At 45.6% G+C, this 288,358-nt stretch overlaps 7 protein-coding genes, 1 long non-coding RNA gene and 1 other non-coding gene across 23 annotated transcripts in view; 1 reads left to right on the top strand and 8 right to left on the bottom strand.

Annotated features, from left to right (window-relative positions):
* Nucleotides 1-69,709: 69,709 nt before the first annotated feature.
* MRPL23 (mitochondrial ribosomal protein L23) lies at nucleotides 69,710-84,006 on the bottom strand. 2 transcript variants are annotated; one of them, XM_054028435.1, is made up of 5 exons: nucleotides 83,898-84,006; nucleotides 82,658-82,780; nucleotides 79,827-79,909; nucleotides 77,438-77,511; nucleotides 69,710-70,036 (listed from the first exon to the last, which is right to left on the bottom strand). In XM_054028435.1, exons 1-5 carry the CDS (start codon nucleotides 83,915-83,917, stop codon nucleotides 69,872-69,874), a joined length of 465 nt encoding a protein of 154 aa, XP_053884410.1. In that variant the 5' UTR covers nucleotides 83,918-84,006; the 3' UTR covers nucleotides 69,710-69,871. The 2 variants fall into 2 exon arrangements, with proteins under 2 accessions (XP_053884410.1, XP_053884411.1); XM_054028436.1 differs by lacking the exons at nucleotides 82,658-82,780; nucleotides 83,898-84,006 and adding an exon at nucleotides 82,532-82,620.
* A 3,203-nt stretch (nucleotides 84,007-87,209) lies between these two features.
* On the bottom strand, nucleotides 87,210-132,776 carry TNNT3 (troponin T3, fast skeletal type). 10 transcript variants are annotated; one of them, XM_054024902.1, is made up of 17 exons: nucleotides 132,713-132,776; nucleotides 125,527-125,561; nucleotides 124,619-124,632; nucleotides 122,229-122,246; nucleotides 118,164-118,178; nucleotides 112,842-112,853; nucleotides 112,442-112,456; nucleotides 108,172-108,216; nucleotides 101,409-101,427; nucleotides 99,280-99,325; nucleotides 97,795-97,911; nucleotides 96,265-96,342; nucleotides 95,828-95,941; nucleotides 95,294-95,403; nucleotides 94,310-94,400; nucleotides 93,503-93,543; nucleotides 87,210-87,588 (listed from the first exon to the last, which is right to left on the bottom strand). In XM_054024902.1, exons 2-17 carry the CDS (start codon nucleotides 125,544-125,546, stop codon nucleotides 87,540-87,542), a joined length of 804 nt encoding a protein of 267 aa, XP_053880877.1. In that variant the 5' UTR covers nucleotides 125,547-125,561; nucleotides 132,713-132,776; the 3' UTR covers nucleotides 87,210-87,539. The 10 variants fall into 10 exon arrangements, with proteins under 10 accessions (XP_053880877.1, XP_053880878.1, XP_053880876.1 ...); XM_054024903.1 differs by lacking the exons at nucleotides 93,503-93,543; nucleotides 112,842-112,853 and adding exons at nucleotides 90,421-90,461; nucleotides 116,843-116,854 and having other exon boundaries at nucleotides 132,713-132,772; XM_054024901.1 differs by lacking the exon at nucleotides 93,503-93,543 and adding an exon at nucleotides 90,421-90,461 and having other exon boundaries at nucleotides 132,713-132,772.
* A 1,137-nt stretch (nucleotides 132,777-133,913) lies between these two features.
* PRR33 (proline rich 33) lies at nucleotides 133,914-161,757 on the top strand. Of its 2 annotated transcripts, none has more exons than XM_054026285.1 (2): nucleotides 133,914-134,124; nucleotides 157,624-161,757. In XM_054026285.1, exon 2 carries the CDS (start codon nucleotides 157,633-157,635, stop codon nucleotides 159,253-159,255), a length of 1,623 nt encoding a protein of 540 aa, XP_053882260.1. In that variant the 5' UTR covers nucleotides 133,914-134,124; nucleotides 157,624-157,632; the 3' UTR covers nucleotides 159,256-161,757. The 2 variants fall into 2 exon arrangements, with proteins under 2 accessions (XP_053882260.1, XP_053882261.1); XM_054026286.1 differs by lacking the exon at nucleotides 133,914-134,124 and adding an exon at nucleotides 137,832-138,197.
* LSP1 (lymphocyte specific protein 1) lies at nucleotides 148,679-232,036 on the bottom strand. Of its 4 annotated transcripts, none has more exons than XM_054026287.1 (11): nucleotides 231,903-232,036; nucleotides 192,414-192,566; nucleotides 186,235-186,417; nucleotides 173,722-173,950; nucleotides 172,470-172,598; nucleotides 168,578-168,621; nucleotides 168,194-168,275; nucleotides 167,587-167,724; nucleotides 166,127-166,207; nucleotides 165,105-165,219; nucleotides 148,679-150,203 (listed from the first exon to the last, which is right to left on the bottom strand). In XM_054026287.1, exons 1-10 carry the CDS (start codon nucleotides 231,980-231,982, stop codon nucleotides 165,130-165,132), a joined length of 1,209 nt encoding a protein of 402 aa, XP_053882262.1. In that variant the 5' UTR covers nucleotides 231,983-232,036; the 3' UTR covers nucleotides 148,679-150,203; nucleotides 165,105-165,129. The 4 variants fall into 4 exon arrangements, with proteins under 4 accessions (XP_053882262.1, XP_053882263.1, XP_053882264.1 ...); XM_054026288.1 differs by having other exon boundaries at nucleotides 148,679-150,200; XM_054026289.1 differs by lacking the exon at nucleotides 231,903-232,036 and adding an exon at nucleotides 211,453-211,940.
* On the bottom strand, nucleotides 180,078-180,171 carry TRNAI-UAU (transfer RNA isoleucine (anticodon UAU)). The gene is made up of 2 exons: nucleotides 180,134-180,171; nucleotides 180,078-180,113 (listed from the first exon to the last, which is right to left on the bottom strand). It is a non-coding gene; the product is annotated as a tRNA-Ile (tRNA).
* A 3,553-nt stretch (nucleotides 232,037-235,589) lies between the features above and the next one.
* TNNI2 (troponin I2, fast skeletal type) lies at nucleotides 235,590-241,445 on the bottom strand. Its single transcript, XM_054026142.1, has 6 exons — nucleotides 241,344-241,445; nucleotides 240,050-240,091; nucleotides 239,371-239,499; nucleotides 237,878-237,967; nucleotides 237,381-237,557; nucleotides 235,590-236,083 (listed from the first exon to the last, which is right to left on the bottom strand). Exons 1-6 carry the CDS (start codon nucleotides 241,443-241,445, stop codon nucleotides 235,985-235,987), a joined length of 639 nt encoding a protein of 212 aa, XP_053882117.1. The 3' UTR covers nucleotides 235,590-235,984.
* Nucleotides 241,446-243,531: 2,086 nt separating this feature from the next.
* LOC128836680 (uncharacterized) lies at nucleotides 243,532-245,665 on the bottom strand. The gene is made up of 2 exons (XR_008444824.1): nucleotides 245,352-245,665; nucleotides 243,532-243,566 (listed from the first exon to the last, which is right to left on the bottom strand). It is a non-coding gene; the product is annotated as an uncharacterized LOC128836680 (long non-coding RNA).
* Nucleotides 245,666-254,280: 8,615 nt separating this feature from the next.
* On the bottom strand, nucleotides 254,281-260,721 carry LOC128836678 (uncharacterized). Its single transcript, XM_054027168.1, has 5 exons — nucleotides 260,639-260,721; nucleotides 258,869-258,967; nucleotides 257,150-257,239; nucleotides 255,495-255,679; nucleotides 254,281-255,242 (listed from the first exon to the last, which is right to left on the bottom strand). Exons 2-5 carry the CDS (start codon nucleotides 258,954-258,956, stop codon nucleotides 254,385-254,387), a joined length of 1,221 nt encoding a protein of 406 aa, XP_053883143.1. The 5' UTR covers nucleotides 258,957-258,967; nucleotides 260,639-260,721; the 3' UTR covers nucleotides 254,281-254,384.
* A 26,708-nt stretch (nucleotides 260,722-287,429) lies between these two features.
* The window catches only part of SYT8 (synaptotagmin 8), a 20,978-nt gene continuing 20,049 nt past the window's right edge, over nucleotides 287,430-288,358 (bottom strand). The window contains exon 9 of the mRNA XM_054028356.1: nucleotides 287,430-287,862. Coding sequence (XP_053884331.1) covers nucleotides 287,629-287,862 — 234 coding nt within the window. The 3' untranslated portion in view covers nucleotides 287,430-287,628. The remainder of the gene's footprint in view (nucleotides 287,863-288,358) is intronic.

Below are 288,358 nucleotides of genomic sequence, written 5' to 3'. Positions count from 1 at the left end.
GTCCTAGCATGAGAGTGCCTGTGTCCTTATGCAGAGGAATAGGGTCTTAAACTCAAGAGAAATAGAGCCATAATAAATACGATATGGAAAACCTGAAGCAGGTTCTCTGTCCCCATAGCAATTTCCCTGGGAAAGACATCTCTTTCTGCAGCTGGGTTGAGATCATGAGGTCACCTCTCTTGAATCAGGAGCAGCTAAGACCTTCTTAACAGGCAGATGGGTTAATATTCAGTCAGTCTCTCCTTCCACCCCGTCTGACCCTGGGGTCACCTATACCCCTACGTGTCTCTCTCAGTACTGCCAAGCGAATGGTGGCATAGAGAGAGTGGGGCTGGTTACCCATATTTATGAATGTCTCCCCTCTGATGCCCCAACAGTGTTTCTGTAGAGTGACACTGCCCTCCTGTGGCTAAACAGAGCTGCTGCCAGCTGAGGATCCCGAAGGATAAAAGTCACCTGTTTCCCCCACAGACCAGACAACTGTCAAAGTCAAAGAGCAGTGACCCTGCTCCTTCACTCCCACGCGCACACACTGCCTGCAGTGAGAATCCAAATGGACCTGCTATCAAAACGTCAATGTGAAAATCATTAAGTATCAGGAATGTCTTTTTAAAATCCCTATTTCTCATGCCTAGGATACTTAACAGCTGACCAGTGTTGATCTCCCTTTTGCCACCAGCACCAAGGCCATGAAATGTCTCATTTTCATGGGCCAAGAGATTCCTCCCAAATTCCACTTTCCTCATTGCCGGCTTGCAAATACACTTGTGGTGCCACCCACTGGGCTTGTCTTTGGACTTGTCTTTTAAAGCCTAATCCCCATTCTGAGGGAGGACAACAGTCCTAAAAAGGCCCAAAGCAGCCTGTGCATGGGGAGGGCAAAGTGCCGCCCTTGACTGTTCTCCTCTTTAATACAGAGGTGCTCTGTGCAGAGAATACAAGTCTCAGCCGGTAATAAACACCGCTTGCATCAGAACAGAACAGAACAACCTGCTGGGATTTGTAGGCTCAGTGGGCCACAGCTTTGGATTGAAAACGGGGGCAGAACCTCGATGGAACGATGGCAGTTTACACTAGCTGAGGATCTAGCCCTGAAGGGTTGTGTTCGTCTCCACTTTGTACACATTAAGGGCTCCTGGGAAGCTGCCAACATGGCCCAGGGCTAGGCAAAATGTCTTAGAATGACAACCTGTACAGAGGTGTGGGGGGTATGAAACCAGGGAAACAGTCTCGTTTACAAGCCAAAAAGTAAGAGCATGTAGTATAGTCCAAGGTCCAGTGTGTTTTCCTTCGAAGTCACTTAGACTTGGCTTCCTGACTGCTCTAAAGTAAACAATGGAGAGAGACACAAAGAAAGTGGGCAGGCTTCACAGAGGTTATAAAAATATCATTTGTATAATTAGATTGAGTCAAAACGCATGACTCTCTGGTTGGAATGGAGGCTTGTTTTTCTCTTATTTCTTTTTCTCCTCTGCCTTTTTTTCCCCCAATAAAAATCTGGATAAACAAAAGCCCTTGGATATTAGAGGGTTGTTGCCATATTGTTCCTAAAGCAAAACAAGAAGAAGAAGAAAGAGTATACATTTTTGGCTTTGTGTTGAATGTTTTTCTGGGTACATATGTGCCATTCTCACCCTCTCTGCCTCACCCAGTATTTTTCTTCACTTCCTATCTCAAACTAATATGAGGTGTTGCTGTGGGTTGTTAAACATTCATCCACTTCCACCCCAGAGGCAGCTGCATGTTATTGAAGCGCAAAGTGAATCTTTCATAGTTTATATATCAGTTTGCTAACTTTGGCTTCAATTCCCAGCTCTGCCACAGACTTCGATGTGACCCTGGGCAAGTCACTTAGTCTCTCTCTAAAGATGGGGAACAGACCCCATGGGGATAAAAATACACCTTTTGCCCCTGTATTTGTTGTGACTGTTAGATCATGAGCACTACAAGATAGGTATTGTACCTTACTAAGTGTATTAACAGTTCCTGGTAGCATCCCCTCTCCCCCCACCCCGCCCCCCAGTAAAATGCTTTGCAATCTTTCAGGGTGGAAAGCACTAAGACTGCAAACCCTAAGTATTTCAAAATCATGGGTCAAACCCTAAAATTCATGTGATTGGCTTAAAAATCATGAGGTTTATGAACAAAAACAAAAATTTGGAGGGTTCTTTTTAATGTCCTTCTGGATTCTGAGCCCTTAGGGTATCCATTTTTAAACTTTTCTCCAAAACCAAGAGGGCTAGAAACTCACTTTAAAGTAATAAATAAATAAATAAAAGTCTCACATAATCACATGAATTGGGGAGCTGGGGCTTAAATAAAATCATGTGCTTTGCAATAAAATTGCGAGAGCTGGTAACATACAGTATGAATATCAGATGATAACTCTCTTCCCCGGCTGCCTGCTCTGTTTATTTCTTCTCAGTAGATTTTTTTAAATAAATTGTTGAATGACTTTGATTCTCTGTGGACCAAGCTACCCCCCTCTAAAAGAGAGGAGACAAACCAACCATGAATGGTGCTACTTTTTCCATATATCTTCCTATGCTGTGATCTTTGAGCACATTCCTATTTAAGTTTGTTTGCAATATGGTAGTTAGTCCTCTTATTGATCCCTCTATTTTTGGTTTTGGGGAACCTCAAGAAGGAACAGTTTTATAAGTCCACACCAGGCAGTGGGCAATGCACAGAATCAGAAGGGTTTCTAAATCAAGGCCTTGACTACATGATAACAGGTTTTTGCATTTCAGATCCTAAAATTTTGTTTGGGGAAGGTCCACCTTACTGAGGCCCTATGTGTCTCCTTCTGCCCTCCAGGCCCTTCGGGAATATTCATCCTCTCTTCATAAATTTTAACTGTATTGTCATTGTTTTTGTGCCAGATCCCATTTGTATTAGCTAAGGTTACTTAGGGGCCCCATCCCAGGCAATCCAGAAGATAAATAGTGGAGCTGAGGAGCAATAATAGTGAATTCCAAGGAGATTCGCTCTCCGTTCTGGATTGCCCACTACTGAGACGACAAAACCAGGGGGCTGGTAATGATGAACTGCTGGGCAAGTAGCCATCCATCTCAGTTGCTATTATGACAATGGGTTTGGACAGCAATTATGTTAAGTGGGAAGGAGATTAGCCCTCAGGCCAGCTCAGGCATGCTTTTAAAACCTCCCTTTTTTCAGCCCCTCGCAGATAAGAAAAAAAATTGATCTTTACAACAGACTTGTTACCAGGGCCGGCTCCAGGCACCAGCAAAGGAAGCAGGTGCCTGGGGCGGCCAATAGAAAGGGGCGGCACGTCCGGGTCGTCGTCGTCAGCACTTTGGCGGCAGCTCAACCGGCCCGCCTCACTCTTCGGCGGCAATTTGGCAGCGGGTCCTTCACTACCTGTCTTCCTGCTCAGCGGCAATTCGGCGGCAGCTCAATCAGGTTTTTCTTTTTTTTTTTTCCTCCCGCCGCTTGGGGCAGCAAAAAAGCTGGAGCCGGCCCCGCTTGTTACCCTACTTCAGTAGTCACAGTGGCTAAAATTCTTCTTCCTTGGGTAGTACTAGAGAACAGCGATTGCCCCTAACACTACCACTGGGAGACACTCTTTTATGTAGTGCTAACTAGTAAGAAGGTGGCCTGACAAAGGAGAGAAACATAGTTCATGCTAGCAATGTATCTACTGACACATCTCTTTGCTGCCCTCTACAGAGGAAATCAGGTAAAGCCAATGGGGTGAGACACTGGCTCGAAGTATTCAAATAACAGGCAGCTTAGCCAGTCTGAGAGGTGCTGATCCAAGGAAAATATGAAATAAAAGTCAATGGATCAGAGTGGAAAATGTTATAGCAGTCAAATAGGCTGTTCCAATAATACTACCTCTACCCACAGGTATGTTTGAAGGGGCTGGGGGGTGAGAAGGAGAGAGAGAGCTCTGTGTTGAAAATTAAGGTTGGGTTTTTTGCATAAATCCCACCCATCACCACAGCAGCCATAGAGCTGCCCAGTTTATAGAGCCCTGAGGCTCAAGGAGGAGATGACCAAGGAATAAGTAAAACAACTGCATGGCTCATTACACACACCAGATCAGCTTGTATAAGGCCTTGTATAGATCGTTGTTGCAGGGCAAGGAACAGTGACATCAACCCATTGCAAGGTCATCATCCCAGCTGCTCCTAACACATGATAATACTGCCCCCAGTATGGCACCTTTCACTTGAGAACACCTCTCCCAACCTGCTGATGTGTGACACAAACCACCGAGTTGGGACAAGTGACCGAAATGAGTGAACTCTGTGTGTCGTTACACACCACAACTGACAGATTAGAAAGATTTTTTTTAAAGAATAAAACATATTTTTAAGACTCTCTCACTATGTAAATCAACTCCACCAATTTTGCAACCTGTAACAGTCTCCTCACATACAATGAACCTGTCATAAGCGTCAACCAGTTCAACTGCTCCCCCCTAAACCACTCCCTCCTCCCCCAACCCACACATATGTTAAGATGCCTGGAGAACCCCCAGAACAATCTACCAAGAGCCTGAGGCAAGCAGAGATGGGGACTCCGTCTGCTAGGAAAGGGAATTTCACAAGCAGAGCAGACCTGTGTGTGTGAGCAGTTCAGTGGATCACGATCCTGGTGCACACACAGAGCTAATACAGCTAAGGACTAAGATGCATTAGCTGGGATGTGTGGAGAAACTGGAACAGCAAGGGGGTTAGCAGGTGGCAGAGCTGTGGTGAGGAAGATCACACAGCTCCTGTCCGCACCATGCATGGGTTTAGCTATGGCTATCAGTCACTTCTGATTAAAATCACTAAAATACATCAAATTCATCCCTTCTCTCTTAAAAATCCAAGGCTGGCTAATTGAGCACAGCTCCCAGCCTGGCCGCCATTGGACAGCTCAGTCGTGCTGAGTTCACCCCTTCCGATGCTGGTGAGAGATAAAACCAGAGCCTGGAACTCCACAGCTGAAAGCTGGGCATGATGGTTGGACTCCAGATCCCTAAGAAATCCTTTGTGGTTGCAGAGATGTCACAGCTGAGGTGGGTTTTACCCCAGTTTGTGGAGGCAGCCCCTAGTTCTTATTAGCTGTACTGAGGTATGGAGGATGAGAAGGGAACAAGCCAGAACCTACTGCAAAATGTAGTGAGCACACACTTGCTTCTGGTCTTCATTAATTTTAAGTGGGTTAGTGTGGGTAGAAATTAGAGGTCAGGGGAGAAGAGCTGGAGAACAACATGCTTAACTGTGATGGTCTAGTGACATGTTGGGTTTTTTAAAGAAGCTTCAAGGCATGTCGTGTCTGGGCATATGGGTGTGCCAACATATGTGTGCGTGTGTGCGCACGGATGAGTTTACATATGTATGCATGGGACAGATGAGCCTGTACCAAAACCCTGGCTTCAAACTCCCCCACATTTGATAGGATGGGTATATGTATGTGGATGTGAGGGAAAAAATCTGAACCTGGCTCTTGAATTTTGCAGCATGGTCCCAACTGTAGTGTGAATGACTGGTTCTCTCAGAAAGAAAGCGAGAGAGGGGTAGAGTGGGTGGGATGTAAATGAGTAAGTAGATGCCAGCAAGAGTATATATGTGCATATGTGTCCCTCTATGTATGGGTAAAGGAGCAGTGTGTACATGAGTGGGTGTTTGTCAGAGAAGGTGCACATATATATGTTTAGACAGATGTGCCTGTATGCACAGCACTTGGATACAGGATGATGGCTAATACAGAAAAACTTCCAATGGACAGATAAGATGTATATATGTGTGAGCGTCTGTGTAAGAGCATGTGCCTATGTTAAGGAGAATGTGTTTTGGGGTGATATGCTACACACACACACACACACACACACACACAAGTGAAAGGATGAATATATAAAGCTGAATATACATGTGTGGGTAACAGAGCAAGTAGCTGAAGGAGAGGGTGCAAATGTGTGGCTATATGAACAAATGAGTATCAGTGAGTGAATGTACAGGAATGAGTGTGGGCCAAATTCAGTGGTATGAGTTACGCACTCTGCTAAATTCAGTTCTCAGTTAAACCCATGAAACCTCATTGACTTGCTGTGGTTCTACACAGTACATCTGAGGGCAGAATGTGGCCTGTATAGAATGTAAAACTTTCAGAACTGTAGTCTAAGTGGTCGAGTGGTGTAACTTGCACTGATGTGATGTTCAGGGAGTGTGCAAAAATGAGTACTTTAAACATCAAGTAGGCAGAATAGGAGGCACAGCAGGTAAAGCAACTAACAGGAGGATGTAAGGCGAGTAAGGGAGAAGGGGAGTAAAGGTATAAGCTTTATCTTACACTCTGCAAGTAGATGCTTTTCTTGTTTCATCTCTCCTCTTCTGCTCGCATGGCTGTGAAATCACATGGGTTTTGAATGCCAAATTCACCTGCTGAATACCAAATTGGTGCAAGTTCCCATTTAAACCGCTGTCCTAACCAACATGAAACGTACAACACGTAATTGTTTACATCACTGCCAAAGTTTGCCCAGAATGCTTGGGAGGCTGTATATATCCCCAGAGGTAATTTTGGGGGAAGTTTCAATCCCAATCTAAATTTTGCAACGGGCCCCTCTGTCTGTGATGGGCTGAACCAAAGTTATTAATTATTATTATTATTACATGTATTATGGTAGTGCCTAAAGGTTCCCACTTGGGCTACATCTTCACTATGGGGGGGGGGGTCGATTTAAGATACGCAAATTCAGGTATGCGAATAGCGTAGCTGAATTCGACGTATCGCAGCTGACTTACCCCGCTGTAGGGACGGCAGCAAAATCGACCTCTGTGGCTTCCCGTCGACGGCGCTTACTCCCATCTCTGCTGGTGGAGTAAGAGCGTCGATTCGGGGATAAATCGATCCCCGAGAGGTCGATTTCTACCCGCCAATTCAGGCGGGTAGCATAGACCCAGCCTTAGATTGGGTCCTCACTGTGCTAGGCTTTGTACAAACATACTATGACTGTGGTGCCTGGAAGGGCCTCACTGAGATTGCTCGCTCAATCAGGGTAAACTGCAAAGATTGGGGCAGACAATCCCCCAAACTGGTGGTTTATTCCAATACTTAGATTCACCAACCCAGCAACAAAACAGCTTCTATCATACCTAACTGGTTACCCAGGAGCTGAAAACAGCTCCCTTAAAGCAAGTCAGCCCTGGACTTTCACCCAGACAGTCAAGTCAAATATGGTGAGGATTACTTAAAACATATATAAAGTTCTACCAATCCCAAGCAATCAGACACATTATCCACCAGGTCAGTGAATGTTCCAGATTTTACCCAAATACACACGTATAGCCAATTCTTATGAACTAATCTAAGATTTATTTAAAAAGAAAAGAGAGAGAGTATTATGATTAAAGATCATTATACATACAGATATGAGTAAAGTTCTTAGATTAGTTTCATAGTAGAGATGAGCTGCCGATTTGTAGAAAGTTCTTCCAGAATCAGTTCCATAAATTATAATCCAATAGGCAGCCCATGTGCAGTGTCTGTTTAAATTCTTCCATGAGAAGTAGCAGGGTAATCCAGATTGGAGCTGGAGACCTCAATCTTGCAATTTAAACTTCCCCAGACCAAGTTTATGCAGATCTGAGATGAAAAAAGGATCAGGTCCCAAAGTTCTTTTATAGCTCTCTGGCAGATTACGATAGCCTCTTGCTAGCAAAATGTCACAGCCAGTGTTCCTGGGGTGAAGAATAGGTAATATACATGGTTGCTCTGAAGTCAATTCCTATTTCCTATGTATACACAGGTAATTAGTTTCATTGATTAGCATAAGGCAATTTACCATTCAAAGGTTCACAGGTAGTTTACTACAAATTTCAAAGAGAAATAAAGACATGATACCATTACGCCCAAGTTTCATCTAATTGCTAATATTCGCTTTTGATTTCTGAATCAATAGAATATAGCAATGTAATATTACAGACAGGAACCAAGTACAGCCTCTACATGCTAATTAGATCACATTGTTAAACTCCTAACAGACATAGGTAAACACAGACAAATACAATAATATTTACTTCTAATTCTCTGACAATATAGGTTTGCATTTCAAAGGATTTAGTCCACTTACATGGCTTTGAGAACTATCTACAAGAAATGGCCCTGCTTACCATGTCAATATTTCTCAAATACGTTTTTAAAGGTTGATCTTGGGTCACTTAGCCTGCTGGTTATTTAACCCTCACTGGCTCAGTGTCCCACATATATTAGAAGATAGTCCCTGCCCCAAACAGTTTATACTCTAAAGAGATAAGATAGATAAAAAGCAGGAGGGGAAACAGAGGCAGAAGAAGGTGAAGTGACTTTCTCAAAAAGACACAGCAGGTCTATGGCAGACCTAGGAATAGAACGCAGGTCCCCTGAGTTTTCCCCATTGGGACATGCTGCTAAGAACACAGAAGTCCTGAACCTTTAAAAAGGCCAGATCTGGATGTAAGCTCAGATTCTGATCTCTGCTACACTGACCTCAATGGAGTTACTCTGGATTTACGCTGTTGTTTATAGGGATCCACATCTAGCTACTTTCTGGCTTTAGCCCATCTCTAGTTTTGAAGACATTTTAGATAGACATAATCTGTATTTAGATATTTATTACCCAGAGTTGTGTGCACCCTCGATTTGAATGCGCTACCAAACTTTTTTTTTTCTGATCAGTATGAACAGTCTCATCACATGCACAAAGAACTGAGAGTACTTTCCGCAATGGATGGTTTTAACCTTGGGGTTTCTCATCACTTTTTGTTGGTGATGAGCTTTTGTTAAAATTGTTATTCACTCCCCACACCATCATCATCACTGCCATTGGGGAGGGCAGAATATTAGATTTCTAGGGCAAAAAATAAGGATATCTGATCTCCACCAGTTCACATATAGACAGAAAAGTTCAACCATATACAGATGTGCTATTTGTAAAAACAGCCTTGTTACAGTGACCCAGTTAAATAGACAAGCGGAACAAAATACAGTTAGGCTTCCTTTGGCCAGCCTACAACATATGGTATTTGTCAGCCAGTCTTGTTCCTCTCTGGGATCTGGCAGGAGACAGGTGGCTGGTTCCAACATGGAGAGAGCTCCTGGAAAGTCAGCATGCTGAGCACACTGTAGGAGTGGGCTAGCTGGGAACATAATAGCTCACAAAGGCACAGATTTAACAACATTTCTTCCACATTGTTCAGCGCAGCACTAGGTTATAGGGGCTTTGGCTTTGATACATTTATGGTCCACACTGTTCCTTTGGTACTGTATCTGTAAGTTCTCATTTGCTAAGTGTACACACTGTTCTATGGCAAACCTCTCTTTCCAAATGGTCGACAGACAGAAGTGTGTGGCTCAGGGAGAGTTCAGTTAGCTTGGGAACAAAGAGATTCTCATAAAGATAAATCATACCAACTGTCTGTAGGTAGCTGGCAGATTGTGATTATTGTGACGCCTTTCTACTGTGACATAAACTGAAGATGGCTGCTGCCACTGCATAATTTTAAGGGAGACTAATCATTTCATTGGTAGTCACAATGAATACTCAGGCTATGTCTACACTACCTCGGTAAGTCGACCTACGCTACGCAACTCCAGCTACGTGACTAACATAGCTGGAGTCGACGTACCTTAGGTCGAGTTACGGCGGAGTCTGCACCACGGGGGGTCGACAAGAGAAACTCTCCCGTCGACTTACCTTACTCTTCTCATCGGGGGTAGAGTACAGGGGTCGACTGGAGAGCGATCTGCTGTCAATTTGGCGGGTCTTCATTAGACCCGCTAAATCGACCGCCAGTGTATCAATCTCAGAGCACTGATCCTGGTTGTAGTGTTGACCTGCCCTAAGATGCAATGTCTCCCCACCTTCCCAAAAGGAATTTTTGATTAACATGACTATTATTAACTAGAAAACTATCCTCCAATTCTGGCTTTGCCCAGGGATTATTCTTTCCTAAAGCAAGGGCCTTGCCACTCTGTGTTACAAATGAAAATAATGAGGCAGTCTTCTAATTCATCTTGAAATAATTATGGGATAAGTTTGGTATAGTGGAACTTGAAATAAGTTTGGTATAGTGGAATTGGAAAATTCATTGCATCATGCTGCATGTGAAACAGATGTCCCAGCGCAATCAGTTACTGATATGGAAAAGGAAGCTGATACAGGATTATCTGTTTATTCCAACAACAGAAAAGGCTTGAGAATGGAAGAGATCTGAATGCTTCATTCACATGTTCTGGATCTGAAATTCTTGGACTTTCTGCTGATTCATCCAATGAACCATCTTAGCATCTGAAGGGCCAAGCACTGCTAATCATAACTCCAGCATGCAAGACATTCCTTTCATACGTTTGCTGGGTATGACACTGGTTCTCTTTCAGCAGTGAAACTTATTCAGCGCTTGCAGCACAGATATGAGCTAGTGCTGCTTTTAAAAGTTCTGTCTGTCTTCTATCTGCTATCACTCTTTGTTGATTTCACTTCTCCTTGGCAGTGGCTCAAGATGTGTTTCCATAGGTTAGTAAAAATTAGCTAACATTATAGTAGAGATGTGCAATGTAATTTCTGCTGATTTGTTCTGTTTTCTTCCGGTCCAGAGAGATCTTCCAGTGTCTTCTTGCCACACTTTATTGCTGGGTGGTTTTTTTTTGCCAGTACTGGCCTTTCCTGCAGCCACTTTATTCTGCATACAAGGACAATCAGTTGGTTCCTCAATAGTATATTGCAAGCCTATCTGATTTTTACACAAGCACACGATTCTTGATGTCCTGTCTTGCCACATCAGTAAAATCCCAGAATACCTGACATTTCCCTTGCAATCTTGTACCTTTTTGTATGAATATTCAGTGCTAGGGATTCCCTGGGTTGCAATTCCCACAGTCTTTTGGCCTGTGAGATCTGGCTTAGACAATAGGCCAGCATCAAAAGCACTATGAAAGCATTTCCCACTCTTTTTGGTTTCTATTACAAGACAGAAATCTCTCCATGATCACCAGCACGGTTGGAACATACTGTGACAGCAGCACTTGCACAATCTTTTCATATGTTTTGGTTCCAGGTCTGTCTAGTCCCACCATGCTCAGGGAAGGGGTTATAATCCATTGCTCCAATATGGCATTTGTGTCTGCAAAGTGTTCAGTGTTCCATTCCATGTGCCCCATAAATCCTGTTACAGCTGCTATTGTTGTGCTCTTTCTTCTAAGATCAATGGGCCAGATCCTCAGCTGGTGTCAACGGACGATAGCTATATTGACTTCAGTTCAAAGGATTGGCCACACTCTTTTGGGTTTGACCTAGAAGATAGCAAAGGGATTAATTAATGCAGCCAGATGAGTCATCAGTCCATATGATGACCATATGAACAGTAGCCCCTGAAAGGAACTTGGCGGACTTTTATTTTCAAGAACTGGGGTACCCACGGTGGCCTTGGCCTTTACTAGTAACTTGTGAAGACAACACACATCAATTTTGTGGCCACGATATTCTATGGAGTGCTGCCAAAAAAATCACATTTGTCCTCCCGTCTGCAAGGCGGAATCAGGAGGCATCTGCTCTTGTTCTTGTCCAGCTCTAGGATGTCACTTAAGTAGCATTTCAGTGGAGCTAGATGAATTGACACCAGCTGAGGATCTGACCCAGTAACTTTAGTGGTGTCCCATAAGCACTCAGCCATGGCCAGTAATCTCCCTTTGCTCTCACATTTTGTCCGGCTGCACCCCAGTTGGATTTCCTTGCACATAGTCACTGGCAATCTTAACTTCCTCTCTCAGGGTGTAGCTCCTCCTCTATGTTTGAAAGCTTCTTTTCTCTCCAAGGAGCTTCTGACTTTTAATACATGGTGGTTGCGTCTTTGGAAATATTCAGGTTTCATCCTCTTAGCACTAGGAAACTGGACATACTTTCGTTTCTCTTTGGCTTTCTGTTTGCACAGTCCAATCTTCCTGTGGCTCTTTCCTTTAAGATGGCTGCTGCCATCCCATAACTTTTAAAGGCAAACTGTTAAAGATAACTGTTCAATCCATAGACAGTCACATCGTTTCATAGTATTATCTCCCTTAAAGGAGCCATATCTCTTTGTTTCCTTCCGTAGATCTCAGGATACCCATCCCTAACAAGGAGCTTTATCCTGCTCCCATTGACTTCAGTGGAGCAGGATCAAGCCCAAAACACTACTGCCACTGCAGTATAATACCCAGGCATGTCCCTCTGTTGATGACAGCTCATTAACTACAAAACCATGCTGGAGCCAGTCACTCGCAGGTCACACATATGGCCAGTTTTAGTATGCTGTTTGATTTTATACATGATTTATATTCTTTCACAACTCAAAGGGTATCTCACAATATTTTTAAAGTTTTCAAAACCATGCAATGGAAACAGAGAGAACTAAAATGACATTTACCCAGTCCCAGTAGGGTTTTGCCATTGCTGTAACATCACCAGTACTGGGACACTACTTCCCATGAGTGGCCAATGATCTGGGTGGGGTTGACCTTGTAGGTATGAGATACAAGAATCATTATATGCATATATTGGCCCGGCTTTCAAAGCAGCCATCCAATTTTGTGGGCAGAGTATTATGTCTATAATTAATTGTGCCCACAGTTTTCCACCTGTAATGCATTCATGCTTTTTCCTGGTACTTCAATATAGCCACACAATTGTGGGTGTAAGATTTTCATGGCAAAAAAATAGCTTGAAACTTAGAATCACATTATACTGAATGACGTTTGGCATGGTTTATGGGGCACTTGAAACAAACTGCTCTTTTGTAAAAAGATGTGCAGTTCCCCCTTACGTCAGTGGATTGAGTTCTCAAAGTCAGGTATATGCAAATACATGTATATATTTGCATGTGCCTCACCCACAGATAACTGGTGTATGAATTTAAGTCAGGTATTTACACAAGAATCTGGCCAGATAAGTACAAAGACCTGAGTTTTGCACACAGATAGAAGCACCTGAGCATGGAAATCAGGCATATACAAATATACAAATATATATATATATACCCACCTCACTTTGAAAAACTGGCACAGTATGTGAGTAAATGTTAAACATGATAAAAATAACAAGACACAGACAGGCAACAGAATAAAGAACTACAGCCATCTGGGTTCTTCTAATCAATGACATCAAGGGATTGCTTAGGTAATACACTGATGGTTTTTAAATGAGCTGTAACCACTCAGGGAAAAGATTCAGGCGTCATTGCAGACAGCTCAATGAAAACATCTGTTCAGTGCACAGAGCCCAGCAAAAAAGCAACCAAAATATTACGTTGACTGGGGCAAACAACAATACAGAAAATATTTTAATGCATAGTGGGCATCCTTCGAAAAGGTTACAGTTTCTTTGTAATTACGTGACACTCCCAAAGCATTCACAGATTTCCTTAGGTATTTTCTATACAAAGGAAAAAGAGAAGTTCAGATACTGTGAATACACAGAACCCATTAAGGCAAACATAAGGCAAAACTGTACAGTGTTTAATGGCAACCACTGTATTAAATGTGAATATTACCAAGATGAGTATAGCTGAGTGAATATGCTCCTCTGTCAGGAGGAAATATGCTCCTCTGGTTGTGGGTATGTCTGTGAGCATGGCAATAAGTGTGTTTGTGAACCAGTATGCACATTTCTGTCCTGCCAAAGGTGCGTAGGGGTTGTATGTGAATGTGTGTGTGTTTCAGTTCATGTCTGTGAATGGGCATTTGTAGGGCATGGTTCTCTGTACAGATCTTTATGCGAATATCCACAAGTGCATTCCCCACTAGGCATGTTCAGAGTACCACAGCTGGGCGTGTGTCATCAGTGAGTACATCTAGAGTGGTTTCACCATTAGTGAGAAGAGGGACCCCACAGGGCACAAAGCAAAGGTCCCAATGTGTGCTCCCTTGGAATATGAGCTTATGTCCCTTCAGAACATCCACTTTGATGACTTTCCCCCATACAGCTGCTGGGCAAGAGGAGTAATCTTGTTATACAGTAACAAGGGCCAAATCCTCATGTTGGGTAAAAGTGGCATTGATTTCTTGCCTCTTTGTGCTTATTAATCATCCAGGAAAGGCAATTCCTCCTACTCCAAACCCCATCTGCACTCCTTTCCCTGCGACTCTCCCAGCATACAAGCAGCACTACAAAACTACAATACTCACAAGTTACAACACGATACAGCAACAGAATCATGTGCTGTTCAGGGAAGGCAACTGCAGCCAGCATTCCAAGGAGCACAGTACACGCTGTGTACGCTAGTGCCGTCAGACTCCATGGATGAATTTCTCCAGTGTTTTGGGAGGGGGGAGGGGAGAAACAGACCGAGCTTTGTGGAATTCTTCTAAGAGTGTGTGCGCGACTGTATAAAAGAACATTTTTTCTACCCTTGAAAAGACAATATTATTTCACACAGGCCATTTCCAAGAGCAGTTGAGCTGTTTCTAAATGAACCAGTGCCTGGGTTGAAGCAGAGATGCCGGGGAAACCCTCTCGCCGCGTGCGACATGGAAATTCCTTGACCTCAGCGGGAAAGCAGAGCTACTTGCACGCAATCAGCCAAAGGAAAAAAATATTGAGGTGAAAGAAGTGGACAGAGGCAGGTGTGTTGGGGAGGAGGAACAGCCCGCCTTTCACAGGCAAGGGGAGTTCTCATCTGACAAGCCATGTGTTTGTGACCAAGTTGCAAGGACAAGATGGACAGGGTTGTGAATAGGATGGGGTGGCAGTTAGGGCAGCGAGAAACAAGTCATAAAAAAGAAAGCCAACCAAAATGCCTGTCACAGGGGCTCAGCGTGACGAATAGGGCCACCCCTGTTTGCCCAGTGTGGGGTTCAGCCACCTTGTCACCCAGTTGTCAAGATTCCCTGTTGGGTCAAACAACCACAGTCAGGGTATCTCAGGACCCCTGAGGGGGCAGAGCAACCAAGCAGTCCATAACCCCTCGGGCAGGGCAGAGCAAGGCAAACACTCAGTCTAGGGCCCCTGAGCCTCCTGGCTGAGGCAGGCAGTAGCAATGGGCAGAAAGGGCTCTGACCCTCTGGGCAGGGCAGAGTAACAATCAGCCCATAGCCCCTGAGGCTATTCAGAGGGGCAGAGCAGTCAGTTTGGGGCTCTGGCCCTGTGGGCAGAGCAGAGCAAACACTCTGTCTATGGCGGGAGCCCCGGATAGCCATGACTAGTGGCAAATGCAGTGGGGGAGAGGGTAGGGGAACCTGGGCCCACCCTACTCCACCAGGTTCCAACCAATGGCCCTATGGAGCCAGTAATCTCCCTATAAAGGGTTCAGGCATCGGTTCCTAACACATCCCCTGGGTCATTTCCTACCAAAAAGTCCATCTCAAGCATCTTCTCGACTGGCAGCATCTTAGCATCCCAGTCAGTCTCCGTGGTCAGTTAGTTGTCCGCAGCATAATCTGTGTCCACAGTCCCTACAGACTGCAGAGTTGACAGTTCCTCAGCGGAAGCCTGCAGCACATGCCCTTCCTCTTCCTCCACCAGCCCCGACTGAGCTGGGCTGCCTTCTTTTATCTGTCCCCTTCACTTGGAACATGCACAGCAAGAGTGAGGGGGTCATGGTCTCCTGGGCCCACAGTGATTGGTCAGCCCCCATTGGCCCAGTGCAGGGCTGATACACCCCGTCACAATGCCAAGCAAACAAATTCTGACTCATGCCTCCTTCTCCACACTGGGACCATATCCTGAGCTAGGGTAAACTTGCATTGAAGCCAATGGAGCTACATTGACTTACACCAGCTGAGGATCTGGCAGTAACTTGAGTTCTTTCAGATATTTTGGTGCTACACTACACTACCAAAATATCTGAAAGAACTCAAGTTACTGCCAGATGTACTACATGAATGGCAGTGCATCTTTGATCAGAGATTTTTGGTAGCAGTGTCCATGTGATCCTCACCTGTACTCTGTACACCCTCCATGTGGAACTGCTGCCACTCCAGTTCCTTCTCCACTGTGAAATATAGCTTAATGCTGGAACTCCGAAGCAGAGGGGAAGGAAGGCAGAGAATGGAGCACCCGTAAGGACAAAACATCTTGAGGAACTCACCTTGCTGTACCAAGTAATCATCAATCCTTCTTTGAGTAATTGTCCTTATGGGTGCTCCACTTCAGGTGACTCTCAAACAGTGCCCAGACTAAGGGGTCAGGTGCTGAAGAGTCCTGTCTAGTACAGATTGGAGAACAGCTGTCCCAAAAGGTGCATCAGACCTTCGAGCATACACTGTGGCATAGTGCTGGGAAAAGCAGTGAACAGATGACCAAGTGGCAGCTTTACAGCTGTCTTTGATGGGGAGATTCATGAGCCAAGTAAGAGAGGTGGGCCCTAGTGGAATGGACAGTCACCTTAGAGGGACGGTGCATTCTAGAGAGTTCATAGCAGGACAAAAAGCATCCCAAGCCCCATATGGGTAATCATCGGATAGAAATAAAGGTTCCACTCGTTCTGTCTATGAAGGAGATAAAAAGCTTAGAAGAAGCTTTGAAGGATCAAATTATTTCTAGGTAGAACGCTAGTCCCTCCAACACCCAGAGTGTGTAGACTAGCTTCTTCCCAAGAGTTGCGTGATTAGGATAGAATATGGGTAATAGAATGTCATGGAGAAATCAGAGGAAATCTTGAAGAGAAAAAAAAGATGGAGGCAAAGAGTCACTTTGCCCTGATAAAACCTGGTGTAGGATGGATCTGCCAGAAAAGCTACCAATTGCAAAATGGACTTCAAAGGAACATAGCAACAAACCCACCGTCTTTAAATTTAACGGGTAATCTAAAATCTGTATTATGTGAAGATTAGAGGGAAACAATCATGCTGGGAGCATCAGTAATGGAATCACATCCATTTGTGAAGGTAAGTCTTCCTCACTGATGGTTTCCTGTTCAACCCTATATTCTGCACTTCAAAATGAACAATCCATTCCTATGGCCGAGAGCCTCCAAGAGCCAGGCCTTGAGATATCGTGTGGGTAGATTAAGGTGAATAGTTTTCATGGAGAGGTTCCCTTGAGCCAGCAAGTTTGTTGTCAGTGGCAGGTGAAGAGGTGGCCAAAGTGACAGGCAAATCAGGTCTGGGAACCATACCTCTCTTGGGTAGGTTGATTTTGGATTTGTCCTTTTTAATCTTTTTCAGGCCTTTGAGAAGCAGTGGTGTGGGAGGATAGGTATACAGCAGGCGCCAGTTGTGTAGGCAGGGAAAGACTGCCATTGCTATCTCAGCTGGGCAGCCACCACTGAAAGGACCTTTGTGAAGCTTCTTGAGACAGTCAAGAGGCTGCACGGAAGTATCCACTAAATATTTGTGACCAACCATGAACCTTAGGAAGTGCTTGTGAGCTGGACACACTGCTATGTGAAAGTATGCATTCTAGAGATAGAGAGTCATAAATCAATCCCCTGTATCTAGAGATGATATAATTGCTGCTAAGGTTGCCATCCTGAACATAAGAGTCTGGATGAATATGTTAAGTGTGCTAAGGTCCAAAATCAGTCTGCACTCCACTTTTTTTCATGGGTACAAGGAAGGATCTCGAGTAGAAGCCTTTCCCCATATAGGGAGGGGAAGCTGGCTCTACCACACCCAGTTATTTCCTATCTTGGAAACATCTTTTTGAGATGGGTCCCTGAAGAGTAGTGGGGAGGGATGGAGCTGAAGTGACTGGCATATCCTGATGTGATGCTTGCTAGCACCTATCTGCTCTATGTGGTTTGTTACCATAAATGCTTGAAATGGGAAAGACAGTCCCCATAAGGTGGGGAGGTAGGAAATAGAAGGGTGATGCAGCATAAGATCCACGTGGCAGCGTGACTTGTGGCTATTGACCAATAACCAAAAAGGCGGCTTTGTAGAGGTTGATGGCTGGATGACTGTAGCTACGGAGATCAATGGTATTTTCCTTTGGAACCTAGGCCCTGTGATATGTTAGAAACTGGACCAGGCTGGACCTTTGGGCTGTATGATCTGCTATATCTTCTTTTGGTTGCAGGAATGTAAATTCTCAAGGACTGAAGAATTGCTCTGGAGCCCTTTAAGGAATGGAGGGATTCAACCATGGTGTTGCTTAATAGCTTGGGGTGCTCACCTAGAAGATCCTCCACTATGTTCTGGATCTCCTTATGGACTCCAGAGGACTGTAAGCAGGATAAGCGGTGCATTACTATAGTCATTGTCATAGACCAAGAGGCTGTGTCTGCCACATCCAAAGATGCCTGTGATGAGGCCTTGGCCCCTAACTGTCCTTCAATGATGAGAACCTAGAACTGGTCTCTTTGTTCTTGTGGGAGATACTCAACAAAGTGAGTGAATTTCTTGTAGTTTGTGTAGTTATGTTTTGCAATCAGGGCTTGGTAATTTGCTACCCTGAATTGTAAAGAGACCAAGGAATAACTTTTGTGCACTTACATGTCTTTTTCATGTGGTGTGGACCAGGAATGATGCTGTTTGTTTCATTCATTCAGAGCATCAACCACGAAGGAATTTGGGACAGGATGGGGGAAATAGGTATTGTGTGCCTTTGGAGGGTGCAAAATATTTCTTGTCCACGCATTTGCAAGTAGGAGGAATAGTGGCTGGCGTTGGCCATACTCTTCTGGTTAGCTCTAGCAAGGCATCATTTATTGGCAGGGCTGCCTTGCCCAGATAGGTGATATGAAGGCTATCCCTCACGCTATGCTGTGACTCCTCCTGCACATCTTCCAGAGGGATTTGCAGAGATTCTACTATTCTTTTCATGAGGTCTTAGTCATACCAAGGGGGCTGTTGAGGGGCTTGCAAGTCCCGGTTTCCTGATGACCCTCTTTCAGAAAAGGCTGAGGTGGTGGAGTCCTTTTGCCTGGCCAGTTCCAAGCCAGGTACTGCTGTCGGTACCAATGGGGCTGCATGTTGAGAAACTGTTCGGTGTGGATAACACTAGATGTTTTTTTAGTCACTGCAGGAAGCTCAGTACTGGAGTATCTAGGACCCTCGACTGCACCCATACTGGGATGCAAGATCTTCTTGCTGACAGATTTATGAGGTGATTTACCCCTTTTCTTCTATGCCTCTCTATCAGGGGACTGAGGTCTCTCCTTTTTTGAGACCTTTGAACTAGTCTGTGGAGCTGTCCCATGGTTCTTACCCGATGGAGCCAGATGTGTGGAAGTTGAAGAGATGCTCAGGCTGTCCGATCCCTTTGTACAAGGGGGTAGGCAGGCCCAGAGTTGGAGAAGGGTCTCATAGAATGCTTTGTGAGAAGCAACTTAAGTCTATTCTCCCTCAGCCTCCTGGAACTGCTCCAAATCTGATGCAGAACTTGCACCTCGATAGATGTGTGTCTAAACCCAGACAGCAGAGACCGTCATTGAGGGGAAAAGACTTTCTGCGGTTCTGGCAGGGTGTAAAACCTGGGATTTGGGGCCTATCCAGCAAGAAAAGAAAGAAAAAGAAGACTTAAACAAAGGGAGAGATTAAGTGGAGGGGAAGAGATATGACAGCCCCCAACCACAAAAAAGAAGGGCGAGGAGCATTTCTAAAAAACAGACGTGCAAGGTAAGTTCAAAAGCAAAATAAAGATAACAATTTAAGAATAAGATGAGGAAAACTAGCTACGCCCAGGGTACACTAACCCTCAGACACAGCTGCACTCTGTCTCAGGCCTCAGATGGTTGAGAAGGAACTAGAGGGACGGCAGGTTCACACTGCCTTACATGCCCTCAGATCAGAGCATGAAGGCACACAGCGTGAAGACGTGGACTACGTGGACACTACTACCAAAAATCTCCAATCACAGGCATAGGGGTGTGCACACACTTGAAGTGGAGTACCCATAGGGACAATTACTTGCAGAAGTAGTCCTGGTTCTGAGATTTGACTAAGAGGAGATCATTAGAGACTTTGGTGAGAGCAGTTTCAGAGGAGAGCAGGGGGCAGAAGCCAGGTTGGAGATAGTCTGGAATGGACTTGGAAGAGAACACCAGACAGCATTTGTAAGCAGCACATTCACTGAGCTTAGAGATGAAAAGAAGATGAGGGTGGTAGCTACACAGGCCGCTGGAGTCAAGGATGTTTTGTGTTGCTGAGCTGGAAGAGACAGGAGTATGTTTGTATTACGAGGGGAAAGAGTCAGAGGAGTGTAAGAGGTTAAGGTAGGGGATGAGAGGGGGCACCAGAGTAATGAGGAGATGGACCCAGGACAGAAGTATATTTTATTAGGCCTAACAGACTGCCAGTGAATAGAGTGTGTATGAATTAGAAAATGAGCCCAGTTTGTACTAGGGTTGGGCAAACTTGTTTTGCCTAATTTAGAGGCCACTCAAACACTGTGGGTTTGAATGTCACTGGATTAGTGTTTCATGTAGGAAAAAGTGTAGAAAAAAAGGTGCAGAGAAGGGGAGAGGAAAAAAAATCCAATGGAAAAATAAATACAGTATAACATATATGGGGCACCCTCTTGTGCCAATGTGGCATTTCTAGCCCTAATTCATAGCACAGGCTTCCCTTTAGCTGGAAGATCGTTTCTAAAAATAAAAAATTGGCTCACCCTGGAAGGGAGAGAAAGATGAATTTAAATTACAAGGACATCAGGTTCTAAATGATGAGGGGTGGGGGTGTTCATTAATTCAAACCAGTTTCGTGAAACGTATAAATCCAGAAACTAATTTGTGAAGTTCAGAAAAACCTCATACTCCTCCAGGTAACAATAACAACTCTTAGAATTCATATAAACATTTTGCAAATATAAATCACTCAACTAACAAGATTCATCCCACTCCCTGGCTGTGCTCTCCGCTTTCTGAGCTACATCTCTGTACACCTGTATCCAGCAATCTCCAGGGCTTTTGGAGACATTTGTTGAGAGCCAGATTTAATTTGCATTTTGCTTTCCTCTTTTCTTTCTTTCTCTGGTGCCTTGTTTGAGTGGCTCAGATTTGGGTTGGACTAGAAGATTATGGGCCACAGCGTCGGCTAGAGTAAAATGTTGATTTCAATGGAGCTACACCAATTCATACCAGTTGAGGAAGAGGCTGTTTGGTCCAAATCTGATATAAGACCAAAATTAGACCTGTCCTGTTCTCTCCAAATAAGCACAAACAATAGAGGGAGATTGGAGAAAGGCTTGGGGCAGGGAGAGAGAGAAGGGAACGAGAGTTGAAAGAGGTGAAGAACTGGAAGAGAATGAAAGGAGATGTAGAAAAGAGGAGCATTGGAATTTCCATACTTGACCCGACCAGATCAGATCTAATCCATCATCCAGTCTCCAAAATTGACCAATGCCAACTACTTCTGAGGAAGCTGCAAGTGGCCAACTATAAAGTAACCTGCCACGGGGGAAGTTTCTTTCTAGTCCCCATCAGTTAGTGTTCAATTTAAATAAAGATAGAGAAAAGGCAGCCAGGAAAAGGAAAAGATATAAGGGATTGAAAAGAAGGGAAAGGAAAGTAAGAGAATAGGGAGAGAGATAGAGACACAGATGGGAGTCAGAGGATGATTTCACACATTGCTCATGCCCAGGGGGACAATGATCAGGGTCTGAGGATGCTGGATACTCAGACAATCATCCTCCTACAGAAACCTTAACAAAGGTTTGGCACCTGGTATACAGTGACCGCTGCCTATCACATGGCCCAGCATCGTCTCACTGATTCCTTGAGGTTCCCCATCCATTTATTGTATCCACCTGTTGTCTACAGTCTTGTACTTAGATTGTAAACTCCATGGGGCAGGGACTGTCTCTTTGTTAATTGTCTGTATTGTGCTTATCACAATGGGACCCTGGCCTCTACACACCACAAGATAGTAAGGGGGAGGCTGAAGCCTACATTTTTTCAAAATAGTTTGATTGGGACAGGGGAAGGAAGAGAAAAAAATCCAGGCCAAAGCCTCAGCTGGCACCACTTGACACCTGCTGAAATTCTGACCCGATGTGTCATCCACACTACCTCTTCAAGAACCGCACTCCCACTATCACCTGACTAAGACTGTCTCCCCTGTTAGGCAGGGTTTAAAGCCGAGCTGCCAAGATTCCAATGTCACCTATTCACATGCATGATCCCTGAAGATGCCGTGACCCTGGAGCTGTGAGGGAGGCAGCAAAGCACATGGAGTTACTTCTCTTTTCAATACATCTCCTCCCCCACCTAATCTATGTTTTTTTTCCCCCCCAATCCAATGTATACTTTCCAGCTCGTTTCCTCTTGCGGTTCTCATTTCCCGCTCCTAGGAGGTGAGCTCATACGTTTCTCAATTACAGGCCAAAGAAAAGGAGAGGGAGAAAAATCTTATGGAAACAGATGAAGTCATGCCTGTGCAATGCCGTGTTATGGCCCATGCTCACGGAGCCACGAGGAGGATGCAACCGCCCCCCAACCCTGGCGGGACACCCTGTTTTGTTTATTTCCTTCTCATTATCTCTCTTTTGTTTTCTTCTTTGCCACTGAGAGAAGATGCACCACTGATACACAATAACAACAGCATGTTTTTGTCTCCCTCTTTCTCTCCCCCTCCCCTTTCATTCTCCTCCCGTTAGCCCACCCCCACGGATCTTTGAGTCATTCACAGCACGCAGTTGAGTCAATAGTGTGTGTACAAGTCTCCGAGTGCTGTGTACTCTGCCGATGGCTATGCGGACGCCGGAAAAGTTACACAAGGGAAATCTAAAGGCAATTAAAAGAATAATACAAGTGGTTGTTTAGAAAAAGGGGGGTAGGGAGGGGAAACTAAAATTAAAATAAATAAAGGAATGTTTTAATGAGGTTAACAGTGAAAGCTGAATTAGAGGCGCCTGAACTTCATCTATATATTTCTCATATAGAAAGGAGTTCTGCCCTGTGCAGCCAGAGCTGACTAAAACTAGCCAGGGCCTCAGGCTGAGAGAAACATTTGGATAGAAAGGAAAGAAGGTAATTGCCGCAAATGGAGACTAATTCAGAAAACAACTGACCCTGCATTGGGTCACAGTTCTTTTGCCTTCAAAGAGCTACTGATGCTTCATGGAACATGGGGGATGGAGGGACAAGGAGGTCTGGAAAATCTTTCCTTCCTGCAAGTCACACATGGTTAGCACTTCTTTTTCCTTATTCTTCATTCCCAAGGATGCTTCCTATCTACCTAGGTACTTACTTGGCCCTAGCATCACCACAGCATCCAAGCACCTTGCAGTCATTTAACATAGCATTTCCTAAAGTGTGGGGGCATTTCCCTACAAGACAGCACGAAGGGCTAGCTGCAGGGAAGGTGGCAGGGGCCTTGATTAGTGTATTTCTTCTCATTATAGCCCTATGAGGTAAGGAAGGAGTGTCCTCACTTTATAGATGGGGACCAGAGGTAAGGAGAGATTTAAGGATTAACTCAAGGTCACAGGAAAATCAAACCCAAGTCCCCTAGTCCAAGGTCAATGCCTTAAGCAGAGGACCTTTCTGAGAGCTGGTCAAAAAAAAATTCTGATAAAAATCTGCCTTTTCTATAAAAAAAAAAATGTTCATGGAAAATGTTTTTCTGTTGATTTTTTTTTAAATGAAAAAACTTTTTGGGGAAGGTTGTTTTTCATCAGAAAAAGATTCTGCAAAAAAATTGAAAATTTCAAAATTTTTCATGGGAAATAATTTCCATTTTCCAATCAACTTTATTTTTTTCCTAGCAAAATCTTTATACTTTTTTTAAAAAATTGCAAGAATAATCATCTGTTTTATCATGTATATTTGTTTTTGCAACAAACACTGCAGCAGCCTTCTTCTCATATAATTTACTCTAAGAACTGACGCAGACAAAATCCTTTGTTGGATAAGACTAAAGACCCTCAGATCTGCAAGGCACTTTGCAGACAAATACAAATAAGTGGCCCCTGACTTGACAAATTTACTATATAGAACCAGCCCTGGGTGGTGCTGAGCAAGTGCCTATTCCACTGAATTCAATGGGAGCTGGAAATAGGTGTTCAATGTTTCTCAGGTTTTGGCACTAACTTAGACATGATAGATGACAGCAGAAACATGTTATGTGCTAGCTGTGTGTCTAACAATGAGTGAACCATGTCACCCTTTTGTGGTAAGCCCACAGACACAATAAGAGAGAGACCTGCTACTGAAAACTCTGGAGAGTCCTCCATTAGTTCTGGTGGTAGCTACATATGTTTCTCTGGTTGACGGGTAAGGGGTCTAGTCCCAGTTCCCTGAGTGTGTTTTATACACTCTTTGTGTTTGTTGTCTGTATCATACAGATTAGTTACAAAAAGATAGGATGAATACAATATACACATCAAAAGTTTGGTTGATAGAGGAACATGGGTCAGTTACAGAAAGCTTTCTACTACATAAAGAAAATATGAACACATAGAAACTAGACTGTCTTTGCAGCCCACCTGCAGTTTGAGGCATGCGTGTGTGATCTGAGAGACAGTGTACAGAGAACTCTATACAACTCAAAAACATCAGCCATATTGTTAATATTATTTTTGTTTCATAAGAGTTCATCTGCCCCATTTCTTATTCCTAACCAGACATCCTAACCCTGTGTTTGTGGCACCCAAATTAATTACCCATAACAATTTACATCTTCAAAGTGCATTAAGGCTCAGTAGTATTGTAACTACTGCTAGCCCTATATTACAGGCATGGAAACCAAGGCTAGGTCTACACTACGGGGGGGGGGGGAGGGAGAAGGGGGGTGTCGACCTAAGATACGCAACTTCAGCTACCTGAATAGCGTAGCTGAAGTTGCGTATTTTAGGTCGACTTACCTGGCTGTGAGGACGGCGGCGAGTCGACCGCTGCCATGCCGCCGTCGACTCCGCTTCCACCTCTTGCCATGGTGGATTTCCGGAGTCGACAGCAGAGCCATCGGGGATCGATTTTATCGCGTCTAGTGAAGATGTGATAAGTCAATCCCCAATAGATCGATTGCTACCCGCCGATCTGGCGGGTAGTGAAGACGTGCCCCAAGACTTAGTGAAATGTCATGACTTGCCTGAGCCCTACAGCGAGTCAGAATTAGAATTCAGGTGCTCCTGATTCCCCTCTACCAACCTTTAACTGGGCCATGCCCCTACACCTGCTCTTGCCTGCAAAGACAATAATTACCATGTTACAAAAGAGAGTACCAGCTGTGAAATCCTGCCCTCGTTAAAATCACGTTTCATCCATAGATCTCAAAGCCCTTTATCAAAGCGAATAAGGCCTTGTCTATATATAAAAAGGGACTTGTTATATCAACATAGTTAAAGCAATACAGTGCAGATGCAGTTACACCAGTATAAAGGTGCTATATGGCTTATTCCCTTTCCTGTACGACACCTTTATAAGTAGCATAACTGCATCCACTCTAGGGGATTGTACTGGCATATCTGTGTCAGTAAAAAACACTCACACCCCTGACTGATACAGGTATCCTGGTACACAATCTGCAATCTGTGTGTGGACCAGGCTTATGTATCATTATCTTCATTTGACAGATCCCAGATTTGAGGCAAAAAGAAGCAACTTATCCAAGGTCATGCAGCAGAATGGAACCTAGCTCTCCTCAGCCCACTCTTGTGCTCTCTCTGCTAGGCCCTTTATTTCTCCAGTACTGTGGCTTGTGCCATTAACAGAGAAAAAAAAACGCCTTCTTGAACCATTAAGGAAGGTATAATTCTCCTTAGAAAAATGTCATTAAGTGAATCAAGGCCAGCTGACTCCTACAGTGACTCAGTGTCCCATGCCTTTCCTAGAAAGAAAGGATAGTCCGGGTGTTGGTGTGCTACCTAGGAATTGAGAAGACATAAGTTCAAGTCCCTGGTCTGCTACAGATTTCCTGTGTGGCTTGGCCAAGTCATTCAATCTCACCATGCCTCAGTTCCCATCTGTGAAATGGGGATAACACTTCCCTACCTCACAGAAGTGTTGTGAGGATAAATAGATTAGAGATTGAGAGACACTCTAATACTACAGTGATAGATAGATAGACAACATGCACTGTAACAGGAACGTGTCTAAAAATATCAGTGGGATGCAGTCTTGCTTTGAATTCTTCCCACATAAACAAGAGACTACAAAGTTAGGAAGATGCTGGGTGCGCACATGCAGGCAGTCTCGGGGAAAGTGTTTGCCTTAGCTTGTGGGATTTAAAATGGCAGAACTCTCCCTCTTGCCCAATTTTTTGCTTGCTGAGTATATAGGCATCAAGAAAAGATGCTTGGATTTTAGAAAATGCTTACAAGGAAGCTTCATTTTGAGACAGGAAGGTTTTTTAAGCAACCTATCCAGACCAACAAAAGTAGTGCCAATGCACTCATCTCTGCTATAGCTAGCAGAGTAGGTCTGGAGCTAGGATTGAAACACTATTAGGGAGGTTATTGATCGGAAACAGAAGCTGGTATGTAAAAAGACTGAATACAGTTTTCACTTCTTTGTCCCCACTTCTGAATAAGATGAAGTGAATTCCTGGAAACTCATGGGCTTGGACAGTAGAGTTGTAGGCTTGGAAAAATACTCCTTCTGGCAATGATGATTTATTTATAGTTGCAATTAAAGACAAAAGGGCTCTTCAAGAGAGTGGGGAAGAAGTGGAAAACAAGGCCAGGATTAGAAAGTTGACACAACGGGGATTCCCAGAGCAAAGTGAATCAGGGGACTGAGTTGTTTTCTAATCCCCTCATAAATAGTTATCGGCTTTATTTGTCTCTGAGTTCCATTATGATTAAATCTCTCTTTAAATGGTCAGGAAGATTACCTGCTAGAGAGGATCCTTACAAAAAAATTATTCCTGATTATGTATATAAAATTTAGAGATGGCCCCAACCCAAAACTCTGGCTCTGAGCACTGCTGAGTTTTGAATGCTGGATATGGCCCCTCCATATTGGTTTTGGATCCAGGCAAGATCCCAAATTGGCAGCAAAGGAGCAGGGATAGGTATCAAAATGGCTGAACACTTTGCAAGAATTATTTGAAAGATCTCAACCCCATAAAAGGCCACTGCACCATCCAGTGGGTGCCATTTTGCAAGTGGTAGCAGTAGAGGCAGTGGTGGTCTAGTGGGAGAGAAGAGCCAAAGGTCACTGACAAACCTCATCCAATAGTTTGGGGCCTTGGAGATGGACAGAGAATAAAGGAGGGGAGAAAGGCAAAAAGAGCCCCTGCACTGTCAAAGAGATATAGAGCAGCAGCAGGATTCCTAGTTTGTTTCCCACGTGGCCCTGTTCTTACAATACCCTGGTTTATAATCTATAATTATATATCTACCTGTTTTATATTATTCAGCTATTAGATGTCTGTGTGCTGTATAGAGTTCCAGACAGGGTATGGTCTCTAGTAAATAACATAGTTAGAGCTGGAACTCGAACTGAGTGGAAGTCTGTTTGTTGGTAGTTGTAGTTGTTTTGGTTAAGAAATGTCTCATGTTTAAGAAGATCTGCAATTCCATGTAGCTTGATCCAGATAATAGAGGAGGGAGGGAAATTTGAGGGCCTGAAGAAAGAGAGTGCAAAGGACTGTCTCCTCGTTAACCCCACCCTCAACTTGTTACACAAATGGGTCTCCAAAATACAGCAAAATCTCCAATTGATGTAGCACCCAGCTTTATAAAATTCCAGTAAGGTGATTGCTGCAAAGCACCCAGGTTTGCAAAAGCCAGGAGGGTGATCTCCAATCCCAGCTTTAGAAATGCAGAGAGGGTTTTCTCCAAAGGGCACCCTGATTCCATACCGCACACAGGGTGCTCTCCCTTCAGCACCTAAATCTAAAATATCTGGCTGAACCTTCCCTTCACACATACATTGCACACCTAATTGGAATAGGGGCCTTACCCTGACCCCATGTTTCTACCATTTATAAGCATTTTCCACTAAACTGTTAATAGGGGCTCTCCATTAAATCTGTGTTTCCACTGTTTATGTACTGCATTCCAGACTGTAAGAGAGGCTCACTCCTCCACCATTTATATACACTGTGCTACAGAGAGGCTTTTTACTCCACTCTTATTTTCTGAGTTCCACAGTTCCACACTGTAATAAGGGGCTGCCATTGTACCATTTATATACTGCGTTCCACACTGTAATAGGATCCTTTCTGCTGATCCCGTGCACACACCGTTATACACTGCATTGCTGCTTGTAAATGGACTTATACTGTCATTTTTAATCCAGTATTTCATTCACATGAAAACCTGCCCCGGCGCCCCAGCCATGCGTTTCAGAAAAATCAGAGCCATGGAAAGCAGGAATATCCCTAGGCGGTGCAGAATACATAGAACCAAAGAAAGAGCTATGCAAGTATCTGTGCCATGCAGCACTGAGGAATATCCATCTTCATCCATGTGCACTATGTCACCTGAAGAATGACATGGCAGCCCAGATGTAAGGTCCATCATCAAGCGAAGCAATTCACATGGACATCTGCAAAAGGGTAAATGATGACGTGGCCATCATGGACTAGCTGTCGCTTTGTATCCCTCCAGGGGTTCCCCCTTCTCAATCACATCACACTTAAGCTACTTGTCTTCACTTTCAAGGCCCTTCATGGCCTATCCTCCCACCCACCATCCCTACTCAACTCTCATTGTCTGTCAAACTGTCTACACTCCCCTCTGATTGGCCCACAATGCCAGCTTCCATTGCTCACTTGTTACAGTTTCATATAAACATCTCAGTGCTTTCTCCCATGCTGACCCACATGCTTAGGAGGTGCTCCCTGTAAACATTCACAAAGCTACCTCCTTATCCATGATCTGAGATCACTGCCCATCGTGCTGAGCAATGGTGTCTCATTGTTTCCTTGGACTCCCCCGTTTGTGTGTATCCATCTGTTGTTTCTCATCTTAGACTTAAATTGAAAGCTTCTTGGCACAGGAGCCACCTTTTTGGTCATTAGTCTGCATTTGTACAGTGCCTAGTACAGTGGGATCTTGGTCCATGACTAGGGCTCTTTGGTGCCACAGTAACACAAATAACAAATAAAGAATAATAACAAATGTCCTAAAACCACACATGCACTCAGCATACAGACAGACACCATCGGCCAGACCATCCCACAAATACATCTGTCGACTCAAAGGTTGGCATGGCAAAGACAACAGTGTTGAAGCCAGAATAAGGGTGTGATATGAAAAACCATCTGTCAATATTCTTCTCCAAGGAGCTATGATGTGAGTATTACTATCTTCCCTCCACGTGAGATCCATGATTCAACATGCTGGTCTCAGATGATGCCTCACAACTGAGCTGCTGGAAAGAGCTAGTTTATGCATAAATTGTTTGCCAAACAAAAGATGGGTTTGTGCAAGATTTCCATCCCTAAGAGCAATAGAAAAGACCAACAAAAAACTGCACCAAAATACTTCAAATTACTGAGTTAATCAGACTACTTTAAAGCTCAATAATCTGATCTGGTCTTTATGAAACAGGCTGCAACTCTTTTGCTCAGGCTCCAGAACAAGTCTATCTTGTGCAGGGCCGCCCAGAGGGGCGGGGGGGGGGGCAAGTGGGGCAATTTACCCCAGGCCCCGGGCCCCACAGGGGACCCCTCGAGAATATAGTATTCTATAGTATTGCAACTTTTTTTTATGGAAGGGGCCCCCAAAATTGCTTTGCCCCAGGCCCTCTGAATCCTCTGGGCACCCCTGATCTTGTGCCTGACAAGATAGACACACCGTATTGAGTGAGCTACTAATTTTGGATAACAGTGATGAAAGTCCTTTGAAATACTGCAAACAAAAGCAAATATGGTGGTCACCATTATGAAGCCAACAAGTGTATATTCCAACCAAGTTTTCAGTAGCCAGTGCAAGGAAGAATTTCACCCCAAAACATGGAAACACTTGTTCATCAAAATATACTCCATGTCTGAGGGGTGTCTCCGGGTGGCGCTAACAGTGAGGGTGACAAACTATGGCCAGTTTTCATGGAACAACTGCTGACAACATAGACATCTGATGATCAGCAAAAATACCTGTGGAAGACATTATCTGTGCACTGTGACAGGAGCCTAGCAAGTGGGCATGTGGAACCCTGGTTAGAAACAGGGTCTGCTACATGGATCGATTCTGCTTCTGGCTGTGTGTGCATGCATCCTCATCCTTAGACTGACTCCTCATCACTGATAAGAGAGATAGTGTATACGGTAGCACTTTAAGATCTCACTGTGACACTCTCAGAAATTAGTAAATTTGCTGCCTCCAAAGAGGCATTGTACCCACTGGCTTGTTAGGTTACCTGAAGTCACGCTTCAGGTTAATATACAGCACTGAGATGGTTTTGTACTAAAACAAGAATAAGTTTATTAATAGAGAACAGAGATTTAAGTGATACTAAGCAAGAGAAAAGGAGACTGATATGATTACAAACAAAACAAAATAAAACATGCTTTCTAGTGTCTAAAGTTCAATAGATTATAATCTTGCTCTCAGGTGATTTCTCACTTATAGCTAGGGCCCTACCAAATTCATGGTCCATTTTGGTGATTTCATGGTCATGAGATTTTAAACATAATAAATCTCATGATTTCAGCTATTTAAATCTGAAATGTCATGGTGTTGTAATTGTAGGGGTCCTGACCCAAAAAGGAGTTGTGTGTGTATGTGGGGGGTGGGGGTGGGGATCGCAATGTTATTGTAGGGGGGAATTGCAGTACTTCTACCCTTACTTCTCCACTCCTGCTGATGGTGGCACTGCCTTCAGAGCTGGGCAGCTGGAGAGTGGTGGCTGCTGGCCAGGAGCCCAGCTCTGAAGTCAGAGCCGCTGCCAGCAGCAGCACAGGTAAGGATGGCATGGTATGGTATTGCCACCCTTACTTCTGAGCTGCTGCCTGTAGCACTGGGCCCTCAGTCAGTAGCTGCCACTCTCTGACCACGCAGCTCTGAATGCAGCAGCACAGAGGTATGGTATAGTATTGCCCCCCTTAATTCTGTGCTGCTGCTGGCAGGCGCTGTCTTCAGAGCTAGGAGCCTGGCCAACAGCCACTGCTCTCTGGCCACTGAGCTCTGAAGGCAGTGCAGAAGTAAGGGTGGCAATACCGCGACCCTCCTAAAATACCCTTGTGACCCCCCTGCAACTCTCTTTGGGTCAGGACCCCCAATTGAGAAACACTGGCCTCCCCCATGAAATCTGTATAGTATAGAGTAAAAGTACACAAAAGACCAAATTTCACGCTCCGTGACACGTTTTTCATGGCCGTGAATTTGGTAGAGCCCTACCTATAGTCAGTCCCCAGAGACTTCAACCTATCTGGCTGAAGGATCCACCTTTCATAGATTCCAAAAACTCTGGCCTCTTTTGTCTCTGAAGTGAAGGATAACTAAAATGTGTTGTTGTTCTCCTTATATTACCCAGACTCCTTTGTCTATGCTTCCAGAACCAGGAAGCTTCCCTGGGTGTGCAGACTCTGTTCCCCGGTATGCTTACTATAAACTGTTTCCTCCTCCCACTTATTAGTTTGATTGCTTTGTTTAATGTATATGTAAATATACTTTCACTATCATTGCCTGTAATCAAGCCAATCAGACAAGGGAATCCACATTCCTTTGTCTAGGGCAGGTTTGATTTAGGGACTGCCTCCAAGATACATTTAAAGCCCATATTTCCAGCATAAACACATAATTCTTTATACACAACCCATACAATCAGGCAATGAACTTTCAGAACCAGCTTGTCACCAGTTTACATCTGATACCTTACACAAACACCTTTTTGATACATGTTATGAAAACAGGTGTTGGGGACAGTGACGGTGTCAGGCCTGATATGAGTCACGGTATAGTGGGCCCGCTGCCAGTGAACACTGAGAGGTTCTTAGGGTCACACTACCTGAGTAGCCTAACTAAGCACTATGCAAGCACTGTGCCTGATAGGATTTGCAGGATTAGGTTCTAGTAATTCTGTACTACAAGTCTGTTGGCAGGTGGCCATGCCACAGTTGTGCTAAACATTCCACTTCACAGAGAAGCCCACAATCTCAGCATGGCAGAGACAGACACTTGTCAAAAAGCCTGCCGACTCCATAAAAAAGAAGTTCCATTTCCAAATTGCTCACTGTGTGGCATGTCCACATCCACTGTAACACCTAATGAGCTCACACCACTGAAAGTAAGCTGCATGTGAAAATCAATCTGAAACTCTTTGTTGTGTCCTCCTCTCTGTCTCTTAGCTATGGGGCTGGATTTGGTGGATACTGGGATCTGGTCTATTGCCTCCCCTTTCCCCCCCGAATTGTCCTCTGGTCTATCTTCACATTATGGGGGTTTGTTCAGTGTAAGCACATAAGAACACACACCCAGGCCAAGCTTTTCAAAGTGACTAGTGATTTTGGGTGCCCAGCTTGTGACACCTGAAAGAGACCTGATTTTCAGATTTTCCACTCTCTGGAAACCTGGCCCTTTCAGGTGTCTCAAGTCGGGCACCCAAATAGTGAGACAAATCACCAGCCACTTCAGAAAACCTCAATGTTAGTGTTTTTTCCGGCAATGTGGGAGACACTAAGGGATTACATGACTAGCCCAAGGTCACAGAACAAGTCTGCGTTATAGCTGGGAACCAAGCACAGGTTTTCTGGCTCCTGGGTTTATGAACTTACTGTGAAGCTGTTTAGAGTGGCTCATGAACGTGGGTGCCAACCTCAGGGGAAACCAGGGCACAAACCCCAAACTGGTTGTGTGTTCTATTATTAGATTTCACCAACCAAGTATCAAGTTTGAACTCCTCAAGCACTACAGCAGCCTTAACATGGAGTCACAGATAGTCCCCTGGGGTACTCCGGTTTGTCTTGCCACCCAGGCAAACCTGCCTTTGTGACAGATGGTCCCTTACAGCAAAAAATCACAACAATATTCAGGTTACTCCCAGTCTCAAAGGACCAGTCACTTACACCAGATCAATTGTACCTTAGAGCTCTCACCAAAGACAACACTTGTAGCCAGTACTGTAACAAACTAACTAACGGTTAATTAACTAGGAAAAGCAAATGAGAGTTATTTACAAGGTTAAAGCAGGTAAACATACACACATAAATGAGTTATAGTCTTAGATTCCAAAAGGTGATAGTAGCTGCTCTATACGCCCTTTAGCGCTCGCCCAAATTAAGCATCTTGGGGATCCCTTGCTTATGCTTAGAAATATTGTCCTCTCCAAATTCCAAGCAGCACAGTGATACAGTTCCTTTGGGTCAGGCATTTTTATTTCCTTCCCCCAAAGTGTCAGCACCCATCACCTCTTCATTGAGGGTGGGTGGGGGGCAATCAACAAAGTCTTTGTCCTTTGATGTTTCACAATGGCTCGTTTCGTTTCATTGGGCCTTCTTGTGTGCAGGACCAGCACTTTACACAAATTAATGCTTCTTTCCTGTTTGGTGAGTTACACAATTACAGAGGTTTACCAGGCAAACACTCAGTATAATTTTAGACCATGGGCTACAGATGTTATAAGTGAGATCAATACATGCAGCATCTGTGATGGAGCAGGGAGCAGGGCAGATTTGACCTGGGAATGTTGCAGGGGGATTGCAGTGAGGAGGGGGGACTTCCCTTGAAGGAAGCTACCTGAGCTGTAACCTGAGCCAGGAACGGGGGTGGGGAGAATTAACACCTTCTGCCCGGGAGACGGAACAAAGGAGAGGAGCAGCGGGAGGAGTTTGAAGTTTAGTTTCGGTTTGGGCTGGGTGGTGCAACGCAGGAAACCCCAAGCTGGGGTCTAAGCTCCCTGAACCTCCCAGAGGGACCTAATTGAGGGGGTCTGGTCGTACCTACACGCTCTGCTTGAGACTGTGTTCCTGTCCTTAAATAAACCTTCTGCTTTACTGGCTGGTTAAAAGTCACAGTAAATCTCGGGAAGAGGGGTGCAGGGCCCTAACTCCCCCCACACTCCGCAACAGCATCCTACAACCATTTTATCAAGTCTAAACACTAAACACATTCTTATTGACTTAACAATGCTAACACACAGCTTGAGCCAACATGGTTTCCCGCTATGCATGTGTCAGTGTTCAGTAAGACCTTTGGGCCTTGGCATGAGGTGGCACCTGGCCTGCCTGCATCACACTTACCACACCACACTCCTTCCCCATTGTCCCTGTACTGCACTGAGTAGATTGCTGCACAGAGTTACTGGGAGTATACTGACTTTGGTCTTAATGGTCTGAGATCCTGATCCAACTCCCATTGAAGTTAATGTAAAGAGTCCCAAGCAAATCAGTGATAATGGAGCAGGAGAAACTCAACAGCTTCCTCAAGTGACTTGTCTTCTTTGGGGTGGGCAAATAAAGATAAAATGCAAACAAACAAATCCAGCAGCAAACTGAAGCCAAACTGAAGGCATGGCAGCACCAAATTGCAGTGCCAGGCAGGACGTGAGTCTGGGACTCTTCCCCCTCCCCAGACTCAATGGGTGTCAGTGGCAATGTGACTGGTCTCCTGGGGAATGGGTGAAATGCCAACCCTTGGTGTTACTCAACACTGCAGGCTGCAATACTTAAAGTGCAGGAAGGAGCATTCTGCATTCCCAGTTGGAGGGAGAGAATCATCTCAGCATGAAGAGGAAGGGGCGCTGCCCATGCTCAAAACGCCTAGAGGACTGTCCAGACAACAACAAAAACAACAAAAACTGAATATGAAAGGAATAAATAAATAAAAGCAGATGGAGTTGTGCAGCATCCATGCAGAGGGCTCTTCCCACCAGCATTCCAGGCGTACCAAGACCGGTCACCTCCCCTGACTTGATTACTCTGTCCTCATTTAACTGGAGAACTCCACTATAAGATCCATCTGGTATTCCTCATCTGTGAGGAAAGGAAAACCTCATGTCTCTGACAAATAAACTGCAGCTGTTCTTCTAACTATCTCCCTCTCTCTCTCTCTCTCTCTCTCTCTCTCTCTCACACACACACACACACACACACACACACACAAACAAACACACACACCAAAGAGAATCCAGTTCTCCTTTTGAATTCCGAGAACAGAAGTGTCATCTCCTAAAAAGATAAACAGTCAGACTAGAGCTAACCAGAAACCTTTGAAATTTCCTCCAAACAGAATTTTTTTTTTTACATTAACAATTCTCCCATTTTCCAACTGGATTTCAGGCCTTGCCAACACATAGAAGTTGGACTGATTTAACTTAAATCAGCTTTTAAACTGATTGAGTTAAACTAATGCAAAACCATGTATAGACACTCTGATTTCAGTTTGGTTTAAACCTAGTCCTAATTGATTATATGTAGATGAGGTTTATAATGATTTAAAAGTCTCCACATAGTCATTTGCAGTGGTTTAACTAAATCAATTTTAAACAAAACCTTGGTGCAAATTTGTGTACCAACAAACCCTAAGTAAGGCCTGGTCTGTACTTGACAGTTGTACCTGCAGAACTATGTTGGTTAGGAGAATGATTTTTTTTTACTAATATAGTTACACCAGTATAATCACAATTTGGATGCAATTACACCAGTATAAAGGTGCCTTATACCAGAATAGCTTATTCTCATGCTTGGACAAGTTATACTGGTATAACGGCATCCACACCAGGGGGTTGTTTCACTTTAACTATCCAGTAGATTTAAATCAGTACAACTTTTATATCCGGACACACCGTCAGACTATTTATTCCCTGAAAGCAGAGATCTGTGGTCACCATGTACCACAATTGCATTGATGTCTTCATTCAGTCACTAGAACACCATGCATTCAAGTAGGTCTATAGAAGCGATCCAATATCTGAAAACCTCATGTTGTTTTTACTTGCACATACTGGATTTAAAAATAACAGATTTTCCTTCTTGACTGGTCAATGTGATCTGCTAATTGCTCCAGTTCTTTTTGGGCTGATTGAACAAGAAAGAGGAGGCTGGGAAGGACCAGTGAGGTCTTTGGAAATATAGAGAGTTGGGCAACGCACCCAAGTCAGTGGGGAAAGACTTCTTTGGAGTGAGAACCTTCACAACTACTGTGGCATGCCTGCATTGACTCACCAGTAGCCAATGCGGCTCCAAACACGAGAAAATACACCCATCAACATAACTCTGTGGAGAACCAGAACCCTTAAATTAAAGCCAGAAGCCAAATCCTCAGCTGGTGTAAGTCAGTGTAGCTCCATTGAATTCATATTTATACCAATTAAGGATCTGGCCTGAAGTGTCCAATTCATTGTCATCTTGCACCTTGAGTAGTATTTTCCATCAGTGCAAAGTGCCAACATTCTGATTTGGTCGCGCATTACACCCATTTTGCACTTACCTTGCACTGGTGTAAGTGACCACACAAGGTAATGAAGAATTCAGCCCCTGGTCTCTTATTTGTCTGTTAATCACCATGCATATTTATCATCAAGCCAGATGAATAATAACTTTTTTAAATGTTTAACTCAGAGCTAAGATCCCATGAGAAGAAAATCTAAAGGATAAAGGAGTTCAGGAGAGCTGGCAGTGTCTCAAGGAAACATACTGAATGCACAACTGCCAATTTTTCTGATGCAAATGAAAGATACGAAGAAAAGTAAGAGGCGAATATGGCTACATCAGGAGTTCCTTAATTACCTGAAAATCAAAAAAGAATTCTACAAAAAGAGGGAATAAATCATCCCCTTGAACGACGTAAATTACACAGACATACGCACCTTGCTGGTGGGAGAGCTTCTCCCGCCGACATAGCTTCTGCTGCTCGCGGGGTGGTTTTTTTATGCCGATGGGAGAGAGCGTCTTCACCAGACGTGCTGCAGCAGTGCAACTGTATCAGTATACATTTCAGAGAGGTAGCTGTGTCAGTCTGTATAAGCAAAAACAACGAGGAGTCCTTGTGGCACCTTAGAGACTAACAAATTTATTTGGGCATAAGCTTTCGTGGGCTAAAACCCACTTCATCAGATCCATGGGGTGAAAAATACAGTAAACAATATATATATATGAAAAGACGGGAGTTGCCTTACCAAGTAGGGGGTCAGTGCTAAGGAGGCCAATTCAATTAAGGTGGAAGTGGCCTATTCTCAACAGTTGATTACTTTTGTAGTGCTAACACGGCAATCAAGGTGGACATCGCCCATTTCCAACAGTTGACAAGAAGGTGTGAGTATCAGCAGAGGGAAAATTACTTTTTGTAGTGACCCATTCACTCCATCTTTATTTGGGCCTAATTTGATGGTGTCCAGTTTGCAAATTAATTCCAGTTCTGCAGTTTCTCGTTGAAGTCTGTTTTTGAAGTTTTTTTGTTGAAGAATTGCCACTTTTAAGTCTGTTATTGAATGTCCAGGGAGATTGACGTGCTCTCCTATTGGTTTTTGAATGTTACAATTCTTGATGTCTGATTTGTGTTCATTTATTCTTTTGCATAGAGACTGTCCAGTTTGGCCAATGTACATGGCTGCACCACTGCAGTGCTGTAGGTATAGATATGGCCTTTCTTCTCAAAGTTAGGAAGGCCTCCTAGGGATTCAGTCTCCAATGTCTCTCCAAGGCACAGAAGCCATATTAATTCTCTGTCTCTTGAGTTCAGGCTCAACCCCTGCTGGGTTGCTTGATAGCTTTGTTTACAGCTAATATGCAAATTAACATAAACCACATTCCTCTGTTCAGGATGGACCTGTTTATCACCTCTACCTAGGCTAGGCTATCTTCTTGAACCTGTTCTAGCAACATTATACAGAGGGAATTCATAACTTCACACATAAGATTAACACATGCATCCTACAATGATATTATTGACCAGTCTACTATTAGTTTCTAAATGATACCTTACAAGGCATATTTTGGACAAATATCATTGCAGTGGTGTGTATGATGTGACTAAAGTGGTGCTTGGGATTACAATGATGCAGCTGCAAAAAAGGCTAACATCATTCTGAGGTGTATTAGCAGGAATGTTGTATGTAAGACGCGGGAGGTAACTGTCCCGTTCTACTCGGCACTGATGATGCCTCAGCTGGAATATTGGGTTCAATTCTGGGTGCTACACTTTAAGAAAGATGTGGACAAATTTGAGAGAGAAGAGAGGAGAGCAACAAAAATGATAAAAGATTTAGAAAACCTGATGTATAAGGAAAAGTTACAAAAACCTGGGCATGTTTAGTCTTGAGAAAAGAAGACTGAGGAGGGACATGATAATGGTCTTCTTCCAATATGTTAAGGGCTGTTATAAAGAGGATGGTGACCAATTGTTCTCCATGTCCACTGATGGTAGGACAAGAATTAGAGGGCTTCCTCTGCAGCAAAGTAGATTTAGGTTACATATTAGGGAAAACTTTCTAACTATAAGTTCTGGAATAGGCTCCCAAAGGAGAATGTGGAATCCCCACCTGTGAAGGTTCTTAAGAACAGGTTGGACAAACACCTGCCAGGGATGGTCTAGGTTTACTTGATCCTGCCTCAGCACAGGACACTGGACTAAGGACCTCCTGAGGTCCCTTCCAGCTCTATATTTCTATGATAAGGGATGTAAGGATTACATTTTAATCGGTGATATGAAAAATCAGCTGCTGATGATTTATCTAATGTGTAAATATTTAATCACATGCTCACTTAGTGTAAGTCGCTGAATGTCCCTTGGCGTCAATAGAGCTTTGCTGATTTTATATGAGCTGAGGACATGGTCCATTATTTTAACATAGGGACTGTTACATTACTTAAGTGGCTCCTCTGATCGACATCATGAAGTCCAAATATTCTTCCATGATATTATTTCTAATTCAGTAGCATCTAGAAGCCACAGTCAAGACCAGTGACCCATGGTGTTAAGGACTGTACAGTCCTTGCCCCAAAGTGCATATAGTTTAAACAGATATGAAGTGACTTGCCCAAGGTCATACAGCAGGTCAGTGGTAGAGCCTGGAACAAAACCCAGATCTTCTGGTGCTCATGCTGGTGCTATCCACTAGATCATGCTGCCATACTACTAGCATATAGTTCAATATACAGCATAAGCAACTCACACACATGTGGTTGCTGGCATATTGCGCAGAAGGGGAAGACAATAACAGACCATCTAAGAATAACAAAATACTGTACATCTCAAAATGCGGAGGGGAACCTAGCCAAGTATGCTTTTTCCTTCAGTAGAATTTTCTTTCTCTCGTGTGTGTGTTAATCTGAAGCAGAGTTTTGTTTGTCTAGGAAAGTGTATTATCCTGGAAGCTGTCTTCTAAAAAGAAAAACCCTCTAGTTCACAAAAATATTATAAATTTTTTAAAAAGAGTAAATGCAAGAAAGAGATGCAGTAAGACAGGGAAATAACAGAAGGAAACACTCATCATTAGGGTTTACAATTGAACCCTACATTTATATGTATCTTTGGGGCAGGCTCTCTCTTTTTGTTCTGTGTTTGTACGGTACCTAGCACAATGGGGTCTTGGTCCATGACTTGGGATCCTAGGTGCAACAATAATACAAACAAATAACAATAAATTATGTATTTAAAAAAAGACAAGAGCCTGATTTTCATTTACATTAAGGCTCTTGTCTTAATGTCTGGCAAAGGCTACGAACCTTAAAGCCCCTTTTACACTGCCACAATGGTGTAAAGGGGCCTTGGTGCAAATAGACTCATAGACTTTAAGGTCAGAAGGGACCATCATGATCATCTAGTCTGACCTCCTGCACAATGCAGGCCACAGAACCTCAGCTCCCCACCCCCCTACCCCGACTCCTGTAATAGACCCATAACCTCTGGCTGAGTTACTGAAGTCCTGAAATCATGATTCAAGACTGAGTTACAGAGAATCTCCCATATACACTAGTTTAAACCTGGACATGACCCATGCCCCATGCTGCAGAGGAAGGCAGAAAAAAAACAGGGTCTCTGCCAAGCTGACCGGGGGGGGGGGGTGTTCCATTGTATTGTCCCATCCATTGTAGGCAGTCCCATCCCATCCATAAACTTATCAAGCTCAGTCCTGAAGCCAGTTAGGTTTTTTGCTTCCACTGCCCCTCTTGGAAGGCTGTTACAGAACTTCATTCCTCTGATGGTTAGAAACCTTCACCTAATTTCAAGCCTAAACTTGATGGCCAGTTTATATCCATTTGTTCTTGTATCTACATTGGCACTTAACTTAAATAACTCCTCTCTCTCCCTGGTATTTATCCCTTTGAGGTATTTATAGAGGGCAACCATATCTCCCCTCAGCCTTCTTTTGATTAAGTTAATCAGGTCAAATTCTTTGAGTCTCCTCTCATAAGATGGGTTTTCCATTGCTTGCATCATCCTAGTAGTCCTTCTCTGCACCTGTTCCAGTTTGAATTCATCTTTCTTAAACATGGGAGGCGAGAATTGCACACAGTATTCCAGATGAGGTCTCTCCAGTGCTTTGTATAATGGTAATAACACTTCCCTGTCTGTACTGGAAATACCACACCTGATGCATCCTTGGACTGCATTAACCTTTATCACGGACGCATCACATTGACAGCTCATAGTTATCCTGTGATCAACCAATACACTCCGGTCTTTCTCCTCCTCTGTCACTTCCAACTAATACGTCCCCAGTTTATAGCAAAAAATCTTGTTGTTAATCCCTAAATGCATGACCTTGCACTTTGCACTATTAAATTTCATCCCATTTCTATTACTCCAGTTGACAAGGTTGTCCAGATCTTCTTGTTTTATAATCCGGTCCTCCTCCGTATTGGCAATACCTCCCAACTTTGTGTTAACTGCAATTTTATTAACACACACCTACTTTTTGTGCCAAAGTCAGGAATAAAAATGTTAAATAAGATTGGTCCCAAGACCGATCTCTGAGCAACTCCACTAGTAACCTCCCTCCAGCCTGACAGTTCACTTTTCAGTATGATTGGCTGTAGGATCAAGCCCACAAATATTAATTGATTAAACAGCCCTAAATAGTTTTCATGGAGTTTATGTCATCTACCACACCACACCCCAATGGTCAAGTGTACAATGGGAATTTTTGCATGGGAAATGTAGCGGATAGAACAGACTAACTTGTGTTTCCAGGTTCCAACAGAAGCCACCCCTTGCTGGTCACAACTTCTTTGCACACAAACTTCAGCCTAGAGGGAGGGTCAGATGAAGAGTTATTAGCAGTTGAGCCTGCCATAGGCAGTGAAGACTCTCCCTTCCCTTTGAACCTTATTTTCAGCAGAGGGAGTTTGCAAAGCTGCAATCAGAATGAAAATGCTACCTTTGTATCGGTCCTTAACCAAAGCCCATTGCAGTCAATGGGAGTCTTACCACAGAATTCAATGAGCTTTGAATGAGGCCCAGAAAGTGATAAAATGGTACAATAGAGCAAGGTTCAAGATATCAAGAAACTGCATCTCTAATTGCTCCTTGGAACCTCTAGTTGTAGAGTATAAGAGAGGAGGCTACTCTCGACTTTGTGCTCAGTATCTCACATAAGTTGGTTCACGAAATAACTACAGTTAAGCCATTAAGTACGAGTTACCATAATATACTATCCCGAAAAAAACACATTAAAATGGAGTTAAGGTTAAGAGTGCATATCAGTAATCTGGGTAAAATACATTATAGCGCTGTTGTAATTATTCCAAATCCAAGAGTTATAAACTCATGAAATTTAGGGTTTAAGATTCAACTTAAAAGAAATCAAAAAATGTTAAGGTATGGAAGTGCATAGTTCAGGCACCCAAACAACCTTAACTCTGTCCACCAGTGATGCCTAGGGGTAGGGCGGGGCAGGGAGAGGGAGGAAAAAAACTAATATATCTCTAAGAATCAGTTTAGTCTAATCTGGGTCCACAACCATTAACATGCCATAATGAAAACTGTATGGTTTTTGCACGGTGTCACTAAAGGACAGAGTTGGTTTCCACTGAAGAAGAAAGTTTAGTTATGAAGAAAAATGGGAAAAAATACCATTAATTCTAAAAAATAATTATTCAAATGTAGTTTATGTTCATGCATAAGATGAGTTTTAACTACGTAGGAAGCCTTAAGAGTCTATGTCATTCGGTTACTGAGATCATTAGGGGCCAACAACAACAAAAACAAAACAAAAGTAAAAGTCAACACAGGATGCAAAAATGTTAAACATTCCCATTAATTTTAATTCCAAAACTAATAAATAAATCTACTCATAAATTCTCATACAACAATAATAATTTGATGCTCACAGGGTTGCTGTAATTTTGGGCAGGATACATTCTATTTTTCATAATTACCAGAGGTTGAATCCGTGCTTTCATTTCACAACTCAATTCGACCTTAATTATGAAGGAGCTCAGAGAGCCAGCAAACATCTCTCTCTGCTGCTTTCAGCTTTCAACCCCATCTGGCCTGAGGAAATTTGTGGGTGATCCACCACCTGCCTTCTGCTGTCACCAGGCTGATCTGGCTCCCGTGGTTAACCAGAGAACTCTCACTGCTCCCCTCCCTGAAGCTCTCAGCACAGCTCTGCTCTTCCTCTGAGCTCTCTACTTATTCAGACCCCTCTACTCTGGACTCTGGGTTCTGCACTTCCTTCTGGCGGTCCCTCATTTATAACTCCCTCAGGAGCCCCCACCTGCCTCATTACACCAAACTAGGGCACACCTGGACTGGAACAGGCGCACTGGGCCCATTTAAGGAGCCAACTACCCAGTTGCACTTGTTTTTAAAGGATTCCATTGCTACAGGCTAGTGTGCCTATCCGTGCTTTGAAGGCTCCCCATGTCACTGATGCTTTGGCTGCACCGTACATTGAGGCAGTACTGCTTGGGGACCTCTGGCAAAAGCATTGGGAAAGCCCTTAAAGCACAGAGACATTGGGACTCAAGCACTGGGCTCTTCCTCCAGCATCACGTAGCACCAGTCTCACTAACAGCCCTCTAAACCAATAAGTCAATTGCACATTTAGGGGCAGATTCACCAGCAGTTTGGGTGTTTTGTGTAGTTTAGTGACGCAAAGCCTCCGTAAACTCAGCTTACCTGGACAGCCTGTTCTGCTGCTTTGGGGAATCTGCCCTCAAAAGCTGAAACAATTAATTTTATTTTAGGTGGATCCCACATATTTTCACACCATTCGAAATATCTCATGGTGGCATTCTCTCTGGGGGTCTTGTTCAGTGTTCATGTGTGAAATTTTGTAATTATTTTAAAAAATCATATTAAGGTTGAGACTACATTTTTAAAGATTATTTTCATATTTTTCCCTTCATAGCTAGTCCCTGCAAGTAACTATAAATAAATATAATTATTTAAAACGATGGTTTTAAATTAATTTTCATTCAAACAAATTAACGGATTTATTTGGAAAACCTCTGAAAATGTATTCTATACACAAAGAGTAAGTGCTGTAAATTTTGGGAAGATAAACTATTTTTCGTACATAACAAAGAGGTTGCATCCCTTCTTGAAGGGCAAAACAGCACGCAAGCTTAATGCAATCTGTGCCACCATGATTACGTTCAACAGCCTCAAGGAAGGAAAGAGACCAAAAAATAGCATGGCAACACAAAATTTTAGAAAGGGGGATTTCAGAATATTGAGGAAGCAAGTCATTAAGGGCTTAAAGTAAAAAATAAATAAATTGTTAGATTTATGGTATGTGTTGGAAGCCTCCATACCAAGATGGTCACAAAAAGAATGCTTAATCTTAAACAAAAAAGGAGATAGGAAGTGAAGAAGTAAATCAGTACGGCTAAATGGAAAGGTTGAAGAGGCTTTTTCTGTTTTGAGACAGAGGCGTCTTTCAGATCAGAAATCCATCCCTACCGAAGCCAATACAAAGGAATATAAACTATGACAGGAAATATGTAAGAAGGAAAATAGGAAGGCTAAGGGGGATTTTGAAGAACAAGCAGCAATAAAAACAAATAATAAGAAATTCTGCAAGTATAGCGGAAGCATGGAAGCCTGCAAAAGAATCAGGCAAGGCTGCTAGACTACCAAGTTAAGGACAATGGTGAGAGTCTAAATGATTTCTTTGCATTGTCCACCACAGAAGATGCTAGGGAGATCCATACTTTTTTTTTCAGGTATTAAGAATGAAGTACTGTCAGGGATCGAGTTGTCAAAAGAAGAGGTGCTGAAACAAACTGATAACTAAAAAGAGCAACAAGACACAAGAGCAAGATGGCCTACATCCATGAGCTCTGAAGGAGCTTTAAAATGAAGTAGTTGAGCTGCTAACAAAAATAAACAACCTCACTAAAATCAGCTACTTTACAAGAGGGATGGAGGGTAGCAGAGATTGTACCTATTTTTTTAAAGAAGATGGCAGGTGTGATCTGAGAATCACAGACCAGTAAGCCATGCTTCAGTAGCAAGTAATTTGGTTGGCAATATATCTCCAGATTCAACTAACTTGGTGTACCTGCTGCTGCAAATATACAGCCTTTCTCAGTTTCTGAATCTTCAGAAACACTTCTGTTCCACTTCCATAACAAACTGAAATGAGATCCAAATGATTCCTTCCTTTGAGAAACAAGCACCTGGCATGATGTTTTCAGCACATCATAGGATACCCTGGTACCTACTATGTAACAACATTGGCCTTTAGCATCATTTGAAAATGGACAGTGATGCTTTTACTCTGATAATATTCTTAGTGGAATAAAGAAAGCCACTATCAGCAAACTACTGTCATTTGACTTTCTTAGTCATCTTGGGAAGTTACTGCGGATGTTTTGTGCTGTGTTCTTCTGCAAAGGTCAAAAAGGTAAGAGCTAGATTTCCATAACAGCAGGGTTGGGTGATGTTCTCTCCTCATTGTCATATCTCCAGCAAATTGTGCTGTGTTTTCTCAAGTAACTCTAAAATGGATGGTATTTTCTGAAGCACAAGCAAAATGCTAAAACGGATAGGATCGGATGGAATGTGATGTTGGAACCACAGATCACTCTTGTGCAACAACACACAGACCGGAGTGTGTCTTTGTCATCTCAACCCATATTACCTCTGTTGCAGATGAATCATATAACAAGGTTTGTGAGGATATACCCTGCCACTCAATAGTAGAAGCCCATGTGCTCTGACTCAGAGGTCAGGGGTTCAATCCCTACTTGTGGAACCCATCTAGAGGTACTGTTAGAAGTGATGATTCATACTGTTGTGAACGTCTGATGTTTAGGACAAGCTTTCCTGGCTAAAGGGTATATGTAACTCAATGGCTAAGTGTGTCTTTGCCCTACCTCGCTCCCCTCTTTTCCCCACAATAGGTGGACCACATAAAGAAGTTTATAAATCTGAATCTGCCTTCAAGTTAACATAGCTAGTCTTTTAACTCAAGCTTTGTAGACTCATGCTTTTGGATCTGGAAGTCCCAGATTCAGTCCCTTCAGCCCACTAGTCTAGGGGGTCATTACACCTGTTTTTGTATACAATAGTTAAGAATCTAGTTGTACTGGAGTGGCCTAACAATGCACATGGCCAAAGCTCCAGTAACTGCAGCCAACAGAAAGATGAAGTAATCACTCCATAACACACTCCCTAGCTTGTTTTATTGAGATTATGAAATGGTATGTCTACTTAAAAATAAAGAAAATAGCTGGAACCGTAGGTCATACACACAGGAATGACATCACTGGTAACCTCGCGCTCCTCTCTGTACGTGCATCAGAGGGAAACTAGACTCCTCTGTTTTCTGTCTTATCTGCCTCTTCAAAGGAGATACATCATCTTTTATGCCCTGGCTGAAGGCACACGACTTTATAAGAACCAGAAATCAAGGAAATGCATGTTTTTAGGCTGACAGCGTTTTTTATAAGATTTCTTTTTCAATTAAATATTTTTATTGTACAAAGGAAAAGGAAGAGCACTATAGAGTTTACAATGAAGTAAGAAAAAAGATAACCAAGTTCATCAGACTTTACACCAATGTTTCACATTTGTCCATTCCTTTCGTATTGTAAGAGCACTTGGAGAAAAAGCGCCAGAGAAACATCAAACAAGCCATAGGAAACAAGAGAAAGATGACATTGTAGACAAAGCAGGTCAGACATAAGACATACCATGAAGAGCAAGAAAGTTGTCCACATGCAATGATGACATCAGTCTAGAACTGTTTTCAGCACTGTTACACCAAATCCGCCGATAACGTGTCCTATATATATTGCCACTCCGCAGTTAGGTCAACCAACCAACTCTAAAAATAAAGACATCAAGACAGCTCCTCAGCTGGTGTAAATCAGCATAGGTCCATTGACGTTAATTACAGAGGATCTGGCCCTAATTGTCATCAAATTTGAAGAGCTCTTCCCTTCTTTTACTTGTACTCTTCCCAGAGCTACCATGTCACTCAACTCCAGTTCTATATGCTGGGAGATGTAGATCATTTCTGGTGTTGTACGATTTGATGTTTCACTGCCAACAAGGCTCATCAGAACCAATGTTCCCATGAATCATTAAGAGTAAGCTTTTGGTTGGTGGGTACCAATATAAACAATTTGGCAGGATCAAAAGAAGTCCCTGATACTAAGCGCACCTTTCATTTTTATTTTTTTAACAGTTTCAATAGATATGACAGAGAGCTAAGGAATCCTCCAGATTTCCAATACCTATATGTTTCTTTAATGCCTACTTGGACTGTAAAGGTCCAAGTCACGTGAAAAATAATCTGCTGGTGAATTAGTTAAAGAGGAGAGCCCAATTCATGCTTTTTCTGTATCATGCTCAATTTTATTCCACTGTCCCTGGGATCCTTGAATCCTGACTCAATTTATGTTGAAGGGTTCTCCATACTTTTTCCAATGGAAGGTCAATAGGTATATATTCGTGCAGTGGGTCTGTTATGCTGTCCATTTTTTTTTAATTTTTAATAAAATAAGTTAATTGATTCCAGAGCTACTACTGAACTGGGGCCAAACGGATTGGCTAATAGATGTGTGGCATTGCTAATTTTTTTAGTTAATTTGTAGGTGCTGCCAAAACTGCAGTCAAATTACTGCTGCAATGACTTAAAAGTATCCCTGTGTGGATTGGATGCGACAAGGCTAACATCACCCTTTTCTACCAGTTGCTTCTGCACCAGTGATTTGCCTGCATTTAATGAGGCTGGATTACCCCACAGTACTGAATGGTTATATAGCAATGGCTTAACATTTTTCTTTTGTTGCCTCATTAGAATAAGCTCGAGCAGGAAGACATGGGTAGGTGGTATAGGAGTTCATGTTCTAATGCTGGTGAATTATGTGCTCTATCTAGGTATCTTGAGAAGGCTTCTCTCAAGAGGAAAGCACTGTAATACATTCTAATAATGGGAAAATAGAATCCCTCCTTTCTTGCAAAAAGGTGTAGTGTTTTTTTTTCTATTGCTACTGAAACCTTTCCCATCCCCTGCTCCATTTTTTTAAAAAAAATGGGGCCAGATTCTCAGCCAGTGTAAATCAACAAATTTCCATTGACGACAAAGGAGTTACACCAGGGTTTCTCAACCCTGAGTTACAACAATTTACACAGCTGAGAATCTTGCCCATAGGTTTTGTTTTGTTTTTCTAAATGAACAGGATATGCTGGTCACCGGCATATTAAATTTAAAGACTTTGTGGCACTAACCAAGCTAATAACAGTTCCAGTGGCACCCAGCCTCATTCAGTGCACAACAGACAAGATACACACATTCACTATATGGCTTAGTAACTTAAGCATCTTCAGCACAGCATGCCTTCCCTCCTAATGTAAATTACTGGAGTCACTACAGGAGTAACTGGGTGGAATTCTATTGCCTGTATTATACTGGGGGTCAGGCAAGATGATCTTATGGCTCCTTCTAAACTTAAAAATCTGTGAACCTACAAATGTTGGCAAAAACTGCTAAAGTATCATGGCAAATTAAGTATCAGAAGCAGGACTAGAGCCCAGTTCTATTAAATCTGTAGCCAATCTGTAACCCATTATGATCAAACTATTGAGCCTCATTGTTCCTTAGTTACCACTACTTACCTAATGCATTCTCATGTGCTGCCCTCAAAGCACTTTATAGAGGTGGCTACACATTATTATCTCCTTTTTACACATGGCCTAACTAAATAGAGGGATTTGAACCAACAGGTACAAAAGGTGCCATGGCCTAATGACTAGGACATGGGTCTCCTATCTCGTCAGAGATTAAGGTTTTGTGCCTAGCTGCGCTCCAGGCCTCCTAAAGTAACTGTTATTACATCCAGCTGCTTCATTGAACTGGGTCTAGTTTTCAAAGCATGGCAATTTCTACACTATTTTTACAATTCTGGCCAGTGAAAACTGCCTCTTGCGTGAGCCAGTGTCCAAATGTGCCTAATGTTGCAAACTGTGTGGTGTAATATGATTTCGTTGGCAGTTAGAGGGACATAAAATGTTAGACACTTGCAAAAGTTTCAAAAAGGAACAACTGAATAAATCTTTTAATCTCTAGTAGTACGTACTTCATTACATCAGCATTTTTCAGGGAATGTTCTAATTGTCAATGAGAGTTAGCTCCAAGAATTTTGAAAGCATAAGAATTTACAAGTCAACCAAAATCACGAGGATCATGGTTGCAACTTTATAGCAAGGCTATCATTTTTCCATAATAAAACAACACCTACTGGAACTGGGACTAGAACCATGGCTCTTGCTGCTCCACAAATACATATCCCTCCCTACTACCTGAGAAAGATTAAAAGGGAGATGGCTTTCTAGCAAGATCGCTGACAGCTCCCAGCTAGAGAAATCTCCTCACACATACATGTACTGTCCTATCCTGCTCCCATCTAGAGAAATCTCCTCACACATACATGTACTGCCCTATCCTGTTCCCACTGAAGTTATCAGCAAATAAAAGAAAAAAGTGTTCCCATTGACATCAATGAGAATAGGAACAGGCCCAGAACTACTATTTACTGTAGTTCAGTGGAAGCTGGATTGGACCCCAACATGACCCACAACAAAAATTGTTAATAATTTGCTTAGTTACATCATATTTTCTTCAACTACAGCCAGCACACAAGTAATAAAGGAGATTTTACTATGTGGAAAGTTTGAAGGGGTAATAATCATTTGTTTTTGGAGCTAGGGGAACACAAAGAAACATGATGCAAATGTCAAATTTTTAAATCATAGTAATTTTTAATGACTTGTGACTCAAAACACATTGACACATTTTCTTGAGACTTTGCAGAAGCATGGTCACTTGCCTTCAGTGTAAATCTAGCAAATGCCCAACCAAACCAAATTTTTCCAAGCCCAGGTTAGCCGGACCTTCAATATGGAAGAAAGTTGCAATGTGAGCTATGGAAAAGTTCCTGCTTCTCCATAACATGCTCAGTGCTTCAGACAACTCGGCTATAAAAGATGAGAGGCAGGGGTTATCATGCCTTAAACACAATCATCACCTGCTCTCCTGAAGCCATACCAATTTTGTGCCAAGAACCTGTTAGCCCTTACAAGCTAAGCAACAGATCAAATCTGGTTGATTGGGTTTTTGGAGAAGGCTGAGGGAATGCTTCCTATAGTGATGAAGGTGAGAAAAAGAGTTGCTGTAAAAGGCTGTCTTGCTCTCCTCCTGTCGAACTCATCACTTTAATGCTCCTGGGATTTCCTTATATTATTAAGGGTGTGCCAGGGCACGTAGATTATTGGATAGACATCTTTTCTAGTTATTATTTAAATCAAAATAAATAAGAAAACAAAGACCATCGGTACCTGAATGGGAGGCCACTAGAGAAGTGGTGTTGATGATTCAATAGTGGATGCTATTTCCTAAGGGTATGTCTACACTACGAAATTAGTTCGAATTTATAGAAGCCGGTTTTATTGAAATCGGTTGTATACAGCCGATTGTGTATGTCCACACAATAAAATGCTCTAGGTGCTCTAGTCGGCAGACCGCGTCCACAGTACGAGGCTAGCGTCGACTTCCGGAGCATTGCACTATGGGTAGCTATCCCACAGCTATCCCACAGTTCCCGCAGTCTCCGCCGCCCCTTGGAATTCTGGGTTGAGATCCCAATGCCCGGATGATGCAAAACAGTGTCGCGGGCGGTTCTGGGTACATGTCGTCAGGCCCCTCCCTCCCCCGTCACAGCAACGGCAGACAATAGATTCGCGCCTTTTTATCTGGGTTAGTTACCTGGGTTACCTGTGCAGACAACATGGAGCCCGCTCAGCACAGCTGAGCTCACCGTCACCATATATCCTCTTGGTGCCGGCAGACGTGGGACTGCATTGCTACACAGCAGCAGCTGCTAACTGCCTTTTGGCGGTAGACGGTGCAGTAGACTGGTAGCCTTCATCGGCGATCTGGGTGCTGGCAGCCGTGGGGCTTGCCTTTTGGCAGTAAATGGTGTATTATGACTGTTAGCCGGCCTATTACAAGTCGGGTCATCGCACATTAGCAGAGTCTTCCCTGAGCAGCAGCTCGTGCAATAGGCCTGAAGACCATCGTCATACACCACCCCGTATTTGCTGCCAAGCACCCAGAAAGATGCCGAGGGCTATCAGTCACGCTGCACCGTCGTCTTAAGATGTAAAAAATAGATTTTCTCTGTATTCATTTGCTTCCCCCTCCCTCCGTCAAATCAACGGCCTGCTAAACCCAGGGTTTTCAGTTTAATCTTTGGGGGGGACCAGTCTGTGACAGTTGTTTGTGTCTCTCCCTGATGCACAGCCACCGTTCTTTATTTTAATTCCCTGTGCCTGTACGCCATGTCGTCACTCGGCCCCCCTCCCTCCTTCCCCTAGGCCGTCAGATACTACGTTTGCGCCACAGCTCGAGCCGCGAAGCGGTTCACGCCTTTTCTTTGAATTCTGGGTTGAGATCCCAATGCCCGGATGATGCAAAACAGTGTCGCGGGCGGTTCTGGGTACATGTCGTCAGGCCCCTCCCTCCCCCGTCACAGCAACGGCAGACAATAGATTCACGCCTTTTTACCTGGGTTACCTGGGTTACCTGTGCAGACAACATGGAGCCCGCTCAGCACAGCTGAGCTCACCGTCACCATATGTCCTCTGGGTGCCGGCAGACGTGGGACTGCATTGCTACACAGCAGCAGCTGCTAACTGCCTTTTGGCAGTAGACGGTGTAGCATGAGTGATAGCCGTGGGGCTGGCAGCCGTAGGGCTGCATTGCACCAGCCCCTTCCAGGCGATGGTATATTATGACTGGTACCCGTCGTCGTCGTACTGGAGTGGCTGTCAATCATGGCCACCTGGGCAGACATGCTACTGTCTCGATGATGACGGTTACCAGTCATAATGTACTATTTTCTGCCAATTGCCCAATATTGTCTGCTAAGCACCCAGAAGAGGCCGAGGGCGATGCTGGGTGCTGGCGGACGTGGGGCTGGCAGACATGGGGCTGCATTGCTACACAGCAGCAGCCCCTTGCCTTTTGGCAGATGATGGTATATTATGATTGGTACCCATCATCATCATACTGGTATGGCTGTCACTCATGCTGCAGCGTCGGCTGCCACCTTAAGATGTAAAAAATAGATTTATTCTGTGTTCATTTGCTTCCCCTTCCTCCGTGAAATCAACGGCCTGCTAAGCCCAGGGTTTCCAGTTTAATCTTTGGGGGGACCATTCTGTGTGACAGTTGTTTGTGTTTCTCCCTGTTCCTGTACCTGTACGCCATGTCGTCACTTGGCCCTCCCTCCCTCCCTCCCTCCCTCCCGCCCTCCTTCTCCTGGTCCATCAGATACTACTTTCGCGCCTTTTTTCTGACCAGGCGCCATAGCTAGCACTGGGATCATGGAGCCCGCTCAGATCACCGCGGCAATTATGAGCACTATGAACACCACGCGCATTGTCCTGGAGTATATGCAGAGCCAGAACATGCCAAGGCGAAACCCGGACCAGGCGAGGAGGCGATTGCAGCACGGCGACGAGAGTGATGAGGAAATTGACATGGCCATAGACCTCTCACAAGGCACAGGCCCCAGCAATGTGGAAATCATGGTGTCACTGGGGCAGGTTGATACCGTGGAACGCCGATTCTGGGCCCGGGAAACAAGCACAGACTGGTGGGATCGCATCGTGCTGCAGGTATGGGACGATTCCCAGTGGCTGCGAAACTTTCGCATGCGTAAGGCCACTTTCATGGAACTTTGTGACTTGCTTTCCCCTGCCCTGAAGCGCCAGAATACCAAGATGAGAGCAGCCCTCACAGTTGAGAAGCGAGTGGCGATAGCCCTGTGGAAGCTTGCAACGCCAGACAGCTACCGGTCAGTCGGGAATCAATTTGGAGTGGGCAAATCTACGGTGGGGGCTGCTGTGATCCAATTTGCCAGGGCAATGAAAGACCTGGTGATAGCAAGGGTAGTGACTCTGGGCAACGTGCAGTCAATAGTGGATGGTTTTGCTGAAATGGGATTCCCAAACTGTGGCGGGGCCATAGACGGAACCCATATCCCTATCTTGTCACCGGAGCACCAAGCCACCGACTACGTAAACCGCAAGGGGTACTTTTCAATGCTGCTGCAAGCCCTGGTGGATCACAAGGGACGTTTCACCAACATCAACGTGGGATGGCCGGGAAAGGTACATGATGCTCGCGTCTTCAGGAACTCTGCTCTGTTTCGAAAGCTGGAGGAAGGGACTTTCTTCCCGGACCAGAAAGTGACCATTGGGGATGTTGAAATGCCTATCGTGATCCTTGGGGACCCAGCCTACCCCTTAATGCCATGGCTCATGAAGCCGTACACAGGCAGCCTGGACAGGAGTCAGGACCTGTTCAACTACAGGCTGAGCAAGTGCCGAATGGTGGTGGAATGTGCATTTGGACGTTTAAAAGCGCGCTGGCGCAGCTTACTGACTCGCTCAGACCTCAGCGAAAAGAATATCCCTATTGTTATTGCTGCTTGCTGTGCGCTCCACAATATCTGTGAGAGTAAGGGGGAGACCTTTATGGCGGGGTGGGAGGTTGAGGCAACTCGCCTGGCCGCTGATTACGCGCAGCCAGACACCAGGGCGGTTAGAGGAGCACAGCAGGGCGCGGTGCGCATCAGAGAAGCTTTGAAAACGAGTTTTGTGACTGGCCAGGCTACTGTGTGAAACTTCTGTTTGTTTCTCCTTGATGAACCCTCCAACCCCCCCCCCCGACCCGGTTCACTCTACTTCCCTGTAAACCAACCACCCCACCCCACCCTCCCCTCCCCCTTGCAGAGGCAATAAAGTCATTGTTTTTTCACATTCATGCATTCTTTATTAGTTCCTTACAGAGGTAGGGGGATAATTGCCAAGGTAGCCTGGGATGGGTGGGGGAGGAGGGATGGAAAAGGACACACTGCATTTTAAAACTTTAACTCTTATTGAAGCCCAGCCTTCTGATGCTTGGGCGATCATCTGGGGTGGAGTGACTGGGTGGACGGAGGCCCCCCCACCGTGTTCTTGGGCGTCTGGGTGAAGAGGCTATGGAACTTGGGGAGGAGGGCTGTTGGTTACACAGGGGCTGTAGCGGCGGTCTCTGCTCCTGCTGCCTTTCCTGCAACTCAACCATACGCTCGAGCATATCACTTTGATGCTCCAGCAGACGGAGCATTGCCTCTTGCCGTCTGTCTGCAAGCTGACGCCACCTATCGTCTTCAGCCCGCCACCTCTCCTCTCGTTCATGTTGGGCTTTTCTCATCTCCGACATTGACTGCCTCCACGCATTCTGCTGTGCTCTATCAGCCTGGGCGGACATCTGCAGCTCCGTGAACATCTCGTCCCTCGTCTTACGTTTTCTCTTTCTAATGTTCACGAGCCTCTGCGAAGGAGAAACATTTGCAGCTGGTGGAGGAGAAGGGAGAGGTGGTTAAAAAGGACACATTTTAGGGAACAATGGGTACACTCTTTCATTACAAGGTCGCATATTTCGGCTTGCAGGCAGCCATCGTAGGCCACAGTGTTTTGGCTTTTTTAACCTTCTTAACATGCGGGAAAGGTTGCAAACAGCAGCGCATTTCCCATATCAAGGATGAATTGGGTTGTCCATTTAAAATGGGGTTTCAATGTAAAAGGAGGGGGCTGCGGTTTCCCGGTTAACATGCGGCACAAACACAAGTAAACCACCCCCCCCCACACACACACACACGATTCTCTGGGATGATCACTTCACCCCTCCCCCCCACCGCGTGGTTAACAGCGGGGAACATTTCTGGTCAGAAGAGCAGGAACGGGCGCCTCTGAATGTCCCCCTTAATAAAATCACCCCATTTCAACCAGGAGAGCTTTCTGGAGATGTCCCTGGAGGATTTCCGCCCCATCCCCATACACGTTAACAGACTTGCTTGCTTTTTTTTTGTAATGTTTACAAATATTTACAAAGTTACACTCACCAGAGGTCTCCTGTGTGCCCTGAGGGTCTTGGGTGAGTTCGGGGGTTACTGGTTCCAGGTCCAGGGTCACAAACATATCCTGGCTGTTGGGGAAACCGGTTTCTCCGCTTCCTTGCTGCTGTGAGCTACCTACAGTACCTCCATCGTCATCTTCCTCGTTCCCCGAACCGTCTTCCCTGTGTGTTTCTCCAGTGAGAGAGTCATAGCACACGGTTGGGGTAGTGGTGGCTGCACCCCCTAGGATCGCATGCAGCTCCGCGTAGTAGCGGCAAGTTTGCGGCTCTGCCCCGGACCTTCCGTTTGCTTCTCTGGCTTTGTGGTAGGCTTGCCTTAGCTCCTTAATTTTCACGCGGCACTGCTGTGTGTCCCTGTTATGGCCTCGGTCCTTCATGGCCTTGGAGATCTTTTCTAATACTTTTCCATTTCTTTTACTGCTACGGAGTTCAGCTATCACTGCTTCATCTCCCCATATGGCGAGCAGATCTCGTACCTCCCGTTCGGTCCATGCTGGAGCTCTTTTGCGATCCTGGGAGGACTCCATGACGGTTACCTGTGCTGATGAGCTCTGCGTGGTCACCTGTGCTCTCCACGCTGGGCAAACAGGAAATGAAATTCAAACCTTCGCGGGTCTTTTCCTGTCTACCTGGTCAGTGCATCTGAGTTGAGAGCGCTGTCCAGAGCGGTCACAATGAAGCACTGTGGGATAGCTCCCGGAGGCCAATAACATCGAATTCCGTCCACACTACCCCAATTCCGACCCGCAAAGGCCGGTTTTATCGCTAATCCCCTCGTCGGAGGTGGTGTAAAGAAACCGGTTTAAAGGGCCCTTTAATTCGAAAGAAAGGGCCTCGTTGTGTGGACGTGTCCAGGCTTAATTCGGTTTAACGCTGCTAAAGTCGACCTAAACCCGTAGTGTAGACCAGGCCTTAGAGTCAGTGATGAGCCAAGGCCCCTGGAATGTGGGTTAGAAATCACAGAGGTTAGATGCCATATTGAGGTCCTCCTGACTACAAGCTACAACTGCTTGCTGTGTGGGCTAGCAATTCCTTAAGATGCCTCATCCTTGCCAAGAGAAAGGCTGCTGGACGTGACATGTTTGTTCTCTCTGTTAGGGCCAGATTGCAACTGTAAGCCCAGCCCTGAGCAAACCACACAGACCCAGGAGTGTCCCCAGGAGGGACTGTGCCTCAGACACCGCTCTGTGAGTCACAATTCTCTCCCTGCTTCCCCTTACTCATGGGGTGGGATTTGTTAGTTCACTCCTGTGCACCCATCCCTTTGCCATCAGCTATTCTGCCTGCCTGGGGCCCTTGCTCTGCCCCACTACGGCCAGAGTTGCAATCTGAGCAGCAGAGCAAGGGTGCTTTACTCATTTTTAACCCCCCCCCCCCCCCCCCCCCCGTGCAGCCAAGTAAGGGCTGTGACAACATAGCCCACAGTTATCTGAAAGGTGCCTATCACTCTGGGGTCTAACTGCAGCTACAACAACAAAGCAATGCCATTCATGGGAGACACCTTTCAAAAAATCACTTTTCCTCCTTAAAATCAAACGAACCATCATTCACCTACCAGTGAAACGCTAGGAAATGACATGAAGATTTTCCTGATGAGGCTGTGAGATTCTCACTGCTCTTACCTCTAGGCCAGGGGCCACGTTAAGCATCTGACTCTATCACAAGCTATAAACCTGTTTGCTGGAAGGGTTTTGCAGTTCTCAGAAGGACAATGTGATTTGAATAACTGGACAGCGATTGACATGGATCTAATGGCCCAGTGGTCCCTGTTCAGCCTGGGGTCTGAGAAAGGCAGAGGCAGCCTTCCAACAAGGCTAAGCAGAAAGCCAAGATACACATTGAGACTTGGGACCTGTTTTAATTATGCTTTCATGTCTGTTCTTTCATTGCACAGGAACATGTAACAAGCTGAACTGCGCATTGTCCCTGTAAACATTTACTTTCTTTCAGCCTTGCACAATAACTGTGTCTCTTCCTGCCGGATAATTCTTGGAACGTCAGATTAGCCAGAGCAGATCAGCCCAGTTCGGACAGTGACTAGAACCAGCTGTTTCAGAGGAACATACAAGAAACCCCACAGTGAACAATTACATGCCCTTATGGGAAGTTTCTTCCTATCCCCATGCAGTTAGTGTTTGATTTATGCCCTGAAGCATGGCACTTTAATCCCTGCTAGTGGAAGGGAAACTAAAAAAAAAAAAAGTAACTGTGGATGTTTTTATTCATATGAACATTTTGGCCTGAACAGTTGCTTGTGACAGTGAGTTCCACAGGTAAATCATGCATCATCCTATGGCTGTATTATGTAAAGTATGCAGTTGGATGGCAGAGAGGTGGCTGCCTGGGATTACTGCTTCTTGAGGACTAATGCCAGTGTTACAAATATAGAAACAGAGATTTGATTCATCCTCTACTCTTGCATATTATCTCTGCTGTTCCACAACACAGATGCACTCTTGCCATCTAATTCCACAGTCTGGGTACACAGGGTGCCTACAGGTAGTCAGACTGTCACCCTTTTTTATATCTTTTGAAAATCAATCTATAAACTAAGGGGAAGTGCGGGAGTGTGCAGAATCGCTAGGGTATTATTTTTTCCAGGCATGATTCTTGGATGAGAATTTGTCCCATGAGCCACAATTTGACCAACAAGCCAAGATGTACAAAAGGCTGACCTGAGGCTTTAACGAAGAGTTTGCTGGCCAGGTCGACTTTGCCTGCTCTCTCCCGCCCCCAAAAAAGCACCCGTCTGCCTCGCACACAAAACTAAAAGAACTTTTGCTCCTTTCCTTAGTCCCAAGTAGCAACTGCAGAACTGAAACCAATCAAAACCAGCTGTGTAAAAGAAAAACCTGATTATTATGACTAGGAAAAGCACTATTAAAAAAAACAAAGAAAAGGGAAAATGATCCCATATGGGGGGTGAATGAAATACAAATGTAAAACAGGCCATTTCCCTGTGTTGCATGGCTGCTTCTTTGGGGTTCACTCGTGTGTGGGAATGCTGTGTCTGCCTTCGGAGATCCTTCAGAAGTTCCCCCTCTGTTTTATTGTAGAGGGGTTAAGATTACCTTCAAGCATCCTGACTTCCAACCAGTGGTGTCCAAAATAAATGGGAGGGCTGGTGATTAGATACACACACAGCCCACAGACACACACATACACAAGATCATGTCTGGTCTTCCAGATAAAATCACTCAGCCATCGACAGAATTTGGGGCTGTTTTCCCCCCATTAAATAAATTCTGTGACCCTTCTACCCATTATATCCTCAGCTGTATCCCCACTGCTCCTCTCCAAGCGAGCTAGCAGACTCTCTCTTTCATTCCATTGTTATGTTGGTCACAGGCTCCACCCCGCATGCTGCCCCTTTCCTCCTTCCACTCTCCTCCCTGGACCACAAGCTCTGGCCCACCCATTTTCCCCATTTGACAGATCAGCCTACCTACTGCTCCCTGGCAGTCTCAGGTTGGCCCGCTCCTCACTCCCTCTGCCTCAGCTTCCACAGCGTGGGCCTTTGCTGCTGCTCATGAGTTTGGGGCGTGGCTCTGCACTGAGGCTGCTGCTCAAACTCATTGAGGCAAATTTTCTTCAACCACAAGGAGACCTGAGAAGGCAGCCAGTGAGCAGGCTCTGGTCTCAGCCCTGCTCTATACTTTCAATAGAAAAAGGAACTCTCTTAGAGCTAACAGTCTTGGCCTCCCCAGACTGCACCCTCTGGTGCCACTGTACTGAAGGGACTGGAAACCCTTCCCTTCTCCCCACCTGCACCCTGCTGCTTTCTCCATTGTGCTGCTGGAGAGATGGAAGAAAAGAAAGGAAACTGCTGCCACAAAGGATTTTGCTATTGGTGGTTGATTGTTCAAGGAAAGAAAGGAGATGGTGAATTAACCAGAGAGGGGAAGCAACATAACTCAACCTTACCAGCTGCCACCACTTCGGACAGCTTTACCAATCCACAGAAAAGCTCTTCTCCAGAGCAGTCTGATCAAAGGGAGACCCAGTGCTACTAACACTCATGATCCTATTGAGACTCTGATAATATTTGGTGTTTTTCCTCAAAGCGTCAGCACATGTCAATGTCTCAGCTTACATTTTTTTTAAAGTAAGTTTTTTGCCCTTCTGGTTGCAGAGAAAAGTTTGTAAATGTGAATCCTAAAAGCTCAAACACCAGAAGGCAAATTAAAAAAAAAACACATTTTATTTTATTTTTTAAATCTCATCTTTAAGCCCAGCTCATGATTTCTGGAGCTTGGCTCGCGATTTTTCAAGTGCAGTAGTGATTTGGGGTTGAAGCGGCCTCAAACATTCAAATGCACTGTTCTGTTAAAATTCCAAATGTGGCTTCAAATGTGGGCAGTTCTACACTACAGCCACGATCGACGCTCTGAGATCGATCCACCAGAGGTCGATTTAGCGGGTCTAGTAAAGACCCGCCAAATCGACTGCAGATCACTCTCCAATCGCCCCCTGTACTCTACTCCCAACGAGAAGAGTAAGGTAAGAGTAAGATTTCTCCCATCGACCCCCCGTGGTGTAGACACCGTGGTAACTCGACCTAAGGTACGTCGACTCCAGCTACGTTATTCACATAGCTGGAATTGTGTAGCATAGGTTGACTTACTGCGGTAGTGTAGACATAGCCGTAGTTGCCATAAACCACCTTTGGATGACCTGTGCTGCTTTTCATCACCTGTGGAAGGGCTGTCTTTGGTATATGTGCTTGGAAGGGTGAGGGAAATACGTTTACCAGTGTTCTAACGTACGAGAAATCACATCTCCAGAACTGCTGGAGTCCGAGCCTAGTGCAAAATGCTTCATAACTTCCCTTGACAAGCCAAGAAAAACAGAGCATTTGTCTAAACAGAAAACAAATGACCGTAGGCGAGTGGGAGTATATGCCCCTTACTAGAATGGCATTAAGCAGTTGGAGAGGTAGTGCTGATTAACCTTGAATTACTTACGTACTAATGAGCTCTGTCTCAGGCATTTCCTGGCAGCTAATGAGCGGCTGGAGGAGTTGGGGACCTATTGCACTATCTTCACCACAGGCCTGAAATCAAGATAAGGGCCCTTCACCCGGCTGGTCATTAACTGCCAAGAAATGCTCCATGTAGAGGTTGTTTATTGCTATTAAAAGCAGTAGAAAATACAAAGAAAAAATAATCCACTATTTTACGGAGAAGTCCAGTGCTGACCTGCATGTTGCCATGGTTAAGATATTCAGGTTACAGTACTGGTCTTAAAGAATGGTGAAGCAAGGAACAAGAACACAGGACTTCATCCTCAGTGCACCATTATGATGATTATTGTATTACAATAGTATGTCAAAGCCCCAACCTAGATGGCAGTCGCATTGGTCTAGGCGCTGTACGAGAGCCTGTCCCTGCCCCCAGAATTTTACAATTTAAATAAGTCAAGCGGACAAAGTGTAGGTGCAAGGAAGGATTGCTATCCCCATGTTACAGATGGTGAACTGAGGCAAAGAAAGAGATTAAGTGATTTGCCCAAGGTTGCACAGGAAGTCTCTGGCAGAGCTGGAATTTTTACTCAGCTCTCCTGAATCCCAATCCCCAAAACCACCCTTTCTTTCAATGGAAGTTATGATGTTTACAACATATAACTTGGCAGAATGTAGAAGCTAGTATCCAGTCTTGAAGAGTTTAGGAACAAATTATTAGAAATTATGTTATTATTACTAGAAAGATCACTCTTTTAATACACTGCTAGGAACATCGGAATTGCCATACTAGCTAGACCAGGGGTCCATCTAAGCAATATCCTGTCATTAAATAGAGACCATTACCAGCAGATTCAAAGGAAGGTGCAAGAAACCCTGCATTCAGCAGTGATGGGATAACCTGCACCCAGAGAAAGTTCCCTTCTAAACCCCAATAGCTAGAGGTTGGCTCGTGACCTGAAGCATGAGGATTTATATTGCTCCCAGAACTCTTGTTGTTTTAATATTTACCATTATCACTCTGGTTATTCTTGTGATCCATACAACTGTCTCATCCCTTTTTGAACCATGTTAAGCTCTTAGCCTCAAGATTTTCTTGTGGCAATGAGTTCCAAAGACTAATTGTACATAGCGTGAAAGAGTATTTATTTCCTTTTAACAGTTTTGAATTTGCCATTTTTTAAATTTCATTGAATGGCCCTGAACACTTATATTAGAAACAAGAACAGGAGTTCCCAACCTCCGCTTGTTCATCTCCTTTCTAAGGCAAACCATCCCAGTCTTCCAAAGAGAAATGTTTCGTGTACATAATCATTCTCATTGCATGCTCCACACACCCTCTAATTCTGCTATTTTCTTTTTGAGATGCACTGAGGATCCCAGGTGAGGGTGCACCCTACATGCATACAATAGCATTATAATATTTCTGTATTATTCTCCTATTGGTTAAAATAAGGAATCTGGAGGCAAAGGAAGCTAATTCCCTCCTTAATTCTAAGACTTCCCTGTCTTCCAAAGACCACTCAAGATAACTGTACCAAAGAATGTACCTGTGCCTAACTAATGAAGCAAGGGGAGGTAGGGAAAGAGGGGCACTGATCGTGGCTGATCTGGCTGTCCATCAACACTCAGTCACCCCTAGTAAAAAGCTATAAAATCACAGAAAATGGAGGACCTATTACAGCTGAATTGCACAGTTGTTCCTATGCAGACATTTTTCTTCACTACCTGGCTACTTGTTAGCCAATCGTTTGATGTCCAGCTTGTTGTAGTTAGCCATAGGCATTACGTGTATAGCCATGTTAGACCTGAAATAAAGCCTGCCAAATTGAAGAGTCCACCTCTTGGGATACTTCCATTTGTGAGCCTAAGAAAATTATCCCTACCCCTAACCTATTTTATCTGCTCCCCAGACCCACCTTCAGAATTCAATTCTGGTCACCTCACCTCTAAAAAAGAGCTATATTAGAAATGGAAAAGATACAGAGTACAGAACAGCTTCCATTTGAGGAGAGATTAAAAACACTGGGACCATTCAGCTTGGAAAAGAGACTACTAAGCGGGGATATGATAGAGGTCTATCAAATCATGAATAGTGTGGAGGAAAAGTTATTTACCCCTTCGCATAACACAAGAACCAGGGGGCACCCAATGAAATGAATAGACTGCAGGTTTAAAACAAGCAAAGGAAGTACTTCTTCACACAACACACAGTCAACCTGTGGAATTCATTGCCAGGGGATGTTGTGAAGGCCAAAACTATAACTGGGTTCAAAAAAGAACTAGATAAGTTCATGGAGGATGGGTCAATCAATAGCTATTAGCTAAGATGGTCAGAGATGCAACCCCATGCTCTGAGTGTCCCTAAGCCTCTGACTGCCAGATGCTGGGTCTGGAAACAGGATGGATCACTTGATAATTACTCTGTTCTGTTCATTCCCTTTGAAGCACCTGGCATTGACCACTGTTGGAAGACAGGACACTAGGCTAGATGGACCAGTATGACCCAGTATGGCCATTCTTATGTCCTTATATTCTAATTCTTTGGGTGCCAGAAGAAAGGAAGACAAGTTGGGTGAGGTAATGTGTTTTATTCGACTTCTGTTAGTCTGATAAAATATATTACCTCACCCACCTTGTCTCTCTAATACCCTGGGACGAACACAGCTACAACAACACTGTGCACAACAAGAGACGAAAGGAAGGTCCAATAGGATGGTTTAACACAACCACCTGAGATTTCCAAGCTGACCAAAACTAATACTGCTACTTTGCATCTCCACAGCACCTTTTGTCAGATGATCTTAAACTGCTTTGCAAACACCAAGCCACCCAGCACCGTTGTGAGGTCGGTATGTAGTACTGACCTCAGATAGGGAAACTGAGCCACGAAGAAGTTAAATGACTCACAAAAAGTCACAGAATAAGGCAGTGGCAGGCAGGAATACAGCCCCCTAGTCCCTTGCTTTAATCACTGGAACAACATGCTAAATTTAGCTTCTTTTTGTGAAGAGCTGATCGGTGAAGGGAAAGATGAATTCACCTGTAGCTTCAGGGCCAGTGTTGGGGGGATAGGGAGGAGGTACTAGCCTGCACATGTGGGTTGAAAGCAAACCAGGAAGATCCGACAAGCAGGAAAAGACTGCAATCTGGTGCAGCTGTTCTTTAACTCAGCTTCTAGACCTCACAATTCTTAAGCTTTTCACACCAGCTTTATAGAAAATTGCATGCATGAGCAATGACAGTGGGCCCAGGCCAGTCCATGAAGTCAATGGCAGTTCTGTCTGCATAAACAGACCAGACTCAGGCTCAATACATATTTAGCAAACAAGCAAAAGAAAGAACCCCCCAGAATCTTTTAGCTCCGATTCAAAGGAATTAGAAAGTTGCTAACTTCCTCTTCTCCTAGCCCCTTCCATAAAAGCTTTGCATGCAAAGCAGTGTCTCCTGAGTCCCTCATTCCCTCTAACAAAGTAAACAGACCTCCTGTGTAGCAACAAATGAACAACAAACAAAAGGAGGGGGAAGAAAAAAGATCTCGCTGCCAATTCGGGGGTTTTTCAGGCTGTTTTATTTTTCAATAAAAAAGAGCCATGCCCTGAGGGTGACCCTGCAAAAAGCTTTTTGGCAGTCTGACTATACTCTGATCACCCCCTCCCCAACCACCACATGGGTGCATGCACACACATGCCCCCCGCCCCTCCAAGTACAGGCACTATGTGTAAATACATGTGTCTCCATCAACATGTTTATTTTTCTTTGTTTTCAGGGTTGTTTGCCCAGTTTGGAGTGAGGGGGAAGGTTGTTCCTCACAGAATTTGTTGGTATTTATCTTTCAATCAACTGTTCCCTGTTGCAGGGATAAACAGGATGTTTAGAGTCACTGGGTATGATGACCAGTCTTCCACAGCTGTTGGGACACACCACTCGCTGGGCTAGCCATGTGTACACATGTGCCTGAGCATAGGCAGAAGCAGTCCCTCCCAACTTGTGGAGATCAATTATTTGACCAAATAGGTCATTCCCAACTCTAACGTCTCGGTACAGGATAACAGGTCTGGAATGTGTCTGTCCCCCACCCCGTCAGAATCTCTCAGCTGTAAAGTGGGAATAATACTTGCCTACTCTACACAGGTTACTTCTAGTCTGAATTTGCCTAGCTTCAACTTCCGCCCATTGGCTCTTACTATGTCTCTGCTAGATGAAAGAATGCTCTGCTATCAGAAATCTCCTCCCCACATAGGTACATACAGACTGTGATCAAAACACCTCTTAACTTTCTTTTTGATGAACTAAATAGATTGAGCTTCTTTAGATCTGGTCTACACTACAGAGTAAGGTTGACGCAAGGCAGCTATGGAAGTGTCTACACCAGGAGTGGGTAAACTACGGCCCTTTAGACGTTTTAATCTGGCCCTCAAGCTCCCGCCAGGGAGCAGGGTCCAGGCCTTGAACTCTTAGGATTTAAGAACAGCTAAAAGCAGAAGAGGAGGAGCAACACTTGGTAACCAGAGTCATGTTTGTAATAAAAACAATTGCTTTTGGGCCAAGATCTAGTGCACCGAATTCTCAGGCAATGCATTGAATTATTATAGGATACCTTGTAAACTCTAGAAGATGGGTGTGTTCATAACAGCCTTCAGTGTAGCAGCACTCATTTTGATAAGTTATAATATATACAAGGAGCTATATGCTGTCTAAACAGCCATAAATCATTCTACAGGGAATGCCCCAGTTAGTCAGGGTGTCTCACTATTTACTCTGAAGCCCTTTAGATTTAAAGAAAAAAATATTTATAAAGTTATCCTTCCTGTTTACCAACCCTTGATAATGAATATCAGTGCTCAATTTTCTACACCAAAGCCACTTTAAGATCAACTCAAAAGTCAGTAAGACAGAATTACTCCACTTACTTAATTTCCAATTGCTCAAGCACTGCCTATTTAGGGAAGTTTGCCTTACTTGATCCAGGTACATTCCACCACAAGTTTTTGGGTTCTATGTAGGACTTACTAGATGAAAACTATGGCATGTTACATAGGAGATCAGACTAGATAATCATAATAGTCCCTTCAGGGCTTAAACTCTATAAATATGGGAGCGTCAGCTAATGTGGATGGGACAAAACCATTTTCAGCCAACTATTTTAAAATGGTTTATGGTCAGTCTTTGAAAACTGTTTCAGGAGAAGGCAGGGTGGACAAGGCGTTAGTTTTTTTAGCTCTCACACCCTAAAGCAATACTATGTTAGGTCTATAGACAATGCCGTTTCGCTTACAAAGCGGACCTGTTGTACCAGCCTTTACTACCCGCTGGAGGTTATTTCCTCTGCCCCAGCTGAAGAAGCAATAGAGAAATTCCAGTCTGTAAAACAACCTTCCCTCAATAGCTACATCTTCAGATACGATTGGGGAAAAAAACCCTCTGCAGATCATGTGGCTCCCAGACAATAGCAAAGCTCCCGCAACAGCAACAATCATCCTGGATGAGTGTAAGCAAATGCTTTCCTCAGTTTCATTCATTCAAAAATATTGGTGTTACTGAGATCTCAGGGACAGAAAGTTCCACACATCTTCTTTTCTGCCACTGGGAGCATAGACTAATGGTCACAGGACTGAGAACCAGGTGCTCTGAGTTCTGTGCCCAGTTATGCCACCTATTACATAAGCAAGTCACTAAACCTCTCCGGGTATCTTTATATTGCAGCTGGAAGCAAGCTTCCCAGCCCAAGTGGACAGGCACACACTAGCTCTGTTCGAGCTAGCGTGCTAAAAATATCAGTGTGGACATTGTGGCCCGGGTGGCAACATGGGCTACCCGCCCAAGAAAAAGCCCGGGTCCTAGCTTCGGTAGCTAGCCCAAGTTGCCACCTGTGCCACAACGTCCACGCTGCTATTTTTAGTGCACTAGCTTGAGCACAGCTAGCACGTGTCTACCCAGTAGGAGAGGCATGCTTCCAGCTGCAGCATAGACATTCCCTCAATGACTTGGCTTCCTCAGCTGCAAAGTATGGATAATACTTGTCTGTGCCATGGGGGTTTTGCAAAGCTTAATTAATTGTAAAATGCTTTGATGGGACAGACCACAGCAATGCGAAGTAATATTGACTTTTATTCTTACACCATTCTTTTGCTTAGCCTTTTCCTTCAATGCATCTCCCTTATTATATAGCTTGATAAATTAAAAAGGCAGCACAGGATAATGGAATGTGAACCAAAGGCTGAACTGTGTGGGATATTTCAATTGTCTCTCTGTTCTAAGCATGCCAAAATGGTTACTCTAGGCTGCGCTTTTTCATTTCAAGTGAGAACCGTGTAATCCTGTCTCACCCAAGGGCCAACCAATCATTAGCTTTTCACACAAAGCTTTTGAGTAAGCAGGAGGGTAATAGTACAACGCTATGTTAAAGCTGTATCACTAAGGAAGTTATTTTACAGGTTGTGGTTGTTTGTAATTCAGGTTAAAATAAAATGGCAATGGGAAGACGATCTATTGTTTGCATTTGTATTTTCACAAGAAGCTGATCATCTCTCTCAGCAACTCAACAGAATCCCTTACTCAACAGAATTGACACACACCCCTCCCTCACACATTCACTCTGCATTCCAACTTGTTACGCCATTCTGGGGTCTGTCCATGACAAGAGGGGAAAGGAACCATTCTGCATCTCCGCTACATGACAGGGAGGCCGGCAGCTGCAGAGCTCTCTGTGCCAAGTATGGCTCTGTGCGTCATACCAGACTGTTATGATGTTGCCTTTTCCAGGCACCTCTTCTATCAAGTAATCAGTTCACTCCATGGAGAAATTATTAACATCTACATTCAACACTGGCCCACTCAGGTACAGCTGCTGCCCTTCCAGCCTATCAGGGACAGCTGTCGACCTCCCAGCAACAGGGCAGTATCTGACCTCCCAGAAACCACTGCTGACCACTTGGCATACTATGGGACATTGGGGTGCACCGAGGCAGCATGGTTTTGTGATTTCAACATGGGTCCAAGAGTCAGATAGTTCTGAGTTCTATTCCCAGTACTGCCACCAACTCGCTGTGCACCACAGGCATTTCTGACAGCCTCTGAATCTAATTTCTAATCTGCAAAATAACAGCAGTGATACTGACTGTACAGGGGTGGCGATACGATTTGTAAAGCCCTCGATAAATGTTAAACATCAGTATTGATAGTCATTTTCTATAAACTGTTTGCCAGCATGAGAGCTGAAAGTATCTGCCATCTCTCTGATGCCAGTCCCATGGAAACTGGAGCAAGAATAACATTTGTTATAATAGAATAACCCATATTTTTCAAGTTCTCTGCATATATATATTTTCACTGCATGCATCCGATGAAGTGGGCTTTAGCCCACAAAAGCTTATGCCCAAATAAATGTGTTAGTCTCTAAGGTGCCACAAGTACTCCCCGTTCTATTTGTTTTTGAGAGATTTTCACTCAGTATTTTATTAACTTTATCTTCACTTGGATTGGAAAATTCTCCTTTGTGGGGTTTAGTTGCTGGGTATCTGCTACAATGTGCAAGAGCCAGTTTTATACAGATTCGTAGCACCAGATCCTGGCCCCTATTCCTTCCCATTTGTGCCAGCCCTGCAGTGCAAAAGGGGCAAAAATCTGGCTTAAATGGCCATCTGGGGAGTCCTCTTACATAGGGGAACCCCTGGGTGGCAAGGGACCACTATAGCAAAACCCTCGCATAGGGTGTGCTCTGGACTGCAGCATACTATCTTCATCCTGGGCTGTTACTACTGGTGCAAGTGATTAAACCTCAGGCAAGCCATCCTCAGGCTACTCTAACTTGCATTGGGGGCCTATCCTGCCCTGAGCTACTCTGAGAACCTGGAAGTGGGCAGGGCAGAAAGGCTGAAGGGTTAGAGTCTCATGGCTAAGCCAGGTACCTGTTGCTATTATGTCTAGCTCTTATAGACAAAGAACAACCCCAGTTAACCAAAGCTGAGTCATACCTGCCTCACAGGGCAATACTATACACTTCACGGTGGAGAGCTGCTCAGCTCTTTGGATAAGGCTGGTTGACCAGTGACGAGGAAGGAGGCAGTAAAGAGCACCAGCCAGCTTCCCCAAAGCCAGCCAGCAGCATTGAGGGTGGTTTTGTTCCAGCTCTCCCAAGCCCATGGTACAAGGAGAAGGCAGTTACCTAGCTTAGTACATCAGCTGGATTCCACATGCATTATTTAGCATTCATGCTGCAGTAGCAATTTGATACTCCCATCAGGATCAGGTCCACATTGAGCTGGGAGCTGTGCAAACACACAGTAAAAGTCCCTCGCACAAGCAGCTTATAGTCTGAGACTGGGGTTATGCTAGTCTGAGCATAACCCCTTTAAACCAACTGGTCTGGAAATTCAGCCACTCTATTCTAAAATTCTAGGCCATCTCCTGACTTACACAGGGTTTCAGGTGTCACTAGAGATCTTTGGCACTGTTGGGTTTGTTGCATATGCTGGGCATAAAAATTAATTCAGATGAAGCTAATATTTTTCCACATCTACTACTGTAGCTCTGTTAGCAGTTCCGTGATAGTAAAACCTCCCTTCTTGTTTCTCCCACCCCAAGAGCATCTCTCTGTTTAAGTACTGTCTGGCAGATCACGATGCACTCTAAATCTCTTTCTTGGAAGTTGTACAAGGAGGGGGTGGGGTATTCACTCATGTTGTAAGGAACAAACCACAGGAATCGGACTGTCATGCAGGGGGAAAGGCAGCTAATGAGCAGGACGGAGTGCATAAAATCCTATTTGGATGGCTTCTCTGGGGAACAGCTGTCTCCTTGTAAACATCTTGCTAGCTGACCAGTCTGCAAGTCTGGACAGAGACAGTTAAAGGAGAGTGCCTGGGTAGAGGGAGAAGGGTGTTGAAGGGGAGAGTTCATTCACTGCACAGCCAAGGGCTTCAAGTGGCAGAACTCAACAGCAGGGGAAACTTGAGCTGAAAGTTTGACCCCTCACATGCTGGAGAGGAGGAGATTTGTATGTCTAGTGGCCAACCGAGATAAACCAGAGCACTAAGGGCGGCACAGCTCCCTTTCCAAAAGCCACAGTAGTACAGTTACTCTATCTGCTGAAGAGCAGCCCCCTTTTGACATACAAGCAGAGCACATTACCTGGCGAAGAGGAGAGAAGGAAAGGATATGTCCTCACCTGGGCAAAGAGAAAAGGCAGGAACACAAGACAATGAAAGTCAAGTATCAGAGGGGTAGCCGTGTTAGTCTGAATCTGTAAAAAGCAACAGAGGGTCCTGTGGCACCTTTGAGACTAACAAAGGTGTTAGTCTCAAAGGTGCCACAGGACCCTCTGTTGCTTAAGACAATGAAAGAATCTGAAGACAGCAACCCTACATTAGAAACACTTTGCTGGTATAACTGCTGGCAGACCCACTTAGCATAGATGCAGCTATAGCAGCAAGAAAGTGGTTTTGCCAGCATAGTTTACACCAGATCTGTGAGTGAAAATAAACTATGCTGGCAAAAGCATTTTATGTCAGTATAACCGCATTTTCCCTAGGGCTCGTGCCAGAATAGCTCTCTCATAAAAAAATAAATCCTCCTCCTATCTGACATTGTTATGCCAGCAGAAGTTTCCAGTGTGCACTTGTCCTTAGAATCAACTACTTATGTCATGTATCAGCATTCAGGGAGAATCATATTCACTAGTTCCCGCAAGTCTTTGTGGGCTATATAAATGTGTATATGGATGTATATCCATCTTGTATAGCTTCCTTCTCCAACATTAAAAGCCCCACAACACTAGAATGTATTAAACATTAATGGAGTAGTGAAATTAGATCATAGCTACATCCCCAAGCAGAAAAAGTCACTTCAGCATAGTATCCTGTGAGCAAAGCATTAGTCCACTTGGCAAGGATGGAAACTGGTGCTCTGAAGCCCATGTAACCAATCCACTGGTTAGCTAGAGCAGCCAGTCCATCTTATATCGCCCCATCAGTATAGCATCCACCCAGCTCATCCTTTATACAATCTATTCAATGCACACTACAATTAACATTGGATCATGACATTCCTGATACTGGTGCTCAAATGACCTGCAGGAGGCAGTGAGTAAGGAGAGTGGGAGTAGAGGTCTGCTTAAGCCTTTCAATTTAAGCCCGACCTATACTTGAACTGGACCCAAGCCCACCCAACCAAAGCCTGAGAGGGTTTAGTCATTTTCCAATCCAACCCTGAATCTTTCACTCCAAACCTGAACCACTGCTGCCCCTGCCTGTGGGGTTGGCACAGTAGTGGCTGCATGCCCCATTCCTGCCATCCACCATTGCACTATGGCGGAGAGGGAGGCACTATGCCTCGTGAGAACATTCGCTCCGCAGCACACAGAGAGTGCAGTGAGATGGCAACAGCCACCAGGAGTGGGTCATGCAGCTGCTGCCACGCCAACCTCACAGGCAGGAGAAGGTCAGAGACAGCCTGACCTGACCCCAAGAAGGTTGGGTTGTTTTCTGACCTGCCTCAAACCTGACACTTGTAGATAGGTTCCATTGATTCAGGTCAAGTTGCAGGGCTCTAAGTGGGAGAGGGTGGGTGATGCACTCGCCCAGCCAAAGAGAATTGCCAGTGAGTCTGTATTTAAGTGGTCCGGAGCCTTTATAAGAAAGATCTGAAATGCTGTCTTTTTATTTTTATTTCTCTTTTGTGTCATTTTGTCATAGTTATGCACAGATAGGCTGCTCGAAAATAAACCCTATGTCATAGGGAGAGAAAGACGCAGGTTCCGCTGATTCAAATCCATCAGAGAGGCATAAAGAAAGGCAGCTGCCTTGTTCCATCAAAGTCCAAACCAGTCGGTGACTCCTCCTCGCCTGGGGTCAGCTGCCTGCCTCTGTCTCTCGTTCTCCATAAATTCCTTCTGGATGTCTTCGACAGAGCCAGGTTCTGGGGTTTCTTCTTTCTCTGGAAATAGGTTTGGGAACTGAAAGGTTTGTCCCTGACCCTAAAGAGAGAGAACAAATGGTCAGATACACATTCCAGTCTTTCTCTGAAGTAGCTGTGATGTACATACTTACAGCTATATCTGAAGACCACCCGGAAGCTTCAGCTGGTGGAGAATGCTACTTCCCATCTCCCAAGCAGGACAGGGCCCTACACACACCAAGACTCATACTCTGCACTGGTTTCCTATTCACTTCTATGTGCAAATCCAGGTGTTGGCAACAATCTTTAAGGCATGAATGCTCAGGAGATGACTATCTGAGATCCATCTCTTATATTATACCACAGTGCATCAACTAAGAGGTGTTTGTATTCGCTCCGAAGATAAGATCAAGGCCAGTGGCAGTGAGCAGTTCTGCCAGAGTCCCAACTTCAGTGAACCATGTAAAGACCATTTATTTTGTTTAGCACTTAGGTAATGGTCTGTGTTTATAGCTGGTTAATTTATAATATAAATGTTATACTTAATATGCCTAGCTGTCACGGTGAGAAGTGCTCCAGTTCAGTGTCAGCAAGTCACTACCGGGGGCATCGTACAGGGTAGTGCTTGGCAGGGGTCTCTCACCAGGTGAAACAAAGAATAGAATGCAAAACAACAGTACAGTGGAAAAAAACTGTAATGTACCAACAACGTTCATGAGATAAAGTGATTAAACCTACATCAATCATTCCACCTAACAGACAAGCTGTTGTAGTATATCACCATCACAGGATCAATGTTTCCCGCTTGGATGGAAAATAAACATCACTTGGCCTCTAGCTTTTATCTAACAGCAGGAAACCATTATTCTGTGACAACGTTTTATCCCATTGACATTATCTCTATTTCTGAGTATTGTTTGCACCAATCGCAACCTCTTTAAATCAACAATGCAAGCCCTGTCCATTCATTTCAGTATGAAACGCTGCATAATTAAACACACACACAATAATATGGCAGAGAGAGAGATGTTATTTTTATAACACTGGGGCTGTTTTAAAACTATCTGACAAATAAATGCACATTTCTCCAGGTTTTTATATGCATTTATTGCCACTCTATAAACTGAAATTGGTTTTGCAAATTAGAGTGCATTTGTAAAAAAATGGGTAAATACCCATCTACACTACAAACACATCAGAGATCCAGTTACAACACAACTCCAGATGGGAGCTTAATCACATTTCATACCCAGGCTGGCATCAGAGCAAGGCTCAACTATGCTTCCAGAACACTGTTGTGTTCCCATCTACACTTCATTTTAGAACTGAAATTGTGATGCAACTGGGTCTCAGGAGAACAGTAACCATGTCACTTGACACAGTTGTCCTTGTATTGTTTTTTTTTTTTATTTAGCTTTATACACTGCATGGCAATTTACAGGTGAGAGATGGTCTAAACCCCAAATGTAGACAAGGAAGTTGCAACTTGCCCCAGTTGAGCTTATCCATGCTTGAACCTACAACAAGTTCAACTAGTGCAATGCAATTCCTAGGTTGTTTCTGTGGCATACACTTCCTGGGGATCCTAAGAGGCTAGCTACACTACAAAACAATCAGGGGACTGGGTAGAGCACAGCTGTCCTACAATAATTAAAGCACAGCTCCATTTCATAGTATAGAATTGGGCCTCATCAGTACTCCTAAACAGTGCTGAAACCGTGGAGTATTGAAGCTCCTTTGCTATAAGTACCACGAAAGTAGCTACACCATTCCCTTAGAAAATGCACAGACTGGACCAGTTGTGAGCACTCTTGCAGCCCAAGGCTGTCCGAGACTTTAGCAGACTTCAGACATGTTGCTAAGATCCTGTCTACACTGCACAATATTAATATGCTTTAATGAAAACGAGGGACAATCATGTTGCAGCGAAATCCCCTGACACAGACAAGGTCAGCCCTAAAGCCTCATTCACACTGGGGATTAAACCATTTCAGCTGAATTGATTTGAAAACAATTCAAGCCAACATGTAGGCAGGACCCAAGCACAAGTTTTACTGGTAACAATGTGGAAAGGAGTGATCTCCTGATGCAGCACAGCCATTTTGGTATGTTTCCAATACTGATATGCTTCCATTATTGGGGAATGAAGGAAAATAGTCTCTGCAGCGTACTAGTGACATCCATTGTGATTCACTAAGCATTGCAAAAAGAGAATGTAGAGTTATGCACAGAGGCTACAGAGGAACCAAACAAACTTTTCATCCATTTATCAAAGTGCTCAGAGTTCCCATTTCAAGGTTGGTGAAAGTAAAATATTGAGCAGATTAAGTCTATCTGTATCTGGAGCTTTTGAATAAATAAAAATCAGGGTAGACAAGTTGGCTCTTTCCAGCTCTTGTTTTGTAAAGAAATTCTGATTTTGGCTGGCAGCCAGACACGATTTCAAACAGCCAAAACATTACACCCTGGAACTGAAGGTTTATAAATCTTAAGTAACAATACTATGCTGTAATACTGCACTGTAAGACTCTGGAGTGATGAAAGCTGCATGAAAAATAGCTATTGTGCATGCTTGGTAGCTAGTTTTCAAAAGCATATTTCTGGGCTTTTTCAAAACTTAAAATATATCAGGAGGCATCCATTTATGTAAAGGGCAGAGTGGACATTCAGACATATTTAAATTCAGTATACCTAAGGCATTAGGTGTATTGTTTGTAAATAACATATACAAGTTTACCATTTTTAAAGTAATACAGTAAACAATTGGCAGACATATGATAAAGATTCATAAGAGAAATCCTGACCTACCTAAGTCAAAAGCAAAATTACCACCGACTTCAATAGGGCCACAACTTCACCTCTAACTTTCCATGTGACAGAACATTGACTGTTACAACATGCAACTGGAAGGCATGTTTCTGGCGTTCTATTCCTAGTGCTCACAATGGTTTGCTATGTGACTTTCTGTAAGCCATTTAACCACACTGGGCCCCAAATTGCTCCTTTTGTATATTGAAGATAATGACAAACTCACAAAGGTGTAGTGAGATTTTGTGTAAAAAATGCTTTGAGATCACTGAATGAAGGGGGCTTTAAAAATGTATTGTATTGTTGTTGGGATAGTAAAACTTGGTGCTAAAAATCTATGTATTGCAAGGATTCAGGGTCTTCCCACAGATGTCATTGTTTTCTACAAATTATAAATTTATATGCAAGAGAGGCGCATGGTCCATTGTTTACATTAAAAAAAAGGAAGCAATTAACTCCCCAAATCTAATCTTTCTTCAACAAAAAAAACTTCAAAAACAGAATCCAACGTGAAGCTGCAGAACTTGGAATTAATTTGCAAACTGGATACTATCAGATTAGGCCTGAATAAAGACTGGGAGAGGTTGAGTCATTACAAAACCTAAACCTAATTTCCCCAATATGAATTTCTCCCTACTGTTACTCACCCCTTCTTGTCAACTGTCTGTAATGGGCCACTCTCTTACCACTTCAAAAGTTATTTTTCCTCCCTTCGTATCCTGCTGTTAATTGATTTACCTCATTAGACTGACCTCACACTTAGTAAAGCAACCCCCATCCTTTCATGTATTTATACCTGCTCCTGTATTTCCCACTCCATGCATCTGATGAAGTGAGTTTTAGCTCACGAAAGCTTATGCCCAAATAAATTTGTTAGTCTCTAAGGTGCGACAAGGACTCCTCGTTGTTCCTTCTGTTTCAGTTTACCCTAGTATAAAATTCATTTACATAATGGCTATTATAAGGATTAATTCATGAAATGTTGTTAAAACCTTTGAAGATGAAAATGCTATAATAAGTGCTAAGTCTATTTTTAGTTTACATTTCTAGCTCTTCTGGTTAGGAAGATCATTTTCAGGGTAGAAATAAAGGCTGTCTTCAGAGAGAAATATCACACCAAGAGGTACAAATTGCCTCCATTCAGCTTAATGGGCTGTTAAGTGATCATAATTAGGCCTTTAACGTTAAGTGTTCACATTGTTAACCTTTTCACTGCCGAGCATCATGCCAGAAATATCCAGCTAATAGGCTTGTCCAGCACAAGCTAGTTATTATACGTGCTTTGACCTTCCATTTATTTCACAAATTTAGGAATGGAAGGACAGCACAGAAACTGTTCTATAGGAATGATGCAACAAATGTTGAGTTTGCAAACAGCTGAAAGCTCTTTTGATTATTTGGATAATTAAGACGCTTACTACTGTCCTTCAGAATTAGGATAGAGTGATGTTTATAATGTCATCATCTAAAATATGCTGGATTCCTACAGTCTGGGACGTGGGCCAGCAGCAAGGGCAGCTCAGTTTTATAACCTAATATATTTGCATGACTCTCTTTGTGTCTTATAATAATATCTGGTATTAAAATAAAGAGTAGAGCCAAGGAGAATAAGAGACTTAACTTTAAAATACTTTCTGTAACATAGCAGCATATGGGGAATCTTACTTTCTCCAAAATTCCTCAAATACAGTGAGAAACTCTACAAACTGCTGTCATCTTTGGATGGGAGCATTTTTAAAGTGACATGTGAACTGCTAAATACATGCTTATAAGGCACTGTAGCCAAAACATATGTAGGAATATTTACAAAAAAAATTCCCACTGGTGCTATCCCTTGTACAGCTGAACAGGTGCTAGCCCAATGTAGACAAGACTGCTCTTCTTTTTATTACCATTTCCATTAGACTTTCTCTAAGCAGGTTTAATTAAAATGGAGGTAAAATCAGAGCCTTGTCTACACTTCTGCTCCACTTGCTTAGCAGAACTAGCAGCTTTGACGATTTAAGGTAATTTTTAATGGAAGAATAGTAACTGGACTGACAACTCATTTGACAAGTTAGAACCTGAGGAAAAAGAAAACCATTCCAAATCCCCAAGAAATAGAATTTAAAAGAGACTGAACTGATATATTGTATATGATTCTTAATAACATACCGTTCATCTTCAAAACACTTTCAGTACATTAGTATGTGCAAGTGCTGTAGAAACTAATGTTCTCCAAAGTAGAGCAGTATGACTGGTCTCTTTAAAATGAACCTGATTTCATCCAGGTAACCAGAGACTTGCTAGTGAAGGAAGTCACACTAGGAAGAGTAATGGTTCCACCTAGTGGTTGACAAGAAGGCCAACACAAAACACTCCTGACCTCTTCAATTTTCTTACACTCTTACACCATTTTAACTTGAAACTGGACTAGAGAAAACACAGCTGGTAAAAATGATGGGGAAGCAAAAAACACTGACTAGTTTGACCTTAATTGGAGTTGTTACAGATGCAGCATGATTCTAATCAAAAAGGGATTTTGAAGTGCTTAGCAGAGGTTTTTCTACACTACGAGTAGAGTTCTATTTTAACCATGGGCTCCATGGGGCCTAATGAAGGCAAACCAAAAGTTTCAGAATTGACAGTGGGGGCATGAACTCTAGTCCACTGCTGTAAAATCAACACTAATGCAGAACTGGGAGCAGAGCGAGAGACAGACCAGAATTAGTAATTTAAAAAAAAAAAAAAAAGACCCAAAGAGGAGAAATACATAGGGAAGACATGAAAGTAAAGAGTACCAGGGGCCAGGAGGTAGAGCACACACAAAAGAAACAGAAGAGGGCAGGAAGAGCCTGGAAACCTAGAGGTGAGGGGAAGCAGAACACACACATGATATCCTGGCTCAAGGTTCACTGCATTATTTTTCAGTGCCTCGTGTTATTACTTTACTTGTATTACTGTAGGAGCATCTAGGAGCTCTACCTATGCATCCAGGCTCCCTTTGTACAGCGCCTAGCACAGTGAAGAGCAAATAAACCATCCCTGCCCCAAAGCATTAAAGCTGTCTCATATCACGGAATGATAAAGAATGGCATTGTTAAACGCTTGCCCCGCACAGATGTGATGTCTGTGATTGTTCCAGGTACAGATGCTTGGCCTGAGGTAAGCACACACAATACTGCTTTGAGTCTGCAATCTATTCCACAACACTGGAGAATTTTGTTTCTAATTACAGTGTAGACATCTTCTGAAGATCTATGCCTGTTTACAGTCTGGCTGATCCTTCCTGAAAGTAGAGAATGTGGCAGTGGAAAGTGGCTGCCATTGGCCAGAATGTGAAGCCTGGCCAGGAAATGCAAGGATACCATGCACCCCTGAATCCTCTCCACCCGCAAGGCTCCTTTTAAGTCTTGACTGTGGCTTAGAGAGGCTTCCTCACAGTGGAAGCCCTGAGAAGCATAGACATTATAGTAACGCTGCCTACCATCTCTCAGGGTAAATCTCCCCTGTATCTCAGACTATGTCTTCCCTGAAAATAATAGGTATGTTTTTACATCAAATAGCTATTGCATGTCGTAAAATCCTAGTGGAGACAAGGACCTGGAGGTTTTTACCTCCATGTAAGCTAGCAGGAGGTCAACTCTATACACTCCCCAGGAGGATTGTTACACAGTTGTACATAACAGGATTTATTTTTATCTTGGTCTTTTTAAAAAAAAAAATGAATAAATTACATATAAAACCCATTAAAAGAACAGTTAAGGTTGCAAAGTCAAGCACCAGAACATTAGGAAATGCCAGATTTACGGATGACTATGCAACCTTAATTCAGTTTTCTGTGCATATGCATTACGATCCAGCCTTTAATTACATGATCATATACTATTTTTCCCACAGAACACTTGCTTCATTCAATGCACAGGGTGGATGCACAAGGGAGTAGGATTAAGGTTGTACAGGCAATAGTAATTCTGGCATTTCCTAACTTTCCAGTGCTTGATTTGGCAATTTTAATAATGTTCTTTTAAGGTAGTTTTTGTGAGTGTAAGTTTTCGATCAAAGAGGTCATTCCAGGAAGAGATCTGAACTATAATATGCTTGGGTTGTTAAAAAAAACAAAACAAAAAAACTACCACAGTTATACAAAATATTGGGCTCCATCTCCACTGGGACACCAACATTTTAGAACCCAGTTTAGCCACAAAGCATACTTGTTAGACATGACTGAAAGCCCACCAAGGCAGTACCTAAACTCTTCCAACCATTCCAACATCCAAAGAGTTTTATTAAAATAACCACCACCACCCCGCTTTATTCTTTAACTTAGCAGACATTTCAGCAATCAGTCACATAAGTGGTGAACCTTTCAACATGCAGAGTACAGGGTCAGCATGAAACTCACTGGCAGACTGATACTCAATGCTACCTGACTGGACCTTAGATTCAGGCTTCAAACAAAAAGGGATTTAAAAACGAATGGTTTGTTTGGGTGTTTCTGAACTAAACTCTTTTCATTCAGACAACCTCATCATGCGGTCTCAAGGGTGCCAGGGGATGACACCATTAGTACAGGGAAGGCTGAAGTTGCATAAATATACAGTACAAATGGACAATTAACTAAGCATTATTTCTAATTATGCTGATTAACAGACCCTACCCTCACTTCAAACACACATACATGTTTACTCACCAGCTGTACGTACGCAACCTTGTAATCTGGCTTCTTCACTTTCTGGTTCTTGTGGTTCCTTTTATTGTTTGCACCTATTCAAGTGAAGAGAAACACTTACTTACCCAGAGTCACAAGCTCCCCCAACTGAAAGGTTTGATTTGCGTTTTGATTCTTTTGTGGGGAAGAATTCTATCTTAGCTATTTATAACTACACCTCTACCCCGATATAACATGACCTGATATAACACGAATTCAGATATAACGCGGTAAAGCAGTGCTCCAAGGGGGGCGGGACTGCGCACTCCGACGGATCAAAGCAAGTTTGATACAACATGGTTTCACCTATAACGCGGTAAGATTTTTTGGCTCCCGAGGACAGCGTTATATCAGGGTAGAGGTGTATTACCATAGAATCTGGGCACCTGACAATGATTAAAACATATTTATCCTTTGGTAGGTACTATTATCCCAATTTTACAGACTGGGAACCGAGGCGCACTAGGTGAAGGCCACACAGGAAGCCTGTGGTGGAGCAGGAAATTGAACCCAGATCTCCGCTAGTGTCCTAGCCACTAGGTCAGTTTTGGGAAACCAGTACTCCCAAGGAAGAAAACAGTCATTTATTAAGTGGCTATGAGATCAGTGTCCCTGCTCCCTGGAGCTCCCCATCTAAACTATACACTTAGTAGCGCTAGTGCACAAGTGCAATTTACTGTTTCTGCTTTTAAAGAAATTACAAAATCCAAAAAGTTTCGCAATTTTTAATTTTCTAAAATATAGTGGCTGTGCTTCATTATCGCTCCCCAACTAATGACACTTTCCCACTCCCTGCTCGTCTATCTTCCTCCCAACATACACACACAAACAACCACCATCTCCACCAGCCAGGCTAGGCTTTACGGGGAGGTGGAGTGGAGAGGTTGCCAAACTGGGTATGAATATTTTTAGAAGCTGTTTGGAAGTAAATGTGCATAAAGTCAGTATAAAGTTATTTATAAAATAAAAATTTTAAAATACTACACTTGCTCCCCCATTAATTTACTCTCTACTTTTCTCCCCATACACACACAAATACATAACTATTTTAAGAATTTAGCAACATTTCTTCATGTTTTCTCTAGGAATTTTTACTTCCCTCCTGTCTCTTCCTCCTCAGATTTCTCCTATAACCTTGTTTTTTACCCTTTTTTAAAAAATGTCCGCCCCACTGATGGCCTTCACACACACATGCAACCAGTTCCTCCTCTCTAGTTGTGAGATGCAGACTAAGAAAAACATCCAGCAACCCAACACAATTTGACCTGTCGGTCAGAACAAGTTACATTTCAGTTACTTACTGCTTCAAAATCAAGCTGATGACATTTAAAAATCCTGTCCCTTACTCTGCATCACTCTTCCAATGCATTCCAGCTATGATTACAAAAGCTCCAGGGAGGGGGACATCAGATGCAAAGGTGGCTTTATGGCACCTTTGTGCACCCTAATCCAAGAGTTGTTTGGCATTAGGTCATATCCAGGCATTAATTAGAACAGACTATGATGGATTTTTGGGCATAGGGGCTAGGGCATAACCATGACAATTATAATGTCTGGTTGTTAGATAAACTCAACTACTTTCGGCCTTAACTATTTCTTAATACTTTAAGAAATATGGGGGAGGGATGTTGTTAGTTTGTTTTAACTAATTTTATATAAGAATGAAGGTTGGGGTTGGCAGGTGTCTAACTTCAGAGGGGATAGATTTTATGCTCAGGAAAATGAGGAACCAACGGTACCAACCAGGGGCATGAACGTTGTATAGCTGTAATCGCATCTCACTTTTCACCTGCAGGTTCCTGCTAATCCAGTCCTGGGCTACCCTTAGAAGTCTAACAGAATTCTGCCAACAGAATCCCTCCTGCTATTTCAGTCTTGGGTCCCTACCAAACAGAGGCTGCTGATCTTGCTAAACTGTGTGAAGGTTATGTGATATGAAATACAATGGGAGACGGTAAGGACTGAGCAAACAGAGATACTGATTTTACCTCATCCCAGGGAAAGGGGGTCCTCTGGCTCAGGGACAAAAGAAAACGTTCTGAATTGAACAAATATGAAGACCAAATTCCACTTTCCCCAGAATAGGACAGTTGAAGTTCACAGATAAAGGAGTTTAGGAAAGCCCAGGACTGGATGACCATAGAGACACAGCTGATCTTCAACCTTGGAGAGGAAGATCTCTCCACCACAGTGATGGGATCTATGTGGTGGCAGGCGGGAGAGAAATTTCACCACACCACCCTCTCAAAATACCTTACTGGAAAATCAACACTTGGGGATTAAAAAAGAACAATTGTAGGCTGAAGAGGAGCTTTGTTGAAAACAAAAACTTTTTAAACATCCCCTAAAGAAGCTTAGCCTCTGCACTCACCATACTGTATTCTGGTCCTCACAACAGACACTGGCACGTTGTATATTTTTTCAAGGTAATTCTTAACATCCACTCTCGTCATCCTGTGCAAAGAGGAAATATTTTGGAGAGGAGGGAAGAAAAGTGTCAATGTTTAAACTACATTCAAAACAGAAAAAAATATGTATAGGCTTATCAATACTTTAGAGCAAATATATCAACAAGTCCATTTGGCCAAAATAATTTGACTGCCACAAATATATAAACAATACAAACAGTTCACAATGGTTCTATAAGCAAACCCAGGCTGCAGCAATAACTATTTAATCCAATGTAATCTTAATAGTCAAAAACTCAAATGCCAGTTGTATTCAAAGAGGGTGGATGGGCTCAAACACTCTATCCTAAGTGGACAATTCTTTTGTTTTCTTTGTAGAAGTCTCTAATCTCTGAAAACAAATGGATGAGCAACTGTGACACACAGTACCCCATGTAACCACTGATAATCACATAAAATCTATCTTTCTATAATCAATAAACTTGTTTTATTGTCTTATCTAAACCAGTGTGTTTTGGTTGAAGTGGTTGGGGAATCTCCACTCAGGTTAACAAAAGCTCAGGCATAATCATTTTCTTTGATAAAATGACGAATTATTAATGAGCTTGCTCTGTGCAGCAGTGTGCTGGACAGTGCAAGATGCACATTTTTGGGGTGCAAGGCTGGGGAACTTACAGGTGTCACCCTGTATATAGTTCATGAGTGGCTAAAAGAGCATTCATGTAACTTTGCTGGGTGTGCCTTTACATATTAATGGCTGTGTGAGCAGGGCCTGGAGAGGCTGCTTTTCACTAGTAAAGCAGTGTAAGAAGCACCCTAGGCTTGAGAGTGAAGGGGACACAGTGGTTCTGGTTGCACCCTCGGGGATATCACAGCAACACCCTGTCTCTAGGAAGGGGCTCATAACAACCAATGCATTCTCCCACGCCAGTTCCCTTGGACAAATGGAGAGTCTTCTTAATCTACATAAGAGGCCCTAGGAAAAGTTCATGCTTAAGAAGCTACGGCCTTCACAGCCTAGTGAAGTCCCTGATATAATAAAAGTTACCTCAACTGTGATACAGTGCCCAAAGCCTACTGTATGTAACACTCAGCTTCTCTATTCCTCAGGCAGTATTTTACAGTTATTGCTCTCAGAGCCTGTCACTATGATTGCACTGGAAACCTATAAAAATGGACAATCTTGTTGCTCCAAAATGTTGCTTATTTTGAAGTGGGACTTGCTGTCAAAAATCATTATATACCGAACAGGTGCTCTTCTATAGCACCTTTCCTCAAAGAAACTTCAAATGTTTTAAAAATGTTAAGATTCACAACATCCCTGTATGGAAGGCAGGGATTAAATCCATAGCTGTCAAAACTGAGGCAAAAAGAGCTTTAGTGACTTGTCCAAGATCACAATAAATCAGTGGTAAAGGTGGGACCTGAACCCCTAACACCAGACTCCCAAGTCTTGTTCTGATCACTAATCAACATTCCCTTCCTACAGAGTGGGGTGTCAGTATATTAAAGTATCAATGGGCAGACAATCAGTTTTGTAAAGACAGGGTGCTGTAACATATTTTAACAGTACTGTCCTCCTTGCTGGTCAATAGCTATTGGCACCAAAAAGCTATTGGCTGGCTAGCAATCCACTGAACAAGATCCAGTGACCCTGTCTCAACCAATGGGATTATGTTTTGAAATCAAAGGAACAGATTATTTAGGATCCTCTTTATCAGTATGGATAGTCATCCAAGACAGGTTCTGCAGCAGCCTACCAGAGGTCCAAAAGTAGTGGTGCATACAGTGAATCTTTTGAAGTGCGTGTTTTTCTCTAGAGTGAGAGGAAGCAGTTGTGAAAAGACAACAAAGTTGGACTCTTAATTTGAAAATATAAAAAAAATTAGGGTATAGAACCTTAGCTTGGCTTTGAAGACAGAACTATCACTTGCCAAGTGGATTCACATGCAGGAGCACACAACCACTACATGTTAAAAGCTTCAGGATCTGCAGCCATGCCACTTTAGGCTGTGATCCCATCAGATCACATATGCTAAGCAAGGTCAAAGCGAGTTAAATCTTTGCAGGAGAGAACTCCGAGATTACCTATGTGGTAGAGGAAACAGTGTCGATAACTAAATAGGTGTCACTTCTTGCCACCAAATCAGTACAGAACTATTACCAAGCATGTTGTAAAGAGACACTGTTGTTGGAAGAGGCATATTTTGGGTGAGATGTAAAACTCAGCTCCTGAACACTTGTGATAATTAAAGATCTTATGTCCTTTAAATAAGTGCAGGAGCGTTTCCTTAAAGGTCCTACCTAAAATTCCCCTTGAGTTTCAGTTAGATATAGTATTCTACACATTGTCTGAAACTGCAATGTAGTGTTGCTATGTTTCACCCTAGAGATGGCTGCATTTTGGTGAAGCAATTCCAATAAACAATATACATTTTGGTTGGCAAATGGCTTTTGGATGTTTCACAATGAAAGATGTTATCAAAATTGTAGATATTATTTCTAGTTCAAGGAGCATGCTTACACCTATGCAACATTCACTAAACATGGCATCCAGGCAATGGGCTTATCTGCTCAAACAGTGGGTGTGAAGTTTCACAACATGGGAGATTTAATACATTCTAATTACAGCCTAAGTCTACTGTAACTAACAATAACAAAATCTGACCTCAAGCCTAGTTAACTGTAGTTCCAGAAATATCGTTCTTCTCATTATTTAGATTGCTATTCCTGAAGACTTTCAAACTGAGAAGCAGATGACCCTTTCATCTACTGTTTTTCTGGTTGCACTTACTGCATGGAGATACGGAACTGTACAGTGTCTTCTGGCTGTGTCACACCAGGCCTCACCAGTGTCATGAAGAAGTTAGGTCGGAAAATCCTCAGCTGGGGGTTTCCCAGCTGGTACAGGGGGTAGCTACAGAGGGGGGAAAACATCAAAGTTACTCATAAAACACCAGTGCTATTATAAAATCTTGGTTTTAATTGTTTTACTCCCGGAGTGAAATCACATACTGTACACACAGCAAAGACCATAAACCTCAACCACAGAACTATGTTATTTCAAACTGGCTTATTCCTTTGCCAGATACACGGTTTTTTGCACTTCCGATTTAAAAAACAGGCAGCATGTAGAAAGAATAAATCATGTGCTTGGCGGCTACCCTTAATCAGCACCATATGCTATTTCTAAGGAACAAACAAGCCCAGATACACTGCTTTAAATAAGTGTCAGGATTCAACTCTTCACTACCATCCAAAGCAGTACGCAACATAGTCTGAGAGATGTCTTTGCAACAGGGGAAGGGACCAAACCCTGTGAGCCAGAAGGTTGTAAGCAGTTTAGGAATGACAGCAACGGGGATGTGCCAGCAGGAAAAGACGGTAAGCGGGATTCCGAAAAGGAGGAAATGTTAGTGGGACAGCACCAGCATGTGGGAAGAAGGGGGAAAACAAGGGGAGGAAAGGAAACAACAATAAGGAAAAGGAAGTGACAGATCCAGGGAGAAAGCAAGAGCAGAGAACAAGACCAAAGTGCCCCTGACGAGAGAACTGGGCCGCTGTTGCTCACTGCGCTGAAGGGGCTGATAAAGCGCTGCCTGGAGCCCTGCCTATACTAGGGGAACAGCTGCACGACAAGTGCATGCGGGCGGGCGCGCGGGGGGGGGGGGACACTTTCCAGGGCTGTACCGAACCCCTCCCCCCGCCAGCGGCGGTAGCCAGCACGGGTAGGTCCCGCCCTGCGGGGCTCCAGAGCTGCCCTGTAGGCGCGGGGGCTCGGCCTGGGGGGCCCCTCCGGCCAACTCCCCGCCCAGATTTGGCACAGGAGGCGGGGCCGGAGGGCCGCGGGGGCGGTGTTAGCGGCGCGGTTACCCCCAGAGCGGAGGCGGCCTCCCAGCGCCGCCCCCGGCCCCTCAGCCCTCCTCTCAGGGCGGGCGGGCTCGCGCGCGGGGGGGGGGGTGCCCTGGCGCGGCAGCCTCGCGCCCCTTCGCGCGTGGGTGAATCAAGGAGGGGGGGCGGGGCCGGCTACTCACAGAACCTTCCCGCTGGCCATGGCCCCGCCGCGCGCGCAGCGTCCCCCTGGCCCCAAGCGACCGCGCCCAGCGTCCGTCCGGGCAGCTGCGGGGCCGGGCGCAGGAGAGTCTCCCCGGCCGTCTCACTGCAGGCGGAGGCGGCGCTATCTCCCCCTGCAGCTCGGGAGGCCTCACTGCACTCGAGCGTTCCGCGCCGGGGCGCCCCTAGCTCGGGCCGGGCTGCGCTGGGCGCGGCGCGCATATCCAAGGCAGCCCCAGGGACATAGGCGAGGTGGGATCCACAGGGGTGCCTGGCTCCCAGCCACAGCAGAGCTTTTCAATCCTTGTTCCTGGGTGACAGCCCCCAGCCTTCAAAAATCAGCAGTCAGCCCTCCCGTACCCCCAAACCTCACGCGATTGCGCTAAAAATCGCCTTGGCTCCCTGGTTTCTGAGCCTGGGGATTACACTGAGCCTAGGAGGGGGTGGGGGTGTCTTCCCCCTGCAACCGCCACGGCGAGACACCTACTTTTATTTTAACTGGAAGTTGAGATTCTCCTGATTCCAGGAGCTGAGGCTTGAAGAAAAACACCGACCCTCACAAAAGGCACAGTAAAATGGTGAGGGTTGGCAATGCTGGTGTAGGTTGTGGAACCAGGGGTAAAAAAACAAGAAGCATTTGAGATCCCAGGGTGTCTCAAGGGGAGGGAGTCAATTACTATAAGTCAGAGTCAAAACATTTGCTATGGCCCTGCTTCAGGTCCAGCCTTAAAAGCATTTGAATGCAGCCATCATAGCCTGGGGCAATGTGGCGAAATGGGCTTGTTTGTTTCTTGCACAGGGAATCATCGCTCACATCTTGTCCTAGTAAATGTAAATCAGCTGCAACCTGCTGTCTCTGCCTATGTTTTCCAAGGCAGGAAAGTTCAAGACCTCCAGCGTCCTCGTGTGTGTGTTTGGTTAGTGGGCAAGCTGTGATATATATTCGGGTTGTATTGTATTTGATACAGTGTTTCACTCTAGATTGAAAAATTAATTCCAATTGTCTTGCATAGGAGCAGTATTATGTGGACTAAAAACTGGATCAAAACCTTAAACAGGGCAGTGATTTAAATACTGAGTAGATGGAAGATCTATCTAAGCATGGTTCCTTAGTTCAGGCTTAGGCCAAGTCTACGCTTAAAAATTAGATTGACCTAGCTACACGCTCAAGTTACCCTGAATGCCATAGTTAGCTTGACCTATCTCCTAGTGTAGATGTTGCTAGGTCAACAGACGCTACTTCCTCTTGGAGAGGTGGATTAACAACATCAATGGGGGAAAAAAACATTGATGTACAAAGTATCTACACTACAGCTGCCTATTTGCAGTGCCGTAGCTGTGCTGCTCTAGCAATTGTAGTGTAGACATACCCGTAGTTAATTATCCACCACGTTTTACTCAACGAGGGAGTAAACAGCACATTAATGAAATTCACAGTGATACTAATTTTGGAGAAGTTGCAAATCCTAGTGAGGACTGAGAAATAATACCAGGAGACCTAGATAGATTAGAAATATGGGCAGAAAATAACCCAATAAGATTCACCTTGGAAAAATTAATGCTACTATGTGCGTGGGGAAAATAGTTCAATGGAAGAGATTGGCTTGTGAAGAAAGATTTAGAAACTGTGCCAAGTTTTCATCTCTAGTTTGACTAAGAAACAACTAAAAGAGGACGGAGTCATTAAGTCCCGTCCTTTGCTATTGCAGGCAACCCCGTCATATAATCCTGATCATAATTGTATCAAGTACCATCTTAACACTTGTTAGGTTGTTTGTCCCACCTCCACACACACACACACACCATTGGAAGGTTGCTCCAGATCATCACTCCTCTGTCTGCTTGAAATCTTCTAATTTCCAGCCTAAATTTATTCATTGCCAGTTTATACCCATTTGTTGTTGTGACAACCCTGTCCTTTAGCTTAAATAGCTAATCAGCTCACCTTAACTGATCACTCTCCTTATAGTGTGTATGGTAGCACCCATTGTTTCATGTTCTCTGTGTGTGTGTGTGTGTGTATATATATATATATATATATATATATATATATATATATCTTCCTACTGTATTTTTCACTACATGCATCCGATTAAGTGGGCTGTAGCCCACGAAAGCTTATGTTCAAATAAATTTGTTAGTCTCTAAGGTGCCACAAGTACTCCTGTTCTTTTTGCGGATACAGACTAACACAGCTGCTACTCTGAAACCTGTAGGGCATGGCTCTCAACCTTTCCAGACTTCTGTACCCTTTTCAGGAGTCTGATTTGTCTTGTGTACCCCCAAGTTATACCTCACTTAAAAACTACTTGCTTACAAAATCAGTCATAAAAATACAGAAGTGCCACAGCACGCTATTACTGAAAAAAATCTTACTTTCTCATTTATACCATATAATTATAAAATCAATTGGAATATAAATATTGTACTTACATTTCAGTGTATAGTATAAAGACCAGTATAAACAAGTCATTGTATGAAATTTTAGTTTGTACTGACTTTGCTAGTGCTTTTTATGTAGCCTGTTGTAAAACTAGGCAAATATCTAGATGAGTTGATGTACCCCCTGGATGACCTCTGCATACCCCCAGGGGTACCTGTACCCTTTATTGAGAACTATTGCTGTAGGGAACAGTCCTGCATTGGTCTCTGGAGATGGATTGGATGACTTAGCAGGGCTTTTCCTTATCTATCCTTCCATGATTGTAGGTGTTCTTTCAACTGTCAATGGAGTTTCTGCCTATTACTGCAGCAAAAAGGAGATGAGACTATATTAGAATGACTTCTTATTAGAAAGGTGTAATTCAATAGCCTTCCTCATTTGTTAGTGAAAAATGTTACCATTTCTGATCCCATTTGGGAACCTAAAATTTCATCTAACTTGGGGACACCAGAAACTCTGAAAAGTTAATGATAGTTAAAAATATATGAAGATAGAAGTTGGCTAGCACTTCTGCTTGCCCTCTTCCCCATCATGATGAACCAAACACAGGGCAAATAAAACACCCTGTAGAAATCTGACTTCTTGAATCCTTACTTTACCTAGTGCATTTTATCCTGGGTATTTTTGTGTTCCCTCAGAGAGCATCTTTGATGAATCACCCATATCTGTCATGTTTTAATATTAGATTTTAGACTTAAATTTAAGTTTTCATTGCCCTAATAGACGCTTTTATATAATGTTTGAATGAATTGCACTTGAACATCCCCTTGGAGTCTTTGCAACGTTGGATACAATTTTAATTTTTGGAATTGAATAGAAGAACCCGAAACGGCAGTCATGAGATATATAATTGAAGTAGGTATCGGTCACACTTTATTTACAAAATCCAGAGATTCATACATAGCAATCTACGGGAAGCGGAGGGCTGGTGTCAGGAAAACAAAGGACACATGAAGCAGGAAAGGTGCCAGCAGGGAGTCATCTCTGTTCCACGGGGACCTCCTTCCTTTTAGTTCAGGACGCTGCTGGAGTCCTTAAAAATGAGTAGGCAATCCAGGCTGGTGGTGTAGTTTTGCTCAAGCATGGGAGTGAAATTGATTTGTGAAAGGGGTAGGGGGAGGCCAGCGATGTTTAGCCACGCCACCGGGGATGATCCTGCCTGCAGTCACCTTCTGTTTCTTTACTTCCAGCGCCCTCCAACTTTGCCCTTGGCTCCTGCTTTCTTGCTGCTGTAGTACAGAAAGAAGGAAAACACATCAGTGTGAGTGCTGCAGAAAAGTCCTCTGACCTTTTGTCTTTTCAATCAGCTGCTACTTTGCTGAGAAGCTCTAAACCTCAAGTCAGCAGAGGGAGCTGATCAGATAGCCTGTGAATTGGATGCACCTGCTCCAGAGCAGATGTAGCACATTCTGAGGAAAGAGATTATCATGGTGGGGGCAGATTTTACTTGGGGTCTTCAGAGGATGGCCAGGAAGTATAGGAATGGAGGGGTCAGAGGCTTTGCCGCTTACTGAATTGTATGCTCAGAGAGCAGGGGATCCTTGAAACTAGCTGACATGGGCCCCAAACTTTAGAGTGCAGATCCAGTTTCAGATCTGAACATTTCTCAAGTTCAGATCTGGATTATGGGTTCAGGTGCAACTCTGGAAATGGAAAGGACTTCCTCAGGACTGTGCCAGTACAGTACCCAGAGACCCAAGTCAGCTGACAATAGAATTTTAGAAATTATTCCCATGCAAAATCATCAGAACAATATTTAAATACAACTAAGGCTGAATAAAAGAATTGCTATGCCATAGTAAAGGGGACTGAAGTCCCCCCTACAATGCGTGGGGAATGTAAAGAATTATAAAATGTTTTAACACATGCAAAGAGATGATTCTGGTTTCCCAGAATTACGTGTCCTCTTCTGACCCTCATTGGTACCAGTAACCCAGTCTTACTGGGGGATGTATGGATGCAGTCTCCATATGATCCTCAGGCTAAGGCTTGTAAAGCACCCTGAGGAAATGATTACCAAGTAATATCTTCTTGCATGCAGAATAGCATTTCAACATGCAATCCACTTACCTTCCTGCTGTGAAACAGATGCATGCCTGCTTCCAGGTGTGTTCCAAGTGAGAAAGTTAGTCTGGTTAGGCTCTGCACTGTGTCAGCAATGGGCCACTCTGCAATGCACTGATTCCTTGTGCATTGCATAACCCCCGTACCCTTCCATCCCAAACATACACCAATAAGGCTACTTCTTGAATCAAACCACTTGCAAGCTGTTTAATCTTTTTGGTGCTAAACGGCATAGCAAGGGTGCCGAGCAAACACATCTGTGTGGCCAGTGGAAGTGGATAGCAAATGTTGTGTTGGTTGGAATGGATGTTTCCAAGGAAGCTGCATTCGGAACACATGTTCCTCGAGGCAGCAGGGAAGGGATTAAAAGGCAACAGCAGAAGGGTATATTTAGCATGGCTATATAGGCCCCAACTTACAGTGGGTTTGTTCAGGAGTAGTAGGCTTATGTATGGGAGAGTCTTCCATAGAGACTTATACACACATACAATGAATACTTTACCTCACAACCAATTTAGAATAGAAGACAGTCTATTCTGAAAATTGACCTTTTACATGAGAGACGAGGGGTTATTGTCTGTTTACTCAGAGAATATCCTATCTGACATTTTATTAAGCTCAATCTTCTTTAAACTCATCTCATTCTCCGTTTTCCTGGCTTTTGGACTGGATCAAAAATCACTGTAGAAGCTGCATGCCTAACTGTCAGCTCCCCAAATTAATGCAGCGCTCTTGTCACTTCGAGTTTCACAAGGCCTAAGATGTTTCATGTTATGCCTGCCTTTAGACTATGCTTATGGGGGGTCATTGTTCCTTAAAACAAAAAGGGAGCATACAAGGCTAATACACCAAGATGAAAGATTTTTACTTTGGAATGTTGTGCTCCGTTTCTCACCGAGAAATGCCCCATAATACCTGGAAGGATCCACAATCGTACCTTTCCAAATGAAGTGCCATCACACCCAGAAGAACCATCTCTGGAAAGAGATACTTCCAGGAAAAATATCACCTCTTTGGATAATTGGGAGGGTCCCTAGCATGGTAACATTTCATGCTGGTTTTCTGGTAGTGAGATCAGAAGACATAGGAGGAAGAAAACTAACCAGATGAGCCACTAGCACAATCTTGCAAGGTTCTATGAGACCCCATACTCCCTATGAAGTAAATACATCAAGCCCTCTGTTTGGAATCTACAGAGAACTGCACCCAAAATGTTACATTCATTTGACATTCCAGTGTGAATGGGGGGGCAGGGTAAGAATGTTTGGTTCTTGGTGATACCTATTCTTTGAGTCATTTGCATGACCGGAACTCTTCATGGTACAGAGAAACTGCAAAGAGCAGATTTCAGCGTTCGGAGACCTTCCCTCCCCTTCTTCACAAGACTCCTTCTCCTCCTCCTCCTTGCCTTTTACTTCTCTACACACCCCTCCCTCCCCCAACCCCTTGTCTCTGATGTATTGAGCTCTCCTGATGAAAACATGCAACAACAAAGACATGGGACTCACAAGCAGGAAAGAAATTAAATTAAAGAGGTAAGGTGGGGAAGGAAAGTGGGAAGTCATATACCTATGAAAAGAACCCACACCTCTGATCTCATGACATCCGTATGATGAGGTAACCCTGGATGTCAGTCTTATTACACACCTTTCCTTACAATCTCAACAATCACTTCTCCATCCTGTATAAGCAAGGACCATTTCCGCTCCTGTGTTCAAAACACTTCAGCCAATACAAACAGTCACGGCTTGAGCGGCTGGCATCTTTGCAGCGATTGTGGGAAGGTGTGTGCATGGGAGATGATGGTTCTTTTACATTAGGTTATGAATTCACTTCAGTTTGACCATCATTTTCTAAGGGTGGGGGCGGGTTGGAGGTTGCCCTTCCACTTCTCGCCTCATTCCCTTCTGAGAAGAAAATGTCAGCATCAAAGCTGAAGTGTCCGCTGGAACACTGAGTGGATATCCCAGACTTTAGGCTGGGACATAGGTACTTACTGCTTCTGGGCCTGATCAATCCGGTTCCTGAGGGTGGTGATCTGCAAACAATATACACGACTAGGGTTTTTAAAGGGCTCTGTCAAGTGACCTGGTTTCCCCGTGGGGAGGGAAGTGGTTTACCTGGCTGGAGGTCTGGAGACAGGTGCCTGTGATGGGGAGAAACTCTTTCTTTTCAAATGAAAACTCTCTTGAGTGAGATGTTGCTAACTAGCAGTGAATTTACAAGCTAATTTCATGTTTTACAAGGAGGCACAGATGAGGGATCCAACTGAAGGGACGGTGCTGTTGCCCTTGTTAAAATAATTAATTAGTTCACGTACAATGGAACCCAGTTATGGTGAACTCATGTATAGCCAAACTTGAGGTAAGTGACCTAGGAAGTCATAAATTGGCCATTTTGAAAGCTCAGGAGACCCTGAGAGGTGTGATCTCTTTGTGTGTGCTGTCCTCGCCCTCCCGTCAACCCAGCTGTAAATTTACCAGGTAGCTAGCAACATTGAAGTGGAAGGTGGGGTTGACCTGGACAGGTGAGAAATTGGAAACAGAAAAGTTCCAAAGCTGGAGACAAACAAGTGAGTATGCTCAGCAACAAATAACTCCAGGGCTTTCATGAGAGGGGAAGTATATTGGAGGGGTGCAGGCTGCCCTTCCCTCCACCCATCAATATCATATAAAGAGACTGCTGCACTTTGGGAATGAGAGATACTCCAACTGAGGGGTATTACTGGGCTTAGGCAATTCATGATATCTTGATAGTTAGACTCCACAGGTCCTGTTGTCTTCAGTGGGCTTTGGATCCGGCCCCAAGGATGATGGGGCATGTGCTCTCCTAGTACTTTCTGCAGGCTAATTAGTTGAGCAGCTCTGGTGCTGATTTGGGGGCAGGAAGTAGAGAATGCACAATGCAAAACCCTTTCCAGACATTTATCTAATAGACTGAAGGGTTCCCAAGGGGATAGAGAGGAAATATTAGAAAGGAAACACAGTAACCATAGAAAGAAGGGCTGGAGTGGGGGATTTCAGGTCCTTCCCAAACCATCTTCCAGACCGTGGCAATTTGTGGTGTGGTAATACTTGTGTTCCATTGCCTCTGGGGGGGGGGATTCATAATGAAGATGAGCTCATCCTCTCTTAATCATGGTGGAATTTTAGATTTGAACTAGATGCTCAGGAAAATGAAGGGCTAATACACAAAGCACCAGCTAGACCCAATGTGTGGCTGCTGTGTTGTTTAGCCTGAGTTAGCACCTCAGTCCTGACATGCAGCCTTGCTATTCCAGTCTTCCAGTGATCTTTGTGCTCTGAATATATGTCCACTACAAACTAGAATGAGTCTACAACCAACTTCTGTTCATTTCATTTTTCCTGTGTAACCCAATCAGGATCGAACCCTGGTTTCCAGAGGTGAAAGTTAACCTGCAGAGTCCCCTTCTCCCCCCACTTTTGCTCTTGGTGTAATTCAGAATTCTCCATTGCCTCTGGACTCCATGTTCTGAGCAAACTCACAGTCCAAGAACTGATGACCCAGCAAGGGTCGCATGACATTTGAAATTCCCAGTGCTTGAAACAGGAAAAGATCACATTTCAGGATGGTCTGCCATCCCGGATTTCCTGGGCCAAGTTTTCCCATGGCAAACAGAAAAAAAAGAAAGAAAGAGACTGAGACATTAGAGGCAACAGGACAACATCAAAAAGGAAAGATCTGCTGCATTCTGTACTTACGGTCGTTTAAAAATCCACTCCTTGGATTTGAGTCATTTATCGCAATTGGGTATTTTTTTCAGACCTGGCAGAGATTCAGCTTTGCCCTCCAAACTGACTCAAGGGCTTGAGACTCACCTTTCCTGCTAAACCTGTGACAGCAGGCACAGCAGTCAGTGTCTTACACAGTACCAGTAAGCAATAGGGGTACATCTACATTGCATTTTAAAACTTTCAGCACCAGGTCTCAGAGACCAGGTCTACAGACTAGGGACTCGTGCTATGGCACTAGAAACAGCAGTGTAGACAATGCAGCTCAGGCTCTGAAGCCCAGTCCCCACCACAGTCTCCACTGATCTCCAGCCTGACCTCAAACATCTACACAGCTGTTTTTAGCACAGTAGCACAAGCTCCAAGAGCCTAAGTCTGTAGGTCTGGGCTCTGAGACTCTCTGCCATGAGTTTTAAAATGCAATGAAGATGTACGCATAGAGGCCAGTGCTTAAAACCAGGCCCCCTCACTGTCATCTTGTGTGTCCAATTTTCTTCCTTTTTCTCCCCCTTGCTTTCTTTGTTATTTTATGTCTTCTTCTCTTTTTCCTTCTTACACTTTCTCTTCCCATCTTTCTCTCTCCTTTCTTTCTCAGTCTTCTCTGCCTTCCTACTCATTCTGACCTTTCTTCTTTCTGTCTTCTTTTCTACTCTCTCACTCTTTCTTTATTACACTTTTTGCCCTCTTCTCTTTTTCCTTTTGTACTTTCTATAAGCTACAGAGCTCTACAGGGAAACATGCAGTCTGGATCTTTCAGCAGTCGGTTCTACACAAAGCCAACTTAGAATAAGGTAAGTTAATTTGTGCTTCTCTGGTTTAAGGAGCAGCCTGCTTTGTCTCTCTCTGTTTTGGGGGTTCTTGTGTGTTATTCTAAATTCTAAGAAATTTAGTGTTATGTTGCAACCTTCCAGCAAGAGTATTTTTCTGTTTTTATCTAATTTCTCTGTATGTATGCCATGAACATAATTCCCACTCTATCTATGGTGCTGCTGCATTCCATTTAAACTAGTGGGATGTCATGCAGTGTCCAGAAGATTCATTCCATCTGAGCATACATGAATCATCCAACTGCAGCTGTTAAACACCCCTGTGATTTTGTGCCACTGTTCAGACTACACCCTGCTTTACAAGAATGGAAGGTGAGAGAAAAACGAAGTGAAGGGAGACACGCAAGACTCAGTCTCCTTGTCCCTCTGCCAGATGGAACTAAGTGCCAGTGCGCTGTCCACCTGCGTGCGCAAGCGCGCGAAATCTCGCCATGCAGGAGGCTCATGCATTTTAGCAGACTTCGCTGCTCCTGTCACATGGGCGAACTCTTTGTACTTACAACTTGGATAGCGCCTGCACCCTGCTACGTAGTGATGTAATCTAAGAGAGATTAAGATCATCATGTTGGTGTGGGTTGTTCTCAGTCCAAGTATTTTAAAAAAAATGAAAAAAGGAAGTGAAGAGAGAGAAAAGCAGCCAGAAATATCGATCCCAGCAGGATCTTGGTCACTGAAGTTTAGTGCAGTCGAGTATGGGCATATCCCATTATCAGACTTGAAAGGGACATGTCAGCGCTCTGATACCATGTGACACTTCAGTAAAATGCACATCTATTGAGGCACAGATTTCATCAAGGGCCTCCTAAGAGTTCACTCCACAGGGGGTCATTTCCGTCCCACTCTTTTTGTTTTAACTCTATGATGGAAATAAAAAATCCAAAATTTAAGTATGAAATTGAACATGTGATTAAGAAAGTCACTTGCTGATGGAGACAGGCAACTGAAAGAGTCTGACCAACCCCTTTTCACACCTCTCTTCCACACTACTAAACAATGGGGTTTTTCTTTTCCCATTGTGGTGCGTGTCTCATTTTCATAGATTCTGGTCTAATCAATTTCAACTTTAAGACTCAATTGCGGCCTGCTAATAGTAGCCCCATGCATGTGGTAGGTATACAGTTATGGAAAATATGATTCCAGTGTGCCATGCACGGCTCTGGCAATTTACTCTGCTGAGTAAATATTCCAAGTTGTGTGTGGAAGTAGCTTAATGACATCTCCACACATTTCCTATGGGGGTTTCACAGCTTCCTGCAGACTGGACCCAGAGGTGACTGGTGCCATCACCAACTTGCTTCTCAACCCACCTCATATTTTTGACTCTTCATCTTCTCTGCAAATTCATACTTCTCAGTTTCCAGCTGGTATAACCAATCCCACAGTTCCTTGGCCTTATCCCTATGCATTTAGGAGGGAGGAAGACAGGAGAAATATTTCACACATTTGAAATGTCACATGTTTGCTGTGGCCCTCAGGACACTAGTAGCAATTTTTAAAAAAAATTTTTTGGTGTAGCATGTACCGCTTCCCCTTCAAAACTCCTCCCCAGCTTCATGTCACTCACTATTTTTATGTTCAGATTTTATTTTCCTCAGCTTAATCCCTTTTAACATTTCAGCCTTGCACTGTTTTCCTGTATTTCCTCTATTAACACCCTTTCACAAGTTTATTTATTTACTTGGCTCTGTGTCTCTCACTAAAGAACCCCGGGGAAATGGAGAGGAAGTGGTGAGTGGGATTCCAAAGCTTGAATGAGCAATTGGCTGTGCAACTAGCATGGTAGTTTTCACCAGGCTAAGGTGGATAAGCAAAACTGACCCAGTGTAACATTAGTTAGAGATTGGCTTGGACCAGAACACTAGATCTCTCGAAGCCTCCAAACTCTGAGAAGGTTCACATCTAGATCTTTGCAGTGCAGACCCATCTCTACTATTACTGATGTTGGCAGAGGCCTGCTCTTCTTCCTTGGATTGCAATACTCCTACAATTATGACACTAACCACATTACAAACAGCCCTTTCTATTTCTGGACATCCACCATTGTTCTGCCCCGTCTCCACCAGGGTTGGCTCTTCTGTAGGGTGGCATTTCTAAAGTGGCCCCTACCCATTCCTTTTATATCCCAGGGCACACAGGTACTCCCACAGCACACTCTCTTTCTATATCCCTTCAGTGTGGGAGGCCCCAGACCACTAGAAGAAATTTCTGTGTGTCCTCATTCAGATCTGTCAGCCTTGACCTCCCTGAGAAATCATCCAATCTACCTGCAGCAAATGAAGATGGCATGTTACCTCAGCTTGTCTTCATTCAGGTGGTCAATGTTTAGTGTTTTGCGCCTCTCTGCCAGGATCTTCTTCTTCATTTCCCTAGCAGTCTGCTTCTTTCCTCTCTTCTGGTCAGCCTGCAGGAAATATATGCCCAGAACATCAGTGGATGCTGCCCTGAACAAATTCAGGATGAAGTAAGGAGATATTGTGAAAGAGCTAAGGAACCATGGACACGTACTGGAGCATTTCCAGGCAGATGCACTGGGGCCATTCTGGAGACATTAGCACATTCCCAACCACACTTATTCCACAGGAGCTGAGAACCTCTTAAAAGTTTTGCAATGGCCTTGAAACCTCAGGGAATCCCAAGCAGTTATAGGAGTTGTCATGAAAATCTAAAGGATTCCTAGCAACTGCTGGAGCAAACTTACTGAATTCCTAATGATTGGTGGAGAATTTAGGAGACTCAAGGGGGACAGAGAGGTACGCGAGTGGTGATAAAATTCAGAGAAGTGTGTTTAGTGCCTCCCTATTTCATCCATTGATCAATGCCTTTACCTTTGCCAAATAGCTGCTGTATGTGGCACCCATGGAGGTCAGAGCCTTCTTTTTCTTCAGGTCATCCTCAGCTCTTCTCTTAGCATCTTCTTCCTCTCTTCTTACCTTCTCCTCCTGCAGAATGCACCATAGAAAAACAAGTTACCAAAAGGACTTTGGCTGGGGGAGCCCACACCTACTCCACTAGCAGCAGGAGTCACTGCAGGGAATGATGTAGAAATGTATGCATCTGGGAAGGTATATACCTGCTTCCTTCCCAAGCTCTGCCCAGTTAGCCTCACCGTAATGAGGAGAATATCAGTATCTTCTCTGGTATTCCTGAGGCAGGTGGGACCTGCAGCTTCTCTCCATCTCCTTTCACAGTTCCCGAACGAGATCTGAGCCCAGGTACTTTCTTGTTATGTGTCAAGAGGAAAACAGAAAGCAGAGGCACGTACCGCAAGCCTGACCTGACGCTCCTTCTCATTCTCAGCCCGGATTCTTTGTTGTTCTGCCCTTTCGGCTCTGCGTTTCTCCTGCCCGAAACAAAGGAAGAGGCATAGAGTCATCAGTATGTGGCTTTATTCATCTCCAAAGCTTTATAAAGGACTTCAGTTTCCATATTAGGCAGTGGACCTTTCCCATTACTTTACCAAAATGTGCAGGATGAGGCGTATAGCCAGCTGAAGGACCTCAGGTGAATTCCATGACTGTAAAACACCTGGGAGGCTGAGAACAGGGATGAGTTACAATGAGTGTGGTCACGTCTGTGCAGTGTGGGACAGGCTTCCCTCAAGCCAGAATTGAACAAGTAGAATAGATTGTCCATCTACAGAGGGGACCTGAGGCTAGCAGGTGGTTTCTACACCTGTTTTCAGAATGGTTATGCCTCATCCACCACATTTAAAGTGCATTCGGACTGGACCAGTTTAAAACTGCACTGAAAACCAGTCAATGAAAAAAATGGTTTTTGTCCCAGTGTAGTTGGGGGCTAGATTGACCATATCTTGCAATCCTTGCCTTATCTAAGGTTGAAAGAGGATTATCCTTATGTATGTCTGAGTTTCAGGCCTACGGGAGACTGGTCTTCTCCCATATGTAGCTCCCACAGCTTATCCTCTGTTGTTATAACATGTATGTGTGTGAGTGCATTAAGTGCTCCTATAAGTGAGGAAATGATACCATTGCCTAGACCCAGACATTATATAGGCACTAGCTGTGGTATCAGTTTCTCATTTGTGGCAGCATCCAAGCTTCCTATTCACTGCTTAGTCAAGTCCCCTCAATCAGGCCTAAAGCAACCCATGCTATCCTAGTTATAGGCTTCACACACAGCTCTGTTAATGCACCTCTGTTCTGACCTGCAACACCCCTTGATGTTCTAGTTCTGAGTCCCACCACACACATCTGCCATTTTACCTCATCCTTGACCTGCCTAAGCCCTGCTACTCCAGTCTTAAATCCACCTCATCACTTTACCAATTCATCTCAGACTTGGCCTGCAGCAACCTCCTCCTGGATATGTCAGAGCAGAAATGATCTATGGTCCTGAACTTGGTGCTTAACTGTATATGGTGTTTTATGGTATAAACAAACACACCCCTAAGGAAGGATGAGAAGACCCAAGACTTATTTTCATTTGGGACCTAACCCAGGTTTGCATTTAGCTTTTCAGAAATGAGAGGCTAGTGCACTGACCCAAGCCTCATTAAGGCTATCACTGCAAGGTGTCCTAGACTTCCACCTTGGCACATGGGCACATTCCACTCTACACCAGCCAAAAATGCACAGCCATTATCTTGATCACATTGGGAACAACAGGCAGTCACCCTGAAGGACTCTCTTCCCCTATTCTCCTATCTCCACTTGTTGGATAGAAGAAGCAATTTGGTTTGTAAGGTTCCAGTTCAGTTTTGAGTCTCTGAGGTAATGACACACACTATCTTCCTCAAGCAGACATCACTGGGGATGGCACCATAGAGACTTACAATTCTTTCCTTCAGGGCAAGCAGTTCCTCCTCTTCCTTCTTCCTACCCTCGAAGTGATTGTCAATCAAGGCCTGCAGTTCAATCAGGTCTTTGTTCTGCCTCTTCTTTTGGATGTCCTGAAAGAGCAGTAAGGCGTTATTACAATAACAATCTAACACTGGTGCAGCTCCTTCCATCTGAGGCTCTCAGCACCCTGTACAAAGGTGGCTAAGTACTAACAGCCTCATTTTACAAATAGGGAAATTGAAACACAAGGGGCATCATTTGAAGGCCAATGAAGTCAATGGGAGCCTTTCTATTGACTCGGGTGCTGAATCAGGGCCAGAGACATTTAGTGGCTTGCCCAAATTAATAGCCAGTGGTAAAACAAGGGACAGAGCCCTGATTTCCCAGCTCCCACGTCCTCACATCAATGGACCATCCTTTTATATTTCTCTGCATGCTCCTCATTTTACCTGTATTCCTACACCAGTCAAAATGAAAAGAAGCTTCATTTACTTGTGGACAAGGTGAACACTACCGTGACCCAGAATGATCATATAACTTATCCTGATGTAATCATGTACCACTCATCATCTTTTCTTGTTGACTTACTAGAAACATATTTGGGTCCATGCTTGTTTGGTTATTTGGTGGTGCCATTCTGAGCACTATTTTTCAGAGACAGAATTGATACAACCTGCTTCAAGTGTGTGGATTCATTACAGGCACATGCATTGCTGGGAAAGCCTCCTCCAAGGGTCTTGCTTCTTTAAATCTCTTTTCTGCTTATAGGTGCATTGTTGGGGGGGGGTTGGTTTTGTTTGTTTGTTTGTTTGTTTGTTTGGGGGGGGGTTTAGGTTAAATATATTGTGTGGCCTATTAAAGGAAAAGTGTTTTTTTACCCATGAAAGCTTATGCACAAATAACTCTGTTAGTCTTTAAGGTGCCACTGGGCTCCTCGTTGTTTTTGTGCATACAGACTAACATGGCTATTCCTCTGATAAAGGACATAACCATTTCCCATGCACTATGGCAGTTTCTTGATACCATGAAAACCCTTTCCTGGCCACTCATACTCCAAAGCTAATTTTATTTCATCATTCTTGAGTCAGGGGAGCTCCCTGGAACACTAAGCAAAAAGACAGGACTAGGAAGTGATTGAAAGGGCAATTGGATTGTCCTTGAGAAATAACTGACTGATCAAGATAAAGATCACAATAAAGGTCTGCAAGGAAGGAGATCTAAAGGCTTTCTAAGCAGTTACTAATTCCATTTCCACCCTTCAGATTTCTCTTTCCAAGACGAATTAAGATATAAATACAGCTGCACAACTAAAGCAATGTGTAAGAAAGTTTTTCAGATTGGACCCCAGATTAATCTTTCAGTGAAAACAGACTCCTTTTGCCCTTGGCTACATGGCAGTGACATTTTCACAAAGGCTAGTAGCGATGCTGGGAGAGCTGGGTGTGTGTATGTGATGGGCATGTGTCAGGAATACTTACATCAAAGTCAACTTTCTCACCCTCTGGTATTTTAGGAGCAGTCAGTCTGTAGGGGATAAAAAATAGAAGGAATTGAACCTCAAAAAACCAAGAGATTAACTAATTTACCAAATGGAGCCATGCTGAGGGAGAAATGTCGATGGGGAGGTACAGCTGAAGCTATGGCTTGATTGAATACTATGCTGGAAGTAGTGCTAGGGGACAATCTGCACTGTCCCCCACAGGAGGAGGAGGAGAAATGACCCAATAGATGGTGGGAGATGACCCATCCCAAATGTTTATGGGGTTATCCCATTTTGCACAAAAAGGCACAGAATGGGACAACTCACATGTAAAGTTCCATGAGGCTGCTAACACAAAGAGAACACTGCATGACCCATCCTGGGACGCTGGCTTGGTGGAGACTCAGGGCACTGATCCACTAGAGCCAGAAGATGCCTGGGGAATCCTGGTCAATCCCTGTGGAGCCCAGGAAAACCCAGTTGTGTTATCTGCCAGCAACCCAGGAAGTATGGGTAACTCCCATGACATGCTGCCATTGGCTGCCCTGTCCTCCACATCCAGCTGTTGCAACTCATGCCCAGTGTCGGGTTTATAATAGCTCCAGTGGTTCCATGGAGCCGGGCTCATGCTCAGAAGGGGCTCCGGCCTGCTCCGCTTGCACTGCGCCCCAAGACCCCACTTGCTCCTCTCGGCCTGCCCGCTGGCTGGCCTCCGGCTCTGGGCAATCTCTGCTTCCTACCACTCACCCACGGGGGCCCCACCTGTCTCCCCGGAGCTGAGCCACCTGGGATTGGTGCAGAAGCTTGGCCAGTCTCAGCCAGGTGTGTGTAGGGGGGGAACAGTGTGGAGGGCTTGGCTGGGCCCCTCCAGGCAAGTGCGTCTTGAGGGACCCCGGCCGGGGCAGGTCCTGGCCTGCTTATCACACCACTCCCGAGGGGCTGGAGCGATTTCTGGCCCTGGGACCAGCCCTGGCTGCGCTGCCGGCTCAGCTCGGCAGTCAAAGTCACCTCCCAGCAGGGCCGGTGAGTGTGGCCAGGAGGCAGGGTTTGGGGGATTGGGTCTGTCAGGAGTATGCGGGGGTGCTGGGCTGTGAATGGGCAGGGAAGTTCTGTGTGTTGGGGCACTAGGGAGTGGGGGTTCTGTGTGGGGATTGCTGGGAAGTTGTGGTGGGGCTGTAGGCAGGGCGCTGTGCATTTGGGGGTGGGTCTAGGGGGACACTGGGCATAGTGGGCCCGGGGGGGCTCTGGCCATAGGGAGTCGGGGGGTGTTGGGCAGGGGGGGCTGTGTGGTGTGGCATCGGCCCACCCCCGAGGGGAAGGGACACCCTGGCAGCACAGGGCCGGGCAGGCCACTGTGTGTCTAGCAACTGCCGGTTTGTAAATAGTGCCCTCGCATTGGGTGGAGAAGGGCCGCTCCTGCCATGCCCCATTGCCTCTGGCTGGCTCCTTGCTCCGGGGACTGACCTCCCCACGCCATGCTCCATTGCCTCCATGGGGCCCCACAAATATGTTTGGCGCTGGGCCCACAAAAGGTTAATCCAGCCCTGCTCATGCCCCCTTTCATGGTTTAAAGAACGATGGAAAGGATTTAATACTGAACCCCGCAGCATTCATTGTCTGTGGCAAATAGCCATCCCCTGTCAGACATTCTCTTTTACCTGCACATGTTGTTGCAAAGGTGGCCGCAGAGCAGGCAGAGAAAGGTGGGCAGAGCAAACTGCACATTTGCCTTTCCCCTCTTGGTACCCTCTCTTCCCATTTGTGTGCAGCCCAGGAGAAATGAGCAGATAATATGAGCTCAGCTTCACCCAACGTGAGGTGCTACAGGGGATGGAGTAGGAGCACTTGGCTGTGGAGACCTGATGTCTGCGCCAGTCCTCACTGTAATAAAGATGTATGAGCTAGTGTGGGACTGGTCTCTATTTCATGGCCTGTAGCTAGTCTTACAGTAGCTTCTGACAGAGGGAGGCAGTCTAGGTAAGAGTCAAGAAATGCTGGATGTTGCATGAATGGTGGGGAGGAGAGGGTTGCGCATAGGTAGTGGGAGACATTTCTCTGGTAGGAGGTCTATGATTGTCATCACATTTATACCAGTATTTTAAAAAGCAACCATTAATGCACACTTACTTCGGCCTGGGCTTTTCCTCTGTGTTTGGAAACATGGACAGAAAACAGGAAGAGAGGGGAGAAAAGAGAGAGAACAGTTAGAACAAGAAAAACACCAGCTGTGGTTTGTTAAAGCAGGGAAACTGAAGGGAAATCCAGGTTTAGGAGGAACACCCCTGAGGAACTGGTTATGCCTCATACACATCCAAAAGAGACCCTCTCCTTTGGTGTGAGTGAAGAGCAGACTGATTTGACCTCAAATCAGAACTCTACAGAAAAGGAAAGGAAACAAGAGATTGTTTAAAAGACCTAACATAGCATCTGGAAGTGAATGGTTTCATTTATGAGATGAGTGCTAGTTCTTACACCCCCTGGAGACCAAAGCTATAGGGAGGATGACAGAGCTGGAGAGTAAAAAAGAATATTCCCCCTCCTAGTGTCAGTTTCTCATCTCTTTTACGCTGGTGGATATTCTCAGCAACTCCACTAAAGTCAATGGAGTCATTTTGGGTTTACACTGGTGTAAATGAGAACTAAACTTGGCTCCAGATCTACTGAAATGTTGCATACATAGTTCAGAAGGGGAACAGCTTTATGGTAAATCATCTCCAGCCGCATACACTGCCAGACATCCCTGCATGGCATCTATGTTTCCCAAAGTCTCCATGTTCTCTCTTTCTCTCCTTCATACACAGCAGTGCCCCTCAAACCCAACCTGGAAAGATCATCCTGCATAATTCCCCGGTTGATGTACTGATGGATAGTCTAAGCAAAATTCCCATGACTGTTAATGAGAGTGACGCTTGTGTCTCCAGGAGAGGACAGACCCCTCAATATGCAATGTAAACCATCTCCAAGATCGTCAGTCCTGGGCTTTTCATAATGAGAGACATTCTACTGCACCAAACAGCCATTTACTGTTTTGGTGATATGATGTTTTGCACACACTTTGTGCCTGATTCTCCTCTCTCTAATGTTGGGTTTATGTCAGTGTAATGCCAGCAAATTCAATGGATTTACTCCCATAAGTGGAGGAGTATTAAGCCCATACATTCTATCCTAATGTTGTCTCTTACGGACCCAGGTTGATTTTCATAGCCATATGCTGAGTTTGAACTTTTAGGAATTCATCTGAATTCTGCATACAATGCTCTTGTATTGTTTGCTTGGTGGGGTGGATTAGAAATAAAAAGCTCACAGCCTATTGTGGACAGGGCCAACTTTGAGGAGCTCAGCTTCCCTCAGGCATTGGTCCAAGCACCCAGTTATCCAAAAACAATATTTTTCCCCTGAAATAATTTGAGGTCAGATCATTATATTTTGAGGCATTTCAAAGGATGACTTTTTTTTTTTTTTTTTAAATGGAGCACCTGTACTCTGGGAATCTTACTCTGGCCACCTTCACCACCACAGTGTGTTCAAGCAGGCCACTGCCAGGCATACTATTTCCATATTTACAAGTCCCAGTCAGCTCTTTCTTCTGGGGAGAAAGGCAGCAGTTTTGGCAGCAGCCAGTTCTGCCTTCCACGAGGCTCTTCACTCACTCACCCACCTACCCTCCCAGGGCTGCCTTCCTCTGGATTTAGCTGCTGCTAGCTCGTGGGATTGCTTCCCCCTCTAATTAGCCCTTCAATGTGGCGCCACTTGTTAATTGATCCTCTAGTTAGGGCCCAATTAACCTATATGGGTGGGGATTTGAGTGACAGGTTACTGTCAGCATGTTTTCCCCAGGAATTGAAGTTAGAGGGGGTGTTCGAATGTACAGGGGAGGTGTTGGAAAATGACTAAATTGGCAACATAGGCCCCGTCACCCTCCCGTTTTTGCAAGTGTGGGGGGTGGGGGGATGAGTGGAACAAGGGAGAATAAAATGAAAGTTGATCATAAAGCCAAAAAAAAAAAAAAACCCTCTAAAATCAGTGGTGAAAAATCCTTGAGGGAAATATCAGCTATTTGGGGTTTGGATAATTGGGGGAGCTGATTAAGGGAGTCGCGGTGAGAGGCATAACCAAGGCTGGGACTACACTCAGAGCTAGGGACGTGACCCCAGCTTGCATGCACATACTTGCATTAGCCCTCGTTGAGTTAGCTGACTCACAATAGCAATAGAGCTGAGGTAGCCTGGGCAGCAGCAAGTGGCGGTACGGGCTAGCCGTGCTGAGTATGTGCTCACGGGGTTCAGGCGGGTTTGTACTCAGCACAGCTAGCCCATGCTGCCACTCACCTCTGCTTGTGCTACCCCAGCCACACTACTGATCGATTTAGTTGAGGGTTGGTCCTGCTTTGATCAGGGGGTTGGACTAGATGACCTCCTGAGGTCCCTTCCAACCCTGATATTCTATGATTCTATGATACTGTTTCTACGGTGCTAGTCTGATGACAGCTGGGATGAGTATGTCTAGGCAAGCTGGGAATCACAGCCCTAGTTCCAAGGGTAGACATACCCTAAGAGCCACATAAGAGTGAATGTCAGGTGGTAATAGTTCCTTTCTCTCACTCTCTGGCTGTCTTGTCTGTTTAGATCTGTAAATCCTCTGAGACAAGGACTGTTGCTTACAGGGTGTGTGGACAGCACCTAGCGCAACAAGGCCCTGATTGCAGTTGTGGATCTCTAGATGCTACAATAGTGCAAATAAATAATAATAATACAATAATCAAGTGTCAAATGATCAGGGTTTTACTGTACTCTCATAAGAATGTAAATAAAAACAAGTCACAGATCATCTCTGGTAAAAGCAAAATTAGCTTATTTCTCCAGGTAGGATTTTTGTTGTTCATCTTCTTTTGCTTAGATTTGTCCAATAGACAGTGAGCTTTTCATATGATTTTTTTGTTGTTATTTATTGGGGGGTAGGAGAAGGGAATTGCTTCAACCAGTTTGACCTGATTATTCAGAGACACGCAGGATTCCCTTCGCCTATGAAATTCCAAGGAAATAACCAAACCATTCCAGTTCAACAAGGAAGTTGTAAGTTAGTGGCATTTGTGACATAAGAGAGAGAAAAAGAGCTGTGGAATGACTAATTGTTCTGTGTTTGTTTGTTATTCTTGGTTGACCCGTCTATCATTGACTGGGTGAATCCAACCACATCTTAAACTTTAGCATCAGTTGCTGCTAAATTGCTGCTTTCTGGATAATTGAATGAAGAAATGATTACCAAAAAAAAAAAAAAGTTTGTTTGCTGTTCTCAAAATAAAGTATTGTAGTTGTGAGGTCTAAATGCACCACCAGGAAACTAGAAATGGGTGAGACTACAAAGAAATGTCAGCTTTCATCCAAAAAACGTCCTGTAGTGTGCATGGCCCAGCACAGTATATACTGTATGCACTAAAACCGGCCACAAGGCTGGGGTTTATTTTTAAGATGCTCTCTCTTTCAGGGCTGTCAATCAAGGAACTGGGCCAAAATTTGTTAACACTCAGGAATTGTCATAGCAAATTCCTATTCTTTGACGCACATGGTGGATTCTCACTCTCATATTCTGCGCATTCTGCCATGAACCATGGGTCTGTGAGAAAACCCCCACAATCACCCTGCCAGAAGTTCTGCAAAGAACCACTGAAAATCCAGGTTCACTGATGCTGCAATAATACATATGTTCCAGGAGTTGCTGGTAGTCACAATGGGATAGCACAGGAACTCCATATGTATCATTACGGCACCCTCCATTCTTTTTGCTACATCTATCACATTCTCACTGTGCTCTCCCTTTTCCGAGAATCCAACTTCACTACACCTCAACTGCCTCAGATTTCTCTAGTTGCTTCCCTTCCTCTCGTCTGCCAGAAGTAACACTTCTAACCAACATTAAGAGCTTGAAAAGCAATATATTATTTAAAAAGAGAGAGAGAGAAATCACATCCTGAAGTGAAAATTGATGTAAAGGGCCCAGAAAAGTTCTCAAAGTGCTTTTCCTAAAATAAGAAAAAGGCTGAAAAAAGTGAGCAAGAAAATAAATTTTAAAAAATGAGTTGACTTCAGTTAATGTTGGAAGAACCTCCGACTCTCACTTTAGAACCTGCTGTCCCTTAGTACTCTAGAGCGCCTGGGATTCAGAAAGCAACAAAACAACATCAAGAAATGAGGACTTCCTTTAAGACCATATGCAAAGTCCATTGAAATCAGTGGGAATCTTTCCACCTAGTGCTGCTATTGAGCCAAAATTTCCTGCTACCATAAATGGGCAAAAGTCCACTGAACTTCAGTAGAGCTTTGCCCTATTACACCATACAGAATTTGGTCCTTTGTATTCATTGATGACCACAAAGACCTCATATGGGGAAAAAGGTTGTTTGGAAAAAAATATCTTTTAAAAAAATCTTTCAGTGTGGGAGGAGTTTCCAAACAGAGATTAGATGTAATAAAGTCATAATATATCACCTAGCTCTTATGTAGTGCTGCTCGTCGTTAGACCGTGTTATTGTAATAATAAAAATGAACAATAATAGTTATTAAGTCAGCAATAATTGGAATTTGCCAACGATGTAAAAGCAGTTTCTCTGTTACATAGTTGTTAATCTTCCATAAACTTTTCAAATATCAGCTTATTTGCAGTGCCAAAACTCCCTTATGCCCCAGTCCTGCAAACACTTAAGCACGTGCACAGCTTTCATCTTGTAAATTGCTCTCATTGAAGTCAAACGCCTCACATTAATTTTAAATGTGTCAATAGAACTTAAGCAAATGCTTACAGGCCTTTCTGAAAATATGACATTATTAAAGGTTCTAAGTCACACCTAGAATACTGGGCAGGGTTCTAGAGATGAACATTCTAGAGTACAAGGTTCTCCCATTGCTAATTTCCCTGATGATGGAATGTGCGAATAAACACCTCAGACACAGCAAAGTCCCCTGAGAGAGCCTGGATATGCACAGTGAATGAATGTTTGCAGCACTGATGTTTTGGCCCAGTTCCTGAATTTAAATCAAGTGAGGATTAGAAGCAGATGGAGAACAAAAGGGGGGGGGTAGAAAGATATTTTTGTTCTCTCAGAACAACACCAAACTACCATCATAGTATTCTCCTTCGTCTCCAGCTGCAGGTTGAAAAACAAAAGCAAAAGAAAGGAAGTATACTAGTCAATCCACAGTTGATGCTGTTCTTCTGTAAATACCCCACTTACTCTTTCCCTTTCCCTCTCCACTACTCCTGGAATCTTGAACTTGCTGGATAACAAAGAAGAAAGAAACGAAAGGAGAGAAGAGGGTGTCCAATGACTCAAATGCATGAAAAGAAATTATCCAGAGGAATCATGGGACACAGTACCTTTGTCCAACAGAACTACTGAAACCCAGAGTGACTTGTAATTATTATACTGTAAGTCCCAAGACCATTGAGAGCTATTGGCTGTAACACACATTAAAGTAGTTTATTAATGAAGTCATTGTTATTATTAAAATAATCACTGTAGTTACTGTATAAATTATGTTAGCAATTCTTTACCCTGACTAGCTTATAGTTGATAACTAGGGCCCTACCAAATTCATGATCCATTTTGGTCAATTTCATTGATCATAGGATTTTTAAAATAATAAATGTCATGATCTCAGCTATTTAAATCTGAAATTTCATGGTGTTGTAATTGTAGGGGTCCTGTCCCAAAAAGGAGTTTGGGGGTGGGGGGAGGCTGTGGTATTGCTATCTTTACTTCTGCCGCAGTGCTGCCTTCAGAGCTGGGCAGCTGGAGAGTAGCGGCTGTTGGCTGGGATCCCAGCTATGAAGGCAGAGCCACTGCCAGCAGCAGCACAGAAGTAAGGATGGCATGGTATGGTATTGCCACCCTTACTTCTGCGTTGCTGCTGGCAGGGCGCTGCTTTCAGAGCTGGGCGCCAGGTCAACAGCCACTGCTCTCCAGCCACTCCGCTCTGAAGGCGGCACAGAGGTAAGGGTGGTAATACTGCAATCCCCCCTAAAATAACCTTACGACCCCCTTGCAACTCTCTTTTGGGTCAGGACCCCCAATTTGAGAAATGCTGGTCTCCCCCATGACATCTGTATAGTATAGGGTAAAAGCACACAAAAGGCCAGATTTCACGGAGGGAGACCAGATTTCATGGTCCATGACATGTTTTTCATGGCCATGAATTTGGTAGGGCCCTACTGATAAATTGTTAAAGAATCAACCTGCTCATTTGAATCATATTGAACAGCCGATTTTTGTTACCAGGACTGAATGGAGCTCTGTAAAATATAGCTCTGATACAGAAACAAAGCTAGTTCCTCGACTGGTGTAAATCAGTGCAACTCCATTGACTTCAATGAAGCCTCACTGATTTACACCAGCGGCGAATCCCCCCTAAAATGTCTACTCCCAACGCTTTGATGGAGGATAGTAAGGCTCATGCAGCCATCAAAAAAATTCCCTCCCATTCATCTCAGAATTCCAGTGAGGAGTTGTGCTGGGTAAACAGCTGTCAACATCAGCTTTTTCACTATTTGTCTGAAGTACTACACCTCTAGGCCCACTAGCCTCATCCTAAAAGAAACCCATTAACAGATTTTACAACTGTCTAACAAGTGTAACCTTTCCCCCCTCCCCTAAGAACTTTCTGTGTGGCCTTTCGGAAGGCTGAAGCTTTGCTCTCCAGTCACGCTAAAGCCAGAGTAAAGCAACAAACTCAGATTCAGGCAGGAATACCATAGCAGAAGACAGGAGACATTGACTCAGACTGAATAGATCTGACCAATACGACAGCACCACGAAGCAGCAATGCTGAGACTTGGTAGCATCCCATAAAGCACATCACTTCTCAGATTCAAGGACAAGAAAGAAAGACAGACTTACCTTCTTCATACTCAACCTCTTGCTCTTCTTCTTCAGGGGCCTCTTCTTAAAGGGCAACACACACACACATACAAAAGAAAAGCAAGTGCAAGAAAGCACAAGGAACATTTATTAGAGATGTACAGAAGGAGCTTAGGATGGGAGAAGTGAAATTAGCTCTGTTGTAGGGCAATGAAGTCACGATGAAACAAAGGATAATGTCATCTAGGCATGGCACTTGTTCTGGGGTTCTTTGGTTACTCTTCTGGGGCCAGATTCTGCCTCAACAGGGCTACTCCAGATTTACTCCAGTGTAATCAAAAGCAGTATTTGGCCCATGGGAAAGTGACTTTTCCTCTCTGCTCCTCTGCCTGTCTGATGAAGAAGTTGTGGCAAACTGCGTACTATTGATTCCACCACGCTGCATGTTCAATTTGTAGTGCACGTCCTCAGTTACCCAGTAAGTGCAGATATTGGCATTGGCCAAAATTTACAAAAATAGGAAACTAAAGGTAGGCTCCTAAATCCATATTGAGACACCAAAGGGTGAGATTTTCAAAAGAGCCTTAAAAGCACAGGTCCTGTTGTCTATCTCTTGAAGACTTAGTTCAGAGGAGAACATATGCCTATAATTCTGGATGGCAAGTAAGAGATGGAGTACAGAATTTAGGAGGAAGACCTGGTGAAAACTAGAAGCATATGATTTATTTGACAAAATGTATCTGATTATGTGTGTAAGCAGAGTCTGAATGAGCTCTCCCCTGACATCTTGTGGTGAGCTGGGGAAAAGGATTTCAGGAGTTGATCTCGTTTGCATGGGCACAGCCACCTTGCCTATGTACTCAGCATGATGGCATTGCTTGCCCAAATGAACACTTGTGGCTGGTGCTGGATCCCCAGTCTCCTTGTTATCGGGGCAGGAGTAATATAGGGTTGTTATCCTTGTTGTCTGAATCGAGGGCAGAAGAACTGTACCTGACATACCCCTATGGAGGGACTCACCCTCAACTGAACAGCACTCGCTAGGCAGGGGACATAGGTTCCAAAGCCCAATGAGTTGAGAGAAGGTGGGTACAGGTATTTGTACCTGGTGGTGTAGACCACTTTTAAGGGTCCTAGATGCCATTTGTCCCTTCCTCTCTCCACATATAATAAAAGAGCTAATTTAGACTCAATTGAGAGTCTTGTTACACATTGCAGAGCTGAAATCACTGATATCTAGGTCTAAGTATTAGACCTACTTTGGGACAGTGTCTCTGGTGCAAGAGACTGCCCAGTGTGCATCAGCAGTGAGCCCTCCCCCCCCCCACTAACAGCTGAGATCACTGAGAGCTGAAATCACTGACAACCACGTTAAGTGGTGAGCCCTGAAGACATCTTGGCGAGTGACCAGCCAAGCGGCTGGTGGAGAGGTGCGGCCAGCAAGGCGACTGGCGGAGAGGGCCAGAGCAGAGCCCCCCAGCGAGGTGTGAGAAGTGGCTAGCGGGGCAGCGAGCGAGTGGCCGAGCAGCGGAGCGTGTAAGGTGCCTCCTTAACCCTCATCCCCCTTCCACCCAGGGTGGGAGGTGAACTCTGCAGATGAACCTCTGGACTCTGGGGCTGCACTGACCAAGGACAGCAACTGTGAGTGGGGTGCAGAGAAGGGACGGGCACATTAAAGGGACTTTTGTGTTGCTGGACTTAAGAACCTGAGGAGAAAAAGACACTGCCCAACTTACTTGGGAGTGGGTCTTTTGCTCAAGGTTTATGTTTATGAACCTAGTTGCGGTGTTTTCCCAAATTAATGCTGAGTTACTGCCCTCCTTTTATTAAAAGTTTTTGCTACACTCAGACTGTGCTTGCAAGAGGGGAACTATTGCCTCTGAGAGGTGCCCAGAGGGTGGTGTGTAATTGTCGAGCTGGTTTTGCATTGTATTGTTGAAAAGGAATCCCTAGATATTGAACCCAGTCTTTGTTGCTACCAACTCTGACTGGCAGAAGGGTTACATGTGTTTGCAAATTGTCTGCAAGGAGCTTACCATTTTCTTGAATGCATTCATTTTTCTAAATTGTTTGTAGAATAATTCCAGGTATGCAGAGTTTTTATCTTAAGTATTCATAATTCAGACTGAGAGCATTAATACTGCATGCTGGAAATTCATGTTGTGTTGATTAGTTTTGATAGGCCATATAATATAATAAATTATATTTTATATATTAATAATAATAATAATAATAATAAATAATATTATTTCTGTTCCTTCTTAGAATCAGGTTTCTAGTGCTAACCCTCACATTTGTGAATTCAAAATTTGCTTTCCACAAACATACCCTCATATGCAATTTTATTTTAAGTGAATTATTTAGCGAATGGGGAGGGGGTTTTTGTTTTTTGGATTTTTCTTCTACTTCCACTTCCAATGAAAATCTAAAAAACATCCAGATTTTAAGCTGCTTGGAATCCATCAGGGTATGACTGACAGGTATAATCAAAATCACCTGTGTCATTTAGGCTATCATCTGTGCTTGCCAGACTCTCGACCAAATTTCATGGGACCATACTCATTACAGAGGAGAACAACTAGAAGTATCATAAAAGATGTCAAGGAAAGAGTTTAAGGGAGAACCATCTCCCAAGCAACTGGAATTCAGTGAAGACCCAGAAGGTTCTACCTTGCTGTGGGATGGTGTTATTTCAGTGAGAAGAAAACTAGTAATCCCATACGTGGAGGTTTGAACAAAGACAAGAAAAGCACATGACTCCATATTCTAGATGTTGCCTCCTCAGAATCTCTCTCAACCATGCAATCCGAGCCTATTTTACAAAGAAAGGAGAACACCAGACTCAACAGACAACAGCATTTTGCCATGCGCTTTTTACACAGAAGATTGTTTTCCTATTGTTAGCTGAAACTATTTCCAAACCAATTCTGCACCTCTCTCCAGTTAATCCCCAAATCTGGAAAAAAAACCTATTAGAATGATGTGGGTGTTGCATTACTGACATTTTCTTTAATGTCGCCTTCCAGACCCCCCAACTGTGCAGTTCCATACTGAGAATTACAGATTAGGTACATTAGGTACTGAAATCATGAATTTGGACCCTAACAAATAATCTAACATATTTTGTGAAATTGGGTGACTTTATTCTTTATTTATTCATTCTTTTCACTTTGGTAGAATACTGTATAGTCACTTTTATCTACTCATCTAGACATCCTTCTAAATCTTCATCCATTATTTCTTCTCTTTCTGTGACTACAATCTCCCACAACCATGTGTGAGAACGCTCTTCAAGAAACACTATAGAATTATAGATGGATCAACCTGTACTTTGAATTACAATTTTGGCAAATACCACTCTATAATCTGAAGGATTATCAACAAGCTTTGCAGAAAAATAAGTACTTCTGAGAACAAAATTTTAATCTCCTTGTCTCTCTCAAAGATCACAAAAGCATCCATGGGTCTTTCAAGCATTTTCCAACATCACTTAAAGAACTGCCCAACACGCTAATTTTTTCATTCTAGAACACAGAACACTCCTGATAATTTGATCTAGAACCCAAAGCTGCTTCAGTAGCTCTAGCTAAAATCAAAAGCCTACATTTTCAAGTGTCTATGGATCTTCAGTGCTGCAATTTTTGGATGCCCAACATAAGACACCTTAAAGGGGCTTGATTTTCAGAAAATGCTGAGCATCCACTCTCTGAAAATCAGGCCATTTTGAGCTGTCTCAAGGTGAGCAGCCAAAACTTGATGTCACACTTGAAAATTTAGGCCAGAAGTTTCAGTATAGAACCTGTAACACTCTTTTCATATTGCCTGAAACCACAATACTTGGCAAACACAACCCTTTTCTCAATGTTCATCCAAAACTCTTCAAAAGAGAGGTCATTTCTCCTCCCACATTACTTTCTTGGGCCTCATCTTGGGCAACCTTAACATTTTTTAATACTGTTTTCCCAGCACTGAAATGGCTTGTCTTCACTACCAGGGTAAGTCAACCTAAGTCACACTACTCAAGCTATGTGAATAAAGTAGCTGGAGTCAATGTAGCTTAAGTCGACTTACCCCAGTGTCTTCACTGTGCTGAGTCAATGCGAGATGCTCTCCAGTCGACTTCCCTTACTCTTCTCGGAGAGCTGGCGTACCAAGGTCAACTGGAGAGCACTCTGCCATTGATTTAGCGGGTCTTCACTTCACCCACTAAATCGATCCCTGTTGCATCGATTGCAGCAGCATTGATCTCCCTGTAGTGGAGACCAGCCCAAAGCGTAAGGGAGTGAGATTCTTTAAGTGGGTCACATACCTTCTTCGTGAACTTCTGTAAGTGTCATGGAGCAGGCAGTGATGGGAAACAGAGAAATAGAGAAAACAGAATACATATGTAAACACTTTGGAGCCTGAGAAAGCCATCAAGGAATGGGTGAAGGAAAATAAGAATATTGATGCAAAAAAGTGAGAAACACGGAAACAAAGGTGTCTGGAGAGGCTGCTGGGAATTAAAGATGCTGTAAAGTTAAAGTAGCAGCAAGCATGGAGATTAAAGGAGAAAACTGCTGTAAGTGATCATTTGTGGTTAATATTTGTTTCTTATGTTCTCTCTCTTCTACCAACCCAGGATTCCTGGTCTCTCTCACACACACACACACACACACACACACGCACTTTGGAACTACAATGAGGAATTCAGAAGTCGTGTCACATACCTGGCTCATGAACTTCATCAGGTGAGAAGTGTCATGGAACAAGATGCAACGGAGAACAAGAGAATGAGAACAAGAAACATGTTATTAGAAGCATCTTAAGCTCTTTCAAGCCAAGGGAGGTGAGGGGAGAGTGTTTAGGAAGTAGATCATAGGTAAATAACATTAGTAACATTTAAAAGGCAAATAAATTGGAAGACAGGGTTGTGAAAGGATTTTGTCAGGTGAAATAGACATGCAGCTTCATGGTAAGAAATGTAAAGCTTGCAAAACCTATAAAGAGGAACTGACCACCATGATTTATAAAGGTTTCTCCTATTTTTAAAGCTACACATGAGCATAGAACTTAAAGTGATCTCAAAGAAATATTGGGTCTGTCATTTTCCAAGAGTGGAATTTCGTTCATTTGCATTATAACATTATAGGGCTTGAAAACCTGCTTACATATAATGGTCCATCACTAATAATCAATTAACATCAGAAATCTCTCTGTATTTTTTCCCTGATCTACAACTCATGCCACTTTATGCCTTGAATACAGTTTTGGAAGGACATCTATCCGCATTCTTGTTGCTATTCACATCCATTTGCAGTTTTGATTTATAAACATGTCATTTAATAAGAGGAAAACCTTGCTCACGGGTCTGCGTGGTGAATTTCAGACTAGCTAAGATATGAATTTCAGTATTCTACTTTCCAAGTATGCAAAAGGGTTGACCCTGTACATCCGAGAGCAAGATTTTGCCTTTTAAATGTGGTTATCTTGCAAGCATTCCAGACAATATTGCTAATCATGCATAACTGTAATGCAAAGATCCAACAGTACTTAGATTCCCTTTATACAATCAATGGGCCAAAAAGGGCTGTACTGAACTGGAGAGTGCCTATTTGCAACATTGCCCTCTATTGGATGGAAACAGAACTGCTCCACTTTGTATGATGGAATCTATACTCTTCATTAGGCTTGGAAGGATTCGTTTTTTATTGGTAAATGTCGATAAAGGTTGATTTCGCCATACACACACAAAACTGATGGAAAAAATATTTCCACCAATAATTGAAAATTACAGATAGGTAAGAAAAATGCTGCTGGAGAACTATTAGAGTTTGATTTAGGGGTATTTATTGTGTATATTTTGATATGTGATGTGTTTTAACAGTTATAAAGCTTTAACATTTTGAATCTCAACTTCTACCATCATTAAATAATTATTGTCTGACTTTCACATTGATTGAATCCCACATAATTTCCTACAACTGTGAAAATTTAAATCGATAAAAATAAAAAAGCCTAACACCCATAATTTTGCACAAATGTGAACATTTAAATCGATAAAAATCTTTTAAAATGCTTTAAAATAAACATCGATATCTTCTGAAAGATGATCCTTTACTCTCACAGATCTTGGGAGACAGACCTGTCCTCGCTTACAGACAACCCCCCCAACCTAAAGCAAATACTCACCAGCAACCACACATCACTGAACAAAACCACTAACCCAGGAACCTATCCTTGTAACAAACCCCGATGCCAACTCTGTCCACATATCTATTCAAGTGACATCATCATAGGACCTAATCACATCAGCCATACCATCAGGGGCTCGTTCACCTGCACATCTACCAATGTGATATATGCCATCATGTGCCAGCAATGCCCCTCTGCCATGTACATTGGCCAAACCGGACAGTCTCTACGCAAAAGAATTAATGGACACAAATCTGACATCAGGAATCAAAATACTCAAAAACCAGTGGGAGAACACTTTAACCTGTCTGGTCATTCAGTGACAGACCGGCGGGTGGCTATATTACAACAGAAAAACTTCAAAAACAGACTCCAAAGAGAGACTGCAGAGCTAGAATTGATATGCAAACTAGACACAATCAACTCCGGTTTGAATAAGGACTGGGAATGGCTGAGCCATTACAAACGTTGACTCTATCTCCCCTTGTAAGTACTCTCACACTTCTTATCACACTGTCTGTACTCGGCTAGCTTGATTATCACTTCAAAAGGTTTTTTTTTTTTTTCTCTTAATTAATTGGCCTCTCAGAGTTGGTAAGACAACTCCCACCTGTTTATGCTCTCTGTATGTGTGTATATATATCTCCTCATTATATGTTCCATTCTATATGCATCCGAAGAAGTGGGCTGTAGTCCACGAAAGCTTATGCTCTAATAAATTTGTTAGTCTCTAAGGTGCCACAAGTACTCCTGTTCTTCTTTTTAGTGAAATCGACGGTTACTGACATTTAATGATATAATTGAATTCTGCCAAGTCTACCCTTAATACAGTAGAAGCTTAGTTTTATGAACATCTGTCTTATAAACAATTGGTTACATGAACCATCTTTCTGCAGCCAACATCATTTTTCTTCCACCAAATGTCACGTCAGTCCTTCTGCCAGCATCCAAGCAGCTGTACAGGTTTGGAAAGACAGAGATTTGGTGACAAAGAAGAGATGCAGTTCTCACAAAGAAATTCAGGAACTCTGTATACATTTGTTACTATTCATTAAGAACACTATTATTGAATGTTTAACACATTAATTTATGCACCATACCTACAGTGATTCTGAGATGTTCAGTTTTATGAACTTTCCAATGTTATGAACTCAATCCCCCTTTAGTTCATAAAAGAGAGGTTCAAAAATAGATAGAGGATTTTCTCCATTAGCTCAAGGAGAAGGGGCTTGCATTTGTGCTTCTGTAGTATGAGGATCTGAGTTCTATCCCTGCTCTCAGAGCAAAGCCCCGGTGTACAACAAAGATGCAATCCTAAATGGATGTTAAAATGGTTCATATTTTTCCTAAAATGTGTTATTCTTACATCCAGATATTAGGATTAAATATCATCATTTGTTATTTTCTAGAGAAATGGTTATGGAAAAACAGTTAGAAGTAGAGAAAAAACTATCATTAATATCTATTGTTATCTCCTGTTCCCTTGCACCACCTTTGATTTCCTGTGCACATTAACCCTTGAGACTGAAACAGAGGAATTCAGAAGTCACATCACATACCTGGCTCATGCACTTCATTAGGTAGGAAGTGTCAGGGGAAAAAGATGCAAAGGAAGACACAGAATTAGAAACAAGACACAGAGGACGGCAATAACCTTAAATTTTTTCAAGCCAAGCTTGGGTGTAATCTATGAATAGGTTGCAAGGAAAGAAAACTAAGGACATTAATGAGAGAACAAATGGCATACACAGGTGTAATGGGAAGAGAGGGGGATGGGAGAAAAAGGAGAAGGAGCATGCAGATGAAAGATAAAAAAAGTGTAAATCTTCCAAAATACATAAATATTGTGTGAATTAAGTACTGCTGGCTCCCATTTGTTTACAGAGAACCATATTTATTACATCAACACAGTTTTATAAGTGTGAACAGAATAGAGACATCATGTTTCTATTGTGTGCTTGTGGCCACTCCTTTCTTCCAGCACTCCAAAGAATGGATCCTCATGCACAGGCTCTACCCTGTACTTATATAAAGAGCAGAGCACGGAGGGCTTAATCTATGCTTTACAAAGCTATGCACCAGAACAGACTTGTAGCTTGCTTCTCAGCTCTCTATGAGCTAAGATCAAGTGTACATCTTACACAACTGGAGTATGCTTTGGTGCAGCAGGGGAAGTGTATGCATTAGTGTGCTAGAAAAACACTGTCCAAATGTATTGGGCCAAATCCTGCCCTCAGATAGAACGTGAGCCCATATCCTGAGTTGGTATCAATAAGTGGATCCACAAATGGAGCTACACTGATTTAACCAGCTGAGGAGCTGGCCCAGCATATTAAAATGTATAACCCTTTTCATGCAGTGATTATCATTATCACTGGTCAATCAACAGAAACAGAGTTACAGAAGAAAGATTGAAAGCCAACATCTTTTAAGTGATAACGTAACAGAATTGTGTCCCATTCCCTTCCACCACCTTTGAATTCTTGCACACACTAACGCAGGATGGAAAGAGGAATTCAGAAGTCATGTCACATACCTGGTTCATGAACTTCATCAGGTGGAAAGTGTCAGGGAACAAGATCGATGCGACAGAAAACAAGAGAATTAGAACAAGCAACACATGATTATAACAACCTCAAACCTTTCAAGCCAAGGAGGGGAATATGAATTGGTTATAGGGAAAGAAAATTAATACCATTAAAAGAAAGAGAAAGGGTGAAAAATGGAAAAATACAGGATGTGATGGAATGAAGCCAGGTAAATGGAGCATGCAGGTGCCTGGTAAGAAATATAAATCCTTCATAATATGTAAAAAAAAAAAAAAAAGTGTAAATCAAGTGGTGCTGATCCACATGGCTTACTAGGGTGTTTATACTTATTTTAAACATGGCCATGAACATAAATTTACAAATCTGATGGGAATATACGTACTGTGTTACTATTCATATCTAGAATGTAGGTTTACAAATGTCTCACTATGTTTTGGTCCCAAATCTCAGTTCCATCATTTTGCTCTCCCTTCATGCACCTACCTATCTTGTAAATATCATGTACAATCCTAGTATACATGTGTCACTGTTATGCAAAAGTTTACTTAGATCCACTTTGTAAGATCTACATTCTGCTGTGTAGCGTAGCTACATACATTTGGTTATATATGCTACAACAGCTTTGCAAAGTTATGCTTTAAAAAGAAAATACCTTCTGTTTACAGTCTGCAAAGTTACATAATTTTGATATTTAGTAGCCCGCTTCACAGCTGGACTAAAACCTTACAGAGGAATGCTTAGGTAGGCAATAGAATGCATTATACAAACACATTTGGCTAAATGTTATCCCCGAGATGCTCCAATGTGGCACATACCAAGTACCTAATCCTGCATTTTTTGTCCACCCAATTCTCTCATTGAAGTCAATGGGAGATTTAAGCATCCAAAGAAGGGAGGGTTGGGCTATCAAATGGGAGAGACATACACACATAACCAAGGGCCCAATACGCCTACTGAACCTGCTTCCTTTCTCACTCCAGTGTACAACAGGAGAAATGCCAGAGAAATCAGTGGAGCTACACCAGTGGAAAACTGGGAAATGGGAAAGATCGGACCCTGTAGCGTTATGACAAATGGAGGTTTTCAAAGCATTTACATGTTCCCCCAAGCTTAGTGCCTTTTTACATGCAGTGATCATTGCTCATATATTAATGTACAGATGGAACATTTTAAATGCAAATGATGCTGTGTGAGTAATAATTTGTCACAAATGGAACATTTTCTTGTCTCCATCCACCTTCTTAAGAATTCCTGTGCATTCTAGCACTGCTGAGGGAAAGAGAGAAATTGAGAAGTTGTTTCACATACCTTCCTCATGAACTTCTTCAGATCGAAGCATCACGGAATGAGAGGCAATGACAAAAAGAAAATTAGAAAAAGAAACACCTGATTAAGACAGCCTCGAACTCTGTTAAATTAATGTGGAGGGTGCAAGAAAAGAGGAACTTAGATGCTATGACATGGGAGAGAGAATTAATAAAATTGATATGAATTGGCAGAGCAAGCTAAAGGTGAGCTGAAAAGATACTGGGGTGTGAAAACATGGCTAGGTGAAAAAAACAACTACATTGGTATAGATATTATTATGAGATTAGAATTGGTTGAGATTTTACCAAATTGGATTTTTGATGAAATTTTGGCCAAATGAAAACGGGATTGTACAATGTTTTTTACGATTTTTTCCCTACATTTCTCAACTGGCTAAAAATTGGATCAATATTTTTTAAATTTTGAATTTTCAAGGACATTTAACCTCAAAATTTTGACCAAAAAAAAGTGGGGAAAAGATTGCCAACAAATTCTTGAAATTTCTAAATTTCAGAAAATTTCAACCAAGTCTAATAATTATGGAATGTTAACAATTAATTTTACTCCTGTTCCATTTGGTGTGATCCAAACTTCTGGTGAGGCAAATAGGACTTTTGGATCTGCAAGGATGTCACAGTTGGGACTTGATCCAAAGCCTCTGGGATTAGGGCTGATTGATATGTTCCTTCAAAAAAAATTTTTGACAGAAAGTTTTTTTTCCTCCCCAAATGAAAATTGTTGTAAAGAGTGTCTGCTTTCCACAGAAAAAAATTATTTTTAATTGAAAACAAATGCCTGAAACCCAAAATACTTTGATTTAGATATCCTGGCAGGATGCCTCATGGCATTTGTAGTTTATTTTCCTCATGTCCTCATTCTCCTCTATGGCGTGGACTCCCCAGCTGGACTACATCTCCCATGATGCACAACAGCCAGGGATTCCCAGGATACAACTGCCTACCTTCACCATGAGTGGAGACTGTGATGTAGCATAGGATATTTAGTCCAATCAGGGAGCCCAGTCTATACAGGAGAATGAAGCACTCAAACAACAACTCCCATGAGTCACTACAATCGTATTTCCAAATTGAAATATTTTAGTTTTTCAATGAAAAAAACCTGGGTTTTGGACATTTTAATTTTTCACCAAAAATGTCAAACTTTAGATGAAAAATTTTTTTTGCTGTTGTTTTCATCATTATTTTTCACAGAAATAAACCCCATTTTCTGATCAGCTGTACCATTAACATCCATGGGAATCTTTCCATTGATGTCAATAGGCTATGTGCCAAGCCCTTGGACACTTAGTGTTAATGTTTCTTTCTCTATTGTCCTTTCTCTTCTGCCATCTGAGGATTCCTTCACACAAAATCCTCTTCCAAATTTGAAGAGAAAGAAATCAGAAGTCACATCACATACCTTCCTACTGAACTTCTTCAGAACAAAAGGCAACAGAACAAAACCAAAAAAAAGGCAATAGCATATGGGAAAATAAAACAGAAAAATCCATTAGACCCTTGAAGTCTTGCAAGCTAAGACTTGGGAGGGAAAGGGTTTAGAGAAAGAGGTTATATGAAAGGAAATGAAACATCTCGGAAGAGGGCAAAACAAAGGTCAAGCAAAGGTATGAATTGGGAAACCAAAAAATAGTTAGAGGAAGCATGCTTAGAGCACAGGACCGTGCAGATTAAAGAGGGGGAAAATCAATTTCATATTAATATTTAATTCTGAAATCAAAAAAGAAGGAGAAAGTTAGGTGAGAAAGGAGAAAGGTACAAAGGTGACAAGGAAGAATCTTTTTTACTGGGCATACTTGCCTGTATTATTAACACCCTCATCTCTCTCTTTGCATGTTTGACAAGAAGTGAATAAACATGGAGTATGAATGGCACCTTCACCCACATCAGTTCATGCTTATGGTTTTCTGCTGGCTGCTTCTCCAGTACAAGGATGGTGCTGCCACTCAGGACAGGTCAGGCAGCAGAATATTAGAGGCAGCAAGACATTTGAATTGCTCCAAGTTTTCGAAGGTGTCTGCATTAGACTCATTTGTGGAAAAATCTCTTACCACTGCTACTGTTTCAGCTCCATCCATGTGAAATGGATGATATCCACTATGTCACAAAGGAGGCCTTGTACTTTCTTATGGGTCTACAGCTGCATCTATAGAATGTTGCTCTAAAGACGGCAAAAGCATGAGACAAGGTTCCATCCAGCTAACAATGTTGGGAGTGCTAGTGCAGGCAGCGCTCCAGGTGGCTGCTGGTGTAACTAGAACCGTGATGTCTAGTGCTGCTGTGGGCAAATCTATACAATGCAGCCCTTAAAATGCTAGCACTTGGTCTACATTTGCAACCTCCACTGTCACTATCCCTGATGGAAATGAACTGGTTGTAGCAACAGTGGGGAAATTGTGCCTAATGTGCACAAAACCTCTGAGAGTGATTATGGCACAGAAGGAAGGACAAGACATACCTCAGAAAACCCTTGGCACCAAAAGCCTTTGAGCTAGAGTTGGTGTCATAACCTTGCTGAACAAATATCTCCATCTCCCAAAAGGGGTTTTCTGCCTACCTTTACCAGAGAAAGCTAAAGAACTGGGGTCAAATCCTAAGAGCACCTGCAAGTCCAATTGACTTCAGCACTCCTCAGAATTTGGCCCTCAGTTCTGTCCCAGGAGGTTTTTAACATCTAAATAGAGTGTAAAATAATTTCACTTAATTGGCAGGGAAATGGCTAGTAGGCACTTTCCTTGCATTCAAATGTCTTTGGAAGAAAATAAACAAGCCAGTTTTGAAACACAGCTGCCTAACTTGAAGGCTGGCTACGTGCAGGCAATATGCAGAATGGCTCTAGCCAATGTCTGAGCAGTGACAATAGGACTATGTCTCTGAAATCTTCCTCTCCCCGCCATAGGAGAAAATCTTACCAGTGAAATTGCTCTGTGAAAACATGGGGAAGCGAGCCTTGCACACTCCATCTTTTTTCAAATCTCCTATATTTCTAGAGTAGTTTGTCAAATCATTGGCTGGCTAAAGGTGACCTGAAAAAAACCTTATTCTTGCCAAGCTCTAAGTTTCAGCTTTTGTGTTCCTCTTAGCAACAGCTGCTGATGTCCTTCACATTGATGCAGGACCAAAAACATTTTGAATTTCAAAATTTCAATGAAATATCCTGTTGAAATTTTGAACTTCAGCGAAAAGAGCAAATTTAGCTGAAATTTTTATGATTTATATATATATATTGCTAGCTGCACCTGAGGCCTGAAAGAACACAAGAATCTGCAGCACTTGCTTTCCTTACATCACTTTATGTGATGTTGAGGTGATCAGCTCATTTAGGGGAAAGCACAGAATCTCATATTGTGAGTTGATTTTAGCAGATAGGTAAAGGAGGAAAACATTTTTCAGCTATTTTTTTCCCCCAAAATATTTGTTATATTGTTGAAGTCAATTGCAGGTTTGCCTGAGTAAGAACTGCAGTAGTTGGTCCAGGATACGCAATATTTTAATAGAGGAGGCTCCATATGCAAATCCCAAATTTGAACAGCCCTGAACTTATTCGCGATTAATTTTTTTAATCGCTTGACAGCCCTAACAACAAGTAACTGGCTTCATCTGCAGCAAGGGAGATTTAGATTAGATTCTAGAAAAAATCTTTCCAACTATAAAGATAGTTGAGAACTGGAATAGGCTTCCAAGGGAGGTTGTGGAATCCCCGTCATTGGAGGCTTTTTAGAACAGGTTAGACAAAAACCTGTCAGAGACAGCCTAAATGTACTTGGTCCTGCCTTAACACAGGAGGATGGAGTAGATGATCTCTCAAGGTCCCTTCCAGTCCTATATTTCTATGATTCTATAATGGGAAAATTCATACCCGGCTCTAAATTTCATAGCTCTGGCACATCTCTACATGTTTGTCTCCAAAACAGTTTGGATTGATTTATTGAACACGCATTCCAGATCATCTTTAGCAGCATGTAACAAAGAGATGGGTGACTGACAGGCAAGGAAAGAGGTGGGGTCAAGGGTCACAGAAAGAAATTACGTTCCAGTTTTTTGTTACCTTCTTCTTCGTATTCCTCTGCATTGAAATAAAAAAAAAAAAAAAAGCAGCAAAATCAACAACAAGGCTGAGCATTCCAGCACATAGACCGCAAAAGATGACATGGTGATAAGAAGCCAGTGACAACAAAGAGCCCTGTTCTTATAAAGAGCATAAAGATTTCCAAGGGGCTTGATGGAATCATATTTAAAAGTCCATGGTCAAGTTAGAAAAATTATGACTGATTATTAAGAGGCTGATTGCACTGAGCTTATTGTGCTGAGCTTAATTAAAACTGCATGAGTAAATTGGAAAGGAAGGGTCTGATTCTAATCCAGCTCACACTGGTGTAAATCGGGAGTATCTCCGAAGTAGTCAGCTGAGTTCTACTGGTGTAAAATTGTTGCAAGCAAGACAAGAATCAGGTCCAGGGAATTCTGGTTCTGTTTGACTTCACAGAACTCCACCCACCAAAGTTTTCCAGCTGGTATCAAGTTGCATATATGTAACCAGAACAAAAAACTTTGATGGGCGTCTCATACTCCCATGAGTGAAACATGCAGAACCATTTCAATGAATGCAACGATTCTGTCATTGGATCTAATAGAAACAACAGCTCAAGAGGACATACAATAGCAGAGATCCAAAGTATGACAAATTGAAAACTGTCACCTACTTAAAGTGAAAGTGTCGAGTTTGGGTTTTCAACTGAGCACTTTCCTGAGTTGCAGCTATAAGGAAAAGGCATCTTATGCCAATGTAAAGAAAAATGATGTCTGAACTGTTCCAAAATGTGATTAAATGGCTATGAAATTTCATGCTAGGAACAGTTTTGCTCAGCTATGGTCTGATCCAAAACCCATTGAAGTCAATGGGTGACTTCCATTGATTTCAGTGAGCTTTAGATCAAGACCTTATTTGAAATTTTAGCAAATTACATCAGTTTGATGGGGAACATCAGGTAAAGTGAGAACTAATGAGTTACCTCACTCAAACCACAGAGAAAAAGGATCATAACAGATGAACACAGGCCCCACACTGCCAGTCACCGCATTTAATCTAACATTTCACTACAGTGAGCAAAGTCAGGTTCACTAACCTATGACATGTTAGCCCAGGGATTCTCTCTCATGGGGTCGTGAGGTTATTACATGGGGGCAGAGCCGCCAAGAGCGGATTCGGGCCCCAGTGAAAAAAATTTTTCAGGCCCCCCAGCAAGGGCGGACCAGCTAAACAAGGCCGATGGGGGAGGGGGAAGCCGGGCCCCGGGCTCCCTTCCAGACTGCCGGGCCCCGGTAATTTGTATCAGCTTCCTCCCCCCCTCGTCGGGCCTGCATGGGGGTTCGCAAGCTATAAGCCTCCACCCCAAACCTCGCTTTCCATCCAGCATTTATAATGGTGTTAAATATATTAAAACATTTTTTTAATTTATAAAGGGGGGGGTCGCACTCAGAGGCTTGCTGTGTGAAAGGGGTCAACAGTACAAAAGTTTGAGAGCCACTGTGTTAGCCTGTAACATGTATGATGGTGGCATCATCAACACGAACAAACATACAGCCAAATGTCATAACAATACAAGATATTTCACCCTGTAGGTGCACATATTCTGAGGGAGCTTCTGCATTTGAATCTATGACCTCACACAGGAAAGGGGACACAAGACAGACGACTGCTGAGAGATCATTCCAAAAATGACAAAAATAAATATTGAATCAAGTGACCTTGAGAGAGGGAGAACTAAAAAGTGACAGAGAAGATGGGGAGAAAATATTGTATTAAAGTTTATCCTGGGCATGGAGACTTACAAGTACTTTAGCAGGTAAAAAAAAAAAAACACAGAAGGGCCAATGTATATAAGAATAAAGCAGTAAGAAAAAAAAATCAAAATACACAGAGGATAAGGTTGCAAATAAAAACAATCACCGGCAGATGGCAGCATCCCTACAAAAATAAAACAAATCCATCCACACCCAAACAAACATTATTTGCTGTTAACACACACATTAAAGGCCTGAATTACATATTCTCCACTGGGTGGATAACAAAGGATTATATATTTATTATGAGCCACATTCAAGTATTCTTCCAGAGCAGCCCATAGTCCACAAGCAGTCCCACTGAACTCAACAGGACCACTTATGGAGTTAAGAGTTATATAATATAAGTATGAGTATCAGAATCAGTACATTAGATAGATAGATAGATAGATAGATAGATAGATACCAGCTGTATCAGCATAGCTCTACTGAAGTCAAAGAAGCTACATATACACATTTACACCAGCTGGGGACCTCACCCAGAATAAATAAAAGGAAAATAATATGCAGCAGAAAAATAAAATGGAAAAGGCTGTTTAAAAACACATCAGGCTGATGTTTAAAGAATTAGAGACAAGGAGCTTTATGACTTACCCTCTACCTGATCCCTGTGAAAAGAGAGAGACAGAAAGTGAGAGTTTGATCAAACTGAATTTATATTTCATCCACTCTACATTAACAATAGGTTAATGTGTTGCTTTAAACTGCATATTTGAGCAAGATGCCACATTTACACTTAAAACACAAATAGCTCTCTCTTCCCCCCCCCTCCCCCCCATCCAGCCAGTTGTTTTTAGGTTCATAAAATTACTACATTTTAAAAAAAAATACCAATTATGGCCAGGCTTGCAAAGTCTTACTCATGTGGGTAAATGTTTGCAGGAGAGGGTTGTAGGTAATAAAAGTTATCATTGGTTTATTGGCCAAGCCCATTTCTGAGTGATTGGACCAGGCCAGACTGTTCCCAGATCAGCAGTGGCAGGGGCTCCCTAAGTCCTGGGATCTCTTGTGCAAGGAGGATGTTTATTGCTCATTCTCCAGTGCTGCATAAGGTGCTTCAGGCTGATTCAGGGTCCTGAGTCATCATAACTTGAGTCCCCTGGCAGGTCTGATGTTCTCCCTTCCCATAATGGAACCCTGCCTGTGGCACATTGCAAGGTCTATCTTCTGTTTAATAGGAAACTTCCATCCACTGTTACCCTGATGCGCTCCCTCCATATACATCAGGTGCTGCATTCTGAAACTACACCAATTTATATGCCAAGCAACTTGTGTTACTGCTCCAGATTTACCCTGGTAGCAGAGTTTGGAGCAGGTGCAGGCTGGGGGAAGAGCAGGTTGCCCATTGAAGTCAGTGAGACTCTGTCTATTGACTTCAATGGGCAGCTCTTGGTCCTTGCAGCTGTGGGGCCCCATCTTTTACCTTCACAGGGAAACCCCACATTGACTTAAAATGGCTCAGCTGCACAGATTAACATGAAGACAGTTTTATTTCTACTTACACTTCCTCGGTGTCAGACATGTTGGCAGTGGGTTTCTAGATGAAGGGGAAAAGCAAGAGGCGAGTTATTAGTAACAGGGTCTCCTAAAAAAAATACCAAAACAGAAGCAGTTGTGCTGATGTTTGAAGCTGAAAAGAAAGACAGCTGATGCCTCAGAGAGCAGCAGATCCCCACCATGACCACCATTCTTGGAACTATAGAGCTCTGTGCTGGTCAGATCAAATGAGAGGGACAGAGGAAAGGAAAAACAAGTCATCTAAAAAGATACAGCCCTTTAGCTTTGTAGCAAAGATGATTAGCATGGATGCAAAGAGCTGCAAAGAGTTCAGGTTGGGATCTGGGTGTATTTCAAAGCTTTCCAAACATCAGAGGTGTTCGGAAACAGGTCCATCCCCATCGGTCAGCTGTAATCCAGTCCTGATTCTTCTTTCACAGCTGTTTGACCCTGGTATCACGCCAAAAAGAGTTCAATGAATTTTATAGTAGAGTAAGTGAGAGGACAATCAGATTCAAGTATACATGGGAACTGGTAGAATAATGTACAAAAATATTGGCTATGAGCTATTTGATGGTTGATGCCAAAAAAAAGTCAAATAAATTATTGAATGAGTAGCACCAGGTTTGAAAGTCTAGTTGAATCGTGTGAAAAATTATCCAGTAACTAATCTGGGGTATGGAAACTGGCCTGATTCATAGAGGAGACTGCTTGATTGATATTATTTGGCTAGTTGTAGTATTTATTACAGCAGGTACTCACCTCGTATGATAGGTACTGAAACAAATCTAGCTATGTTACTTTTATGGTCTTCCTCACTGCAGTATTTGAGCGCCTCACCCTCTTTAAGTGGGTGCCTATTTTACAGACGGGGAACAGAGGCACGAAGTCTGTGGCAGAGCAGGGCAGTGAACCTGGGCCGCCTGAATCCCAGGCTAGCACTATAACCAATAGGCTGGGGTAGATGTAGCATAGGGAGTCCTGAAAAAATCAGGGGTCAGATCGGATGGCTCAGCTGATCTTTTCTGGCCCTCAAATCTATGGTGTAAATCAGTGTAGTTCCATTGACGTCAGTAGAGCTAGGCCAATTTACACTGGCTGAGGAGCTGACCCTATAGTCCTATGATTTACCAGAGGGAATGACTTAGCCAGCATTTCCTGTGAACACTGCAGAACTATTAATTCCACACACTGCTCTCTGCAGATGAAGAGATGGCTATTTTTAAGGAGTTAGCTGCCTCAAGGCGGTAGGGGGAGGGGGAGAATAGGCGCTCCGGAGGGTAGGGGGCCTTTCACTCAACCTTCCTCTAAATCCATGATGGGTCTTAAATTAGAAATCAAGACACCTCCTTGCAAGAAACCCAAGCCTTGACTTTCATGACTTCATTACTTAGCCGATATATGAGAGGAGTCTTGAAGGAGCAGGCGGACTGATTTACGTCCAAGAGGAACAACTGCAGCTCAGGAGGTTTCTATTTCAGAGGAGTATAATAATCCCATAGGCACTGGCCTTGCCGTATAAGGGATCCTGTCCAGTTCCCAACAATAACATTGGACAGCATAAGTAAACATGCAAAAGGACTTAAATGTATATATATATATTCTGATCAGGATGGAATGCTCTTCCTGTTCATTTACTCCTTTGTCCCTTTTCCATCATCCAAACACGCCTTGAAAGTTGTATCAGTCAGGTACATTTTGTATATATATATGCTGTATATATCAGTACTAGAGATTGGTCTGATAAGCTCAGGTCTGGCTCCAGCTCCCCCAAGGCACAAGGAACCAGGACTTTAATCCAGGCCCACCTCCCACTAGAGAGGAAGAATGATCTCTTGGGTAAGACGCTGGACTGGGACCCAGCAGCTCTGGGTTCTGTTATCTATTTATTTTTTTGGTTTTATATTGATGCCCATCACCGTAGCATGTAAGCACCTTCCACAAAAAATCAGTAGCAATTCCTAGGGGACTTCATAAGTGCTTTAGCACTTCTCCCTTTTTTGGCATCAAAACTCTGCTTAGGGTAGGTGTTCCAGGTCCCAGCATGGCCACAGTCTTCTTGTGTCAGTTAATCTCTGTGCCTCTGTTGTTCATCTGTATAATGGGGGTAATCATATTTACTTTCTCCTGTCCCTCATCTATTTAGATTATAAACTCTTCAGGGCAGAGACGGTCTCTTACTGTGTGTTTGGACAGTGGCTAGCAAGATGGGTGTTTCACTCTCAGTTTGGGCCTCCAGGCACTACCATGATACCAATCAATCAAGTACCATGCTTTATAGAGCAGGGCAACAGAGCCATTACAGAGCAAATCCTGCTACGATCCAGGGGGAATGGCCTAGAAGACCTACTATTGGCCCCTTCCAATCTAGATGATCCTGTAAGGGTTTGTGGAAATTTTGGACAATACCCCTCTTTTTCTCTGCCTGCGCTATATAAACTTGGATTTCTCTCATTTAAAGTCTGAAGAGAACATAGATGTTTTAAAAGACTCACTCTCACCAATACAATGTCAATGGAGTCAACAGAGTTGCAGTAGTGTATTTGGGAGGAGAATGAGGCTTTGACAGTTCTTCATGCACATTTATAATGTGAGTATTTAAGGGCTGACTTATTTTTGTGATCAGATCCAGGATGAATACTCAGTGCAGTGCAGAGGGCGTTTAAGGACCTGAGCCAAAGCCCGCTGAAGACAATGGGAGTCTTTGAGACACAAAGCGAGTCTTTCTTTTAATGATTCCCACAATGAGCTCATCCTGTTGCCATTAAGCGGTTCTTCTTTAAGGACATCTCGCTGAGGTTTGGACATATCAGGTCCAAAGATTTCCGTAGATTCTTCCATATTTGTTGACAGTCTAAGTGCGGAGGAAACCAATGGGATTCTATAAGGCAGCTATTAGCATGCTATAAAATATGACTAGATTGTAAGCTTGACTGAGCAGGGACCACATCTTTCCATCTGTTTGTACAGTGCCTAGCACAATGAGAGCCAACGCCGGATGGGACTTCTGGGAACTAGGCAACATTAGTAAATAAATACATGAATAACAAAAATAATCATTAGTAATACAAAGAAGGCGGCAAGCAATATACAGAGATGGGCCAGAATTAATTAAAAACAAGGCCCCAGATCCCAAAATCCCCAGACTCTAAGGCGGTTACGAAATCCAAACCTAGGTCTAGAACTAAAGTTCACAAATGGCCCTAAGGTTTACAGTGGGCCAAAAAAATCCACAAAAAGGCTCCAAATATTCCATTGTCTTGTGATTTTAAGAATCTGGAATTGAATTTTCCATCTTGTGCCCCTTACCAGTTATTCTAGCCTTTATTTTTAATGACTGTTCTTATGGAGGGGTTGGTGTTAGAGTGCGCCTCACTGGGATGGAGATCCCTGGTTTCCGAGTGGAGACCAATGATACCTGACAGAAGTACGTTGGTGGACACTGAGTATGGCAATCATTTGCCAAACACACTGTCAGGTTTACTCATTCCAACAAAATGAGTTGACATGTAGTGTCTTATCCTGAGATCTTGCCCAGGCAATCCCCCCTTTGCCCCTCCCCACCCCCAGTGAGGCTAATCAATGTCTTGCCTAAAAAATGATAGCACAACTGGGCCCTTCATAGCTCTCAATGAACAGAGGGCTTTTTCTAGTTTCTATTAAAGTCAATGGCAAAACTTCCACTGGCTATAATGAGAGCCAAAATCACTTTACTCAACTGGCTTCACTGTATTATTCATCTAATTACTTCATGTATTAGAACAATGAATAAATGAAACTTTATGTACACCCAAATGGAATTAAATAAATAAAACAAAATACAAAACAGCAATATTTTGTGCCGCTGGGGCCTGATCCAAAGCTCATGGAAATCAACAGAAAGACTCCAGTTGGTTTTGGATCAGGTCCCTAGTGGAGAGAACATTTCTCATCACGGATATCACAAAGCAAAAATACCAGCAATTTAGACTGTTTGCTTCTGAGACAGGAACGGTCTTTTATTTTATATTTGTACAGAGTCCAGCAAAATGGGGCCTGAACTTGACTCAAGTTTAATAATCATTATTTATTAATCCATAATCATTATTATTATTATTGATGTCCACTGTTTGGAAACAAATCTAAACATATGCAAAAAATATTGTTTTGATTATCAGTCTGCCTTCTAAAACCCAGTTTTCCCAATGCCAAGGTTTATTTTCCACACTTAATTTAAGAGCTTAAGGCCTAAATTGTTTTCTTTCTAAGTTTGTTTAACATCTTCAGGGCCTGATATCCGGGGCCTCCAGAAATTAAACTCAAGAACATGCATGCTTCATTCACCATTTACAAAGCAGAAGAATCAAATGAGTATATTTATTTCATACCCTATATGAATGATGCCCCATAAATTATTATGGGGTCAAAGTGAAGGGTAAATATTCTGTTCCTGGTCATATTAAAATGGACAAGGTGGACCATGATTCTATCTAGCAAACTTGTCTATGTCTCTTGCTCTAAACTATATGCTCCTTTTGGTCCAAATCAGTTCCTGCTTGGCTTAAAGAACTCAGCTACCATCTCCCAGGGAGCATCTTAACAGCTGAGAATGTACCCATCTGCCAGCTGACAGATTGAATTCACTCCCCTGCTCTTCAGAGGCCGTCTATGAAAATAACCCTCCTATCAATCATTCTCACTCCTTAGCCAGACACTGCCTGCCATAAAGGGATGTAAAGTAGCGAGATTATTAAAGAAAGGGGGAGAAAGAAAATGGACATGCATGGAAGACCAGACCTGGCAGGAATAACTGTCAGATGAGATGGCTGGGTACAATCTATCAAGTAGCAGATGGGTATAGTTCCTGGCAGGGGCTCCTGTAAATCTGACAAATCTAATAACGTTTTCTATGTATATCCTTATTCCCTCCCCCCTTTGGTGGAATTCTTCGTCTTTGAACTATTCACTGCTTTGGAAGATAAAAGAGATTCTATTTTGGGGGCCAGAAACCAACACTCGGTATGAAAGATCCACCCTGTTCAATCTTAACACAATCATTTATGACTTGTATTGCAGTAGCACGTAGGAACCCCAGTCCTGGGCCAGGACCCATTGTGCTAAGCACCGTAAAAACACAGAACAAAATGACACTCCCTGCCCCAAAGAGTTTACAGTCTAAGTAATCTTAACCCCATCCATTTGTGCCTCTGGGCTATCTCACTCCACTGTCAGGGTTTGCTAGGAATAAGACGACTTTACAAAAAGAGAAATGAAATCCCAAGTTCCCCTCAGCCCCCACTCCTGCCCACATCCCATCCCTCCCCCTACATCCCATCCCACTGGATGGGAACACTGGCAAATCCTTTGTAACCACCAATCCTTTCACCGTACTAGGGCTTATCTACCCTGGGGTTTTACGCCAGTGCAGCTACACCAGTGCAAACCCCTAGAGTAGGACACACCGCAGTGGTGTAAAAAGTGACTTGCACCAGTGAGGCTTACTCCGCTTTGTCACCGACAGCTGGGCATCATACAGCTGCATTCACACAACACAGCAATCAACAATTTAGCCACTGGTCGCCACCACAACTAGATCCATGATGTAGGTGCTTAGCACCCAAAGGGCAGGCACCCTGTTTGCTGACACCCTCCCTCCCAAACTTTCAGAGATAATTAAGGCCTGAGGGCAGAAGGAGAAAAACACACCAGTGAGCCATCTGTGTAATAATAACCCACATGGCCCTGGGGAGGTGTGAGGAATGCAAAGTAGTCTGCAATACTCACTCCCCAGCAAGCTGGTGAAGAGGGATGAGAAAAGTAGTTTGGGCCACACATGAACATGTGGAATTTTTACATCGCTCCTCAGTTTGAGGATGTCGTCACGGACCATTTCAATATACATCTCAGTGTATCTCCATCCACAAAATGGCATCTGCTAGCCAGTGTTAGCCGACAACTCTTCTGGGATGCTAGAAACTTACTCCAGCGTCCCACACCTTCCTTGGTGTCCAAGATGGCTCTTGGGTTTCTTTTGCTACCCTATACAATTACTGAACCACTGCTGCTGTATGTGATCACCTAGCTGACAGATCCCTGGCCAGGATGAGGCATGAGGGATGTTAGAACTATCTCATGGGTGGGAATAGAGGGAAGAAAGCACAAGTAAGAAACCATCTCTTTGTAGCACCCTCACCTCCCATCTTAATCCCCTTTTCTATTTTGATTTTTTTTCAGAGTAGCAGCCGTGTTAGTCTGTATCCACAAAAAGAACAGGAGTACTTGTGGCACCTTAGAGACTAACTAATAAATTTGTTAGTCTCTAAGGTGCCACAAGTACTCCTGTTCTTATTTTGATTTTAACACTCTCCTGGTTGCCCATAGAAACCACTTAGCAATATGTACCAGGAGGGCAGATCTCAGAGAGACAGCTACTGTATTTCGTGACAGTTTGAACTCACATTATCTTTGTGTAACACAAAAAATCTCCTAGTGACATCTTTAATTTAACCTCCCCCAACACAGACACACATTTCTTTAACGGATCAGGAGGAAGTCCTTCATGTTTGTCTCTCACACTCCTTTTCTCCTTTAAGACTGAATACTAGGCATATCCAAGCAGCAAGCTGCTTCATGTTTTTACAGATACCCTTCCTGCCTTTGGATCTCTCCATGAGATGTACCAATACACATCACTTCTTCTTCGCATATCCTCTCCCCGCCCCTCCTCAGCCTTCTTGCAGGGTTGGGTTCAAAACAAAGCTCTTGGCAGTGCTTTAAACAGTCAGCTCATCCCAGGCTTTACAAAGTGTCTTTGGCACATGTACTTTTTGTTTTATCACTTCAATATTCCTGACAACCTCAAAGTCATGGGAGATGCCATGTCACTTAGTTCTCATCCACAGGGCCTTGAGCTTAGGTGGAGATTTCCCCCCGATTCATAGGAATATCTGCTATATACCAGACAATCCAGATCTTCATGGACATTCTCAAGCCTCAAACAAGGTCAACAAATCCCCCTCTGAGTAGATAAGAAAAAGAATAGGTCCACTGCCCTCCTTAGTGCCTTCATCTGAGTGCCAGGGTTCTGAGGCTCAGACTTATTCATGAGCGAGCATCATGACCCCCATAGTGTTCCCCATTTAGACTGAGGGTCCAGTCTGCTGTCCCTCCTCTACTCACACAGACATGTCCCCTGCCTAATCTCCTTCTTACCTGAGAGGGGGAAGCTGAGAGAAGTGGTGAGTTCCCTGCCGAATGGGACGGGCTGCAGGATCTGCAAACTTCCCAAGGTGATTAAGTCCTCATGTTATAGTGACATTTGATCTTCTGGAGAAGCCGATTGGCCACCAGGCCCACAATGTCAAGCAGGGAAGGAGCAAGGGAGTGGGGGGAGGAGAAGGGAAAGAAGGTCATACCAAGTATAGGAGCAGCTGGAGGAATTGCATAGATTATGCTAAGATGGGAGGGACGTGTTTGGAGAAAAAACCCTGCAGGCTTATGTTTCTATATTTATAACCCAACCATGCAAGCAACATTTAAAGAAGGGTATCCAAGGCAAGGAAGCAACAGGCTCTCCTGCATGCACTGGAGTGCAGTTCTTATAGAAACACAGAGATAGGTGGGGTATGGTATTTAAAAGAAGTCAGTCATGGCCCTCCCACAGCACTGGCAATAACCACCACCCTCTAAGCCTAGCAGAGACCCTCTCTCTTGCTATGCTAAAGGTTTAAAAGGCTTGAGCTACATGGTGCATTTGGGATTCAGGAAGGAAATGCAGACATACCACTCTTTCGGTGTGATACTCCTCCCATTTCCACCAGCAGGAACTCAGTGGAGTGACACTAGTGTGTAATAGATCAGAAGCGTGTTTTGTGCGGGTACGTGCACACCACTGAGAACTGAAAAAAACTGAGCAGAAGATTCAAGCAGACACTAGGGACATGTCAAAGAGGAGTAGGGTCTTTTTAAAACACGGCGAGTGCGGTTGTTTGACCATCTCCTGGAGACACATTTCAAGTGCCTTTCATTGCAATGAGAAGAGGCTTTTAAAATGAGGGCCTCTCCCATAAATGATTGAAGAATGGCAGGCTGATTGCTGCACCCAGATCTGGGAAACTTTGAGGGAATTAGGGGATTCCTGGGGATCCCCTAGGCCCTGGAGATACAAGAACAAACTCAGACCAAAAGAGAACCCTTTGAAGGATGGTTTGTTGATGCACTCAGTGCAGTTGCATTAATTTGCCAGTAGAGGTTTGCAGTGCCTAATACAACCCTTGTGAGATTGTTTCCATTTCACACTGCTTCAACCTCACTCTCCCCTCCCCCCCCCCCCCGCACCTCCCGTTGGCAGGGGTCCCCAGCAATATAGACCATGCCCTCCAGTGGGGCTGACAGCTTTAGCAGCCCTCTTTGCTATCAGCCGGTAAGAGCAGAGAAAACGTTTAGGTCAGGAGCTGTGGGGCTGCTTTTATTTTTGGCATGCATCATGGATCAATTCCTTTACCCTCTCCCTGCCATTTGTAAGAAGGGAAGAGTCCAAACCAAGGATGTTCAGACAGGTTTTTAAGCACAAGGAGCTGGGAACAACAAGCTGCAGCCTCTAACCATCACTCAGCACTCACCAGGTAATGTACAAAAGCAAAAATTGTGTTTTGAGCTTTTCATTCTTTAGACGTAGGCTGTTTTTCCCCCTTCCCTTCTCCCTTCCCCCGAAATATATTGAAACAAGATTCTTGAGGGTTTGCTGGAAAGGAGGGCGCTCTTGCTAAAACGTGGAAAGGGCTCACATCTGTCCCCAGTGCTATTATTCTGTAATTCACATAGGGGAAGAAGGAATCTGACTAGTGTATGGGTTGGGTTGGAAACCCCACACAGCTGAGATGGGGGAATCCCTAGCAAAGGTGCACAGGTATTAGGACATATAATGTTGTTTTTTTCCCCTCTCACAGTGCCACTGAAAGCACTAATGCAACGAACACACATTTCTGTTGCATTTTCAGCACCATTAAGCATTTTTGCTATATTTGGCTAGATCATTGCCCTTAGGCAATCGAACGGCTGGCATTTCTCCAAGAAATACTGCCTTTGATCAAATAGTGGCTCATGGATATAATGTAAGGGAATACCACATTTTCCTCTCCCCGTCTTTTCTATGAACTGTGTATCATGTTTGGCAATGTCTAAGGGAGTGTATTTGCTAGTCTCACTTGACTAACTGCTTGCCTATTATAGTCTGTCTTGAGTGCTGACATGGCATTTTGTCCTACTCTACAGTAGAGGGCTCAGGGACTGAGGTGCATTGATAGAGCTCTGTACAGGACAAAAGCTGTACAGTGCCTACTTGCACTGTGTCTGTCTCCGGTCAGTTGGCCTAGTCCCTTATTTGGAAGCAGAGAAGGAAAATTCACTGGATTTCACCAACAAAAACCAAGTGAAAAGAGAAAAACTGGAAATCTATTGCCTTGGCTGGTATGAATCTGAGCAGCTCCATTGCCTCCATGAGCTGAGGATCTGGCCCGTTTGTTTTAAGTCCTTCGGTGGAAACAAACTGAGCATCTTGCAAAAATGGGAAGCCTTCGTCTCGCTGTCCATGTATGACCTGCAAGGAAGCAAGGGCCTTTCAACCCAGCTTAGAGGCACCTGAATAACCAGGATTCCCTTTTGCTTGGCAGTTAAAACAAACATTTTGATTTGGGTTGTCATGGGGTACACAAACCACACATCGGGCCCAAAGGGGCTAAAAGGCAATACTAGGCCCAGGTAGGTCTGGCCTGCTGTGCACGCTCTGACTGGAGGAGGGAGTTAAAAGGAGCTCAGAAGCCCAGGCAAAGGGTGGTGGACAATCTACAGGAAAGACAAACACTTTTGTTAAACTATTGCCTGTTTGGACTGTAGGGGCCACACCCCAAACTGAAGGAGCACATAGATAGGAAGTAGTCCATGGTAGAAGACTTAGACTCCCTGCAGGGAGGATCCTGCCTGGGATACTTCCCACAAGACCCTGGGCTGCGGCCCAGTGGAGAGGGAGGGCGTGAATCCCTCTACCAAGCCCCACTTAAGGGCAAATGTCCAGACAGGGGTTGAGGCCAAGTCATTTCCGGTCTAGTGGCAGGAACCAGGCACCCCAACTGCGCCTCCCCTTCCCCTTCGACAGACAAGGTGCTGGAGGACAGGTGTGCTACAGCTAGGTCACCCAACCCTCCACGCCCCCCGTCACATCAATTTTTTTTAGTGGACTGTTGATCCTGTGTCTCTCTGCATCATCTCTCTGCTTCTTGACTCACCTGTATGCTCCATGCATCTAATCTCAGCTCCATGCTTCATTTTGAACATCTATAGTATCTACTCCGTGCATCATCTACTGTATCTGTCCCCTGTGGCTCTGATCCAAGTCTCATTGAAAATCAACAGTAAACTCCCATTGACTCAACAGGTGGAGGATCACGTCCAATGTGGTCCATCTGCTCTGTGAAACATCTTATCAATATGCTTTCTCATGACACCCCTCTGATCACATCTCTGAGTAGCTCATGTATACATATCGTGCTATGCATAACATATCCTAATCTATGCATGATCTTTCTGTTCCTAGTATGATAAAGGTTTCTTCATACATGATCAATTGGCACCAGGCATCGTCTCTCTGAAAGAGAAGTTAGCTGATTCATGCATTCTCAATTTGTTCTGTGATCATCTGGATCATGACTATATCATATCTCTGGCTCATGCCTCATCTGTAGTTGGTATGCATTCTCTGTCTTCTCTTTGCATATCATCTCTGGCTCATACTTCATGCCTGCTTCATAATAACCACCATATATATCTAGACTTTTTGTTTCATGGTTCATCCATCTGCTCCATATGTTATCCTTGTATAAGGTGTCTATTTCTTGTTTCATCTCTTGATTCCATGCATCTGTTTCATACATCACCTATGGTATTTTCCCCATTGACCATCTCTCTGCTTTCTGTATTGCCTGCTCTGTATACTTTCTTTTTGTTCTATCCACTCTTTCTTACACACATCATCTTTGCTCCTTGCACCCATCTCTCTATTCTTTGCATCATCCATGACTGCCTGAAGAACAACATCTTGTCCTCTGTACACCATCACCAACATGAAGAATAAGCTACTGGCAACAAATTATCCTATACTTGCTAATGAATTAATTCCCCAAACAATGGAAGATGATCATTCATATCCAGTCTTACATTAGGGTCTAAGATCTATGGGACTTTAGTTAAGTGAGGTTGTGACAAGCTACGTGGCTTGTTAAACCACATCTCTATCTGTCTATAAGGTGACATTAAGGAAAACAAATGTAGGTATGACTATATCTCATGTGTGTATGTTTGAGTCACAAACAACCTAGATAAAGGACATTTTGCTGCTTATCTCAAACCTTATGGAGAGGGTTTGCTGTATTTTTATATGACACAAACTTTTCTTCCAGAGCAGGATACCGGATACCAATTTTCACCTTTTATTAGGAACCAGTGCCTGAGATATATATATATATAGACTGTAGGAAAATAGCCATAGAATAAACTTAAGCAAACATTGCACCTCCTTTCAATAGGGAACAGTGCCAAGAGTGGTTTGTCAGGGGTATCCATAAGGAATATACTGCATCACATGCTTGCTGTGTGTAGGAGTTGGAATCAGACCTTTCCATGTGTTCCCTCTATTAGCTGACCTATTGAAATTAATTATTCATCTCACAGATGGAGTCCAGTGTTTCTGAATTCTTATCTAAATGCTGGGAAGAGGACATCACTGATATAAAGAGAGATCTATTTCCCTTACATTTCACAATCCTTGCTCTTTAGATTACTTGGAGCACAGGTATCACCGGTCAGGCCAGTATAAACATTCAGGGACAGATTCTCTACTGTTCTCCAGCTTCTTTGTGTGCTTTCATGACACAGGAGCTGGAAAGCAGTCAAGGCCATCCACAGCTGAGAAGTCCCCCAGCACAGGGGGAGCTCTCAGCTAGTAAACAGCGAGCATATCCAACTCCTATAGGAGTTTTCTGCCACCTCTGTATAGGGGGCTGTAGAGGGGTGGACACCCCACTCTGGCCCTGAAAGCGTTAAAAGCCAGTCCTTGGAGAGGGCTGGTGCGGAGAGCCAATAAGGAGAGGCTGGGAGGCAGCCAATCAGGGCCAGGCTTGGCCCTATAAAAGAGCTGCCGGGCCAGAAGGCAAGGAGTCTCACTCTAGCCCTGGAGTGGGAAGAGCTAGCTGCTTGAGAGGAAGGTACCTGAACTGGAGCAGTGCTGGGGAATAGATGCTGGGGAGCTCCAGCCTGGTAAAACCCCAGGCTGCAGGCCTTGTTGAAGGCCTACAAAGGTACTGGGGCTGCAGAGATACAGCCTGGGAATAGGCAAAGGCAGCAGGTCCTAACCCATTGCCAATGATGAGTGGCCATTACAGACTGCAGTCTGCCCCAGTGAGCGGGGGCTAGATGCTGACTAGCAGTAGCCACTGAGACAAGGTGGGTTTAGAGGGTTGGGGGTTCCCCTGGGAGGAGAGACCCAGAGTGTGGGGGCACTGCTGGGGAAGAACCCCGAGGTAAAGGGCACCAGGGTCCAGTAGGGACACGGGGCCAGCGGAAGGTGAGACACTGGCCTGCAGAGGGTGCTCCATACACTGGAAAAGAGCTAATTCCCAGATGACCAGCAGGAGGTTCTGCACCGGTGAGTTTCACTTTGCTACAGAGGCACACGGCACAGCCAATGTGTGCTCTGCTCCGGCAATCCCCAGTTGGCCTCTCATCCCCTGGGGAACATGGTCAGTTGGTGTAAGATAGAGCTGCCCCAGTACAGATGGCGCTGGGTAGATACACTGTGAGACTCTAGAACTACAACCAGCTCCCCACCATTCCCACAGCTCTCAGGTTCCAGATGTAATGGCACCCACCCTAGTCATTTAGGAGAGTTATGTGAAATCCTGGAAGCAGGGATTTTTGTCCAGCTTTTGCATGCGAGAGGAAAGTTTAGCTATCGAAATGTCACAGCAAAGGCAGAAAGCAAGAAGGTCATTAACCAGCAGGAATAAACAAAGGATGCTGATCATCTACACTGATTATAAGTCCAGCAGGAGAAAACAAAGGGCTAGATCCTAAACTGGTATAAATCAGCCTAGCTCTGTAAAAGTCAGTGGAGTTATGATAATATGCACCAGTTGAAGTGTTGGCCCATTGTGGCTGGTTACTCTGTTAATATTCTCAATTTTATTTTTAGCTGCATCTTTTGCATGCACCAAAATAAATAACAGGACTGGATGGATACAGGACTGGCACTAGAATATGGAGCCTTCCACCTTTAGAACCAGGTCAGGCGAAGCCAGTAGTTGTTAGCACCTGAAGGTTCTTTAGTGACTTTCATGAAATGAGTTGATGATCTAGTGAACATAAAGCCACCGCCATCACCATTGCTACCCTTGCTGTCAGTCTCAGAAGAGAGGCCACAGATTGAATGAACATGGAAAATGAACTATCCTCTTGCTCCTAGAAGTGGTTCCTGTTAATCCAATTTGAGGTACATTAATGCTTAGGGGGAGTAAATGAGGAAGCTCAGATTGCTGGTGTTAGTGCTGGATAAGCAGAGGAATTCTGTCATCATGCCATGTTTCACCAGCTCTAAAACCAAGCAAGAGAGAATTAGTTTGATTGAACTCTGAAGCTACTTTGGGGACCTCAGAAAAATCACTTCTGCCAGGTTTATTCACTATTGAAAATGGTTTTTCATTCATCTATTTAACCTGATGTCTGCGTTGATACTTGTTTGCTGCCAATCAAGGCACCTGTCGCAAAAGCACAGCATTCTCCAAGAAGCTGGTGTGGCAGCTCTGACTTGGATATTGGGATATGAAGAAAGGGTTATGTGGAGAAGCATAGGTGTAAGAGAGCAAACCAAGGTGAAAGGCGTCTTGCAGACTGTGGAAAAGCCAAAAGCAACAGCAAATAGATCATGTCATGAGAACGGGAGATTGAAAGGAACTCTCTGCTGACTAATGGACAATACTATCCATTGATCACCAGAGCACCAGACGCACAGCAAAGATGGAGAGATTAACTCAAACTTTGGACAACTCACATGGTCAGTGCAGGCACAAGACAGGGAGGTTATTTGTCAGCAGCAGCATGAGGCTTTTATCCAAGAGTGGAGAGAAGGTGTCTTGTGTTAATGATGTTGCTGCCCTCCTGGTGAGCCTAGGATTGAGTTGATATAGGTAGCAGAGAGGTTCTCTAACCACATTTTATTTGAAATGACTGACCTTTGTCCTGGTATTTCACTTTTTCAGTCACCAACAGTGTTTTTGACACTTACCACTGTGATTGTGTCTAGGTCTCACCATTTGCCTTCTTATGTCTCTGCTATGGCCACGAGCTTTTCCTCCACATACTGAATGCCATGCTCATCAGCTAATGCCAGGAGTCTCACGCCTGCCCTTTGAGTGAAGCAGGAGAGACGCTTGCATATTAGTGACAGGGCAGGATTTGTAGCCTCTAAGGGAGAATCAACATAGCATAGATCCAGGACACATGCCCCTCTGTTTGAAATGCAATATCCACATCCCAGTACAGTCAGATTCAAGCTTCCAGCCTCTCTGGACAGTAGGTTCCATATATGTCAATACACTAGTGCCAAGATTCAAGCTCACATTTTCCAGGTACATTAGTAACCAGCACACAGATTCATGCTTGCATCTAAGAAACATTCTGTGATTAAAAGAAAGCTTTCACTCTATGCATCCGAAGAAGTGAGGTTTTTACTCACGAAAGCTTATGCCCAAATAAATCTGTTAGTCTTTAAGGTGCCACCAGACTCTTTGTTGTTTTTTTAGGAGTACTTGTGGCACCTTAGAGACTAACAAATTTATTAGAGCATAAGCTTTCATGGACTACAGTCCACTTCTGTGATTGTGATCTCTGAGAAGAGTAGCAGCTCTGAAAGGTGAATTTAAAAAGCCCCACATTGGCTTCCCCATCTAGCATGACCATCCCAGAATATTCATCCTGGCACCAGGTCTCCATCACCCGCCTTTGAAATTTACAATAGCTTAGATGCCAAATCTTGCTAAGCAAAGTCTAGTGACATGTGATGGTGTTACCTGATAGTAGGTCTTCATGCTACGTTTAGCCAATGGAACTTTCCATCTGTCAAAGAGGATGTTTTATTTAGAAGCACTAATCTCCTGGATTCATTTGGAACTATAAATATCAAGAAGTCACCGGTTCCCTTTCCATACAATGTTTTAGTAACTTACCTGCCATCTCAAACTATGAAGGCCCAAAGAAAAATGAGCACTCCGCTATCTGTAGTCTTGAAACAAGGGTGGTCCATTAATTTTGTTAATTGAAATCACAGCCACTATGGGCCCAGCTAACAAGTGATGGAGGCAAGAGATAGTCAAGGTGAATATCAATGATAAATGCAAGTTCATTAGATTAATTTTTGTTCCCATTTGTTACAATAGGCTGATGCGCCATGATTCATTTATTCACTTTGGTGCTTCATGGTTTGATATAGATAATTGTATTAGGATATAGTGGCAATAACGTCAAAGGATGTTGAAAAACTGGTGAAGGTTCAGAAAAGAACTACAAGACTGATTCATGGCCTGGAAAACACACCTTGCAATGAGTGATTTAAGAAGCTCAATCTATTTAGTTTATTTACCTTTTTTAAAAAGTCCAGAGGTGATCTTGGCAATTACAGGCCAGTAGGTCTAACTTCAGTACCAGGCAAATTGGTTAAAACTATAGACTCATAGACTTTAAGGCCAGAAGGGACCATCATGATCATCTAGTTCAGTGGTTTTTTACCTGTTTTTCTGGTGACCCAGTTGAAGAAAATTGTTGATGCCCATGACCTAACAGACCTGGGGATGAGGAGTTTAGGGTGTGGGAGGGGCTCAGGGCTGGGGCAGAGGGTTGGGGTGCTGTAGGGGGGTCAGGGATCTGGGCTGGTGGTGCAGGCTTGGGGGGGTCAGGGATGAGGGGTTTGGAGTGCAGGAGGGGGCTCCAGGTTGTGGCAGCCTCAGGGCTGGGGCAGGGGATTGGGGCCTGGGGTTACCTTGACCGGCTCCCAGTCAGCAGCACAGCAGGAGTACTAAGACAGGCTTCCTGCCTATCCTGGAACCACACTGTGCCCCAAAAGCGGCCAGCAGAAGGTCCAGCTCCTAGGCAGAGGTGCACAAGTAGCTCCACGCAGCTCTTACCCACAGGCACCGCCCCCACACCCCCAGCTACCGGCCAATGGGAGTGTGGAGCCTGTGCTCAGGGCGGGGGCAGCGCGCAGAGCCTCATGGCCCCCTGCATAGGAGCCGGACCTGCTGCTGGTCACTTCCAGGGTGCAGCATGATGTCAGAACAGGTAGGAGCTAGCCTTCCTTCGCCGGGCAGCACCACCAACAGGACTTTTAACGGCCCGCTCAGTGGTGCTGACCAGAGCCACCGCGACCTAGTGCCTTACATCCCACGACTCAGTACTGGGTTGCAACCTGCAGTTTGAAAACCACTGATCTAGTCTGACCTCCTGCACATTGCAGGCCACAGAACCTCACCCACCCGCTCCTGACATAGACCCCTAACCTCTGGCTGAGTTATTGAAGTCCTCAAATCATGATTTAAAGACTTCAAGTTACAGAGAATCCACCATTTACACTAGTTTAAAGCTGCAAGTGACCCAGGTGGGCTCCATGCTGCAGAGAAAAGCAAAAAAACCCAGGATCTCTTCCAGTCTGACCTGAGAGAAAATTCCCTCCTGATCCCAAATATGCCAATCAGTTAGACCCTGAACATGTGAGCAAGACCCACCAGCCAGACACCTGGGAAAGAATTCGCTGTAGTAATTCAGAGCCTTTCCCATCTTGTGTCCCATCACTGGCCAATGAAGATATTTGCAGCTCTTAGTCGCCGATCAGCTACACGCCATTGTAAGCAGTAAAGAACAGACTTTTCAGACATATAGATGAACACGATTTGTTGAAGACGAGTCAAAACAGCTTTTGTAAAGGGAAATCATGCCTCACAAATCTATTAGAATTCATTGGGGGGGGGGGGAAGGAGAGGGTCAACAAACATGTGGACAAGGGTGATCCAGTAGATTTAGACTTTCAGAAATCCTTTGAAAAGGTTCTTAAGCAAAGTAAGCAGTCATGAGATAAGAGGGAAAGTCCACCCATGGATCAATAACTGATTAAAAGACAGGAAACAAAGGGTAAAAATAAATGGTCAGTTTTCAGAATGGAGAGAGGTAAATAGTGGTGTACACTATGGATGTGTACTGAGACCAGTGTTGTTCAACATATTCATAAATCTGGAAAAAGGGGTAAATAGTAAAGTATTTGCAGACTATTCAATATTACTCAAGATAGTTAAGGCCAAAGCAAACTAGGAAGAGTTAAAAAGGGGATCTCACAAAACTCAGTGACTGGACAAAAAAAAAAAAATGGCAGATGAAATTAAATGGTGAAAAATGCAAAGTAATGTATATTAGAAAAAATAATCCCAACTATATATATACACACAACGATGGGGTCTAAATTAGGTGTCAACACTCAAGAAAGATCTTGGAGTCATTGTGGATAGTTCTCTGCAAACGTCTTCTCAATGTGCAGCAGCAGTCAGAAAAACTAACAATGTTAGGAACCATTAGGAAAGGGATAGATAAGACACTAAATATCATAATTTAACTCTATATAAATCCATGGTATGCCTACACCTTGAATACTGCATGCAGTTCCGGTCACCCCATCTCAAAAAAGATGCATTAGAATCAGGAAAAAGTAAAGAGAACAACAACAAAAATTATTAAGGGTATGAAACAGCTTCCATATGAGGAGAGATTAAAAAGATTGGGACTTTTCAGTTTGGAAAAAAGACGACAAGGGGGGGGGGGGAATATGATAGAGGTCATGAATGGTGTGAAGAAAGTGAGTGTTATTTACTCCTTCACATAACACAAGAACCAGGAGCCACCCAGTGAAATTAAAAGGCAGCAGATTTAAAACAAACAAAAGGAAATACTTCATACAATGCATGGTCAACCTGTGAAATTCGTTGCCAGGGGATGTTGTGAAGGCCAAAACCATAACAGGGGTCCAAAAAGAATTAGATAAATTCATGGAGGATAGATCCATCAATAGCTATTAGCCAAGATGGTTAGGGATTCAACCCCATGTTCTGGGTGTCCCTAGCCTCTGACTGCCAGGAGCTGGAAATGGATGACAGAGGAAGGATCACTCAGTGATTGCTTGTTCTGTTCATTCCCTCTGAAGCACCAGGCATGGCCACTGTCAGAAGACAGGACACTGGGCTAGATGGACCATTGCTCTGACCCAGAATCTCCGTTCTTATATAAGTCACTATTAAGAAGAAACTCGATCACAGTCTGAGTTCCCACACTGGGAGAAGATCTCTGATATTAGAGGGCTTTTTACTATAGCAGATAAAGGTGTTACAAGATCCACCAGCTGGAAGTTGAAGTCAAGTTGAAATTCAAAATGGAAATACAGTGACTTACGTTTTTAATAATGAAGGTAATTAACCAGTGAATGTGGTAAATGCTCCAACACTTGGTGTCTTTAAATCAAAGCTGGATGTCTTTCCCAAAGATATACTCTAGTTCAACCATAAGTTATTGGACTCAATGCAAGAATCACAGGGTGAAACTCTATGGCCTGTGTTAAGCAGGTAGTCATATAAGATACTTGTAGCCTTAAAATCCATGAGCCAGATCCTCAGCATAGGTCTATTTACTTCAATGAAGCTATGCTGATTTATATCAACTGAAGATCTGGCTCTGTGCATCTATAAATTGATCACCACAACCCAGTGTTAAGCATGAATTCCAAGCGAGCTACAGGAAGAATGCTAGATCCAATTTCTAAAACATCATCCTATGTAAACCAGAGATGAGGAGCGCAAGTTGAAGGATCAGCAGTGGAATAGCCATTCAGGAGTATTCTCACATTCCAGCCAGTGCTGAGTGACTGGCAAACTTCCAGCAATCTTGATGTTTCAGTTTGGAATGGAAAGGTCACATACTTGTCTGAAGCTTATCCAAACTTCTTTGGTGTAGAAGTCAGACTTGAAACTTGCAAGGGATGGTTTATTCAAACTGGGCCTAATCCTGTTCCCATTGAAGTCAATGCCATAACGATCTTAAATCTTGGACTTGATGCTTAATAGTTGCTGGTTTTATTAAAACCAGAAATAACAGACAGACTTCATTACTGCTACTTCTGGACAAAACCTGGCAGTGCAGAGTTACGCAACATTAAGAAGATGGACATCAACTAGAATTACCCAAGGTTTTTACAAACCTCATAAAACATCTGATTACACTGTGGGATGAAGAGTTGTTTTCATTCTTGTGTAATCTGTAACCATTCATGCATGAATGCCAGAGACCTGGATTGGAGTGACAAGTTTTCCCTCTGTCTTTTACCCTGTTATTTAAAGAAAGAAAATAGAGTTTAAATTGTTTAGCATTGCAAATCCTCCATCACTTGGAGTTTTTAAACAAAGATTGGATGTCTTTCTGAAAGATATGCTCCAACTCAACCACAGCCCAACTATTCAAACAACCTTTAGTGAACTCAAGGCAAGAGTCACTGGGTGAAGTTCTAAACCCTGTGTAATTCAGGTAGTCAGACTAGATGACAGTGGTCTCTTCTAGCCTTAAAAAAAAAAAAAACTATGAATTCTTTATTATATATGTTTTTGGCCAATGTCAGACTCACTCTTTATACAGGTAGGAGGAAAAAAGTTTATTTCAGTGGTGGTACTTAGATTCTTAGACCCAACAAAAGAGGATGATATGTCAGTATACTTGCTCTGAGAGTTTTCAAAACACTTATCCAGTACTAGTCCATTATCTGTGGGAGTTCCACTAATATTTCCAAGGAGGAAAACCTGACATTCAGACCAGATTTTCAGACACCAGCTTCCATTTCCAGAGGGTACAAGTGCAATTTTTTTAAAACAACCACCCCACAATTAATTTAACTTCCAAATCTACCTAATTCCTCTGCTTTTGGCTGTTCACTAATAGCTTGATCCAAAGCCCATTGAAGTCCGTGGGAATCTGTCCATTTCAAGGGGCTTTCAGTCAGACTCTTCACTATGTGAATTGTGGGCACGCATACGTGCAGTCACAAAACTGCACCTACAATTATTTTACAGCTAGAAACAGAAGCTAGTTGAAATCCAGCCTTCAGTCTTTAAGCATTGCAAGCCCTAGAAATAGTGAATACTTGAGGATTTTCTCAAATTCTTTTCATCAGCTTTTTAGTCTATCATTTTAAACACTGCTGTAAAGGCTGAAACTAAAACACGTTTCAGTGCAATTTTTAATCACACACACTTGTTATTTTAGCATTGCTCACCAAAAGTGCTAGATTTGTTTCAAGAAAGTGGCACTGAAGTGGGTGTGTTTTAGTAAAAGAAGTGATCAGTATCCTTTTCATTACACTCACCGGCTCAGTCCAGAGTTCAGATCTGGAGGTCTCACATTCCAGGTGTGGCATTCAGAGCCTAGGGTTTGATTCAAGCCTCACCTGACAGCATTCCAGGGGAATCTTGCTTGGAAATGTTAAAGCAGCACAAGAAGAGGAAGGATGGTCTTGCAGTTAAGGCACTGGACTAAAACCTGAGCCATCTCAATTCAGCTCCCAGCATAGATTGCCTGCATGACTAAGAAAGTCAGTTAAGCTGTGCCTCCGTTTCCCCTTTATAAAAAGGAGATACTACTCTGCTACATCACCAGGGTCATTAGGATGAATTCATTAATGTCTGTGAGGATCTCAGCTGCTACAGTGACCAAGGCTATATCAACATCTAGCTAGATGGGGAGCAGTTTCATTTTATGGAACAGAGGTACATGTGACAGAAGGGCCCATTCTGTCACCATTACTCCAATAGAAGTCAGTGGGGACCAGTCCACAGCAGCCAGAGCCCCTGGCCCTTTAATTTGCCCCTGAGCCCTGGGGCTCCCAGTCACCTCTGCAGGTGGTAGCTCCGGGGTGAATTAAAGGCCCTGGGGCTCCCTGTCTCTTCTAGTTGAGGCCCCGCCCCCACTCAGGACTCTGGCATACTGGCAAGTCCTTTAAGTTACTTTCACCCCTGGGGAGGGGGATTGTGTTCAGGGGCGAGATATGAGGAGGAGAGTGCAGAGAGTGTTTCCCACCCTGCTTTCATTCATTCACTCACTACTGTACAGGTCTGGTAGCCTTAGGCAGCTTCTTGGGCCTCGCCGAGTTTCACATCAGGATCACATAGAACATTATAGGCCCCCCATCTGCCTTCAAGTCCTTTGCCTACTTCTCAGTGACCTTGGGAGCTGGCTTCCACCACTACCAATGCTAGCTACATATCCATACTGCAGCCCTGGGGAGAGGAGTTCTAGCGAGTATGAAAGTTAAATGAAGTATGGAAAAATTCCCAGTTTCAGGTAGTTCCTGAAAGCAACCAGAGAGTATTCAGGCCCAGTTTTTCCTGGATCTTCTTTCTCCCTCCCCATCACTAGAGATAGAAATGCTCCAGAGGAAGCGTAACACACACTTTCTGGGTGTGGTGTTCTGTCCCATCTGGTGGCACCAAGACCACTTAGAGAGGAAGAGAGATAAAATGCCCCACTTATAATGCCAACAGACCCCAGTTGTCAGCAGGCAGGATCAAACCTGGGGCCTGTGGAGCTTAGTGCATAAGCTTCTACCACATGAGCTAGAGGCCAGTTGGCTTTTAGCTCATGCCCTAGAGGCTCATGCACTAAGCTACAGAGGTCCCCGGTTCGATCCTGCCTGCTGACGACCGGGGTCTGTTGGCATTATAAGTGGGACAGAACACCACACGCAGGTGTGTGGGTTACAGAAGCAGCTATGAAGTCTGTTCGCTACCTCCATTGAAGTCAGCACCTTGACCACGATAGTTGTTTCTACTGAGACCAGTTGTGACTTGAATCTGGGCCATGGAGTCTTGGATCAGAGGGGTAATTGGGCACTAACTTCCAATGATCCCAGTGGCCGTTTGTACCTTTGTGAATCTGAGCCCAAGTGTGTGGGAGGGAAGGTGAATATGCCAGAGTGTAAGTCTTGCTAAAGAGAGCCCATGTCATACAGATCTTTCAGAGTTTTGCTATGAAATCCATGGTGCTGGCACATAAAAGATGTCTCCCTGCTTCCCTACCACTCCAAAACAGAATTGAATGTTGGGCAAGGTGCCAGCTTGAGATTCCTAGAGATAAGTTCAGTGCTCTGATGAAAGCAGCATCTTAATGCCCAGCTTTATTAAAAGGATAAGGGTGTGTCAGGGCAGAGGCAGTCCCTTCTCCAGATTAAAAAACAGTTTTAGCTAAGACAATGCTGGAAAGACTTTTAGTTTCAGGCTTCTATGGAGGTACTGCAAACAGAGGACATAACTGAAGAGAAGACTGGCCTTTTTCCAACCATTCTTGGATAGCATAGGTAAGGATAGCACTGCACGGCTTCTGCCTGTACATACAGAGGGTGGTACAGAAACTGCCAGGGAGGTAGGACTGCTAAGGCTGATTAACTTTGGCATAGTGGCCTTTGTAGTGGGTTTGGCAACATGGTCTTCAGATGGTTCCAAATACTGACAGCCAGGGCATTTACATATACCAGCCTCATTCTGTCCTTCAGTGCTGCTTTGGCTTCCTGTGAAGTGATGCCACCAGTATACTAAACCTAGAGCTGGGTGCGCAACGTTTTCCAAAATTAGATTTACACAGTTAAATTTCTGCATTTCAGCCAAAGAACTGATCATGACCATCTCTGTGGACTGAGAACCAGCTTTGCTTTCTGCTCCTTCTAGAGGTCTAGTTTTTAAGAAAGCAATTCTCTATGCTACAGCCACAGTCTTTTATTCACTCCCTAAATGGGATCTGATCATTTACAGATCATTTTACTCACCTGCTTCCCCACTACCAGTGAAAGTCAGAAATGCTCCTACCACAGAAAACTTTCAGTGGCAGGATCTTTTCCTAAACCCACTAGTATTTGCTGGGTTTCTGCTCTCTTCATTTCAGAGAACCTGGGAAATTTTGATTCTCCCAACATGTTGCTGTAGCCGGGCAGGTGGAGACTTTGGAAACAACTTTGTTGTATGAACTGGACCATTTTGACCATTAGTGAAACCCTCAGAGCCACAATTGTTACAATATCTTCCTCAGACGTTTTATTAAATGCTCACACACAAAAATAAATCCAGGACAGAATCAATTAAAGCAGAAAGCAAACTGAGGGATGAGAGAGGCCCCATAAGGCAGGGGTTCCTATCTGAGGAGAACAGAAGCAAGCTGCAAGGGGAAGAACAGAAACATTTTTAATGAGAGGAGATCAGGGATGTGCCAAAGACTGTGGGCTAGAGGACATTAAGGAGTTGACAAATTGACCTGGGAGAGTTAGTTTGCAGGGACTGGGAGCAAACCAGATCCTGTCTGTTACTGTGGAGGTCTGAGGTTTACTAATCTCCAGGGGCGCTCCTCACCCCTACAACAAGCCCCTACCTCCCCAGAACACCCTTCTACCTAGGCAGCTCCAATGGGTGAAGAAAAGTGGTGAAGATTGCTGGTTTCCAAACTGCACCAACACAGTCCACACACAGGAGCACAGGCCAAGGTTTGCTGATGCACTTTGATGGGAATACTTCACACAGCTCCACTGGGGCTCATGTTAAAAAGATTAGCTCAGTGGGTTTGAGTATGTAGCAAATGGAAAAGGAACCCGCAGACTCATCAGCAGAGATCAAAAGGCAAGAGCTACTGCATGGGCTCAAACCCCAAGTCTGAGCTGCCACTGTTCACATGGGACAGTCAGTCTGGAAGAGACTGGCACAGTGATTGACAGATGAAGGGACCACCTCAGTATGGAAACAGCTGTAGAATTAGAAAAGTCTGGATTGGAATCTTGTATTCAACTGGAATAGACTAACCCAGCCCGGACAGCCACACAAAGGCAGAGGATAGGGTCAGTCATATAGGTTTTCCCCACCTCGTATTAAAGTTCACAGCAGAAGAGGCACAGGCGAAGAGATGGAAAAACAAACAGGAGGGAAGTTTTCCCAACTTAAAGAACGTGGTGGTTCTTTGATACATACGACACGGTCTAGGTTGCCAATATAGTTGTAGCTCCACCGGATTATGGAGGCCTGAGTACAGGTGGTTCTAAGAATCAGTCCACCAGCCTTCTCTGTTGAGCATTCCCCCTGCTTCCCCACCACACCCATTAATCTTTTTCTGTTCAGCCTTATCCCTCCTACTCCCAAAGAGTTAGTAGCTGGAGGTTTCTCATTGGTTATTGAGACACCTTCTACCCCCTGCTTGATTAGGCAAGTTGGCAGATCCTTCTCCTTGTATGTTCGAGAGATTAGAGAGGGCCAAAGTGCCTCCCATCTCCAGCATGGAAACAGAAGGGCCCAGAGGAGCCAAATACAAAACAGCAAAGAGTCATTTAGAAAGTTAAAGTGAGGAACAATAGCCAGCGGATTATGTTCCTTTCATCCACATGAAAGCAGCGTGGGGTGATGCTCCCACCCGAGGATACAGCCAGGCTGTTCTGGAGCAAAGAAGTTGCCCACCAGGGACTGGGAGAAAGACATCCTTCAACGATCTCCCTTATAGCAGAGGAAGCATCAGCGTTGAGTACAGGGTTGCATCTAGCCAGGACCAAGCTCTGCTGTAAAAGAAAAACAGAACAAAGGACAAACTTACTATAGTAGATAGTGAGAGTGATCATCTGGGCTATGGACAGTCAACCCAAGATGCTTCCTCCCCCATGTATATTTTGAGTGTTCCTCCGGGGTTTACAGCCCCTATACCCTGGTTCAGCAAGTGTACAGGAGCTGCTTGCAACCCAGAATGGGAGCCTAGAACGTCTGAGAAGACATCAAATCACTCTCAAGGCCTCTGGATTCTGCTGCTCTGTTACTGTGACATGAGGCGATCAGCAACAGGCAGGAGACCATACACAGCAGCAAGGGTCCTGAACAGGTCATGTTACCCTGGCAGAGAGAGATGCATTTCAGTGCAGTCACCTCGACCCTAGGAGTCATTTAGATGCTAGAGGTGATGCTGCCCCAGTCTTCCCCTCTGAGCCCAAGAGAAATACTAAAGCAAAGCTTTCCCTTAGTGACCAGCTGCAGCAACACAAGTATCAAGTTCCCTTAGCTCATTCTTCCGCAAAGAACAGCTGATTCTGTGCGGTCATTCCAGCATCCCAAATTACTTCTCCATCTTGAAGTTAATGACTCTTCCACACGGATACTTCCCCTGTTTAAAGGTCAAACTAGAGACTAGGTTTGATTAAAGCTTCTCTCTAAGCACAGTAGAGCAGCATAAGAGGGATCCCAAGACCAGGCAGGTTTCAGGTTGTGCATCAGCATGAACACTTTAAGAACCCCATGGACTTAGTCTCAATTTCACTTGCTTTTCCTGAAGCTTCACAAGCTATTTGGGTTCTTTGAGCAGTTCATTCCCCCTCAGTTTTATAATGAATCCTTTTAAATATCCACTGCAGTCAATAAGACCAAGCAAAGCAATCCATCTTTCTTTGCTCTCCTATTGTTACAATACACAGCTTGGGGGGGGGGGGGGGGGGGGAAAGGTATTCCTAATGAGAGGACAGATTGCTCCAGGAGAGAGCTCTCCAAAAAGCATGCAACTCTGAGGAGGAGACACAGAAGGTCGATCTCATGACACAAACATGTCGTCGTCCCCCGGCCCCCCAAAATCTATGAAACAAAGGCGGCAAATTTGAAAGTGATGAAAGGTATCACTCCCATTCTGCCAGAATCCGTCTGTGGACTCCATTGCCACGTGGTATCACCGAGACCAAGGATTTAGCGGGATTCAAAAAAAGTATTGGACATTTACATGGATAAACAAGAATATTCAGAGTTCTAATAGCAAGGATCTTTAAAAAAAAAAAGCGCATTGGAAGTGATATGTACCCAGATGCTTCAGTATATAAGCTAGCTTCTAAGTATTGGGAGTAAGACTTTCACACTGGACTGATTACCTCCCAGCTGCAGGGAACCTGGCACCTTCTTCTGAAACAGCTGCAAGGATTAGACAGATACAGGACTAGATGAGGCACTGCTCTCATCCAGTGTAGCAATTCCTATGGCCTAGACATCACTTTCGGGGGTTGAGACATAGGGAAAGTTGTCAACTCTACCATGAGGTGTCACACTATTGGGAGGGAGGTGTGTTTCCACCTGCCTCCTTTTGCTTAGATCAGTTTGTTTTGTATAGCTACACAAAACAAAGGCTGGTGCCTCCCATGTCCCTGTCCCCCTCCACTTCACAAGCCATTAAAAGCTAAAGTGGCATTTTGGTTCCTTTTTGGAGAGTGGTGATCCTTGTGCCATTTATACAGCGATGCTTCAAACAAAGCTTTCTAGCTTCAGAGTCAGCGACTGGCACCAGGAAACACAAGAGCCCCAAGTCAGTCTAAACAGCAAGAAATGCCTCTGTTTTTAGCACAGCAGGCAATATTTTAGCCAGCTAGAGTTCTGTCTACTGCTGGCCATAAGAAGATTTATAAAATCTAACGACCCTACCCATGGCTACACTCCAGATATTCCCTAGATGTAGAGTGTGTTTTGATCAAAGCAGGTTTAATGAAGGATGCCTAGGAGGTCCTACCTGCATAAGAGACATTTGCACTGGTGTAATTACATGGATACAAAAGGGGTGCAAACCTCTTATATAGTCTATGATTCCCCTGCTCATACACATACAAGCAAGCTAGATTGAGCATAAATCGCAGCGTAGCCATGGTGGCATAGGTTGCAGCAGCAACGGCACAGCTGTTCGGAGCACATACCCACTAGTTTCAGGCAGATTTGTACACAGCACAGTTCAGCCAGACCTCCACTGCCGCTACCCAGTGCTCCTGCTGCTACACTGCTATTTACGTGTACACAAACGAGGGAAATCACAGCCCTAGCTCAGTGTAGATGTAGACAGATGCAGGACTCTGATGTGAAGTTGGGCATATGCTATTGCACCTCGTGCTAGAAAATTACCAAAGCCAACTGCACCAGAGTAAATCCACTTTACGCTGGTGCAGCATAGCTGAAGCAGGAGCTTATGCGCTTGTAATTACAGCAATATAGCTACACTCGTGCAAAGTCTAAGTCAGACATTTTGAGGTCTTTCAGACCTCCAACCCTGGGGATGTGTGGTGGTTTGGTGTACGGAGGACTGTGTTGGAATTGCAAGCTATCACTTTAGGAGCTGGGAGAAGGCTTCCCTGATCTTGCATGCAGGTTACAGGGCTCCCTAGCAAAGTGTTCCAGCAGGGTCCTCAGCCAGACAGTGTACGGGAAGGCGGAGCAAGTTGTACCTCTCTGCTGTAGGGAGCTGTGTCTCTGTTTCGGGGTTCTTGTGTGTTCTGAATTCTAACAAAAGTAGTGTTCTGGTAGAACCTTCCAGCAGGAGAATCTGTTCTAATAGGGTTACCATACATCCTCTTTTTCCCGGACACGTCCAGCTTTTCGGCACTCAAACCCCTGTCCGGGGGGAATTGCCAAAAAGCCGAACATGTCCGGGAAAACGGTGGCTCTGCTCCTCCCCTGACTCTTCGGCTCTGTTTAAGAGCCGAGCTGCCCGAGCGCTACCAGCTTCAGGCAGCCCCCTTGCCTCCGGACCCCAGCCGCGGGGCGGGCACTTCCCCTCCCAGGCTCCGGCGGCGCAGGGTCTGGAGGTATGGGGGCTGCCCAAAGCCCGTAGCGCTCGGGCAGCTCGGCTCTTAAAAAGCCGAAGAGTCAGCGGAGGAGCAGAGCACTACTGGCTTCGGGCAGCCCCCATGCCTCCGGACCCTGCACCGCCGGAGCCCGGGAGGGGAAGTGCCCGGCCGGGGGCGCAGGGTCCGGAGGCATGGGGGCTGCCCAAAGCCCAAGCGCTACAGGCTTCACAGTTTGCCGGGCAGCCTCCAGACCCTGCGCCCCCGGCTGGGCGCTTCCCCTCCCGGGCTCCAGCTGCGCTGGGGAAGTGCCAGCCGGGGGTGCAGGGGCTGGGGGCTGCCCAGCAAACCGTGAAGCTGGTAGCGCTCGGGCAGCCCTTTCCCCGTGGCTGGGAGTGGGAGGGATGAGGGGGCGAAGTTAGGGCGGGGAAGGGGTGGAGTTGGGCAGGGCTGGGGGTGAGGAAATGGGCGTGGCCAGGGCCCGTGGAGGGTCCTCTTTTTTTATTTAATATAGATATGGTAACCCTAGTTCTAACATAACAGTGGGGAATGGGATTTCTAGCCCTCTTCGGTCAAGTGAGTTTCACACGCAAGAACTGCTCTTGGAACAGAACTACGCCTAATTCTAACCTTTGCTTTAAAAGCGATCAGCTGCTTCGAACTTCCAGCAGTTGCCATCTCACATACACAAGTCCCCTTCAAGGCTTCCTCACAAAATGCTGTGCGGCTTTCCGCATATGCAGGCACACACACAAAGCAATTGCCTTTTGCCTATGCTGACAAGGCACCACACCCCTTATTCCTAGGGTGACCAGATGTCCCGATTTTATAGGACAGTCCTGATTTTGGGGTCTCTCTCTTATATAGGCTCCTATTACCCCCCACTCCCTGTCCCAATTTTTCATATTTGCGCTCTGGTCACCATACTTACACCCGAGAGAACAACCCCAGCTGTGCAGTGACAATATTTCCTGCTGAGATTCTGCTGGAATTAGGGTGGCAACTGGAGCCTGTGGGGAAGTAGAGAGCCTTTAACTTTAGATTTTGCTTTAGCCCTCCCTTTTCTCCACCACTCTGCCTGCCAGGAATTTCTGTAGCAAGCAAAAGGCCAGCCTCCCAGCAGGAGTAGTTAGCCAGTGCTGAAAGACAGATTGCAAAGGCAGCCAAAGGCTGTTTAAGCCTCATGTGCATTGAAGTGGAAACATCTGTTCTACCAATCAAAGGGTTTTGCTCAGAGTAGTTTACAAGTGAACTAAAGCTTGCACCTCTAGAGACATCGATGTGGCATACTGCATCACCTTCCACAAGGTCCAGGACTAGGGGAGTTAGGACTCCGTGGCCCAAAACTAGAATTTTACCTACCACAAACAAGAAGCTGGCATAAGCTTGGCAGTTGCCGAAAAGGAGCAGAGCACCTGACAGCCCCAGTGAACGCTCTCAGCCTCCTCCTGCTCATTCCTTCTTTCAGGACACTTGACACCATCCAGCAGTGGGAGTTGACAGATTCATTCTCTTGTGCCTCACTTCTTAGCCAAGCCAGCTCAGCAACTGTGAAGCTGGCGATAACTGGAGGAAAAGTTTAATCTGTGACACTTGGGAGCTGAAGTCTGTGTCATGGAGCGATAGATGGAATAAGCCAGGTGATCGCCCTCACTCCCTACCCCAGCATAGGCTTCCCACTCTTTGCTCAACTCCTGTGGCTGCCTCTGCTGGTAATCTCTACACAAAGCAGCAATAATCTGTCATGAAGAACTTCTTTTGTTTCTAGACAGGGTCACAGCAGTTGCAGCCCAGGGTGAGGATGGGAAGAGAGCTGGGGCAGTGGAGGTTCACACAGTTTGGGGCATTGCCAGCCTCTGAGAGTGCCTGGGTGTAATCTAGGGGAAACTCAAAAGCAAGTTTTGTAGACATGGTTCCAGCTGCAGAGTTCAGACTGGGATTTCAGACAGCTCAGAGCAAAGGATCTTGTTTGATGCAGAGTTGAAGGAACTAGCAATACCATGTGACCTAAAGGCCAAATTAGAGCTAATTTTTATTGCCAGGGTTGTGGGCAGGGCCGAATCCAGGCACCAGCTTACCAAGCAGGTGCTTGGGGCGGCCACTTCGGAGAGGGGCGGCACGTCCAGCTATTCAGCGGACGGTCCCTCACTCCCGCTCGGAGCGAAGGACTTTCTGTCGTATTGCTGCCACAGATCATGATCGCGGCTTTTTTTGGGGGGGCTGCTTGGGGCAACCAAAACCCTGGACCCAGCCCTGGTTGTGGGAGTAGGAAGGAAAATGCATTTTAGTGTTTGAGGCAGCACGGGACTTGCTAGCATCAGGCAGTCTGAGGATAGATGCTTGGCAAGCTTCTAACCACAGGTGCTGGAACAAGGCGTGCTGCTGCATCCCCGGCTTGAAGTGGTTTCCATCATATACAGCAGGCCTGCACAACATGCGGCCCGGGGGCCGCATGCGGCCCGCGTGGGCTTACTGTGCGGCCCGCGGGGGTTGAGTAGGTGGGCTCACTGTGCGGCCCGTGGGGGGGTGAGTAGGCAAATGGGCAGGCAGTTGCAGGGAGTGAGTCGGCGAGACGGGGGAGGGGGGCTGAGGAGGTGAGCGGCAAATCGATGGCTGACCTGTTCTACTGATCTGGTCTGGCTCCCATCCCTTTCCCAGGGCCAGTTCCAGGCACCAGCAAAACAAGCAGGTGCTTGGGGCGGCACATTACTAGGGGTGGCATTCTGGCACCAGCCATCATAGGTGCCGACTCTGGGGCATGGGGAAATAGTGCCCCCGCCGCCCCAGCTTGCCTCCGCTCCACCTGCTCCCCTGAGAGCGCCACCGCCACTCCGCTTCTCCCCCCTCCGTCCCTGGCTTGCCGCGTGAGGAACAGCTGTTTCATGCAGCAAGGCTGGGAGGGAGGACAAGCCGAGCGACGGGGCAATCGGGGGCAGGTGGCAGAGCGGAGGTGAGCTGGAGCGGGGAGTGGTTCCTGCACCCCCCCACCCTAGCTCACCTCTACTCCACCTGCTCCCCTAAAAGTGCTGCCGCTCCGCTTCTCCCCCCTCCCTTCCAGGCTTGCCGCACGCAAAACCGCTATTTCGCGCAGCAAGGCTGGGAGGGAGGGAGGAGAAGCCGAGCGGCGGGCACTCTGAGGAGGCGATGGTGGTGGAGCGGAGGTGAGCTGGAGCGGGGAGCGGTTCCTCTATCCCCCCCGTTACTTCCTGCTTTCCCCGACCCTAGCTCACCTCCGCTCCGCCTGCTCCCCTGAACGCACCACTGTTCCACTTCTCCGCCCTCCCTCGCCTGAAGCGGAGCAGCAGCACACCACGGGGAGCAGGCGGAGCGTAGGTGAACTAGGGCGGGAGGTCACGGGGGGCCCGCAGGAAGCAATGGTGGGGGGGAAATGCAGTACACCGGGGGAGGAGGCAGGGCTGGGGATTTGGAGAAGGGGTTCAGAAGGGGTGGAGTTGCAGCAGGGCCGGGGGCAGAGGGGCACAAAAAAAAGGGGAGGGCGGCCAAAATTTTTTTTTCTTGGAGCGGCAAAAATCCTAGAGCCTGCCCTGCCCTCTCCAAGTGTTGGAGAGCTGTCTGGAGGGGCCTGCCTTCCACACCTTCCTCATTCACACCTCATTCATTCAACAGGGCAATTGATTACAAAGTGTGTGTGGGGGGGGAATCTTATTCTACTTCTAGCAAAAAGACATTTTTCTTTTACCTTAATTATACTACCTTTGGGGCCCGCTATAACAAATTACCAAGGTTCAATACTGCTGTTTCGGTGGGGTGACGCTGGGAAAGGAGGGTTTGTTTCCACGGGGCAGGTGGCGCTAGGGGAAAGGGGGGTGTGTTTTGGCAGCGCTGGGGGGGGGGGGGTTGTTTTTGTGGGGCGGGTGGCACGGTGTTGTGTTTTGGGTGGCGCTGGGGCGGGGTTGGCAGCTCTCGGAGGGTTTCGGCCCTCAGCTGTTTTCTTTGGAGTAATATGGCCCTCGCCACTTTATGAGTTGTGCAGGCCTGATATACAGGGTTTACAGTTTGGTTCAATGGCTCTCAGCAGCCCCACTTCTAACAATCTGCTAACATCTCAAATTCTGGCCCATAGCCCTAAACTGGTGGTCACGCATGCCCTTCTGTTGTGTGCGAGTGATGTGGAGAAATATCTATTAGACACTGATTGTATTGAGAAGGCAGGAGGTAACAGCGCCAGTACAATGTTCCTCCCTCTCCCAGATAAAGCATTGCTTCTGAAACAGATCAGACCCCCTTGGGACAGCACTTGGAAGTTCTACAGACAGATGTTTGGGGTTTGCTGGCAGCAGACCCATCTTTGTGGCCCCATGGCAGGCACGAACAACCCTGTGCATGCTCCTGGGCTAAGCAGATCAGTTGCTGATGCCAACTCTAAGCTTTTTGTGTTTCATTTCAGGGGGTTAAAATGCTGATCACTGTAACACCACCTTATGAGCCAGCATCCCTCCATCCACAGATTCTACCCCCTGCTATACTACCGAAACCCGGGAAGGACAATCTAAGGCTCCAGAGACTCTTGAAGAAAGTTGCAAAGAAGAATGCACCACTAGCCTCCCAGCAAGCCAAATCGTTCCGGTCCAACCTCTCCCCAGTGAGCGAGGCCAGCCCAGACCTAGAGCACAGCGAGCGCTCATCTCCGCTGAAGACCCTAGAAACATCGACGCACATCACCATCCGCCTCCCTCCCCGGTTCTCCATCAAGCCAGTCATCCACCATGTCTCATCTCCTTTCCCCAAGGCCAAGCCATTTACGCTCAAAGTAACCGAGCAGAGGAGAATCTCTGAACACCTCAAGCTCTCTGTCTCTCCAGCAGCATCCCCTGTGCACAGGCAGTCCCCATGGCAACCAAAAGGGGAGACAAAACCAGACACGCCCACCCAGCTACCTTCTCCACAGGCACATTGTGTATTTGTTTTCCCTGACCCTCCTGTTTCCATCTCACCTGTCATAGAAGCCCAAGTGGAGGTTACTCATGTCACCAAAGTGCATGCGCGTGCCCATAGTGTGCAGGCACCCAGAGCAAAGACCCCCTTACCAGACCAGTCGTCTACAGTTCTCAGCAGTGAGGACAAGCAGCCTTTGGCAGCCCATACTGGCAAAAGCCACTCAGAGCCACCTGCAGGGCTGGCACCAATCACTCTGAATGCTGATGAGACTGGAGCTGCTACTCCAAAATCAAAGGACTCCATGCTTCCCACCATGACAGCAGAGCCCCCCTACAAAACCCTTCAGTCTTCAACTCCCAGAGAGCCTGTTGGGACTGCTTTCCCCAGTCCTCGGATGCCGGATCCCCAATTCAGTAGACCAGAAATCCCAGGAAGTGCCACAGCAAGATCCCAAACCGAGTGGGTTCCTGAACTTCCTGAGCCACACAGCAAAAGCCTAAGGCCAATGACTCCCCCTACAGCTCAGAAGCAAGAGGCCACAGAGCCAGCTGACAATACAAGGGCTTTCTCCACAGAAAGAAAGGAAGATCTGGTCATTCCACCACAGCCAACATCCACCATTCCCAGTGCCAGTCCATTCCCCAAAGCTGAGTCTCCACCACCATCTGTGGAGAAGGCCAGACCTCTTACAGCCAAGCTTAGCGGATGGTCTCGCCTCAAGAAGCACTTGACAGTGGAACCCGAGGGGCCCCAATTCCCAGAAACCAAGCCAGCCAAGCCTGAACAGGAGGAAGCAGGAAGTAAAGCAGAAGGCTCTCAAGGTAATGCCAGCCAAGACAACAGGCTGATTAAATCAAGGGCCACCAAAATGTGGGACGCCATTTTATATCAGATGACAGCCCTCAAGAGGAGAAAGCAACAAGAGGAAGAAAAAGGGATAAGGAAAGAGGAGGGATTCTCATTCCGGTGCCGCTTGCCCCTTCTCCACAGACCACGTTTTGATGCCCGGAAACTGAAGGAGCTGGCTTCCAAACCAATGACGAAGATCACCACCATGTTAGAGTCGAGCCTGCTCCACCACAAGACACCTGAGGAACCCAAGAATTTTAACAGGACTGCATCAGGGTGGCAGCTCAAGTGAAGCCAGCTGGATTCCACCTCGGCAACAAGCTCTCTCTCAGGCCTCCTCCAAGGTGCTGCCTGAGTTCTGAGCAGGAAAGTGCCTTTTATAGCCAGATTTTCCTGCAGCATGGAGGCCAAACATGAGAAAAATATAAATAAAATCCTTCACAGACAGCAGCCTTATGCTGAGGGCTTTAGGGGGTTGAGGACTGTACACTACATATCCGTAGTGTACATATCCGTAGTGCATGCACACACCTCCAGAGTAGCTTGAGGATCCAAGAAGAACAGCTGGCATGTGCTCACCCTCTGAGCTCTCTCTCTGGAGCTTTCAGTCTTCTCTTAAACCTAACCAAGCCCCAATGAAATGCACTAGGGATGTCCTAGCAGAGGTATGGCCAAAGCATGCCTTGGCAAGGCCTTACGATTGGGTTTATTTTTTCAACCCATCAGTTCTCAAGCACTGTAGGAAACATGGATAAATCCAAGATGGAGGCTCCTCCGCACTTTCCATGGCTTTCTGACATTGTATTGCATTTATTTTTGATCGCTGCTCAGGTTTAACACATGGGTTTGTTTTGTTTGTTTTGGGTTTTTTTTGTAAATATTAAGCAGCATTACATTGAGATCTGGTTTTTCTGGCTATTTTGGGAGTGGTTTGTTCATTTTGCTTTTAATGTTCACAGTTGTTTGCATCTCCATAGTCACCAGGCTTAGGGAGTGAGCTCACACAGGGTAAGCATGCAGCTATTTCCACTTCCCTAGTGAGGTTACCATAAGGGGGAATATTTCTGCATAGCTAATATAGGACTGGTATGTTTCACCCCAAAGGGAAATTTGATACCTGCTTCTACCTTCTGTGCCTATGCACAGGCTAGCGAGCTGGCTGGAATTTCTCATTCCAAACAGACAGCCTTAAAAACCACACACTCGACTTTGTTTTTGTGAAGTTTAATTTCTGAGAAGAAATGAAAACTGAAAATTCTCAGTGTTGAAGAGTCAGAACTCCAGTTTTTGCCCCTGGCCATTTTCCAGTAGCAAAAACGAAAAGAGAAAGAAAGAGGGAAATCCCCCAAATAAGCATCTGAACAATTTCAAAAGTTTTTCCATGAAACAATTGAGAAAATAAGAATTACTTGGCAAAATGTACTTCTTATTTTTGGACCAGCTCTAATATGCGATACAGGTAGTTAAGATTCCACTGACACAGAAAGGTGGCTTGCTACAAGACAACATTGTACTGACCTAGGCTGAGAATGGAGGTATTTTGCTTTAATTAAAATATATGTGCAGATAGGCTGGTATTCTCAGGAGTCCAAGAGAGTTAGGCACCCAGATTCCATTGAATTTAAGTGAGATTTGGACATTTATCTCCCTTACGGTCTGTTGAAAAAATTCCAGGCTTATTTTTGGCTCAATCATTTAAAACCTTTCCCCAATTGCTATTTTGTTGTTAATTACATATTTACAGGGTGAGGATTCAGAAATGGCTCTGTGATTGCTCCTTAGGCCTAATCTATATACACAAAACTAATGAATTCACTTAGAGATATGATTTTTAACCAATCTAGTTTCACCAGTACAACTTCTAGTGTGGATGTAGTTATACCTGTATAAAGGTGCTTATCCTTTTATAGTTTATTCCTCTTTCCTTATAGAAATAACTATACTGATAAAACACACTTTTAGACCAATGTAATTACCTCAGAATTATTGGGTTTTACCATGACAATACCAGAATAGTCAAGGCAGTCTAAACTAGAAAGTTGTATAAAGCTTTAGTCAACAGAAATCTCTACTAAAACCTCAAGACAATCCTTTTAAGCAGTACCTATTTTTTCGTCAACTCTTCAAATACAGCACAAGGAGCTTGTCTTCCCTAGGAAGCTATAACCCAATTCATATGATGCAGAACACGACTTCACAACCAGCATAGACAGCACGCAGGTAGCGTAACAACTTGTCTGCTGATCGCAGGAAAGGTTTAGCCCTGAGCAGTTGGAACAAACACCGAACACATGTTGCCCATGTCTAAACCGACTACAAAGTCATATTAGTTAAAGATGTATCAAGATAAGAGTCTTAAGCAGCCTAATTTTCTAGCAAAGTCAACTCCAAATTGTTGCCAGGAAGCCTGTCTCAGGTGAAGTCAAATTAAACTCAAATATAAATGGTTCAGGTCACCGACTTTTAAAACTGAAGATTGTGTTTATAAGACATACTGGTTTTGAATTTCCAGGGTGGGAAAATACATTGAGAAAGTCTCATTTTAACTCTGCATGACAAGGTTTCCAAATGCTGCCCCAGTTTTGTTTTGTTTTTTTAGTTTGTTTCAGCATAGTTGCTTTGGGACGTCATCAGCTATTTGCAGTCTCCTATAATGGTGGTCAAGAGTTCAGTCCTTCAACCAGATGCCCTTGATTGGCAGCCCTTTTGTCCGCTAGCATACAGTAGCCTCTTTCTAATGCCAAAACAAGTTTGCTTAAAAAAAAAAAAAAAAAAAAAAAAAAAAAAAAAAACACACACCCAGAACCTAGAAACACAAAATCTATTTGTTGCCTAGTAAGAGTAACTTCACTGCAGCATAGTTGGCACACACAAAGGACACCAATTACCATTCATGGGATCTGCATTATTACCATCAAGCAGAGCAACTAATATTTATTACAGCTGGGAGGTTAGGCCAATTTGGCAAGAAGATAACTCAGTAGTTATTGAAACTTCAACCCACATTCTGTCCTATAGTGGCAGTGACCCAGGGAACAAGGAAGGTCTCCCACAGATGAGAGGGAAGGTGCTTGCTTGGCTTACCAATTTAGAAAGGTGTACAACTGCTTGTTTTTTGCTGTGCCCCCCTCACCTCAGTGCATTTGCAACGAAGCCAAGTCTGCTGAATAGGCAAAACAACTTGCAGGGAACTCAGTTTCCAGAATGGAAAGTAGGCTGAAGCAGGCCACATTGCATTGCTTAGCTCTACAATACAGAGAATGTCAGAGCAGAAAGCAGATAAATTCAGTAAAGGAGGGCTTGTTTCTGGAACCATGGACATTGGAAAGAAGAGATCATGGATTTCCAGAGGAAACAGGAGACCTTTGGAACTGGCTGTATTAGCAATCTGCACTCCTACTACAAGCTGTCTCCTAAGAGGTAGTTGTTCAATGTATTAAGGCCTCTGTTGATCAAGGTTAGCGGACATTGTGGATAGTTCTCTGAAAACATCCACTCAATGTGCAGCAGCAGTCAAAAAAGCAAACAGAATGTTGGTAATCATTGAGAAAGGGATAGAGAATAAGACAGAAAATATCATATTGCCTCCGTATATATTCATGATATGCCCACATCTTGAATACTGCATGCAGATATGGTCACCCCATCTCAAAAAAAAAGATATATTGGAATTGGAAAAGGTTCAGAAAAGGGCAACAAAAATTATTAGGGGTATGAAACAACAGCCATATGAGGAGAGATTAATAAGACTGGGACTTTTCAGCTTGTAAAAGAGACTACTAAGGGGGGGAATATGACAGAGGTCTATAAAATCAATGACTAGTGTGGAGAAAGTAAATAAGGAAGTGTTATTTACTTCTCACAACACACGAACTAGGGGTCACCAAATGAAATTAATAGGCAGCCCTTTAAAACAAACAAAAGGAAGTATTTTTTCCCCACACAGAGTCAACCTGTGGAACTCTTTGCCAGAGGATGTTGTGAAGGCCAAGACTATAACAGCGTACAAAAGAAGAACTAGATAAGTTCAGGGAGAATTCGTCAATCAGCAACTATTAGCCAGGATGGGTAGGGATGGTGTCCCTAGCCTCTGTTTGCCAGAAGCTGGGAATGGGCAACATGGGATGGATCACTTGATTACCTGTCCTGCTCATTCCCTCTAGGGCACCTGGCATTGGCCACTGTTGGAAGACAGTATACTGGGCTAGACTTTGGTCTGACCCAGTATGGCTGTTCTTATGACATGTTGTGGAAAGAGAAAGGGGAACGCAATAACTAAACCTCTTCAATGTGTGGTTGAAGTTACTAAGATATGTGGTGGCAGCCAAATCAGTAACTGTACAAGCCACCACTTGGAGACCACCTCGTTTCAAGAGCCTGCCAAGAGGAAGCAACTCAAAAGAGGAGGGTGTGGAGAAGAATGCTCAACACCCTGCCCTGTGACACTTTATAGTGAGCCTTCCAGTTGTTTAACAAGTGGTATAATGGGGCTCCCCAGGCTTCCTTGAGCGGAAAACCAGAGTGTGAAAGGGGACTGCGTGATGAGGAAGGGGGAGAGAAGTGCCAAAACAAGATCGGTAGGGGGAGGAGAGACACTCAAGACATAAAACAAACAGTCACGGAAGCAAGCGAAAGCAGAGGTGAAGCCCAGCACCCAAAGACAAAAAGGCTGAAATGGCTTTAAGTACCAACATTTGGAGCCAGAGAAAGACTCTGAACTGCAGTACTGTGGGGCAACTGTGCCAAGCCCTCACCATTTAGAGTATTGGCTATGGCTGTCCTGGGGGAGGTCTAGTCATTGCCTGTTCGCCTTTCGAGGAGGGACTGAGTGATTCAGAGACAGGAGTCTAAATCTCCTAGACAGGCTCAAACTAATGAAGTGGTTTATTTCCCTGGATGGGGAGGAAAACCTCTTTATGTGAGCTGCAGGAACTCAAATAATGAGGTTTAACCGCACCTAGGAGAGCCAAGCTCAGCAAGGCCGGGCTTGGCACATGAAAGGAGAGTACAGCAAGGGGAATCTATGTGGATTTAGAGGACAAGGTGTACAATGAAAGCAGAGAGTTGAAGCATGTTTTAGAAACAAGGAGCAGAGAGGTGGGTATGGTCACAAAGTGGCCTATAGGCCTCCACGTCTGGATTCACAATCCTATGGGATGGGAATGCGTGTGGTAATTAGGGAGGGATGGAAGGAAGAGGTCCTTTTGTAAAGACTGAGCTCTACATAAAGCTTGGAAAGTCAATAAAGGTTTTATGAGAAGTCAAGTGCTGTTTTTTCCTGCGCAGAGCATCAGACACTCAGGGTGCTTTGCCATTATCACACCTCTCGAAGCGAGCTCTTCTTTGCCCTTGAGTCTTCTACTACTGGTCACTTAAGATAGCACAGGGATATCTATTAATACAAGCACCACGGTCTGAGAGGGTGGGGAACAGTCTCTGGATTGCAAGTGGGCACAGATAACATCTACACTCTTTCTCCCCCCCCCCCCCCCCCAACGTGACTAGACTGTCACTTCTGCGCCACTTGTCTATCTAGAAACAGTGCACATTTTCACAAGATCATTCCCCCACCCCACCCACAAGCATAGGCCTGATCCAAATGCCATTGAAGTCAATAGGAATCCTTTCATTGACCTCAATGGTCACTGGATCAGGTCCCATGAACACACTGGACACAGAGGACTTGGTCAGCTTCCATGACTCTCTGGAATGAACTCCAACTACCCCCCGCACCTGCAGTTCTTACTCTTTACAGCATAAGAGATCAGATTAAGCGATGTCTAGTTCAACCAAGGCACTTTTACTATGAGTGGGGCTGAGGTCAGTAGCTTCCATAAATAGTCTGATCTGCAAGGTAAGTTTTCTAGCTGCAGCTAACATGGGCATCCGGCGCTGCACAGCTGCTAGAAAGAATTTCTTTGTGCATGCCCTTCTTCTACCCCGAAGAGCATTGTTTGCCAAGAAGTAGGAGCCCACCCTTTGTCCATACAGTACCTTCCAACACACCCAAGTCTGGCTGGCAATGTCAAATGTATAGGCTGAAGGAACAGGTTTTACGCTTATTGTGCTGAATCGTCCTAGCTGTCCTGACAGAGAAGTACTAGGTGGTTCTCCTACAGTCAGAGGTTGTGTCTAACCTACCTGGTTGATTGGTGCTCCACACACGTTATTGCTCCGTTGCATCATCTATCAACACCTTCTTGTACTGGCCATGTCCAGTCGCTACAAACTTGTACTTCTTGCCAGAAGCGGTGGTCTGAATGGGAGAAGAGAAGTGAGGATTAGGGCCCTTCCTCAAGTGTCCATCTCCCAGCCTGTATCTCAACCAACACAAATAAGTTTAAGTATTAAGAGTCAAATAAACTGAAGTCTGAGGAGCAGGCGAGGTTCTCCAACTTCAATATTTTAATGTGGCCCAGATTACCACATGGGGTGAGAGCTTGTTCCTACCATCTGTTTGCCTAGACAAATACATACAATAAAATAATAATGGAGATGGATAATTATTGGAACTGCCAGATAATGCAACAATTTTAAAATTTATCATAACATCAATGGTAAGATGCAGCTCAGTCAAACCTCTCCGGTAACCCCATACTAAAAGGGGAGGCAGCATCAGAGTTGAAGTTCTATGGAGCCAGGGCTATTCTCAATCTTAGGTAAGAACCTTTTAATGCATTATACCCATGCACCCTTAGAGGCCTCCACATCTTCCAGAACTAGCAGACAGCCCAGAAACAGAACCCCAGGTATCTAAGCCACTCTGCACTTTCAGAGAAATAGGCTATTATTTAAAAATTTAAAAAACCTATTAATTAGCCCAACTTGCAGAGTTTCAATCCAAATGCAAATGATATCAGAGTCTGGTGGGAGGGAACCTTGGGCTTTGGTCCCAGCCCTTCGTTAAATTAGTGGGAATGTTTATTACAACAGATACGTTTAAAAAAGGAAAGCATGCCTTCCTGTCACTGCCATAGAGGATACCTCCTTTCGTCTAGGCCTATGCTTCTGTTCGTAGGCAACCTCAACCTATGCTCCAATATACAGGCATTCTTCTCCTTTCTCTCCCTCTCTGACCTAAGAGGGAATTCTCTTGAACAAACTCAGCCCCAATACCATAAAGCAAGTGCTATAACAAGGACATCTAGGAAGAAGCTACTTACCTTGATGTTGCCTTCATTTTTGGGGGTACCCTTCTGTTCCCACATGCTTCGCTTATTCACAATATCTCCAGCCACAATATCCTGGGGACATAAGAATGAATCTCATCACCCTGCCACCAACACAGCTGAAAGCTGCCTTTGTTCATTTCACACTGACTGAAGCCACCTGCCCAATAACTATGGTACTTGGCCATGTGATTGGGTAGAGTCACACTGGGCAGGCTGCATACCAGGGGGCACGAGACTTCCTTTTCTTAAGATACCAGATGTTGGAGGATGGTTAACAGAACACTGAATCTAAGGCCCAAGATGTAGGTTTTGTAGGGGAAAGGGTTTACAATATTAAGAAGTATTAATAGGAAAGTTTCTTTCCTAGGAAGCTTTAAGTGAAACAGTTTTCAGAGAGACATTTTTGATAGTGAGGCCTTTGCAACCTAGATGTTGCAGCATTGTGCCGGCACTTGAACCAGAAAATGCAATTCACTAGGAATGGAGAGTAGATTCTTTCCATTGTTTAAATTTACAACTTGGCTGTACCTTGGATGGCTCAGTGGGGTCTAATCAATACACAACTGGGGTGGCTCCTAGTGCAGACAAGGAAACAACTGTTTCCAGCAGTTCAGTTTAACTCCATTTCAAGCCGTGATAAACAAAACCAGTTTCCTTGGTATTTGCACTATTGTGGCTGGGGCTAATCCAGGTACAGACAAAGCTTTAGTGAATTGTAGGCAGTAGAAACAGAACATCTGAAAGTTTTAACATGGATGTCAATAGAAGAGGGGAAGAATGAGGTTTTAACCTGACATTGCTACTCATGATACCATTGTCCTTTCAAGTCCCTACTCCACAGTGATATGCACCTGAATAATTTGAGTAAACCCAGCCAACCATGTAGCAGGGTAAGTTTTCTTCCTGAAGTTCAGGCTGTTAGACACAGGGGCAGCCCTCTGACATTAAACAAAGCATAGGCATCGACTCAGTGGGTTCTCCGGGGCTGGAGCACCCACAGGGAAAAATTAGTGGGTGCTCTGCAGCCACTGGCAGCCAAGCTCCCCTCCCCTCCACCCCACCTCCTCCTCCGCGTCCCACCCTGAGCGTCCCGCATTCCCGCTCCTCTGCCTACCTCCCAGCACCGCCAAACAGCTGTAGCAAGCTCTGGGAGGGAGGGGGAGGAGCGGGAACGTGGCACACTCAGGGGAAGATGTGGGGCCAGGGTGGGAATTTGGGGAAGGAGTCGGAATAGGGGCAGGGAGGGGCAGAGACTTTGGGGAAGGGGTTGGAATGGGGGTGGGGCAGGACCTCATGGAAGGGGTGGAGTCAGGGTGGGGCTGGGGGCAGAGTGCGGGGGAGGGTGGTCAAGCACCCACTGGTGGGAGCAGAAGTTGGCGCCTATGAAACAAAGCTGTACCCCTTCTCCTGCAGTAGGAGTTGGCTGGGCATATAAGGCTCAGCAGTCTTACCTTACAGGATGGCGACTTAGAGGACTGAGCTGCAACCTCTCCAGTCTCCCAGAGGCTTTTTGTGCTGGCTACAACCATGCTTGTGGTGGCAAGTTCAAGGGAAGATTGTCGGACGAGTTTCGGAACCTTCTCGGATGTCTGGAAACAAAGCAAATCAGAGTGAAAGTGTTCCGAGCACTTGCAGATTTTTGTGAATAGATTCTTGGAGAAAGGAGGTTGTAAATAATCATTTCAATGGATACATTAACTACAGAGTCAGGGGACAGAAACAAACAAGAACATGGAGGCTAAGTTGAAGTACATTGTGCCCATTCAGGACAGAGGTGCAGGGAGGAGACCGCCCTTGTCTGGTTTAGTAAGATAGGAGAAAATGGCTTGTTCACATCTCCAGCGCTCCTGCTCAAAAGACACACGATTCCTTATCCTGATGAATTAAAGAGCATGGAGGGATTTAGGAAGATTAGATTCGATCCCTTCTAGCATTATTATAGCTAGCTGCTAGGGCAGTCTACAAGGACCAAAGGAGGTGAGGACTATCCAGAATAGAATAGAGCCTATATGGGGCTGGGAGTTGAGAACATGCCACCTATATGATCAAGAGCATCACCTCAATGGCATGAGTGTACTGCTCCAGTCTGTCATCAATCTTGGAAACAGGAAGTGGTGGCTGAGTCTTCTTCACACTGTTGCTGGAGAAAGAAGGAAGTGTTATTGCCTTAAGCTCATCAGAGTGAAGTATACCCAAGCCTCTTTTGGGAAGAAGCCACTAGTTCCCCCCCCCCCCCCCAGTCACAAATGCTGGTTCTGAAAGATGTCCAAGTGACCCACTAAGCAATAGGACACTGTTCCCCATCAACCCACCAGCAGAGCCCTCCAGCATGATCACTTGGAATTGTGTCTTTGGTTCAAGTGCGGGTCTGTGTTACAGTAATACTCGAATCAAAGCCCAGTGGAGAATTACCAACAGGTCAATCAGTGGAAGGAGAATTACCTTTTCTTTATTGAGCGGTTCAGGGATTCAGTTCGGTCTGTGATCTAAGTGGGAAGAGATGAGAAAGAAGAGACATCAGTTTTCCCTGCTGCCCTGAGTCCCTCATCTTAATTGGCCATAACTTGAATCAGTGAGTTCTCCCCACCCCTAATTGAGAGATTTGGGTCATTTCAAAAGTATCTTGTTTCCTCCCACCTCCCTACCTGAACCCTGGAATGACAGAACCATCAGTCAATCCACTTGGGTGTCCCTATAACTCCCCACTTTGCAGTCAAGAGGTGGCATCTTCAGCTGCAACAGCAATGATGGTAGATGCAGCAGACCTGATGGTGCTGGACCAACAACTCTGGGAGGTGGCTTCAAAGTGGAGGAGCTACCAGGAAAGTGAGCTTCCAGAGTATCATAGGATGAACTGCAGTGAAGAGTCAAACATCTGTATTTTAAAAAGCTTCCCCCCACGTTTCCAGCCCAGTGATTCCCCCATCTTGAAGGAAGAGTCACATCTAGGGCAGAGTGCAGGAGGAAAAGCTGCAGGACACTTGTACCTAGTCCATTCCCCACTGCAGCCGCAGCCTGATCCTGTTCTCCGAGGGTCACTAATTCATCTGGCCACAGGAGCAGCTAACATGCATGTTGGCTGCCAGTGTAAGCAGCAACCTGACCACCAGGCTTCTCTCCTCCCATCCCATCATATTCTAGCACATGGGAGACCCTGGGGCCAAGCTGCAGGGCCTCTCCACTGTAAGACTCACATAGGCTCTTGGTGATGATGAGTAGAATGGAAGGGGCAGGTATAGATAAAGGTAAAGACAAGAGGGGAAAAAAGGCAGGAAAAAGAGGAAGATGGATAGAAGACGGCATCTGTGAGGGTACATAGTTTACACTGGCTGTTCCACTGCAAGGAGGCTCCAAGACAGAGGAGTGATTTAACCAGCAGAGCCTTCTGCACTGCCTAGGGAACAGGAATACAAGGCTCAGGAGCCTTCAAGCCAGCATGTAGTATATTCCTTACTACCAGGGAGTCCTACAAAACCAAGAATCAGAAGCCCCATGACCGTGATTCACCCTGCACACACATCTGCGTGCGGTAGGAGAACTGTGCACCATTAGCAGAGGGAGACAAGTAGTAAAAGCTGCAAAGCAGAAGGGTTTTAATAGACCTTCAGAGGTTACTGACCGTTTTAATTGAGCAATAAAGCATCTGACAAGACAAACTTGTCTTCTTGGTGACTGTCCAATTGCTATGTGGATATACGCAAGATAGATTAGAAGAGGCTGTTTGTAGGCTCTATTACTTTAAACAGGGATGCATTAGGATGATGGTTCTGCTGGTTTATAGCATACTTGTTTGGGAGTTTTTTGGGAGCAGTACATATCGCATCCATTTTCTGCTCTGGAAAATTATTCCTTTATCAGCAGAGCTCAGCCTGTCAGAGCTGCAACATTTGAGAGGCTGGGCAGTGTTTGCAGTTTGAGCTCAGGACTGTGAATCCAGAGATCTGGGCTCCAAGCCTCCATCACTCTGCCCCTTGTGCAGTCATTGGCTCCTGTGCCATGTGTGCTGCACACGACCATTCCAACCGGACAGCACCTTACACTGGTGTGAAAGGGACAGGACAGAGAATCAGCCCTCTGGGTTCTGTTCCCAGCACAAGCAGCAAGTTAACTGGCATCTCGGGCAGGTTGTGTATCACCATCTGTGTCTGGGCTTCTGAAGAGTAAGGATAGCACATCACAACCTGCATCTATTGGGTATTTACAGAAGTTTTGTAATCCTTGGAGGAGAGGCACTATACAGGAACAAGGGATTGCTCTCTTGTTCCGTTCCCCCACCAAGACTCCAGCATTAACATTGCTCCCATGTCCACAGAAAGCTATCACAAGTACCAACCGGAGAAGTTGCTTCATTTCTGCATGACACTAGTCACAGCCTTTCTGCACTGCTCACTTACCTGAACCCTGCTCCCCAGCCCAGACCTTCACATTGACGAATTTGCAGAACTCCTCTATTCATTTAGAGGACAGAAGGGAACACTATAAATATCTAGCTGACCTCCTGGCTCCAGGCCATAAAGAAAGTCTGTGACAAGACTTCAGGTGCCTAGCTTCCCTTCTTCTGTGGTTGGCTACTTCATGCCTTGAGAATCCCTTCATTCCTCCATTGCTCCCATTTTTTAAAATCCGCCTTTCCTGGCCACAGAGGCCTTTGAAGTCTCAGACAGCTACTTGTTATGCTAAGACCTCACCCACCCACCCAGGACCTCTGGATCTAAGAGACACAAGCTTCAACTGCCTGAGCTAAAGGAGCGAGCTTCCCCGTCTCACTCCAGTAGTCACTACCGTGGTTAAAACTGTAAGAGCGTTTATGTCCTAATCCTACTTTTCTCTCCACAGGCCCATGCCTTTCCAAACCAGTCATGGTATGGAAGGATTCCATTCTTGGTTTCTTATGGCCGATCCTGGCTTTTAAATTTTATTTATATTAGTTTAAACAAAATTCCTTCAACTGCTTGTGCGTAAAAACTCCTTTCTGATTTGCAAAGATTGTGAGCACCTCTCTCCCCTGAATGAATGCGTGTACAGCCTGCTCAGTGGGGAAGCTTCCCCACCAACACCATAAAGGCCCCTTCAGAGGCAGTGGATATTTAACCCCTTCCCTGCTGTGTACGGGATTGTTCATAGCAACAGTTCCATAGGACAGTATAGGGATTTGGGGGTTGCACTGCAAGAGAGCTTCTGTCCCTAGTACCAAAGGTAGGGGGGATTTTTCAGAAGCACAAGCCCAATTCTGTTCTCACCGAAGTCCATGGTAACGCTCCAGAGCTAGATTTTTTTTTGGGGGGGGGGGGGGGGCTGCACGCACCACCCACTCCCCTCTCTCAGTTCAGTGAGGGGGTCTCTCTTCCTGGCTTGACAGTCACACACACACTTCCATCACGTGTCACAATGCAAATAGACTGGGGCCAGAATCCAGGTAGTTCTATTGCTCCCCAGAAGTTTGATTTTTATTGTTAACGTTTCCTGTAATGTAACAATGTTCTGCTGCCCGTCTGAGTAGCTCCTCCGACAGTTACAGACGAAACACTCCCCTTGCTATATGTTTCTTGTCACAACACCTTTTGAAAGTGACATAACTCTCCCTGGCCAGGCAACATTGAGTCACATGCAGGCAGCATGGGGTTTAAGAGCCACTAGGGGAGCACAATGCTAACAGGTGCATAAGACCACTCGAACGCTCAGCCATCACCCCAAAGACTAATGAAGTCTGCACGCACTGGACTCCTCACTCTCCATCCTAATCTGTGGCCAACAAGATCAATTCTGACAGGAGAAGGAAAAAGCCATTTTCCCCATACACCTACCATATCTGGATACACAGGGCTGTGTATCCACATGACATTGAGGGGACGTGTATCAAGCAGACCCAGTATTGCATGGTAGGAAACAAGACAGACTATCAGTTTGGATTAAACTTGTGAAGGTAGAAGATGGCCAGGCTTACTACTGCTTTGTATTATAAAAGTTCTTAGAGGCCCCAGTTGCGACCAGGGCTCCATTGTGCTAGGTGCTGTACATTCCCATAGGGAGAGGCAATCCCTGCTCTCAAGAGCTGACCGCGTAAGTAGACAAGACAGACAACAGATGGAGGAAGTATTACCCCCATTTTACAAGTGAGGCATAGAGAGTAAGTGACTTCCCCAAGGTCACGCTGGAAGTCTGTGGTAGAGCTGGCAAGTGAATCCAGATCTCCTGAGGTCTTAAGTATTAGACCATCTTTCCTCCCCACTACATAGCACACCAGTCTCAGAGCAGGCCGCCAGGTCGCCTCTCGCTAAGGTTTAGGCCAGCTCTAACTGCACTTGCGATTCAGAGCTCTCTTAGCAGCACGTACCGTTGTGGAACTCGTTGGGGACTGGCCATCACATTGTTCACCCTCTTCCCCTTCCACGCTGGAGGTGCTCGGTGCTTTCTGGCGTTTTTCTGGTGTCTCCGCCTCCTCATTCCTCCTCCTTTTTTTCTCCTGAATGCAAAGAATGAGCAGATCAAGAGCAAAGCGGATTAAATGCCTGCTGTAACAAGTGTCAGACCCACCCCCACAAGTGAAGCTTTGGACAAAGATACTCTGAGCTTTCTTTCACATGTGAAAGATTCATTCTCCCAGTTGTCATTTTAAAAGACAACATTTTTACAGGTGCAAGGTCACCAAGTGAACTGGTGAGGTATTCTGCATGAGTTTTCACAAAGACATTTCCCACCAATTTTGCCCATCCCCCATCAGAAAGGAATATATATCCCCACTCTCAGGCAGGGGACAGGGAAAGTAACTGCATTTATTCTGAGAAGCTATGAAGCCATAATACCTCCTAATAAGAGGGATGTCATGATATATGCAATCACAGTCCATCTTAAACATTTATTACTACTAAGAGTGACACAGACAGGTTTCCATACAGCTTGAGTTCCATCTTTGTCTCCCTTGTTTACCAGGGCCACACCATGCCTGGGACTATATACAGCACAGACACCCCTAGTGGATGGAAGGCATCAATGCTGGACCCCAATTTCAGATCTATTAGTAGATCAGGCCAAGGCTTCTCAGAGCGTGGGACAAAAAAAAGGGAGGGGGGTTCTGAACACATAGGTTCTGAATTTTCTTAAGAGTCCTGTATCTGTGGCTTTGTAGGATTGGAGAAACTGACACTCCGTACTGAATGATGATGAGAGAGGGCAGAACAGATACCACAGCAGAGAACTTAGAACACAGAATTACAGGCCTTGTGGTACTTGTCAGAGCAGCACTAAGTTCCCTATTATGTGCAGTGACTGATTTTGGGGAGGGGAGGAGAGAAGAAAGGAGCCAGTAAACATGAAAGTGGCATCTACACACTTAAGCTGTGTGTAACTGGGGGTGCTTGCATAGCTGCAGCTATACCAATGCAAACTGCTGGGGTAGACGTGCTGCACCATCGTAAGGCAGGGTTTGCACTAGTGTGACCCTTGAAAGCTACTGGGATAGGTAAGTATCACAAGTACAAGCCCTGTTTGACACATTGCTGCAATGTCTACCCCAGATGATGGATGGGTCCCCCATGAAGTCACAGCCATACCAAGAGAAATCACAGATCCAATATTTCTGCCCTGACCTCCTGCCCAGCTTTCTCCTCCTCCTCCTCCTCTTCTTGCTTCTGCTCTTGAATGCATTCTTCCTCAACAAGTTGCTGAGGCTCCTCTGTCTCCAGCGGCTCCTGCCTTATCACCTCATTCTCCCCGGGAATCTCCTCCGGGCCCTCCTGATTCAGCTGCACCTGCTCCAGCTTGACTTCAGCTTCCCTCAGACCACTGTCCTCTTCCTCATAGGAGTGTCTTGGAGACCTAGAGGTGGGAAGGGGAAGAAGCCTTTGAGAAGGGAAGTGAGTGTTTCAAGCCCACAGAAAATCTGGTGTCCTGTACCTTTAAAACACCAGCTTTATTAGTAATGGCCCAACATACAACTGGAGTTCTAAAAATACTGTGCAAATGCAGATATACTATTTAGTGCAAGTAGGTTTTGGTTTAATGAGAAGCTAGTGCAAGGCAGAACTGGTCAATAAAACAGTAAGAAGAATTACAAACACTTTTGGGACATTTATACTAAGGCATGGATGAAACCTTTCAAAAACAGAAGGCAAATCAGGTCCACTTTTTATCATTGTTTGCATTATGGTGGCACATAAAAGCCCCAATTTAAGACAGATGCCCCACTGCACTAGGTGCTGTACAAGCAGAGCATGATGTAGCTCTTCAGGGCAGGGACTTATAGTCTAAACAGACTGAGGGTGGGAGGGGAAAAAAAAACGGAGGCAGAGAGACTTGCCCAGGGTCAATGGCAGAGCTGGGAATAGGAGCCAGGACTCCTGGTTCCCAGCCCAGTGTTCTGTCCACTGGTCCACATTCATTCCAGCAGCAGGAGCTGGACCCAAAGCCTATTTAAGTCAATAGGATCCTTTCCATTGATTTCAGTGGGCTTTGGATCAGGCCCTAGGCTGTTTATCACATCGGTTTGGCTCCATGTACTATACTTGATTACATGAGGCAACTTCCCTTCTGAACAACTTCTGCAGTGCAATCCAGCTTCTTCGACAGCGAACTCTGTGCTAGATACCAGATGCCAGCATTACACAGACAGGAGAGTGCTTTCACAACCTCAAGCCTCCAATTTCTCAACCTTCATGTCAGACGCAGAGTCCCATCTGAAATGGGCCTGGGGCTACGGCTCAGCATGAGAGGAGTACAGTACAGTAATGGCGGAGGAAGACTGGTAAGAACTAAGAAATAAATGTCACTTCTCTGTGCTACAGAATTCCTGCTCCAGTCTCAACTGCAAAGACAACAAGAAATAATGCCTCCACATTTCTAGTTCCAGATGTATGGAGCAGGAGGAGATCCCCACCCCCTCTCCCTGAGCTCCAGAGCTGGACTTCCCCTGTCCAGCTAGGCTGTGACTGAGATCACTTCACATTTTGAGGCCATTTGGGCTAACTTGTGTGGTCTGAGGTTGGGCAAGACTAGCTTGAGTTCAAGGGGATTTCTCCCCCTTGTTCTTTTGTTCCCCAGCCACCTTCTGGGAGAATTTGATTTCTAACTACAGGACAGTCTGCATTATTCATTAGGGTACAAGAACCATTTACACACACACACACTCTACTGCCTGAATGTCTGTCCACACAGCTCCTTTTTTCGATACCATTTTTCTACCTGATTCCCCCTCCCCGCCCCCACTAGTAGAAACTAATGGAACCACTGGAATTCAGCCAAAGGAGAATGGAAACCCAGCAATGTTAAAGCCAAACATTCAAATCTACATTGTCAAAAGTAGGGCAAGAGGGAAATTGTGCAACTTTTTTCAAAATGCAAAGATCCCAAACAGCTCTAGTCCCAAGCTAGGTACACATCCCCTCTGCCCATCTCTAAAAGGTATCCCCAGCCAGGGGTACCCACTGCACATATTTCTTTGAAGCATTTAGAAAGAGGCTCGTGGCTTGATTTTCCAGAGACACTAAAATGACTGACACTGCAGGCCATTTGCCAGGTCACAGCAAGGTCTCCATATCTAAACTGGACACAGCTGGAATCCATTTGGCTCACTTGTGGGTCAATACTGATCAAATAGATATTAGAGTTATAATAAAGTGTTTAGACTACTGAATGCATGCGAGTTGCTGCATGCATTAATCTTACTCTCAATAGCGGGGTTCCATACTGTAATGCAATATTGGAGCAGTTGTATTGTGACCCTCTGATACTGTATGAATTGCTGTACAGTACTAGAGTGATATTTGCATGAAGAGCTGCTCTTCTACAGAAATTGTTATGACCCTGTCAAAAGAGGCTGCCCATCAATACCAGACAGGCTACGGGTGGCTCTTACAACAATTGAGGAATTGTCAACAAGAGGACAAGAGACTTATTGTTGTTCTGCTCCCCTCCCCGTGAAGGTCAGTCACGCAAGTGGACTCCTCCTAGCAGCTGAGTTTGCAGCTCAAAGCATGTAGCAAGAAGGGGATAAAAATCCCAAGCAAAAGGAACTACTAGGTATCTCTATGCTGCTGCAACTCTGGGGAGGCAAGGGCCAGGTCTACACTACAGAACTAGTATAACTAAAGTCACTCAGGGGTTATGAAATATCCCCACCCCTGACAGGGCCGGCTCCAAGTTTTTTGCCACCCCAAGCAAAAACATTTTCCCGTGGCCCCCCCGGCCCCGCCCCAACTCTGCCCCTTCCCCACCCCATTCCAACCCCTTCCCCAAATCCCCGGCCCGCCTCCTCCCCCAGGGGCACCGTATTTCCCCTCCTACCCCTCCCTCCAGGATCCAGAGTGCCGCCCCTTGGAAAGTGCCGCCCCAAGCACATGCTTGGAGCACTGATGCCTAGAGCCATCCCTGACCCCTGAGAGAGGTCCTTATACCGACTTAATCACCCCGCCCTCCCCCCATGGGCAGCACTATGTCAACGGGAGAGCTTCTCCTGTCAACATAGCTATTGTCTCTCAAGGAGGTGAACTAACTACACTGAGGGGAGAAACTCTCCCCTCAGTGTAGGAGCATCTTTACTTAAAATGCTGCATTGCCACTGTAGCACTTAAGTGTAGATCTGCCTGAGGTGTTCTTAGGCATAAGCAAGAGATCCCCAGCTCCTTAGCCTGTGTTAGCCCTAAAGAACAAACAAACCAACCAAGCTTGTGATTATAGAAAGTTTCAAAACCTAATATAGGCAAAGACTAGCATGTGTGTGTGTGTTTGCTTGCTTGTAAATAACTCATTTCCTTTTCCTGTTTAAAAAAAAAAATCTTCATATAGTTTGCCATAGGCCTGGCTACAAGCATTGAGACCTAAAGCACAATTGACCTGGGGTAAGTGGCTGATCCTTTGGGACTAGGAATAACCGGGATATTACTGTGATTCTTAGTCTCAGTCCTCTATCACAGAGATACACTTACCCGGGTGGCAAGACAGACGGGAGTACCCAAGGGGACTGTCTGTGACTCTGTTTAAGGCGGTTAGTGTGCCTGAGGAGTTTGCACTTGGTGGAGTTGGCTGGTGAAACTAAGGTTAGAACTCATGACCACTTTGGGGTTTGTGCCCTGGTTTTGAGTGTTTTTTTTCTCTCTCTCTCTTAAAAACAGTCTGCCCCGAGGTTGGTACTCACACTCCTGTGAGCATTATGGTGACCACAGATACCATTCAAGTCAGTGGGCATTGCAGGTACCCCCCACCACTTCAAGCCAGGCCACTGTCTATTGAGCGATTTATGGATTCATTTTACAGTTCTTTTGCTTTTAAGCCAGTCTATAGTCTTCAGTGCTTTCACACTGTCACCAACGCAGGGTCCCTTTGCACCAAGGCAGCCACCACCAGCAAGGCAGCTAAAACTGCTCATTGGAATTAAGTAGATTTTGGCTTAGAAGACAGCCAGGAATGCTATGGTCCTCACTAAAGCTCTTTGCTGTACTGCTGCTGAACAAAGTTGTGTTTATGTAGCTATGCCTCAGGACTGGTCCTCCCTGCTTCATTGCTTGCGGATCTCTGGCTCTAAAAGCATAAGCACTTCTATTGCCTGAGTAGAAGGGCAGAGGTCATTAGCTTGAAAGCAGTATAGGACTTAAACCTGTATACCTGACCTAACCACTAAAGGAGAACAGAGTGCAACACTGTGTTGGCAGGGGTACCACAGAACCAACATACAACAATCTCTGATGAGGGGGCGTGGGCCAGCCAGGCACTGACCACAACACAAGACAGTTAACAAATGCACACCTCTCTCCTCAGATACTAGCACATGCAACTGGTATCCAGGCAGACAGCTGATGCTGCCAGGCCAACAATCAGATACATCAAGTCCGCAGCCTGGTTGCCTTCTTTACCCCAGGCACTGTCCCCTCACCTGAATCCAGAGTAGCTATCACCAGCCATCTCTGCACAGCAAAAAGATGGAGCGACCAAATGGAGGTTAGGTAACGGACAGCATGTTGAGCAAGAGGTGGTAGAGGGTGAAAGGGGAAGTTGAGGAAGGATTTAGGCTCTGTTTGGAAGTGCCAGTTCTGCCAGACACAGCGAGAGGAATGAAAGGGACAATGGTTCAACCAGACTTGCCCTGCACCTTCTCTTCTGGTGAAGTCTGCAGAACTGCAAGATAAAGTGACACGTTGCTGACATTGCAGCAGCCTGGCTTCGCCCAAGGTGTTCTTCCCAACAGTTGTTCATGTGAAAGGACTAGCACAGGAGTCCCTCTAGCAGAAACAGCAGCCTGGCCCAGACTCACTGCCCTTTGTCACCTTATTCCTAGCCCAGAGTAGGACATGGCAAGGTTTTTCAGGCAAGTAACTTACTTGGTGAAAGATACAGTTTTCATCAACCCAGGAGAAAAACGTCATTTCAGGACAGCAGACTCAAAAGGTGTCTGCACATATCCAGGCTCTCAATCTTTCCTTCATTGTGCCCAGAAGAGAGCATGAGTACCACGCTCTAACCTGGTAACTAAGGGTACGTCTATACTACCCGCCGGATAGTGTTCGATGCATCTGGACACGATAAATCGATCCCTGAATCAACGCGCGTACTCCACCTCATCAGGAGGAGTAAGTGGAGTCAACGAGGGAGCCATGGAAGTCGACTCGCCACCGTGAGGATAGCCAGGTAAGTCAAACTAAGATAGTTCGACTTCAGCTACGCTAATTGCGTATCTTAGGCTTGGTCTACACTACCCCCCCCCAATTCGAACTAAGGTACGCAACTTCAGCTACGTGAATAACGTAGCTGAAGTCGAAGTACCTTAGTTCGAACTTACCTTGGTCCACACGCGGCAGGCAGGCTCCCCCGTCGACTCCGCGGTACTCCTCTCGCCGAGCTGGAGTACCGCAGTCGACGGCGAGCACTTCCGGGTTCGACTTATCGCGTCCAGACTAGACGCGATAAGTCGAACCCAGAACTTCGATTTCCAGCCGTCGAACTACCTGGTAAGTGTAGCCAAGGCCTCTGTTCGAAAGCCCCTCCCCCCCCCCCACTAGTGTAGCCCAGGCCTTAGGTAGGAGATGTGGATTTAAACCCCTCCTCTGAATCAGGCAGAAAGAAGATCTGAATGACGACATCTCCTACCTCCCAGCTCAGTGCTTTAATCACCAGACTAGAGACTCCTCCTCGCTCTTTGTCACCATGACTATTTAGATATTTATATAAAAGTGGAACAGCTTCAACAGGAGAGACTGAGAGCAACCCACCCATAACCGCCTACAGACTGGCAGTTTGGACACAGCTGGTGCGGGGGAAGGAGAGGAAAGAAGAGAAAAAGAAAGGTCTGAGCTCAAGTCCCTGCTCCAGAGCAGGAATTCCAACTCAGGGATTCTCCCCCTGCTGTAGTTAATCCACATCCCTGAGAGGCAGTAGCTAGGTTGACAGAACAATTCTTCTATCGACCCAGCAGTCACCCTGGGTTACATCTCTCCGGGAGTTTGGGTTTTTCACTGCCAACGTAAGTTCCCAGTACAGAACAGCCCTATATCTCATATATCCTGTTTGCCCTAACCAACGGGCAGAAGGCAAAGAGGCGGGGTACAAACACACACACTCTGCTGGCCTGTAATGAGCTTTTCTAATTTGCTGACAAATTCCAAACATTTTTGGAACCAAACAACATTTCCCCTGGTTTTTCAGTTCGGCGGCCACGCCAGAAAAGTCAAACAACAAGTCAGGTCTACTTCGGAGCTTCTCTAGCACGTTGAAGGGAGATGACAATCCTTCTTTGCATGTCTCATTCCCATAACACAGAATCCTAGAATATCAGGGTTGGAAGGGACCTCAGGAGGTCATCTAGTCCAACCCCCTGCTCAAAGCAGGGCCAATCTCCAAACAGATTTTTACCCCAGGTTCCCTAAATGGCCCCCTCAAGGATTGAACTCGCAACCCTGGGTTTAGCAGGCCAATGCTCAAACCACTGAGCTATCCCTCCCTCCCTTTTTTAAACTAGTGCTCCAGGTGAGGTTTGAACTCACAACCTCAGCATCACTCCACACAGGACTGCTCTATAAGTCCTGTGTGCTAACCCATTGCACCACTGGAGCCCACAAAAGTTATTTTTGTGTTGTTGTAACACCAACAGACCCCAGTTGCATACCAAAGTGGTGCACCAGGTTTCAGGGGAGAAGGCTACAGGGTGCTGTAAACAATGGAGATCCAGCCAATCCATCCCCAGAACTGCTGGGATTCCAGAAGGGTGGGGAATTGTTCATATAGCAGCTTCCGCCAGCGCCTACTCTCTTCCACCAAAAATGGAGTGGATTTAAGTACCCAGACTTGATCTCTTCACAGCAATGCTGAGAGGCTCAATTCACTGGCATTTGTAAAGTGCTCAGGTCTAAAAATATGTTCATCATTACATTTGTATTGCCATAGCATCTAGGAGTTCTAGTCATGAACCACTTCCTACTGTGCAAAACACAGAACAAGAGATGATCCCTGCTCCACAGATCTTATGCTTTAAGTAAGGTTTGCAGCACACCTTAAAAACACAGGCTTCTGCAGTGCCACCATCTATAAAGTAAACCCCCACCCAATGGAAGTGCACTGACCTATCCTGTAGTAGCACAGTCATGACAGGATGTTTCACGTTCAGAACTAGTCTCTTTGAAACATATTTCACCCTCATGCACTGAGTTAAGTTCAGGCCAGTACAAGCAGGAAACATTTTCTAGACTGCAGTGTTCCCATCACATCTAGCATCTCAGTTGGCAGGCTCCACAGAGAAGCCAAGGATTAGTCAGGCAGAGACAGAACTATGCTCCAACTCTTCCCAGGTCAGGGCTGAGGGGGAAGCGGATGCTACCATCCTTCATGCCATGCTGTCCCTACTATGAGACTAAAAGCCTTTGGTCTCCAGGTCTGCTAAACCATCACCATTCACCAACCCTACATTGGCTCAAGTTGTTTGTGGTTTTTTAATATTTCATTTACTATTTTAGTTAAAAACAATTTTAACAAAAACAAACCTGATTTTAAAAAACTTGAATGTTTAAATTCAAAAATTCATATGCTTGTTTTGTTAAAGTGTTATATGTTTGCGGTTGAAGAAAAAAAATCCAGAATACATAACACTGTTGTTTTATTTAAATGAAACAATTTAAATGTCTGTCTGGTGATGTTCTCCTCCTAATACAGCATGGCAAGAAAATCCTCCAAATATTAATGATTGACCTGTTGAATTGGAGATAATTCACCTCCCAATGACTTCATAAATCTCTGCTTCAATTACCTTTGGTAAATGAAATAACTAATCATTCATTTTCTGATATAGCTGTAAAACTAATCTAAAAAGTTTTCAGAATAAATCACTTTAAAAATGTATAGTGTGTACCTTATAAAAATGAAACCTACATCTATCTCTGAGTTGTGAAGAATATGTATTAAGGTTATGACAACTAAAAAGAATGCACTTTTTTGTAGAAATCCATGATTAAATTGAGTCTTCCTGACTAGTGATTTAAATTAAATACACCCTGCTCCACAGCTCACTTTTCCATACTTGTCCTCAAGGGAACAAGTATTGAACACCTATTGAACAAGTATTGCCCAACACCTTCAAAAGGGAAGTCTGTGAATGTAACTTTGCTAGACACCAAAAGCCCTGGACTTAACAGAGACACTGGTTTTTGGCCCATTACAACAATTTGTAACACACCTGCTTGTTACCCTTCAAACTTCAAACCTTTTATGCATAATCATCTAACCCCCAATTGCCCATTCCAACTGACTGCCTCCCATGTATTATCCCTTCTGCTTAAAATCTGTCCTAACTTGTATTTAGGTCAGACACACTGCTTCCTTCCCCAGACCTGATGGAAAGCTCTGTGAAGGTACAAGCTTTTGAGCTACAGTAAACAGAAGTTGGTCCAGTAATAAATATTATCTCACTTACCTTGTCTCTAATATCCTGTGACTAACACAGCTACACCACCAAGCTATTTAACAATCTCACAAAAATTATTTGAGAGCACTGACAGCAGAGGTCAAAGTCACCCCCTCTGCTGGCACAGAGCCGGGGGGAGGAAGGGCAACTTGCATCCCTTGATCCTGAGAGTGCTGGGGGCTGGCTTGACCCTCCCTGCCCCCCCTTCACACACACACACACACACACACACTAGAGCAACCCCAAGGGGTACCCTAACTTGCATCCCTGATGCAGTAGGTCACTAGATACTATGGCACTGCAGAATAGTCAGGGCACATCACACCCCAGCTACAGCATCTATCAGTGTCTCTTGAAGAGCACCCTGTGCAGGGGGCAGAAAGTCAGCATCGTGTGGTTATATTAGCACCCTTGAATCCCACCACATCACTCACACAGGTGACCAGCATGATTCAACAGCACTGGCCTCTCCCCTTGAGCTAAAGGCGTACACATTCACAAGTAGCACTGGTAGTACACTTAGCAAGCATTCTCGGTTGTAGGCAGTGGTGTTTTTCCAATACCCTGTTAGAAGAAGGTCACACCCCAAGCTTGAAACTGTATCAACATACATGTGTCTGAAAAGTCCCTTTCCACAAGAAAAAGTGTCTTGTAATCAGCATTATACTCCAGGTGAGCAGAAGCCTTTAACTAATACCCCAAGTCTCAACATTAAGGCGAGAAAAACAGCACCCCAATAATCACACCTTTGGTGCAGTGCTGCGCACTCCTAAAGTGTCCTGTGCCCGCGTGCACCAAGCAGTGGGTAAAACCCAAGCTAGACTTCAGTGGTTCCACAGTCAGCAATGTTGACGGGTAAATCCTCCCAGGATATTGACAATGGCCAAGAAGGGTGGTACCAGGCTCAGTAGTTCATAGAACCACACTCAATAGCAGGAGAGCATATAGCCTAGACCCACTCAGAGCAGGGAATGCTAATGGTCACTTAGTGAAAACCAGACTGGTCAGAAGCCAGCAGTTCTGCAATGGGATTTTATTTTAAGTTTAAGTGCTGCGGAGAGGGGGGGGTGGGCAGGGGAGAGAGAGAAAGAAGCTTTCTATACTTCATATTTATTAAAACATCTTGAAATGGCAGCGATGGGCCCTGCAAGAAGTGGGCTGAAAGGTTCTCTAGTTTCACGGTGGCCTCTGCTGAAACAGCAGCAACTGCTGACTCTGCTACCCTCCTACAACAGGGGCTGGAGTCACCACCTCCCACCCAACTTTCAGCAGTGGGGAAAGATACATGTCACTGTACAACAGCAGACCTGTCCTCCCTACCGACACCCCTAGGCAGAGCCAGGTCGAACATAGCTGAAATAGCAAATAGCCACCCATCTTACTCTGTGCTTGTTCTCACAGCAGCCTTTCTATACTGCAATTAAATACCCGGAACTGGCCCATGTCAGCTGACTCAGGCTCATGGGGCTATAAATCTGCAGTGTAGACATCCAGACTAGGGCTAGAAAAACGATTCTGGGACCCCATGGTGAAGAGGGTGCCAGAGCCCAGGCTCCAGCCCTAGTCCAGAGCTTTACACTGCAGTTCTATAGCCCTGCAGCTCAAACCCAAGTCAGCTGACACAGGCCAGCCACAGGTGTTTAATGGCAACATAGACATGGCCTAAATGTTTTACTGCCTCTGGTAACTGCCTGTTCTGGATAGAGCTAGCCCAGCTAATAAGGCCTACCCCTAAAGCACAGACCTGTTTTAGAATTAAAGTCCTACACATCTGACATGTGGCATATATACCCAACATATCAAGTGCTGGAATACAAAAGATAACTAATTTGACACCACCACTGATGTCTTACAACAAACCCACAGCTAGGCTGTCACTCTGCTGCATGCCATGGCTATTCAGAACTTCACAGCCGCAGCAAGAATCAAGTTTGGTTCCTATAGCACTAAGAGCACAGAATCCCAACACCAAAGCTAAAAGCTAGCAGTACTGGGTCTATGACACAAGTCACAGTTCCATCCAGTAGGGCACAACTCTCCCTACTTGCCAGCTCATTACAGTGGCATATGTCCATAATATGAAAAAACACCTTTCTCCCTCCCGAGGAGAGGGATTCCAGCCACAGCTCAGGAATGAGATAGAACAGTTCTCTCCACTACACTCACATTCCTTCATTGGAGATAGCAGACACAACTGTGGAAGAACAGGGTGAAACTAGAGCACATGACATACCTGAGAGCTCACACAGGGCTTCCAACTACTCTGTGACAATATCAGCAGGAGAAGTGGAAAAGGAGATGCTTTTAGGGAGCACAACATATGAAGCAAAATGAAATTTCTACAGGTTTGTGAGGGACCTCCTCAGGTTCCCATAAATCACACCCACACTGAGTCAAACAAAGAGGAAGGCTGGTGATAACCTAGATAGCCCCTTTACTATGTCACTTCAACACCCTCCCAATAAAAATAGCATGAGTGCCAGTGCCTGGATTTAAATGCTTTCCAGCTGACAGCTGCTTGGCAACTCCCTTCACTAAGCCTCACCTGCCACAGGTGTTTGCAATTTTCCTTCTTCCAGCTACTGCAGAGCCTCACCTCACACAGCCTGTGTTTGTCAAGCAAGAAACAAAGTTGCATTTTTATTTTATTTTTAACAGAGTGTTGCCGGGAAGGAGCAGGCAAATAAGGTGCAACATTTCTGGTCAACAAGGATAGAAAATCCTCCCTGTTAAAGGCAAAGCAGATGTATGTCTGCTCACACACACACACACACACACAGAAGAGTGGGCCTCTTCCAGCAAGAAATCTTCACAGGAGAAGAAAGGGAGGAGGGAGAGTTTGGGGGAAATGGGCCCGTTCATAATGGAGGCCCTAGTCCTGCAAGTATGATTGAAGACAATGGGATGAATGCTGTGTAAAAAGTTAAACACGGGTGAGTGTTTGTCGGATTAGGGCCTTAAAGAGGAGGGAGGAGATGTCACTTTAGATTTTATTTAGCTAAGATGTTTGACAAGAAATCCAGCTAGAGAGACAAAGAAAGCTATATTTCTGTCTGCTTTTGATGCAATGTTAATTATGCATCTTTTCACCCTTCTGGATAAAAAGGGACTAAGATTTTAAGACAAAAATCCCAGTAACATCAGACTAACAAGGGAGCTCAGACAGGATGTTCAGATCCAGATATCAGCTGTCCCCCAGGGAAGGGTTTGGATCCAGGGGTCAGCTCAGCAAGGGGATAGGGACTAGAAGCAAAAGGAGGGATTTGGGGGTTTACCTATTGCTGATAGGGGTGGGACAGCTGGGCCTAGGCCCAGCCATAGCTAAAGACCTACCCTCTCAATGGGGGAGGGCGGAACCATCTCTGAGAGAGTACAGTGACAATAAACAGTCTGCAAGTGCCTTTTGAAGAATTCCCCAGGCACAGGTGTAGCCCACACACCTCCTTGGGTGTGGTGTTCTGTCCTATCTAGTGGCATGGAGAACACTTAGAGAGAGAGAGAGATTAATGAGTCTGCTCTATAGTCTTCGCTAAGGGCCATATGGCTTTCAGCTCATGCAGTAGCGGCTCATGGCCTTAGCTCCTGAGATACCAGGTTCAGCCATGCCCGCCGATGACTACTGTCTGTCGGCATTACACAAGCGCTGTGTTCAGCCGCATACAATAGCCCTACGTTGTCCACTCTTTCCTGAGAGCTCCACTGCTGGGGGGAATGCTCTGAGAAGGATGTGGGGGACAATAACACGCACCATTCTAGCTGGCACCACAAGCCAGAGGCAGGACTAGGAGACTGCCATAACTTAGAGCAGCTCCTTGGGCTGTCTAAATTATGCTGGAGGTCATTTCAGTGCCTGCAGCAGTTCAGACTCAAGAGGGCATAGAAGTGGCTTAAAGCCAACTTTGTCCTCACTGCCCTTGGACTTAACCTTCTGTGCTGTGCCTCCTGGAGGTACATTACAGCACAGAATCTGCCCCAGAGCTGAGGAAAGCTCCATCTGGCTTCACACATGACCAAAGTTTGGGGGCATTGGGATCTGAGCTTCTCTCCACAATAGCACAAATTATTGTGAGTTGAGTGTTTGCCTCTGAGTTGTCAGACTAGATCTTCCTGCAGACCTAGCTCAGCCCAAACCCTCCTGTCCCCATCTCCCCACCTGGCTCTGGTCTGGGCTTGCCCTCAGAAAGATGCCACCTCCTTTGGAGGAGTCCCTTCACTGCTGTACCTTTCTTCTCTGCAAGTAGGTGCTGCTTCCTGGGCCTGTGTCCATTCCCTGGGAGATGTTCGCTCCCCCTCTTGTGTTCCCTCTGCAGCCCACCTCTGTTTGCGCTGCTCGAGCTTCTGAGACCAGTCGCTGAACCCCTCATCCTCTTCCAGCTCTGAGGTCCCTGAGGGCTTAAAGTCAAACCTGAAACACAGCAGGAGAAAGATTAGAACAGTGGTACTGCAAAGGATCAAAGTTGGTACCGATGATCCCCATGCTGGTCATGGTCCTTCCCTTTGCACTAACTTGGCTATCACAACCTTCCTCTAGTAGCTCCTCTCATACCAATAAGGGCCTGGTCTCCAGAATCTCACCCGTCCTCATTCTCCATTAAAGGAGAGGTCACAAAGCAGCCTAAACCACTTAGGAAAACACCACAGAGCAGCCACTTAGGGATTCTTCTGGTATAAAGGGAATCCCTGAACAACACAGCAACTCCACCTCACCCCCATTCCTGGGGCAAAAGAGACAGTGACCTGTCCTCTGTGCTCCTACTGATTCCTGGCTCCTCAGATGGCCTCGTGGGGCCACAGGAAATCCCGGCATAAGCTACAGCTGCCTTCAGGCCACCAGTGTCTTCACCCCTTCCTCTAGTCCTGCACTGAGCACAGTTTGGCCAGACCAGAGACTCTGGTGCAAACTCTTCTTAAATGCATTTAGGAACCCAGGGTGCCATTCATGTTTACCCTGCAGCTTGAGTATGCCATTTACACTAGTGCCAAGTGGGAGCAAAACACTCCCAAACAATGAGAGTGAAAGTGCTTTGCACCCACTTGGCAGTGGTGTAAATCACAACACACATGCACAGCAATGGATGAGTGAGAGAGGAAGGATAGTCCAGTGGTTAGGGCGCCAACCTGGGACTTGGGTTCAATCCACTGCTCTGCCACAGAGTCCCTGTGTGGCCTTGGGTAAGACACTTAATATCTCTGTGCCTTGGTTCCCCATCTTTAAAATGGGGATAATAGCACTGCTCTCCCCCACAGGGGTGTTGGGAGGATAAATGCATTACAGATGATAAGGTGTGTGGATCTGTGTTAATGGGGGGGCAGACAAGTGGCTTAGATAGACTGGTCCCCATCTGTCAATGCAAACCTACCTACATGCCTTCTGCTTCATGCCTCATTGCCATCAATAAGGGTTCTGGGATCGGTTTGTAGACAGCAACTGTTATTGATGATGTCTGAGGCAGAACACAATCTGGCTTTGCTCTTTTGTGTCTTCCTGGACTCTTCACGGCTGGTAGCAGTTTAACAAACTTGCTCTTACCCCAGCAAAGTAAGCAGATATGGATTCAGGAGGGTAGAGCCTTGGTGCTAAGAAAACCAAGGGGAATTTTGCCATTGACTCCACTGAGAACTGGATGTGCCCCGAAGGCGGCAGGTATTGGGAGTGAATAGGTGTCATTTTCCCAGTGTCACTTTCCCATTTGGATTCATAACTGCACTTTATAGTGCTCATGAGAACACACATGTTGGCAGTTTCCCCCCGGCCATGCCACCCCTGCCAATTGCTGAGCTGGCAAATGCCAGCGTAGTTTGGCATGGCCAAGTGCTCATCCCTCTGCCTCTTAAAAAGCCCTGTGGGGAGGGGTGGGGGGGACCAAAAGGAGCTTAACCTCTAGAAAGATTTCCTATCCTTCTACTGGTGAGGGGAAAACTCTCTCTTCATTCACCAAACAGGAAAGAAAAGAGGTGAAGAAGAACTTGTATCCAACTGCCAAGAGCCTGCAGAGCTTCATCACCCTGCTGGCACGGTGCATACAGACCACATTCCAAAGCTCTGATGCAACCCAATGGCTGTGATTTAACACAAAGACACAAAAAAAGCCCAATGCACAGTTGAGCGGTAGGCGATCAGAAGGAGGATTGGCTCCTCCAGATCACATGGCTGCCTGCTGCAGAGCAACTTTGGCCCATTTTATTCTCATTGCCTCTCTCTTTCTCCTTCACCATCTAGGCTTGTGGTGACTTCAAGTGAGATGCCCGAGACAAAGGATGGCCAACCCCAAATGTCAAAAAAATCACGGTCAGGCCTCGAGAAATCTTGAGATTGGATTAAAACCAATTAGATTTTTTTAATAGATAAATGTGTGGTGGTGGGGGTCTTGTTTGTTTTCTGAGTTCAGAGCCTTAGGGAGCATTTGGATTACATACATTTTCCAGCTTTTCTCTGCAACCACGAGGGCTAGAAACTTACTTTTTAAAAATAATGAAAGCTGAGATTCTCCTAATCACATGACTCCAGCAGCTGAGTCTTTGGGGGGAGAAAATCAGCTATCACAAGCCTTGTGACAGCGGACAACAACAGACAGGACCAGATTTAAGTACCCACAATGCCCCACATCTCCAGAAGGACCCTAGTAATACAAGAATCTTCAATAACTGGAGTGGCATTCACTGCTGTCCCAAATCAGATGGTCAGCCAGTGGAGAAGCCAAGGATGTCTTTCAGGGTTCTTCATGATGTTTTCCCATTGAAACTTCCCATATTTATTAAGTGATACAATGACAATCTGTGATGTCACAGGTGAAAGTGGATTAGGATTTACTATTCCTGTAGTTCCTAGAGGCCCTGAGCGAGACACTATGCTCGACTGTATTCATACAAATAGTAAGTGAGTCCCTGCCACAAAAAGCTAACAATCTGAATAGACAGGATAGGAAGTATGATTCCTGTTTTACCAATGACCAGCTGAAGCACAGACAGGGGAAGAGACTTGCCCAGGACACACAGGGAACTCTGTGGCAGAGCCAGGAAAAGACTCCAGGTCTTCCGAATCCCCGGTCAGGGCCTGGGGGAAGAGTGTTCCTTGAGTGGGAAGCTCAGCCCTTAAAGGCATAGATAAAGGCCATATGCCAATTGGGGGTAACCAGAGCACAGCCCACTCCAGTCATTCCCTGACTCCAATGGCCTCCTTTTGCCGAGGACAGAGACAGGGGTATGCTCCGTGGCAAATCCCCAGCAGGGGACTGGCAGGTGGTCCCCATTCCCTCTGCGATGCTCAAGAATCTTCCCCCATGTCCCGACTGCAGCCCCTTGACCTTTCTGAAATACCACCGCCAGCGCTCCGGCTGCAAAGGTTGGATGCCACTGGGCTGGAGTTTGGGGTAATTTTGATTTCACAGCCTAGTCTCCCCCTTACTCCCCTCAGAACTCAGGATCACCCAGGAGGAGAAGTAAAAGGGGTGAGAGTGGGGCTGGCATAACACTGCTCCCGCACTTCAATACTAAATGGCTTGGCGCCACTCCAGCATCCAGACCTACAGGGAAGCCACCACAGCTGTCTGCGGGAGAAAAAATGTAACCCGGATTTTCTTTGGGGGCTGTGCAAAGCCCCTCCCCCCAAGGAAACGATGAGGGCCTGTTTACACAAAGATGAGTTGCATGAATGGGGTGAGTCACTTTATGGGGGCGTGGTGTTTACATAAGAGAAAGCAAAGACTTATGGAAGATTAATGGCAGGCTGACCCCAGCTCAGCAAGCCAGCCCAGGTGGCCGTCAGCAGCTGCAGAAGAGGCTGGAGAGAAGAAAACGCGATTTTAGAGTGCGGCACAATAGCTCAGTGCTATCGGTGTGAGCGTATAACAAAGCAAAGAGGTCGGCTAAGGCTCATCCATAAAAGCCAGAAGTCAAGATGGCCAGCGGGCAGGTTTTGAGAGAGGATGGACTTTACTATCAAACCTCCCCGTTGTTCTGGGGCATCTGGATGTGGGATTTGGGTCCAGGCTCATCCCTACTGAAATGATACCTATAGGTTTCCCAACACTCTCCCTAACCCTCAGCACTCCGTCTACAAATATTTGCATGTGTATTTGTAAGGGGGATTGAACCCAGGACCTCTGGATCTTTATTTAAAAAAAAAAAAAAAGCACAAACTTCACTGCCTGAGCTAAGCTAGCTCACCTCTAGTATCAAGCTCATAAACCTCTCTATGTGGTCTGCCCGTCAAAGCGGCACAAAGAGTCACATAATCCTAGCATGGGCTACTTTGGTCTTTATTGGCCCCGGTGGAAAGATGCCCACAAGCTTCCGATCTTTTCCCCATCCTCAAAGAGTGAGGCTAGTTCTCCTGCACTGGGGTTATTTATTTTAAATTGTAAAGCATGCCTCAGACCTCTCTGCGTGACCTATCGCCTTTCTCCTCCTTCCTTGCGGGCTGATGTTTATCAACAACTTTTTAATCTGCTACTGTACACTTGGATCTTTGGTCACTCAGGCCAAAAATCTCCAAACATACCTGCCTACAATTAGGCTCCTAAGTCCATATTTAGGAGCCTAAATAAAAGTGTCCTGATTTTTCAGAAAATTCTCAGCACCAACAAAGCCCACCGAAGGCAACAAAAACTGCCAGGTGCTCGGCATCTTTGACAAGCAGGCCACTTTTATTTAGGTACCTAAATATGGTTCCAGGTTCCTAAATTTAAACATTCAGGTTACAAAATTTTGGCTTTGAGCCTGATTCATTCCTCTTTTTCTAAAACACCTAAAACTCCCAGTAAAATTAATGGGAGCTTGTACTGTGCAATGAATCCCTGCCTATCAACAGAAAGAGAATGACCATGAGCCAAAGGGCAAGTCTGGGAAGGGCAGGTCTCCGCTCCGGGCCCTCCCTTAATACAGCTGGGGATTTTGTTCCTATTTATTTGTATATTGCCAGAAACTGTCAACCCCCCACTGTATCATATATGACAAATGGATCAAACACATTTTCTGTAATTACTCCCCCCAAAAGTTGCCCCCCACACACACACACACCTTTTTTCTCTATTCTTCCCTTCCCTTCCCTTCCCTGTTTTGCTGTGCCTTTTTCACTCTTTTCAATGGGACTACTAAAGCTAAACACATGCATAAGGCCCACTCCTGTAAAGGCTTACGCAGGTGCTTAACTTTTATACATTGTGAATAGTCCCCCTTGGTGTAAATGGGACCATTCACGGGGCATAAAGTTAAGCACGTGTGCAAGTTTTTGCAGGGCAGGGCCTCTGTGTTTGCATTATTGGGGGTGCTATTTTTTTTACTGTAACTGCTGCTTTGATGCATTATGCAAGTCACTTAATTTTGCTGTGACTCTAGACATCTGTAAAATAAAGATATCTGCCTCAGCAAGATGATTTGAGACTTTGTTAATGAATGTTTGTAACGCGTTTTGTGACCTGGTATGAAGGGTGGTCTAGAAATGCTCTCAATTAATATTATATGGCACATCTTACATTTTTAATGAAATGCGTTTCTTTTTAGAGTGGTAGAAATATTTAAATTTTCCAAATATTGATGAAATGCTTTTCACAAAGAAAGGAAACATTTTCACAAGAATTTGACAATAAAAATATTGAGAATTTTTTTTAAAATCCTGAAGAAAACTGAATTCTTTTCATGAAAAATTCTGCATTTTTTCATGAAAAAATTAGAGTTGTTTTCATGAATAAATTCAGATGTTTTCCTTTAATTTTTTTTCACAAACAAATTTTGATTTGTTTTCCCCATAATTTCGTTTGCTGTTTTTGTGCCTTGGTCCTGATCCTACAATCACTTATGCACATGCTCAACCATCAGTGGTGAAGTTAAGCACATGTATAAGTGGTAGCAGGATGAGGGCCTTACAGAGCTGGTTGACACTTTTTAAAAATTCAAATGAAAAATTATCACTATTTTTTTCAGTCAGCTCCACTTCTTGTCTAACTTGGGCCCTGATCCTACAAAACACTTAATATGCTTAAACAAGTTCTGTAGACTTCAACAAAACTATACATATCCTTAACGTTAACCATGTGTTTAAACACTTTGCTGAATTGGGGTCTTATATATCAATTTAACCCTTATTGAACTCTCCTCATTTAAACTCCTAGCCCCCTGCATTTTTATCACCGAGGAAAATTAAAAACTGTCCCCCTAAAAGGGTTGTTGGCAGTAGGAATAGAACCTGGGATCTCTGAATTTTAAAGCATAAGCATCAATCTAAAAAACTCTCCTTTGCCAACTAATCCCACCAACCTTTTGATGTGGCCCAGCCACCACTAGACAGGGACAGAGCAGCACACTGAGTGGGTCTGGGTAACACAAGCACTAGCATATAGTGAGGATTTTTAACACTAGAACGGTGTATGTTTGAAGAGTGTTCTACATTCAAGCTCATCTTACTGGTTTTCCTGGACTGGCAGCCCACTCTCTGAGAAGGAGTTGGTGTTGTTCAAGCCATCTTCTGCCTGGGACCGCTGCTGTTTCTCCCGTTCCCTTCTACGCCGCTCTCTCGCTGCCTCCTCCTCATCCTCTACACTCCACTGTGCTGTCAGCCTGTCAACCAGAAGGGAAATGCATTCTTAATGCAGGCAGCCAGTTCCAAGAGAAGCAAATGAAGGGAAAACGTCCTGGAATCTCAGGAGAAAACACAGCACTGGGTGGGCCCCATTCTGTGAGCTTCACTCCTGCCAAGGAGCACTTACTTACCCTAGCAGCATGCCTGGAAGCCAAGGCACTTGTGTAAGTGCTACACAACATGAGAAAGTAGGATTGCAGAATCAGGCTTTGTATGAGAGGATTGGATTGCTTCTTAGGGGATGGGTAACAGTGTGTATGGTAGAATCATAAGAACATAAGAATGGCCATAGTGGGTCAGACCAAAGGTCCATCTAGCCCAGTATTCTGTCTTTCGACAGTGGCCAGTGCCAGGTGCCCCAGAGGGAATGAACAGAACAGGTAACCATCAAGTGATCCATCCCGTCGCCCATTCCCAGCTTCTGGCAAACAGAGGCTAGGGACACCATCCCTGCCCACCCTGGCTAATAGCCATTGATGGACCTATCCTCCATTGGTGGGAGGGATAGCTCAGTGGTTTGATCATTGGCCTGCTAAACTTAGGGTTGTGAATTCAATCCTTGAGGAGGCCACTTAGAGATCTGGGGCAAAAATCAGTACTTGGTCCTGCTAGTGAAGGTAGGGGGCTGGACTTGATGACCTTTTTTTCAGGGTCCCTTCCAGTTCTATGAGATAGGTATATCTCCATATATTAATATCTAGTTCTGTTTTTGAATTTATCTAGTCTTTCACATATGAAGTGACAATATGTCCCATTCTAAATGTTTCATGGGGATGCATCCATTTCAATGAAATTTTCAATGGGAAAAAAGTCGAACAAATCGTTTCTCATTTTGTTTCAATACGGTAAAAACATTTCTTTTTGACTATCATTGCAAGTCATTTCATGCTGACCTTTAACCTAAATATCGATTTCACTATTACATTTTATCTAATACGTTATAGGTAAATATTTTACTATAATATGAAAATCAACATGAAATACATTCAAATGATATGGTCGAAATGAAACATTTTGACTTTATCAAAACAAACCATTTGAATGGTCCCAAATTTAAATTTTTCAGAATTTTCATTCTGTGGGAAATTTCAATATTTCAGCTTTTATTTCCCATTTGGAATTTCCCCCCTCCCCCACCCACCGCAAAATGCTGGAATTTCCCAAGGGACAGAAATTCTAGTTTCCAACCAACTCTAGTATCCCACAGGATGCTCAATAGCATGACTCACACTGCTTCAGTGGGGGTGCTGCTGAGAAATCCCACACTGCAGGGAAATTCTTCCTACAGCACCTGGTACCACCTATGCGATAGGTATCGCCCCCACAGCCTGCCCACGCCTGCTGCGGGATAGACGTCCTGCTTTCTCGGTTTGATCATCTGGTTGTTTTCCCTGTGTGTCATCCAGCCTCAGCTGGCAGTGACTGAAAAGGGCATGTGAAAAGAGTATATGGATCTCTGTCCAGGGGGCAGCTATTCATATCACACTGATATCATGGCAACTGATGGCCTTTCTGGCAGGCTCAACAAAAAGATCTAGCATTGGATGGCCTGGGAAACTAAATCACCTTCTAACCCCTAGGTCAGAGTTGAAGCACCTTGACAGGGCCGCATGGGGGAAGTGTGCTGCGTAGCTGTTCTGTACATGATGGTCCTGATTCAGGAAAGGATTTAAGCAAGTGCACTTAAAAGGGATTTCAGCACATGCTTAAGTGCTGTGCAGAGCAGGGATTCATTCCATAATCTGGGCCAAAGAAAGGATTTCAGCCCTCAGCTCTGTTAGTTTTGCCCCCTGCAGTAACATTAAAAGAATGATAAATATTATATATAACAACGATCCAGTTCTTGGAAATCCCAGGCCCTGAAGCGGAAAGGTTGCCCAATACTGTGAGAAATCCAAATCCAAGTTTGTGGGCCCCTGCACTCCCAGGGAGAGAACCCTACGCAGAGCAGACCTTGACAGGTTTTCTTAATCAGCTGAGTAGTTATATTTTAATCAGAATTCCTGTGCCAAGCTGTTCTCTTGCTACAATGGTGCAGGGAATGTCGGAGGAGGGTACCCAGCGCTATCACTCAGCAGGGCTTCAGCTGTGCTCTGTACTGTTTCCTTCCTCCCTTGCATAGAAGAAAATCCTGGCTTGGCTTCTCCCAGAATGTCCCAGCCTCCAGATAATAAACCCTCTGTCAGCAGAGTGACCTCTCGGATCCCAGAGGAAACGATAAGGCCGCGGCAACATTCCTACACTGGTGATAACATGAATTTTCACGCGGGATCCGCTCCTCCCCTTCTTGCCTCTTTCAGCACCATACTGATCTTGGCATGAGAGGGACAAGCCATATCAGTGACCCAACCAGTCTAACTTCAGCACAGCAGAACACCAGCCCAGCCCTGCCAGACTCCTGCTTCCACAGGGTCTCAGACTACAGCTGTAATAGGGTGGGGCCTGAGTCATTCATGGCCCCTATCAGCAGGGCTCCAGCTGAAATAGCCAGGGTTCCAATCCTTTTGCTTCATTGTAGTGGTGAGTCTATCTGACCCTACCCAGTTGCTGCCAATGAGCACTCCCGCTCAGTACAAGGCGCCAAGTTAATGAGGGCTCCAGATTGAGAGCGGGATTTGAAGGGGGCAGATGTTCCCCTGGAGATATTTTTGCAAACATACATAAAGGAGAGCTTTGAGCAAAACATTGGTTTTTGATCAAAGAGCAAGGTCCTTTGTTATGTTGATGATTTGTAATGAGAGTAACATCCAGAGGCTCCAGGAGCGAGGGCCCATTGTGCTAGGTGCTGTACACACCAGAAGGCTGGTGTACATGTAAAGCTGCACCAGCTTAACTAAAGGCGTGATTGGAAAGTGATTTAGTTACACTGGTGCAAAAGGCTGTGTGGACATGCTTATTGCAGTTTAAACAAGGCTCATTTTTAAATCTTTACCTTAAATCGGTTAGGGATAGGTTTAAGCAAAACCTAAATAAACTACTCAAACCAGAATAAGTATGTTCCCACAGGGGTTTGCACCATCTTAACTAATCTGATGCAAACGGGTGTGTAGAGAGGATCATAGAGAAAGATGGCCCCTACCCCAAACAGCTTACAATCTAAACAGACAAGACAGAGAAAGTGTGGGGATGGGAAACTGAGGCACAGTAACTTATCCAAGGATGCACAACAGGTGACTGGCAGAGCTGGGAAGAGAATACAGGTCTCCTGATTCTCAATCTACTGCCTTAGCTCTTAGATCACACCACCTCAGAGTAATTCTTGCAAAGTGCTTTCCCCAGGCAGCTGTCAAGAGCCATCACTAAGGTGTCTCAAGCCAGGCATCCAAAATCATCAGTTACCTTTAAGAATCTTGGCCAGCATATTTGATGTTTCTTTGACTAGCTTGTTTTCCAGCCCTTTTTTGTGTGTTCTCAGACAACAATGTGTCTGAGCTCACCTCCATTTAAAGCTCCTTGCCATCCCAGTGTGGCGCTACAGCACATGGCAAGCATGCCAAAGACCTCAGAGGAGCTGGCGAGGAGGACTGAAAGAGCACAGAGAGAGTGGAGATTCCAGCTCACTAGTGGGGTGTACCAAAGTTACAGTGCACAGCCCAGCCCTGATTTCTCGTTCCCCCACCCCATCCCACCCCGCCACACACACAGGAATGGGCTTCTCCTGCCGTCACGACCCAGCACCACTGCCAGAAGGGACACTGCATTTTCTAAAAATTACATTATGTGAATTAAATTGCACCCCCCTTCTCCCATCCCGCCTCCTCCACCCTGCCCTACTCCACACAGGAACAGAGAGCATGAAGCCACGAGAAACAAGACCCAAGCAAACCCCCTTCTTCATTCATTCCACACTCATATTTACTGTTTTCTCCATAGTTCCCATAGAAACAGTTGTCTGTGGTCCTGGCAAGGAGCCAAGGTGGGGTGGGGCGGGGGGGAGTTAAGATATATAAATGAAGTCATTCATTAAGCTCTGCCTCAACCTCCCTTTTTTATGTGACAGAACTTGATAAGAGTCTCTGATTCAGAAAGGATCTTAACCCCGTCTGTCCTGGACTCCCCCAGTCATAAGGTGTGAGGGCCACATTTTTGCCAGAGTGAGTGGGATTTTTGGAATTCACCTGATATTCTCCAGAGGGCTGCAGTGGGACAGAATTATAACTACCCCCCAGGGGTGAACTGGAGTCTCCTGGAGGGGCTCCAGTAGAAATTGTCTAACAGTCATTTACATTATCAAATGAGCTTGGCTTGCAGCCCTCTCTGTTTCCCTCTCTGTTGGATTCTCTCTCCATGACCTCACCGGCTCACTGTTCTGTCACTGCATCTTCTGAACTGGCTGTGTGGAATGTGAACGGAGGACAATAACAACAAGAACAACCATATTGGGGGGCGGGAGGGAGAAATTAAAATGATTGCTCGGACCAGTCGAAAGATACCCACCAAATTCACCCTGCCAAAGGACAGCCTGGCGTATTGGCTTCTCTTCCAACTGACCCACATGGCAATTATCCCAGTGCTGAGAGCCTCTTTGCCATAAACATGTGGGTCGCTGCTTTCTATTGTGCTGCACAGTGCTCAGAGGTCCGAGACCTCCAGCTGGAGGGAAGTGCCGTCATGCTGAAAGCCTCTCCCAGGCTTCTGTCAGGAAGAGGGGGTGCACCGAACAGTCCCAGCTGCAGCTCAGGCTGGGGTTTCTCTCTGATGTCACTTGTTTGTCAATGGCGCTGCTAAAAATGTCCCGTCTTCAAAACTTTGGAGCAGATTTGGTGAATTTCAGTGCTCAAGAAGTGTAGGGGCTGGGAGCACGGGCCAGATCCGGGCATTGCACAAGCAGGCGCGGGCCAAGCTTTCTTTACTACTACAGCTCTGCCAACGGGACTCCAAACTGGCCTGGATGTAACACATGTGCGCAAGCTCACTCCCTGCCATTCCAGTCCTAAGTAGGAGCTGCTAATCACACAGTGGCTTAAAGAAATGGATATTATCCATTAGGGACTAGACTTAGGCCTGGTTTACACTTAAAACTTCTACCCGCGTAACTACATCAGTCAGGGGTGTGGGGGGGAAAAACACACCCTAGTGACACAGCTATGCTGACAAAACCCCCACTGTAGACACAACCAAAGAGTGCATAGCTAACATCATCTGGGGAGATGGTTTTCCTATACTGGCAGAAAAATTCTTTCTGTTGGCATATGCTGAGTCTACACTAGGGGGCCGGGCCAGCATAGCTATGCCAATATAGGGTCTGTAGTGTAGACCTAGCCTTAGAACATACATGTTCATTACACTTGTGGGGTTTAGCCTTATGGGTAAGGATCAGAGCTGAAGGATTAGTACAGTCCATTATCTCACTGTATCCAGCCCTTCCCTCCCTTGCCCCCCAACATACAGCCAGTTTGCCTATTTTCAGTTGCAAATGTACATCACAATGAATAACCCATAGATCCAGAAATTGCACGTGTTAGGGACCATATGACATTCATCACCTCTGAATCTCCCTTGCTTTAAATGCAGCCTTTCTACCAAACAATGTAAAGACTCTTCTGCACAGCACAGCCTTCCCCCACCCCCACCCCCACCCCACCCCCCAACATAGGCCTGCATCTTCCTTAGCATATCCTTTCACCTGGGAGTCCTAACTTTTGTGACGTCTTAACTTCTTGATGCAGAGACAGCTGCAAATATGTCCCGAGCACATGACATGAGGTCAATGTGCAGAGAAGAACCAAAGAAAAGGAGATGGAGAAAGAGGGAAAACTTGGACAGTCTCACATACACAGTGGGTTTGAGTTTGACCTCCTTTCTACCCCATCCCCGGGGTTGCAGAGGGCGTGATTGAGGCCAGGCCATGATAATACCAAAATGCATTGGCATAGATTATGACTGATTAAACTGTGTTCACTTGCCATGCGGCTCTTTTGCAGTAACCTTTATGATCCTGCCTCCCATCCCCCTGCACTGTGAACCCTGGGGAAAATCAGGGAAGTTCAAAGCTCAAGCTTTGACTTGGGCCAGCTGTGGGCTTGTCTACACTGGCAATTAACAGCACTACAACTTTCTCGCTCAGGGGTGTGAGAAAACACTCATCTGAGCGCAGCAAGTTGCGGCAGTGTAAAGTGCCAGTGTAGACAGTGCCCCAGCGCTGGTAGCTACGCCCCTCGTGGAGGGGTTTTTTTTAGAGCGCTGGGAGAGCTCTAAAATTCTAACCATTCCGCGGCAGCGCTTTAGCATTGCCAGTGGATCCAGATCTGGAGTTCCTCTAACTCTACTCGTTTGAGACATGGTGGCTGTTAACTCCCACTCCCCACAACCAAGGATTTCAAGGAAGGTCACGTTCCCTGGGGCATACTCCTCACCCACGCTAGAGGAAATGATAGTGGCCAGGCAGGAGAATTTCTGGCTCAGCTTCTGCCGTCTTTAAGGGAAGTGCCCCAGACTCTGGGAATTTTTTGCATGGTTCACAGCTAAAAGGAAGTTTTGCTGGCCCAGAACCAGCTCTCAGCACTGAAGCTAATTCCAGAAAGGAAAATGAAAAACCTCCAATGGGGGCTAGACTTCAAGGATCTGTGCCAGAATTCAATACCCCTATGCAAGTGAATTCAGCATTCCTATCTCCTGAGCTACAGTCAGGGGTGGCTCCAGGCACCAGCGCAGCAAGCACGTACCTGGGGCGGCAAGCCGCAGGGGGCGGCATGCCAGTCGCCGTGAGGGCGGCAGTCAGGCAGCCTTCGGCGGCATGCCTACGGGAGGTCTGCCGGTCCCACGGCGAGGCCGAAGACGCAGGACTGGCAGATCACTCGCAGAAATGCCGGCGAATCCGTGTGACCAGCGGACCGCCCGCCGAAGGCCGCCTGGATGCCGTGCTTGGGGAGGCAAAAAACATAGAGCCGCCCCTGGCTAGATTGGCAGCAAGTGCTATAAAATCATTTTCTTTGGTGCCTGTGTATGTGAGGCAATCTTGTCCCCCTTCCTCCCCACCCGCATACACAAGGACCAGGGTAGGTGAAGGTAGCCTCAGGCTTTGGGATCACCTACTAGCACTCACAGCTGCAATTTATTACATATGCAGCCATACATTCTGGATGGTATTTCCAAAAATCACTCAGTGTTAACCTAACTCTGCTCCCATTGGACTCAATGGTAAAACTTCCATTGACTTCAATAGGAGCCAGGCTAGGCCAATGCTGAGTGCTTCTGAAAATACTACCCTAGAGAAGGAGGGGTGTCTGAAGCTGAAAGGAGGTGGCAATGGCAGCCCTGTGGATGTTTCCCCAGCACCCCTCCCATTAGTTTTAGCCAAGAGGGAAGGGAGAGGAAGATTCCCCAGACTTATTCATGGGGTCTTCCCTTTTCCAATAAACCCATTTCTAGTGACAACCAGCAAATGTGACCTAGGTGACTCACAAGCCATCCGGATAGACTAAGACCTACATCAATCAACTGATTCCTCCTGCTGCTGACTTAATATTAAGGGTACATTTAGAATTAGTTCATAAAGAATTAATAGATGTGATAAGCATGTTATAGACAGGAGTTGGCCTTGTTATAGATGGTTTTAAGGGCATCAGCAGAAGCTTATAAATTATGGTTATAAGCAACCTATTGACCTGTTGGACCCTATAACAATTGATTAAACCATCCATTAATCATTTGTTAATCTTTATAAATGATGAATAAAAGTACCCTTAATACCAAATGTGACTGATCATTGTCTATGGCATGTTCTTGTGGTCTTTATCTATCCAAATAATGGGGCTTCCTCTGCTTCCCTTGAGGAGATTGTTGCAGTATGGCTATCAGACATCACTGTTTGAGGACATGTACTGTAAGTTTTCTGCTGCTCAGTTTACTCCCATCACGGCTAGCCATACATCCCTTGGGTCAAACTAGCATACAGCATGATTTCTCACAAGGTCCTATGATCAATGGAAATCAATGGGGGTAGGTGCCTAGCGACTTCTTCTTTTGACAGTCCCAATAGGCACCCAGCTACCTCTTTAGACGTCTAAATACCTTTTAAAACATCAGGCCCCAAGTCACTTACCCAAGGTCACCCAGGAAACCTGTAGCAGAGCAGGGAACTGAACCCAGCTCTCCAGCTAGCTCCCAACCACTGGATCATCCTTCTTCCTATGGAATGCAGGAGAAAGTGGTTTCACTCCGCAACACAAGGCACAATTTTCCCTCCGGCCGACAAAATGACTACAACGGGGGTATCTTTAACATAAATGACCAGACAATGGAGCCATGTTTCTTGGGAGATAGGATTCTATGACCTATGATTAATGTTGTTTAATAGCAAAGATTCAGTACAATCGTTACCTACTTTGGCAGGTAGGAGTGGGTTGGATAGTATGAAGAAGATGGGGAAACCCTGTGACAGATATCCATCTAGGCAGGGAGGCTAGTCTCCCAACCTATCCCTCAAGGGAAGAAATGTTTATTTTGGCGCTGAAAGATGAGCTCATTGTTCAGACACGCATATAAAGACATCACTGTGCTGGACCATTATTAGTTCAATTACTGGGCTGCAAAGCTCAGTATGGAGTCTTTGTTACAAAGTTTAGACTAGAAGAGCATTGGGGGGGAAATGATGCATATAATTCATCCTATGCCTCTCTCATACCAAGCTTTTCTGCCACCCCTGTAGCTGTCCTATCTCAGTCATTTCCCCCCACCCATCCTATAAATCACAGCTTTGCCTACAGGATCCAGACAGCAGGGTAGAGCCGAGTTCCCCCATACACCCCTTGAATTATCTCCAATCTCATCCCTGCTGACCTGTTTGGTGCAAGGAGCCGGGGAAAAGAAACACTGCTGGCTTAAAAGGAAAACAAAACAAAGCAAATCTTGAGACAGGGCCAGGCCAAGCAGTACAGGTAAAATAAGCAGCAGACCAAAGCTTCACCCATCTCCTGAACAGAAATTGAACCAAACTGGACTGGACTTTCCAGAGAATTGTCTTCACTGCTTCTTCTAATGATTTTTCATTTGAATGCACAGTAGCTCAGCTCAGCTCTGCATTGTGAGAAATTATCTTTACCCCAAGAGTCTATACTCTAAATCAGTGGCGGGCAACCTGCGGCCCGCAGGCCACATGCAGCCCATCAGGGTAATCTGATTGCGGGCCACAAGACATTTTGTTGACGTTGACCATCCGCAGGCATGGCCCCCCGCAGCTCCCAGTGGCCGCAGTTTGCCGTTCCCGGCCAATGGGAGCGGCGGTCAGCAAAATGCCTCGCAGCCCCGCAATCAGATTACCCTGATGGGCTGCATGCAGCCCAGGGCCGCAGGTTGCCCACCACTGCCTTATAACATTGCCTGCATTGTGATGCATTGACCCCCTTAGCATTGTATAGATTCTAGCATATAAACCTTGATTAGCATTGTATGTCCTGTCATCCGTTAAGCCCCTTAGCACTTCATGGATTCTAGCACACAGGCCTTGTACCAGTGTATGCATTGTGGTGCATCAGCACCATTGCATCGGTTGTAGAGCATAAGTATTGCATTAGTTTGTTCTATATCACAAATTCTTTCAATCCTTCAGGAGCACCAAAATATAGACCCCTTAAGTGTTCAGTCTTCATCGTCACGTGTTCTAGAGTCAAGGCCCTTCACAACCGAGTGGGTCCTAGACTTCTTTTAGATCTAGGGTTCTAGAATTCAGAACCTTTGAAAGATAATGAGGTTTTGTTTCCATTTGCAGGAGGTGAGAGCTGGATAATAATAAATAATAATAATATATCACTTAGCTCTTGCAAGGAGGAAAATTTCACCTAGATAAGGCAAGTGTCTTGCCAGAAAGGTTCTGATAGTTTCACGAAACCCCATACATTATTTTTTGGGGAAACTCGTCTCTATAATCTCCCCACCCCAATTTCAATGGGGACCTGATTCTGCTCTCATTTACACTGGTGTAAACCAGGAGTGGCGACACAGAGGTTAATAATGTTACGCCAGTTTAGAACTAGCGTAAGTGAGATCAAAATGAGGCCTGATGCTTTTCATAGTACTGATGAGTCGAGAGGTTGGAATCTAGGCGCCCAACAATACTTCTTCATTCACTCATTCTACACCACTTCATTCTACAGAACTCTCCTGCGCCCTTGACACGTAGGGCAGAGATCAGCACATGCACAGCACTGAATAGCGGAGTGCAGAGAGGCAATGGGAGTGTGCTTCTCAGTTCCCAGTGGGATTTAAGGTGTGCTTCCTTTATTACTATTATTTATTTTACAGTAGCAACTAGAAGTCACAGCCAAGCTCAGAGCCCCATTATGCCAGGCATTGTACATACACCCAATGAGACAGCCCCTGCCCCCAAAGGGCTTACAGTTAAGACAAAGGCTGGGAGGGGATGACAGGGGCACAGTGGTGAAGCATTTTGCCCATTGTCATCATCCAACCGAGCCAAGAACAGAACCAAGTGTCCTGAGACCCAAACCAGTGTCCTGTCCACTGCCTCTTCTTACTGAAAAGCTCTCTGAGATTGATTTGGCCATTTTTAGACTTGCAAACCAAACCCTTTCCCCCAACATGCTCATTGACCACCATCACCGGATGCTCCATCCATCCCCAGGGGTTTGCTTGCTTTACTAAGACTGTTCAGGCTTGGCAGGAATAAACTGCACTCCATGAACATTGAAGGGCTCAGTCCAACTCCCGCTGATTTCAACGGGAGCAGAATTGGGCCCTAGATGGCCAATAGGTCTGGAGAAATCGAAGCTCTGAAGGAGGGTAAGTGGAATGATGGTAACAGAATGCAATAAAATTGACCACGCCATAGGGAGCCCCTGTACTATATGGAGCAGTAACGTTATAGTTAATGGCTAGATGCATGGCAGCTGCAGAGCTTCTGATATAACAATCCAGAGTGCTAGGAAATTCTGGGAATGAATCCACATGGTATTCAGGAGGGAATGCTCTCATTCCTCCATTGGCGAGAGCAGGATTAGTCAGCAGGCTTCGGGGGGACAGGTGGGCAGGAAGAGTGGAATGTGGGTATCCTACGAACGCAAAGTTGCTCCGGGGAAGGGATACGGAGCCTTCCACAGCCGACCAGTGAGCTCAAATGGGGCAGGGTGTCATTCTCCCAGCCCAGGCTCCAGAGGAGAGCGTGAGGCTCTGTCTGCAAATGAAAGGATTTTGCTTGTGAGCATCTGGCTTTCGTGCTACAAATCTATTTGCCAGCATGACGCTAATGGTTGTTGATTTAACTGCTTTAGGGGAGGCAGAGAGCTTTGCAGGAGCCAGGCCTCGTGCGTTCTGTTGCCAGCGTGGCCACTGACTCACGGGGCGATCCCTGACAAGTCGCTTAGCCTCAGATTCTCCATCTCTAAAATGGGGGTAATAACATTTACCTACCTCACAGGGTTAACCCGTTAATAGTTGCAAAGTGCTCCTTTGAAATCTTTTAATAAAAGGGTGCTGGATCACTACAAAGAAGACAGATTCTGGTGGGGGAGGGAGGGCGACAGATTTGCTCTCCAAGCCCTGCCTTCCTCCCAACTCCTTCATTCACAGCGAAGGAAGGGACCTAACTGTCCATGACCTGAAATAACAGTCAGTTCCTCTGGCAGGGCTCAGAGTTGCTCAAAGCCAAGAGAGCTCAGTGCATCAACATGCATGTGGGGGTGTTAGCCCCAGGGTGGGACTGTGCAGCGGACCTTCCCCTCCGCCCTTTTACAGCTTCCAAGACAATGGGTGCTGGGGAGGCTTGCAGGCCGGCTTACCCTCTCCTGTGTGGAGATGTGCACCCAGAGAAACACTCACACTCCTATCAGGGGGTAGCCGTGTTAGTCTGTATCTACAAAAACAACAAAGAGTCTGGTGGCACCTTAAAGACTAACAGATTTATTTGGGCATAAGCTTTCGTGAGTAAAAACCTCACTTCTTCTCACACTCCTAGACAATACTGGGTGGGGAGAGGGTAGCTGCCTCCCAGATAACATGCATCATTCCCACCCAGACAATGAGGCCTGGTATTGACACTCAGATACCAGCACAACAATATGGCCTGCAAACAGCACAGCACTAGAGTAGTACTAGAGATAGGAAGGGGGTGGAGTCACCCTGGGAATCCTAAGGATCAGGGCATACCCCTCTAGCGCTGTGTGATCCATCAGTCTGGCACACCGTGCCTGCTAGTGTGTCCTGGGAGCCCAGCAGAGCCTGTGCGCAAAGCAGGCCTCACGCCTGCTCCCAACAAACGGCATATGGACATTTCTCTCCCCAGCCCCCCACTCATTCCTCTGCCTCAGTGAGCTTGCTAAGGTGCCTGTCAGCTATGCCCCGAACAAGTGAGTAATGGTGCAAAGAGCGGGGGGGACGACGGGGATGACAACAACAAAGGGACTGAAAGGGTATTGCATGAGAGGCGAGGCCATTGTGTATCTGCGGGCTCTTGGGGAAAGATGGAGGCAGGGTGGAAGGCAGCGTTTTTATCCCCTAGGGCTGTACTTGTCCTCAGCAAATTGTGCTGAGATATTCAGCTGGAGCTTCTAAGTCCCCCCTGCTGCTCCTAGGACCCCACCATCCAGCAACAGCTGATCCCTGACCCAGTAGCCTGATCCCCTCCCAGTTGCCTCTGCCTCTCCACCCACTGCAGTAACACTGCATGGTGTCAAGTATCAGGGGTAGCTGTGTTAGTCTGTATCCACAAAAACAACAAGGAGTCTGGTGGCACCTTAAAAACTAACAGATTTATTTGGGCATAAGCTTTCGTGGGTAAAAAACCTCACTTCTTCACTCTATGCATCTGAAGAAGTGAGGTTTTTTACCCACGAAAGCTTATGCCCAAATAAATCTGTTAGTATTTAAGGTGCCACCAGACTCCTTGTTGTTTTTGCAGTAACACTGCCACTCCCAACTTGCTCCCTCCTCGCTCCCCAGCGGACAATTGTTTTCACCTCCCCCACTTCTTCATTGCAAGCTCTCTCCCCCACCCCCTGGTATCTAGCCCCTAGATAACCTGGTGATGGGCACATAAAAAATGTGATGATTAATAGATAACCTACCCCAACCCCTCCCTCCACCTCCCACTGCTAGTTCCCCTCCTGATTCCAGAATCCCAGTCACAGGTGACCTGCACCCCAGTTGCTATTACCTTCCCCTCACCCCCGCACCCTCCCACAAGCTACTTCCCTCTTCAGCCCAGAAATTCACTCCCAACCCAGCCCACCTCCCAGCCCTTCGAACTCTCTCTACCCAGATCTTGTCTGGAAAGTTCAGTGCTTGGGAGAGTCAAACAAGGCAGCACCAAGAAACTGAGCATAGGGTTTTCCCCATCGCACAAACACTTGTGACCCAGGGAAAGTTGGGGTGTTTGAGGAAGGGTAGGCAGGATAATAGGGGCGGGAAAAACAACTGAGCAGGGTGATCCTCCATCAAACAAAAAGTTCCCTCCAAGAGCTATGAAAAATGGAGATGACACCACAATCTGAGGAGCCAGTGGAATTGTGAAAATGCCTAAAACCCAGGAGAATTTAGAACAGAACCCATAGGCTGAACTGGTTCACAGAGTTCCACAATGCAGATCACAGCAGCCCTCACCTTTAATCAAGAGATACAAGCCATGGAGCCTGTAGGTACCTGGAACAAGGATGCTTGGATCAAGATGCAGCATTTCATGTATGGACATGCAATCTCCACAGGCTGCATCTCCATGTTAAGGTACCATCTACACTGGGCCTGAAAGTATGGGGAGTCTAATTGAAAATTCCATACTTTGGCTTTCCTTGCAAGTATTAATGACTCCCCAGACTGATAAGATACCAAAAGAGCAATAATTCTGTATGACTGAAGAAATGCCTTAGATCCTTCTCGCCACTGATAGCCTCCACATCTCTTCTTGATTCCCTGGCACTCCCCTTTTCTTGTGATGATAGTCAGAGTTCAGATTTTGATGCTTTGGAAATTATCCTTATTATTTATTGTTTGTCTTGCATTTGCACCTAGGAATGCCAGTCCTGGACCAGGACTCCACTGTGCTAGGCGCTGTACAAACACAGAACCAGCCGATGATTCCTGCCCCGGAGAGTTGATCATGTCTCAGTTCAAGCCTAAATCTTTTGAATCCCTCCACACAAAGGAGGGGAAAAAATCAAACCAGGTGATATGAGAGCGGAGGCTTTTCTATTATCCCTCCTTCACACACACACACACCCCTACTTCAGATGTAATAATTAATTAAATGGCTAAGGAAATCTGATTACATGAAACCATCTCAAGGTTGCTTCTCATATTCAGAAGACAGTGGAAGCTGCATCAGTCCATGAAAGATGCTATTTAAACCACCATTGAACAGAGGCACATACAATACAACAGGTTTATAAAGAAGTTGATTTGTAGGTTAATTAAACAGTAATATTCTGTTGTAAAACACTTGAGACTCAATAAATACAGAGAAGATAAAATTCTAGCAGGGGTGGCTAGTGAACTGAATTAATCAAAAGGACAAGCAATAGCTGCATATCTTATTGATAGGAATTCATTAGATAGATAGATAGATAGATAGATAGATAGATAGATAGATAGATAGATAGATAGATAGATAGATAGATCTGAAAATACAAAGTCTCATAGCAGTGCTAGGTTTTATCATTATTGTGTGCAGTGTTGTTATAGCCGTGTTGGTCCCAGGGCATTAGAGAGATGAGGTGGGTCAGATAATATCTTTTATTGGAGCGACTTCTATTGGTGAGAGAGACAAACTTTTGAGCTTGCACAGAGCTCTTACAAGTTATTAATAGAAGTTATTACCTCACCCACCTTGTCTCACAGGTATTATCATTGCTAACTTATTACAAACAAGACAAAGCAGCCTGATGTCTGACGGATGCTCTTTTGCAATCCATTGACTGATAGAGACCATACCCAACAATGGGAGATCCTAGGTACACATTGGAGAGAAGAAGAAATAGATAAGCTTGTAAACTGCCTATTCTTTTTGGATGTCATTTCTAGTTAATTACAGTCACTTGCGCTGGGTATTCTCTGCAATCATCGGGCGTATCCCTGGGCTCTGTAGGCCTGATGGACTCTTTCCAGTCACCAACTTTTCAGATGCAAATGACGTGCTCCTGTCAAGTGTCTTCATGCAAAGCAACCCCCAGTATCCTCCCTTTGCCAGTGACCAGAAAAAGAGCAAGAAGAGCTTGTTTTACAATCCACCTCCAGGATGCAACAAAATACTGCTCATGGCCCTCCAGGGAACAACTGCACTCACTCTCATGCCACCCATTGGGCATTAAGGCCTTGATCCAAAGCCTGTACAAATTGGAACGATCATTGTTCCTGTATTTCTGCACTACGGTCTTCACTGATAGTAAATGATGCCTATGGAAACAGCATCAGTTCATTGCCAGGACACTTCTGTGGTTGACGCATGTATCTGTGGTCAGAACTTCCCCTTATACTCTATTTTCAGCTCCCCAAATACTTGGGGTTTTCCACTGGGCCGTTTATCTATTCAAAGTTCATAGGCCTCAAGCGTTACACTAACTTGCTGAAGCTAATATCTTTCAGGATATAGGCCTGTAGGTTTCTTGCATTACTGCTGGATATAATGCAAAGCAGAATATAACGCAAAGCAGTAAATATAATAAAGGCAAGCTAGCCACTGGGCTACAGTAGCAGTGAATATTAACAATGGCAAACTAGCCCACTGGGCTACACTGGACAACACGTACATCACCACATACTGGGTATATCACCACACAGGAGCACAGCAGTGAATAGCTTATGTGGGGCAATGGGGCCAGTGAGGGGCTTAAATGCAGCCCACAGAGTCTGAGGGAGTCCATGGCTGCCCTTCCCTCTAGGCTACTGTTCCCAGCTCCCAGCATGGCTGGGCTGCTTGAATCCGTATTCAGCACTGTATGCTGGGATCTGTAGTCCCCGGGGGCCGCGCCTCCCTATTAAAGACAAGCATGGATGCAATCTCTTTATTCCCAGCAAATTAGATGGAAACTCGGGGCTGCTGACAAGTTGCCAATGGGTCCCTTCATTGGACACAGTTACAGAGCCCTAGCATCAGGACTAAAAGTGGGGAAAGCCATCAGCAACCTCTTGCCTCCAACAGGCAAGTGTGGGAGAAAGCTCAGTGATTCAGCAGCATCTGAAGTCACTGGAGCTTAGTCTAGTTTTACACCAGTGTGACTAAGATCGGAGTCTGTCCCTGCGTTACCCATATAAATGTGACATACCAAGAGGTGCACATGCACTATGTAGGCTTGCAGTGCAACCAGCCGGGGCTTACAGTGAACCTGGAAACTCCATTCATGTAGCAAAGCAGAAGAAGAGCAATACTCCCTGGCACTGCTGTTGTATCTTGAGTCCAAGAATCTCAAAGCACATTAGGAACGTGAATGAGTTCAGCCCCACACCAGTCCTGTGACGGAATAGGCAGAAAGAAAGTCCTGAATTGTTTAGTTGTGCAATCAGCAATTCTGCTTATAGCAAAACTTAGAACAAAGTTCTGTGCGAAAAAAAATGACTCCTCTACAGGAGGGTTTCATTGTATATGAAAAGTGTATGGACCGTCCTCTGCCTATATCTGAGCAACCCTTCTGCCTTCTGTTGACCTCAGTGGGGTTATATCTGTGTAACCCAAGGTGAAATCCATCTCTTTTCCCACCACATGGAACAGGGATGATATATACCAGGGGTAGGCAACTTATGGCACGCGGGCTGAAGGCAACACGTGAGCTGATTTTCAGTGGCACTCACACTGCCCGGGTCCTGGGGGGGCTCTGCATTTTAATTTAATTTTAAATGAAGCTTCCTAAATATTTTAAAAACCTTATTTAATCTACATACAACAATAGTTTAGTTATATATTATAGACTTTTAGTAAGAGACCTTCTAAAAACGTTAAAATGTATTACCGGCACGCAAAACCTTAAATTAGAGTGAATAAATGAAGACTCAGCACAGCACTTCTGAAAGGTTGCCGACCCCGATATATACAAACACCCACGCTAGAATCCAATTTAAAATCCACTTACCAAACAACCCGACTCAACCACAATTTTAATCCCCATCTTCCATAAAATCTCCCTCTAATCTGATAAAACACCAGGGGGCAGGTACTCTTCCAAATGGGCACCTACGATCCCCATCAACATTCAGAGTAATTATGAACAGCTATTAAGAGGAGGTCTGGATTGGAGCATGTGTGAGTGCTTGGGTCATTTATCTATCTATGGAGCATGTATAGCATGCTCATCACCCTTGTCTCCTCCAATGAGTTTCAGCCCAGATTTGAGTTCTGGAGAAGACTGAACAGGGGAGTCTTATTTTAGCGTAACTGTTTTGCCCAGCAGCACCCAATCCTGGCCCATTCTCTGAGCCGCGTGTCCTGTGTTTGATGATTTTGATGATTCTATTCCACCTGCATTTGTTTACACCTTCCAACCCAGCCCCAAGCACACTGTTACAAAATGAGATTCCATCAAATGGGGTGATTCCCCTGAGCCAGGGCTAAAGAGAGGAACATGTATGGGTCAGAATGGAGGTGACCATCCCCCTGTCTCTCCAAGGGGGCAATTCAATGCCAGGTGAAGTCAATGGGAATCTTTCTGTGGTCTCCTGCAGGTATTGAACTGGCCTCCAAAAAAGGGTAGTACAGGAAGTCCCTGGATTGAATGGACATGAAGAACAAATTCCTCTTGCATCCAGGAAGAGAGAAGCCCTTCTGAGGTAAGGTTTAAGACTGCAGTAATGCCTGTGGGAATCCCCAAATTGAAGTGGGCTTGGAGACTGGAATCCCCCCTACCCAAAAACACACATTGCAGGCAGCCACTCCCACTCAGGCGGGGACCAGCATCCACTGGGGAAATTGTACACCCCAGGGACGACTAACATGCCCAAACTGTAGTTCAAAGGAGAGCATTAGTCTCCAGTGCTCCCATTTCCCACACCTCTAAGTCAAACTCAGCATTAAAGTAAAGAACAGAGCAGGGAGTTCCCCCTGTTGAATCTGAGCTTTTGACACCTTCCTGCATGGTTCATGACAAGCTTCCATAAATGCCTGTAATGATGGGAGTGTTAGGAACACTGAGGCAAAGGTCTAAGGAGCAAAAGTGGTGTTTCTACTCCACATTAGAAAGCAGCATGGTTGCAACTGAGTGGAGTCCCAGCCTCAGTAACTGAACAGAGCAGAGTGCAGCCATCCTGCCCAGAGAGATCTGGGCTCAACATTTATCGAAAAAAGGAACCAAGGATCTTCTAACTGTCCAACAATCTGCCCTAGCGAGTACACCCAGATGCTCAGGTGGTGTAAAACAGCATCTCTGTCTCCTATGAAATCAGTAGACTGATGCAGATTTACACCAGCTGAGGATCTGGCCCTTGAAGGATTTCTGCCTAAAAACACGCATACATTGCACATATTCGCCTCCAAAAACTTTGCTAGACAGAGCCCCTCTCCTTCAGCTGAGACACACATAAACTCTCCAAGCCAAGAGGAAAAACCAGCAGGTTCAGGTACATATTACAATACGGTCATGTTTAGCTATTTTAACTATGTGCTTCTGGAAAAGCCATCAGTAAGCTCAGCTCCGCCTTGCTGATATTGTTATTTGGGGTTTATTTATTTTCCCTGCTTCCAAGATGTTCTGTCTGCTTAAGAGCCCTGTTAATGAATAGGTTCCACTGATTTACATATACGTGTGCACAAATATACCATAACGGAACAATATTCTTCTCACCATGGAGCAGACACATTTCTCTCTGTGAAAAAACAGCCCATAGAGTTTGGAATTAGCCAAATCAAATTGCCATGGTGGAAGATCAATGGACTGAGCTCCATGGAACAAAGAATCCTGCCTCTCTGCCTTTGCTAGGCAGGTACAGACTTACCTTATGAGGTTCTGTAAGCCTTGTTTGCTGGAATTCCTCCTCAGGATCGCACTGGTCATTGTGGGAGAGGTTGATCTCAGGGCAGGCTCACAGATCCTGGCTGCTAAACCTCCTTTTCCTACTTTTTTTTTTCTTTTCCTTTTTTTAAAAGAAATAAATAATCCTCTCCCTCTCTTCAGGAAGTTCTGCAGCTGGTTTCCTTTTGTTTCTCTAAGCCCCCCTGTTCAGCCCCCCTCTTGTCTCCTCCACCTCTACCTCCTCCACAGCCTAGTGGAAATGTCAGAGAAAAATCTTTCAGAGAGCAGCTTTGTAGTTCGAGGCAAAGCAGGGTCCCCTCCCTGCTCCCATCTGACCGCTGAGTGAGCTCAATGCAAAGCTTAAACCTCTCCTTTGCTCTAAAGGCTATTCTTCTTCTATTTGGCTATCTGTTTCTCTCTCTCTCCTCTCTTACACTCCTTCTGGTTTATGCTTCTTTGTTTCTCATCTTTTTCTCTCCTTCTGTTCCCCCTCCCCCACTCCTCATTTTTCTCTCTTTTTCTTCCCTTTCCGATCTCTTTCTTTCTGCATTAACTAATTGCATAAATTAGGAACAAAAGCCACTCAGGGACACAAAACCTGATTAGAGGAAAGACAGCAGAGGACAGATTTACAACTCTTGAGCCAGATCTTGAGCTCACGTAAATCATCAGCAAGCCATTAAAATCAATGGCACTACTCCAGTGTGCACCAGCTGAGAATCTGACCCATAGCCTCCATAGTTTAAATCTACTCTTAAAAATTAATTGCAAGTCTCAGCAACTTGCAAAGGGGTTGCAGCACTTTGTGGTTAAAAATGCTGTATCAAAGAATGAAGTGCAATGTAATCCCGCTTGCATCAGGCTGATTCAGACTACTGCATCTGAGGAGGCAGTGCAAGACTAGTGGACAGAGCACTGGCCTGGGATTCAGGATCCCATCCCTATCTCTGTTCTGTTCCCATCCCTATCTCTGACTTGCTGGGTGAGCTTGGGTCAATCACTTCCGCTCTCTGTACTTCAGTTTCTCCATCCATGAAATGGGGGTGATGAGACTGGCCTCCTTCATAAAGTGCTTTGCAATCTACTGAAAAGTGCTCAATAAGAGTTAGGTGTCATTATTATGATGTCAACTGGGTGGTCTTAGATAGCGCTCTGGACTATGCCTCAGAATATGACGTTCATTCTGCTTATGGGTCTGCCCCATTCCGCTGAGTGATGTTGGACAAGTTACTGTGCCTCTGTTTCCCCTCCCATCCTGAGTCTGTCTTGTCCATTTAGATTGTAAACTCAGTGGGGTAGGGAGTTTGTGTACAGTCCTTTAGTCGGGGGTATTGATGTGCCACTGTTTTACAAAGAAGAAGAGAGGACTCTGTGGGAGCATAGGGTTAGCAGCCAATAACTACTGAGATCTAATCCCAGCTTTGCTATTCACTTGTTGGGTGATAGTGGGCAGGTCAAGTAACCTCTCTGCCTCAGTTTCCCCATCTGTGGAAAGGGAATCTCAAGCCTGACCTCTCTAAAAGGTGTATTGTAAGAATTATAAAGTGTCCTTATTATCAGGACCAACATGTTTTGAGATTTTTACTTGCCACTCTCCCTGTATCTCATAAAATGTGCATATGTTTTCTTTGGATGAGTAATGCTGGACTATTTACGGTAGCTCGGTTGTTTGAAATGTAGATGGCTGATAACTGCCCACATAATAAATGAAGAAATATCAGTAAAGAGAAACCGCATTGAAATAAGTACAGACAGGTATTAAATGTAAAAAAAACCACACACACACACACACTTTAAAAATGGGTTTCTTTGTTAATTATGTATTTACCAAACAGCCCATAAATGATGAGAAATAATAAAAGCAGCTAAGCACAGTGGTTGTTCTTGCACTGGGATCATGGATGGACTATGTGCTGGAGTATATTTATTTTACATCTCTATATTCTGTGAGGCTAGGTGGAACTAGGAGAGCAATCAGTAAAGGTCTCTAATATTCAAAAAGATAAAGGCCCAGCCCCTGCAAGCATGTATATGTGTTTGGCTTTAAGCAGACTCACTCCCACTGACTTCATTGGGACTGCTCACATGCTTAAAGTTAAGCACACGTCCAGGCATTTGCAGGATCAGAGCCTATGGTCACTATGAAGTCACTGGCCAAATGCCCAATGGCTTTCTGCAAGATGGAGAAGTGATTAGAGGGCCTGATCCTTCAAACTTTCATTGATTTCAATGAGGCAGGATCCAACTCTTAACATGGGGCCGACCACCCAGATGGTACCATTCTAGGGTTTTTATAAGGGGCTGGTGGTGAATGCGGGCAGAGACAAAGGGGCGATGAAGCTAACAGCGATGGCATTGCCAGAACAACTGCTGCTGAATGAAATCACAGCTCTTATTATAGCCAGAGATGCCACACAATCCCTAGCAAACTCAGGAGGGGCAGAGAGGAATGTGAAAGACTTGGGTTTGATAACTATGGGGAGGCTGGGAGCACATGCTTGCCAAGGGAGGGGAGGTGGGCTCACCGGGAGGCATATGAGGCCAGATCCTCACTTGGTGTAAACTGGCACAGAGACATTTACTTCAGTGGAGCTACGCTGGTTTTCACCAGCTAAGGACCGGGTCCAGAGACAATTGTCTTGCCCACATCTCTCCACTCAATAAACACCAGTGCCTGGTGGCAAAGAAGCCAAAGAAACAGGCCACTATTAAATATGCAAGAGTTTTCAAACCAAAACTGTTAGCCTAGAGGAGGAGGTAGAGACCAGCGGTGCTAAAATCACCATAGTCAAATCACCATTGCACCATAGTCAATTCTGCCTAGAAGCTAGACGTGGGTGCACTTCTATAAACAACCCCCTTCCCTGCAAGGGCTCATGTCCTCAGGCACTGCAGAAGCCAAATGCAGTGGAGGATGTGGGTGTTTGCTTGCTGTATGGCAGATGGATTTCCTGAGCCAGCAGGGCATCTAGGATCAACGAGAAGTCCATCGGATTAGCTGTCTTAAGGGAAGTGGGGCGGGGGTGAAAGGTGGCAGGGGAGATAAGATCTTTGGAATGAACTGAGGAGGGTGACTCAAAGTAACTGTAGGGTGGGGGCAGAATACACCATGATATGCAAAGGGTTGGGGGGGAGTTACACTTCCCATTGCATTATACAGGGTAAGGGAATTCCCAGGTACCACTCCCTGACTGCAAATTCTCCAGGCTGGTGTGATGTGTTTGTGATGCTCCTCCTATAGTGAAGATTAATCAACATCCCTTCCCTTTCATCTCTGTCAGAGAATGCAGGGAGATCATGTGGGGGGAACACAGATGTCCAGCACTGGGAGGGTCACACAGGACCCCATGGACGAGGGCCACAGGAGTGCTGTTTAAATGCCTGCATCTCCGAGACCCGTCTCTCCAGTGTGCAAAAGGAAAATGCTAGTGATTGCTCTTGGGGACGATCCATTCCCCTTGACTTAATTCAACTGGGGACACTGCAATTTTATTTTAAAAATTAAAAAAAAAAAATCACTAAAGTTATGAGCAAGGGGGATCCCTACCTTACCCCCTCATAGCTCAAGATGGTTTGACCCGCCAAAGGCAACTGGGGCTGAGGGCTTCTCCTGCACAATCTGTGTAGGATCGGAGATCTCCCTCCCGCACACCACTGCCCAAGGTGGAGCATAGCTGCTTCAACGTGATTTATACTTCCACTCAAGGCAGCTAGAGGTTAGCATTAGCCATGGTCCCATCTGCCCAGCTCCTACAGCACTGCCCACATAAACCTCAGGGTGCCATTCTAGAAACAGCAGTGATGCTGCAGTAAGAAAAAGACACCCACCAAAAAAAAAGACAATTAATTTTCCTGCTGGAGTTAACAAAAAATCCATCAAAGAACTCTCTGCAGGGGTGTGGTGCATTTAGCACAAGACAAGACAGGGGCAATAACACAAGGCAGTTTGCTAGTGCATAGCATGTGTCCTCTAAGCCAGAGGCTCATAAAGAACTTTCCAGCAACAGACAAAAAGGGAAGGCTTTAAAGGTAAGTGGGATGGGGGGGGAAGTGACTCAGTTCGGTTGCCCTGGGATGCAGGGAGGGAGTCCCAGAGAGATAGGGCTGCACCAGTTCTCATTAATGACACAATCGCTCTGCTATGTAGCACGGGTTGCAAAATCATTTTGGAGGCTAAAGTATGTCTAGGAAAAAACATGACTGTAGCAAAGAAATGCAACCAGAGTGATTTGCTCTAGCACTGTTGCAATCAAAGGTCCCAGTCAGGACCAGTGTTGGGCATGACCATGTAATTTGGCTACTCTAGGATCCCAATCTTTTAGGGGCATCTCCAGCCCAGCTGCCCTGCCCTGCTGTGCACCAACTCAGTTTCTGGAGATCTGTTGCTTTAAGTACACCCCACACACTACTGTCTGAGAGGGCGGATACCTCCCTGGGCAGATTCTGGCTGCGTGAGCCCCACAGCACAGCTTTCAGCAGGGGAGGCTGTCCCTTTAAGTGTGCTCCCTCTGCATCCTTAGCCAGGAGCCACTCCCCCAATACAGCTCCAGCCAGGACAGTAAAATGTCTAGTGCCAGCCCAGGGCCCAGTCCTTGAAGATACTGAGCACCCTCAACTCCCAGAGATGGGAGCAGAGGGTGCTCAGCACCTGACAGGATCAGGCCAGCATTTGTGGAACGTGCCTGTTCCCAGTGATGGGATGCCAAAGCTGCTGAGATCATCGGCCCTCTGCCTCACCTTTCCACTGATTTCAACAGGCCTTGGATCAGGCCCCAGCACTGTACAGCATGGGAGTGACCTGGGTTTTTAAGCATGAGTGGAATTATTGATAGAGCAGCACGGCCTGCTTCAGAATGACTAGAAAACATGGGGATGAATTGAAAGGGACTTAATTTAGATGGAGGGACAGGAAGCCACCTTTCTGTTCCCCACAGTCTGAGGCAGCTGGCCCTGCCCAAGCCCTGGTTTCACTTAGAGCAGTCTCGAGGCTGCTCTAGCATGTGTTCTACTTCTCATGGCCCCTTGCAAGAGCACAAAATGCCCATTGTTCGGTGCTCTCAGCTACACCCCTTTTCTGTCCCTCCAGGAGCGGGGAGTGGGGCCAGGATAGGGCTGCTCTACTCCAGCAGAGGTTCCCCTTTACACAGACCATATTTCATGTCCTTTAAGGCCCCCCCTTACACCACAAGAGAAGCATAAAGGAGCTTGGGTGCTTTGGAGAATCGGGCCCTAGAACTGTAAAGGTTTCAAAGTAGCCCATTTGCTCTGTTCCCTCAGGTCCCATGGAAGACGCGTCCTGGGCATATTTTTTCCTCCCACTGTCTCCTTTTTAGAAGCTCTTCACCCTTGTCTCCCCTCTTCGCTGACTACACTGAGTCCATTTCTCACAGGAACTCTGGATAAAGAAATTGCACCTAACTGCATCTTCAGCGAGACCCTTGGTCAACTTCAACCTGTGCCTGGTGGTTCTTGTGTTAGCTGCCAGCTCGAATAGTCCAGTCGCAGTGATTCTCTTGGTGCCCTTTGCCGATTTCCTATACGTTGGTAATGCCCATTGGCACACCTCCCCACATGCCCTAACCACCAGGTAAGGCACCCCAACATGACAGGTTTCCTTCAGGAGATCTCGCAGTAAGAAGGGGTGAGTGCACATCCCATGTCATTACTCTCTCTGTAATATTCCCGCATGGCCACTCTGCCTCTCAAAAAGGTCATTTACATACCATCCAGCCAGTGAACCATTGCATTGGATGCTTCAGCAAAATTGGTGTTGAGAGCCCTGGTGTTGATGATATGGCAGGGAGGTGCCCTGTTTCCTAGGTGGTACAATCCTTCATACATCTTCACGTTCTACTCTCTCCGTCACTACCCCTCCTTCCCCCCCCTCTCCTCTCACCCCCTCCTCCCATGGACCCACATTTCTCAAAAAGTCTGACAGAAGTAGGTCTCTTGGGATTATCTTTACAGCATTTGTCCTTCATCTTCGAACCTTGGCTAAATGAGAAGGGACATGTTAATTGGAATGCCAGTCTAATGGATATGTAAGTAACCAATAGTGGGTGTGCTCTAGCCTGTGAAACAAATGTTACTTACTGATGTGTGGGATCCCAATTAATACGTCCCATCTCATTTTGCTAAGGCTTGAAGATCGGTAGCCAACCACGTTAAAGGTAATCCCAGTGAAACAGGGACTTTAACCGTCTCAAATATCTTTCAAGTAGGAGCAGCCACTTATAAACTCATTGAATACACAATCAGGATTCTAGGACAGGATGGCTCATTTTGTGGGATTATATCAAGCTATTATGATTTTCAGGGATTAATCCTATAAGAAAGAAAGGAAGAGCCAGCAGCAGATGGTCCCTTCTCTCCCTTAAGGGACTGACGAGGTGTTGAGTTTTCTGTCACTCATTAGCAACACCCTACTAGCTGGTTTAGGAGCAGCGCTGCCAGGCCCCCCAAAAATGCCCAGGTGCAGACTGATGGCTCTAATGAGAGCTTATATAACTACAGGTGGGTCTAAGATGAGGGTGGTTTTCTGGTTAAAGCAGATGATGGCCAATTGGATAAAACAGATGACTGGGAGTCAGGAAATCTGAGTTGTGTTCATGACTCCACTTCATACTTGCTGGTTGGGGCAAGTCTGTACCTCAGTTTCCGCCAGTGAAAAATGGAAACAAAATTACTTACCTGTGTGATAAGCATGTTAGGTGGCTTAATTCATAAATGTCTCTAAAGCCATGCCAGACCCTCGGATGGCAAGGGCTATAGACGTGCAAAACATTCTCATCAAGAGGCAAGGGAGTTACAGAGAGGGAAGAATCCATGGCTGTCCTCAGGATTGCCCCTGGAAGCAGAGCACTCCCGCTGGGCAAAACCCACCTCCCCTTCTGCAGCCTGAGAGGCAAAATGGTTTGTTCAGGATCACAGTGACAGACTCCTAGGAACAGCAAGTGTTTCACAGCATCCCAGCAGAGGATGCCTTGCTTAGGAGAGTCGAAGAGAAGAGCAGAGAGGGAAGGAAAGAGGACAAGGGGGGAGAGAGTGAGAGAAAGATGCTGAAAAGACAAAAAAAGCAGACAGGGGAGAGAGTTGGTGAGACCACTGTTATTCGTATAACAGGGGCCCCAGCTGGGATCAGGGCACCCTGGTGCTAGGTGCTGTACAAGCATGTAATAAGAGACACGTCTTGTACCAGTGAACTTACAGTTTAAGATAGACACATTATTCGACATGCAGGGAACTAAGGCAGAAAGGCATTTGCCCAAGGTGACACAGGAAGCCTTTAGCAGAGCTGGGAACTGAACCTAGATTGTCTGAGCTCCTGTCCACTGCCTCAACCACAAGAGCATCTTCCTCTCTAGAGCCCCTTAATCACAGGGTCTGGGGCTTGGAAACAGGCTTCTGGGGGTATCTCTCAAGCCTGCAAGACAACTGGAAAAGTCTCAGGACTTTTGGTTGTGTAACACCTGCCGGCGGCATGGCCATGGGTGGTACCAGCACAAGAGGGATGATAAAACAGGAGAGAAAAGGGAGGGATAGGTGCTGCCTAGGCCAAGCACAAAGAAGGCAGCCCTTAGACCACACCCCAGACAACGTTCATTTAGACTGAGATGTTCAAAGCTGTCCTAAGGGATTGGACACCCCATTTCCAATCAAATAAACAGGAACTGAGCATCCAAATCCCCTGGGCAGTTCTGCAAACCGTCCTCAGCCTTAAACATGAGATGCACTCATTCTTTTTTTGATTACAGAAATATGAAGATGTGTTTGATGCCCATTATTTTTCCAGCTGGCAAAGAAACGAGGCTATTCAGTGGTGGAGGGGATGGTGTACAGGCGATCGGAGAAGAAACCTTCAGCCTTTTCCATTCTCCATCATAGGCAGGACTGGGTGCAATCTGCCACGCCCCTGCTTTGCCAAATAGCATTCGTGCAACATATGTAAGTGTCCACTGAGACGAACACATTCAACTCAATTGTGAGCTCATCCATATTTGAACCAAAATATCCTGCTGATGCTACAGCGGGGGGAGCTAAACTCTGCCATGATACTGAAATCTTTCCCTCCATTTTCTTTTCCCCCTGCTTAAATTGGTCAGTATGAAAACCAGGACCAAAGCGCCAGTGCTGGTTATTTTGAATGGGATGGTGAATCATAGACTGGAAGGAACCATTATGATCATCTAGTTCAGTGGTTCTCAACCAGGGGTACACGTACCTCTGGGGGTACGCAGAGGTCTTCCGGGGGGTACATCAGCTCATCTAGATATTTGCCTAGTTTTACAACAGGCTACACAAAAAGCACTAGTGAAGTCAGTACGAACTAAAATTTCATGCAAAATCATATTGCTCTATATACTATACACTGAAATGTAAGTACAATATTTATTTTACAATTATCTTACAATTATATGGTAAAATGAGAAAGTCAGCAATTGTTCAGTAATAGCGTGCTGTGACACTTCTGTATTTTTATGTCTGGTTTTGTAAGCAAGTAGTTTTTAAGTGAGGTGAAACTTGGGGGTATGCAAATCAGTCTCCTGAAAGGGGTACAGTAGTCCAGAAAGGATGAGAGTAGGGATGTAAATATCGTTTTAAAAGTTAGCCGTTTAAACGATTAAAATATTATTTAATCGGTTAACCGATTAAAGGGAGAGGGGCTGGGGTTGCTCCAACCGGCTGGTGCGACTGGGTCTGGGGTCAGCGGGCCGGCCTGGGGCTAGGGATCAGCAGGCCAGCACGGCTGGGGTGCTCCAGGCAGCGTGGTCCAGGGCTGGGGGCAGAGGGCCAGACAACATAGTGGGCTGGATCCTTAGCTGGTTAAGCCAGCACCACACCACTGAAGTCAATAAAGCTAGTTCAGTTTACACCAGCTGTGGAGCTGATCCATTCTAAGTACCCATCTTTAGAACAGAGATGTCTCTGCAGTATGTCCAGGGTGCTGCCCACAGTCCCGTTACTGCTGAATCAGTGAGGGTGTTACCCCCAGTCCCAACTCCTCGGCCTAGGAATGGCTAGCTCATTGCAGTAAGTAAAAGACCTTGATTTAACGTTTTGTAGCTCAGGGTCGTCACACACTTTCCCTGCGAAGGAGGGGGCTGCCAGCCTTCCTGCCCCTGCTTTGCCCTAGATGAAATCCCCAGTGAGTCTGGAGTGGGCCTGCCCCTTGTGAGAGAGACAACTCAGACTGCTGAAGCCCAGGATTAAGGCACTCAGGCGGCTGCCTCGCACATCTGGTGTGTATTAAGATGGATAGACTGGCAAAGAAAATACACTGAGATTCCAAGCAAGAATGGTTAACCCATTCATTGCTAGGTCACTACGGGCATGCATTCCTGTAGCAGTTTTCAATGGAACTTCTGGCAGTGGGAGGTTTTGACTAAGGTACTGGGCTAGGACTCAGGAGATGTAAGTTCAAGTCTCAGCTATGCTACAGGCTTCCGAAGTGACCTTGATTAAAGTCTCTGTGTCTCAGTTCTCCATCTGGGAAAAAGGGGATCACACTTCCTCTCTCCCTTGCATATTTCGGTTCTATATTATTTGGGATAGACACTGTGTTTATGTATTACCTATATATCTATACCTTGCAGAGCACAATGGGGTGCTGATCTCAGCTGGGCCCTCTAGGTGCTACGGTCGTACAAAGTGTGAGAATAATACCAGCTTTGTACAGCCACACCATACAGGGTCCTGTATCTCAAAGTATGCACAGCGGCATCCGTGGTAGATCCCTGTGGCACATAGACCAGGTACAGCTGCCCAGGAGCAAGCGACTAGCTTGTTAGTTGTTCCCAGTGGCACATGTCTGCTGGAATACCATTAAGTACTAAAATAGAGGGGCCTCTGAATTCCAGTTGTACAATACTAAATACCTCCCAGAATGTTCCTTAGGATATCCTGATTCCTTAGAGAAAACTCAAGGAAATGTTTCCTGGAGGACTAGCTCCTGCAGCAGATCCAGGGGGACACCAATAGCCATCACACTAGACGTGGGTTCGGGCACAGAAAGTCAGGCCATGGCTAGTTGAGGCCAAAGCGAGTGTCAGCTAATGAAGTATTCCCAGGGACAGCACAGCCCTCACGCTGTGCAACATGAGAGCAGACTCCATGACTCCCAGATAGAGGGGGCTAGCCCTAACAGAGCAGGAAGCTTTCCAGAACGCTCACACTGCTGAAATTGTGACTGGTGCCGCTGGAGTCCCTGCTGTGGGGAAGCTCACAGTGTTGGAGTCCGGGCTGATACCTACAGGCAGGGCCAGCCCTAGAAGTCTCACTGGTTTTTTTTGCTGCCCAGGGTGGAAAATGTTTTTGGCACTGCCCTCCCTGGCTGGCTGAGAAAAAATATCTCACACACAGCCAGGCACGGAGCAACATGAGGCCCAGGGCAATCGCCCTGCTCACGCTGCTTACAGGGCACTGCTGTGGGGAAGCTCACAAAGAGACCCAAAGCAAAAGAAGGGTTTGCAATGCGTGACTTCAGGCACACACTGAATTTGTTCACTGGATAGATGGGTATTAAGGACAGAGAGATACGACAAGGAACTAAGGGTGGATTAAGGCATCAGCAGCTCTATGGCACCCCTCTCAGGAGCTCTTGGTGCACAAGGTGTGCAAGGGCAAGTCCCACAAGGAGGGAGATGTGGCCAGGACATTCCTATGCCCCAACTACTCCTGGCTTCTGGGCCAGCCCACAAGCGCTGTTGACAGCTGGGCTCAGGCTGCTCTAATGTGTGCCAAGGGCCAAACCAGCCCCAGCCTGCCGCCCACTCAGTCCCTGCACTAAGCAGATCTCTGGCCCAGGGATGAATAGGCCCATAGCAGTTTCTTCAGAGCATGCAGTTCAGTATAGCCAAAGGCAGGGATTGTCAGGGCTAGGTGCCCAACTACATCTGAATTTCAATGGGATCTGGGCACCAACCTACCTCCTTGAGAGTCTTTTGAAAATACCAAACCAAATCTCCCCACTCCCAGTGGGGTCTCTTCAGAGTGCAGCGCCCAGGCCCTCCCATCCAGAGGGAATGGGAGGAAACAAAGGAACTCGGTGACACTCAGTGAGGAGGTCACTGCTTCGAGCTCTTGGCAACAGCAGGTTCCCCTCCTGGGCTTGTTGGTCTGGTGCATGCAGTTGCTCTGAGGTGTCCTACAGGCGGAAGGCAGGGCAGGAGTAGGAGAAGGAGGAGTGCACAGAGGAGACAGCAGCCAATCTGGCGAGCATCCACAAGCAGGAGGAAAGGTGGGGGGAGGAAAAGGCAGCCATTTATGGTCCAGCCCCATTGTGAGGTACAAAGAAAGAGAGAGAGAGAGGCATCTGCTGAGTTAGAGCTGTCCAGAGGCAAGCTACAGTCCCAAGCATGGTCAGCCCACACGATTGTAGACAGGGATACCACGACGCATTACTGGGGCCTTAACCTCCTGCCACCAGATAGCAACAGCTCCCACTGGCTTCAGGGGCAGTCACTGGCACCCTGCAGCAGTTGACTTGGGCCTGTAGCTGGCTCTGAGAAGGGCAAGTTCATTTATTTGTATTATGGTAGCAGCTAGAGGCACCGACCAAGATGGTGGGCACTGTTGTGCCAGGTGCTGCCCTGCCCCAAAGTGCTTCCAATTAAGGTCACACAGGAACAGAGCCCAGGTCTCCTTGCTCTCAAGCCAACACTATCCACTGGGCCAGGTTACTTCATAGACTGATATGGGGAAGTTCATGCTGCTGAGACCCTGGATCTGGGGAAGCACAGGTGTTTAAAGTGTATTTACTCCTCACACAGAGACGTCCTCTACTTGCCCACAGAATGGGCCCAACATGGACAGTGGCAATGTAAGTACAGCCTTGTTTGTCAGCCCTGGAAATGGAACAACCAGGGCTGCTGCAGGTCAGTACGGAAGGGCATGAGTTTTAACTCCCTAGCTGCTTGCTGAACTGTCTGCCAGGGAAAGATGGGGCACCATAATTAACCACAATTAATTAAACATTAGCCAGCATTTGTGCAGCACTTTGAAGTGGTAAAGCACCATGCACAATAATTGTGCAGAATCATAATTAGGTGCATTGGCAGAGCTACTGGGAGGCGGGGGAAACAACAGGGTATGCTGTGGATCAAGAATAAGGGGCATTGGTGGGGCTGTGAGAGGGCCTGGAATAGCAAAGGTCATTACAGGTCAAACCTGAGAGTCAAAGCTGTTGGGGCCCCACGACTGGAATCCCAAGGCATTCTGCAGGTCAGGATGGAGGTGTATTGCCCTTAACTGCTTAGTTGCTAAATGACATATCAGATCCAGCTGAAAAAAGGTAGGGTGGGCCCAGTGTTCCTGGCAGACAGCTGTGATAAATCCTGAGGTTCCAGGCAATGGAAAGGAAATTGCATTCTCACAGTTGGGAACATAAAAACAGCCATACTGGGTCAGATCAAAGGTCCCTCTAACCCAGTATCCTGTCTTCTGACAGTGGCCAATGCCAGGTGCCCCAGAGGGAATGAACAGAACAGGTAACCATCAAGTGATCCATCCCCTGTCACCCATTCCCAGCTTCTGGCAGTCAAAGGCTAGCGACACCATCCCTGCCCATCCTGGATAATAGCCATTGAAGGACCTATCCTCCATGAACTTATCTAGTTTTTTTTTAACCCTATTATAGTCTTGGCCTTCACAACATCCTCTGGCAAAGAGTTACACAGGTTGACTGTACGTTGTGTGAAGGAATACTTCCTTTTGTTTGTTTCAAACCTGCTGCCTATTAATTTCCTTTGGTGATCCTAGTTCTTGTGTTATGAAAAGGAGCAAATAACACTTCCTTAATTACTTTCTCCACACCAGTCATGATTTTATAGACTTCTATCATATCCCCCCTTAGTCATCTCTTTTCCAAGCTGAAAAGTCCCAGTCTTCTTACTCTCTCCTCATATGGCAGCCGTTCCATACCCCTAATAATTTTTTTCACCCTTTTCTGAACCTTTTCCAATTCCAATGTATCTTTTTTGAGATGGGGTGACCACATCTGCACACAGTATTTAAGATGCGGGCGTACCATGGATTTATATAGATGCAATATGATATTTTCTGTCTTATTATCTATTCCTTTCTTAATGATTCCCAACATTCTGTTAGCTTTTTTGACTGCTGCTGCACATTGAGTGGATGTTTTCAGAGAACTCGCCACAATGACTCCAAGATCTCTTTCTTGAGTGGTAACAGCTAATTTAGACCCCACCATTTTATATGTATAGTTGGGATTATGGGCCAGGCACATTCTGGCAGCAGTGTAGGGGGTAAGGACATCTGCAGGAGGACTGATGGCTGATAGGAACAAATACATAAAGCCAGTATGAGGAGATATTTTGCCCTTCTCTCAGACCCTCCCACTGAGGCTCTCAAAGTGCTTTGGGAGCATTAATGAATTAAGCTCAGAACACACTGGTGAAGAAGGTAAGTGTTACTAATGCTATCTTAACCATGAGAAACCTGAGGGATACAAAGATTACATGACTCACCCAAGGTCACATAGCCAGTAAGTAGCAGAGCTGGGAACAAAGCCACAAATCTTGTCTTCTATTTGGGCTCAGCTACTAGAATATGCTGTGCAATGGCATTCACGCTGCTTCCCTAAACAAAGACTTTCTGTAAGGCTGCCCTCTTGACTAGGGCATGGCTGGCTGTGTTAGGCAAGGGTTAAAGCTTCCACTCCCCCAAAACTTTGCCTTGAAACACAGGCTTTTCCCATTCTAGCTCTCTCCTTTCTGCTGCCTTATGAAATAAGCATGAGCAGAACATGCCCCCTTGTGGCTGATGGATGCAAATGTATCACATCGCTGCCTGGGCATAAGAACAGGTGTTCAGTCCTCCCATTTTCCATGCGTCCAGACCAGCAGCAAACAGTGCTTTGTAGTTCTATGTTACAGCAGGTTTCCTGGTGCTGTACCATGTGTGCTTACAAGTCTAAGCTGTGCGGTGCTACAGGCAATCAGTGCCAGCCTAACCGGTGCAATACAACAGACCGCGTTCCACATTATGGACTGAACAGAGACACTGGATTGACGGCTTATTAAAACAAATTGTAACCCACTAACAACTCCCCCAACTGTCTTCCCCTTCCTTCCTTTCCTGAAGGGGTGTTAACAGGCCACTTCACCTTGAAGGGTCCCTTGAAATAGGTGTTAACTACTTATGCTAAACAATCTGTTCAGCTTGTATTTAGCTGTGACACTCTGAATATGTTTCCCAGACCTGAAGAAGGGCTCTGCCTAAGCTCGAAAGCTTGTCTCTCTCACCGACAGACATTGGTGCAATAAAAGATATTCACCTTGTTACCCTTACACAGTGCCCCAGCTGTTCCAGTGCCTCGCTGTCTTGTGCACTGTTAATAAGAACTCAGAGACCATCTGAACTTGGACACTGCCACCATCACTCCAGTGCCATCATCACCTACTGTATGCAGCATTCAGCTCCCACCTCGCCTGGGCAGTGCCACAACCATTCCAGCAGCAATCTGTAAAATCTGCCACACCGCTGTCATTTCCAGCCTGTTCCATACAATGCCACAGCCACTGCCCACCCATGCCCAGCTCTGCCGCTCGCCCTCCAGCCCACACAGTGCCACCTCCCTGCAGCTGTGCCATTCCAAGACAGCCTGTGTGTTGCCAGAGCCCAGCTACTGCCAGCCCAACCTGGGCAGTGCCACTGCTTTTGCTGTCACTACCCCTTTGCTCTGCCACACAGCTCCCCTCGTTTTGCATGTGCCCCTGCCAAACTCCTTTGAGCTGAAAAGTTTAGTTCCAGAGTCTGGAACTTTTGCTCCATACTGAGGTGCAGGGATCTGGGGGTTTGGTATGAGCCTGTCTCTGCTCCTAATCTTTCTCACCCCTCCACCTCTTTCCTCCCTCTCCCTCTCTGTCATTTTCTCTTTCATCCTCCACTCCTCCTTCTGAGGCTTCGTTTTATTAAACAGCTCTCTGGGAAAATAGCAGTGCTCTGACCCACAGCTGCTAAAAGGGAAGATGATGTATGTGTCAGGAAACTGTTTCCAGTTCATCTCCAAACAGGGAGAGAGCCCCCTGCATCCCTGCTATGTCCCCACTCACCTTCTCCCACCCACCCTGTGTGAGACTGAAAATCCAAATTGGGCTGTCTTTTCGTGAAGATAAAAGGTGCAAAACTGGCTTTGTGTACTCCCAAGTCTTTGGAACTAAACCCTGCCTCACCACTAGGCTTGAGAGCTGCTCTTGATTTTTATACTGTCACCATTTGACTAGTTCTTTTGTCATCAGAGAGCAGGGGTAGTCAATAGGCAGACTGTGGGTCAAATCTGGACCACCAGGTGCTTTTGAACTGACCCCAAAATCTTTTTATTTACTTATTATCATTATTATTATTTTCTCTGGAGTCTGGACCTTGACTAAACCTTGACCAAGAAATTTGGACCTTGACAAAAAATAGACACCGCTGTCATAGAGACTTCCAACCTAGACTGGCCCTGAATTTTCAAGGTAAAAATGAAGCAGAAAAAAGAAGAAGAAGAAGAAGAAGAAGAAGAAGAATCTTTCATACCTTTTTTTTCCATCTTAAAGAAGTAAAAAGGGCCACAAGCCACTTTTTTTTAATGTCACCTTTAAATAAGATGATTCTTAAACTCAAAGGGCCAGTCACAAATTGCCCATATACATGGCACTCTTTTGTCAGAGTTAGGGTATTTTCTAAGCTCTTTTTCTTATTCATTCAACTAGAACCTATTCCTTCTCCACCGCCCCACCACCCCCGCCCTCCTTTCTTTGATGGAGCAGCATGCAGCTGAGTTAAATTTTTAACAGCCTCTTTGAGCATGGCTCAAAAGTTCCTCCTCCCCTCCCCCAGGAATTTGGTGCTAAGGAGTTCAAAGATAGCTCCTGAGGTATCAGTTTCCCAAGACAATCTCCTTCCAACCTCGGATATACTTAGCAACTATGGTAATCTTACTTAGGACTCTCCAAGTCTCCTCTAAGGGATCTGGAGAATTCAAGACAGCTGGGGATGGACGTGGCAAAGGAAGGGATGGGGCCTGCTAGCACAGCAAAGCCATCTTGAGCTAGTGACCATACATGGTCAGCCCAGGGCTCCCTGCAGCACGGGGGATAGGAGGCCAGAGAAGGAAGGGGACACTGGATGATGAGCTAGAATGGCTGATTGTGTCTATAAGAAGTTATTTTCTTGCCTCTCCCCTGAAGCTCACTAACAAGAGGAGCACCTGCTGTGCAAGCCACACATGTGTGTGTGTGTGTGAGAGAGAGAGAGAGAGAGAGAGAGAGAAGTGGCTTGTATGGAAGGACCTAGCTGCCGCAGGTTCCAAAGTGATCACTAGGAGGATGGAGAGGTATGCTATGTTGAGTGACAGGGGGATCTCGGAGGTTCAGAGGTTCACGTTGTGTACTGAATTATCCCAGCTTTTTGTAAACTGTGCCCTCTCCACACAACAGCTCCCTGATCTCCCAAATAAGTCGGCTGTCCTCTTTGGGATAGGAGCACCAGCTCCCCCTGAATTACAGTGCATTATCTCTTCAGGGGCTGGCCTACTTACTCCCATCCAATCTTCAGGAAGCAGCCATTTCCCTCCCCGTCCCTCCTCTCCTCAGCAGCCATCCCTCTCTCCAGACCTCACAGGCAGAGAGTAACAGACCCCAGTGTGCGAGCTTGTCTCTCCTGGTCTTTATTCCTGCAGTCCAGTCTGCACACTAGAGCTAGCACCGGTAGAGCCGCACCTCTGCTAGCTAGAGCGACCGTGGAAGAACTGCCTAAATGTCTCATACCTATACCCAGCATTGTTAGATACACAGGCTGATGCACTGCCTGAAGATATGCAGGGTTACCCAAATCCCCCTCTTCCTCCCACATTTACACTGGCACAAGTGGCATATGTCATTCACTACCAGTACAGCTCCAGCAGCAGCAACCACAGAGGAAGCTGTAGCGTAGACACGGCTATGTAATTTTGATCACTATGTCGTCTAACCTGCCTTGAGCCCCCTCTACAGTAGAGCTTCCAGAACTGCTACCACAGGTGAATTATGGGCCCCATTTTTGCTTGCGTAGCTAAGGCATTGGGGCCTGCATGCGCCAGCAGCACTGCTGGAAGCAAACAGGCTAGGTGATCCAAGCAACAATGCTGACTCCTGTTGTCTGTCTGTCCCAGAATAACAGTGTAGAACCCGTGAGGGATCTAGCTTGTGGCCCCATACATGAGGGAGTGAAAAGAGCCGGTGCTGTTGTAGTGGGACCTGTGGGCAATTTTCTGACTAGCCTTCATCATACTCTGACCAAATTCTGCCCCACCTCCACCTGCGTCAGCTCCTCATTCACTCTCCCTCCACAAATACTAACCCACATGCCCCTGTTTGGCTCTCTCCATGCCCTCAGCCCTCCTCAGAGTTGTCTCAGGAGCATTGCTGTAACTTGATCGGCAGCGGGTTTAACTTGAAAGCAGACTGGGTACAGAGTGAAAGGCCGATGAGCTGAGCTAACAGCCTTCACTACTGGGTGGTAAAGACCGCCCACGCCGAACATTGAACAAACCCCTTTTCCTACATTTTAGGAAGCGGATTTCAGGAGAGGTTGCTCACCTGGGGAAGGGGAGATAGTAGAACAACTGCAGGTTAAACTAGAACTGAAGTAAACCTAGAACTGGACCTATTCCAAGGTTTGGGAGGGAAAGTGGTTATCAATTTTAAAAACAAAATTCAACTCCCCCGCACCCCTTTTTCCCCGTCTAATTTTTAAATTTAAAAATTTGTGACAATTTCCAAACTTGACCAGGGATGGAGGGAATCACAACAATTTAATCTGTATTTTCCCCCCATTTTTTCGTCCAAGTTTCAAAATTTGAAAAATTTCAACCTGCACTAGTTTGTAATATTTGTGATCTCTGCCCCCTCTGTTCCTGCCTGGGAGCACAAGGGCTGAAATACCACAGAAAAGCATTCTTACTGCTATACTCCCAGTCACAACGGGGTTCCTTAACCCCATGTTCTGCGACTCAGTGGAGAGACTGTGTGAGAGCCACTGATCACATTGGCACTGCATGAGCCAGCAATGCCTATGCTGCCAAAAACATGCCCTGGCCTCCTGCATGCAACTTGGGGAGCAGTCTCTACAGGCAACTTTTTCTTTGGTTGTTTCAAAGTCTTGGTCAGGAACCTAGAGGGGAACCTCACCAGAATACTGTCCTAACATTACTGCAGTCTGATTGGAAGCCTGTGCAGAGCTGCCCCCACCAGAAAAGACGTATCTACACACACAAACATGGCGGGCAGAGGAATCAGTGGGAAAGCTGCACTATGCCAGGGCTGTGCCACTGCCTGACTAATTACATATAGGTGCCAACTAGAATATTTGTTGCAACAATCTATCACTATTTGTCTGTTCCCAGGCTCCCCCAACCAATAGCACTGAAACCCTCAAGAGCTTTGGTGTCCCTGTGAGACAATTAACCCTTTCATTACTGGATACTGCAAAGCATGCATTGAACATGAACCCTTCTTCTCCTGATCCCCATCATCCCAAAAGTATTGAGGGGCTACAGACAGATTTTCTTTTATCGACTTCCATAAGACATTCCTTTTGTGGGTAAATGTTACATATATTGAACACGCATTGGATATGATTTGGTGAATAATATTGTTATTGCTTTATTTTTAGAGAGGCCAGAGTCAAACCCCCAAACTTTATAGATGCTCAACATTTGAACCCAGATCTAGATGAGCCCAGGTCTAGATAACACACTGGCTAAGTGTGTCTTTGTCCTTTTCTAGTAGCTAATTCATAGACGAAAACCAACTGCTACTGCTCCCAGCTGATGGACTTACTCTTTTAACCTAAATGGTAGATTGTCTGTGCTATGGAGCTAACAGTCCAAGTTTCAGTCCCTGGTGGCAAACCAACCAGGGAGGTGTCATTATCTGGTTGCTGTTATTTTGGGGATGATGTAAGTGAACAGGGAGCTGTACAAACACACAAAATACAATATCCCTACTCTGAGAGGCTTCCAGTCTAATTCAGCCTGAGAAATATGATATTTAGGGAAAGAAATCAAGACTGCAGCAACTCCCATCCAAGGCCTCACTTGTCTTTTCAATGTATTAACATCCAGTTTCTCATCCATCTACAAATATCGTGATAGCTGGGGCAAAAATGGCAGTTTTTTTTTCCACAGAACAGAGTCAGAAAAGGGACTTTTTTTCTCTGCCCCTGGTCTTCTTCCAGGAAACTCTCCCTCAGAGAAGGACACACTTCATTATGACCTTCACACGCAGCTCAAGCTCAGTAGGTGCCCTCCAGACCAGATTTATGGACAACCTGAATATGGAGTCAAAATGCTTTGGGGAGAAAGATGAAGTGGACTATATAAGTCCCTCTCACCCAGAGTCTAAATGGGAGTCATTCCCCAGTGCCCCAAAACAGTTGCTACAGGGAGATGGAGGAATGGACAATAGAATAGCACAGCTAATAAAATCCCTCCATTCCCTCTCACGCTGGACATGTGTGCATCCTAAAGAACAGGGGCATCTGAACTTCATGGCTCCACAATGAGCCAAAAATTCAGAGCCAAACACCCAAGAAGCTTCGGCCTAGCAGTGCCAAGTTTGGCCTGAGCTGCAATCTTTAGTTTGTCCCCAGAGGGGACTCTGAAGTCCAAAAGAGGCGGGAAAGGCAAAGAGTCTGATTGTCTTGCAGCCCTGTGTCCATGAATGAGGCAGAGAAAAGCTAGTGAACCTAGTCAACAGGATCGGCTTTGGGCACCAGCAAAGCAAGCACGTGCTTGGGACGGCACATTTCCAGGGGCGGCATTCCAGCCATCCTTTTTTTTCAGGGCAATTGTGCTCTCAGAGCTGCGCCACTTAGACAGGGTGAGGGTGCCGCGCCCCCGGCCACAGCGGGAAGGGGAAGCCCCAGCACCGGGATGCTAAGCTGCCAGGGCTCAGCCACTACCTGGGGAGGAGAGGGCGAATCCTGCCAGGGAGCCAGGGCTACGCCGCCTCATCTGCGCACTGGCTGCTGCACTGCCTTGTGCCACCCCTTATTTCGGGGCTTCTCTGCGCGGCTGGGCGGGGGAGGGGTAAACTCCTGCAGGCACTGGGAGAAGGTGACATCACTCCCTCCACTTCCAGCGCTGCCTGCCAGCCTCAGCCCCACCTGAGCTTGGGGCAGCAAATTTTTTGCTTGGGGCAGCAAAAAACCTAGAACCGTCCCTGCTAGTCAAGAACTTTCTAGAGCTTCCAATGGCTGGTCCCTTTTTGCGTTTCCCTCTCCTTGTGCATGCACTACCAACTGCAATGACTCTTAGCTCAAGTTCATTTGGGGCTCATTCAGCCCCTTGTTTTGCTTCTACCGTCAAGTTCTCTGGCTAACCTGTAGCCCCCTCAGAATTACGAACCAAACCATGAGGTAAATTTCAGCTACTCCCAAGGGCCTTACCTTTCAGTGTCCGTCGGGGGCTCTTCCCCCTCCTGATTCTTGCTCTCGGGGTCTCCATGGCACTCCTCAGAGTCTGACATTTTATTTCCTTGCTAACAACCTTGTCAAATCGACGGGCTCTGCAAAGAGCTCTGTAAGAGTAGAGTGTGTGTGCGCGCGCGCGCGCGTGCATGTGTTCACTTTCATACCACCCTTCCTGTCCTCTAACCCAGCAACAAATGATGCCGGAAGCCTCTGAGGTTTGAGGGGGGTTGGGAGTTCTTACTCAGGTTATATTTAAGGTTTTGTTTCCATCTACTGCCTAAAAATCAGGAAGTACTAACCCAAGCTGCAGGGGAAGCATGGGGCAACAGCCACTCGTAGGGCCTGAGTAGAAAGATGTCTGAGAGACAGGCCATAGCCACTCATAGTACTAAAGTACTAAATGGCTGCATCTTTAAGTGGCAACATTCGATAACATCCACGTGCCAAGGATTGGTTCTGTCCAGGCCACAACGCCTTGGCCACAAAGCCACGGAGTGCAAGACTGAGTGCAAGACTGTCCCAGCCACTGCCACTATCATCTCCAACATACACACTGGCCTAACCCAGAAGCCCCCTTTGCCCAAAGGTGCACTGCTAGCGGTTCCCAGGGGGGGCCTTGCAACTCTGCGCAGCCTCCTTTCCCCAATCTAGCCGGGCTGTAGTGCTTGGTGGATTCCCTTGTGTCTGCTGATGCCTACATAAATGCTTTCAGGCACACGCACAAGGGTGAGGGATTACTGAAGGCAAAACCGGACAATGTTCAGAAGCAGCTGAGCGATCCAGTCCACCTAGGCTCAAAAGTTCACTTTGGGACGTTCCTGTGACAATCACAGGTAACAAACCCTTTTGTCAACAGAGCTGAGGCTGGCGTAGGCAAAGGAGCTCCTCTGTTGTTTATGTGTTGGCCAGGAAAAGACATGAACTGGATTTCTCTGTCCTGAGCGTAGGAGAGCCACCAGGAAAAAGAAACACCTGAATCAGATTTCTGTGCCCAATTGAAATACAACCAACACAGCTGCTATGTGGAGATGCAATTGCACAAGAGTGTGCTGTGCTCAATCGGCAAGGCTCAGATTGCAGAATTGCTTAAAAAAAAAAACTGTGCGGTGGAGTGCAGGGGAAGTGGCAACAGCCCCTTCCTATTACACAGAAGTTCAAATTCAAATCTCCAGTAGAATATGTCCTGCCAAAAACCACCCTGCCTCTCTGCTACCAGGCCTGGTACCCACCTCCTACTTATCTTGCTGACCATAGCAAGGCCTGGTTGTCTTTTCCCTCTTCAGGAGTCCTGGGTGGCCAGTCCTTCATCTTACATCTTTGGTTGGGGGGTTGGGGAGATACAATTTGATCACCTGCCATCCAGGAGAGCAGCCAAGGGGAAGGGCTAGCAAGGAGAGCCCCCTCCCTCCCAAACACACATTGTTCTCCAACCACTAAGGGCACCCTGAAAGTTCCCCAGCTCCTGAGCTTGGGTTTATGGGGTGCCATATGCCCTGAGATACAGTGCAGAGTTTCTGTAATGGGAGAACTCCCTGCCCTCTCCCAGGAGATTTTGGGTGTTTGGAGAGGGGTAACTGCCCTTCGCTGAAGCTAATAGAAGATGGGGGACTGGTTTAGCTTGTGCCCCTTGCAGAGCCAGGGAGGGAGCCATTGACCCCACAAGGGAGTGGGATAGGGAAGTGGCTAGAACTCACCTCATTCCCTCTACAGCAATGATAGTAAAAGAGGTTGCAGGGCTCAAAGCGAGGAGGAAAGGAGGGAGAGAAGCTAGCTGGTGTTTGGATTTCCCTGCTCCCCAAACATCTTCTCGGAGCAGAAACCAGGCTGCTCCCAGCAGTGAGAGAGGGAGATTTCACCTGGCTCAGCTAGATATGGGCTCTGAGTACCAGGGCCGCCCAGAGGATTCAGGGGTCCTGGGGCAAAGCAATTTTGGGGGGCCCTTCCATAAAAAAAAGTTGCAATACCATAGAATACTATATTCTCGTGGGGGCCCCTGTGGGGCCCCGGGCAAATTGCCCCACTTGCCCCCCCCCCCCGGGCGGTCCTGCTGAGTACAACCTCCAGGAGAGGAAAAAACGTGGAACAGATTTCTGGATTGAGCTATGCAGGGTTCTGTCTCTCTTCTTGTAGAAGAAGAGAAAACAAGAGAACCTGGAGGGGGAACCCGCGGCTGGCAGTAGAGCACACTGCACCCATTTCCTTCCTGTGGCCTCTCTCACTGCACTAATCCCCTGAACTCTTTCTCAACCTGCTCATGCAACAAGCATCTTCTCCAGCAACCCCGAAGCAGCTCAAAAAAAATAGCTATCACAAAGGTGCTTTCCCCACTAGGCCTGGCTAGGTGGTGGGAGGCAAAGGGGGTTATGTTTGCTCTGGGTGGCAGCTTCGTTTTAATTGAGCTCCATCCAACGCCCATAATGGGCCCAATTCTCCTACCATTGAAGAGAGTGGAAGTTTTGCCACTGACTTCAATGGGGGCTTGCCTGCTGAGAAAAGATTTCTGATTTTAGATAAGCAGAGCTTGCAGATAGATGTGAACCAGCCCAACAAGAAACCTCTTATCCATCTTATCCTATAGATAAGTATACAAGGAATATTCCTTCCCTTGCCTTATCCGTTCTGTCATGGTATCTTACAGGGGTGGACACATGAACCGGCAGTTATTAATTACTAAAGATTCCTCAGGATGCTATCAAGATGTAGCAGATCAAAGGAAAGATGTTTAGGAGAGAAGAGGGTCTCAATTTTAGGCATAGCCTAGTGCGATACACAGTGATAATCTCATTACAGCTCTAGTCTGAAAAGGTAATTATGGTCTAAAAAGTGACAGGGAAGAAGAAAATAAGTGGCCTCCTGATGCTTCATATTTATTCTTTCACTGGTTCCCAGAGCTATTTGCTAAGGTTACAAGAGCTCCTAGCTCCTGCCATTGAAGACTTAATCTGGTGAAAATCAACGGAGGGTTCTTTCTGCTTTGAACACCATCAGCAACAAGAGAGAGTGTGGAATCAGGACACAGTGAGACACTTGTCCTGGATGGATAAACAATGAAAATGCAGTTCTAACTTCACCTGCCAACAGCAATTAAGGGTAGAGTGGGTTCTCTAACCTATGCTCTAAGGCATGGGAGCAGCTCTGAGAGAGAAAAAAGGTGCAATTTTTACTGGTGAATTTTCTGATAATAGCCCCCAATGTTTAAAGCAGTTGACAGCCTGTGGGCCAGACTCTGATCTCAGTTACGCCTGTATAAATCCAGAGTAACTCCATTGACTTTGATCTCTCTCTTATACAGCACTTTTCATCTGTAAATGTCAATGCATTTTACAAAGGAGGAGATAATCTTAGTCCCATTTTACAAATGGAGAAACTGAAGCATGGAGATGAAGAAACTTGCCCAAATAGGCCAGTGGCAGAGCTGGGAACAAAACCTAGGTCTCTCAAGTCCTAGTCCAGTGTGCTAGCCATTAGTCTGCACTGACTCATTAGTTATCCCATCAGGGCTTCTAAGTACTGGTTTTGGCACTCCAACAAGACTCTTGCTAGCCAATAGGGTCACAGTAATTGGTAAGGCCATAATTCATGCAACTTGATCATCTGCAGTCTCTATAGAGGTATTTATTATCCCCTCCTCCCTCAGGAAATAAGTGGTCATGTGACACAAAGTAAATTCATGCCTTGCTCTCCAAGGCTTAAAAATTCAACCATACTTTCAAAGCTTTATTTACACAGTTAAGATCACTTTGATACACCAGATCCTACAAAATTACAGGGTTAAACTGCATTTGATTTCAGTTCATGCCACTAGCACTGTTTCAAAATGTAATTATGACATTGCATGATTTAAGAGAGTTGTTTCCATAGCAACAGTAGGGGGTGAGACTAAAAGTAGGTCTTGTGCCTTGGATTGCTTTGTGAAATGTGACCTTGGGCTCAGGAAGTTTAGCCCTAAACAACGCTGCTAGAGAGCTGGTTTGAAAAATAGGTGGCAGGAGAGATGGAGAAGGAGAAATTTGGAAATTGCCTAGATACCAGGATTACAGTTAACAGCTGCGTGGGATTTAGGATTCACTAGTCTCAAACATCTTCTTCCTGCCCTCCATGCCAGACTTCTCCTCGATGTTCTTCCTCCAGTCACCCACATCACGCAGATCCTTCTCCTGTTGGCGTTAGGGGAAAAAAAACATGGAAGTACTGACAACGCTGGGTGGTATTCACGCCCATCCTTGTATTCTTTAGCTAACATCCATCCCAGTGTAGCACAGATACCACCTGGGATTCCAGTTAGCAAACCTATCTAATATCCCTAAGGGATGAGATTCACCCCTGTGCAGAGGACTGGATCAAAGCTTATGCCCCACAAACCATATTTTGAAGAACTTGATTGGGATTTAAGTGATGTCTGGGCCTTATGCTCGACCTTAGTTCAGGGGTGAAATGCACCCCTAGTGCTTTTCATCCCACAGTGCTTTCCAAACCATCCATTCAGAGATTGTTTCACCCACTGTTGAAATGCAGCCCCCTCTGATGTGGAATGAGGCAATTTCTTTAACAGTGCAGAGCAGCTTGGAACAACAGTTTGGGTAAGGAAGTGAAGAAGAGTTTATCTAATAAGAGGAATTTAGGTTAGCAGGATATTACCCCGAACTGGAAGTTGATCGGGACTCTAGAGATATATCACAAAATCATAGACAGCAGGGCCAGGAGAGAGCATTTGGATGATCTAAGTCTGAATTTTGCAGGTCTGCTCACTATGACATTCTTGCTAATGTCACCTAATCTGTAACTGGAGTGGAATATCCTCCCCTAGATACCAAGCATGAATGGGCAAAGTAAAATAGTTTGACACAAAGCTCTTAATCCACCCACAGATGGGGAGGCCATTAAAATCTAGAGTTTTCCCAGTTGGTAGTAAAAATGTATGGCAGTGAGAGAATCCCAAACCATCTCCCACTGTGTGGCTTTGGGCCACAGCCATGTGTACATCCTCATGACAGCTGGGAGGATTTAGAGATAGGAGGAAAATAGGGAAATGACCATGTGGCAGAGACAGGGCCACCCTCAGGATGTTAGAAAAGGCTAGAGCAGCCCAGTGTCAAGTGCAAACAATACAAAGGTTGGATAGCAGAAGTACATAAGGAAAGTGATTGGGAGACCGCAGCCTTTTCTGAGCAGCCAGGGTCTTTGGTCCAGAGATCCATTGGCCAACTGGTCCGCGTATGTGTTACAGGTCCCCTATGCGCCCAACCCACAAGGAGGAGAGTCTACTATGGCTGCAGGTGGGGAGCTAAGCACTTTAGCTTAAGCTGTTGTAGCTCATGCTTTTAGCTCTGGAGGTCCCCAGTTTAGTCCCCAGTGCGTTGCTCAAGATGTGGCTGTCACACAAGTACACAGGGAAGTCTGATTTCCAGCTAATAATGCCTGGATCCTATTACAACAGGGGAAGTTGTGTGGTACCTTCTCAGTGTCCTCCTTCTTGACCTGCTTCAGGTTAGCGCGAAGGTCCATGCAGACCTTGTGTTTGGAGCCCAGAAGGGCACGCAGCATAGCATCAGCAGACATGCGGACCCTACGCAGGGGTGGCCTCTTGAACTTGCCCCTCAGGTCAAACAGTTTCTGGCTCAAGTCTTCAAGCTACAAAAAGAAAGAGGAGATGGGGAGAGAGGAGAAAATGATGTGAGATGGACCCATAGCAGAAGACGAATGGACAGGCGCACACACAAGTACATATAGTGTGATAGAAAGGAAACGCCATCTACGAAGGCAAAGGATTAGTTTGACAAAGCTTAGGCAAGCACGGAAGACATGGGTATTTGGGAGAGCGAGCAGGTACAGAGATGGTGGGGTAGGAGCACAGGCAGCAGATACATGCTGTAGAGAGGGACAAAGCGTGGGGCTGGGCACACTCCACTGATCTCCACATCAGCAGCGATGGGAGAACCAGGGAAGATTACCTCTTTGGTGGTTTTCTGTAACTTAGCCTCAGTGTCATATCTTTCCTCATCCACCACCTCTACCTTGGCATGAAGCTTTTTGCATAGCTCCTGCAGAGAAAGAGAAAAGGATGTGGGCCATTGGAAAGCGTGTGACTCACACCGCCTACCCTTTCCACAACTTCCTCCAGTTCTGTAAGAGCTCAGCTCAGGTGTGGCTCCGAATCTCTGTACTTGGGATGCATCTGAACCAGTTCCTGGTCTCTCTGTTCCACCTGCTTTCTAAGGCTCCAGCAGCTTAACACAATTGACAAGTTGGCTTACCCATCGGTTGGGAGTTCCCCTGGCACAAGGGAATTGCACATGGCCACTATAGCCAGCCTCTAGCCAGCCTCTCCTCTGCCCACTGGCCCCAGTAGGCATGTCAGGAGCATGACTGAGGCAAATGGGTGCGGTCAGAGTGCTGCTGCTGGAATGACCCCTTGGCAGCTCTAGGCTGCTTCTCAGGGCCACACTTCCGCCAAGGGGACAGGTTCAGGAGAGGCAGAAAAGAGGCTTTCAAGCCATTTTTTCCTCCCCCAGCTCAGCTGGCCAAGCTCTGCTCTAGTGCAGCTCAGAAACGAGTCCAAATATTGCTCCATGTGGCTTTTCATCGGGCTTTTGCATTTAAACTTCCTCAACTGTAATTGGTTTCCAGTCAAAGATCCAAATACAATAGTGCTGGAAATGTCTGGTGCCCACCCGCTAGGGAAAGTAGTGCATTTAACTGAGTAGTATAGAATGCTCTCAAGCAAGCCAAGAGAATTCCCCTGTGACCCTCATGCGGGAACGATGAGTTGTCTTAACGTGGAGTCTTTGGGGAAATCTGGAGGACTCCTTTCTCCTCCACCTTAAAGAAAGATTGCATTGGGCAGGAGGATCTGTTGTATAAATGCAACCTAGTATGACTGTGAGTTGAAAGGCCCCAAACAAAATCAACTTGATACCTCACCTCTGAGTTCATGATCAAAACTATTGGACATATGGAAACAGCTGAGCAAGGTTCCCTTCCAACGTTTTGAGTGATACATTCAAAGTTGACTAGCCTACTTTAGAAATTTTTAAAAAGCCAGAATCCATTTCTGGACCCACAAGTTTTCATCTCTACTTTGTGGGGGAGAGAACACCACAAATGCACTGTAGAGCCAGGACTTCACCTCTCACTGGCTACTATGCCAGAAGTGGAACAGAGGATGTAGAACATGGGTGCTCAAATTGTGAGTCATTACCACCAGGGGGCGTATGAGGAGATGACAGGGGGTCACAACTACCTGTCTTTCCGAAATTCCCAAACAGCAGGCATGTCCCTGCTCAGTCACAAGGGTTTCATGGGATTGAAAAGGTTGAGAAGCACCAATTTAGGGAAATGGGCAGTGTGTTGGGTTGAGTTGGAAGAGCCATATATGTGGGGTAAGGCAGAACCCTAAACCTTTCTGCTCTTGCGTAGGAGAAAATGGAAGAGACAAAGCTGTTACCTGCAACTCCTGCATGGAGTGTGGGAGTGACAAAGGAGGACAGTGCTCGGCAAGGTAATTGGCCTTTTCTGCTTCTTTAGCTGCTGTTTCTTTCTCTAGGAGAGTAGCAGCAATCTGGAGCATAACACTCTGGAGGGGAAAAAAAAGAACACAAATCCAGTTACTTGTGTGAGTGAGCAGCAATGGGGAGGGAGGGAGCTCACAGCTACTCCAACCCCAGTATTCTCAGCAGGAATCACTGAAGAAGTGCTCACCGCAGGGGGGTCATGGACACTCCAGTCCAACTTGTTGCCCACAGGAGTTGCTTCTTGTAGGAGATGGCATAGGAGTGCTGGATGTGGGGAGCACACAGCTACTCCCAGGACCAGCTTCTTTCAGCAAGAGACCCCAACCATAGGGAATGTTGTAGGAGCAGTGATTTGGGAGGGAGCAGTGATTTGGGCTACCCCAGCCATTGGCCGGCCTGGAGGAGGATTCACCAATGATGGGGAACTTTCAGTTGTTCCAGTCCCAGCAGGAGGCACTGTCTGGAATGGGGTAGGAGGGAGCACCAATTTTGGGAGCGCCTGGTTTTTGCAATCAGGGGGCAGCTGCAGGAGCACTGGCTGGCTCAAGAATGGACAGTAGAATGGTTGTGGACAAATCCCATACTTCATGCAAGATCAGGAATAGCACGTACCTTCAGATGCTGCCGGCGGGCAGTGATTGCCCTCTTCCTTTTCTACAGGTGGGAAGAAAGAAAGACAAGGCAGGTTCACCACATGCTTCCTCCCCACCCCTTCCCATATAATGCTAATGACAGTTTTAGCATCTATATTCCTCCCCAGAGCCTGCCCAGAATGGGAAACAAGAGAAGAACTGCACCCACAGCACGAAGGGATCTGGCATCAAGCCCCCACCCAAATCCTTAGCAACTGGTCTCCAAACTAGAAGACACTGACAGTTTGCTGCAATCCATATATGCCAGCAGAGCTCAGCACAGATCTTCCCTGCTAACCCCAGTATTGCCAACTCTAGGCATTCAGCAAATATGAGTCAAACCTCAAATCCTGATTGGCTTAGAAATCATGAGCGTTCTTTTTAAAAATAATAGAGTGGGGCCCTTTCCATTCCCCCTCCAGTTTTGGACCCCTGTAGGGGTCACATGTTCTAGCTTTTCTCTGCAGCCAAGAGAGCTAGGAATGTGTGCACTTTAAAAACTGAAAGCTGAGATTGTAATCCCAGGACTCCAGGAGGTGGAACTTTAAGAACACCAAATATTGTGAGACTTATCAAAATTATGAGAGATGGCAACTTTGTTAAAAAGTCAATAGTACTAAAGGGCCAGTGAATGGGATGCAGGGGAGAGAAGCGTGGAGGAGGTAGCATGTTAGAATCAATCCCACTTTCCAACTCATTCCTGGCCTAGCAGTTAATTATCTTTCTATTTACGGCTTTAAGGCTGACTGGGGAGACAGGGCTGTGGGATGAGCGGATTCCTCGTCACAGGGGTATGAGCACAGCAGTGGGGCTGCGCATGCAGGGAAGCACCTATATTCATCACTCCAAGGGGACAGGCAGAGCAGCAGGAGACAGGACAAAAGCCAGATTTACCTTCCACAGCCCCCCCTCACCCTTGCAGGAAGGAAAGGTGGGACATAACCAGCTTTGTCGCTGCAGAGGAGTGAGAAAAGCACTGGGACTATGGGAGTGGGGAAGCCAGATTAATTGCTCCATGAGGAAGAGTAAAGCCGAAGGGGGCCGTGGGAGCTGCCAGGCAGGAGGCAGGCATGGAGGCAGGCATCAACAATACAGCAGCAATACACTCCATTACCTTGTGTGCATTGAGCTGGCCACGAACCTACGCCCCGATCCCTTGTTCGTGACCGCACCTTGGTTACCTGACTATCGTTTGGGCAGGTAGGATAGTGACAATAAAGGAATTGCTCTCCAGGACAAGAGTCTAGGTCCAAGTTTCACACATTGGCCAATACCCTGATGTTGCAGAGGAAAGTGAGAATCCCTCCCCCATTAAGCACTTGGGCAATCAGGTAATGCTGCCCATGGGGATGGGGCTGCAGGAGTCCAGGAGACATGTCGAGAGTAGCTTTTGCATTGGGCTTTTTTTTTTTTTTTTTTAATTAATATGAAAAAGAAATCCTCACTGAGTAATTTAAATGTCTTTCAAATGGATACAAAGCACCAAACTTTATTCATTTCCAGGCTACATGGGCTAGCAGAAATACTCTATTTACAGAAGCCACAAGCTCTGTCCCACACTGCACTGCATCTGTTTCCTGAGCATTTCATCATAAAGACTGTGTGCATCTGAGTGTGGTTGGGGTGGGGGAAATAGACACATTTGATGTGCATTTGTGGAGGAGGGGAAGAAGCATTCTGTGCTTTACGGGGGGGCGGGGGAGTAGGAAGAGGATAAAAAACAGTAGCTCGGTAGATAATTATTTACATTTCAATTGCACCTTTCATCCGGAAAGAGTGCAGAGCCCACTATGGAATATGTAAAGATCATTTCATCATGGCAGAAAGGCAACCACCTCTGAGGTGCAATGCAGCAGTAGGTTAGCTGCACACAGCATCTTAGAACAGCTGAAGAACACCCTACACACAACTGAAAGTGCAGAGGGAGAATTAGAGAGGTGAGTTATTATGACTTCAGCTAGAATTTGACCAGGATGTTGGTGCTAAAACTTTTACTTTGAAAAGAATTGCCCAGGGATTTCCTTCAAACTTGATTTCAATGGGTGTTAGCTTAAGTAATGACTGACTGAAAACTGGGTAAGGACCTCATGATTTGATCTGATGGATGAGCAGAACCTAGGTTTTGCCTGGCATCTGAAAGGCAGCACCCCCAGAACCAGAGTGTCCCCCATCCCTGTGTTATGGCATTGGTGCAAGAGGGAATCAAACTATCACCATGCAGTGCTTGGGTTTCCTTGGAGTTCTCCCCTATCCAAGTAATTACAGACCCCATCCTGTGTCACTTAGGAGATCGGCCAAGGTTCCACCCTGAAGCGACACACAGAGCAGGGTATTCTGGATGATGCTCACAGAACCAGCATCAAGCCTTGCAGTGAATTGCTTCCACTCCTCTACTTTACTATGGGGCAATTCATCCAGATACTGAGTCCGTAACAGCTCTCTGGACAAAATCCACCCCAGCTCAAGGCCTATGCATCACATATGCCTCAAAAAAACAGGGGTAGAATTTCACCCAGAGTGAGTCAGAGACAAGCCAGACACAGCAGAAGGAACAGGTAGATTCTACAGGGAGGGAGGAATTCTTCTGAGGGGATTCCACATGTGCCCCTCCCCATCCAGGCTTACACTGCCGATGGGACTCTTCAAAATCCTTCATAGCCATTCCCAGGCTGGCCAGAGAGTTGAGCACAGCTTGACACAAAGGCCTGATCCTGTTCTAATTGGAGTCAAGAGGCGTTTCTAAGCGGGCAGCCTCATGCTAACCCAGAGTCAGGTCACAGAGAATCACCTTCAAAAAGGGATTAGACAAGGATTGGTGGGTGCAAAGGGATCAACATCATGCGCCACAGCCAGCTGAGCCAGAGAGGATGCACCTTTGCGGCCATTCCTGTCTCTATAATTGCCTCTGTTGCCGTAGAAGCTACGCGGCTAATGGACCATGAACACCTTCCACTCAGCTGGGGCAGCAGGTACATCTTCCACAGCACCATCTTGTGATCAGCTAGGGAAGCAAGGATGCTCTTGGGGAAAATCCAACCTGCAAACTACAGCCAAGAACCACACCTCCTCCAAAACACTATCTCCTGCCTTTCAGCTGCTGAGCACTTGTCCTTTTAAACCTTTTTAGTTTGCGTATTTAGTTAGGTGAGTTTTATAGATCCACATTTCCTTCCAGGAGCTGGTCTTTTTAGCAAGATAGCACAAAGCCAAACGTGATACTATCCCCATGCAACATTACTAAGAAAAAAATCCCAGAGAGAGAGAGAGAGAGAGAGACTTACTTCTTCACTGTTCAGGGAGAAAGAGATAGAAAAAGGAAGGGAGAGAGGGAGGAAAGGAGAGAAAAAAGGAGATTAATATCAGAACCAAAAACAAGAGATGGAATTTAGAAACAAAAGTTGGCACTTATTTTAAAGACTAAAAAGCAAACCAATGCCATCATGTTGGAGACAAAACCAGAAACTTACTCTGACATCTTGGTTTAGTGGATTTAGAACCTGCAATTAAAAAGAAGTGTTACAATTATTTGTGTTCAAAGTGAATTTCTTGGATTAATCAGAAAAGGACAGTTTCATCATAAAGAGGAACCGGTTTGTGCTTGTTTTCCAACTTCTGCAAAATCCAGTTTCCCAGAGAAGCAGGCTGTGGGTTATGGAGAGGTGCCAATCATGTTCTCACCCCAATACAAGGAAACTGCAGCACCCAGAGTCTTTTGGATTGGACAAAATGCTTAGGGAACATGACAGCCATGGCAAAAAGTCCTCGTGTGTGAAAGGACCCCTGCAGCCGCCCCCGGCTTCCACCTTCTTTGATCATCCAGGCACCCCTTTTCTCACCAAGTGCACTATGAGAACACACTATGGTGGGCTGCCTGTTGACTCATCATGTACTTATTTTATAAACACTGTAGGGCAGGGAATTGAACCCAAATCCCTTCCTCGTCACAGGCTTCCCGCGTGGCCTTGGCAAGTCGCAATCTCTCTGGGCCTCGATTCCCCACTTTTTACAACGGGGATAATAGCACATCTCTACCTCTCCGGGGCATCGTGGGAATAAATCCATGAAAGATGTGAGGCACTCAGTGACTACACGGATGGGGAGCCATAGATGGGAAGGTCAAGGCACTGTGTTTTCATTGGGTGTGTACAGCACTGAGCACAATCAGATACCAAGCTGCTACAGCAACATAAATAATACATCATAGATTGTGCCTGCTAGTCCCAGAATGCAGCTCTTTGTAGATTTGGGAGGGCTGGGGAAGGATGGAAGGAGTTAATTTGGACAAAGGAAGAGATAAAGGTCAAGGGGGCGGCGTAGAAAGCCACGCTGATCTCCTCAAGGAAACTTTATCCTGGAAAATGTGCGGGGGCCATCCCGTAACTAGGGAGAAAGTGCTTCTAAAAATGGTCAGGGCAGCTCGCAAGGAGCTCCAGCTGTCTCCTTGGGCTGCAGCCTTTCCCGGTGCCAGCCCTCATGAGTCAGGGAGGTCAAGGCAACGCAGTGGCAACCACAAGAGGCAACAATACGGACAAGAGACTTGGCATCTGAGGAATGTGGGAGCTCCAGGCAGGTTATTTTTAAATAAAATTCTCCCTGCTCTTTTTAATGGCATCTTAAATGGCAAGTGGAAAGGAAGCCGGACAAGAAGAGCCTCACATTCTCTTCTATTTGACTAACTATATTAGCATCTGCTCCCTGCAGCCTTAACTTGCCTGTTTAACACATGGCATGCAAAAATCGACAGCAAATCAGAACTCTCTATTGGGAGACCAAGCTAGCGGGTTCCATACTCTGCAGATCTATTCAGCGTGGAAGAAACCCCTAGCACCAGATCATCAACTGGGGTAAATCAGAGTAGCTGATGGAGTTATGCGGATTTATACCACCTGATGATTTGGCCCCTATAGCCTTGGGAACTAGATCCCAGGTCAGATTTAAGCATTGTGGGTCTTTGCTTTTCCTTTAACTTGGTTACGTGAGCAAAAGCAATTGACTGGGGGACTGATAGAATCAAATATCGAGGGCATACCTGCAGTAAACAGGATGGACCATTTCAGATGTGATCAATAAATACAACAGACATACCTGAGAGAGCTCAGGCTGACTGAACTGCTGAAGATGGGGTGCCAGGTTAATTGGAGTTTTAAAGCTTTCCCCACCTCAGCTGTGCCAGCAAAAGTCCAGACACATCAGCACTTATCTCAAACTCAGAAAGCAAGTTCCATTCCCCCTGACTCCTGTAACAGCAAGCTGGGTCAGTAAGAGACATGCAAAGGGCTCACCTAAGTTCCAAGGAGAAAAACAGACAGCACTGGTGGAAGGACAGGATCAACTGGCAAGCCACAGGCAGCTGGCTCAGGGAGGAGGTATAAATGGGTTTCTCCGATGGCTCAGCAGAAAAGCCACCTACTCTTTAAGGGCATGGAGATCTCCTCAGACCAATGACGTGCGAGGGTCCAGAAATACAGAGCACCTCCCTTGGCTAAAGCAGTCGATCCAGCCAGCATTCAAGGCGTCTTGGAGGAGAGAGAAGCTGCAGTGACTCAGGGAGTCTCTATAGGGGAGGGAGATGGAGGTTTACAATTTTGTGGCAGGAGAGGGGGCAACTCTGGTGAATTGCAGTGATCATGGAGGAAGGAACTCTTCATTAGCAGCATTGATAAAGGCACAGCATTTGCATGGCTCAAAGGCAAGAACATTCCTCCTTTGGATGCTCACTCATATTGTGGTGAACCCCCCTCCTGTGCATGAGGCTCAGCAGTTTCATTACCCTATCGAGGTGTCCCAGGTGGCCAGGAGTGGAGCTCAGACAAAACTTTCCAAGCAAGGAGTGGGGGAAGGTGGTTAGGGGAAGGTTCAATGTCATGGCCCACTAACATCAGAGTCAGAAAAGAGAGGGCTCTGGCAGGCAGATCAGGACTGCAAAGGCCTAGGACCAGCTGTTACCTTAACAGAGGCCACGTCTATCCTACAGTGGCTAGAGCACCATAGTGTAGACCCTTCCCATATTAACAGAAGGGGGGTTTCCGTCAACGTAGTTAATCCAGTAGAACTCTTCCATTGACTTACCCATGTCTACACCAGGGGTTAGGTCAACCCAACTACAGCACTCAGGGCACAACATTTTTCAAAGTCCCAAGCAGCATAGCCAGGTTGATCTAATTTTTAAGTGTAGGCCAGGCCTAAGTGCAAATTAGGGCTGTAAGGCCTGGTCTACATTACAATGTTAGGTCGACACAAGCCACCTTGCATTGACCTAGTTGTGCATAGGTCTACACTTACATTTGTCTCCCACCGATGTAAGGGCCCTGTTCTTGCAACACAGTAACACCACCTCTCCAAGCAGTGCTGAGCCAAGGTTGATGTACTGAGGTCAATGCAGTGTGAGTGTAGACGCTGAATTACCTATGGTGACTAGAACAGTCTTCCTAACACGGACCACTCTGGTCACAATTGTGACTCCACTGCCCAGGGTCACGGAGACCGGAAGCCCACTCCACTCCACTTTACAACTCAGTGAATTTTTGAAATATCTTTTCCTTATTGCTGAGCTTGGTGAGCACACTTAGCAGCTCTCCATTGTTGTGTGCACCACAACAGCTACATGCTCCAGACGCACTCCAGCCTGGAGTAGACATGAGATATGGGATCTTCTGGGCTTGTGGGGAGAAGAGGTTGTGGAGGTACAGCTCCAAACCAACCATAGGAATGTTGACATCTACGAGCAGATTGCACGGAGGATGCAGGAGAAGGGGTATAACAGGAACCAGCAGCAGTGCCACCTGGAAGACAAAGAACTGTGCAGGCATACCAGAAGGTCAGGAAGGCCAACCATTGATCCAGTGCCAAGCCACAGACCTGACACTTTTACGAAGAGCTGCCTGCCATCCTTGGCGGAGACCCAACCACAACCCTGCACACCACTGTGGATACTTCTGAGGAGCCCAAGTCACTATGCTATGAACAGTGAGGATGAGCAGGAGGAAAAAGGAGGATGGGAGACCTGCAACTGGGGGGTTCCACCTATGCCATGAGCCAAGACCTGTTTGAGGCTCCACTGCAGTCCAGGCAGTCAAGCACAGATAAGCCCATTGCAGGAGTAGGAAGCTCAGATAAGTGTGTACATTTATTCTCCATTACAAGGATGTACTGACAGTACCCCCCCCCCTACTTAACAGGACACAGCTATCAACTTTTCATGACTTTACGCAGACTAGAAGAGGTAGCGGTACAGCAGAAACAGGTTGAGTTATCTGCTTTCCCCCCCCTCATAGAGGTAGGCATAGGGGACCATGCGGAGCAGTTTGTTTACATACACAGGGATGTCCCTTGAATCTTCCTGAGAGATCTTAATAGAACTTTCACGTAGGTACTCTGCAATCCTCTCCTGAAGGCTTCTAGAGACGGCTGCCTTAGTTCTTCCTCCGTGGTGGGACACTTTCCCACACCCGTTGGTAATAACTTCGGCAGGCACCATTGCAGTACACAGGCTAGCAGTGTACAGACCCAGCTGGCTTTGGAATTCCAGCAGTAACTGTGTTCTCTGTGCCTTTATTACCCTCAGGAGTGAGAGATCAGCTAAAATCACCACCGCCTCTGGAGAACGGTGCTAGCATTCATTGCCACTGCCCTAGACTCCCACATCTACTTACATGCAACCGAGCAATTCCTTCCTCATTTCCCTCACCCCAGCAGGCCACACTTACCAGAGCTGGTCCTGTGAGCAGCACTACGCACAAGCACTCTGAAGCAGAAGTGTCAATAAGCATGTCTTGCTTAAAACTTTAGGGGAGTGAGGGAAGGAAGTTCTAAACTTGAATATTCACTTTCCATTGTGACCATACTGACAATGGCACCCGTGTGGGTTTTATCGGCAGCTGTTGTGGCCTTGAGGGGTCAGCAAAAGTTTGTAGTGTAGACATGGCCTAAGAAGCCTGCAGTTTACATTCACTCCCTACCACCATCTTCCCTTCCCGGCCCCTTGCAGTTGTAGCATGTGAAACAGTGGTCCCCAAGCATACAATGTGATCATAAGTTCATTTCACCTTCAATTTCACATGATCAAAATTGACAAGCCCGCCATCCCTTCTGCACATGGTGCTTCAACACAATGAGAAGCATTTTTAAAAAGCAAACCAAAAAGGGGGTTAAATAAAACCCATCCTTTATAGTTTTACAAAATGAATAATCCCAACCTGTACTGGAGAAAATAAAGATATTTCAGTAGTTCTGGGGGCTCATCTCAGTAGCATGCTTGTGGCTGGCTGAATTCATCCACGTTCACACTGGTGGGTATGTTCAAGGGCCCCAAAGAGCTACCTCTTGCAGATCTCTTCTAGCAATCCATGCACACATAGGTTATTGGCCAAATTCCCACCTTGGAAGAAACTATCATGCTTTTGGCAACACAACATGGACAGGGCCGTTACTGTCTTTTTTCAGGTAGTCTGCTGTGGGCATCAAAATGGATACAGTTTTTTCCTCTAGCAGCCCAAGGGAGGGTGTGAGCATGGCAGAACTGCACTGCACAGTGGGAAACAGAGGGGTGGGAGGAGAGGCATTAGAATACTAGCCCCGGTGAAGTAAATAGCAACATTCTTCCCAACTATAATGAGGTCAGGATTTCTTTCTGCTCCTTAGCACTCTTCACCCATCGATTGCAAGGCACATTAAAAAGGTGGACTAGTGTCAGAATCTTCATGTTACAGACAAAGAAAAGGAGACACACAGAGGTGAAGTGACTTGCCCACGGTCACAAAGTAAGAATTAGAAATCAGGGTCCTAGATTCCCATTCCCGTACCTGCTCTACCTCATTCTGCTCCCCCCTCACACTCCAACTCCACTGGTGTTTCAAGGCCAATACAAAGTCAGCTCTGGCATCATCTTTAAAATAAGTAAGCCTTTAGCAGCAAGCTCACTGCTGCAGACTTCCTGTTCTGCTACCTTCTAGCATCAGAGCAGCCACAGATGCTGTTGCCTACAGCACGGCAGATAAACAGAAAGCCCAGAGTGTGAAGGGCCAATTTCTCACCTTAGCAGCAAATGAGTTTTTCCCCTCACAAGAAGTGAAATTTTCAATGGCAACACCCATCTTCCCTACCCAGCAACCCTTTTGTGGGATAGAGGTGAGAAGGAGCGATTCTGTAACATCAGGGACTAGACCATCAGCAGTTGTAAACCGGTGCAGCTTCACTAGTCAATGAACCTATGCCACTTTACACTAGCTGAGGATCTGACCCCATGGCTGTAATCCACCTCAGGGCTCTTGGAAATACATAGAAAGATTTTTAGCTCATCAGAAGTCTCTTGCTGATGGGAGGAAGGAGATGCACACTATTAAGTGCTCTTGGTACTGCCACTCTCATTCCATGAGCAAGCACGTGTATAAAATTACATCCCTGTTTTCATAACCTTGGCCAGGAAGTTTTCTTTGTGGGGGAAGGGACTCTCTTCCTTTCTATTATGGTAGTACCTAGGAAGACCAAGGATGAGGGCCCCATGTAAACTAGACTGTGCAAACAAGTCACAAAGATAGCCCCTGCTATCAGAGCTTCTCTGCTACACGGAAGCACAACTCAATTGCTGAACAGTACTGCAAGTCAAGTTTACTTTAAAAAGAGAATCAAACTAAAACGTCATGTGAAGACAATATGTGAAGACAAACTTGGCTTCAGAGTGGTAGCCGTGTTAGTCTGTATCAGCAAAAAGAACGAGGAGTCCTTGTGTTACCTTAGAGACTAACAAATATATTTGAGCATAAGCTTTCGTGGGCATAGTATCTAAGGTGCCACAAGGACTGCTCGTACTTTTGGATTTTACAGTGCATGCATCACGGTTGGAAAGGTGACTACTTTTTGCCATCTGCTGGTAGAACAGCAGCATAGCAGAGGTTCACTTCCTTTCTCTCCTCCCAGCCCCGCCACCCCCTCATTTCCTTCCCCTGGGAATGGCCCTCGTTCACAGGAGCCAAGAGAGCAGAGTGAATGTTTTGGTTTAATAGCCAAATTGGACACTGGCGGTAATGTACCCTTCCGAGGCCTAACAATAATTGGAGCCCTACTCAAATAGCTGCTGCAACTCACACCGCTCAGGCAGGCCCTGCGTTAGAAAACAGCCAGCCTTGCAGGGATGTTGACAAGCACCAACCTGAATTTGGAGCACACGTCCCATTGACTTTCATGCTTATTTTTACATGCAGTTTGATAACGGAGAAGCTGCTGGACTTGTCCTAGGAAACTGTGGCCTCTCTGCAAGCCAGTTTCCTTGTAGACTTATTTCTCTGCCCCAGTGTTGTTACTAAGGCCATTTGTCAGGAAATGACGGTAGCTATTGCTGGTGCTATTATCTGTTCTGTCTGCTTATTCCACCCACACAGCCCAATCCCACTTCTAATGATGTCCATGGGCGTTTTGACATTATCTTCCACGGGAGCAGGATCTAAAGTAGTTATCTGGCCCGTTACCAGCATATTTATCTTCAACACCCCTGTGACTAGGGACATACTATTATCCCCCTTTTACCGATAAGAAACTGAGGAACAGTGAAACTAAGTAATCTGAAGTCTTGACAAGAAGTTTGGTGCAGGGCAGGGAATCAAACCCAGGTCTTTCAAGTCTAAGGCTAGCACTGTATCCAGTAGATCACCCTTCCTCATGGGATCAGATCCATTCACTAGTTTTCCCCTTCGGCTTTGTCTACACTGACATCTTTCCATCAAGTGTCCTCATCGCCGCAGCTCCAGCAATGGTAGTGATGATGGGAGCACTAGTTTAGACAAAGCACCAGCAGTTTAATCTGTGCTCAGAATGGGCCTAGTGAATGTGGAGTTTATGACACTTATAGCTATCGGCATCCTGCCTACATTAGTGGCTATCAGCCGTAGAGATGAACTGGTGGCAATGTGACTGGGAAAAGTGACAAAAAAAATCAGACTGTAGGTAAGGTCTACATGACGGAAGGGGCTACTAAGGAGGAGTGTAATATTGCCAGCAAAGAGAGAGACTTGGTCTACACTGAAAAGTTACATCTGCATAGCTACATCAGTCAGGGATGTGAAAAAAAACGTATCTCTGACCAATGGCACCATGCTGACAGAACCCCCAATGTAGACACAGCTATGTCGACAGAAGCCTTTCTGTCAATACAGTTAACTTCATTTGGGGAGGTGGTGTTCCGACATTGACTGAAAAACTCCTTCTGTGGCTGGAGGCTGTGTCTGTACTGGGGGGGGGAAGGGGGGGTATACTGGCATAGCTAAGCCAACATAGCAATGACTAGGGCCCTACCAAATTCATGGCTGTGAAAAACGTGTCATGGCCCATGAAATTTGGTCTTTTGTGTACTTTTACCCTACACCATACAGATTTCATGGGAGAGACCAGCATTTCTCAAACTGGGGGTCTCAACCCAAAAGAGAGGCACGGGAGGGGGGGGGGGGGGGCGTGGGTGAGGGGAAGGTGTCACAAGGTTATTGTAAGGGGGGTTGTAGTTTTGCCACCCTTACTTCTGCACTGCCTTCTGAGTGGCTAGAGAGCGGCGGTTGCTGGCCAGGTGCCCAGCTTTGAAGGCAGCGCCCCACCAGCAGCAGTGCAGAAGTAAGAATGGCAATACCACGCCATGACACCCTTACTTCTGCACCTGCTGCCTTCAGAGGTGGGTGGCCAGAGAGTGGCGGCTGCTGGCTGAGGGCCCAGCTCTGCAGGCAGCAGCCCAGAAGTAAGGGTGACAATACCGTACCATACCATCCTTACTTCTGTGCTGCTGCTGGTGGCTCTGCCTGCAGAGCTGGACTGCTGGCCAGCAGCTGCCACTTTCCAGCTGCCCAACTCTGAAGGCAGCGCCATCACCAGCATCAGCGCAGAAGTAAAGGTGGCAATCCCATCACTTCCCTACAATAACTTTGTGACCCCCCCAAAAATCCCTTTTGGATTGGGACCCCCACAGTTACACCACCATGAAATTTCAGATTTAAATAGCTGAAATCATGAAATTGACTATTTTTAAAATTCTATAACCGTGAAATTGACCAAAATGGACCGTGAATTTGGTAGGACCCTAGCAATGATGGTATAGCCTCTGTAGTGTAGATGCACCCACAACTTCCTGGGAGGAATATCTGCTCCTGCTGCTTCAATTCCTCTGCAAGAGGCTGTTTTTCAGAGATTCTTCCTTAGGAATGAAAAAGAAAGAGAGAACGGTAGCATTTCTAAATAGGTGGTTTCTCGCATTGGGCTACAGCAGCCCTTTAGCAAAACAGGTTAACGGCATTGCTTCTGTTCTTCCTATCACCAGCTAGGCAAGCCACATTTCCCAAAGTTAAACCAGTCTTTATTATTGTCTCCAAGGACTCTACTGCAAGCTCTTCAGCTAAACAACATTCTTGCTGCACGCAAAACTACACAGTTCAGCAACAAATTGCCCACAAGCCCTACAAATAGTTGCTTGGCACTAGGAGTGATGCTCAGAACTGGTGGGTTACCCAATTCACTTCCACAGCACCCAGTACAGTTCCTACACCCACTGCAATTCACAAAAGTCCTAAGCCTGCTCCACACCATTCCCAGAGTTCAAGGGTGCCTTGTATGTTGGCCAAGCTGAAAGAGAAGTATCAGAGTCCACATAGGCAAGACGGGTATGGACTTTTATTAAGTTTTGTTACTGCTTTACACTTTCAAATGTTGGCCTGAAAGGTTAAGGAGAGCTGATGGTCCCATCACTTTGTTGTTTTAATAAAGTAGTGTAGTATTTTTGAATCACAGGGGGAATCAAACAGTACTATTCACCCTCAGACCCTGGGGCCAGAAGTTCCAGTGAAAGGTTTAGATTAGCCAATGGGTTAGTATGATAACAAAGCCACTAGGCTACTTCCTTTGTAACCTTGGGTGAGATCAGAGGTCACGGGCCTCTGGGAGGTTTCCCTTAGAGCAGGCAGCCCAGAAGTGCAAGGTGGAACTCCAGCAAGCTCCTTATGTTCTGTACAAATAATCAGAGAGGCTCAAATTGGAAGCCAAGGCAAGGAGGAAACCCAACAAGTGTCAGGAAAATCAAACAGCCAGTCAGAGAGTGATGATGTTCAAGTGTAAGAAAGGGCACCAGTTTCTGACTGAAGAGCAATACTTAGCTAGAGACTGAAGGAGGAGAAGATCCATGCAGAAACTTAGTGAAAATGTAAGGAAACTGATCCTTCAGAGAGGAGCTTTGCTCTGAGTTAAAGGAGAAGCCACCTGCTGCCAGAGGACACGAAAGCCACCCTGACCAGGAGCAGACACGTGAAACTTCAGGAAGAGATGGAGTTTCCATGGAGCTGGTGAACTGGTATAACACCCCCAGAATGATGAATGTGACCGTGGCTCCAGGAACAGCTCAGCCCGGGCTCCATGGTTTAGACAAGACCTGGGCACACCACAGAGGATTTGCCCAATAATCCAGAGATTTGACTACTGCACTGTTGTCCTGGGCTCTCAGGAATCCACAATCAACCACTGCCATTGCTGTTACCCTTGTCCTCCCGCCCCCATCTTTTTTCTCACCTCTCGCATCTTCTCATCTTTTCTATTATTAGACTGTAAGCACTTGGGGCACAGGGGCTGTATCTTCTACTTGAAAGCACTTTGCACACTACAGGCGCTCCATGTGTGTCATGTAATAATGAATCTAATGTGACACCAGAAGACACTAGTTTAATGTCCTTCATAACCAAACCAAAGTCTGGTTATCACAGTCCCAAAGGGTGCTCTGATGCCAGAATTGCTACCTGTTTTCAGGTGTTAACATGTTCTCTTTACCCAAATTATAACCCTTCCCCCCGACCCCTAAAACAGTTGAGAGAATTGGCTATAGACACAGTGCCTTCCATAAAAACCTAGCTATGATCCCCAGTAGGGAGAGGTCTAATGACCCAGTGGTCATTAGAAACACCTGTCCAGAATCACTGAACAAACCTATGTCTTACCCCTAGCCCTGCTTTACAGAGAGTCAACTCAGGACCTTGCTGACACACACCTTGGTGTGCCTTGAGGTTTCCTCCCAGTAATCCTTGTCCAGAGTGACTTGTGAAGCATTACACGGGTTGAGAGACCTTCCCACACTCCATTTCTGCTGCACTATGGCCACAGCAGCGACTGCCCAGGATAGCCACCTGCCTTGCACACAGCTTCTAGAGCATGCACCAGCATTGTCCTTTTCCATATGGAACAGCTACAGTCACCATGTTAAGGGAGATGAAGGCTATTTTATTTTTTTGGGCTGCCTCGGGTTCCACTTCAGGGCTAGTACCAAGCAGTTACAGCACTCCGTCCCTCGCCACATTGTCCTTTTAAGTCCATGCTACCTTCCGGGACATGGAATGCTTCAAGCGCTCCATGTCCACATCTCCAGGCTGCAGAGACCTCTCCAGGCCCACCAGCATATCCCGATGGCACTCACGGATGTTCAGCGGGTACCTGGCCCTCACAAACTCATAAGCTGCCATCAGCCTCATGTTATGCTTCACCATCAGGTACTGGATGACACAGGTAGGGGCCAGGGAATAGCCATCCAGACAGTGGATGAGAACCCGCTTCCTTTTCTCCAAAGAGGCTTCAATGCACTCATTGATGTCCCAGAAGCAAGGCTCCCTCAGGGCAGGACATTCCCCATTCAGGGGGCCCTGGATGTCCACCTTGAGGCGGGACCAGCTGTGCCGGAGCCCTCCTCGGCTGCATGTGCATGGAATGACACTCAGGCTGCAGTTGCTGGGCAGGCTGCTCATGTCGATGATGCTGTCGATGTTGTTCCTGCACAGCACCCTCCCGCAGTAGGCCGCATTGAGGTTCCCCAGGTAGATGCAGTCCATCACCCTGGCGATGACGGGCTCTGAGAAGTTGAAGTATTCCGGTCCTCCTGGCTTTGGGTCTCTGGGCTCCTCAGGCTTCGCACCCCCCCTCTGGCTGTAGTTGCGGGACTTCTTGGAGCCGGAGCAGGACAGAGGGTTGGAATCCAGCTTGGCACTGCTGTTCCAAGGTGGCGGAGAGAACAGGGAGAACCGGCTGGAGGATTTGGCTTTGGTGAGTGGACCCACTGGACTGGACAAGGTAGAACTAGAGGAAGAATTGGATCTAGAGGCACAGAAAAGGGACGCCCGCTCCAGAGACCCTGTGCTGCTGGCAGTTCCACCACTGTGAGCCTGCTCCATCTGCAAGACAAAGAGACTGGTTAGATTGCTGGCACCCTGTTCTCTCAGACCTTCATGGGCAGCTGGAGCAGCAGAGGGGCCAGAGATGGCAATAGGCCCAGCCAAGCAGCCAAGATATCAAACTGCCACAGGAGCAGATTACACTAGAGGCCTTAAAAGCCTCAAAAATGTCTATGGCCAGACATCTAACTAGCCAGCTACCCTTGTATCAGACAGAGCACATGCCACAACCACACCCAAATCACTCCTCACCTGAGCCTGCAGACTCCTCCGCCAACCCTGGGACACCAGGCCATCAGAGTGGCCATCCCCATCCGATGAGAGCGAAAAACAGAGCGTTCGATGTTTCCTAGTGGGCAGCTGGGGTGCAGGGGATACATTGTCAGGCTTTTGATTGAGCGCTTCATTCCTATTCATCATCAAGTTTGGACAAGAGCCTGCAGAGATAGAGAAAGCGACCCATGCACAGAAAGTACTTTCATCACAAAGACCTGCCTTGTTGAGAGACAGGGCTCTGTGCATCTTAATAAGCCTTTCCTCAACATTCCCTTTAATATTCCTGCAGCAACAGCAGAACAATGAGATTCATTGAGAGAAGAGCTTGAACCAATTATGGGAAGAGCATTTTAGCTGGAGATTCAGAGGGACTCAGAAGCTACAGTAAAATCTTTCAGTCCATTTGTCAGGGTGCTTGCGGTTTTCCCACTTTCTGGAAGGCGAAACAATGAAATATTGAGCTCGGAGTCCATTTGTTTCCAGAGTGTTTCATTACAGACCCAATGGCTCCTGACAACCCTTAGTTACATAGAGGCTAGTGCTTAGTAGCTTTACTGTGCAGTACCACCCATCTCTAAAAGCACTAGCGCTAATCAATCCTCACATCCCTGTAAGGCAAGTTTTAAAGGAGAAAAGGAAATGGAGGCCAAGAGGTGAAAGGACTTGTTGCGCAAGCCACAGAAAAGCTCAATGAGCCAAAACTTTGTGCAACACTTAGTATCCCTCCCCACCAAATGCTCCACTCCACATGGAAGCAGCAACAAATGAAGCTGACAGATCAGTTTCACTCTCCCCCACATGTAGAGCACAGAGATTACAGAGGGAATGAAGGGAGGCTAGGCTACAGGAGGGAGAGAAGAAGCCCCAACCCACCCTACTGCATGTAGCTCTCTCTAATTATGTTAATGCACAGCTGGTTAGGGAGTGTGGAACCTGAGTAACAGAATCCTCTGAACGTCAGCCTCCCACCTACCAGATGTTCTAATCAGAGCCAGCACTAGAAGCCATACGTTTCTAGCACCCAGCCCTGTGCTGAGAACTTACCATGTTAAGAAACTAAGATATAATTACATACTCTTCAACTACAGAGTTCAGCAGAAAGCACTCCCAAAAACCTCGCTCCAACAGGTTAACAGTTAGCTTTTCCAATCCAAGATCATGGACTTTAAGAAGCACTGACCATGCATTCACCAATCTGTGCTCACACAGAGAGAGGGGAGGTGGGTGGGTGTGTGTCAGTCTCTGCCCCAAAGAGCTTACAAACGAAAGAGGCAAGCATCTGAACAGAACATGCAGGACGCACAGATTTAGATCCCAGTAGGCTTAAATGATTAACATTTTAAAGCCCATTGCTACCTCCCACCCCGAACCACTGACATAAAGCTTTCTGGGTCACGAAGCCACTAAGAAATAACAGCAGGGCTATTCGTCTGGAAACCCTCTATACATCTTTAAGAAGGGAGCAATAGCCTAGCTGCACTCCACTCAAAACCCCAAGGCCAGTCACTTCCCTGCTAACCAGTTGCTCCTCAATATTTGTTTTGCAGCTCTCCATGGTTCCTCAGGAGCTGTGTAAAAGCCAGGTTTAAAAATAGGCAGCCGCTTGGAACATCTCATACGCCTACACCCACCTGTGCAGTGCTGGGAGAGAGCCACCGAGGAGGAGAGCTGCAAGGAGCTGGGCATCTTCAAGGTTTTCTGAAGGTGCTTTACAATCAAGCCTGGAAAATTGAGAAGGACATGCATATTAGCAAGGGCACTGCAAGTGACCTGATGTATCAGGGCAAAACCCCACTTTATTTAGAGTATTTCCAAGTATAGACCCACAGGACAGACAGCAACTGCTCACAAGCATCCTGCCACGGCCTATGACTAAGCACCATCTAAATAGGTACAGTACAGTCCCGGCTATGCCACATATACAGGGTAATGTTCTGCTGGCCAGCAACTCCTCGCTGTGCTGTACAAACCACAAATCCAGAGCGAAGATGCTTCCAAGTACCAATGGCCTGGCAATCTGCTTCCACTCTGATCAGGGCTTAGAAGACGCAGTGCAGGCAACAGAGATCATTGGGCCAATTCTTCAATTAGCTGAAACCTACCCACCTCCCATGCCAGAGATCTTAAAATAATCAGGTTTGTACTGAATTTACTCCACAACATCTTAAAACCAGCTTCCCCAGAATAACGTGCTTATTACAGAGTCCCTCCCTAAAGCACACATTTAAGATGTTGCCAGTTTCTAGCTAACTTCAGAATCAGACAACACAAACACTATTTTCAGACAATCTTCACACCTCTCCTGAGGCCAGAAAGTGTGACGCTTGGGCTTCCACTCCATCCATGATAGATCCCCTTGTTTCTAGTATTATGGTGCCTCAAAACAGCAGCTGATCACCATACATCAGACATGACATGTTACCCTGTTGCACCTGGGTATGGCAAGTGATGGGCAGCCTTAGAGAAGAGCTCTCCCCTCACACCCACACAGCTGTATCAAGCCTTGGGAGTCTGTTACCTCTGCACAGGCAGATCCCCCACTGCGATCCCAGGGGTCACTGTGTGTCATGTACATACAAACTTATGCTAGTTTAGCTTAACTGGTGCAAACCCCATACGTGGGCATTCTTAGGCCAGGATTCTGCAAACACTTCTGTATGTGGTACACTTCACTATGGTCAAGTCCTGTTGACTTCAAGTACTTAAAGTTAAGCACATGCTTAAGAATTTGCAGAAGAGTTCCACATAACTTTGTTCCTAAGAGACTACAAGTTTATTTCAGTTTACCTTAAACTAAAATAAGAATGTCCACACAGGGGATGCAGCAGTTTAACTAAGTTGGTTTTGAAACACACCTTTAGTTAAACAGCTGCCAGTGGCCATATGTTTGGCTTGGGGGAGGGGCTCACCTTAGGCTCCCTAATTTGAATTTTTTGGCTTAAAATCTTTTATCATATCATTTTTGTAAGGACTGTAGATGGCAAGAGCACCTCCCAAAGGCTGGTTAAGCCTCCCAATACCCTGGTGAGGTAGGTCAGTAACTGCCATTTTGCAGATGGGGAAATTGAGGCACAGAGACGTTAGGGTATGACTTTGGGCATTCACTTGAGTAATTACCAGAACTGGGACTAGAACCTAGGAGTTCTGATTTCCATGTTCCACCCTAACCATTAGGCAACAAGCCTTCTTTGGAGGTGGTGGCATGAAGGGGATACAGCAAGCTTTGAAATATACATTACAGCATTTGAAACCACTGAGACTGATGTCGCTGCAGTTGTTACACCCTTCCCTCCAGGGACTCCTGTTGGGCGAGTCTGGGCCCACATCCTATTTTTCCTTCTCTCGCTCACCTGTAACCCCATTCCTCTTTGAGTTACATTTTTTGTCCAGAAGCTTGAAGGCTATGAAATCCTTGTGCCATTTCTCCACTGACTCCATTGTCCTCAGGCCTGCAACAGGGAAAAACAAGAAATCAAAACCTACAAACACAACTGCTCACCTTTTACATTGGGAGATCTGGACTGCTGGGAGACAGAAGAATGAGGCTGCCAATTCGCACAACAACTGGTTCTCTTTTTCTGATAAGATCACTTAAGTGTGTATGTAAAATGGAGATAGAGCCTGAATCAAATCCCAGCTGCAGCCATGCCCTCAAATTTCAGGATGTTTGCAAAATGTGGAGCTATATATAAAATGAGCTCAGATCTGAAACATACAAGCTTTTAAAACTAGAGATGCCTTTTCTTCTGCATGGTGAGAAAAGCTCTGCTTCCCATTTGAAAGAAATCTAAATCTGACTAGCTGCACATACATAGATAACTTAACATTCAGCACGGTGTTGGACAATAGAGTCAGCAGCATCTCCCCTAACATGTCATAATCATGGATCTAGCATTTAGTCAGGATGGTGAACCAACTTCGTTGTCCAAGGCTAGTTATATGTTTCATTACTGGGTGCAATCTGTCCCATTAAATGTAACTCAAAGCCAAGGACAAGAAGGCAAGAGGGGAGGATGCATGGGTCTTGGTTTAGTTACTTGTCATCTGCCAGGAGGTTAAATTAGAAGAAAAACTTTAAGGGTGAAAAAATCCCACATATCTATTGTAACATTGTCACCTGTAGCATTCATCCCCCCAGATGATTTTGGGAGAGAGAAAGAGGTTTTCCCTCTCGCTAGAACCCCAAAAGGGAAAACGGCTACTATCATGAGAAAGCAAAAGGAGACGAACAGAAAGTAATAAGGGAAGGGGAAAGAGGGAGGTGGCAGTTCTAAAGCATTGCACTGCAATGTCTGTACAAGTGTCTTAACTTTTAAGAGACTGATCCAAAACTAACAACAACAAAAAGTCAAAAGCAGAAACCAGAAATACCCTGGGGCTTTGGGAGCATCCAAAAGCCTAGTGCTGTTCCAAACTTTGGAAAGGTAAAGAGCAGCAAGTCCTGGGCTGGAGGAGTGTTGGTACCAGGAGCCAGCAGGTGCCAAGGAATTAACCAGGAAGACAAACACACTCACAGAAACCAGAATTCAGTGCCTGCCTTGAGAGTGAAACTCACACCTGCAAGACCACAGGTGCCCCCAGAACACACCCGGGGGGGGGGGGAGGAGAGCCCAAGGCAGCAGGGAGGGATGAGGCAGTTGAACCCTGCTCTGGGAGCTGCTGTCCCCCCAGAAAGGCAGGACTGAAAAGAGGTACAGAGGAGAGACACCCCCTTCATTCCCCTCCCCCAGCTTCAGCACAAAGACACACACAACCAGCTCCCAGCCCAGTGCTTCCCTCCCTCCCGACCCCACAGTGCAGAGACCCCCCCCACCCCCAGGCCAGGCAGGGAATATTCACCGTAGCCCCCGCCCCCCCCATCACACACACAACCCTCAACTCCAGCCCAGGCTGGCTCAGCCCCATCACACCCGCCCCATGCAGCCCCCAACGTCTCACCCGACCTAACACATTCCCAGCCCTCCACCAGCCCCACTGCCCGGGCAGTAGCCAGCCCAGCCCAGCCCAGCCCAGCCCAGCCACCCCCGCTGGAGGAGTTTCCCCAAGCACCACTTGGCCGCTTCGGGAAGTTATCCCTGGTGCTCGGAGCAACTCTGAAGAACTCCCCCGAGAAATTTTACCTGGGGAATCCCGGGGACTGAGCCTACTGGGGTGCGCAGAGCCTAGTCTGCAGCCGCTGCTCGTCTGCAAGTGCAAGGGACACTCCCCGGAGAGAAGGGGCGGCCGTGCCGGGGCAGCTGGGAGATGTAGTCTTTGGAACAAAGCAGGTCCCTCTCACGTCCCTGCTCTAAGAGAGGCTGCCCTGGCTCCCAGCACTGCCTCACTTGGGCTCGCTCCCTTCCAGGCTGGGTCTTGGGGGGCGGCCCCTTCCTTCCCTGCTCTGTCCTATTTTGCTTTGCCTTCGCTCCTGGGAGCTGTTGCACTGTCACTCTCTCTTAGGGTGATCTAATAGCAATCAGTACATTTTTTTTCCCAGGGAGAGGGGGTATAGTTGCATATATTGGGTGGGAGGGATAGCTCAGTGGCTTGAGCATTGGCCTGCTAAACCCAGGGTTGTAAATTCAATGGGGGGGGCATTTAGGGATTGGGGGCAAAAATCTCTTTGGGGATTGGTCCTGCTTTGAGCAGGGGGTTGGACTAGATGACCTCCTGAGGTCCCTTCCAACCCTGATATTCTGTGATATAAGACAAAGCCCCTAATACCAGGATCATGGCCCTAATAATATGGGAAGATGGGGTCACCCTACTCTCACCGAAGAACTGCCCAGTGCTCTAGCCACTCCTCACCACATGAGAGCTCTTACTACCACAGCCCTGCCAACCCCAAGCAACAAAGTCATGAGCCAGCTCCTCCATGCCAATCCATGAGGTGGCTTAAAATCATAAGGTTTAAAAAGAAAATTTGGAGGGGTGGGTATTTGCCTTCTGTTTTAGGGCCATTAGGTTTCATGTTTAACCTTCTTCTCTACAACCATCAGGGATAGAAACTTAGTTCTCTCTTTTTTTTTTTTTTTTTTTAATTAAAGCTCAGATATTCACCTAAACGCATAAGTCCAGGAGCTGAGGCTTTAAAGAAAAAAAGAGAAAAAACACCCAACATGAAAGTCACCATAAAATCATTAGAGTTCACAACACTGGTTAATAAGTATTAATGATGCAGACAACTTTGCTCTTTTGCTAGTGCAGTTTTGCCAGCCCCAGTCCGTCAAAACACATGAGTCAGACCCCCCTAAACTGTTAGCTTAAAAACATGAGATTTTGAACAAATACATTTTGCATTCTTTCTATTTTTCTTTTGGTTTCTCAACCTCTAAGTTACATTCAATTCACACTGTCCAGGCTTTCCTCCACAAACATGAAGGCCAATTTTTTTTTTTTTTTAAACAAAGCTGAGATTCTCAGCACCGGGTAACAGGAAATATCACAAGACTTGTGATAAAAATAATGGGAGTTGGCAACACCATATCAGGCCCTGTTGCCCAGGGTTACCACATGTATTATTATCAGTTTACTTGTACACTTTATTAATTTCATTCTTCTACCCCAGTAAGTATTTCCATACACATAATTAACCCAAAATAATAAAATAAATATGTGATTCATAGTAAGTAGTGGAACACTCTAGCATGCACTTGTAACTGAATAACAATCCTTGATTTGTTTCTCACAAAACCTCTACATACACAGACAATATTTCTACACTCCCAGGCCCCAGTTCTCCACTGCCTTGCACTTTATGTACGAATTAACACCTGTGCAAAGAAAGGACAGAATGGCAGGCTGCTCTGGTGACACTTAACAGCCACTTTGCACAGGCATAGATGATTAGAATTTGTGAGTTCCTGACTCCCAATCCTGGACGCACTTCTCTAGCCTGTGGCAAGGATGGGATAAGAACTCCTGCAAAGAAAGGGAACATTCTCCTAAATTGTATAAACACACACATTGCAGCCTTTGCTCTAAATGCTCCATGGCACGTTTTAAAAATACAGTTCAATAAACAAGCTGCTCTAAGTACCACCCTCCAACCAATTAAAATGAATCATAAGACAGTAGCCAAGAACATAGATCTGATCTTTATGGCATCCTGCTAGCTCTCCCAGTCTCTCTCAGCTTGAGTCTAGCAGCATGCCCTGATGGTGTCAAAACAGGGGCTTGTCTACACTACAAAATTAAATTGACTTTATCTAATTCGACCTCGAGCCTCCGAATTAATTAAGTCAATTGTGCCACACCATGCTCATTGTCTCGATGGAGTGTGTCCTCACTAGCAGCACTTGCATTGATGCACAAAGCAGTGCATCGTGGGTAGCTATCCCAAAGTGCAACTTGCTGCAGTGTGTTTTGGGAAGTTTCTGCAATGCCTCATGGGACCAAAACATTGTCACAGGGGAGAATGGGAACATTGCGTTGGCATCCCATGATGCACTGTCTTCCCTCCCTCATATCAGTGGCAAACAACCCAGTGGTTTTCGCGCCTTAAAACTGCCACACGTGCACCATAACCCCAGAAGCATGGAGGCTGCTCAGTTGTGCACTCTTGCTGTGAGCATTCCAAACACCTCGTGCCTTCTCCTGCAGTATTTCCAGAGCCGAAGTAGGGTCCGCATGGAACATAGTGATGTCCTGCAAGCAGCCCTGCTGCAAGCCATTGAAAAAAACAATTCACAGTTGCTGCTGGCAGTCACAGAGCAGCTGCGGTTTCTGGTCCCATGAAACAAGCACTGAGTGGTGGGACTACATCGTTTTGCAGGTATGGGATGACGAGCAGTGGCTGCAGAACTTTTGAATGCCAAAGGCCACCTTCCAGGAACTTTGTGCAGAGTTTTCCCCTGCCCTGCAGTTCAACAACACAAAAATGAGAGCTGCTCTGACAGTGGAGAAGCGAGTGGCGATCACTATTTGGAAGCTTGCAATACCAGACGGTTACCGGTCAATGGGGAATCAATTTGGAGTCGTTAAATCAACCATGGGAGCTGCTGTGCTCCAAGTATGCAGGGCCATTAATCAACTTCTGCTACGAAGGGTAGTGAGTCTGGGAGATCTGCAGGACATATTGGATGGTTTTGCTGCGATGGGGTACCCTAATTGTGGTGAGGCAATAGATGGCATGCATATCCCTATCATGGCACCAGACCACCTTGCCAAAGAGTACATAAACCAAAAAGGATACTTTTCAATGCTGTTACAAGTGCTGGTGGATCACAGGGGGTGTTTCACCAACATCAACGTAGGATGGTCAGGAAAAGTTCATGACACGCGCATCTTTAGGAACTGGGGTCTGCTCAAAAAGCTGCAATCTGGAACTTTCTTTCCAGACCACAAAATGAACATTGACGATGTTGAGATGCCTATAGTTATCATGGGGAACCCAGACTACCCCTTGCTCCCATGGCTTATGAAGCCATATACTGGCCGTCTGGACAGCAGTAAGGAACGGTGATTGAATGTGCCTTTGGTCGTTTAAAAGGACGCTGGAGAAGTTTACTAACAAGGTTGGACTTAGTAAAGAAAACATCCCCATAGTTATAGCTGCCTGCTGTGTGCTCCATAATATCTGTGGGAAAAAAGGGGAGAAATTTTCCACAGGGGTGGGCAGATCGCATGGCAGCCATTTTTGAGCAACCAGACACCAGGGCAATAAGAAGAGCACAGCAAGGGGCGCGGAAAATCCATGAGACTTTGAAAAGCCATTTCAATAACGAGTCATAGTAATGTGAGCTGCTTGTCTGCATTGTGCTTTCCCATAGCTTCACCTGGCTTGTATCGCTGTACCTGTAAAGCCAACCCCCCCACCCAAGCCCACTGCTTCTACTCAATAAAGGACATTTCTTTCTCAAATCCGTTTACCTTATTTAACAAACATAAGTAAAGAGGGAGAACAGAAAAAAAAGTTAGCCTTGGGAAAAAGGGGTTATAAAGTTGGAACGGGAGTGTAGTGGGGCAGCTGCCCCACTCCTGAGGAACGGGTTAAAAGCAGCCCTGGAGAGGGCTGTGGCTGTGAAGAAAGCCTCGGCTGATTGGGGAACCAGCCACAGATGCGGCCTCGCCCCAATCAGGGCAGTGGGCCAGGAGCACAGAAAGTCTCTCTCTAGCGGTAGAGAGGGAAGGGCCTGGCTGCCTGGAAGCTGAGAGGGTACCAAGACTGGAGCAGGGCTGCGGGAAGGCTAGAGGAGCTGGGTCGCTCCAGCCTAGAAACCCCTCAGGCTGCAGGCTTATTAAAGGCCAGAAAAGGGTTCTGGGGGTTGCAGAGGGCAGCCCAAGGGCAGGCAGAGGCAGCAGGTCCAAAACCCCCCTTGCCTGTGATGAATGGCGTCTACACTGCAGTCCATCCCAGTGAATGGGGGCTAGATGGCGACTGGCAGTAGCCATATACTGAGGTGAGGTGGGGATAAGAGGGTGGGGGTTCCCTGGGGAGGGGAGACCCAGATCTGTTGGGGTACTGCCAAGGGGCAGCACCCCAGCCAGAAAGGGGCACTCGGGTCCAGGACGGACTCGGGTCCAGTGGTAACGAGACCCCGGCCTTCAGACGGTGCTCCAGTGCTGGAAACGCTAATTCCCTGGACCACCAGCAGGATGCGCCACAAGGGTGAGTCCCACCCCGTTACAGGGAGAAACATTTTCAGCTGTGTAACATAACACCGCATTCTACACCATCAAAGGTCTGTGAATGGGTGCCTTCCGTTCCTTGTACCCTCCCCCTGAGTTAAGTGAAAGGGATAATGGACTTTTCTCCCATGCCTCATGGAACGCTTGGGGGAGGGTGATTCTGTGCCAGGCGATGCTGGCTGGGTGTCCACCAGGGTCTGCAGAGGGACTCTACCCTCCTGCTTCTGTTCCTGTAGTTCAACCAGATGCCTCAACATGTCTGCTTGGTCCATCATAATCTGAAGCATCTCAGCCTGCACCGCACACTCATGCTCATGGTAAGCTTTTCTGCTCTCCATGTCCATGTCTAACTTCTCAGACAATGAAATCCTCCACCCTCTCATCTCGGTGTCAGCTGTCCTGGAGGCGTTCATTATATCAGTGAACATGTCCTTCCGTGTTCTCTTTCTCCCCCTTCTAATCAGCGAAAGTCTGCTTTCTGGTGTTGAGGACATGCCGAAGAACACATTTCCAGCTGTCAGTCATGAGAAAAAAGAAAGGGACCATTGTACATGCATAAAATGTTTCCATAGCAAGGCCGTTTTCATTTGAAAAAAAATCCTTATTACACTAGGTGAAAGCCATAACATAATCAGAATCCGTAACCGTTCACTGCACCGTTTTGCTGTTCTGGCCATGGTGAGTAGACTCCTCCCCACAAGTCATGGGTGACCACACTTTTAATGAAGTTTATGGCAGGCTCCTGTTGGGAGCAGAGGTAGCTAATCGAACAATTGACCTTCCCCATAACACCCATGGGAAGCTGTTTACAAACGGGGTGTAGGGGGGAACGTTTTCACTCCAAAATTGAGGAATCTCACATGTGGGGCACCAGTCCCCTATCAGCCACTTAAACTACTTGCTGACCCATGCCGAGCACAGTAAAGGAACATTAGTGGCCGCATGGTTTGGTGATCTGGAATGTGGGGGGGTGGGGTCTACATGCTCTTTTTTTTTTTTTTTTTCTTGTAAGAGCACTTTTAATGAGAACTTCCCCCGTTTTCCCTAGGTGACCCTATGTGATATCGGTCTCCTGAGGGTAGCAGAGGTGGAAAGAAAGGAGATGCTGCAAGCGCCTGGGTATCGACCCTTATGCTGCTATGCTGTGTACCGCAATGATGCCAGCAGAATTAATTCAGGAGTTGCGTGGGAAAGTGTCCTACCATGGTGGAAGAAATAAGACTGCCCTGCTTAGAAACCTTCTGCAAAGGATTGCAGAGTACCTCCATGAAAAGTTCCTAGAGATATCCATGGAGGATTCCTAGGTTATCCCAGTCTACATAAACTGTCTTTTCCGGGGGCTACCCTCTGTGTAGCTGGAGCGGCCTCTTGTAAGCAGAGAACCATAGCACTTCACTTTTTCTTCACAGTAAACGTGCAATGCCACTGAATGTGTGTGCCTGCTAAAGTTTAACTGGACTTTGATTGTAACTGTATACTCGCCAGAGGTGCCTTCCCCAGCATCATGGTCGGTCACCGTGATGTCCTGCGACCCACAGGGCTCCAGGGTTAAAAATATTTCCTGGCTCTCAGGGAGAATGGATCCACCACTTGCCTGTTTTTGTTTTTTTTTTAATTATTATTAATGGAGATATCCCATCTCCTAGAACTGGAAGGGACCTTGAAAGGTCATTGAGTCCAGCCCCCTGCTTTCACTAGCAGGACCAAGTACTGATTTTGCCCCAGATCCCCCCCTCAAGGATTGAACTCACAACCCTGGGTTTAGCAGGCCAATGCTCAAACCACTGAGCTATCTCTCCCACCCATCCCCAGTCTCCTTTTCCTCCTCTTCCTCATCCACCATATTGTCCTCCTTGCTGTCCCTAGACTAACACACTTATGAGGTGTCTACGTTGCTTGTGCGGGTACTGGTAGGGTCACCCCTGAGAATTGCATGCAGCTCATTGTAGAACCGGCATGTGTGGGGTTCAGCACCAGAATGACTGTTCACCTCCCTTGCCTTCTGGTACACTTGGCAAAGTTCTTTTATTTTCACAGCAATGCTGTGTGTCCCTTGTGTACCCCTTCTCCCCCATTCCACAAGCGATCTTTCCATAGATGTCAGCATTTCTTCTGCTGGATCAGAGCTCTGCCTGCACGGACTCTTCTCCCCACACAGCGATGAGATCCACCACCTCCTGTGCAGACCAGGCTGGAGCGCGTTTGAGGCATGTAGTCTCCATGATCAGCTGTGCTCAAGCTGGCATGTTCCCAATGCTGATCAAACAGGAAATGGGAAATCAAAAATTCCTGGGGTTTAGCTGGGGAGGGGCTGTTTCCTGTGTATCTGGCTGCAGTGCAGCAGAGTTGAGAATGATCTCCAGAGCGGTCACAGATGAGCATTGTGGGACACCACCTGGAGGCCAATTACGTCGAATTACACTCACAATGCTGCATCTACACTACCTCAAAGTCAACCCATGAAAAACTCACAATGCTGCGCCTCTTGGAGAGGTGGATTACAGAAGTTGACATTAGAGGCGACTTAGGTCGGCGTAAAGGACCCGAAAGTGTAGATATTAACAAGTCAACTTAAGGCAGCTTCCTTCGAGCTAACTCTGTAGTGTAGACTAGGCCTAGGACAATTTCAGATCAGGGAGGGAGTGAATTCCACAGCTGAGGGGACCACACAAAGAGCACCCTGTTTCTTAGCCTATTATTGGAACATCTTTCCAAGGGTTGTGGCAGATTCTCCATCTCTGACCATTTCTAAATCACAATTAGATGTTCTTCTAAAAGATCTGCTCTAGGAATTATTTTGGGGGTGTTCTAGGGCCTCTGTTATATAAGAGGTCAGACTAGATAGTCAAAATGTTCCCTTCTGGCCTTGGACTCTATGAATCCTCTAAATAACCTACCATTTTATAACTCAACTGATGTTTCTCATGTGGAACAGAGGTAAAATTAACTGGACTGCAGTTATTAACAGTCCATCTGCTATCATGTCTAGAAATAGCCAGATCCTGAGTGATGCTAAAGTCTGTGGGAGATTTGTCCAAGTGAAAACTGAATGAGAGATTTTGGGATTCAGCCCTGGAAGCCTGCCTGTGCTCAGGGGAAATTTAAATATCCGTGAATGTGGCTTTCTTTAACTCCTCACAGTACAGCATGCTGGAGCCTCCCGTAGCACAGGACATGGCTGCATGACACCTCTCTGATTCTGTGCTGTCACACGGCAGGAGTCTTCAGCATGGAGATGCAAGTTCCACTAGGACTGGCTCCTTTGTTTCACAGGTGTCCAAGTGAGACAGCCCAGCATTGTATGTGACCAACTCCAGCAGAATATGCAAGTCCCATGGAGGAGGCATATCTTTTTGAAATCGTATGTCATAGCATCTAAGACAATGGTTCTCAAACTGTGGATCAGGACCCAAAGTGGGTCGCTAGGGCTCGCGTTAGACTTGCTGAGGACCGAGCCTCACCACGTGGCACCAAAGCCCGAGGGCTTCAGCCTTGGGTGGCGGAGCTTGGGCTACCGGCCCCCTGCCTGGGGCTGAAGCCCGTGGCCTTCGGCTTTGACCCCCGCCCCCACCCAGCCTTGGGCAGTGGGGCTTTGGCTTTGGCCTCCCCCTCCTGCAGTCATGTAGTAATTTTTGTTGTCAGAAGGGGGTCGGGGTGCAATGAAGTTTGAGAACCCCTGGTCTAAGACATTAGGCAATTCCACATGCTAAACTCTCCAGTGCCTTGTTTCCATAATCCCGCTAGCCTTCCAGCCCTGGCGAAATCAGTCTGTATGGGGGGAAAGGAGTCTTACAACTGTCACTAGGGTGGCTAGAGACACGTTCACACCAAAACTCCAGATGGCAGAAAACCCAGGCCTATGATGGCATTGGAAATCCAGCACCAGAAGCAAAGAGCAGTTTTGCAAGTTATCCCTCTCTCTCCAATGGGCTGAGCCTGTTCCCACTCCCTACCTTGGGATCCAAACACCCCAAACTTTACAGTGTTCTAAATCCAGGTTCACATTTTGCAGCTTGTCCAAATGGGTTTTGCTTCCCCTAACCAGGGCCGGCTCCAGGAGCCAGCGAATGAAGCAGGTGCTTGGGGCAGCCAATGGGAAGGGGCGACATGTCCGGGTCTTCGGCAGCAATTCAGCAGCGGGTCCCTCAGTCCCTCTGGGAGTGAAGGACTCACTGCCCCTGTAAGTGCCACCGATCATGGCTTTTTTTTTTTCTTTTTCTTTCGCTGCTTGGAGCGGCAAAAAACCTGAGCCGGCCCTGCCCCTAACCATATCTCCCTCCCAGCCCCATCTCCTGGCCTCCTCCTACAGAGACAGACTGCTCCTTCCAGCCCCCCGGAAGATTTATCTTCCTCCCAATCCAGCATCCTTGATCTTCCTCCCAACTGAGGCAGTCTATCTCCGTCCCAATGGATGCCAGCCTGCAGCAAACATCTGTGCACTGTACTACTGCTCTGTCTTCCAGGTGAGTCCATCCTTCTCCTGACATAAGGCCAGAATCTTCCTCTAATCCACTTCTGACTGCCTTTGTTACCCAGACCATTACCGCTTGTAGAAGAGCCTGTCTGCCCTACTCCAATGTCCTCTTGGATTTCCATAAGCCCATCAGGTATTTAAATTTTTGGAAAGGATAATGTTTCCTTACAAAACTGATCACACTCAGGGTGCTTTAATGAATGTCAAATCAATATGCATGTGCAATGCAGCTGTCTGTACAACTGAAAGCAAATACTGTTCTGCTGAGCTCAAAGGACCAAGGTATAATTTGTAGCCAGCACAAGGGATTGTACAGCCAGTTTCAACAATTAGCCATAGAACTTTGGGATGCCCTCACCATCTTCTCTCAGTCAGGGTCAAACCCTGACAAGGCGCTGGGCACTTCCATCTCTCATGAACTCCAAATTGCAGATGCATCTTTCACAATTTGCTCTCCAGAGTCATGTTCTAATGAAATCTGCAGCTAGTCATTTTCCTTCGTTCCTAGGAATGTCTCTCTGTACAGTTCTAAGAATATCAAGCAGTGTCCAGCTGGGTAGTGATCAAGTTTTCCCTTGGGGCTAGTAGTGGTCAAAGTGTCCCTTCCTGAACAAAGCCCAGAACCTCTTGCCATCTCACACCAGATCAAATTCTCCCTTGAAAAGAAGCATTAGATCAGAACATAGCAGAATTCCAGCAGCTTTCTCTTGCCAATCCACAATACACTTAGCACATTCAGTCGCTCTCTCTGACATCAGTATTTTGAAATACTACTCTGCTTACATTGCTAATTCAGCTGCAAAGGCCATTGGCTAGCTTGCTTTAACCAGGTGGAGCTCTGGGGTGTGAAGGGTGACCTAATGAACAGGGCTCAGGAGACCAGGATTCAGTTCTCAGCTCTGCCATGAATGAACCTGCTGTGTGACTTTGGGCAATTCACTTGATCTACCCTGTGCTTCAGTTCCCCGTCTGTAAAATGGGGATAATACCTCCCTTCCTCACTGGATAAGGATAAAATCCATTAACAATTCTGAGTTGGGCTGCAGATTTGTCACAGCATTTTTTAATCAAAAATCATAGAGCAGTCACAATAAATGTAGTAAAAGTCATGGGTATAGCATCTGCTCCGTGATTTTTTATAAAAAGTGTCTCAACAAATGAAGGGGGACTGACCACCCACAGCTGCGCCATTCACCCCGGCACCACAACCTTATCCTGGCATGATGAGGAGGGGAGACACCAGGGACACAATTGGGGGGGCAGGGGTGAGGAGCAAGCCTGCTCCACACTCACCTCAGACATGGGCAGCAGCAGCTCCTGTGTCCTGCAGAGCTGGACCAAGGCTCCTCCCTCTGTATGTTGCAACCTGGTGCACAGGGTCACAGCATCGCTCAGGTGTGGCCCTATGGCCCCTCTGTCATGACATAGGGGCTGTAGTGCCAAATTTGAGTGGGTGATGCTATGATCCCCACACACCAGATCACAACCCAGGGCAGGGAGCCAGGCCCAGCCAGTGGGACTCAGGAGCCACGGCTGTGGAGTGTATGAGGGGTGGGCTCCCACACACCCCAGCCCCTGGTCCTCCTCTCTACACCAAGCCAGCAACCCCCTAGAGCCTTCCTACTGGAAGTCACGGACAATCCGAGAAATCCTGATATCAATGACTTTTTCTGCACCATGACAAACCTGCAGCCCTAACTATGAGGCATTTGGATACTACAGCTGCCAGGGCCAAAAAGAACAGAGATAGATCCTGCCGGTGTTTCTCCTTTTCACTGAGCAAGAGCTGCTGAAACAAAGTTTACAGAATTATTTACCTTGTGTGTCCTTGTAAATCAAGCAGTGCTACACGGCATCACCAGCGACTGGCGCTCAGCTGTTCTGTCTCTTCCTCTTAACACTCCCGGCTAACTTCAGTGCCGCTGGTTTCCTTGAAACGAACAGGCATGGCTCAATCAGTTATGAAGGGTCTGCTCCTCTGTGGAACTGGCTTCTCAGAGGCTGCGATTGGCTGGCTCTGCTGGTTCTGGGTATCCTGGATACTGCTCTCTCGATGGAGCCACACGTCACAGCCTAGGATCCAGAGAGGCAGCTGAGTGCTTCACAGGCTCCTTGCTGGAAAGAGGGTGGCGTGGTATAACTGAGAAAAGACAGTTCCCAGTGTCTCACGATCTATGAGCAATAAGTTCCCCTAGGATGGCTCAGCTGCAGATGGCAGGGGAGGGAAGGAACATGCAGAACAGGTTACAGCAAACTTTACTTTTAAAGCATCTCACTTTTCCAGAGTAAGGGTTGAAATCCGCTCCCAGTGCCTCTGGATTTACAGCAGCGAAGCCCCACTGCAGTGAGTGGGCCCAGGTCTGGGTTCTACTAATGCTGACATAGACAAAATCTTTCTACCAATCTCTAGTATAGGTGGCAGGTCTAGGGTGTGGCTGGAGTGCCCTACACTCCAGCTCCTCTCTGTTTCTCCAGAATACAAGCAGCTCCAAGATAGACTAATGCCACCTTTGCTATGCCCATCTGTCCCCCAAGAACAGGAATTAGGGAATGAGAATCAGGGGCCAACGAATGTGTCTGGCTGACTGTTTGCCGTGGTACCTGGATGAATGCACGCATGCATCTGGGTCCCAGCATGGGTGGGAGTGGGTAGTTCATCAGGAGGTGCAAACGGGAATTTGAGCAACGGGTGAGTGAGTCCAATCTCTGGCTGCAGCTGAAATAAAAGCTTCAGAATGCATGTGTTGGGAGAGAAGGGGAATAAATCTAATGGAGAAGTGAGCCCACAGGGGAAGGAGGCAGGGCAGTGGGGAGGGGAGGACATTTAGGCAATCACAGTTTGGGTGGGGCTACAAGGAGGACCTTGCTTTGACATCTTGCCCTCAGCCCTGTACTTTCTGGCTGGGGCCCTTCCACTCTTCCAGCTCTGCAGAGGGGAGACAGCTCCTGTGCTCTGAGGCCCAGTGGGGGTTGATTTGCAAGCAGACCTGCAGCCTCCCTCTCATTAGAACAGTAATCTCACCAGCTCGGCATGCTGGGTGGGAGCATTATAAGCAAAGCAAGTGAAGACATAGTGAGAAGCTTTTAACAGGGCTTAATGGAGCCCCAGGAGCCTTGCCTCTAAATTAAGCTGTTATAACAGAGACAACTCTATAACAAAGTGGGGGGCACATATATTCAGAGAGACCCCTGCTGACCCTCCATTACTGTTCCTTCCTCGTCTGGAGAGTTCCTACTTTGATTCTTTCTGGCAACTCTCTCCAATCCCACCCATAGCTAAGAGCTATGGAAGGGGGGGATCTGCTTTACAGATGCCCCCAGTAGACATCACTCTGCCATGAGCGCAGGCACCTCCAGCCTACCAGAGTGAGCCCTACCTGCTCCCACACTCTCCTCTGCTCTCCATCTGACAGCAAAATCCACCCACTGAGGAGAAACTAAAATACAAAAAGGCAGGAGGGAGAGAGAAGGGGACTTTGCTTTCACTGTGGCCATTCATGGGATAAGCGTAGGGCTAGGGCTGGTGACTTCCAAGCTGAGAAGTAGAAAAAACAAGGGTCAGGGTGGAGGATGAAGGAGAGAGAAAACAGTCTCACCCATGACTTTGGGAATAGAACTCCCTGGAATGGGAGTCGCTGGGGTGGGGCTGCGGGCAGAATACACTGTGGTCTCCATTATCTGCTCTCATCTAACCTAACGCTCTCATGAAATAGTTTTGTGATAGAGCTAAAAAGGTCATTAGGGGTTAGAACCTGACAGCTCCAACAAGGATGACACAGAGGGTCAGTGCATTAGCTATCAGCTTTTTTAACTTGCAGAGAGACAGCATCAAATCTAGTTGAGGAACAAATGGAAGGATTTGGTCTCATCCACGTCCCTAATGGAGGTTAGGTCACTTTGCAAAAACCACAGAGTCTGGCACGACATGTGGATTCTATTAAGGAGAAGGCCGGGGCTGGAATAACTGGCTGCTGCAGTCTGGGACTGAGTGGTATTGATAGAACTTGGGAGGGGTGGGAGGGGGACTAGAACAGCAATAGATAACAGAGGCGCAATGGCAGAACAGTGTAATGCACATTTATACAGCAACTCTCTGTACTATACTTAGCTCACTAATGCATTAGAAGAGTCCCTTGCATCTGTTAGCTGTAAAATTTCACTTTCCAGGCTATGAACTGCTCACAGCTTGGTGCAAGCATCAATGATTTCAAATACTGGGAATATTTATTATCGGTGTTACGGTAGTGCCTGGGAGCCCCAGCCATGAACCAGGGCCCCACTGTGCTAGGTGCTGTACAAACACAAGACAAAAAGATCCTCCCTGCTCAAAAGAGCTTATATTTCTTATCAGTAAGGTTAAGATTCTGCCCAGCCGCTACTCCGGTGGGCCCAGGGCTGACTGCTGTTCCGGCAGCCCAGGGACTGCTGCTTCTGCTCTGGCAGCACCAGGGCTGATCGCCGACAGCTGCTCCAGCCCTGCCACTGCTCCTGCGTCAGGGGCTGACCACTGCTATTTCAGCCCCAGAAGTGCTGATCCAACCCCAGCCGCCGCTTCAGCCTTGCTCTGACAGCCTGGGCTGACAGCGGCTCCAGCCCTGTCCCAGAAGAAGTCACAGAGGTCCCGGAAAGTCACGGAATCTGTGACCTCTGTGACAGAATCGTATCCTTACTTATCAGTGTTTCTCTGGTGTTGGTTTCTCAGATGGTTTAGCACCCTGTGATTTCTGTGTAGCAATTCCCCATTGAGTTTAGCATTAAGCTAATTTCTCAGCGCAGGTTTTTCAGTGAGATTAACACAGAGATTTCTCGAAGGAATATTTCCCTTAGACCTGAACATTCATAGCTCGGACCCTTAACCCTGCTTTAAATCCTATGGAGAACACCACAGTTTTTGGGCATTTTCAAATTATTTCACTCTATCTCTCTCCCCAAAGGGGATAGCTGTACTGGAGTCAGAGCTCAGGAACCTTGCACCAATCCTTCTGAGGCACTTTAAACACAGGGGGAACCATTACTGCCTTGTTTGATTGCATTTGTGTGGCCCATATTAACTAACTGAATTACCTTCCACCTGCCACTTTGGCTCTGTTCATCCAGTGAGCTCTGTGCAATCTGGTGGTCTTCTCTTCATAGGCCTGATCCTGTTCCCACTGATATCAATGGAAAAATTCCCAGTAATTCCAGGATAAACTTCAGGAATTGCCCTGCATTCTCTTTCCCTCAGTTAGTACTCCCTCCTGTAGGAGGCCCTTCCTGCCATGTGCAGAGACAGCTCTGTAACCCTTCCCCAACACACATATATTCACCCCCTGCAATAGGGTTACCATAGTTGACAAATAAAAAAAGAGGACCCCTGGCCCCGCCCATTTCCCCACCCCCAGCCCCACCCCAACTCCGCCCCTTCCTGTCCAACCCCGCCCTAACTCCGCCCCCTCCTCCCTCCCACCCCCAGCCACACGGAAAGGGCTGCCCGAGCGCTACCGGCTTCACGGTTTGCCGGACAGCCCCCAGACCCTGCGCCCCCAGCCGGCGCTTCCCCAGCGCAGCTGGAGCCTGGGAGGGGAAGCGCCCAGCCGGGGGCACAGGGTCTGGAGGCTGCCCGGCAAACCGTGAAGCCGGTAGCACTCGGGCTTCGGGCAGCCCCTATGCCTCCGGACCCTGCGCCCCCGGCCGGGCACGTCCCCTCCCGGGCTCCGGCTACTGTGCTCCTCCCCTGACTCTTCAGCTCTGTTTAAGAGCCGAGCTGCCCGAGCGCTACCGGCTTTGGGCAGCCCCCATGCCTCTGGACCCTGCGCCCCCGGAGCCTCGGAGGGGAAGTGCCCGGCTGGCGGCTCAGGGTCCGGAGGCAAGGGGGCTGCCCAAAGCTGGTAGCGCTCGGGCAGCTCGGCTTTAAACAGAGCCAAAGAGTCAGGGGAGGAGCAGAGCCGCCGTGGGAGGGGAAGTGCCCGGCCGGCATTTTCCCGGACATGTTCGGCTTTTTGGCAATTCCCCCCGGACGGGGGTTTGATTGCCGAAAAGCCGGACATGTCCGGGAAAAACCAGACATATGGTAACCCTACCCTGCAAGAGCCCCAGGCAGGCCCAGGAGGAGTTCTACACATTGTGTATTCCCGGGTTGTCACAAGGCCTATAGAAGCTATTGGGCAGCTGGGTACAAGTTAGGATTTAGGTCAGGGGTCGGCAACCTTTCAGAAGTGGTGTGCCGAGCCTTCATTTATTCACTCTGATTTAAGGTTTCACGTGCCAGTAATACATTTTAACGTTTTTAGAAGGTCTCTTTCTATAAGTCTATAATATATAACTAAACTATTGTTGTGTGTAAAGTAAATAAGGTTTTTAAAATGTTTAAGAAGCTTCATTTAAAATTAAATTAAAATGCAGAGCCCCTCGGACCGGTGGCCAGGACCCGGGCAGTGTGAGTGCCACTGAAAATCAGCTCACGTGCCGCCTTCGGCACACATGCCATAGGTTGCCTACCCCTGATTTAGGCAAATGGAGCCTTTATACTGCCCCCCTTTGCTCTGGGATGGATTAGCCCCGAAAGACCGAGCGATGCCGATTTCGCTCCTTGTGTAGTAAAGCCTGTTCCATTGCAGAGGTCAGAGATGGAATTTGTTACTCCCCTGGAGAACACCATCTGTTTCCTAACACTGTCTCATGTGTAGCTTGCAGGCTGGGACTCCACAGAGCTCTCAAGCTGCTTGAATTTCTCCAGGGTTGAGCTCATAGTAAAAAAATGTCTGTGACCAGTGGGTGTGTGACATGCAACTAGCAAAGTGGCACATTGGTTGAGCATCCATCTGTTCATCAGAATTTCAAAGACTCCTCTCAAGAGAGTTGTTTTTGTGTAGTTTAATTCTATGTTATTTTGACTCTGTGACTGCATGGCACTAATATACAATGGCAGGTAGATATCACGGGGACAGAGTAGAGACCTTAGAAATTGGCCAGAGAGAGTGATTAGAGAGTTTGAGGTGCCTTTTTAAAAGCTGGAGAAGAACATTTCCTTCCCTACCATTTAACTAAGAGTGACAGCAGTGTATTATCTTCTGTCTGGGGAATCTCCAAGTACTAGAAACATATTTTTGATTGTTAGAAAGGAAGGATTAACATTCCTGTTTTACAGATGGGGAACTGAGGCACAGAGAAATCAAATGACTAACCCCAGGTCATACAGAGGGTCTAAGGCCAAGCCAGGATAAGAACTCAGCCCTTCTTATTACCAAGCTGCTACTTTAACCACAAGTATAGGCGCCGATTCTGTGGGTAGTCCGGGCTGGAGCCCCCATGGGGAAAAATTAGTGGGTGCTCTGCACCCACCAGCAGCCAAACTCCCCTCCCCCACGCCTCACCTCCTCTTCCTTCCCCCCTGAGCATACTGCATCCCCGCTCCTCCACCTACCTCCCAGCGCTTCCCGCCCACCCGCCGCCAAACAGCTGTTTGCACGGTCTGGGATGGGGGGAGGAGTGGGAACGTGGCATGCTCAGGGGAGGAGGCGGGGAAGAGGCAGGGCCGGGCCGGGGATTTGGGGAAGGAGTTGGAATAGGGGCATGGAGGGGGCGGAGTTGGGGCGGGAACTTTGGAATGGGGGCAGGTAAGGGGTGGGAAGAGGCGGGGCCTCATGAAAGGGGTGGAGTGGGGGCGGGGCAGGGGCGGGGGGGGTCGAGAAAAGAGGGGAAGTCGGCGCCTATCACCACAAGACCATCCTCCCTCCCATTACCAAGATACCATCCACCATGGCTTCATTCAGGCAGGTGGATCCTTCCATCACAGCAAGAGACTTCTTCTTTATGTTCAGGGAGAAGAAATCAGAAGAAGATGAGCTCCCTGAGCCATGCTCCAAGCAGCAACAGGCAGGAGCAAAAAGAACCTAGCCAGAACATAAGGACAATGCACTGAGAGGTTCTCAAAGCCATGTGGAAAACAGCATCAAAATACAGAGGAAGAAAAAAATCCTTCAAAAGTGCATTAAAAACTAAAAGGTAGGTGGTTTGACCTCTTGCCAGAGATGATACTGAATTCTTCTGTCACAGTTAAATGGCTCAGTTCCCTCGCCTTGGGTTTACCTTGTATAGAGAACCCGCTCTCCTCCCTGTATAAGAATGGCCATAGTGAGTCAGACCAGTGGTCCATCTAGCCCAGTATCCTGTCTTCCAACAGTGGCAGATGCTAGATGCTTCTGAGGGAATGAACTGAGCAATTACCACGTTGTCCATTCCCTGTCATCCAGTCCCAGCTTCTGGCAGTTAGAGGTTTAGGGACATCAGGAGCATGCAGTTACATCATTCGCCATCTTGGCTAATAGCTATTGATGGACCTATCCTCCACAAACTTATCTAATTCTCTTTGGAACCCAGTTATACTTTTGGCCTTCACAACATCCTCTGGCAAGGAGTTCCATAGGTTGACTGTGCATTGTGTAAAGAAGTACTTCCTTATGTTTGTTTTAAACATTTTGCCTATTAATTTCACTGGGTGACCTCTGGTTCATTTGTTATGTAAAGGAGTAAATACCACTTTCTGCACGCTATTCATGATTTGCTAGACCTCTATCATATCCCCCCTTTAGTCATCTCTTTTCTAAGCTGAACAGTCCCAGACTTTTTTATCTCTCCTTATATGGAAGCTGCGTCATACCCCTAATCAATTTCTCGCCCATCTATGTACTTTTTTCAATTCTAATATATCCTTTTTTGAGATGGAGCAACCAGAACTGCACACAGTATTCAAGGTATGGGTGTACCATGGATTTATATAGTGGCATTATGATATTTTCTGTCTTATTATCTATCCCTTTCCTAACGGTCCCTAACATTCTGTTAGCTTTTTTGACTGCTGCTGCACATTGAGCAGATGTTTTCAGAGAACTATCCACAATGACTCCAAGATCTCTTTTTTCAGTGGTAACAGCTAATTTAGACCCCATCATTTTGTATGTATAGCTGGGATTATGGTTTTCAAGGTGCACAACTTGCACTTATCAACACTGAATTTCATCCACTATTTTGTTGCCAAGTCACCCAGTTTTGTGAGATTGCTTTGTAATTCTTCACAGACAGCTCTGGAACTAACTATCTTGAGTAACTTTTTGTATCATGTGCAAACATTGACACCTCACTGTTCATCCCTTTTTCCAGATCATTTATGAATATGTTGAACAGCATTGGTCCCAGTACAGAGCGGGGTCCCCCAAAGATATTTGCCTCTCTCCTCTGTAAAAACTGACCATTTCATAGATTCATAGATTCATAGATTCTAGGACTGGAAGGGACCTCGAGAGGTCATCGAGTCCAGTCCCCTGCCCGCATGGCAGGACCAAATACTGCCTAGACCATCCCTAATAGACATTTATCTAACCTACTCTTAAATATCTCCAGAGATGGAGATTCCACAACCTCCCTAGGCAATTTGTTCCAGTGTTTAACCACCCTGACAGTTAGGAACTTTTTCCTAATGTCCAATCTAATTTCCTAATGTCTTTCCTTGCTGCAGTTTAAACCCATTGTTTCTGGTTCTATCCTTAGAGGCTAAGGTGAACAAGTTCTCTCCCTCCTCCTTATGACACCCTTTTATATACCTGAAAACTGCTATCATGTCCCCTCTCAGTCTTCTCTTTTCCAAACTAAACAAACCCAATTCTTTCAGCCTTCCTTCATAGGTCATGTTCTCAAGACCTTTAATCATTCTTGTTGCTCTTCTTTGGACCCTTTCCAGTTTCTCCACATCTTTTTTAAAATGCGGCGCCCAGAACTGGACACAATACTCCAGCTGAGGCCTAACCAGAGCAGAGTAGAGCGGAAGAATGACTTCTCGTGTCTTGCTCACAACACACCTGTTAATGCATCCCAGAATCATGTTTGCTTTTTTTGCAACAGCATCACACTGTTGACTCATATTTAGCTTGTGGTCCACTATAACCCCTAGATCCCTTTCTGCCGTACTCCTTCCTAGACAGTCTTTTCCCATTCTGTATGTGTGAAATTGATTTTTCCTTCCTAAGTGGAGCACTTTGCATTTGTCTTTGTTAAACTTCATCCTGTTTAACTCAGACCATTTCTCCAATTTGTCCAGATCATTTTGAATTATGACCCTGTCCTCCAAAGTAGTTGCAATCCCTCCCAGTTTGGTATCATCCGCAAACTTAATAAGCGTACTTTCTATGCCAATATCTAAGTCGTTGATGAAGATATTGAACAGAGCCGGTCCCAAAACAGACCCCTGCGGTACCCCACTCGTTACGCCTTTCCAGCAGGATTGGGAACCATTAATAACAACTCTCTGAGTACGATTATCCAGCCAGTTATGCACCCACCTTATAGTAGCCCCATCTAATTTGTATTTGCCTAGTTTATCGATAAGAATATCATGCGAGACCGTATCAAATGCCTTACTAAAGTCTAGGTATACCACATCCACCGCTTCACCCTTATTCACAAGGTTCGTTATCCTATCAAAGAAAGCTATCAGATTGGTTTGACATGATTTGTTCTTCACAAATCCATGCTGGCTATTCCCTATCACCTTACCACCTTCCAAGTGTTGGCAGATGATTTCCTTAATTACTTGCTCCATTATCTTCCCTGGCACAGAAGTTAAACTAACTGGTCTGTAGTTACCTGGGTTGTTTTTAGTTCCCTTTTTATAGATGGGCACTATATTTGCCCTTTTCCAGTCTTCTGGAATCTCTCCCGTCTCCCATGACTTTCCAAAGATAATAGCTAGAGGCTCAGATACCTCCTCTATTAGCTCCTTGAGTATTCTAGGATGCATTTCATCAGGCCCGGGTGACTTGCAGGCATCTAACTTTTCTAAGTGATGTTTAACTTGTTCTTTTTTTATTTTATCCGCTAAACCTACCCCCTTCCCATTAGCATTCACTATGTTAGGCATTCCTTCAGACTTCTCGGTGAAGACCGAAACAAAGAAGTCATTAAGCATCTCTGCCATTTCCAAGTTTCCTGTTACTGTTTCTCCCTCTTCACTAAGCAGTGGGCCTACCCTGTCTTTGGTCTTCCTCTTGCTTCTAATGTATTGATAAAAAGTCTTCTTGTTTCCTTTTATTCCCGTAGCTAGTTTGAGCTCATTTTGTGCCTTTGCCTTTCTAATCTTGCCCCTGCATTCCTGTGTTGTTTGCCTATATTCATCCTTTGTAATCTGTCCTAGTTTCCATTTTTTATATGACTCCTTTTTATTTTTTAGATCGTGCAAGATCTCGTGGTTAAGCCAAGGTGGTCTTTTGCCACATTTTCTATCTTTCCTAACCAGCGGAATAGCTTGCTTTTGGGCCCTTAATAGTGTCCCTTTGAAAAACTGCCAACTCTCCTCAGTTGTTTTTCCCCTCAGTCTTGATTCCCATGGGACCTTACCTATCAGCTCTCTGAGCTTCCCAAAATCTGCCTTCCTGAAATCCATTGTCTCTATTTTGCTGTTCTCCCTTCTACCCTTCCTTAGAATTGCAAAGTCTATGATTTCATGATCACTTTCACCCAGGCTGCCTTCTACTTTCACATTCTCAACGAGTTCCTCCCTATTTGTTAAAATCAAGTCTAGAACAGCTTCCCCCCTAGTAGCTTTTTCAACCTTCTGAAATAAAAAGTTGTCTCCAATGCAGTCCAAGAATTTGTTGGATAGTCTGTTCCCCGCTGTGTTATTTTCCCAACATATATCCGGGTAGTTGAAGTCCCCCATCACCACCAAATCTTGGGCTTTGGATGATTTTGTTAGTTGCTTGAAAAAAGCCTCATCCACCTCTTCCACCTGGTTAGGTGGCCTGTAGTAGACGCCTAGCATGACATCTCCCTTGTTTTTTGCCCCTTTAAGCCTAACCCAGAGACTCTCAACACTTCCGTCTCCTATGTCCATCTCTACCTCAGTCCAAGTGTGTACATTTTTAATATATAAGGCAACACCTCCTCCCTTTTTCCCCTGTCTATCCTTCCTGAGCAAGCTGTACCCATCCACACCAACATTCCAATCATGTGTATTATCCCACCAAGTTTCAGTGATGCCAACAATGTCATAGTTGTATTTATTTATTAGCACTTCCAGTTCTTCCTGCTTATTCCCCATACTTCTCGCATTTGTATATAGGCATCTAAGATACTGGTTTGATCTTTCCTCCCAGTTTTTTCCTGACTCTCCTTTCTCTCTGCCAATATAGCCCACACTCCCTCTTGTTTCCGACTCATTTCCCCGGTCTCCATGTTCCCCACTTACCTGTGGGCTTTGCTCACCTGTCCCCGTCGAACCTAGTTTAAAGCCCTCCTCACTAGGTTAGCCAGTCTGTGTCCGAATAGGGTCTTCCCTCTCCTCGAAAGGTGAACGCCATCTCTGCCTAGCAGTCCTTCCTCGAATAGCATCCCGTGGTCTAGGAAGCCAAAGCCCTCCTGGCGACACCATCTTCGCAGCCAGGCATTCACCTCCATGATGCATCTGTCTCTGCCCGGGCCCCTACCTTTAACAGGAAGAATTGAAGAGAATACCACCTGTGCTCCAAACTCCTTCACCCGTGCTCCCAGAGCCCTGTAGTCACTCTTGATCCGCTCAGTGTCACACCGCGCAGTATCATTTGTGCCCACATGGATGAGTAGCATGGGGTAGTAGTCAGAGGGCCGGATTTATCTACCCTTTGTTTCGTATCCTTTAACCATGGATCTGTGATCCATTACAATACCTTCCCTCTTATCCCATGACTGCTTATTTTGCTTAAGAACCTTTGCTGAGGGACCCTATCAAAGGCTTTCTGGAAGTTCTACACTATATCCACTGGATCACCCTTGTGCACAGGCTTGTTGACTCCCTCAAAGAATTCTAATAGATTGGTGAGGCATGATTTCCCTTTACAAAAGCCATGTTGACTCTTCCCCAACATATTGTGTTCATCTATGTATCTGATAATTCTGTTCTTCACTATAGTTTCAACTAATTTGCCTGGCCCTGAAGTTAGACCTCCAGCCTGCAATCACCAGGATCGCCTCTGGAGCCTTTTTAAAAAATTGGCGCTATGTTAGCTAACCTCCCATCATCTGGTACAAGCAATAGATTACAAACCACAGTTAGTAGTTCTGCAATTTCATATTTGCGTTCCTTCTGAACTCTTGGATGAAGACCATCTAGTCCTGGTGACAGCACCAGCTCCCTTCCGTTCTCATGCAGATACCCCTCACTTTTGAAGATCCATGGAAAATGCCAGACAATTGTTTGAAGCCTCAGAACCACAGGCGTCCTACAAGCTACTTCACAAGGAAACAGGTCCAGACTGAATAAAGGGTGAGGAGGCCCTGTCCTTCTCCAGTTCAGTGCTTGTCCACTAGCTGAGGCGAATGTTCCAGTTCTACAAAGTAAGACCTCAGCTCCCCCCAGCCAGTATCCACAGAACTATTGAGGAATAAGAACAGTAAACACCTTAAACACACCCCCTTCCTGGTCACACCCTGGAATGCCCATCCCCTCCCCACTCCAGCATATCTCACCTGGCATAGAGACCCACAGTGACAGAATGTTTTCACCTGGACCCAAAAGGGCCATGGGATAACATTGAATTGAACCCTCTGTAGCTTTTTCTCACACTGCCCAGCTCTTCACTCCATCTTTCACCTTCTTTTTTCAGTAAGTATTGTTATGGCAGATGGTGGTGCTCATATACTTAGAATTCTACGTTCCTTTTCTTACTGCGTGAGCAAATTTTTACTAGGAAGATATGCTGTGCAGTTGCTAGACTGGGTTATGCAAGGTTCTGTGCAGGGACAGCTTGAAGAGAGAAGGCGCTGGGCAAGCAGCAGGAAAGCTTGCTCATTATCTTTGTCTCTGAATAGTCAATTCTTGAGGGAGAGTTGCTTCCTGGGAATCAGCCACTGATGTTGGACTGAAATTCCTGGAAGCAGGGATTGACCTACATGCTGTTTGACCACCTTTGTTCCAGGACTGGTGTACATGTGTAGATAAAGAAAGTTACAGTTAGAATCAGCCCAGATTCTGCATCACTGATTTTGTTGCTGCTGGGAAACTGACCAATATTTTATTCTCCACCCCCTCTGCTGCTTTTTATTCAAACCCTCCTCAACAGAACAAAAACCCAGTAACAGCCAACTTGATCCTTCAAGGCCAACATTTACAAAGGAATTTGAAATTAGGCACACAGCTTCACCCATCTCTAGTGACCCTGACAGTCCCATTTCCACTGTACCAGCTGAAACCACTACCCACTATAGAATGGACCTAAACACCCCACCTCCACTCCCTGAGATGAATTCTGAACTCTGCATCCATTTATAAATGTTACCTTTCATACAGTCCAGTCTATCGTGTCTTAAGCCTGAGGCTTTAATTTTCTGCATGTCCGTTCTACAGGCATTTCTCAGCTGATTTATTTTACCCTTTAGTTCATTAAATGTACTCACTATATTCCATTTGCCCACTATAGGCCTCACTCTACTTGCTGCATCAATTTCAGAATGATCGTCTCGGTTTTTTCCAGCTTGTTCAATAATAAGTAGCATTAAACTCAGAACATTTATTAAGGATCCTGGACAATGTTTTTTTAAGTCAAGTTCAGGTTATTAATCTCTATTATGTTTTTTCTCAGCTTTTCGCACGCTGTTGGTATTTGTTTAACTCTCTGTTAGCCATTCAGTGGAGCTCCAGATAATTTAAGATTAATTTTCTTCTCCTATAAATCAAAGACTTTAATGTCTTCAGTTCTGTCCTCCCCGAAGGCAAGCAAGTTGCTTGTCCCTGCAGGTCTTTCTCCATAAGAAACAAAGAGCCAAAATCAGAGGCAATATGTGATGTTGGTGTAAATTAGACTCACTTAAAACTCCCTTACACTTTTGGGACCAAGTTCAGAGATGATGGCTTCAATTTTCTAATGTGCTACAGCTATTCTGCTCTGCTCTGGCAGAACAGTGCAGGATCAGGTACCTAAAAGATTCCTCCTTCATAGGGAAATACCCAGATGGTGTAGAGCCATTGTAATAGCTGCCATGCCAACCCCCAACCCTGGCCCCCAGCACAGGGGTGTGACCAGAGAAAAGGGAAGGTGGCCATGGTGCATCTGTGTCCTGCTAACACAGGCTACTGGAACAGTCCTTGGCATAGTTTGGAGCAGTCTGAAGGCTGCTCTAATTTTTGCTGGAGAATCAAACCTGGAGCCCAATTAGCACTCAGTAATCAGCAGGCTCTTCTGCTTGCTAGGGCCAGCCACTGGCTAGCTGGAGATGGAGAACATTTATTCTCTTTAGAATCTTATTCCTCATCCATGTCCGTGGCATCTGAGTGCCTTGCAGAATTAGGAAATCAACTAAAAAATTAGCTTTGCTTCCATGATCAGGGCCACCCAGCCCTAGTCCAAGTTAGGGCTGCAAAAGTACAGCCCTGATTTACCCCAGCACTGGAGGATCCTTCAGGGCAGGCCTGTTACCTATCTAGAAACAAAAGCACTCTGGCTTCTCAGGACATGACAGAACAATAGCCATCACAAACCTCCACAAACAATTCAAAGGCTGCTTTCATGTAACCCGCAGGATGCTGGTATTGGTAAGGACACCAGTCACCTGAAGGTTGTGTAGGTCTGGAGACAGTCTCCAATGGCAGACATGGATGCTGTGCTTACTTTGCAAGGCCACCTCCCATGTGATCAGCCCCAAGTTGTGGGTTCTTTCTGCAGCAGCACCTGATGCCAGACCACAGAAACCTAGAGCCAGACAAGGAGTGGAGAGTGCACTTTAGGAGTCAGCAACATCAACAGCTGCTACAGGGACCAGATCCTCCACTGACTGATGTCACTGGAGTGATGCTGATTTAGACCAGCCAAGGATCTGGCCCAAAATCCTGTCCTCTTAGTATTTGGCATGGCAGATCAGTAAAGGAGGATATGATATTTAACTGTTCTGTTTTAAATTCTCTCACTTATCATTTACAATGATCTGACTCCTTAAACTGTTTACTGTGAGATTTTCAAAAGTGCCTATGGGGGTTAGGAGGACAAATTCCATTGACCTATGTTCCTGATTCCCTTTGGTTACAATAAGAACTACTAGTGTAAACCCACTGAGGTCAACAGAGCTGCACCAGGAAAACATGTGGCCAGATGGCTTTCTCCACAGCAGAGCAGGCAGAGTGAACTGTTTTAACATTCGGGATTTTATTGCTCTGTACCTCTGTTTTTCTAGCACAGGGATTTTTTTAATTATTATAATTAAGAATTATTCATATTATGGAGGCCCTTAGCAGCCCCAGCCAAGATGGGGGCCCCATTGTGCTAGGCACTACATGCACAGAGAGTAAGAGTGTATTCAGTGTTCCCCACAGTTTTTGCCAAGATGCGGTTTGACACCTGGCCAATTCCGTCTTCTCCCAATAGAAGCCCTGGCTGGCAAAGGCAGGCAGAGGTGCTCCACGGCATCAGGGTAAAACTCACCTAAGGTCTTAATCTAAAACAAAGAACCCCTTAAAAATCCCCAGAATGAATGGCCCCTTGAAATGCAAACACAAGGACCAGGAGAGATATGTCCCCGAGGACGCAGCACTGCACCCTTAGCAGTTTTCTCTCTAGTCTGAGCTAATCCAGGTGTCTTTCCTCATTCAGATGCAAGCAGGTGAGCTGATGGAGTGAGACTGGTCTGTACTGAAGCACCAGCTAGAGGGTCTCAGGTGTGTGCAGGGAATCCCGGCCAGTGCTGTTTTGTCAGCTAAAACAGCTGATTTTTGTTTTTAAGCAGAAGCTACCGTGGGAGGGAATCCACTTCCCAGCATGTTTTGAGGGAGGCTTTTCCCTGCCCAACCTCTCAATATTTCCCACCAAGCCCCCAACTTTCCTGGTCCACACGATCCACCTCACCACAGCAATAATGAAGCTTGTCTACAGCGTTGAAGCAGCCCTCGGCCACATTTTTCACCGGGGCTATGGACTGAATAGCACAGTGCGCCCCACTGCACTCCCACAGAGAGGGGGCTTCTCACGCTCAATAAGAGGAAGGCTCAGAAGTACTAGAGAGCCTGTCAGTGTCTATATGCTGCAATCAAGGAGAGTTAATCCGTGTTAAATACAGCAGCAGCATCCAGCCAGGCAGGGAGAGCACACCGTAATGGACACACACCAAGCTCACTGGCTGTGAAGTGGCTCCTAGAACTGAGGGTGGGATCTTTGCAGGAGGTCTGTCTAACTAGGTACATAGCCCCATGACCATTGTGTCAAAGTGGGTGCCCCACAGCACTCCTGGGATGTGGGGCAGCCCTGGTATTCCCATTGAGAGATTAGGTGACATGCCTAAAGTCCACTGGAAGCCTGTAGCAGAGCAGAGAATTTAACCCAGGGCTCCAGTGCCTTGACTGCAAGTCTGTCCTTCTTCCCCTCAATTTGAAGATCAGACTCCTTGACATCATGTCTTTCCCTAGCCTGCCATGTCTCAGCATCTTTGGCGTGTGCAAAAATCTTGCCAGTCTATTGAACTGCATTGTTGTTATTGTGCAGGTTTGTGTCAAAGGAAGTGTCGCTACTGCATTATTTTCAGTCGCATGTATTTCTCTCTCCTAGTCATGGTGGAAATAACCCACTCCATGTATCCGTACATCGCCAGTATCCCCCTCCTCACCCGAGGCCAGGCTGTTTCCAGATCCCCACCCACCCTGCCTTAGGTATACATGTCTCTGCGTCAACTCCCAACCACAAAATTTAGCACAAAGACATGTTCCCCGCAGTTCCCTCCACTGGCTCGAAGCAGAGGATATTTATGCTGGAGATAGATTGTAGGTTCTGGGGCTCTCAAAGTTCTTGTCATTAGCCTAAGGTGCCATATGCATGAGTGACCAGTTCCCAACATGGCCTGAGGAACTTGGTTCTTGCTCACTTATATTTTGGCTACAAATCTAATCGATACAGATTCTTCATAGCAAAATCCCCCCAACTCTCCCAGCCCGGGCACTTCTTGCCTTTCCTTGGCACTCCAGACCATCCATCCAAGCATGCCCATTGTCTCAGGTTCTTTATGATCCCAAGTGGAGAGAGAGAGAGAGATAGAAGCCTCCCTTTATTTGCCAGGCAGAGGCAGCTTGAAGTGGGATTTCAGCCCCAGGGCATTGTCCACTTCTTCTACCGGCTGCAGGTTGTGCCACTGGGCGATGGGTCGGCGGGGATTGGCCAGCATGTCTGACCAGTGGCGCAGCTGGTTGCCTGTGGCTCTGCAGCCCAGGAACACCTTGCCGATCTGTTGGTTCTTGGTCACCTTGTCATGATCCCAGACCGAAATCACCAAGTCGATGTTCTGGAGGGAAGGCACAAATGGAACAGGTGAGAGAGAGAAGGAAGGAGGGGATGCATGGAAAGGGAGAATAAAGACAATAGGGGGCAGATAGAAAAGGAAGCAGAAGGAGCGGGTGGACAAAAGGATTCAGAGGAAAAGAAAATGAGGGAGCATGGCTAGAGAGAGAAGGGTGATTTTCCCATAGGGATGCCGTTGTAAAATGTTTTAATCCCTTGTCTCTGTGAGGGGTATGTTCTCTGTCTCCTAAAATGTACCACTAGCCCCTGAGCATGTTGACTGGGGCTGCCTATGGAGAGGCATGTAGGCCTCTGCAGGAGTGTGTATAAAATCAGTCAGGGAAGGGTTAAGTGGCTACTGTAGAGCAGATGCAGCTGGGTTTGTTAACCCTACATGCTTAGTGGCCCTGTATAAAAGGAGGAAGAAGCCAGCCATGACTGGGGATGGGCTGATTGGACAGACTGACTGACTGGCATGCATCCCCACCTCTTCTTGAAAA

Source organism: Malaclemys terrapin, chromosome 4, assembly GCF_027887155.1.
Source record: "Malaclemys terrapin pileata isolate rMalTer1 chromosome 4, rMalTer1.hap1, whole genome shotgun sequence".
Classification (NCBI taxonomy): Eukaryota; Metazoa; Chordata; order Testudines; family Emydidae; genus Malaclemys; species Malaclemys terrapin.
The sequence above is the reverse complement of the archived record's forward strand: the minus strand, read 5'-3'. Positions and strand labels throughout refer to the sequence as shown.

Bases quoted from the DNA above. Each gene is read 5' to 3' on its own strand.
- TNNI2 (XM_054026142.1), bottom strand. From the start codon at position 241,445: ATGTCTCCTGGACTCCTGCAGCCCCATCCCCATGGGCAGCATTACCTG. The intron at 240,092-241,343 runs GTATTGGCCAAT...TCCCACCTGTAG, and splicing joins CTTTCCTCTGCAACATCAGG to AAAAGGAAGAGGGCAATCAC. The intron at 236,084-237,380 runs GTACCACACAAC...TAACGCCAACAG, and splicing joins AGAAGGAGGACACTGAGAAG to GAGAAGGATCTGCGTGATGT.
- LSP1 (XM_054026287.1), bottom strand. From the start codon at position 231,982: ATGTCAGACTCTGAGGAGTGCCATGGAGACCCCGAGAGCAAGAATCAG. The intron at 192,567-231,902 runs GTAAGGCCCTTG...TCTGGTTGACAG, and splicing joins CCCCCGACGGACACTGAAAG to GCTGACAGCACAGTGGAGTG. The intron at 168,622-172,469 runs GTACGTGCTGCT...CTTCCCACTTAG, and splicing joins CCCCAACGAGTTCCACAACG to ATCACAGACCGAACTGAATC.
- PRR33 (XM_054026285.1), top strand. From the start codon at position 157,633: ATGCTGATCACTGTAACACCACCTTATGAGCCAGCATCCCTCCATCCA.
- MRPL23 (XM_054028435.1), bottom strand. From the start codon at position 83,917: ATGGCCAGCGGGAAGGTTCT. The intron at 79,910-82,657 runs GTAAGTGCAACC...CTCTTTGCACAG, and splicing joins CAGTTCCGTATCTCCATGCA to GATGACGAGAGTGGATGTTA. The intron at 70,037-77,437 runs GTGAGTAAACAT...CTCTCTCTTTAG, and splicing joins AGGTTGCGTACGTACAGCTG to GGTCAGGGACAAACCTTTCA.
- TNNT3 (XM_054024902.1), bottom strand. From the start codon at position 125,546: ATGTCTGACACCGAGGAAGT. The intron at 97,912-99,279 runs GTAAGTATTCCT...CTGCTCTTTCAG, and splicing joins GTGAGAAAGTTGACTTTGAT to GACATCCAAAAGAAGAGGCA. The intron at 87,589-93,502 runs GTAAGTACAAAG...TCTGTACTACAG, and splicing joins GTGCAGGCGCTATCCAAGTT to CAGCAAGAAAGCAGGAGCCA.
- LOC128836678 (XM_054027168.1), bottom strand. From the start codon at position 258,956: ATGGAGTCAGTGGAGAAATGGCACAAGGATTTCATAGCCTTCAAGCTT. The intron at 255,680-257,149 runs GTGGGTGTAGGC...CTATCTCTGCAG, and splicing joins TCTCTCCCAGCACTGCACAG to GCTCTTGTCCAAACTTGATG. The intron at 255,243-255,494 runs GTGAGGAGTGAT...TTTGTCTTGCAG, and splicing joins GGAGGAGTCTGCAGGCTCAG to ATGGAGCAGGCTCACAGTGG.